Source organism: Oryx dammah, unplaced genomic scaffold (assembly GCF_014754425.2).
Source record: "Oryx dammah isolate SB20612 unplaced genomic scaffold, SCBI_Odam_1.1 HiC_scaffold_26, whole genome shotgun sequence".
NCBI lineage: Eukaryota > Metazoa > Chordata > Mammalia > Artiodactyla > Bovidae > Oryx > Oryx dammah.
In genome coordinates this window covers 78,974,710-79,196,206 of record NW_024070210.1, presented here as the reverse complement: position 1 = coordinate 79,196,206, position 221,497 = coordinate 78,974,710, and the positions used below count along the sequence as shown (strand labels likewise).

At 47.0% G+C, this 221,497-nt stretch overlaps 11 protein-coding genes and 2 non-coding genes across 38 annotated transcripts; 6 read left to right on the top strand and 7 right to left on the bottom strand.

Moving 5' to 3' along the window:
* Positions 1–8,440: 8,440 nt before the first annotated feature.
* LOC120853801 lies at positions 8,441–8,601 on the bottom strand. The gene has a single exon (XR_005718856.1). It is a non-coding gene; the product is annotated as a U1 spliceosomal RNA (small nuclear RNA).
* A 3,075-nt stretch (positions 8,602–11,676) lies between these two features.
* On the top strand, positions 11,677–31,273 carry CUNH14orf93 (chromosome unknown C14orf93 homolog). Of its 4 annotated transcripts, none has more exons than XM_040227235.1 (7): positions 11,677–11,752; positions 21,923–22,734; positions 25,039–25,359; positions 28,783–28,844; positions 29,071–29,174; positions 29,841–29,953; positions 30,222–31,273. In XM_040227235.1, exons 2-7 carry the CDS (start codon positions 22,138–22,140, stop codon positions 30,639–30,641), a joined length of 1,617 nt encoding a protein of 538 aa, XP_040083169.1. In that variant the 5' UTR covers positions 11,677–11,752; positions 21,923–22,137; the 3' UTR covers positions 30,642–31,273. The 4 variants fall into 4 exon arrangements, with proteins under 4 accessions (XP_040083169.1, XP_040083167.1, XP_040083168.1 ...); XM_040227233.1 differs by having other exon boundaries at positions 11,685–11,752; positions 21,719–22,734; XM_040227234.1 differs by having other exon boundaries at positions 11,707–11,838.
* Positions 31,274–34,403: 3,130 nt separating this feature from the next.
* Positions 34,404–44,111, top strand: AJUBA (ajuba LIM protein). Of its 2 annotated transcripts, XM_040227230.1 has the most exons (8): positions 34,404–35,782; positions 38,535–38,636; positions 40,284–40,351; positions 40,473–40,535; positions 41,235–41,365; positions 41,447–41,498; positions 42,314–42,382; positions 42,826–44,111. In XM_040227230.1, exons 1-8 carry the CDS (start codon positions 34,747–34,749, stop codon positions 42,949–42,951), a joined length of 1,647 nt encoding a protein of 548 aa, XP_040083164.1. In that variant the 5' UTR covers positions 34,404–34,746; the 3' UTR covers positions 42,952–44,111. The 2 variants fall into 2 exon arrangements, with proteins under 2 accessions (XP_040083164.1, XP_040083165.1); XM_040227231.1 differs by lacking the exon at positions 42,314–42,382.
* Positions 44,112–59,391: 15,280 nt separating this feature from the next.
* On the top strand, positions 59,392–70,239 carry HAUS4 (HAUS augmin like complex subunit 4). 4 transcript variants are annotated; one of them, XM_040227226.1, is made up of 10 exons: positions 59,392–59,861; positions 61,373–61,449; positions 63,938–64,080; positions 64,172–64,303; positions 64,644–64,778; positions 66,005–66,101; positions 66,981–67,126; positions 67,390–67,520; positions 67,880–67,948; positions 68,090–70,239. In XM_040227226.1, the coding sequence occupies exons 2-10, from the start codon at positions 61,395–61,397 to the stop codon at positions 68,271–68,273; spliced, it is 1,092 nt and encodes a 363-aa protein (XP_040083160.1). In that variant the 5' UTR covers positions 59,392–59,861; positions 61,373–61,394; the 3' UTR covers positions 68,274–70,239. The 4 variants fall into 4 exon arrangements, with proteins under 4 accessions (XP_040083160.1, XP_040083163.1, XP_040083162.1 ...); XM_040227229.1 differs by having other exon boundaries at positions 59,460–59,814; XM_040227228.1 differs by having other exon boundaries at positions 59,481–59,861; positions 61,365–61,449.
* Positions 70,240–87,898: 17,659 nt separating this feature from the next.
* On the bottom strand, positions 87,899–87,971 carry TRNAR-ACG. The gene has a single exon. It is a non-coding gene; the product is annotated as a tRNA-Arg (tRNA).
* A 252-nt stretch (positions 87,972–88,223) lies between these two features.
* Positions 88,224–96,841, top strand: PRMT5 (protein arginine methyltransferase 5). 3 transcript variants are annotated; one of them, XM_040227223.1, is made up of 17 exons: positions 88,224–88,435; positions 89,084–89,202; positions 89,503–89,588; positions 89,746–89,880; positions 90,233–90,345; positions 90,676–90,725; positions 90,934–91,097; positions 91,533–91,694; positions 91,870–91,947; positions 92,040–92,098; positions 92,186–92,308; positions 92,391–92,566; positions 93,432–93,541; positions 93,789–93,882; positions 94,064–94,180; positions 95,335–95,399; positions 96,295–96,841. In XM_040227223.1, the coding sequence occupies exons 1-17, from the start codon at positions 88,326–88,328 to the stop codon at positions 96,445–96,447; spliced, it is 1,914 nt and encodes a 637-aa protein (XP_040083157.1). In that variant the 5' UTR covers positions 88,224–88,325; the 3' UTR covers positions 96,448–96,841. The 3 variants fall into 3 exon arrangements, with proteins under 3 accessions (XP_040083157.1, XP_040083159.1, XP_040083158.1); XM_040227224.1 differs by having other exon boundaries at positions 88,316–88,521; XM_040227225.1 differs by lacking the exon at positions 89,084–89,202 and having other exon boundaries at positions 88,312–88,435.
* A 1,240-nt stretch (positions 96,842–98,081) lies between these two features.
* Positions 98,082–107,975, top strand: RBM23 (RNA binding motif protein 23). 6 transcript variants are annotated; one of them, XM_040227214.1, is made up of 16 exons: positions 98,082–98,277; positions 100,633–100,663; positions 100,856–100,908; positions 101,555–101,630; positions 102,195–102,352; positions 102,824–102,871; positions 103,001–103,174; positions 103,418–103,471; positions 103,622–103,739; positions 103,836–103,988; positions 104,073–104,210; positions 104,743–104,808; positions 106,285–106,480; positions 106,567–106,698; positions 106,787–106,871; positions 106,957–107,975. In XM_040227214.1, exons 3-16 carry the CDS (start codon positions 100,886–100,888, stop codon positions 106,958–106,960), a joined length of 1,425 nt encoding a protein of 474 aa, XP_040083148.1. In that variant the 5' UTR covers positions 98,082–98,277; positions 100,633–100,663; positions 100,856–100,885; the 3' UTR covers positions 106,961–107,975. The 6 variants fall into 6 exon arrangements, with proteins under 6 accessions (XP_040083148.1, XP_040083153.1, XP_040083152.1 ...); XM_040227219.1 differs by lacking the exon at positions 100,856–100,908 and adding an exon at positions 99,395–99,416; XM_040227218.1 differs by lacking the exon at positions 100,856–100,908.
* An 8,319-nt stretch (positions 107,976–116,294) lies between these two features.
* On the bottom strand, positions 116,295–123,489 carry REM2 (RRAD and GEM like GTPase 2). 2 transcript variants are annotated; one of them, XM_040227220.1, is made up of 5 exons: positions 120,489–123,489; positions 118,941–119,282; positions 118,651–118,727; positions 117,727–117,934; positions 116,295–117,333 (listed from the first exon to the last, which is right to left on the bottom strand). In XM_040227220.1, the coding sequence occupies exons 1-5, from the start codon at positions 120,589–120,591 to the stop codon at positions 117,038–117,040; spliced, it is 1,026 nt and encodes a 341-aa protein (XP_040083154.1). In that variant the 5' UTR covers positions 120,592–123,489; the 3' UTR covers positions 116,295–117,037. The 2 variants fall into 2 exon arrangements, with proteins under 2 accessions (XP_040083154.1, XP_040083155.1); XM_040227221.1 differs by having other exon boundaries at positions 118,651–118,724.
* A 799-nt stretch (positions 123,490–124,288) lies between these two features.
* On the bottom strand, positions 124,289–129,816 carry LRP10 (LDL receptor related protein 10). The gene is made up of 7 exons (XM_040227213.1): positions 129,211–129,816; positions 128,766–128,810; positions 128,116–128,251; positions 127,101–127,291; positions 125,968–126,985; positions 125,506–125,635; positions 124,289–125,408 (listed from the first exon to the last, which is right to left on the bottom strand). Exons 1-7 carry the CDS (start codon positions 129,239–129,241, stop codon positions 124,821–124,823), a joined length of 2,139 nt encoding a protein of 712 aa, XP_040083147.1. The 5' UTR covers positions 129,242–129,816; the 3' UTR covers positions 124,289–124,820.
* A 12,663-nt stretch (positions 129,817–142,479) lies between these two features.
* Positions 142,480–152,795, bottom strand: MMP14 (matrix metallopeptidase 14). Its single transcript, XM_040227198.1, has 10 exons — positions 152,437–152,795; positions 148,388–148,536; positions 148,005–148,127; positions 147,352–147,659; positions 146,641–146,802; positions 146,205–146,365; positions 145,690–145,828; positions 145,417–145,567; positions 144,857–144,972; positions 142,480–144,496 (listed from the first exon to the last, which is right to left on the bottom strand). The coding sequence occupies exons 1-10, from the start codon at positions 152,539–152,541 to the stop codon at positions 144,162–144,164; spliced, it is 1,749 nt and encodes a 582-aa protein (XP_040083132.1). The 5' UTR covers positions 152,542–152,795; the 3' UTR covers positions 142,480–144,161.
* Positions 152,796–154,327: 1,532 nt separating this feature from the next.
* Positions 154,328–159,595, bottom strand: MRPL52 (mitochondrial ribosomal protein L52). Of its 6 annotated transcripts, none has more exons than XM_040227207.1 (5): positions 159,058–159,113; positions 158,893–158,953; positions 158,749–158,816; positions 155,232–155,296; positions 154,328–154,866 (listed from the first exon to the last, which is right to left on the bottom strand). In XM_040227207.1, the coding sequence occupies exons 1-5, from the start codon at positions 159,083–159,085 to the stop codon at positions 154,714–154,716; spliced, it is 375 nt and encodes a 124-aa protein (XP_040083141.1). In that variant the 5' UTR covers positions 159,086–159,113; the 3' UTR covers positions 154,328–154,713. The 6 variants fall into 6 exon arrangements, with proteins under 6 accessions (XP_040083141.1, XP_040083143.1, XP_040083142.1 ...); XM_040227209.1 differs by having other exon boundaries at positions 159,073–159,105; XM_040227208.1 differs by having other exon boundaries at positions 158,893–158,950; positions 159,058–159,103.
* Positions 159,596–164,527: 4,932 nt separating this feature from the next.
* Positions 164,528–197,779, top strand: SLC7A7 (solute carrier family 7 member 7). 5 transcript variants are annotated; one of them, XM_040227203.1, is made up of 12 exons: positions 164,534–164,556; positions 164,784–164,854; positions 166,933–167,044; positions 171,229–171,771; positions 192,036–192,161; positions 193,492–193,636; positions 194,993–195,116; positions 195,365–195,468; positions 195,737–195,833; positions 196,499–196,648; positions 196,856–197,039; positions 197,255–197,779. In XM_040227203.1, exons 4-12 carry the CDS (start codon positions 171,273–171,275, stop codon positions 197,362–197,364), a joined length of 1,539 nt encoding a protein of 512 aa, XP_040083137.1. In that variant the 5' UTR covers positions 164,534–164,556; positions 164,784–164,854; positions 166,933–167,044; positions 171,229–171,272; the 3' UTR covers positions 197,365–197,779. The 5 variants fall into 5 exon arrangements, with proteins under 5 accessions (XP_040083136.1, XP_040083137.1, XP_040083138.1 ...); XM_040227201.1 differs by lacking the exon at positions 164,534–164,556 and having other exon boundaries at positions 164,687–164,854; XM_040227202.1 differs by lacking the exons at positions 164,784–164,854; positions 166,933–167,044 and having other exon boundaries at positions 164,528–164,556.
* Position 197,780: 1 nt separating this feature from the next.
* Positions 197,781–212,780, bottom strand: OXA1L (OXA1L mitochondrial inner membrane protein). 2 transcript variants are annotated; one of them, XM_040227205.1, is made up of 10 exons: positions 212,693–212,774; positions 212,078–212,251; positions 201,861–202,074; positions 200,187–200,330; positions 199,833–199,918; positions 199,441–199,605; positions 199,148–199,252; positions 198,899–199,061; positions 198,731–198,811; positions 197,781–198,646 (listed from the first exon to the last, which is right to left on the bottom strand). In XM_040227205.1, the coding sequence occupies exons 1-10, from the start codon at positions 212,753–212,755 to the stop codon at positions 198,510–198,512; spliced, it is 1,332 nt and encodes a 443-aa protein (XP_040083139.1). In that variant the 5' UTR covers positions 212,756–212,774; the 3' UTR covers positions 197,781–198,509. The 2 variants fall into 2 exon arrangements, with proteins under 2 accessions (XP_040083139.1, XP_040083140.1); XM_040227206.1 differs by lacking the exon at positions 198,731–198,811 and having other exon boundaries at positions 198,029–198,646; positions 212,693–212,780.
* Between the last annotated feature and the right edge of the window lie 8,717 nt (positions 212,781–221,497).

Here is a 221,497-nt window from a genome sequence, read left to right as displayed (position 1 = left end):
AGGAGGTTGATGGGAGAAACCGTTAAGAGAATGAGGAAGGTGTCAACGCTGCTTTATATGAGTCGGCAAAAAGCAAGAAAGTGGTTGGTGAGGGTGACAGTGGAGTGTCCTCTTCTGAGGCCAGGGGGCTGGGAGGGGTCACTCAGAGATAAGCGAGCTGTAAAGCCTGTTCTCTTCTACTGCAGCCACCTTCCCTTCTTGTACCTTCCCTCCCGCTCAGCCTCGCACAGTCTCTGAAGTCTCCATATTGATTGATGAGGGCTGTCGGCCAGGAACTGATCGAGGCTTGTTAATTGCATTTGTCAAATGCAGGGAAATTGGGAATTAGTGAGACCAGAGAAGGGAGTTTGGAAAACAAATGGTTCTCGTGCCTGAGGAGATTCATTTTGCTGAAAAGTGCCTCCGGAGACCCTGGAGCCAGGAGCTGCCAGTGTGGAGCAGGCCCTGCTCTACAGCCGGAGCAGACAGGAGCCATACCACAGCTCCCTCCGCCTCAGTTCGGAGAGGCCCAGACACAGCTGTCTTCCTCTCACTTAGGACAGTGCTTTGCAGACCTTTTACAAAATTAGAACTCTTTTTAAAATGAACTTAGAAAATCCCAGCCCCTGAACGAAATTACGTCAGATTGAAGTAGAGTTGAAGGGTCCAGCGCCTCAACCACTGAGCTTTCCCCTCCAGCCACTTCTCACACCCTGCTCTCCCCACGCACACATACTCCCTGGTACTTCTCGGTAGGTACCATAGTGAAAGTGAAAGTCGCTTAGTCGCGTCTGAGTCTGCAACTCCATGGATTGTCCATGGAATTCTCCAGGCCAGAATACTGGAGTGGGTAGCCTTTCCCTTCTCCAGAGGATCTTCCCAACCTAGGGATCGAACCCAGGTCTCCCGCATTTCAGGCAGATTCTTCACCAGCTGAGCCACAAGGGAAGCCCCTTGGTAACCTAAGGAGCATAATTTGAAAATAACTGCCCTGGGAAGTAACGTGGAAGGTGAAAAGAGTTGAAGATTGGAAATCCACACTGACCTCAGAGAGCAATAAGACTCCCTGGGTTCTTAGCCCATGAAAGAAAATTGAGTCTGGAGAGAAGAGAGTCTTGAAGTAGGGCTGCCCTTGTCCTGTTGCTATCCCACACCTGACTTGCAGTGGTCTCTGTTCAATTTAACACATATTCTGCACTGGCAGAGTCCTGTTGAGGCAAGAAACACACCCTAGAGTCCTGTATTCTAGCATATCCTTGTTTCTCTGCCTTCCTGGATTTTGGAAAAAAGACTGGCTTAATGGAAGAGATAAATTTGTGGTAGGTTTTCTGGAAAGAGCAGAGCAGAGGTAGAGGAAAGCTGTAAGTCTCTAGACCCAGTGACACCCATTCTATGATGGCAGTTTCTTGCTGCTATGACTGGTAGGGAGCTGGCTTTGCAGTAGTCTGAGTCTCTGCTTGCATGGGGATGATGGATGCTGCACAGCATCGGAGAGATGCTGTTGAGTGGAGTGTACCAGTTCAGGGACTCCCATCAGATTCATTTCCCAATGCAGGCCTCTTGACAAAGGATGATGGAAAAGAAATTGCCTTAAATAGGGGGAAGATTAATTTCTCTCGGCAGTTCCCAGGCGTCCAAGGGCCAGGGCTTTTTAAGTGATGTCTGACAATTTCTCCTCCTTCCACAGATAGCTCAGTAACACCAAAATCTGACTCCTCAGGGTAGGTAATGGGACTAATCTGATTAAATAGGGAGCAAAACACTCTTAGAGGCCCCACGCTTTCTCTTGCTGGCAGGGAATGCTGTGGGGTTGAAGACAGATGTGGCTTATAGCATCACCATACCAGGCAAGGGAGGGCTGCAGGGAGCAGCGGTGCCCTGTGGGGCACATTCTACTCAGTGCCCTGAGTAGAATGTTCAAGAGGGATGGTAAGAAGGTAAGCGAGGACATGGCAGGGAGGGAGGAAGGGCGTAGTTAAAGCAAATCATGGACTGAAGCATAATAGTTACTGAGTGTTCCCTCTTTAGGCAAAACCAGAAGGTCAGTGTCTCTTGATATCCTCCTCAGCTAGCAAATGAGAAAACTGTCAAAGTCATTTGGGGAGTGGAAAGTTACATCCTTTGAGGGGAAATAAAACAACTGATTTATTCTGGTCCATGAGTTCTACATGGTGTGTCAGGGGAGAGAAGCACGAGGTGGGATGGAAGGGTCAGCTGAGAAAAGGGAGGGAATCTGGGGGAGCAATTCCCCCCAGAAGGAGGATGGTGGGGTCAGTGGCAGTTTACATGCATATATCTAATTTGGTGAGTACAGTTAGGTTTTCACTCTTGTTGGTTTTAATTGTTTTGTTAAGAGCCCCTCCCGCCAGGGTTCTAACAGATTAGATGCTTGGAAACTGACCAGTAGCCCTGACCTCAAGACAGAATTAAGAGCTTTATGATTTAAAACATATGTATATTGCAACTAAGCATCTCTGCTGTTTTGGGGATTTTGTTTTGTTTTTTTAAATTCTAGTTTCCCTTTAGGAAGTCAGATCATATTGGGAAAGCTTTAATTATAGCAGGCAAGATGAGAGAGCAAACCTTCATCAGAACTGCCCTGATCAGCAGCTGCTGGCACCTCCTGCCTGACCCAGGCCACCCCCCACCCCCCAGCAGCCAACTGTCCACATCTCTGCAGCACACCCCAGGCCTGGCCTCAGAGCCAAGTTCTGGCTTCTCGGGGCTATGCCCCACTGAAGCAATTCAATAAAAACCATTTCTAAAATGTCCCATTCGCAGTTGTTAATGGGTCAGGCAGAAGAAATTCTACCCACGTCAGCTTCTTGGGTTTATTTAACCCAACTCTTTTCTCCCTGAAGCTCTGCCTCTGAGTTAGGCGCCAAGCCTGACTTGGTGCTTAACCCTTTATAATCCAGACTTAGCTGTCATCAACCATGAAGATCCAATCCAGTTTATTTAAAAGGAAATAAGGCAATGTCAGTTCAACCCCTTCTGATGCCTTCCCTCCCCCCACCCCCACTCCATTCCTCTCAGGCTGCCCCTTCTTTCTGTTCTTCCTTTGCTTGATTTCATGTTTTCTCTCTGCTCCCACTGTATAAAAATTCCCTTCTTCACAGAATCTAAATAAAAACGAATCCATCAATAAACCAAGTGCTGCTGATGGACTTTAATATAACAAGAAAAGGTTATCGCTAGCTTCAGGGTACCCAAAAAGCTGGTATTACAGAGGGAAGCACAGATGGAATGTGAGAGAGGGAGCTAGAAAAAAACTAGACAAATGAGAGAAACAGAAGAGCGACTCCCGGACAGCAAGAGGGAGATGGAGCAAAGAGGAGAGCAAGACGGGGACGGGGCAGAGAAGACGGATGGAGACACTGACGGGCAGAGCCGAACTGTGAATGGAGGGGGGGGGGTCAGGGAGTGGGGAGGGAGCCTCAGAAGGACAGTGATAAAGAGAGTGGGCAGAGAAACGGGGAAGAAGCAAGCGGCGAGAAGCTAATGCACAGTGAAACATGTGCCCCTGGAGACAGATGATTTCTCCAGCCATACATGATGAACGCGTGCCTCTGTGCACTGCCCCTGTACTGTCACAGCCGCTTACATTCTGCAAGAATCTCTGTGTCTACACTGCTTGTGCAAGGTTGCCAAGAAGGTTGGCACTCTCTCAGAACCACCTCCTCAAGCCAGCCAGGTAGATGGGAAAGGAGAAACCTCTCTCATGAGAAGCAGCAGCATAAATGAGGCAGGGTCACAGATTCAGTACCTTTTCTTCCCCCAGTACCTTTTTAACATTTTATTTTTAGGCTCACAAAGGGGTCCTCTCTCCCCTCACCTTCCTACTCCCTGGCCACTCACCTCACAACGTCCATGCCCACAGGTCAGGACAAAGGCTATTCAAATGGCAAGGAGGAAGAAACACAAGCTCCCAGGAAGACAGGAATAGCAGGCACTTCCAGTAAGAAGGAAATAAGCAGGTCCACATGGGAATTTGTGCAGCCCACAAGGGACCAAAATCAAAGGGGTATTTTTATACCTACTGCAGTTGTTTTCCCAGCCCAGCCTCAGCCACCGCTCTCCCAGGGACATCAGACGTGCTTAGCCTTCCCATGCGTAGAGTTCCACAGAACACATCGACCCTTTATTCACAGCAGCTCTTTTGGAGTGGTGATGTGTATTGTCGTCTGATTAGACACTGAGCACCAGGGTTCTCTGGGAGAGCTCATAATCAACTTGTTTCCCTTGAGTCTTGAGGCTGCCCTCTCAGCTTCATCTTCAGAAAAGAAAGCAGTGGAGCATTTAAAACCAGAACAACAGGTTAAACACAGTCCCACGCCTCTAAGTAGTACCTCCCAAAGAGGGAAAAGTCACAGAAAGGTGGATCAGCCTTCAGTCAAGTAGAACCCAGCTGCAATCCTCAGCTACCTTGGCTACACTCAAGAGCATCTCTGTAAGGTCTCATATCGTTTTACGGTATCTGTCTTCCTTTTCAGTTAAGCATTTACTCTACTATACATTTTGTTTATTCCTCTATGGCTGGCGTGGTGCAGGCTGCTTAGTAGAGATAATATAATGTATTTTAACGAAGAAACGCATAAATGAAGGATTTCACTACAGTATCCTAATGTCAGTGATTCTTACCCCTTCTCAGCACTGACTCCTATGTTATTATTGTTCCTCTGAAACATACTATGAAATGTTATTAATTTTTAAAGGAATACAACTTAAAATTACTTGCTTTATGAATCTTTAAAAGACGTTATGCCACCCCCTGCTTGTAAATGACCACAACTGGGGCCATCAGTTCAGTTCAGTTGCTCAGTTGTGTCCAACTCTTTGTGACCTCATGGACTGCAGCACGCCAGGCTTCCCTGTCCTTTACCATCTCCTGGAGCTTGCTCAAACTCATGTCCATTGAGTCAGTGGCACCATCCAACCATCTCTTGGACACTACAGAAAGAAGTTTTAAGAAGCATTCTGGCCCATTCCCACCTTGTCTGTCTTTCTCTTCAAACTGCAGGATTAGTTGCACACAGAATACGATCAGCCCCTGAAGAATTGAGCTGTGGGAATAGCTCTGTACATTATCTCCCTTAGTGTATTTTGTTTTATTCTGTTTTTCTCTTCAATCCATGGACAGAGGCTTAGCCAATATCCAAGCTTGGTTCCTGGGTATCAGGCACCTGAGTGACTTGCTCTTTATAAGGAAAAGACTCCTGGTGAAAGAGAAGAAATTGTATCACCAAGCCCCATGCCCAAAAATGGAGACAAGTCACCTTTCTTTGGGTTTTGGTTTCCTTCAAAATCTAGCATTGTGCCACTTGTTTTTCTTCCACTGCTTAAACAGAATGCTTTGACATCCTAGGTGGTGTTTATTAACTTGTGCTTTGGAATCTTCTGAAGCGTTATAATGGAGTCCTAAAATAAATCATAGAATCCCAGAGTCCTTGAGACTATAACCTTGTTTTGAGAAAGGGTTGAATCTAAATGTTGTTGTTCAGTCACTAAGTCATGTCCAGCTCTTTGTGACCCCATGGACTGCTGCACGCCAGGCTTCCCTGTCCATCACCAACTCCCGGAGCTTGCTTAAACTCATGTCCATTGAGTCAGTGATGTCATCCAACCACCTCATCCTCTGTCATCCCCTTCTCCTTATGCCCCCAATCTTTCCTAGCATCAGGGTCTTTTCCAGTGAGTCAGCTCTTTGCATTAGGTGGCCAAAGTATTGGAGCTTCAGCTTCAGCATCAGTCCTTCCAATGAATATTCAGGGTTGATTTCCTTTAAGATTGACTGGCTTGATCTCCTTGCTAAAGCAAAAAAAAAAAAAAATTATCTATTAAAAAAAATTTTGAAATGCTTGAAAACTTCAGAAAAGTTGAAAGAATATTACAGTGAATACCCACTTATCCTTCACATATGTTCACTAATGTTATTCTGCCATATTTGCTTTATATGTATACATCCATTTACTTATTTTTTTTCCATTTACTTATTTACTGAATCATTTGAAAGTACAGAGATCATGTTACAGAGATTATGATATTTTACCCCTAAATATGTCTCCTAAGAGCTAAGATATTCCCTTACAAAACTATAATACTGTTATCACACTAAGAAATTTAAATGATCATATTATCTAATATCCTGTCTGTATTCAAATTCACCAACTGTCCCAGTCATGTCCATTATACCTTTTTTTTTCCTGATCCAGAATTTAATCAAGGCTCACACATCACATTTAATTGTCATGTCTTTTCAGTTGCCTTTAGTTTGGAATAGGTCATCATATTTGTGTGTGTCTCTTATGACATTTATACTTTGAAGAGCACAGACCATCATGTGTCTCGTGCAATCTGGATTTGTCTGATTCTTTCCTCACGATTAGATTCAGGTTAAACATTTTTAGCAAGAATATTGCCTAGGTGATATTGTATACTCCCCACTGCGCTGCTGCTGAAGGGACATGATGTCAGTTTGTTACATTTCTGATGATGCTGAAGTGTGCCTGCTAGGTTTCTTCTTTATAAAGGTACATTTGCCCTTTGTAATTAACTATGAGTAAATGAATAGTAAGTAGAATGATTATTTGAAATCATGGGAATATGCTATTCTCCCACAGTCTTGAACCCACTGGTTTTAGCATCCACTGATGATCCTTCCTGAATCACTTTTTGCATTGGCGGTTGCAAATGTTGGTTTTTCACATTCTGTCCTTTCTTCTATCTATATTAGCTGACATTGATTTTTCTTTTCCTCTTCCTCCTTTTACTTTGCATTTATCAATCTTTAATTTGTTATGTTATTGAATTTTAATTTTTTTGGTATTTTTTTTCTTTTTTTGTTTTTATATATTCTATGTGAAGAACTGACTCATTAGAAAAGACCCTGATGCTGGGAAAGGTTGAAGGCAGGAGAAGGGGACAACAGGGGATAAGATGGTTGGATAGCATCACCAGCGCAATGGACATGAGTCTGAACAAGCTCCGGGAGATGGTGAAGGACAGGAAAGCCTGGCTTGCTGCAGTCCACGGGGTCGCAAAGAGCAGGACATGACTGAGTGGCTGAACTGACTGAAAGGAAGACATCCCAGCTGTTTATACTGTTTATTTTGCATTTAACAATTCACCAAATCCATAACTTTTTTCTTTGAAAACCTAATTGACTCTCAATCCTGCTACAACTTAACTCCTTTCTTCACTCTTCCTTGAGTACTATGTCCTTCTGCCTGTCTTCCTTCTCTTTTCCTTTGCATTATCTTCCACCTTTCTGTAAACTCTCATTTCTCCAAATCTCAACACTCTCAGACTCTTCCCTCTCAGTGTCTCTGAGGACACAGTCCCAGCTGACTCTGGGATTTCCTTCTACTTCTGTTCTAAAATGCTCTCTGTGTGCTAATGAATGACTGTCAGAAACAGCTTCCTGGCCTCGTGCCAGGAGAAGCTAGATCTCACTGTATGGAGGGGCCCCTTTGGGATCTCACTAAACAGAAACAGCTTAAAATACTAAAGAGATCTGTTTGATTCAAAGCTAAATAAGTAGCTTTTCCTCAATCGACAAGTCATCTGTGAAGTTTAACGTTTGAAATTTCAAATGCTTTAGAATTTTAAACTGTAATTAGACGAAAACGGTGCGTTTTCTCCCTATTCTCATTACCTAAGAGCACAAAAATGGTTTACTCGAACTTTCTACCAAAGATTCCCCTGTGACCATAGCAGGGAAAAAAAGAAAGAAAGAAACTTAAAAAGAAATGACTGGACTGCCTTGGCGGTCCAGTGGTTAAGACTTTCTACTGCAGGAGGCAAGGTTCAATCCCTGGTCAGGGAACAAAGATCCCGCATGCTGTATGGTGTGGGCAAAAAAGAGAAAATGGTTTTCCATCTCAACTCTGATCTTTGTAGAAACACACTCATAATTAAAGATACATCCCAAGGGATGTTGTATGGGGGTTACGAACATTCTATTGATAATCAGAGGGAAGACAGATTTCTCTTTTGTGGACTCAGAACGAGAGCAAAAGAAGATAACATAGCAAGGCAGAGTGGATTGGAATTTAGTCAGAGACTAATGAATGACCAAGAACACAGGCCCTGGAGTCAGAAGACCTGGAGTCAAGTTCTGACTCCACCTTTTAATGAGCTCAGTAACCCTGAGGTATATAACACCTTCCCTCTCTAAGTCTTAGTTTTCTCATTAGTAAAAGAGGCAGTATATTAGTACTTATCTCATGGAAAGTGATGGAAAGTGAAGTCGCTCAGTCGTGTCCGACTCCTTGTGACTCCATGGTCTGTAGCCTACCAGGCTCCTCCGTCCATGAGAATTTCCAGGCAAGCGTACTGGAGTGGGTTGCCATTTCCTTTTCCAGGGGATCTTCCCAACTCAGGGTTCGAACCCTGGTCTCCTGCATTGCAGGCAGATGCTTTAACCTCTGAGCTACCAGGGAAGCCCCCCCAAAAAATTAACCAGTGGAAAGCGCGAATGCAGTCCCCTACTACCACAAATTATGCAGTTGAGTTTCCTACATTTGGGGAAATCGCGGGGGTCAGCATATCCGGAGTGCAATGGATAAGCCTCGCCCTGGGAAAACCACCTTCGTGATCATGGTATCTCCCCAAATGAAGTAGAGTGACTAGCACCTACTAAACCCTCAATGTTGACTACAATAATTGTTGTTACAATTCTGTTTTCCCTTTATCCTAACATTTTTGAAAATGATCACCTGTACAACTTGAGGATATGAGATATTCTAGTATCTTCCTATCAAATGTCTTCCCAGTGATTTCCTGGCTGGCAGGAAATAATTAATGGAAAACATGGGAAAGGAAACACAGAAAGTCTATAACCCTTAAGAATATAAACAAATGCAACCTCATTTTCATATAATAGGCACAGTTGTTGCCTGGGTTGCTGTATAAGCCAGAGTGCTCCTAGGGAAAAAAAAAAACCACTTGGAGGCCATAGGTCTTTCTGCTGAGAAGCAAATCGTATGAGGAACATCCTGGACTTTGAGAACCAACAGGGAATGGAGGAGGCATTTCAGCACTGGGAGGCTGAACAAGACAGCTGACTTGGGGATCCAGGTCAGTCATCGATTAAGCTATGAGACCTTGTAATAACCTCTCTCTGATCCTCTGTTTCCTATAACATGGGGATGCCAATAACCTGCCTGTTCACTGCTGATACAATCATGTTATCTAATTTCATATATTTCATCTCCCATATTCAGTTTTCCCCAATTATCCCGATAGTGTCCATTCTAGTTTTTATTTGTTCCTGACCCAGATTCAATCAAGGATCACATTTTGCATTTTGTTGTTGTTCAGTCACTAAATCCTGTGTGACTCTTTGCAGCCCCATGGACTGCAGCACACCAGGCAGGCTTCCCTGTCGTTCGCTATCGCCTGGATATGTCTCTTTATTGTCCTTTAATTTAGAACAGTCCCTTCACCTTTGTACGTGACTTCATTACATTGATATTTTAGAAGTGTTCAGGCCATTTGTCTTGTGGAATGTTGTGAGGATGAAATCAGATAACAGTATTTTTTAAACCTGTACTGTTGAGCCAGTGAGGCATAACGGTTAAGAACTTGGGCCATGGAGCTAGATTTTCTGAATTCATGTTCCAGGTCTATCTCTTACTAGCTCTATAGCCTTAGTCAAATTATTATACCTCTCAGTGCCTTAGTCTCATCCACTGATATAAAATGAGGATAATGAGTACCTCCCCATAACTGTGGAGATTAAATAAGTAAACACATGTAAAGTGTTCATAACAATCCCTGCACAGTAAGTGGTCATTGAACTGTTCCTAAAGAAGGCAAATTCTTGTTGTGGGATCTGAGTTTCAAGATCTGTGTTTAGCTAGGAAAAAAATTCACTCAATTATAAATGATTTTTTTTCAGTGCTTACTAAATGTCTATAATTATACCAGCTGCTGCAGTAAAAAAATAAATAAATAAATAAATTTAAATCTCCTGAATGGAAAAAAGTTTAAGAGATGATCCTATTTCCTAGTGTGATATTACTAAAATATGGGAAACAATCAAGGTAGGGTTAAGTGCTGCTAAGCTAAGTAAACATGAAGATCAGGCTGATAGAAGAGAGAAGGAAATGGTCTATGTTGTTTCAAACAGCTCAAGAATGGATAAAAACTGACTAGTCTTGTTGCAAGGGGGAAGCCAGTTCTGACTCCATGTTGGAAACTATTTCTTTGACTTGCTTTTATTATTATAATAATACTCAATGGTTTGTCTGGAGGATCCTGCCCCTCTGCTTGACTGTAAACTAAAGTGCCTTTGTTCAGCTCAGGGAGAGACAGTTTGTCCCTGCCCACCTGTGAATAGAAGAGATTAACTCACCCCTTCTGAAGGCTGGACATTTCCTTGGAGAAATTTTGCAAGACTGAAGACCCTTTCACTTTACTTCCCCACTGCATCTCCCTCTCTATTCTGTCTTTTGACTTTAGTGCCTCATTGCTTCTCTCTGATCTATAAAACAACCTGGCATCCAGCCCCCAATAAGATGGTTATTTTGAGGCGCTAGCCTACCATCAGTTCTGAATATTCATTGGAAAGACTGATGATGAAGCTGAAGCTCCAATACTTTAGCCACCTGATGCAAAGAACTGACTCACTGGAAAAAACCCTGACCCTGATTGAAGGCAGGAGGAGAAGGGGATGACAGAGGATGAGGTGGTTGGATGGCGTCATCGACTTGATGGACATGAGTTTGAGCAAGCTCTGGGAGTTGGTGATGGACAGGGAAGCCTGGCGTGCCGCAGTCCACCACGTCGCAAAGAATCGGACACGACTGAGCAACTGAACTGAAAGTGCCATCTTCTCGGTGTGCCGGTTCCCCAATTAAAGTATCTTCCTCGCCTCAACACCTCCTCTTCTCAGATTCATTAGCCTATCGTGCCACGAGCAGAGCGAGCTTGGACTGGGTGACAGTCTGAGAAGAAGACACAGGCATTATTACTCCAGGCAGATGAGACTACGTGAGCAAAGGAATATTACAGAAGTGAAGAAGAGCTGTGGGAAATAAGTACAAACAGGGGCTTAGGACCTGCAGATTATGAGTGGTTTATAATGCAGGTATAAGCAACCAGGTCTTCATGCAGGAGGTAAAGGGAGACCATTTTCGGTTCTTGAGAATGCAGTGTTAACCAAATAGAGAAAAAAACTGGGGGAGAAGATTGAGCAAAACCACGCCAGAAGTGTAAGGCTACTTTGCCTTTCCCCTGAAGGAGGTGTGTGAAGGTTCATTTAAAGGTGGAAGGGTTAACAACAGACGTGATCCAGAGAGTTCCACCTGGAAATCATGAACTCGCCCCACACTCGGGCTGCCTGATGCTTAATCCCATTCTAGAATTTTACTGACTAGTTAACCGAATTTAGCAAACTGTCAGAGAAGGTGCTCGCTCACTGGATTGTTATTTATGCTAGTGACAAGGGCCAGGGTTCACTGATGAAAAAACATCGGAAAGGGTGACAGGAGGCTGAAAAGTGAAAGGAAGGGGAGAGAGGTGGGGAAGGTGCCAACCAGGTCGCCCAGGTCGGAGCGGAAGGTGGCTGGGGTCGGGGGTCGAGCGGCCCTTAGGGGGCCCCTGGGGCCCGAGCCTCGGGCGCAGCGCGTGTGCTCGCGGGCGGGGCGCCCCGCGGCCGCCAATGGCCAATCCGGGCTGGCGTCCGGGGAGGGGCGGGGCTTGCCGGCTCGGGCTCCGCGAGTCCTCCTTTTTGCACACACACGAATACAAAGAGCCATACGACCTTCGGGTATCCTTTTTCCATTTTTTTTTCCTCCTTAATCTTGTGTGTGTATTCAAGTTTTTTAAAAAATAGAGATCTGTAGCAGTGCTGGGGTGAGGAAACTGTTGCTAAGGGGAATGTGCGCTTTCCCCCATTTCTTTTTCTGTCTCTCTTCCTCTTTCTTTTTCCTTGTCAAGGTTTTAAATATACCAAGAAGTTGAGAAGCAGGATGGCCGTGTACAACTGTTTCCAGCCAAATTTATAGAGATTTTTTTTTTTTTTTGCTATCACATTTTAAGAACTGGTAAATTTTTATAGTCGAGGGATTTTTAAAAATTTAGCCTCTTGGGAAGTAGAGGTTTCTTTTTGAAGCCGGCCGAAGGGATAATGTAAATTTCTGCCACAGGCAACGTCGAAGGAAACAGATTTGAGGCTCCCTCACAGAGCTGTTTGCGTGCGTTTTACACACCCTCTTCCAGAACCAAAACCAAGTGGCTTGAATATGGCAATTGTCCAAGGCCAATAGGTTAAAAATGTTTGTATTTTATAATTGTGACACTCATTTCCCTGGGGGAGGGGTCAAAGCCCTTTTTACAATGGGTCTTACCCACATTTTTCATGAAGACTGTGTGTGTGTGTGTGTGTGTGTTTTGAAGCAAATAAGTTCTTAAAGATTTATCTTGGGGTTTTGTGCTTTCTGTATATGTACAGTGTGTATATGTGCCGTATCAGATTTTGTTTTTAAAAGCGACTGCCTTTGGTTTTATGTGTGCAAAGCAGTCCCTAGGATGTGGATTTTTTTTTTCCCCTGTTGTGTTCCCAAATGTGATCCAGACAGAATTTCATGCGCAAACTACAGCCTAGAAATCCTATGCATAGAATTACTTAGGTACTTTGACTCTACGTGCATTTACTGTATTTTCTCCTCTTCTAAAGTATCAGCTTACTGAATAATTAAATAATTGCTAGGGAATATACAGTCCACGTGGCAAATGAGGGTAAGCAATTTATTGACTCTGTGGTTTAAAGCCTTCTTTAGTGACTGTTTTGCCTAAGTGGTTTTGCTTTTTATTGTCTCACGTTCCTAAATGTACAGCTGTGTATATTTTGGCCTTTATGTGTGGTTTGGTTGGTGTGTTCAGAAGGGAAGTTCTCTCTTGGCTTTTTGACAAAAATGGTCGTTTATAGGTTGGGATTTGTTTGAATAACTCCACAGCTGGCAAAATATCAGGAAAATAATCCAGTCAAGTCCAATTCTCTAAAACCGGTCTTGATGATGATGATGGGGGAGGGGCCAAGAGGAGGCAAAGGCAAATAATACATAGGAGGGATAAGAAATGCATTTGGTTACCATGTTGCGTTTTTTGGAATGAAAAACGTTCTCCCTAAGATAAGCGTCATGGACAGAGGTGTATGAATTAGAGGGCAACAGGCTCAGAGCAGTACCTCCAGTTACAGAAGCCATTTTCTCCCTTAATTCTGTTATAGAACCACTGTCTCCTATTAGGAGTCATACGGAAAGCGTATTCAAATCTGTATTGGCAGATTGGAGTGAAAGGATAGGAAATATATAGGGTGATAAGGGAGAAACTAGAATGTCACAAATTAAATAGTGACCACGAGATAAAAAAAGGATCTACTGTAGAGTTCAAATTTGAGGACAACAAAACCACTGTACGATGATAATACAGTTCCATCCCCCAGCTTGCGTCCCACTCAGTTTCAAGCTGTCTTTAGGACACCTAACAACGGCGATAAAACTATTTGTACAAGTCTTGACATTCACTGTAATGAATGCAGACTGTGTGAGCTCTCTGGGTTTCTTAGCTGTACTGAGTGCGTTTCTATTCCCTAACAATACAAGTTAGATCAGTCTCAAATGTGGAGCATTCCACAAGTTTAGACCTGCATATCTGACTGCATATCATAGAGTGTTAAAGTAGCCTTTGTGGTGGCAGTAGTGCTGGAATTATTAATGGAATTTTGCTCTTTCTTATTCTTTTCCCCCCTCATTGTACGTCATCACGTATACTTTTTACCTTCTCGGAGAAGACAGCGTTTCCTAGAATGGTACACAACCCAAGCCCTGTCTTCCTAGGTTAATTGATTTTTACTAGGAATTTAGGCTCTTTGCCAGTATTCTTGCTTTGAATTTCATGGTAAGAGAATTCCTCCCACGAATATATCGTTGGCTTGGCCCTCCTACCAAGGCAAAGCAAAGCTAAACTCGGTTGATTTTGCTCTGCAATCTGCAGGGCCCGTAGAGATGAAAACTTACTTGAACTAAGGGCAACTGCTACCTTGCTAGTGTTATCTGAAAAATCTGTAGCTGAGGCCGGCAGGAACGAAAAGCCTTACACCACCAAATGTATGAGGCCGATCTGTAGCCAATGTACCTAAAATCGTGTACACGCAACTCTATGAGCAGCAGGGAACAAAAGGGAGTAAACAAACAAACAAAAAATCAAGCTAAAGATGGCGTCTAGCGGCCTTGAAAACGCCTCGCAGTCGTGTCCCTCCCTAAAGAGGCCCCTCCCCTTCCTGACTTGTTGAGTGATTGTGGATTGCGGCCAGTAACGTCCCCGGCCTTGCTCCGCCCCATCGCCCAACCGCCAATCACTAGGAGCCCGGAGACTGGTGAGGCGGGGCCTCCCCGCGTGCGCGCGCTGGCAGGGTACACGAGCAGACACCGCCTTCTTCCCTGGCAGTGAGCCGGGCCGAGTCGGCTGGAGCGGCGCGAGGGGCACACGCGGTGGGACACCAGTAGGGCAGCCAAAGCTGGACCTCCTCGGGAACTCCCCCGCCATCCTCAGCGCTTTCTTGGCCCCGTGGCAGTTACCCGCGGTGATCCAGCTAGATCTCCTCGGGTCAGTCGGCTGGCTGCGGCGCTGTGAGGAACACCCCTTCCTCGAGACCCCCAGGGCACACCGTCTACCCGGGGGCTCAGTGACGGGTCGCCCTGTCTTCTCCGGCCCCAAGGGAAGAGCTCAGCTCTGTTCCCCCTTTGCGCTGCTGCGCTCGCCGTACCTGTAGTTGAAACACTCTCTTCGGAAATGGTTCTGTTTTCCCTGGTGCCCACCTTGTCATCTTTGACTAATATTTAATCAGCTAACATTTACCAAGGGCTCGCTGGGCATACGACGCAAATTTGGGAGCTAGGTTTTCATTTTTCAGTTTCTCCGGAAATGCAGTAAGAACCGTTTATGTCAGGTATATGGATATGAAAACCTTACACCGGTCATTTTAATCTCAACTAAGTTGCATTTTAGCAAATGTAAAGAAAAGAGGCGGTTTAACACTGGGTTAAAAACTCTGGTACTACTATACAAATGTACATGAAATTTTCGGATTATGTGAAATCCTTTTCTTAGCATCTCACTCTGCCCTCTGGGTCCACATCTCTTTTTTACCCCTAAAAAACAAGGTCTTAGATTTTATTTGTTGGCCTCTATTTGGGTCAGTGTTTAAAAATGTAGAAAAAGACTGTTAATGATATTTCCTTACCTGCTCTTGTGTGGTAAAGAGCTCATCTCTCATACAAGTAGATTTTTTTGAGAAGTTAGACATTTTTTACTGGATGAGACATTTTGTACCTTCAGGTGGAGGAGCAGGGCTGACTGGCACAGCAGGAGGTTTAAGTGGCCATTTTCCTTTTTATTTCTTAAAATGAAGATTATGGTATGAATTGCTATGCTTTCAGTAATTGCATTTAAGGAAGTCCATTGCTGGCATGACCCTGAATGAGTCAAGGGCCCATTACAAAAACATTTATCTTCTGAGTGATACCATAGACTACACATCTATTAGATAGTGAGAAAACTTTTATTTTTCCTAGTTTGGAGGTGAACTCAGTCATGCAGAAAATTCAAACTCAGAATGGGTTGAAGCAAGCAAGGGAGCTGCCAAGAGTATGATATATTTAGTTCTAACAAAAATACATGTGACTTGGGAGGAAATGGATAGTTAAGATTATGGACAGCCTTACCCTGAACTGTCTGTCCAAAGATGAGTTTTCATTCTTTATCCAAATATTTATGAAAAAATATCAAAAGTATAGAAAAGTACATTTTCTAGGCTCCTTTCACATTGTTAAAATTAGACTGATACTGATGAACCCCAAACACAGATTTTATGCACACTTAAGTTTGACAGCTGCTGTCATTTTGTGTTGGCAAGTCATCATAGGATTGAAGATAATTTTCTTAACATTCCAATTCTAAAAGTTAATACCGTTTTGCAAAAGGCATATATATTCTTCAGTGATGGTCAGTCTTAGTTCATTCCTCTTTCTTGAACAAAAATGCAAACTTGGTTTTAAAATAAATCAGCAATCTGAAATTGCAAAAGTTGACAGTATTAATGTTTAATAATAATGGTATAGACACTGCTTGGATAATTTATTCCAATTAACCATTGCTTTGCCAAACATCCCATGGATTGCTTCACAAGTTATTGTATTAAACAGTTATACATTTTGAGAGGTAAAATAAAGATATCAGAATAAAGTTTAGGTATGTTAATAACATTAGCAGAGTTAAAGGGGCTCTGAAACTTTAAACTAGTTATGGAAAAAAGCAAGAATGATTATGTTAAGTCTGCAATGTTAGAAAAGAAGGATTTAATAGGTTATAACAGCAAATAATGCAGCGCTATCTATAATAAAGTTCTCTTATCAGTTTGAATTGTTCACACTGAGGAAGATCTGTAAAAAAAGAATGTTTCATCTTTGTCTTCATTGCTCCATATCAGTGAATCTTTGCCCCTGCATTCATCTTTTTTCTTCTCTGCTGACTCAGAGAACAGCTCACCTGCCTTCCTTCTCACATTGGGAGGATCCTTGCTAGAAGAAAACCTAAATCCTTTCCTAATATGTTCATCCTTTCCCTTTTCACTGACCTTATTTTTTTCTGCTTTTTAAATATCCTGAGGCTGTAGTGCCCCTTCTGACTTCCTGCTTCCTTCCTTTCATATGTATACTCTAGAAAACTTGACTTCATGTCTTGCCTCCATATTCTCTCCATCAATTTCTCTTTCATCTAATGCATATATTACTTCCACTACCAAAAAGAAACAAAAAACAAAACTTACTAGTCAGCGCCAGTGACCATCACAGATAAATAACATGCATTTCCTTAATTTTCGTCTTGTTTTAACCATTCTGCTGCACTTGTCACAGTTGACTAGATCCACTTTCTTGTTACTCTTTCTACTTTGGTGTTCCTAACACTTTTTATTCCATCTTACTGACCATTCTTTTTTAATGAAGACTTTTCCAAGGATTGGCTCCAAGTGCTGTCCTTGGCCCCTGCCAAGGATCTTATACGTACTCCTTGGAGAGCTCATTCACTCTCTGAGGTTCAAATATAACCTCCTGCTAAAGTTTCCAAGTCTGCATTCCAGCTCTGACCTTCCTCTTGTTTTTGTTTTTCAGTCCTAGCCAGTTGCTTTCAGAACATTCCATTTAAAGATGCTGCCATCAGTTTGATATTTTAACATGTTATATAAATACATATCTTTTCAAATATGCCGGTGCCACCTCTCAGCTTCCTCATTTCTATCATTCTGTCAGTGTTACCATCTTCTGACCCTTAGGTTTAGTCTTGAAGTTGTCTTAACCGATCTCTCTATCCCGCATATTTGTTAAGTTAAGAAATAAGATCAGTCCTTCCTCCAGGGTGGTGAACCTTCATATCCACAAATGTTCATTCTTATCACCTCTCTCCAGGATTAAACAGCCTTCTAATCTCTAACTGTTCCACTTTAAGTGTCTAAGACAGAGGTCAGTATACCTTAGCACATAGTCTTAAGTCTGGCATTACACCTGTTTTTCTTGGCCCCATGGGCTAAGAATGGCTTTTATAATTTTTAATATAAATATTAAAATGTAATGTTTTGTGACATTTCTGTATTAATAAAGTTTTATTGGAACACAGCCATACTTACATTTATGTATCATCAATGGCCCCTTTGTGCTACAATGGCAAAGTCGAATGGTTGTGTCAAAAACCACATGGCTGGCAAAGCCTAAGTTTCTTTAGTCCTTTCCAGAGAAAGGTTTGCTGACCCCTGACCTAAGAGTTTCCTGAACTTGGTTTTCAAAGCGCACTGTCAGCTCTCTGTACTTTGTATGTAAGCCCTTTTGTTCTGACCTCTCACATGTACCCTGTTAATTCTGTGATGTTTGGTTTTTTTCCTCTCACTCAGCTTGACTTCTTACCACTGTACCACTTCATCCTATACCTTGCTCAAGTGTCAGTTGGAGACTTTTCTTTGGTAAGACCCCTATCTCACATGATTTCATTCTGTCGATCTTTCTATAATTTTGAACTAACTCAGGATATTTCTATTCTGTACTATATTTTTAGCCACTTGTGTATATTTTGCTTTGTTCTTTAGACTTTTGTTCTCGCATGTGCTGTAAGCTCCTTGTGTATAGGGACTTTATCTTCCTTTCACTTGAGTACTGGAGGTGGCAGTCCATTTTGGTGACTCATCCTTTAGCATGGCCTTATATAGACAGAATTTTTAGAAACGCTTGTTTATATATATATATATAACTTGCTCATCTTCTCTAATGAAGATATATGTAGCTAATGCTATTAGCATTTTAAATTAGTATCTGGTTAGTAAATATAATTGTGAAATGTTCCTGTAATACCTGCCAACCCCAGTTTCCTTATCTTTTTATTCAGGGTCTTAGAGTTTATGTGGGAGACTCTAGCAGGACCCAGGGAAACTAAATCAGAAATGATGTCCATAGATACCCCAAAAGAGTTATTTGAATGCCTGCTGTGCTACACTGCACTGTACCAGGTTTTTATAGACAGATTGATTCAAGGAAACACGTATTTGTTGCCCTGAATGTGGCATTCTAAAATGGATGAAGTTAGGTAATACCCAAAGTTGAAAAACAGAAAGAAACTGAGGGACAGAATTGTAGAGCGGGTTAGTGTCATGATATTTTATGTCAACACAAATATGAAAATATATTTAGCACATTAAAAACGAGCAGAGTTGGGAATTCCCTGGTGGTCCAGAGGTTAGGACTCCGAGCCTCCACTGCAGGGGGCACAGGTTCCATCCCTGGTTGGGGAACTAAGATCTTATATGTAGCACAGTCAAATAAATAAGTAAACAAAATTAAAAATGAGTAAAGTTGAACAGTAACAGTCTAAAGCCAGGTCATGATAGCAAGTAGTTAAAAATACTGTTTTCTCAATTACCTTTCTAATTTGCATCATAAAACGTTTTGTACTGATAAAAGGCAACTTTGTAGACTTGAATTCATTTCTTACAAATTTGGTATTGAATTTAGAGGGGAAGCTCCCCAAATTCTATTTCAAGCCACTGGCTTTTTTTTTTTCTAAATGAAGACATCAGCATGGATGTTCAAGATAGGAACACAAAATGTTTCAGGAATCCAGCTGTTATGTGTGAAGCACTGACTATGTGCCAGCACTCTGTTGGTGCCTTTATATATATTATAAATAATCTTCACAAAAACACTCAAAGTGGGCAGAGTGGAGGTAGATAGCCCCAGAGAACACTGAGGCCCAAGTTCAAATAGCCCTTAAGTGGTACCGCATGATGAGAACCCTATTTTTTATTTTATTTACTTATTTATTACTCCCATTTCAGTGCTATTTTGGGAAGATGACCTAAGAAAAGACCATTTAAAGGGACAGAAGGGCTTGAGGCAGGTACAAGGCCAGCAGGGGAGAAGGCCTCCTGCAAGAAAGAGTATCTGGGGCAAGAGTGTAGCAGTTGTCAGTTTGATCCCAGGAAGGATACCTACCCAGAGTCCCAACCTGATGCACCTTAGTTTAAAAAAAAAATTTTTTTTTAATTGAGGTTTCTCTGATGTACAATATTATAGGTTACAAGTATATAATACAGTGGTCCACAGTTTTTAAACGTTGTCCTCCGTTTTTAGCTGTTATAACCCTTTAGCTGTGTCCCCTGTAAAGTATATTCTTGCAGCTCAGGCTTCTCAGGTCCTGCAGTAGTAAAGAATCTGCCTGCCAGTGTAGGAGACTCGCTTTTGATCCCTGGGTCAGCAAGATCCCCTGGAGCAGGAAATGGCAGCCCAGCCCAGTATTTTTGCCTGGAAAATTCCATGGACGGTGGAGCCTGGCATAGTCCATGGAGTTTCAAAGAGTTGGACGTGACTGAGTACACACATACACACATATCCTTATAGCTTATTTTATACATTACTGATTTATTAAATTTGGGGGGGTATATTCCCTGGTGGTCCAGTGATTATGACTCTGTGTGCTGTCACTGCCCAGGGCCTGGGTTCAATCCCTGGTTGGGGAACTAAAATCCCAGAAGCTGAGTGGTGCTGCCAAAAAAATTTTTTTAACTGAATTATAGTTGATGTAAAATATTACATAAGTGGCAGGTCTTAATTTCTTACTGTACAAATCCTAAACCCAAGTGAGCGATCATTTGTGTGTTATCATTTACATAACTTTCTTTTTCTTACAGCACCCACGTTTCAGGTTAAACTCTTTGCATGATGTTGGTTTTAAAAAAGTTAAAACCCCACAGGAGCTTGTAGGCCCTTATTTAGGAAGGAAAAGGATATATTAATGATTCATTCATAATTGACTTGGGAATTGCTTAGTGCGTTCCTTTAACCTTTAGTTTTAATTTGGCTTTAACCTTTAGTTTTTTAGGTTTAGCTCTGCTTTCCAGTGACTCTAATGACAGAGAAGCAGTAAATGGATTTGAGTTAACGTTATTTCAAGAAGTGAATATCTAGCACAGAAAAGCATTTCTTCAATATAAAGGGTAGAAAGAGCAAATTAAAGACTATTTTTTAATAACCAAATGTAATTAAAATGCATTGTCAGATTTACATTTTAGTACCTCAGAGGCATTGATATTGCCTGTTTCTGAAATGAGATTGCTGATTCAAAAAAAAATAAAACCCCAAATTTCTGTATGTGGAAAATTCTCCTAACCTCCTCCTCTCCTTTTAATTGTGGTGTTATGATATAATTTACAGGGTAAGATAGAAATGTATCTCTTGAGGAAATTGTAAACATAAGATTTTGTCACTTAGGGAGCTTCAGGCAGAAAGATTCTTTTTTTCTATAATCAAGTGTCATTTAGAAAATGACAATATGAAGTTCCTTGGAGTGTTCTCAGTGGTACAAACCCTCCCACACTTTTTTTCTTCTTTTTCTCCTGGAGTAGTTTAGTCGCTTAACTACAGTGATTCAGAGGAGAGGCAGTTTGGTTTATCATTGATATTCTGATCTCTCTGTTTGGGGGCTGGTTGTGTGGAGTGGCAGCATGGAGCTACTTAGAAACTCCCGTTCAGCTCTGTCGCTCCCTTAAGCAGCATGAGAAGTGGAGATGAGGGGCCCTGGAGGTGATTTTTCTGGGCTTCCAGCTGGAGCATTCAGAACAGTTAGCTTCTGTTGCAGAGGCTGGAGGCCCAGGTGTACAAAGTGTGAGAGTAGGGGTCTCTGCAGCCTGGTTAGGGAAGCTCAGTTCTCCCATCCAGGTTTTCCTTTCATTCCCCTGCCCATCTCCAAAGCATTAATGATATAATAGTGTGAGGTTGGCAGCGTCTTGGGGGCTGCATTGATTGGCCTCCTCCTTATTTAGGAGTCTTATTCTGCATCTGTATGCAAATTATAGAGACCGTAGAATCATCATTCTTTATGTCAACAAAAAGTGGTATCAGTTTAAGAAAAAAAATCACACGCACACTAGATTGAAAGTAGCAATAACTGGTTTCTGCTGTCTTCCCTGACCTTGAAAAAGATATATAAGTTCTCTGCATGTCTCTTCTCTGGCCCTGGGTTAATATGTGTTTCCTAGAGCTGTTGTGTGAATGAGATTAACCTACGTGAAGTGTTCTGAACTCCTTAAGGAATGATGTCAAAGCAATAAAATGCAATACTGTTATTACAGCCAAGATAGAGAGGCGGAGAAGACAGATCTACATTTTCTTCCTTAATCTTCTAATCTTTCCAGATGCCCGTGGGTCCTTTAGAGTCTCCTCTCTGTTCCTTAGTTTTGGAGTGGTGGGGGGTTTCATGCCTTCCGCCCTCTGAAACCGAGTTCCTCGGGAAGGCCTTCGTAGGCCCACCCTATGGGGAAGGGGTGAGGGTGACCTCCCAGTGTGTGGGACTAGGGCAGCCCAGGATCTGCACAGAGAAGGCCCTCTCCACTCTGCAGGACGAGAAGAGGCAGCCATGGTCTGTGTGCGCCTTCACGGCTAGCCCACTGCTCCTTCAGAGAACCCAACCCCGGGTGCCCAGGTTCCTCTGACCACCCTCCATGAGGAAGGAAAGTGAATCCAGAGAGGCCAGCGCTTCCTGCGGTCCGGTCGGCTGGGGACACTTTTGGAGCAGTCCAGCAGTGTGAGCACCGCCCTTCCCGCCTCGACAACCATGTCCTTCAGCGCCACCATTCTCTTCTCCCCTCCCAGTGGCAGCGAGGCCAGATGCTGCTGCTGTGCGTGTAAGAACGAGACAAGCGGGGCCAGCTCAGGCTGTCAGGGCGGGAATCCTCCCAGCACCCCGATCACGGTGACGGGGCACGGCCTGGCCGTCCAGAGCTCCGAGCAGCTCCTGCATATTATCTACCAGCGGGTGGATAAGGCCGTGGGTCTGGCTGAGGCGGCGCTGAGTCTCGCCAGGGCCAACAACGAATTGTTAAAACGACTCCAGGAGGAAGTGGGTGAGCTGAGGCAAGGGAAGGTGCCCGCCGCGGATGAAGACAGGGAGAGTCGGGCACACGGCTCTCCGCTGGAGGAGCCCGGGCCCCTCAAGGAGAGCCCCGGGGAGGCCAGCCGGGCCGTGCCGGCTGCGGAGGAGGAGTGTGACAGTGTGGGCAGTGGCGTGCAGGTGGTGATCGAGGAGCTGCGGCAGCTGGGAGCGGCCTCGGCTGGGGGGCCCGGACCCTTGGGCTTCCCTGCAGCTCAGAGAGATGTGCGGCTCCCGGGATGCACCCTGACTGCTGGCGAGGGGGCCCCGATGCTCAACCCTGTGAGTACACAGCACAGGACCGGAGCCGAGCTGCTCCCTTGTGCCCTTCCTGGCCTTCCTCTCTTTCTCTTCTCTCCATCCTTCAGCCTTTCTTTTGGTGCTATCAGTGATGAACAGCAGGGTACCCAGTTTCCTTTGTCGTCAGGGAGAGTGAGCCCTCCTGTTTTTTCCTGACCCCGTGGCCTTTCTGGTAGAAGGTCATTGCTGGCATGAGTGGCATCGGGGCTGCCCTGCCCTCCCACTCTGTCGCGCCGCATGGCACCTTCTCCACAGCTGCCTGACAGCTCCATGGGCTCTGCCTCTCCTGGCGAGGATGCCTGCCATGCACAGACAACTCATTCATATTTGATCACGGGCCCTCTGCTTGCCAAGAGGAATTCAGGACTAGGAGAGAGATGGGGATGTGAGGAGAGAGAGGCAAAGGCGGGGAGGGAGAGCAGGGAATGAGGGCGGGAAAGGGCAAAGCTGGTAGCCGACAGGTGCAAGAAGGGGAAGAGGCCATTGGAAATGAAGGGTTCAGAAAGGAGAAAAAGTGGAGAAAAAGCAGAGGAGAAAGATGAACCTAAGTGGAAGAAGAATTGATGCAAGGGAGAGAATATGAGGTAAGGTAGGAGGGAGGTAGAGGAAAGGAAATAAAATGAGGAAAAATGGGCAGTTGAGAGTTTACCTAAGAGGATAATAACACGTACGGAGGAAGAGGGAAGCCAACGGGCCTGTTTTGTGAGCCGAAAAAGACATAGAAATACACTGATATTTCAGCTTCTTTACTGCTCAGGGCCATATGAGCAGGGAAATCCTGGCTGAGGAGAGTAAAAACTGAAGAATGTCACATGGAAGTCTGGAAAGGAGATGGAGCAACTCTAGAGATCTCAGATGTGAAGCTAACAGATGTGTTGCCACTTGAGAGACAGTGGGAGGTCTGTCAGCTCCCACCCACCCTCTCCACCGCGTCCTCCTTCTGCCCTCTGTCTTTTCCTCCACCCGCCACAACAAGGCCCAGACACCCAGGAAAGAGTAGAGCAGCAGAACAGGGGGGCTGAGACTCCGAGCCCATCTGCTGGATCTGAGGAATGAAGGCCGCCTCCAGGGTCATACGGCAACTGGTCACTGCTCCACCAAGGCCTAGCCGCACGGGTGGGTGATGGCCCCGAGGCTCGCCCCAGTCTGCCCGGCCAGGGACTATCCTTGGTTTGGGGGTGTCGGAGGAGCTGCTGGGAAGGTGGGAGGAGGCAGGGAGGCACCAGGCCTGGCAGTGCCCTAAGCTGTGGTTCTTTCTGGCAGGGAAGGCTTCCAAGCCGACAGGATGGAATTAGATTTCACAGCACAGAAAGCAGCTCACAGGTCTATAAATCTCAGCCTCCTCCCCGGCTTCTTTCTGTGTTTTTTCCCCCACTTTCACTGTTTTGTTTTCCTGGCTGCAGAAATCCCCCTCCTTTCTTCTCCTCTCCCTCTCTCCCTTCCTCCCTCCTTCCTTCCCCTACCCTGTGTCCTTGAGTGAGGGCACAGGCAGGCAAGCGGATGTCAGGGCAGCGACTGTCAGACATAGCCAGGGCAGGATCAAGGTGAGGGCACTCGCTGGCCCTGCAAAGGGAAGAGGGCAGGGGATGGGGAGGGGAAAAGCAGTACCAGCCTCTCTAGAGGTTTCTGACTTTATATCTACCTCCTTTGCTCTCATTTTTCTATTTCTCCTTCTTGTTATTTTATTTTCTCACTCCTCTTGCTTGGTTTTCTTATCATCACTTTCTCACTCAATCCCCTTCAGGCAAAACACCTAGCTACCTTACCTATACTCAGGTGCAAAGCATAAATGACTACTCACAAATAGAGCATCAGAAACATGCCTTGTCCTTACAGTCAGTCCTGTGGTAATGACCCACCATGAGAGGCCCCGTTGAGTGAAAGTTGCTCAGTTGTGTCTGACTCTTTGTGACCGCATGGATTCTAGCCTGCCAGGCTCCTCTGTCCATGGGATTTCCCTGGCAAGAATACTGGAGTGGGTAGCCATTCCATTCTCCAGAGGATCTTCCCAACCCAGGGATGGAACTGAGGTCTCCTGCAGTGCAGGCAGATTCTTTACTGTCTGACCCAGGGAAGCCCAAGAGGTCCTGTATCTGCAAGAAGTATTTGCCCCACGCTCCCCCCGGAGTCCCAGAGAAACAAGCCACGAACCACTGGAGACTGGGCTAGACTCCCCCCTGCTCTCCACTCCCTGTTCATCATACTTACCAGTGAATGATGGTTGACCAGGTTCCCACAAGCCTGGCGGGCTAATAGGTTTTTTTTTTTTTTTCCGTATGTTCTTAGCTGGTGGACGATTATGTGGCCTCTGAAGGTGCAGTGCAGCGGGTGCTGGTGCCTGCTTATGCCAAGCAGCTTTCACCAGTCACACAACTGGCGATTCAGCGGGCAACCTCAGAGACTGGGCCAGAAAATGGAACCAAGCTACCGCCACCCCGCCCTGAGGACATGCTCAGTGCTGCTGCCGCCCTGGAAGGGCCTTCAGAAGAGTCAGGCCCTGGGGGAACTGGGGAGCTGAGACAGTCTCTAGGGTTCACTGCTTCCCCATGCAGGACCAGAGGGAGTGGGCAGAAGAACTCCAGACGCAAGCGGGATCTGGTCCTCTCTGTGAGTGAGCTCAATTTCTATACATTTTTCTTCAGTTTGGAGAGATAAGTGAAGAGTGAAATGTGGGTTGCTTTTAAATGTCCCATGTGGAATGAATGGTATCCTGAAGCCTGCTGGAGTGGGAAGGGCAACAAGGAGACAGACTGTTCCCTAGCCCCAGGGACAGACAGTCCCTTTGCTATCAGTAGAACTTGTTTAGGCTTTTCCGGATAGATTGATATCTTCCATTTAAAGATAAGGGAATTATATCATGTCTCCTGGTGATCTCATAATTCTGATGGGAAGATCTTTATGGGGTTCAGCAGATTGACTGCAGCAGGATAGCACTAGAAACTGCCTGCAAATAATCAGTGTTCAGGGCAAGCAGCAAGGGGCCCCTTGGGCAGCAAGGCCAAGGTGTCCTGAGGTGGTCCCATACCCCAAAGATGCAGAGGACCACTAGACACTCAGCTCAAGGATAAAGGTTAGAAGAGTCTGGTGATTCTCAGAGCTCTTGGCAGGGAAGGTACTGGCCGGAATCAGTTCTGCCTGAAACCTTACAGTGGCTTGGAGTCCTAGTGCATCCCTAAACATCCTACAATCTATAGGACGCCCCACCCCCACCTCCATTATCCAGCATCATTAGAGTCAAGGTTAAGAAACCCTGTTTTAGGATGACTACAGACCTTTGGATCAGCTCTGTCATCCAAGACATCTTTCTAATGGAGACTGTAATGGGTCTCCAGTCTCTGGATAATAGCTTATGAGGGAACCTGAGAGTTCTGGTCAAGGGTGATGGTCACCACTGACATCCAGTGAAATCTCATCAGAGTATAGAACCCATTTCTCCTGTTACAGCCTTAGTAAAGATTGAAAGTGGCTGACTACCATTTATACCTCCTTTATTTATATTACTTCTTTCTCCTTTTTTCTACTCTCTTTCTTTCGTTTTTAGGTTGATAGATTCTTTTTTTCCCCCTTCCAGAAGACACCATTCATAATCAGTATCAACTGATTTCTAACCTTTATTTCAGATTTTGGTTACGTTTAATGACATGTCGCTTATCAAGAATGGGGAGTAGGTTTAGTTTCTCTGTCATGGATTTCTAATCCAACAGGTCACTGTTGTTGCCAGTGACAGAAATAGAGGCTTATACCTAGAAGTACCTTTCAAGAGAATTCCCCAAAATTCTTAGTGTTTAAATCAGAATATATGTGTGATAATTACAATTTGCATAAAATCAGGATTATTTTGGTCAGTTCTATTCCTCTTGTGCCTACTGCCTACAGTGAGAGGTCTAGTGGTGAGGCCGGGCTTCTTCCTGCCCTTTGGAGAGCTTGGCACAGTGCCTCCTGAGAAGCATGCTCAGCCATCAGGCTCGGTGTTGTAGGATGAGAAGAGGGGCAAGTGGACCAGTCAGGGAGTCTTGCTGCCCATCACGTAGAAAGATATAAAATGTTCTTGTGTGAGTCTGTGGGTTCAGAGGGAGAGGGATGGTTGCAGGTCTTCACCGTCCCAACCTTTAGCTCTGGAAAGGAATCCGAGAGGCACTTCTCCAGTCTGTTGAGGCTGCTGTGGGTTGCTGCTCTGCCAGGGATCCAAAAGGCCCAAATCAGAACCTTAATTCCTGGGACTGCTGCAGATCCAGCCACCCATTGGAGAACTTACTTATTTTTAGCTTGCTCGGGAGGCAGGTGAGCCAGCATCCTTAAGTCTTAACACTTATTATTGGCTAGAGTATTTTCCCTTTTCACTTCAAGCTTGGTTTGATTTTTATCAGCTGATCTCTTCCAAGTCAGTTGAATTGGAAAGCTATGCAACTCCTCCCCCATCTTTTTTCTTTTTTTGCAACTCTTTCAAATTCTTTCCGAAGCATTCACCAATTGCCTTGTGATTTCTTAAGTTTGGACTTCTAAAAGGTAAAATCACTATATCAGATATGAAGCTAGTACAACTCTTTTTTTATAGAGGGGAGAACCTAGTCATAAAGAGTTAACAGTAATTTCCTAAGTTGATATGGTGAGTCAGCCATAGGAATAAGAGGCGATATTGGGCATTTTTGAATACGAAGCTGAAATCCTGAGATCAGCATCCCATCAGTTTGGGACTGGGTAATTTCCATTGACTAAAGGACCTTGGGATGAAAATATAATCAGAAACAGCAAAACTAAATTTAATAGGAGGAAATGTAAACTCCTGCATTAGAGTACAAAAAACAAAAAACAAAACAGTTGCAGAAGGGTGGAAATAGTATCTGTGTGAAAAATGGACTTGAGCTGACTACAGGCTCACTATGAATGGACCCTGTGGCACTGAGTAGCGATGGGGTTGCTAAGAAAGGTAACAGCATCTTGGGTTTCATTCCTAGAAGTATAGAGTTCTCAGGGAAGTAATGCTTCCTTTGGCCAGACCTCAGTGGATGAGTTAGATTCAGTTCCAGGTGCCATGTTGTAAGAGGAACACCGGCAAACCAGAGCGTCATAGTTTCATGACGAGTCTGTCTGGCAACTATGTCATGAGGACTGGTTGAAGGACTTGGTGTTTAGACCAGATAAGAGGAGACCTCGGGAGAACATGGAAGCTGTCCTCAAATACTTGAGGTGCTATTAGGGCAAAACTGGGGTCAGATTTTGGAGAATCTAAGGCAATTTTTTTTTTTTTTTAACAATTAGAGATGTTCATAGTAGCTGAGTCAAAAACTAGTGAGAACCCATCATTAAAGGTATATAAGCAAAGCTGAAAGATAGCCTATTTAATGATGTAAACGGATGGTTGGGTTACAGTGTCTCCAAGTTCCCTTTCATTCCACATTTCTGTTATTTCAGGTTTGTGGTTTTTGGACCATGATATGAGGACCCCTGGGATTTGTGGTAATGTGCAAAGGCATATACCTGGGACATTTTCCTGGGTCACCAATTTTACTAGAAGATTTTGGAAGATATTTTCATATTAAGAGAAATACAAAATGGCAAACCACTTCAGTATTCTTGCCTGGAGAATCCCACAGACAGAGGAGTCTGGCAGGCTACAGTCCATGGGGTTACAAAGAATCAGACATGACTGAGCTACTGACTGACTAAAGGGGCTTCGAGCAATGTCTATCTGAAGTAGCCCTGTTGTATATTTGCTCTCTCCTTGCTATTAGAAGTATGTGGAAATTTTGAAAACCTGTATTCTAGTTATCACAGTCCCTGAGAGCAAGAGTAAGACCCAGAATAATTCTGAAGGCTCCACATAAATTAAATGAAAAGGACAAAAAGTGGGGAGGGGGTGTCCATTAGAGACACTAACATAGGTAGGCTCTCTGGCTAAAAAAAGGGTATCAACAGAAAATGGTACCTAGGCTATGGGCAAGATTCATGCAGAAAACCCCATAGGGACCAGAGAAGGGTTTCATCATATTTGTTCCTGGCTTGATTCTGTGTTTTGTTTGTTTCCCCTAGAAATTGGTCCATAATGTGCATAACCACATCACCAATGACAAGAGATTCAATGGGTCTGAAAGGTATGATCCTCTTGAGGGAGAAGATCATAAGGAACTTTGCCAAGGAGAGGGAAGCAGAGGGGGGCTGCTCCAATATAATAGTTAGGCTAGGGCTTCCACCTCACCATTGCCCTTTGTGTCGTGTCTTAGGCCATGGGGGACTTTCCCACAAAGCTGATTAATGGAGGAATCTCTGTCTAGCTTTTAAAATGCTGACTGTCTTATTTACTTTCTTCTCTTGTGGCAGCATCAAGTCCTCCTGGAATATTTCCGTAGTGAAGTTCCTTCTGGAAAAGCTCAAGCAAGAACTGGTAACAAGTCCCCACAATTACACTGACAAGGAGCTGAAAGGTGAGAAAGACCGAGTTAACTTGCACCCCAGCCTTTCTTCATCCCCTGTTCCTGACCAGAGGAGAAGAGGCCTATGGAGATGATTTAGGTGGTTTTGAAAATAGTGGAACTTAAAAAATTGGTTTTGGCTATTTTTTCACCTAGGATTGTCTTTTTATTCCCCTACTCAGTCTGAAATGAAAATGGGAGAAGGAAGGGGCTAGAATACCATCATGCATGATGCTTATACAGAGCCCGAGTCCCGGGTATTATGAAAAGGAGGTTAGAATCAGGCCTCCCCTTTTGTCCCTACATATCACATCCTGGGTTTCCTACTTCTCGTGCCCTTCTGTTATTTGTCTGTAGCATTAAGAAAGCATCTGCTGAAAAAGTACTTGGGATCTGCTGTCAGCCGAGTAGAATGGGGTAGGTGTGACTGCAGTTGGGGGAGGGGAGTTGCAGAAGCATCAGAGTTGTCCTTTTATAGTGAGAGGAGTTCCCCGTTAGAGAAGCAGAGGGGCAGAGAGAGCTACACCAGAGAGGAAGGAATAGCTGCTGATGGATGTGCCCAGAAAGCCCATTGTGTAAAAGTGGTTCTCCCCTCTTCCACCTGGTAGTGTTTACAGCAAAAAGAAAAGGGGCTGAGGACCCCTGCTTTCTGCTGCCTCCCTTCTCCCTCCCCACCAGGAGCCTGTGTAGCCTACTTCCTTACTAAGAGGCGTGAGTATCGCAACTCCTTAAACCCCTTTAAAGGCCTGAAGGAGAAAGAGGAGAAGAAACTTCGAAGTCGCAGATACCGGGTAGGTTTCTAGGCTTTCCTTTCAGAAAAGATGCTAAACTCTAAACCCTAATAAGCCACAGTGGGAGGGTGTGGCCTCTGAGAACAGGATGGAGTGGAGGGGAAGGAAGACAGGAGCCAGTTCTCTAAGATCTGATTTGAGTTCTCTTGGGAACTTAGTTCTCTCAGGCACAGATTTTTCACAGCTTTCCTCCTGCCCAAACCCTTTCCCCAAACCTAACGTGTGGTTTGTTGCTCTTCCTAATCTCTGTCCTGGGCTCCTACCTTAGCTTTTTGCCAACCGATCCAGCATCATGAGGCATTTTGGCCCTGAGGACCAGCGTCTATGGAAGGATGTGACAGAGGAGCTGATGTCGGATGAAGAGGACAGTCTTAATGAGCCAGGTGTCTGGGTGGCCCGGCCTCCCCGTTTCCGGGCCCAGCGCCTCACACAGCTCTGCTACCACCTGGATGCCAACTCTAAGCATGGCACCAAAGCCAACCGTGTATATGGGCCTCCCTCAGACCGTTTGCCTTCTGCTGAGGCCCAGCTTCTTCCACCGGAACTTTATAATCCTAATTTCCAAGAAGAGGAGGATGAGGGAGGTGATGAGAATGGCCCCGTCTCCCCATCTTTTGACCAAGCCCACAAAACCTGCTGCCCTGACTTGAACTCATTCATTGAAATCAAGGTGGAAAAGGATGAGTGAGATCTAAAAGCAAGAATAACTCTGGCATCTGCCACTCCCCATGGCCCTGAAATGGGTGGCCACAGGGCTTCCCAAAATAATGAGATGTCCTCTGCAGTCTGAGGAAGCAAACCCGCCTCTCTTAACACAGTCTCCACTGGAAGTAGAAGCTGGCAGCTCTGGTGGGATAAAAGGACTTATTTTCATGGGGGAAAAATAACCCCCACTGTGAAGGGCAAGCCAGAAAATGCTTATTCCTAAGCATAAACAGTGCCTCGGAGGAGCCTAGGATGAGAAAAGGAGGAGTATGGGTCAAAGAAACAGGCCTTCTTGACATGTGCCCTGGTCTCTGAGTTGTTTTTTCTGCTAGTTTCACTCAAAGCTCTGGGGAAGTAAGTGGCCCTGGTGGTAGCTTCGACTTCCCCTGATTGCTGGTCTTGCTCTGCAGTGGAGGCAGCACAGCGCCAGGCCGGGGTAATGCTCCCACCTGGTGGACAGTTTCAGTCATGGACTTGATGCTTCTGAGCAGAGCACAAGCTCCGTGCCTATTTGGGAGTTGGGATCTAGAAGTAATAGCTATTGTTTATTCAATTATATAAGGAAGCATTTATTATTCCTGCCTTACACATGAGGAAATTAAGATTTAAAGAATTCCCCTGTCTCACCAACAGCTGCTTTCCTACCGTGTGACCAAGCAGTATATGCAGCTTGCTAGCTATTTCTTAGTTCTGTCAGCCAAACTGTATTTTGAAGAAGGTGTGTGTATGTGTGTTTGTGTATGCATAAGCACAAATTCAGAACATACCCACAAACACAGAGAATGTGTGCATTTTTGGATAAACTGAGACGTAAACATGGCTTTCTCTTTGTTCAGTCAGTCATATAACATGGACTGCTTACTAGGTGTCAGGTACTGTGCTAGGTGCTGTGGATACTCTGTTGAACAGGCTTGATGGTGAGCAGTTTTATCATCTAGTCAGGAAACCAGGCATTTAAGTAGGCAAATGAACTGTGATAAGTGTGATGATGGGGGTGTGTGTGTGCCATGGCTGTGTACCACAGGGGTAGCTAACTTGCTCTGGTCTGGAAAAGTTTCTCAGAGGAGTGTTTAGACCGATGCTTGGAAGACGAGGAGAAGTTAACCAGGAAGGAAGAGGAGGCAGAGAGAGTGTTCCAAACCTAGGGAAAACAGCAAGTACAGAAGTCCAGAGGCAAGAGAGAGCGCAGACAAAGTGCAGTTCTGCTGCAGGAGGGGATGATGCCAAGAGAAGAGACTGAAGAGGCAGACAGATTCTGTAAAATATGTATTTTTGATTATGCCACAGGGTTTACAGGGTTTTAACCTCCCCCGACCAGGGATGGAAACTGGGCCTTCAGCAGTGAGAGCATGGAGTCTTAACCACTGTCAGTGAATTTGCTCGTTGACAAGTTTTTAACAGGGAAATAAGATGATCAGTTTTGTGTTTCTGAAGAATCACTTCACTTCAGTGTATACAATGGAGGGGAAGGAGAGAAAGCCTTGGCAGGGAGACTTTTGCAGTGGTCCAGGAGAGAAAACATGGTGGCCTGAGATATAGGACACATACATACAGTAGCGATGAGGAAAGGACAGATTTGAAAGATATTTCAGAAGCAGAATTGATAAATGGTGATAGGATTCAGTTGGGTTTGAGGTTAAGGAAGATGTAAGGTTGATATTCAGGTTTCTGGCGTAAGTAGCTAAGTGGTAAAAAAAAAATGATATCATTCACTCAGGAAATGCTGGAGGAGCCAGTTTTGGGAGGCAGGGGTGAGGTCAGTTTAGAGTGTTGTGTGCCTTTGAGACAACCAAGTAAAGATGCTCGTCGTCAGCTGAGTTTTTTAAGTCCAAGAAGGTCTGGGCTAGAGAGGTGGATTTGGGAACCACCAGTGTATATAGAGCTTAAGGGCATGGACAGCAGGGCCTGTGGAGCTCCTAGCTCCTAGCTCAGACTATGGAGTGTCTACTCTAAGGTCATGAGCACTACTGGAGCATACCCTGTCAGCACACCACACCCTCCCCCATCTGTGTCTGCTTTCTGTTATCCCCTGAAAACACAGGTTGTTGATCCCAACTCTGCCCATTGCTGCACCACCAACTCCTGGATGGGCCTCCTTTAATGGCATATCAACTTTTCATAAGATTTACTCTCCCATTCTAACCCCAGAGGAACGAAATTCCCAAATATTGGAGGATGTAAGTAACTGGAAGGAAGAATCCAGTTTCTCCTTCCCCATGTGGAGACAGGAGAGGAGGGAGAACCTTCCGGTTGATCCTGAAGACGTAGCTCACGGCAGGTTCTAGATGCAACCTGATAGCTCCCTTACTAATGCTTTCCTTCTCCCTGCTTCCAGTCTGAGAGTAAACTCTCCTCTGGATCAGAGAAAAGCTGTAGGCCTGATCTGGGAAACAGGCTGCTTTTCAGGAGAGATGAGGTCAGGGAGACAATACAGCTAGGACAAAGAAGCCTAATAGTTTGTGCCAAATTGATTTCCCCAAAGATATTAACCTCCTTTCTTTCTTCATTCCCTAAGGCTACACTAAGATTATAAAAGGTGTTCAAAATGTTGAGATGAAAATATATGCATGATTTATTTGCATATCATTTTCATACTAATTTACTATCTAAATACAAAGGAGTCATTTCTTTCTCCGTTCCCCTCCCCCACGCCCCATGTGCTAGTCTGGGCAAAATCAGTTGGCTGATATTTAATTAGGTGCATTCAGCTTCAGCCATGGCTTCCTCTTTTCCTTATTCTTGATCCTCCAAGATCAGCTTCTTTTCCTTTTCCACCTTGATCATTTTCACTTGCTATCGCCTCTAAATGACTTTTTTTTTTCTTCTTCCCCTTAGATTAGTACTTACTCTTGATCACCAGTCTCCTATGGGTCAACCAAGGGTGTTTGCTAACCCTCAAACTAGGCCTTCTATACCCAGTCACTTGCTATATTTGCTAAAAATCTCATTTCCCAACACCAGGGGGTGTCTATCTATCCTTCTATCTGTCCTACCCTGAAGGGAGAGATTAGTCCCCAGCCTTTCCCTCTCCTTTTTCACACACTAAAGCTCCCTCCCACCCATTACAGAGCTCTAGGTTCAGAGAGTTTTGTCTTTTTATCTCAGCTTATCTGTTTTTCTCTCATTCTCCCTGGATTTGCGCGAATTTGTCACTTTCTAGGTCTATCCAGCCTTCCATCCCCGCACCACTCACGATCCCCTTTGGTCGTTTTCTCCTCTCCATACCTGTCTTCCACCACCTCTCTATATCAGCTTCCTCGCTTTGCTGGGCTCTTACGCGTCTCGCGTGTCTGAACCTCTCTATGTATCTGCCTTTCTTCCCTCTCTCTATCTCACGACAGGACTTCTGTATCAGTCCCTGCTCATCTCTCCCACAGTTCCCATACTAGGAACAAAGTCACGGTGTTTGCGCAGAACAAGCCTCGCGTCGCCCGGTTCCACATCGCGACATTCCACCGTGCCCCTCCGCGCATTCCAACTGCGAACAAAGAGTTCCCCTCCCCTCGCCCACTTTTTCCTGTCCTAATTCTTGAGTGATGTAGTAGCAACTGCCTAAACTGCCCCCCGCCCTCCTTTCGCCTCTACTCGGCGGATCTCCAGCTCCGGGACACTTAGCACCAGCACCGCACCCCCCCACCCCTTACCGGTGCACTGGATTCCTGCGCCGACACCCCTGTTCCTCTCGCGTTCGGCGCTCCGCCCTCCCGGAAAGTAGATCCGGCCAGGCAGACAAAAGTTTGGGAGAGAAGTTGAGTCGGTGCTGAGTGTGAGCGAGGTGGGCGGGGGCCGGGGAGAGTGGGGGCTGTCGGGCGAGTCTACGCGTGAACAGATAGACCTGCGGACGGGACAGCCGCGGCCGTAGGCCCTTCTAGCACCGCTTAACCCCTGATGCGCGGGGGGACGAAACCCCTCTCGCTGGGGGATGCTGCGGGATTCTTGGCGCCGGGCATCCGGACCGCCCGCTAAACCCCTGTGCCTATCCTGTGCCCCTCGGGAACCGGAGTCCGGCCGCAGGGAAAGAGAAGCGGCAGCCGAGACGCTGCAGGGTGCCGGGCGGGGAGGGGGCTGGACGCCCCAGACCCGAGGGCATGGAGCGTTTAGGGGAGAAAGCCAGTCGCCTGCTGGAGAAGTTAAGACTCTCGGACTCCGGCAGCGCGAAGTTCGGCCGCAGAAAGGGTGAATCTAGCCGGTCTGGGTCTGATGGGACCCCCGGATCGGGCAAGGGACGCCTGAGTGGGCTGGGGGGACCAAGGAAATCAGGGCCCCGTGGAGCTGCTGGGGGACCTGGGGATGAGCCGTTGGAGCCAGCCCGGGAGCAAGGCCCCTTGGACGCTGAGCGGAACCCGCGCGGCTCCTTTGAGGTGCCGCGCTACGAAGGCTCCTTTCCGGCGGGACCGCCTCCCTCCCGGGCCTTGCCTCTACCTCAGTCGTTGCCCCCCGACTTTCGGCTGGAGACCACGGCCCCAGCCCTAAGCCCCCGCTCCAGTTTCGCCAGTAGCTCAGCCAGCGACGCGAGCAAGCCGTCCAGTCCCCGGGGCAGTCTGCTGCTGGACGGGGCGGGGGCTGGTGGAGCCGGAGGTAGCCGACCCTGCAGCAACCGTACCAGCGGCATCAGCATGGGCTACGACCAGCGCCACGGAAGCCCCCTGCCTGCCGGGCCATGCCTGTTTGGCCCACCCCTGCCCGGGGTTCCGGCGGGCTATTCCTCTGGAGGGGTGCCGTCCGCCTACCCCGAGCTCCACGCTGCCCTGGACCGACTGTGCGCTCATCGGCCCTCGGGGTTCGGCTGCCAGGAAAGTCGCCACTCGTATCCCCCGGCCCTGGGCAGCCCGGGAGCTCTAGCCGGGGCCGGAGTGGGAGCGACAGGGCCCTTGGAGAGAAGAGGGGCGCAACCCGGACGACACTCGGTGACTGGCTACGGGGACTGCGCCGCGGGCGCCCGATACCAGGATGAACTAACAGCGTTGCTGCGCCTGACGGTGGGCACAGGTGGGCGAGAAGCCGGCGTCCGCGGAGAATCCGCGGGGCTTGAGACGTCGGGTCTCGAGGAGCCGCCGGGTGCGTTTGTTCCAGAGGCCGCCCGGGCCCGGATACGGGAGCCGGAGTCCAGAGAGGACTACTTTGGTGAGTGAGAGAAGTGGTTAGGGTCGGGAAATACCGGTCGCCTCGTTCGGTTGCCCGTTGCCCCGACGGCTGACGCTGGGAAGTCGGAGGCAGAGACGCGGGGCTAGGAAAGAAGCAAGAGGAATTTCCCATACCCAGTGGGTTTCAAATGGACCATGGACATCTTATTCCTGTTAAATTCACCGCTTCCCCCTCCCCACCTCCGTCCCGATGATCTCGTGAATCCCAGTTCCTCAGGCTTTAGAGCCTGGGTATTTTCGCGGTAGGAGGCCTTGCGGGGGGTGGGGGGCAAATGAGGCAGTGAGAGCATCCCCCTTCAGGCTCCCCCCTCGACGGCCGTGCCCCTGCAGGCTCCTGCGCGCCGCGCCCCCACCCGGGCCCTGGCTCCGCCCGCAGGAATTCGGGGAATGCGAGGGTGGGGGGGGGGCGGGGAGGGCGGGCAGCGTGCGTGCCGGCTCCTGCCCGGGCGCTCCAGGTGCCTGCGGGCGGGGCCGGTCGCGCTACGCTGGGCGGAGGTGGGGTGCAGGGGGTGGGGGAGCTGCTTCCTAACACGCGCTGAGCTGTGGCCGCTGTCGGGGAAATGGAGCCTGGGGGGAGGAAGAAAGCCCTGGACGGAAAGCAGGGACCCTGCTGCTGGCTGGCCCCAGTCCGGCTGGCTCCGTGCGTGCGTGGGCATTTAAGTCCAGACCCAGTGGAGTCAGCTTCTATTTTTCCTATCCTCCGGAAGTCAGGGCAGAAGCCTTGACCACCCGGGACGGCATCACCCCTGGATGGCCCTGGATGGATGACGACCGTGTGTAACTGCCAGAAATAACCTGGCCATGAGTTTTGGTCATAACCTGCTCAGAATCCTTACTTTTCTGTCGCTAAAGAAACCTGGTTGCTGCCTCTCTTCCAAAGCAGTTAACTTCAAGAAATATTAACTATTGTACGTGTCAGCTGCGGGAGGGTATTGCGGTCTTGAATGATCTTTTAGCCAAGACCCACAGACACCACTGTATTAAAAAATGCTGATCTGGTTGCAATAGGAAGTACAGAAAGAAGTGGAGGGCTCACACCTAGGTCTGTGAGCCTGTTCAGTGTCCCCAGCGTCTTCTCACCTTTCTCACCATCCATGTTCCTGAGGTAGACCCCAAGCTCTAGAACTCTGGCTAGAAATGTAAATAGAGAGAGGACCCCAGCCAGGGAAGGAAGACTGGGAGGAGGTTCAGAAGTAGCAGGGGCTAAAGGCTGAAAGGGCCCTGCTTAGTTCAACTCTAATCATTCCCTATTTGCCCCCAGAGCAGATAACCCTTTAGTTAAGGGAGCCTTTTAGCAGTTTCCTTTTGAGGCCAGGAGACCCACTGATGGGTGGACAGAAGTCTCCTCAGCTAAGCCATCAGAAGCAAAAGGAGGAAAGTTGCTGGGAGAGAGTGCTGTAAAAATGGCAGGAAGAACTTAGAGGTGGATGTGCTAGGTTAGAGGTGGTGAGGCGGACGTGCCTGAACAGTTGGCTCTCATCTTCCCATAATGTCCAAAGGCTTCCCCAAAAAGTGGCTCTAATAGGGCCCCCTGGCACGATGCTCTTGGGGCAGAGCTCCCCTCCCTGCGGAGGGTGGGTAGGGAGGGGCCTCTCTCCCTAGGGGTCTGGTTGTCTCCTCTCGACAGAACCCCCAACCTAACACTACCCTCCCACTCCTGCACCTAGTAGGGGCCCTCTTCCTTGGCTCCAGCCTTGCCCAGCTGCCAGAGGGTGGGTGGGAGCAGGGCAGGCCTGGGCCCATCAGTTGCTGCAGCTGCTGCACGGGCTCCCAAGCCCCTGGGCAAAGACTGGGATGGGCCCCAACAGGCAAGGAGTGTGGCAGTGTGCCGAGGGGGAGAGGTGGGGCAGGGTGAGGGGTGAGGCGGGCCGGTTGGGATCTGCTCCCCAAAGACAAGCCCTGGCCCTCACTCATGGGCCTGGAATTGGGGAGTGGAAGGAGGGAAGAACACACCCAGGAAAGGCGGGTGCCAGAGCCTGGTGTTATGTATCTTAGGGGAGATGTTGGGGAAGAGCAGTTCAGCTTTGTTTCTTCTATTATAGAAGATGACAGGGAGACATTAGGGGTTCTGCTACCCTCCCCCCACCTTCCTCTGCAACCCTCAATCCTTGGAACACACCCTGCATTCTAAGCAGCCACGTACCCAGAGGAGTCACACTCACATGGTCCCGTCTGCACAGGGCCCTCTGCTGAGCCACATACTTCTCACCATCTTTGGAGGCTTAGAGGTATGGAGCAGAGCTCTTTCTGTAACTGAACAGCAGTTCATTTTACAGATGGGGAAACTGAGATCCTGGAGAGTCTTTCTGGGCCTGGCCTCCTTTCACTAGGACATTTTTTCCAGGCTGCTGCTGCAGCCTTATGAACTTGTATCTCTGTCCACATAGTGCCCCAGGGATCAGACCTTGCCTTTTTAGTCTTTTCTCCCCAACAGAAACCAGCATCTGAAAGCCGGGGACCTTTGACTTTCTCGTTTTCCACAGTGTTGGGCATAGTGTTTTTGCTTGGCGCTAAATGGATGTTCAGATAATGTCTGTTGATTAATCAGTCAACAAGAGTAAGTCTGTCCAGCCAAGCCCTGGCTGCATCCCATTTACTCGTTCTTCCCAGAATGGAGCCCATCAAATGGAGGTTGTGGCTGGTGGTTTTCTGCCATCGGGAAAGATGGCGACTGCCTGGGTTTGAGCTGGGGGAGTGGGATGTGATGCTGACAAGCTGTTCTCTCCTCTCAGGCACGTGTATCAAGTGCAACAAAGGCATCTATGGGCAGAGCAACGCCTGTCAGGCTTTGGACAGCCTGTATCACACCCAGTGCTTTGTCTGCTGCTCCTGTGGTGAGTGCAGTCCCCAGAGAGACCTTCTGGACAGGCCTGAGGCCTCGAGCACGGACACACGCATGGGTGCCCCGGGAAGGCGGAGCTTGTGCCTCTGCATTTGCTGGTCTGGCCTTGGCCTTCTTTCATGCTCCCCTACTCTGTGCGCTACCTGGCTCTCCCGCCGCACACCGGGTCAGCTTTCTAGCCAGAGTCAGCCCTCCCTCTCTTCGGACTGTTTCCTTTGCTCTGTTCCTCCTTTCTTTTGCCTTCCTGCTTGCCCAAGCTGGACTCCCTCCCAGCCCTCTGGCCTCGCCTTGGTGGGGCTTGGTCTTGGGCAGCCGAGTTGCCTGGGGCGACAGTGAAAGACTGGAATGTGGGAAGGGTGGGGTGGGCTGGGGGAGTGGGGAGCTGTGGGGGGCGGAGAGGGGGGGTTTTCTCTTGGCTGGTCAGAGTTCAGCCACCTCGCTGGAGTGCAGGCCACCAGGCCATGCCAAGCTGATGACATCACGCTCCAGGAATGCCCGCTGCTGTTAGCTCAGGAGGCCCGCCTGGAGGGGGGTGCTCCCAGTGGCTTCAACTCCCCAGCCCTTCCCTCACCTCCCTCATTACCACCCCCCAACCCCCGCCCTTACCCACTCTGGTTCCTTTGCTGAACCTTTTAATCTCCTATCTATGCCTGTCTGACTCCAGCCCTCAGCTTTTCTTTCCGCGCCACTCCCAGCCTCTGCCTAGCTCCCTTTAGGTTCATCTGTCTGTCTGTCCTTCTGTTTATAGAGCCTCTTCTGGGAATGTCTGTTTCTCTCCTTCTACTCCCTTGTGTCTCACAAGTTTCTAAATCAACTTTTCTGAACCACTGGGGAGAGCTGGAAGTGGAGATTCTGATGAGAGGAGGGCAGATATGGGCAACTTGCCCGTTCTCCGCCCTCGTCTCATTCCTCCTGATCCCTGATAATTTAGACACCCCGGAGCAGTTCCTGGGTGCTGGTTTCATGGGGAATCGTCCTGCCTCGTCTGCTTGCAGAAGATCCTGGGCTGCTCTGACCCCAGAGACTCTGGGTCCCTCTAAAATTGGGGAAACAGTCTAGTGTGGCAGGAAAGGGGACCAACTTTGCTCCCAAACAAAGCACTTTGTCCCCAGTGGTAGTTCCGGTATATCCTGACCTCCATGGAGCTTATCCCTGTGAGACAGAGAGGGCTCAGAGGAGAGCTGTGTGGAGGCTCCTGGGTTGAAAGGTCCCAGAGGGCAGAGTCCATGACAGTGTGATTGTGTTTGAACATATCATATGGCATCTTGTTCAGAGCCCCTGAACCTTGTCCCCAACCTGTGGTGGGCTTTGCTCTCCCAGGTGGCTCCCCGAGGAAGCCCAGACACTGGGGAAGAAGGCACTCGTGTAAAGCAGGGGCACAGGAAACTGGTGAGGAGGCGGGAGCTGGAGAAGTAGCAGCAAAGGAGTGGGGAATTGGCAGGAATGAGACCAAAGCAAATGGGAATTGCATCAGATGGGGTATTTGTGCGGGAACGTGGGGCAGACAGCGGTTAGGAGGACAAGCACTGAAGTCCAGGTTTAAGTGAACCATGAAGCATCAGAGAGCAGTGACCCCGCCACGGGGCTGCCCTGTGCCTGGACCCCGGAGAGACTCCAGCATCTTCTCTGCTGCTTCTAGGGCGAACTTTGCGCTGCAAGGCTTTCTACAGTGTCAATGGCTCTGTGTACTGTGAGGAAGACTATCTGGTGAGTGAGAGGTCCCCTGGGTCTGGAATTGGTTCCCACGCCTTGCTCTGTGGCCGGCTGGGGTCCCGCTCCTCAGGTTGTTCTCAGCCTGTAATGCCCTCCCTTGGTCTTCTCTTCCCAGTTTTCAGGGTTTCAGGAGGCAGCTGAGAAATGCTGTGTCTGTGGTCACTTGATTTTGGAGAAGGTAAGCAAAGTGTTTTCAGCTGAGACTGTGAGGCTGCTGGGCCGAGGGGCGGAATCAGGAACTAAATGGATCCTGAGAAAAAGTGAGGGGAGAAACCCATCAGCAATCACTTGCATCCCATTCTTTGCCCAAACAACTGTTTATAGTGGCTTCTCTTTGCTTGTGGGATCAAGTCTGGACTACTCAGCCTGCCATCTAGCCCCTCCCTAACTCTGCAGGCACAGCCCCGCCCTCCGCCTGAGCCTGGAGTGTGGGGTCCTGAGTCTTAATCCCCTTTCTGCTACTGGCTGAGATCAGTTGAAGCTCAGTTTTCTTTTCTGTAAGGAGGAGTTGGTTTGCCTGGTGGTTCCCCACCCTGGCAGCCTAGTAGATCACCGGGGAAGAAGAAAAAAAGAATACCAGGGCTGGGTCATCTCCAGAGACTGTGGTGAATACTTCTGGGTGGGACCCAGGCAGAGATGGGCTTAAAAACCTCCCTGCCTGATCCTGATATGCAGCCAAGGCTGAGAAACACTGGCCTGGATGCTCCCGAAGACGTTTTTCAGGGTTTCTGCATCCATTTTTAATACTGCTTGGTCCTCCTGGGTTCCACAGTGGAGGGAGGAGAGCAGGGGCTTGGATGAGATTAGGGGGAGCAGCAGGGAGCCTCATCAGTAGTTGAAGAGCAGAGACTGATTCTCCCCCCACCCCGTGAACCAGATCCTCCAGGCAATGGGAAAGTCCTACCACCCCGGCTGCTTCCGATGCATCGTTTGCAACAAATGCCTGGACGGCGTTCCCTTTACCGTGGACTTCTCCAACCAGGTGTACTGTGTCACCGACTACCACAAGTGAGTCGGCCTGCGCGGTGCAGTGTGGAACCCAGCTCAGGGAGCCCCCACCTCAGCTCACCTCTGTCCTCTCCCTTACAGAAGCTACGCTCCTAAGTGCGCAGCCTGTGGCCAACCCATCCTCCCCTCAGAGGTCAGTGTGTCTGGGTTCTCCTGCAGGGCAGCCAGGGCTGCCGCCTCTGGGAAGGGCCTGGGGACTGGCTGCCTGGCCTCCCATGGGAGGCGGTGGTGCTGAGGAATGCACTCCTCAAAGATTCCCGTGTGACTCTGCTCTCTGGGTCATCACCCTGACCCCAACATCCGGGCCTGGACTTATCCGACAGCCTCGCTGGGCCCAGGCTTCATCTCTTTTCTCCCAGTCCAGAGAAGGAGACTTTCTCTGAAGTCAAGGTCACCAGATGTAGGGGCCGGGAAAAGGTGGGAAGAATCCTCAGGGCTGCTAGGAAGGGGTCAGACATGATTTACACTGTGTGTGCCACGGGAAAAATGCCAAAAGCCTGTGAGGACCCAGACCCTGCAGGGTCTCCTCGTCCCCGGCTTAGCTTACTTACGCTGCGTGCCCCTTTCCTCTCTGTAAGGCCTGAGCCTCCAGACAGAGGGGAGGCTTCAAGAGGGGACACTGCCCTTCTGGAGGTGGTGCCAAGGATGGGGAAGGGGAAAGTTCCTGTAGGGTTTGCAAAGGCCATCTCAAAGCTACAGAACAGTGATGTCCTTGGTGGTCCAGTGGAATCTGAGCTTCTGCTGCAAGGGCCTCAGGTGTAATAGATCCCTGGCTGGAGAAGTACAATGTGCCCAGTAGTGCAGCCAAAAGAGAAAAAAGCTACAGATGGAGGCAGAGAGGGTCTGGAGGCCTCTGTGTGATCTTTCGTTTGGAGGGGCCCAGGTGGGGAGGGCGAAGCTGGGCTTGTCAAGCTGCTTTCATGCCCACGGGGGTGTGCATTATTTCAGGGCTGTGAGGACATCGTGAGGGTGATATCCATGGACCGAGATTATCACTTTGAATGCTACCACTGCGAGGTCAGTGTTGGGGGCCAGGGCACCCAGAGCTGGAATGGGGCTGGGGGAGTGAAGTCTGAAAACTCATTGTCTGTAGGAGAGGTATAGGCCGTGGGAAACCAGGAAGGTGCTCTGACCCATCTCCAGTCTCTTTCTTGCCCTTCAGCCACTCTCTCTGGTCCTGGTCCTTTAGTCCTTTCTAAATCAGGCGTCACCAGAGTCAAGACTCCTAAAACTAGGTACTCCTGCTAACAGCTGGAAATGGGATTCTGTCTCATTATTTCTGCTGTAGCAGCGACACCTGGTGTCCAGTTGAGGTATTTCCCCAGTTTTCTCTGGGTGTTCATCCCCTCCAACCCCACCCGCTTTCTTCCAGTCACTTGGAGTTCAGTACTGCACAAGGCAGACTCCCCAGATGTCCAGGGTGCCCGGGCTGAGTTGAACTAGGTGTCTTTCTTTCCTAGGACTGCCGGATGCAGCTGAGTGATGAGGAAGGCTGCTGCTGCTTCCCTCTAGATGGGCACTTGCTCTGCCACGGCTGTCACATGCAGAGGCTCAGTGCCCGGCAGCCCCCTGCCAATTATATCTGAGATGTAGTCACTACTGCTGCCAACACCACCACTGACAAATTCCTCTGGCCAGTGGGCCCCTCTGAGGCCAGCCAAGGCAAGAAAGGCACTGCAGGCCTGGCAGGAGAGTCCCCTAGGGAGGGCCCCAATGGTCAGAGACCCAAAGATCAAGACATTCCAAATGGGGGACTTCCCTAGTGGTCCAGTGGCTAAGACTCGCAGGGGGCCTGGGTTCGAGCCCTGGTCAGGGAACTAGATCCCACATGCCACAGCTGAAGATCCTGTGTGCTGCAACTAAAGATCCCATGTGCCACAGTGATGATCAAAGATCACGTGTGCTGCAGTTAAGACCTGGCACAGCCAAACATATTTTTTTTTCTTAGAAAAAAAGACGTTCCCAAATGGATGTGGAGGAGGAGCCCTCTAGTTGCCATGGTAGGGGTGACTGGCCTTCGTTCCATGTGTACAGACTGTGCTATAGCATGTGACAGGCACATACAGATGGGTTCCGATACTTTCTAAACGTCTGCTTCTGGTCTGTATGTCTAGTATACATTTGTGTGCACACACACACTCTCTTCTTAGTGACTGTTACACTTGGTTCATTAGAAGTAGCTCAGCTCTCTGGACCTGCTGCCTCTTAGAGGGAGCCAGGATTAGCCAAACTCTGAGGTTCTGAGAGCCAGAGGGGCAAAACTCTTGGTTCTAATGTTTGGCTAGACCTCTTAAAATCAACTCACTGAAAGTTTACTTAAAGTTCACTTCTCTTGAATGACCAGGTTGCCAAAAACTGAGTTCTCTTTCGGGTAGTTTTATAGCCATTTAGTTGTTCTGTTCTTGGGTATTTCAGATTTGTATCTTTTCATCTAAGAGTACTCTTGAGTTATCAGCAACATAAATTTTATCAGATTTGCAGCACTTTGTAAATGATTGGATTATTTCTTACCTTTGTGGATAATATCTTTTTCTGTGTTAACCTACTTTCAAACATTAAACAAATTTTTTTTTTTAAATTTTTTGACCACACCATGTGGCATGTGGAATTAGTTGCCCCACGAGGGATCAGACCCATGCCCCCTGCATTGGAAGCTCAGAGTCTTAACCACTGGACCACCAGCGACATCCCAAACATTTTTTTTTAACTATAAAGTTTCCAGCAATAAATATAATTGATACAAACATTTCGTGTATCACTTTTTGTGTTTCTTAATCCAATATTCTTTTCCAAATTATATGCCTTGAAAAGTACAACAACTCAATATGATTTTGATGCCTAGGTCTGTCTACTACATTCGTTCTATTAAAAGGCCAGTCAGTATATTCTTAACAAGCAAGCATGTGGCCTATTCAGTTGACTAACAAAGGTTGTATAGACAACAGCAATAGAAAGTGAAAAGGTGAAGAAAGATGCTGGTTTTCTTTGCAATTTATACTTGCATCCTGGGTCTTCATAAGCTTAGGTGACTTTCCCCAGAACTAGCAGTTTGTAAGTTAGGGGGCCAGCATTCACATTCAGTGTGTTCACCGGACTCTAGAGTCTGTGTCTAACCGCTGCACATGCTGTGTTGCTTTACTGGTCAAATGATAGTTGGTTGCTCTGGATTATGACAAAGTAAGGGAAAATATCAGATATTTCTCAATTTCCTATTAAAATAGCCCCAACTGCATATGGAAGGGAGTTCTTTAGAACAGCATGTGAAACTAATGACAATTAATAGTGGTGGAATCAAGCACTCTCGAGAGGTTGATAAATAAGATGAAAAACCTGCTGACGGCTGTGATTTCTGACCCACCCAGAACAAGAAGGCAGAGGGCTAATTGCAACAGTACAAAGTGTTTTATGACACGTAAAACAAATATGTTTACCAGACTAAATACAAAACCCTGTACTAACTCGGGTTTCCACATTTGGTTCCTGAGGTAAGTTAAATATCGCTGCTTGCACTTTGACAAATTATATAGTATTTACTTACTTTTTTTTAAAGCATACATTTCTTGTCAGATTGATTTTTAAAACTACATGCAATCAAAATAATAATATAGTATATTGTTTTGTTCCGTAGTTTAAAAATTTATACCAGTTGGCATTTGTAGAGAGAGAGAAACTTTTGTTATCAATGACTGGTATTAAATATTTTTTATTAATAAGTTTTATTCTTTAGTTTGGTCCAATATTGTTGACTGTGCAAGTTTCCTTTTTCAAATGCATTTTTTTTTGTGGCAATATATATGATCAACTTTCACAATTATTCCAGTGAAGGGTTTCAAAGATATATCAATTTTGTAAAAATTAAATAAATATACATAAAAGCTATTTTATAAGTCATAAAAAAAGTGAGAGTGAATCTGCTAAATTCTTTTGAAATGCTGCAGATTTGATAAATATTTGAGACTCTAGGCAAATTGGTTTTAGGCAAATTAATCTGATAACCTTTGATCCTTAGTCTTCATTCTATGCCGCTTAGTTTCATATTGGAAATAACTCACATTTAGGGATGATTCTAATGACTTTGCCAGCCAACCTGGGAATTGCCTAACAGACAACAGCCTCTGAGCAAGTGGAAGAGATTCACACCAGAGTGCCAGAAAGAGAGGAAATGCACTTTGTTTTTGGTGGGATAAATGTTCTGAAATTACTTGTTCTACAGCTTGGATTGGGCTTCCGTGGTGGCTCAGATGGTAAAGAATCCACCTGTAATGTGGGTCAAGACCTAGGTTTAATCCCTGGGTTGAGAGGATCCCCTGGAGGAGGGCATGGCAACTCTCTCCAGTATTGCCTGGAGAATTCCATGGACAGAGGAACCTGGCGGGCTACAGTCCATGGGGTCACAAAGAGTCAGACACAACTAAGCTACTAAGCACTCAGCTCAGCACAGCTGGGATTGCTTCTTCTGAACTATTGTTATTAAGTAAGTGAATACGAAGATTCTGTGACCCAGAAAATTTCTAATCAGGCGACTCCAGGCCCGGGAAATCCAGACAAGCATGTGTAGCCTTACCTCCATCCCTTCAGTTTTTTTTTTTTTCTTTTTTAATTGGAGGATAATTGCTTTACAACATTGTGTTGGTTTCTGCCATACATCAATATGAATCAGCCATAGGTGTAATACATACGCCCCCTCGTTGAACCTCCCTCCCACCTCTCACTCTATCCCAGCCCTCTAGGTTGTCACAGAGCACCAGGTTTGAACTCCTTCAGTTCATTTACTCTTGGGAATCCTGACCTCCATCACTGACTGGCTGATTCCTTTCTAGGTCTGTGCTTATCTGTTCTAGTCCTGTTTGTGGGGGTCCCCAAGATTCTGTCTTTGCCACAGGGGCGACTTTCTCCCTCCTTTCTGAGGAAAAAACAAGTGGTAAGGTCTGATGAAGACGGGCCCAGGGAAGGCAGACCATGGCATAAGAGCAGCTCCAGCCGCCCCATGGCATCACTGGCAAGCTCCAAACATAGCCCACGTGTCAAGAGCTTCCCTTCTTCCTGTTCACGGGGAGATGGCTCATCTTTAGTAGTTCTGTTTGCTATTTCCTGTTGGTGCTGAAAGGTTCATGGGATGCCGCCAAGAACACAGCAACAGGTGGACCTTGTATGGCCAATCCACCACCTGATTTTCATCAACAGTCACTAGGCCTGAGATACGGAGAGGAGAAAAGGAAGAATTATGAATCCATTTTGTGTCTCTTTAGAGGAGAGTCACGGACAGGGGTCAGGCTTTCACAGCATGCTTGACCTATGTGCTCTGGCTGGCCAAGCCTATTTGCTACAGGCCCAAATGTGGTTTGTGAATAAGGCAGCTCGGGGGAGGTTCTCTCCCTGACTCCTTAGAGACTTGGCTGCTTCCCCCTTCCACCTGGAGCGCTCAAGGCCACGGAAATGGTAAGGCTCCATTTATCTCTTGATTATGTCCTCAGTCAAGGTGGACCTAATAGCTGTTTCTGGGTACAGAAAGCTAGTTGGATGAGGTTCCTGAGACTGCACCTATATGGAAGGGAACAAAAAGAGGGGAAGGAGACTTACAGGACTGAGAGAAAAGAATTGGGAAAAAGTAGTGAGTTAAAGCATTTTTATTTTGTGTTTTTTTTTTAGAAGGACCCATATCCCAGAGCTGACCTAGGGGCCTTCAGAAGCCTAAAGGCGAGACGCTACAAGAAAGACAAGAGTATAACCAATCTCATTTCTCTCCATCTCCCCCTCCCTTGCAGCAAGGAAGACCTAAGACTGAGCCTCTGCTGTGTCAACTGCTTGTGTAGGGCCCTTGGTATCCACACTTGGCCCTGGTTGGGAAGGAGGTCCTAAGGTTTGACCTGGGAAATCTGAGCAGACTGTTCCTGGGATGCATAGATTCAGTTCAGTTCAGTTCAATCACTCAGTCATGTCTGAGTGACCCCATGGTCTGTAGCACACTAGGCTTCCCTGTCCATCCCCGACTCTCAGAGCTTGCTCAAACTCATATCCATCGGGCAAGTGATGCCATCCAACTATCTCATCCTCTGCCGTCCTCTTCTCTTTCTTTGTTCAATCTTTCCCAGCATCAGGGTCTTTTCTAATGAGTCAGCTTTTCACATCAGGTGTCCAAAGTATTGGAGCTTCAGCTTCAGCATCAGCATCAGTCCTTCTGATGAATATTCAGGATTGACTTCTTTAGAATTGATTGATTTGATCTCCTTGCAGTCCGAGGGACTCTGAAGAGTCTTCTCCAACACCACAGTTCAAAAGCATCAGTTCTTCAGCACTCAGCCTTCTTTATGGTCCAGCTCTCACATCCATACATGACTACTGGAAAAATCACAGCTTTGACTAGACGGACCTTTGTCGGCAAAGTGATGTCTCTGCTTTTTAATATGCTGTCTGGGTTGGTCAAAGCTTTTCTTTCAAGGAGCAAGTATCTTTTAATTTCATGGCTGCAGTAAACATCAGCAGTGATTTTGGAGCCCGGAAAATAAAGTCTCTCACTGTTTCCATTGTTTCCTCATCTATTTGCCATGAAGTGATGGGACCGGAAGTCATGATGGGACCGGATGCCATGATCTTTGTTTTTTGAATGCTGAGTTTTAAGCCAACTTTTTCACCCTCCTCTTTCACGTTCATCAAAAGACTCTTTAGTTCCTCTTTGCTTTCTGCCATAAGGGTGGTGTCATCTGCATATCTGAGATGATTGATATTTCTCCCAGCAATCTTGATTCCAACTTGTGCTTCATCCAGTCCAGCATTTTGCATGATGTACTCTGCATATAAGTTAAATAAGCAGGGTGACAATTTACAGCCTTGATGTACTCCTTTCCCAATTTGGAACCAGTCTTTTGTTCCATGTCTAATTCTAACTGTTGCTTCTTGACCTGCATACAGATTTTTCAGGGGGCAGGTAAGGTGGTCTGGTATTCCCATCTCTTTAAGAATTTTCCACAGTTTGTTGTGATCCACACAGATAAACGCTTTAGTGCAGTCAATGAAGCAGACGTTTTTCTAGAATTATCTTTTTCTATGATCCAACAGATGTTGGCAATTTGATCTCTGGTTCCTCTGCCTTTTCTAAATCCAGCTTGAACATCTGGAATTTCTCCACTCAAGTACTACTGAAGCCTTGCTTGGAGGATTTTGAGTGTTACTTTGCTAGTGTGTGACATGAGTGCAATTGTGCGGTAGTGTGAACATTCTTTGGCATTGTCTTTGAGATTGGAATGAAAACTGACCTTTTCCATCCTGTGGCCACTGCTGAGTTTTCCAAATTTGCTGATATATTGAATGCAGCACTTTCACAGCATTATCTTTATGATTTTAAATAGCTCAGCTGGAATTTTACCACCTCCACTAGCTTGCTTTGTTCATAGTGATGCTTCCTAAGGACCACTTTACTTCGCACTCCAGGATGTCTGGCTCTAGGTGAGTGATCATACCACAGTGGTTATCTGGGTCCTTAAGATCTTTTTTGTATAGTTTTTCTGTGTATTCTTGCCACCTCTTCTTAATATCTTCTGCTTCTGTTAGGTGCATACCGTTTCTGTCCTTTATTGTGCCCATCTTTGCATGAAATGTTCCCTTGGTATTTCTAATTTTCTAAAGAGATCTCTAGTCTTTCCCCTTCTATTGTTTTCCTCTATTTCTTTGCATTGATCACTTAGGAAGGCTTTATCTCTCCTTGCTATTCTTTGGAACTGTACATTCAGATGCTTATATCTTTCCTTTTCTCCTTTGCCTTAGACGTCTCTTCTTTTTTCAGCTATTTATAAGGCCTTCTCAGAAAACCATTTTGCCTTTTTACATTGCTTTTTTGGGATGTTTTGAGCACTTCTTCCTGTACAATGTTACAAATCTCCTTCCAGAGTTCTTCAGGTACTCTATCAGATCTAATCCTTTGAATCTATTGTCACTTCCACTGTATAATCGTAAGGGATTTGATTTAGGTCATACCTGAAAGGTCTAGGGGCTTCCCTGGTGGCCCATCTGGTAAAGGATCCACCTGCAATTCGGAAGACCTGGGTTCGATCCCTGGGTTGGGAAGATCCCTTGGGGAAGGCAATGGCTACCCACTCCAGTATTCTGGCCTGGAGAATATCCATGGGGTCACAAAGAATCAGACACGACTGAGCAACTTTCACTTTCACGTCACTTTTTCACCAAATGGTCTAGTGGTTTTCCCTACTTTCTTCAGTTTAAGTCTGAATTTGGTGATAAGGAGTCACAGTTAGCTCCCAGTCTTGTTTTTGATGACTGTATAGAGATTGCTAAGTCTGCTAAGTTGCTTCAGTCATATCCGACTCTGTGCAACCCCATAGACGGCAGCCCACCAGGCTCCACCATCCCTGGGATTCTCCAGGCAAGAACACTGGAGTGGGTTGCCATTTCCTTCTCCAGTGCATGAAAGTGAAAAGTGAGAGTGAAGTCGCTCAGTGGTGTCCCACTCTTAGCGACCCCATGGACAGCAGCCCGCCAGGCTCCTCTGTCCTTGGGATTTTCCAGGCAAGAGTACTGGGGTAGGGTGGCATTGATTAGACCAGTCTAACTATGATGGTCAGGAAGTCATCAGAGGCAAATTCTGTCCACCATGGGTATGGCTTCATCTCATCTTAGAAAGGATAGTGTTGACTCATATGAAGGGAGCCAAGGTGCTACTCAAGCAGGGAGAGATGGGTTAGGAGGAACACCTACTAAAAGGTATTGGTTAGATTGGTATCCGGGAGTGTTAGAGCCAAGTGAGGTGTGAGTTCAGAGATAACCCCGTCACCTCATTTTACTAAGTGAAGACATAGGAACTCTTGAACTTACCCAAGGTCACAAAACTGGCAATTGGCTTTCCAACTTTTGAAGATTAATAAAGGGCTTATTTCCCCTTTTCCCTCCCCTTCATCACAGGGACTCCCAGGGCATAAGTAAATGAGACAAGCACTTCATTATGATAGATAATTAGGACAAGTTTTAGTGGGAAAGCCAGGGAACACAAGAGACAATATGAAAATTTTGAGTTCTTCCTAGTGCTTTTTTGTTAATTAGAATTAGCAATCACCAAAGTACCTTTAAGAGCACATTAGGAGAAGCAAAGGAAATATACTGCAGGAGAGTCCCTGTCCTTGAGGAGGTCACAGTCTAGCCAGGGAGATAAATACACACATAAAATGCGGTGAGAAGATTACAAACAACATATCAACAAGTGCAAAGAAATTGAGTGTTACAAATAAGAGACCTAATGCAGAGGGTACTGATGACAGTGGTGAGACTGGTCTGGCTTAAAGTGTCGATCAGAAGGTAGCAACCCGTAGGCATTGAGTTTGGCCCATTGGGAATTATTTTTTATAGTATTAATTTGAATCCTAGTTGAAGAAGGAAAAATTCTAATAAACGTAGAAAAATGACAGAATTGGAAAAACGGCATTTTGTGAACTCTAGAAAAATTTTTGATCCTAGCAAAGATTATTGAAGTGAAGTGAAGGTCGCTCAGTTGTGTCCAACTCTTTGTGACCCCATGGACTATACAGTCCATGGAATTCTCCAGGCCAGAATACTGGAGTGGGTAGCCATTGCTTTCCCCAAGGGATCTTCCCAACCCAGGGATCGAACCCAGGTCTCCCGCATTGCAGGTGGATTCTTTACCAGCTGAACCACTAGGGAAGCCAGCAAAAATTATTAATTAGTGTTAAAAACTATAGGTGAAATGACTGGAGACAACTGTACATTGATACAGCGCCAAGTAACTCTGTCAGTTTATACAGTTTTGAAGCCAAAAATGTAAGCATATGTTGGAGGGCTCAGACTGTCATCACTCATTTCCTGGAAACTGTCCTGGTATTGCTAACCCATAGACTAGTTCTGGTGTGAGGCAAATACATAGCCCAACCTAGCATATATTCTCCCCACCCCAAAAGAAGTATTAGATATAAACTGCAGTTTACAGGAAACAGAGGAAGCAAACTAATGGACACTAGGAAGTGAGGCAGTCTGCAGGGGAACCTGCCTGCTGTCTTCAGCAAGTCAGTAGATAGGGTCCCTTGGACTGCAAGGAGATCCAACCAGTCCATTCTGAAGGAGATCAACCCTGGGATTTCTTTGGACAGAATGATGCTAAAGCTGAAGCTCCAGTACTTTGGACACCTCCTGCGAAGAGTTGACTCATTGGAAAAGACTCTGATGCTGGGAGGGACTGGGGGCAGGAGGAGAAGGGGCCGACAGAGGATGAGATGGCTGGATGCCATCACGGACTCGATGGACGTGAGTCTGAGTGAACTCCGGGAGATGGTGATGGACAGGGAGGCCTGGCGTGCTGCGATTCATGGGGTCGCAAAGAGTCGGACGCGACTGAGCGACTGAACTGAACTGAACTGAACTGAAGCCTAAACTGCTAGATTGAAGAGACTTAAGGTTCACAATGGGTTTCCCAGGTGGCTCAGCGGTAAAGAATCTGCTTGCAATGCAGGAGATGCAGGAGACTCAGGTTGGATCCCTGGGTCGGGAAGATCCTCTGGAGGAGGGCATGGTGGCTCACTCCAGTATTCATGCCTGGAGAATGCCATGGGCAGAAGAGCCTGACGGGCTATAGCCTATAGGGTTGCAGAGTCAGACACGACTGAAGCAACTGAGCACACACGCATAAGACACACAATAGCAAGAAAACACATGGTCCTGGTTTCCCTATTGGGTTAAACAAATTGCTACAAAAGGTATTTGTGGTCAACTGGAAATGTTTTAATATGGAGAGGGGATTAGATGGGGTGAAAATGTAGTGAGACGGAAAGGTCAAAATCATTAATAAAATACCAGTTTCAAAACCACATGTGCAGGGTAATCACATTTTGCTTTTAAAATGTCTACATATCTGAATAAAGAAGATCTGAAAGGATATGCAGTAAGGTGTTAACGATGGTGCTCTCTGAGAGGTGGGAAAATGTTTTGCTGCTGTTGGCCTACATTTTTCTATTTTTATACAATGCATGTGTACTGCTTCTGTAATAACAATAAGCTGTTATGAACAAGCTAACTGGTTGCTAGCATTCACAGTTCAAGAGATTTCACATAAAAATCTGGATATTATATACAAAGAGCAGGGTTTCTAAGGTTTTTTGCATAATGAGATCTGTCACCCCTGGGCTTCCATTCCCACAAGGCAACAACTGGCTGGAACTGAATGAGGCTGCTCCTTTATCTGATGTATTCTTTCCTTGGTTTGTTACAGTCCCCAGCACTCTTTGGACTGTGCACACTTTAATTACCTGCCTGGCTCCCATGGACTTTTGAGTCAGTAACCCTTGATTTGGAACATCAAGGGCTCCCCGTCCATAGGTCAGTTCAGTCGCTCAGTCGTGTCCAACTCTTTGCAACCCCATGAATCGTAGCACGCCAGGCCTCCCTGTCCATCACCAACTCCCGGAGTTCACTCAAACTCATGTCCATCGAGTCGGTGATGCCATCCAGCCATCTCATCCTCTGTCGTCCCCTTCTCCTCCTGCCCCCAATCCCTCCCAGCATCAGGGTCTTTTCCAATGAGTCAACTTTTCGTGTGAGGTGGCCAAAGTACGGGAGTTTCAGCTTTAGCATCATTCCTTCCAAAGAACACCCAGGACTGATCTTTAGAATGGACTGGTTGGATCTCCTTTAGAATGGACTGGTTGGATCTCCTTGCAGTCCAAGGGACTCTCAATAATCTTCTCCAACACCACAGTTCAAAAGCATCAATTCTTCGGTGCTCAGCTTTCTTTACAGTCCAACTTTCACATCCATACTAGAGCCTCCCATTATTAATCATTTGAAAATATCAATAAATTAGTTTTGAAAAGCTGCCCAAGAAAAGCATGCTTTCCAGAAATATCTGTGCCTGGGTTTTTATAAGGCAATCCAGTCATGAGAAACCCAAATGTACTTAGCTACCGTGGTTGAACACTATAAATTAGTTTGGCAAAATTTCTCTTTGGTAATGGAATATAGAAAGTATGCCACATTGCTAACTTCCTCAAGGTTGTTTTTTTTTTTTTCCCCATAACACTTTAATCATAGGAGGCATTTCGAAACTTACAGTGTATGTTCTTCCCAAGCATGAACCTCCAAATGCCCTGTTTCTCCCACTGGTTCTGACACAATTTTTAAAGGAGAAAATCTCTTTCATATGCAGCTCAGTATGAGACAGTGTCATCATCAGTTTAAAACCCAGGGAAATACTTTATCAGCCTGGCACGTGTTTGCGCATTACAGCAGCACACAGTTATAACAAGAACTGAACACGTTGTGCCTCATGTCTAGCTTTTCAAAATGATAGGAGTCTTTTTCTGAATCAATTTCTTTTCACTGTCTCATATTCCTTTGGTAAAAATGGTTTCAATCTGTCCCATTTTTTGAGCCAAATTTTTCAGCTTTTCTTTGACATCCAAAATTTCCTTGTTTACATGCTGGTTTGCAATAGTGTCTCAGAGTAAAACCAGGCTCATTCCAGTCTGCATAACAAAAGTTTCCATGAACAGTCAGGCAACCCTTGAAGCCACAAGGGCTGGGTTTCAAATCCCCTTAGAAGGGTTAAACATTTGCAAAATGGCACATTATGAACATTTGTTCTTAAATTTTCATTTGATGTCATAGGTTGATTACATATTTTCTTTATTCACTTGTTTTCTTCCTAAATCATGTATTACAATAGGCATGAAATTTTCTAGCTTAATCATCAATAGTTGCGGCTCTGAATACCTTCATTTTCCAGTGAACACCCTTGAAAATAATTCTGAAATCTCTTGACTGCAAAATTTTCTTTTTCCTGAAACTAGCTTCTGAGTCCATAATACCATAATACTCTTGCTACTTGTCTTCAGATACTTTCAAAGTGCTATGAAAAGCTCAACATTCAGAAAACTAAGATCATGGCATCTGGTCCCATCACTTCATGGGAAATAGATGGGGAAACAGTGCAAACAGTGTCAGACTTTATTTTTTTGGGCTCCAAAATCACTGCAGATAGTGATTGCAGCCATGAAATTAAAAGACGCTTACCCCTTGGAAGGAAAGTTATGACCAACCTAAATAGCATATTCAAAAGCAGAGACAAAGGTCCATCTAGTCAAGGCTATGGTTTTTCCAGTGGTCATGTATGGATATGAGAGTTGGACTGTGAAGAAAGCTGAGTGCCGAAGAATTGATGCTTTTGAACTGTGGTGCTGGAGGAGACTCTTGAGAGTCCCTGGACTGCAAGGAGATCCAGCCAGTCCATTCTAAGGGAGATCAGGCCTGGGTGTTCATTGGAAGGACTGATGCTAAAGCTGAAGCTCCAGTACTTTGGCCACCGGATGCAAAGAGTTGACTCATTGGAAAAGACTCTGATGCTGGGAGGGATTGGGGGTAGAAGGAGAAGGGGACGACAGAGGATGAGATGGCTGGATGGCATCACCAACTCGATGGACATGAGTTTGGGTGAACTCCGGGAGTTGGTGAGGAACAGGGAGGCCTGGCGTGCTGCGATTCATGGGGTTGCAGAGTTGGACACGACTGAGTGACTGAACTGAACTGAATTGAACTGATGAGGCATGTGGAATGGTTCCCTGAACAGGATTGAACTCAGACCTCTGCACTGAAAGCACCAAGTCCTAACCACTAGGCAATCAGGAACACCCTAAAGTGGTATGGCTTTTAAAATATTCTTTTCTAAACAATTCCTCAGTTAAGCATGGTTCCATAATTCAATGGCTATTCTTAATGCCCTAGCTGTAAAACTGGTTATTTAAGCCCAAATTTTCAGTGGGAGAAAATATTCTACTTAAACCTTTCCGTTAGTTAGATAAGTAGAATACTAACCGCTCACCCAAAATCTCTGGTGGAGCATGGTTTTGTTTCCTGGCTACAGTATGGGAGGCAGAGTCCCTGCAATATTCTCAGCAAATCTCTTCTCTGTAATTCTAAACAATGCAGCAAAGGGATGACCCAAGTCTGAAAGGTTAAGTAGACTTTTTCTCAGACTCCCATTTACATTTATTCTCAAGTTAAAACACATTTTTTGAAAACTTGATCAAGAGCAGTGTCTTCAAGAAGGTAGAGCTACATTGGGAGGAGGAGTGATGCCTAATTTATCTTTTTCCACCACCCCTCTGACACCTTCCCCCTTCCCCCAGAGTCTAGCTCAAGAACACTTGAGTATGTTCTTGACTTTATCATTAAAAAACATTTAAGAAGTGAGTGGTTGTTATTTTGCATATGGTACAGCAGAAGGTGAGATGAACACCATCATGAAGATGCTGGCCTACAGAGACCAAGCATTCCATGGAACAAACATAACTATATAAGGTATTAGGCACTGTTGAGGTGGTCAAAATTCATCCCTTCAACAAATAATGTGGGAATTCCCTAGTGGTCCGGTGGTTAGGATTCTGCTTAGCCACCCCAGGGGGACATGGGTTCGATCCCTGGTGGGGGAACTCAGATCCTGCAAGCCAAGCAGCCTCATCAAAAAAAAAAAAAAAAGTGCCTCTGTGTGATGCTAAGTACCTTGGGTTCATGGAGGAAGCACCTCCTTAAATACAAACTCAAAAAAAGTAAGGCTTTAGAGGATCTATAGTACTTCTCAACAATAATAAGACAGGAACTGAAAAAAAAAAATGAATCATTGAGAAGAGCAACAACGTGCATGAAACTCACAATTAACTATGCTGAGTGAAAGAAGCCAGAGAAAAAGAGTACATCTTTGTTTCCATTTACGTAAAATTCTAGAAAGTGCAAACTAATCTATAGTGACAGAAAGGAGATCGTTGGTTGGGAGGGGCCAAAGAGAGGAATTATAAAAGGGCACATGTAATTACTTAGGGAATGATGCTTTTGTTCACTGTGTTGATTATGGTTGATGGTTTCACAGATGTATAGTTATGTCAAAACTTAATGAGTGGTACACTTTAAATATTGTATGCCAAAATACCTCGATAAAATTTTCTTTTTTTTTTAAGTTCGTAATAAAGCAATAGGAAGGGAGCGAAAGAGAATGAATTCTAGTGCCTCCCTTGTAATTCTTTCTTCAAAGACACCAGATGATGTTGTTTGTAAGATTGTAAGATTCTTTTTCAGTATCCTGCTGCAGGGGTTTTTGGTTTGTTTGCCTCAATACATGCACACAGCTCACAGCATGTGGGATCTTAGTTTTCCCACCAGGGATCAAACCCATGCCCCTTGCAGTGGAAGTGTGGATCCTTAACCATTGGACAGCCAGGGAAGTCCTTCTGCAACAGTTTTAACTGCAAAGATGGTCCATAAGCTTCAACTTTCTTGTCTTACTATAACGTTTTTGGCTTCACCTGGTCTGGTCTCTTGGGCCCAGAATGGAGCTTGGACTCCCTGTCTCTGCCTCCACTTGCTGGGATGTTTCCTTCATTCTAAATGATCTAAGTTTCCTCTCCTTTCAGGCCTGGCTAAGAGAAGATTCATTTCATAGTCTTCCCTATCCATTCCTGCAGAAAGAATTCTGTACCTCCCTCAGGTTTCTCTGGTATTTATAATTTAAACTGCTCTTTTGACACCTTTTTGCTGCCATGTATTATTTGCTTTTCATGTGTATGTTTTATCTTCTGAACTAGATTATGAAATTCAGGGAAGGGACTGAGTTCTATTTTTCTTTGTGTCTCTCCCAAGGCACTTAATAAGTGCTTAATAAGTGTCAATTTAAAAACACCTCACTTTGATAGTCTTTCCAAAGCACTTTCTCAGCCATTATCTCATTTGATCATTACATCAACACTGTGAGATTGGATGAGCTGGAAATATGTTAGTTCCTCCTTTTGACAGATAAGGAACCTGAAACCCAAGGTCACACAGTTTGTTAGAGACAGAGATGGAACAGATAATTGCATATGAAGACTTGATCCAGTTCACGACTTCCCATGGCTCTCCCCTCCCGCCTCCTACCTCAAGACAGGCCTCTGTATCCTTCACCCCCTCACTCCTCCAGTACTTTAGAGCTACTTAGCCAAAGCTTTGTAGTACCATTTTAGAAATTTTGGCAAATAGGATACATGAAATTTCAGTAGATTTCTGATCAATTCTGAGTCACCAAAGCATCCTTGCTATTTTGTTCCAACTGCCATTTGTTAGGGACATTATGCCTGGTATTTAATGATGCTGCACTACAGAACTGAGGAAGCAGAAATGATTTTTAAAAGCCTTAGAAAATGACAGCACTTTAACATTAAGCATGAAAGGTGGCAGTTGACAAGATGACCAGGGACATAAAACTTTTGCGCTGGATCACACTATTTCTCTATGTTTTGCTGCTAGCAGAATTCTCTAGTTGGTATTAAAAGAAAAGGTTAAATTCTCTGCCACCAGCACACCAAGCCCTAAGAGTCCTTTCCCACCTCCCCACCTGCTTCTCTGATGCAAGAAATTTCATAATGTTGGTGCAATTTACTTAGCAATAAATATTTTTAAACTAATTCATCTAATAACCAGTCCATCTTAAAGGAGACCAGTCCTGGGTGTTCATTGGAAGGACTGATGTTAAGGCTGAAACTCCAATACTTCAGCTACCTCACGCGAAGAGTTGACTCATTGGAAAAGACCCTGATGATGGGAGGGATTGGGGGCAGGAGGAGAAGGGGACGACAGAGGATGAGATGGCCGGATAGCATCACTGACTCGATGCATATGAGTTTAGGTGAACTCTGGGAGTTGGTGAGGGACAGGGAGGCCTGGCGTGCTGCGATTCATGGGGTCGCAAAGATTCGGACACGACTGAGTGACTGAACTGAACTGAACTGAACCTAATGACTAGATTCCAGTTGACTTTGAAAAAAGGGTGGGGGGTGGTTAAAACAGAGAGATGTGGGGGGAACCTTAGCCAGCCTGAGGTCAAACCCAGAGAGGATTTCAGGGGAATTATCCTTTCTCTCCCTACCACCTCCTGCTGGGATCCCCCATTGACTGAAACCAGTCAGAGAATACAGATACTGAGTAGTCCTTACCTTCTATATAGGGTGTTGAAAAGCTGAAGTGGATCTAGGGGGCAAATGGAAGACATCCAGCTCACTGGGCTAAATGTGGCCAGGTGACCCACAAATGAGACAATGAGACATATGGGAAAGTCTTGTGGATGCTTCTGGAAAAGATTTTCTTCTCAGACTGTTACAGGAAGAAGGCTCTTCTCTTTCCTTCCTGCTAGGATGCTGTTGAGAGAATGTGATGTACTTCTTGGACTTCTGAAGCCACCTTTTGACCATGAGGGGATTGCAGAGAGAATTCCAAACAATCTTGAGATCAGGGAGCTACTAAAAAGTCTTGAAAAGTGAAAGTGTTAGTCACTCAGTTGTGATGGACTCTTGGTGGCCCCATGGACTGACTGTAGCCTGCCAGGCTCCTCTGGTAAGGGGGTTTCCTAGGCAAGTAGGAGTGGGTTGCCATTCCCTTCTCCAGGTCTTCTGCATTGCAGGTAGATTCTCTACCAACTGAGCCACCAGGGAAACCTAAGAAGTCTTAGGACCCCCCTCCAGCTCCAGATTTCTGGTTAAGCAAACAATAAATGTCCCTGTAGTTTAAAAAAAGAAGACAGAGGTTTTGATGAAGGATGAGAAATAAAGAAGAGAGCAGAGGAGGAACCTGGAGTAGGAAAACTGGAGAAGCCACCTCAAGAGACAGGGCTGGCAGCGCCTGAGCAAGGAGACTTGCAGATGGGCGGCATGTCTGGGACAGTTCAGAGGTCCCCGAGGTCAGGCTTACACTGCAATCAGCGACCTTGAATAAGCCAGTTAGCCTCTTTGCGCCTCAGTTTTGCCCTCTGCAAAATGGTTATGATAGTGACTTCCTCGTAGGACACAAGAACTAAACGGGGCAGGGCAAGGCAAGTAAAACATTTAGCGTAGTCTGACTCATTGTGGGCCCTCAGTAAAAGCTGGCAATTATTACCATCTTCTCAACATTTTCCCTCAACGTGGGGGGGGTGCCTAGGAGAAAGGGCAAAGAAGTCTGGCTACTCCCTTTCCCAGTCCGGACTCCAAACACGCAGTCCTCTGGCCGTTGAAGACTAAGGGCGCGCGCCCGGCTGGAGGCGGAGCCTGCCGTTCCCGCCTCGAGCGTGGCACCGCCCCTCCCTCCCACGCGGCCTCCTGGGCTTTTGGGGCCCTTTCCCCTCCCCCGACCTCCCGCGCTGTCTGCCCAGGCCTAGCTTCCAGCAGCCCCAGCGCCCGGCCGGATCGAGAGGCTTCGGAGGCCGGGCGCGGGCGGCGGTCCAGTGTTGCGGCCACCGGCTGCCCACCTGCCCACCTCAGCCCCCTCGGCACTGCCTCGGGAGCTTCAGCTGCCCCTTGCTTGTGCAGGTTTGCTCTGGAGGGTCAGCGGGCGGCGCTGCGGGGAGAAGGAGCGCTGGGAGAGTCAAGCCGGCCAGTCCCCGGTCTCCGGCCGCCGAGACCGCCCTCGCCCTTGGGAATCCTTGGCTACCAGACGGAAGGAAAGTAGGCGCCCGAGAGCCCGCTCCGCATTTTGATTCATCTCGGGCCCTGTAAGGGTCACATCTTGTGAAAATACCTGTAAAATCAATTTAACGTTCAGTGCAGCGTGTAAAGACAGCTCTAAGAATTTAAAAGACGCCTGAGTCAGAACATTTAAATGCTTGGGTCCTTGTAGCAGCGTTTTAACACGTCTGAGTGCAAAGGGTGGAGAATCGAGCCTGATTGCCCCCACCGTTCCCTCCCTGTAAGACTTTAAAAGGGTAAAGAAAATCACCCTAAAAACCCCAAGAGGGCCGTTTCCCTAGGGAGGGAAGAACAGCTGACTTTTTTGAAATTTGGGTTGGTCCTCATTTCCGTGAGTGAAGTTTGCGCCTGCAGAATTTATTTGCAGGCTTAGATCCTTGATAAACAGAATCGCTAAAACACTGAGCTTAACTAAGTAGTGGCGTTTGTTGACAAGTCGATTGTGTTATTAATTCTTAATGTCTCATCCAAGGCAGGAGTCGTTATCTCAGTTTTGCAGGTGGGAAAAAGTTTGGCACAAAAAAGCATTTCCCTTAAATTCACACAGAGGCAACTGGGCTGAGCTGCAAATTAAGTCTAAGTATTCCGACTCAGCTGCGTCCCCCTCTAGACCATGTTACAAAACAAATGAGTAGTTACTTTGATGTTACTCATAAAACCAGGAAGTAAACCAAATGTTCTGTGAACGTGAAGTGTTAAATCCTAATAACCTATGTTCTGCTTTGGGAGGCTCAGCTGCTCTTTAAGAGTTTGATACCTTACAGAGAAGCAGGTTGGAGCAAACAAAAAAAAAAGGGAGGTGGTGAGGGGGTGTAGGAAATAATGTCAAGGGAAAAGTTTTGTCTCTAGAGTCCAGACTGTGCCCATCCTTACCTCCTCTTTGTGTTGCTGGCATTCTTTTCCGTGTACTTGGTGTTCTGACGAAACACTGAGGGCTCACGTGTCCAGGCCTCAGCCATATGAACACACCTTCGCTTCCCTCTCCTGGCACTGACCTCCCTGTCAGTCTTCCTACCATGCTCTTTCCTCCAGGTGCTCTTTCCTAATGCTGTTATGTGAAAACCAGTTGTTTTCGTTCAAGTGTGGAATGGTGTGTCACTCTTGAAGGATGTTTCTAGAGTTAATGATCAAAAGCTACCAACAGATCTCAGATGAAAGGACAAGTTAAAGAAGCACAAGTAACTCTTGTGGAATTTGATAGCTGAGTTATTTGGAGGAAAAAAAACCAGACTGATTTCTCCCCCCTCCCCTTCCCCAGCTCACTCATAACTAGAAAGCAGCGGCTCAGTTTTAACCTTAGACATAATGGTAGGGGGGCAGGGGGGCATCCTTCTGTTTAGTGAATTGGAAAGTTTTCTTTCCCAAGGAGGATTCTTTTCAGACAGGACCCAGGATGTGTGATATAGTCCCTCCCTGTAAGAGGTGTTCCTCCTCCCCAGCTTGTAGACAACAGAAATTTGAACCCAAGGTAGTTGTCTCTCTGGGGCAGCCAAGCCAGTTTATTTATCTCTTTGCTTTCTTTTACTCAGTTAGACAGATAAGAATCACTAGAAAAGCAGATGGCATCCGGGGATTTCTGCTCGCCTGGAGAAGGGATGGAAATGCTACAACAAGGTAAGGGCAGCCATTTGCAAGAGGTTTGAAGAATTATCCAGAGTGGGTTTTTTTTTTTTTTTAAGTAACTGATTAATTTTGGCTGTGCTGGATCTTCATTGCTGCATGTGGTCTTTCTCCAGTTGGGGTGCAAGGACTTCTCACTGCGGTGGCCTCTTGTTGCAGAACATGGGCTCTAGGGCATGTAGGCTTCAGAAGTTGTGGCACATGGCTTAGTTGCCCTGAGGCATGTGGAATCTTCCCAGACCAGGGATTGAACTCATGGCCAGATTGCTAACCATTGGACCACCAGGGAAGTCCCCAAATGGTGTTATCTAGGGTATTGTCTTCTATAATAAAAAGGGGAAATTCCTTGGTGGTTCAGTGATTAGGACCTGGCACTTTCACTGCTGTGGCCCATGTTCAACCCCTGGTTGGGGAACTAAGATGTCTCGAGGTGTGGCCAAAAAAATAAAAGGATTGATAATGTTCACCAGTACGGTTTCTCTCACAGAAGCCTAAGTTCCTAGGGAAACTAGAATCCTTGAAGATTCTAAACACTCTCTTATTGAAAGACAGATTATACAAACGCCTGTTCAGTACCTGCTAGTGCAATAGACTAAAATTTCAAGATGTTCCCATGCTGTGTTAGCAAGCATATCCTCATGACAAGGGTGGCGAGTGAACTTTTGAAAGCTGTGTCTTGAATTTTCTCATATCTTATCCTCTAAAATCTCAGAATCCTTCCATATTTGAATTCTTTGCCTGTTTCAGATGTTTTCTCTATCTTGAGTCCTTTGAAAATGTAAATCTTCTATATTTTGACCATTTCCATATTGAGTTTTTAATGCCTTGGGAGGAAAAAAAAGAGACTTTTAATTTTCTAAAAGGACTTTGGTATGATGGTCCAGAGAATTAAAATGTGTTTGGTATGTGAAAGTAAAATAGAAGACCCCAGCAGAAAGCATGTGGGAAACAGATGGAAAAAAAAGCCCCTTGAGCATATGGAATCTGGCTATGATAAACTTAGACAACAGATTAAAAAGTAGCGACATCACTTTGCTGACAAAAGTCTGTCTAGTCAAAGCTATGGTTTGTCCAGTAGTCATGTATAGATGTGAGAGTTGGACCATAAAGAAGGCTGAGAGCCAAAGAATTGATGCTTTCAAATTGTGGTACTAGAGAAGACTCTTGAGAATCCCTTGGACTGCACAGAAATCAAACCAATCAATCCTAAAGGAAATCAACCTTGAGTATTCACTGGAAGGACTGTTGCTGAAGCTCCAATACTTTGGCCACCCGATGTGAAGAGCTGACTCAAAGGAAAAGACCCTGATGCTGGGAAAGATTGAAGGCAAAGGGAGAAGGGGGTGGCAGAGAATGAGATGGTTAGATAGCATCACTGACTCAAAAGACATGAATTTGAGCAAACTCTGGGAGACAGTGGAGAATAGAGGAGCCTGGCGTGCTGCAGTCCATGGGGTCATAAAGAGTCAGACATGACTTAGCAATTGAGCAACAACCTGGCTTCTTGCACTTTTTCTCGTGTGTGTACTGTTCTGCATCTACGTGGGGTACTCAGTCTATTTACAATAAGGAGAATTTGGTTAGTTAAATTTTTTATTTATTCTTAAGAATATACCCTCTCTCAATCTTGCTTATGCAACCAGAGGTTATATCCCAAGTTGGAACTGTACATGTGTTGTTTTTTTTCCATCCCCCAAAACTCTAGTTATTTTGTATGAATGAGGCATTTTAGGTAGTGTGGTGAGTCCTACCAAAGAGTCCCTTGTTCTTGTTTCTCTTTGTCTAATATTTTCCAACTGTATTTCCATTTTCTAGGATCTTAGCTTTTTTTAAGGCTCGTTCTCTAATTCTTGATTAACGCCCTTGTATATGATATAAATGCTTGTTACTTTGAGAACTGCCTTTAGTTTATTTGTGGATTTTTAAATATTTTACTTGTGCCACAAGGCTTGAGGGATCTTAGTTCCTTGACCAGGGATTGAACCCCAGGCCCTTGACAGTGAAAGTATGAAGTTCTAACCATTGGACAGCCAGTGAATTCCCTATTTTTAAAAAAATTTCATTTGATTTAGAAAACTTCCCTACCAGAAACCTAAGGGTTTTTTGGAAGTGAGTATTAAGCTGAGAGTTATGCTCAATTATGGGGACTTCCCAGGTGGCTCAGTGGTAAAGAATCTGCCTGCCAATGCAGAAGCCTGGGGAGATGCTGCCTCTAACTCTGGGTTGGGAGAATCCCCTGGAGTAGGCAATGGCAACCCACTCCAGTATTCTTGCTTGGGAAATTCCATAGACAGAGGAGCCTGGCGGGTTATAGTCCATGAGGTCGCAATGAATCCTCGTGACTGAGCATGAGTATGTGCACTGAACATGGACATAACTGAGTTACTGACCCTTCCCTTCCCGTATCTTATGCTCAATTATATAAATTGAATCCATACTGCTATCTTTGCTTTTTGGTCCCTATGGGGAACGTCTCATTAAGTGTGCAGCAAACAGCTTCCTCCTTGTAACATGAGTGAAGAGGACCTGTTACAGAACCCACACTTCAGCCAACTACTGCTGAGTCTCTCACAACACGTGGATGAGAGTGGTTTAAGCCTCACGCTGGCAAAGGAGCAGGCTCAGGTAAGGGCCCTGGGAGAAGGGCTGACTGGGAGGAAGAAAAAGATCTTCTGAGAGAGAGGGGCTCCCACCTGGGATTTTTTCGGTTTTCTAGGCATGGAAGGATGTTCGACTGCATAAGACAACGTGGTTAAGGTCTGAGATTTTACACAGAGTCATTCAAGAGCTACTTGTGGACTACTATGTGAAGACACAAGATACAGATTTAACTTCTGAGGACAGAAAGGTGAGGCAGGAAGCAGGAAGTAAGTGCTGGTAGCCGCTGTGGGAATGGCAGGGACAGCTGTGGCTTCCTTTGATTCTATGATATGGGGGAAATAGGAGTTTTGAGTAACGGGTATCAAGAAAGACAGGGACTGTAGTTATGGGGAGAGAGGTGAGGGTGTTGTCAGGGTTTTGAAAAGGAAGATTGACAGGAGAAAGCACTGGCGGCTAGAAAGTTATCTGAAGGGAATGACATGTTTGAGGACTTTGAAAATATGTGAAGAGCTGCTCATGAGGATGGAGGAGGTGGAATGGGAACAGTTTTATAGTAACTTCTTTTTGCTTTTTACTCTCTCTCCCAGTTTCATGAGACCCTTGAAGAGCGGCTACTCGTGACCGAGCTGACGCGGCTCTTAGGTCCCAGCCAGGAGCGGGAGGCGCCTCCACTTCTAGGGCTGGAGAAGGCAGACCTTCTGGAGCTCATGCCACCCTCAGAGGTTAGGGGCTGGGGGGACAGGTATTGGGACCAAAGAAGGGAAATGGCTTAAATTCTCCCATGGAGTGAAACATTTCGTGGTTAAACTTTCCGTGAGAATGATACTTGTTCATGGTGGTAGAACTTAAGTAAATAGGAAAGAAAAAAACATTACAAGGAAGAAAGTAAGAGCTGAAGTACTAAATCTAGAAATAAATGCAGTATTATTATGTATAACTTGACATATTGGGTTGGCCAAAAAGTTCATTTGGGTTTCTCCATGAGATGTTGTGGAAAAACTCGAACAAACTTTTTGGCTAACCCAATAAATGGTATTATACCTCCTGTGCATATATAGAATATAATCTGTTTTCACTCAATATATTTTGGACTTCTTTTCAAGTATATGATTATTTTCAAATATATATTACTTTTCAAATTACTGTAAACAAGATGATACCCTCTTAGGCACTCTTTTTTTTTTTTTAATTGAAGTATAGTTGATTTATAGTGTTGTGTTAGTTTAAGGTATGCAGAAAAGTGATTCAGTTAAGCCTTATATTCAATTCTTTCTCAGATTCTTTTCCCTTAAGGGTTACTATAAAATATTGGAGTTCCCTGGGCCATATGTAGGTCCTTGTTGGTAATGTATTTTATATATAGTAGTATGTATATGAAAATCCCAAGATCCTAATTTATTCCTCTCCTCTTCCTAAAGCACTCTCTGCACAGTATCCAGGCATATAGTTAGTGCTCAGTGTCCTTATTATATATCACCAGTTTTAATCACAGATGGATTTCGTTGTACAGATGTAGCATAATTTGCTCACCCTTATTGATGGATATTAATTTAAGGTTGTCTCCCCATTTTTGCTGGTAGAAACCACAATGATAGGAATGTACTAGTTCATACTTGTCTTTGTGTGATTATTCAAGTGTTAGTGCTTAAAGTGGGATCACCAGGTCACAGGCTAGGCACATAGAACATGCTGGTACATATTGCCAAACTGCAGAGAGGCACTTCCAGTGCCCTAGGTCCCCACATTTTCATCAGCATGGGATCTTGACAGCCTCTGTAGTCTTTGCTAACATTAATCTCCCTGGTGACTTGAAATTAAATCTCCCTGATGACTCTCGATGCATTTTCTTTGGTTATCATTGAGATTGTTATCATCACGTATTCATTGACTGGATCTTCCAAGTTCCGGCTGTCTGTCTGCGTCTCCCCCTTCTCTTCTGTGGCTGCAGGATTTTGTGTGGATGAGAGCCCGGCTCCCACTGGAAGTGGAGGAGCAGCTCAAGAAGAAATGCTTCACTGTGCTCTGCTACCACAATCCCAGTTCAGGTGCGTGCCGGCTGTGTCCTGTTCACAGCTGGCCTTCAGGGTTCCTGGTCTGCTCTTTTGAGAATAATGTGTTTGAATTTTAGATTTGGGACAGAAGCTGGGAAGCATTGGAAATGCTTACTTTTTTGTTCCCTTGCTGGTAGAATAAGAGTGAGGAATTCTGTGTGGACTCCCTTCATTCGGCCAGGTGCTGAGTGGCAGTGTCCTCTTGCTACAAGGAAGGATGAGTTCTTCTTAAGAGAATCAGAATGAAATAGGGAGGAAAGTTCAGGCTAATAGGTATCCACCTTGTCTTTGTTGTTTAGATGCTAAGTTGTGTCCGACTCTTTGCAACCCCAAGGACTGTTGCCCACCAGGCTCCTCTGTCCACTTCCCAGGCAAGGATCCTGGAGTGGGTTGCCATTTCCTTCTCCAGGGGATCTTCCCCACCCAGGGATGGAACCCACATCTTCTGCATTGGCAGGCAGATTCTTTACCGCAGAGCCACCAGGGAAGCCTCTGGTTTTGTCTTTATTTCTGTGATTTAAGAATCAAGGGCCACATTTGGAATTCACAGTAAGAATGAAAGTGAAGTCACTCAGTTGTGTGTGGCTATTTGTGACCGCCAGGCTCCTTTGTCCATGGAATTCTTCAGGCAAGAATACCTTTCTCCAGGGGATCTTCCTGACCCAAGGATTGAACCCCGGTCTCCTGCATTGCAGGTAGATGGAGAGAACTTAATTATGAGAACTGGGCTGTTTTTATCAGGCCATCAGAAGAAAACCTGTAAGGAAGACAGAATCTGTAGGGCTGGATGCATGAGAGGGGTACTGAGATATGGCTTTCAAAAGGCAGGAGCAGTTAGGGTTTTCCTATCCAGCATTCTGTTTCTTTGCCCAGATTTGGACAGTGAAACCCTGAAAGCAGCAAAGGTCTGGAACCTCGCTGAGGTTCTGGCAGGTGAGAAGCAGCAGTGCCAGGCTGCCAAGAGCCAGCAGAAGGAGCAGGTGGTGCTGCTGGAGAAGAAGAGTACCACTTACTCCCAGGTCTGGCAGGGCAGTGGGGTGGCCTCCCTTCTCTTTTACTCTGACCCCAGGGGCCCCTCTAGGGAAGCCAGGGATTTTTTTTGGCCATGCCGAGTGGCATATGGATCTTCCTCAACCAGGCATCGAACCCGTGCCCCCTGCAGTAGGAGCACTGAATCTTAATCACTGGACCATCAGGGAATTCCAAAGCCAGGGATTTCTGATCTGCCTTCTTTTCTGCTGTCTTGTGGCTGCCCTCTTCCTCCTGCCTCCTGGGGGCTCAGGTGCTACTTCGCTGCCTGGCCTTGCTGCAGAGGCTTCTTCAGGAGCACCGGCTGAAGACTCAGTCTGAGCTGGACCGCATCAATGCCCAGTACCTGGAGATCAAGTGCAGCGCCATGATCCTTAAGCTGCGGTGAGCTGTGGCCTCTGTGGATCTGAGAGACTCCATCTCACACCCCACCCCTCCAACCCTCTCCCTCATCGCTTTCCTCTCTGCCGTGCCTGACACCCTGTGGGTGTGCAGTAAATGTCACATAGCGCTGTTAGCCTTTGGATTACTCTAAAGCTGTCAGCATTCTTGGGTCTTTCATTTTAAAGCCTTCTGAAATAGATGCTTTACTGTGAGCTAAATTGCTCAGGAATTTGGAACGACTTTGCTTATCTTGTCACTGCTCAACCTGTACGTTGACCATGGGCAGGTCCTGTGTCCCGTTCCTAAGTCTGCTGCTGTCCAGGATCCTCAGCTTGACATTTCTTTCCTCCCCTGGTCAGGATGGAAGAGCTAAAGATTTTGTCTGACACTTACACTGCTGAGAAAGTGGAAGTTCATCGTCTCATTAGGTGAGAACTCCCCAAAGCCTGATAGAGCTCTTCCACACACCCCGCACCCTCCAGACTCATTCATTTTTGTGCCTTCCCATTTCTGTGTACTTTCTGAGGAGCCAGATCCTTATATTGTATCTCCTGTGCCTGGGTTCTTAGGGACCGTTTGGAGGGGGCCATTCGCCTACAAGAGCAGGACATGGAGAAGTCCCGACAGGTCCTGAACACATATGAGGTCCTCGGGGAGGAGTTTGACAAGCTGGTGAAAGAGTACACCCAACTCAAGCAGGCGACTGAGAACAAGCGCTGGACCCTCCAGGAGTTCAACAAGGCCTACCGCTAAGGGTGGGTGGAGCCAGGAGGTGTGGCTTCTGCAGAGGAACCATCTCCTTGTCTTCCTGCTGAAAGGACCACCTCCACCAGAGGCCACCTTCACTCAAGGGCGTGTGGGGACACTTGTCCAAAACACTACAGTCCTTTAGGCACTCTTCTGGTTTTCCTTCCTTGTTTACAATGACTGAGTCTCTTCTAGAAAATGTAATAGGTTTGTATCATTTTATGTGATTTGTGTCAGCCCTGTATCCTATTTGATTATCTCCTAAATAAAGTGATGATGTTGTACCTTAGGACTTTAGTCATTTTTGTTTGGACAAAGATAGAAAAAGAACATCAAAGTCTATATGGATAAGGAGTGAGACTTGAGTGCATGCAGAGATGGCTTCCTAATGCTTACTGGAAGGGTGAGGGGTAAAAGGGCCAGCCTGGCATGTGGGGTTTTAGAGGCTTCATTCTTAGACAGCAGAAGTGGACTAAAACTGGGCTTGCTCTTGAAGAATTAGTCTCCAGACTAGTACTAGACGCTCAGATGGATAGGATACTATTCTGTCACTATGGCTGTAAGTGGGGCAGGTATAAAGCTGCTGGGCACCCAGCTAGGTTACAGGAAGGGACACAAGGCATTTGTGTTCTCGCTTCCCTCTGATGTGGTTTGAGGGTTACTTCTTTCTCTGAGAGCAGAGTGTGGGAGAAGATTACCCTGAGGAACCAAGTTCCCTGGTCTGTTTAGCTTAGGAAAAGGCAGGGCCCTGACTGGTGGGGACTACAGGGGACTTCCCTGGTGGTCCAGTGGTTGAGACTACATGCTTGCACTCTAAGAGGCGTGGGTTCAATCCCTGGTTGGGGCCCACTTCAAAAAAAATCTGAACAGGAAATAAAGATGTCAGTTTAAAAAAAAATGCCACAGTTGGGGGTTGCTGTAAGCAGAAGCCCAAGACCACCCTCATTTAGAAGGCCCTACTCAGCTTCTCAAACCACTTTCCAGGGAGACTGTCTCAAGATGCTCTTCTGCTAAGATCATATAATGATGGTTTTGGATTGATCATAGGTAAAATTAAGGTCTTTGACTCAGCTTTAAATTTTTCTGTAAATTGTGCTTGCTTCCATTTATCTGTAAGTGCTGGCCCACACAAAATGAACAAGCAATTACGTTGTATGGTCAGGCCATTCAAGATAGCTGTTCCCTTGCTTTCTGTACCTTCCCTGCCTGACCAGTCCCTGCTTCACCGGCACCCGACTCACAAGAACCTGCTTACCCCTTAGATCAGAAGGGCTCCGCCTAATAGCTTATTAAAGAAAAACATCTGCCTTTCTAGGTTGTTAACCTGAGGGGCTGGGAGGGATGCGGCCCAGCTACTGGTTTCCCTGGTAACTGATGAGCCAGCCTGACTTAATTCCCCCTATAAATGATAATCTTAGTGAGGGCTGCTGTCATGTCCAGCCTGCCCTCTGCCATTGCAGGGGTGGGGGGTGTTTCTCTGGCACCCTTGGCTGTGGATGTGTAAGATTCCCTGTCCAAGAAGCCATTGATGTCTCTGTCACTGTCTCCGGGCTCTTTTCTTTGGTTTCAAGGCTGGGCTACTACGAGGCTTGCAGGCCTGTGAGGTCAGCCCAATACCGATTAATGTAAAAACTCTAAAATAGTCCATATTGCTTAGTTATATGTATAATTTTTAACCTGTTTCAGGGAAATGTTTTCAAACCTACAGAAAATTTGAAAGAATAGTATGATAAGCACCAGGATACTCTATTCTTCAATTTTTATTTTTAAACTTTTAAAATGTTTTTATTTTTTGGTTGCTCCACATAGCATGTGGGATCTTAGTTTGAACCTGTGCCCCCTCAATTGGAAACACAGGGTCTTACCTGGACCACCAAGGAAGTTTCTTTCTTCACTTTTTAAGTTATAGTTGATTTATAATGTTGTGTTAATTCAAGTGTACAGTAAAAAGTGATTCAGCCTTCCTGTTCTATACAGTTGGTCCTTCTTTTTTTTAAAATCTATTTTACACATATAGTAGTGTGTATCTGTTAATCCCAAACTCCTAATTTATTTCCTCCCCCTTTCCCTTTGATAACCATATGACTGTTTTCTACATCTTTGAGTCTGTCTCTGTTTTGTAAATAAGTTCATTTGGATCACTGTTTTAGATTTCACAAATAAATAATATCATGATATTTGTCTTTCTCTTTCCAACTTACTTCACTTAGCATGATAATCTCTAAGTCTATCCATGTTGCTACAAATGTCATTTTTCATTCATTCTTTTTTATGGCTGAGTAATATTTACATGTTGGCTATTGTAAATAGAGCTCCTATGAACATTGGGGTACATGTATCTTTTCTTTCTTTTTTTTAAAATTCATTTTACTGCACTGGATCTTAGTTGTGGCCCTCGAACTCTTAGTTGTGGCACGTGGGATCTAGTTCGCTGACCAGGGATCGAACCTAGGCCCCCTGCATTGGGAGTGTGGAGTCTTAGCCACTGGACCACCAAGGAAGTCCCACGTGTATCTTTTTTAATTAGAGTTTTCATCTTTTCAGATATATGCACAGGAATGGGATTGATGGATCATATGGTAACTCTATTCTTAGTTTTTAAAGGAATTTCCATACTCGTCTCCCCAGTGGCTGGTATCAATCTACATTCCTACCAAAAGCACAAGAAGTTTCCCTTTTCTCCACACCCTCTCCAGCATTTATTGTTTGTAGATTTTTTGATGATGGCCATTCTGACTGTGTGAGATGATACCTCATTGTAGTTTTGGTTTGTATTTCTCTAATAATTAGCAATATTGAGCATCTTTTCATGGCACCAGGATACTCAACCTATATTCAACGACTAACATTTTGCTTTTCTTTCTCTCCCTCTTTCGTCTCTTCCCTCCTCTCTTTTTATGGTGATTTAGTTGCTAAATTGTGTCCAACTTTTTACAACCCCATGGACTGTAGCTGACCAGGCTCCTCTGTCCATGGGATTCTCCAGGCAAGAGTGCTGGAGTAGGTTGCAGGTTCCTTCTCCAGGGGATCTTCCCCACCCAGGGATTGAACCTGGGTCAACTGCATTTCAAGCAGGATTCTTTATCAACTGAACCACCAGGGAAGCCCACTCTCTCTTTATAGATAGAGTTATGTAGACTTTTTTTTTTTCCTGAACCATTTTATAATAAATTGAAGACATTCTGACATTTCATTCTGTAAACATTTAAGCAGGCAACTCCTAAAAATAAGGGCACTCCCTGTATAACTAATAAAATGGTGGTCCAGTGGTTAAGACGCTGCACTTCCACTACAGGGGGCTTGGGTTCGATCCCTAGTTTGGGAATTAAGATCTTGAGCACTGCAGCCAAGAACTAGAGAAAAAAATCAATAATTTCATAATAGTTATTATTTCAGGTCATATTTAGATTTCTCTAGTTTTTTTTCTTGGTCTAGGTTCTAATAAAGATTCATACATAACATTTGGATATTCAGTTCAGTTCAGTTGCTCAGTCGTGTCCAACTCTTTGTGATCCCATGAACTGCAGCACGCCATGCCTCCCTGTCCATCACCAACTCCCTGAGCCTATCCAAACTCATGTCCACTGAGTCAGTGATGTCATCCAACCATCTCATCCTCTGTCGGCCCCTTCTCCTGCCCTCAATCTTTCCCAGCATCAGGGTCTTTTCAAATGAGTCAGCTCTTTGCATCAGGTGGCCAAAGTATTGGAGTTTCAGCTTCAACATCAGTCCTTCCAAAGAACACCAGGACTGATCTCCTTTAGGATGGACTGGCTGGATCTCCTTGCAGTCCAAGGGACTCTCAAGAGTCTTCTCCAACACCACAGTTCAAAAGCATCAATTCTTTGGCGCTCAGCTTTCTTTATAGTCCAACTCTCACATCCACACATGACTACTGGAAAAACCATAGTCTTGACTAGACGGACCTTTGTAGGCAAATGTCTCTGCTTTTGAATATGCTATCTATGTTGGTCATAACTTTGCTTCCAAGGAGTAAGCGTCTTTTAATTTCATGGCTGCAGTCACCATCTGCAGTGATTTTGGAGCCCAAAAAAATAAAGTCTGACACTGTTTCCACTGTTTCCCCATCTATTTGCCATGAAGTGATGGGACCAGATACCATGATCTTAGTTTTCTGAACGTTGAGCTTTAAGCCAACTTTCTCACTCTCCTCTTTCACTTATCAGGGTGGTGTCATCTGCATATATGAGGTTATTGTTATTTCTCCTGGCAATCTTGACTCCAGCTTGTGCTTCTTCCAGTCCAGCATTTTTCATGATGCACTTTGCATATAAGTTAAATACACAGGGTGACAATATACAGCCTTGACATACTCCTTTTCCTATTTGGAACCAGTCTGTTTTTCCATGTCCAGTTCTAACTGTTGCTTCCTGACCTGCATACAGATTTCTCAAGAGGCAGGTCAGGTGGTCTGGTATTCCCATGTCTGTCAAAATTTTCCATAGTTTATTGTGATCCACACAGTCAAAGGCTTTGGCATAGTCAATAAAGCAGAAATACATGTTTTTCTGGAACTCTCTTGCTTTTTCGATGATCCAGCGAATGTTGGCAATTTGATCCCTGGTTCCTCTGCCTTTTCTAAAACCAGCTTGAACATCAGGGAGTTCACGGTTCACGTATTGCTGAAGCCTGGCTTGGAGAAGTTTGAGCATTACTTTACTAGCGTGTGAGATGAGTGCAATTGTGTGGTAGTTTGAGCATTCTTTGGCATTGCCTTTCTTTGGGACTGGAATGAAAACTGACCTTTTCCAGTCCTGCAGCCACTGCTGAGTTTTCCAAATTTTTGGGCATTTTGAGTGCAGCACTTGCACAGCATCATCTTTCAGGATTTGAAACAGCTCAACTGGAATTCCATCACCTCCACTAGCTTTGTTCGTAGTCATGCTTTCTAAGGCCCACTTGACTTCACATTCCAGGATGTCTGGCTCTAGGTGAGTGATCACACCATCATGGTTATCTGGGTCGTGAAGATCTTTTTTTGTGCAGTTCTTCTGTGTATTCTTGCCACCTCTTCTTCATATCTTTTGCTCCTGTCAGGTCCATACCATTTCTGTCCTTTCTTGAGCTCATTTTTGCATGAAATGTTCCCTTGGTATCTCTAATTTTCTTGAAGAGATCTCTAGTCTTTCCCATTCTATTGTTTCCTCTATTTCTTTGCTTTGATCGCTGAGGAAGGCTTTTCTTATCTCTCCTTGCTATTCTTTGAAACTCTGCACTCAAATGGGTATATCTTTCCTTTTCTCCTTTGCTTTTCACTTCTCTTCTTTTCACAGCTATATGTAAGGCCTCCTCAGACAGCCATTTTGCTTTTTTGCATTTCTTTTTCTTGGGGATGGTCTTGATCCCTATCTCCTGTACAATATTAGGTTTCTTTAATTTTTTTTGAAATAGATCATTCCTCCCACTTTTTTTTTTAAATAAAACTAACTTTCTGAAAAATCCAAGCCAGTTACCTTATAGAATGTCCCATTGTCTATTTTCTGTGGTAGCATAGTTGTTCCTTTCCTGTCCAATAGAGTAGCCACTAGCCATAAGTAGCTATTTAAATTTAATTAAAATGAAATAAAATGAAACTTTCAGTAGGTTGGTGGTTACTATATTAATGTAGACAGATAACATTTACATCATTGCAGAAAATTCTATTGGTCATAGTGCTATAAGCATACATTTCCTGTAAACTGGAAGTAGGTCTTCAGGCTTTATTAGATTCACTTTAAACATTCTTGCAAAGAATACTTAATAGATGATATTATGTACTTCACATTACATCACCCTAGAGCCACATCAGGTCAGAATATCTCACTATTACTTATGCTGAGTTTGATTCTTGGTTAAGGTGGCAACTGCTGGATCTCATAGATAAAAGCACATTTTCCTTTTGTAGCTAGCATCTGGAAATGAATATCAATAATCTCAAAACAGTTCTTCCTGATAATTTACTATGGCATTCAGCATTTCCTCATTTAATTAGGTGTTCATCTTGAACCATACTAGATTTAGGCATTTGAAATAATAGAGATAATAATGAAAAAAAAAAAGGACCCTGTCCTCAATATTCATAACCTATAGACAATAGTAGACACACAAAAAACACCTGAGGAAGGGGTGCCGGCGGGCAGACCGGGCCACGGAAATAAACACCGCCTGTATCCCACCAAAAAAAAAAAAAAAAAACACCTAAGGATATCAAAACAGAAAGTGCAAATAAATGTCACTAAAAACCAAGAGAATTGAATCAGGAATCATAAGGTAGAGCTGTGGTAGGGAAAGGCAGATTTGATTCAGATTTGTAGAGGCAAGTTTGGGATACAATTTTGGAAAAACTGACAAAGATGAAGAAAAAGAAGGAGTAGTATGTGAAGGCATGGAGTTAGGAATGAGCAAATCACGTACCAAGAAAGCCTTGTTTGTCATCTTAAGTGAATAAAATTCTAGAAACATGTCCCATGGCTTCAATCAAAACTCTGGAAAGCTGGTGTTGGAGAAATGTTTAGATACCCAACCACCTGAGAAAGCAAACTGGCTTCTAAGGCAGTCGTTCCCAGCCTAAGCTCCCTAAATGGCATGGGGATGGACAGTCAGGTGTTTCTTCTGTTTCTAAAAGCCTGATGAAAATTGAACATTTGCCTGCCACAGTGCTGCATAAGCTACTTACAAAAAATCTTCATAGGCTCAAAAACAAAAATACTGTGCTTTGAAAAACAATTTTTTTTAAAATTCAAAACAAAAGTACACAGGGACTTCCCTGGTGGTCCAGTGGTCAAGAATCTGCCTTGCAACAGAGAGGTGTGGGTTTGATCCCTGGTCTGGAAATCAAGATTCCCACATGCCCCAGAGCAGGTTTAGCTAAACCTGTGCCCTATAACTACTGAGCCCTCAAGGATCTCGCATGCTGCAACTAAGACTCAACAGAGCCAAACAAATAAATAAAAGACGTGTACAGTGTAAAAGACTGAACCACACCCCCCAACACAGACACACACCCCATTACTCCTATCCACCTCCTTAGAGCAACCAATTTGTTGCATATAGCACCAGACTTTTTTCTAAAAATATGCAAACAAACGTACAGAATTATTAGCTCATATCACTGTTTAAGTATGGCTGCATCATAATTTAACTTCCCTTCATGATGGATATTTAGATTGTTCCCAATTTGCTCTATTACAAAAATGTTTCATTGGATACCATTGTATATGTATCTTGCTCAAGTGCCTTTGCTGTTTTTGGTATTATAGTAAATTGGTATATTAATTCTAGCTATTTCATGAAAAAGTAAATTAATTCCTGAGCTTATGAATGTAATTTGGCAGAAAAAGTCTTTCAAAACAGTTGCACGGTTTGAAGGGACCCAAAGCAGGAAAGGGGCACAAAGAGTGTTCAGGAGCACCCTATGGTTTGTCTTGGCCCTTTCCTTCTTCACAGCGACTGGAGGTTAGTAGGCAGAAACTTCTCTATTGTGGAGGTGAGAGGGGAGGGCAAGCAGAGGAGCTGAGTGAGAGCTGAGGGTTAGCATCTTGGACCTTCTTTGAACCTCTCCCCCTCACATTTTCAGAAAAGATTTGCCTTTACAGTCTCTCCTTCATTCTCTCACACCTCTGTCTCTCTTGACTTGCCTTTTACATCTGATCAAGAACCAAGGAGTCAACTTATCATGAATGAGGTTACCAACCTGTAAAAAGAGTTTACCTTAAAGAATCTTTTATATTTTAGGGGCCGAGGTCCAGCCACAAAGTGGCTAAGGCCTGGTCTCAGAAAAGTACAAGTGAAATGTAGAAAAACCTAAATGTACTATGCCTGTTGAAGAGAGAATGTAAAGCAAACGCAAATGATTAACCCAGAGTTTAGAAGAGGGTTATCCAAAGAACAAGATCAGGGCTCTTCAGAGACTCCAGACCACCCAGCTGGAGCCAGGCCCTGAACCAGAAGATCTCCCCAGAATCCTGCCACCTTGTGAGACCTGTTGGCACGCCTGACAGGCACCCTTCCCCTGCCCCTGCCCCCACGCACCCCCCTCACCCCCCACCCCGACTCAGGTCCTCATTCTGTGTCCCTGCAAATTGTCCTAACTCTTCCTCCTCTCATACACCGCCAGGTTGATTTTTGTGATTTTGATTTGCTATTCACAAGTAGTTTGTGATCTTCACTTCATGTTGTCATTTCTCTGTTGAACTATATCAGGTCACCCTGCTGTGCACCAAACATAGGCCACGTGGCTGAGCTGGGGATTCAAGCCCTCGCGGTGCAGCTCCACTTGGCAAACTTTTCCCACCACACACATTTTCTACTCACCCTAAGCCGCCTCCCCAGTGGGCTTACTCACCCTCCCATGCTTTTCTGTGCTTGCTATGGTTCTTTCTACCTGGCTGGTTCTATCCTCTGCTGGAAAAATCCTATCATTTTGGAACCTCTAGTTCTGTTTCCCCATTATCATTCCAATTAGAGAAGGTCTCTGTGTCATTTTACATCCACTTCTTTAAGGTGCCTGTCTGTCGTCCAGGCCTTGAATTTCATCACCCTATTGGGCAGCATGTTTAATCTTATCTACAATATCAGAGGGCTGCTGGTTGTAAAGCGTGTGTTCTCAGTCTTTGTGGACTCCTTTATTCTCTATGGAGAAGGAAATGGCAACCCACTCCAGTATTCTTGCCTGGAGAATCCCATGGACGGAAGAGCCTGGTAGGCTACAGTCCATGGGGTCGCAAAGAGTCGGACACTGAGCGACTTCACTCACTCACTCACTTACTCTCTATGATTTTTAAGGACACCAAAAGAGATTTTATTTCTGTGAAGCTTTATGTATAGATATTTCTGATATTAAAAATTAAAACTGAGAGACTATCATCAGTCTTTTCCTGAAGGATATCAGGGAAAAAGAATTATTCGGTTTTACTAAACACGGAGGTTTTTTTCAATGTAATTCTTGCCGAGATGGAGTTAGGCAGTATCTGAGCTCTACTAGTTAGTCACAACTGCTTTGATATTTAAATATGATCTTGATTAGATCTCAGTTTTATAAAAGCAGAACTCAATCCCTAGTGGCAAACATAGAACTGAAAAGTGCTCTATAAAAAAATCTTTTTATTGAAGTATATGTTGTATTAGTTTCAGGGATACACCAAAGTGATTCACATATATATATATATATATATACACACACACACATTTTTTCAGTCTTTTTCTTTATATATTATTACAAAATATTAATATTACAAAATAGTTCTCTGTACTATACAGTAGGTTCTTGTTGGTTATCTGTTTCTCTGGTAGTGTATATATGTGGTATAGTGTATATATCTGGTATATAGTGTATACCAGATAGTGTATCTATCTGGTAGTGTATATATGTTAATCCCAAAGTCCTAATTTATCCCCTCCCCTCTTCTCCATCATAAGTTTATTTTCTGTTTGTAGGTCTATTTCTGTTTTGTAAGTAAGTTCATCTGTATTTTTTTTTTAGATTTCACATAAAACGATATCATATGATATTTGTCTTTCCAAAAGAGCTTTATGAACATGTTACACGTAAGGAGGCAGCAAAGAGGAAAGCTTAAATGGTTTTCTAATATTCCTTAAAATTGTATTTTCCCCTTCCTACTACAGATAAAATGCCACTGAGTAATATCAAGTAAATGAATTAAAAGCCTGTCTTTTTTAAAAATATATTTATTTATTTGGCTGCACTGGGTCTTAGCTGTGGCATGTGCGATCTAGTTCCCTGACTAGAGATCAAACCCTTGCCCGTTGCATTGAGAGTGTGAGTCTCAGCCACTGGACTACCAGGGAAGCCCAGGCCTTAAGAATGGGAACTTTTTATTCAGAAAAAGTTGAAGATAATTGCTGGAAGTTTAACTGAACATTATTTTAAAAACTATTTTAAAGACTGAAGAAATGAATACAATATAGAATGGTTTTAGTCGTCCTTGTAGAGAAAAGCAAAGAAAAAAATCCAAGTAAATTACATTTGGCTTTGAAATGTGGTTTGACATTTACATGTTGAGATGATGTGTCTGACAGTCCAGACATTCACAATATTTAAGAAGCTGAATATTTTCCCGATCAAAAAAGGTTTCAAAAACTGAGAAAACATGCACCCGTGTTCATTACAGTACTGTTTATGATAGGCAAGACATGGAAGCAACCTAAATGTCCATCAACAGAGTAATGGATAAAGAAGACGTGGTACTTTCCAATATCCAGTAATATTAAATGGAAATATTACTCAGCCATTAGGAAGAATGAAATAAATGAAAATATTACTCAGCCATTAGGAAGAATGAAATAATGCCATTTGCAGCAACAGTGGACCTAGAGAGCATCATACTGAGTGAAGTAAGCCAGAGAGACAAGGAGAATATCCTATGACATCCCTTACATGTGGAATCTAAAAAGAAATTATACAAATGAACTTGCTTACAAAACAGAAACAGATTTCCAGACTTCCAGAAGGAGCTTACAGTTGCAGGAGTGGGCGGGGGTAGAGGATGAGGGGCAGGGATAGTTAGGGAGTTTGGGATGAACATGTATACACGGCTATATTTAAAATGGATGACCAACAAGGACCTACTGTATAGCACATGGAACTCTGCTCATTGTTATGTGGCAGCCTGGATGGGAGGGGAGTTCATGGATACATGTATATATGGCTGAGTCCCTTCACTGTTCACTTGAAAGTATCACAACATTGTTTGTTAACTGGCTATACCTCAGTACAAATAAAAAGTTTTTAAAAAATTAAAAATAAGTAAATAAAAACTGAAAAAGTTAAAAAATTTTATCAATTCATTTAAAAAATAAGTCCATTGTATGTTAACATTAAATAATACATTTTAATTAAAAAACTATTTTCCAAATCAAAAAGAATGTATGAGAAGAGTGACATTGTTTTATATTTTTGCAAATCTCCTTGGTATCTGACTTAATAGAAGACAGCTGGATTCTCATATCTGCTTTGTGTTACAAAAAGTGGCTCTGACTGAATAAAGTAAGTCAAATCTGGTCTCACACAGACATGGAGGAGATCCTCATACACTTCCTAAAAGAGTCTAAGAGAGCCTCAGGGTCCTTACACCACATTTGGGAAAACACTATATTGTAAAAGAAAAAGCAATGGGTTGAGAGTCAGAAGAAATGGATTCTTATTCTGGCTCTTCCTATATAGCTGAAGCATAACTTTGTTCAAAACACTTAACCTCAGTTTTCTATCTACAAAATGGGTATATTAATTACCCCACAAGAGTATGTCCTGAGCATTAGGTGAGATAATATATTAATATGTAAAGTACCCTGCATGTGGTAGAGCTTAATAAACATTAGTCTGTCCAGAGAAAGACAAATACTGTATAATCTCACATAGGTGAAATCTAAAAAGCAAACTCATAGGAAAAGAGATCAGACTTGTGGTTGCCAGAGGTGGAGAGTGGGAGAAGGCTGAGTTGGAGGAAGATGACCAAGAGGTACAAACTTCTAGGGACTTCCCTGGTGGCTCAGTAGTAAAGAATCCAGCTGTCAACGCAAGAGACAGGAGTTCAATCCCTAATCCGGGAAAATTCCACATGCCTCGGAGCAACTAAGCCTGTGGGCAATAATTGTTAAGACTGGGCACCCTCTTAGAGCCCATGGTCTGCAAGGAGAGAAACCTCCCCAATGAGAAGCCTGCACACCACAACTAGAGGGCAGCCCCTGCTTATCACAGCTAGGAAAAAGCCTTCGCAGTCACGAAGACCCAGCACATGCAAAAATACATAAATACGATTATATTTTTAAAAAGAGAAAAAAAAAGAGGTACAAACTTCCAGTTATAAGTCATTACTAAGGATGTAATATTGGAGAAGGAGATGGCAACCCAGTCCAGTGTTCTTGCCTGGAGAATCCCAGGGACGGGGGAGCCTGGTGGGCTGCTGCCCATGGGATCGCACAGAGTCGGACATGACTGAAGCGACTTAGCAGTAGCAGCAAGGATGTAATGTACAACATGGAGACTATAGTTAACATTGCTGTCTGATGTATAGGAAAAGTTGTCAAGAGAGGAAATCCTAAGAGTTCTCCTCTGAAGGAGAAACATTTTTTCCTTTCTTGTTTCTGTATCTATATAAGGCCATGTTAGTTCAACCTGCTGTGGTAATCATTTCACAATGTATGTAAAGCAAACCATCATGCTGTGTGCCTTATACAGTGAGGTATGTCAATTATTTCTCAATAAAACTGGAAAAAAAATGAAAAACAAACAACAAATCCAAAAATAGTAGCTTGTGGAGGAGGACTGTTAAGGTATTGCTATGAGTGAGAGTGACTGCTGAAGATCGACAGCTAGAGGGTCCTACAGAGGAGAGAGACCTTTGATAGGTCTTCAAAAGAAAGAAGACTAGAAACAAGCAGAAAGACCAAGGAAAGATCACAGATTTTATACATGTTGAAAAAAATGTTTCCCATATAGTAAAAACATGCTTACTATAGAAAACTTGGAAAATACATTTTCTCTGCACATACTGAAGTTATTCTGTATCATGAACATTTCTCTATATTATTAAATTTTCTCTGACAACATTGATTTTAATGGCTGCTTAAGATTTCATTGCATGGATGATTTATTTGACCATACCCCTATAGGATATCCAAATTGTTTTACATTTTTTGTAATCACAGGAAAATGTCACACTAAGCATTTCTCTTAATGTCTCTTTGTCCTCAGTTCAGTTCAGTTCAGTCACTCAGTTGTGTCCAACTCTTTGCGACCCCATGAATCGCAGCACGCCAGGCCTCCCTGTCCATCACCAACTCCCGGAGTTTACTCAAACTCATGTCCATTGAGTCAGTGATGCCATCCAGCCATCTCATCCTGTCGTCCCCTTCTCCTTCTACCCCCAATCCCTCCCAGCATCAGAGTCTTTTCCAATGAGTCAACTCTTCACATGAGGTGGACAAAGTATTGGAGTTTCAGCTTCAACATCAGTCCTTCCAAAGAACACCAGGACTGATCTCCTTTAGGATGGACTGGTTGGATCTCCTTGCAGTCCAAGGGACTCTCAAGAGTCTTCTCCAACACCACAGTTCAAAAGCATCAATTCTTCGGCGCTCAGCCTTCTTCACAGTCCAACTCTCACATCCATACATGACCACTGGAAAAACCATAGCCTTGACTAGATGGACCTTAGTCGGCAAAGTAATGTCTCTGCTTTTGAATATGCTATCTAGGTTGGTCGTAACTTTCCTTCCAAGGAGTAAGCGGCTTTTAATTTCATGGCTGCAATCACCATCTGCAGTGATTTTGGAGCCCCCCAAAATAAAGTCTGACACTGTTTCCACTGTTTCCCCATCTATTTGCCATGAAGTGATGGGACCAGATGCCATGATCTTAGTTTTATGAACGTTGAGCTTTAAGCCAACTTTTTCACTCTCCTCTTTCACTTTCATCAAGTGGCTTTTTAGTTCCTCTTCACTTTCTGCCATAAGGGTGGTGTCATCTGCATATCTGAGGTTATTGATATTTGTCCCAGCAATCTTGATTCTAGTTTGTGCTTCATCCAGCCCAGCGTTTCTCATGATGTACTCTGCATAGAAGTTAAATAAGCAGGGTGACAATATACAGCCTTGACGTACTCCTTTCCCTATTTGGAACCAGTCTGTTGTTCCATGTCCAGTTCTAACTGTTGCTTCCTGACCTGCATACAGATTTCTCAAGAGGCAGGTCAGGTGGTCTGGTATTCCCATGTCTTTCAGAATTTTCCAGTTTATTGTGATCCACACAGTCAAAGGCTTTGGCATAGTCAATAAAGCAGAAATACATGTTTTTCTGGAACTCTCTTGCTTTTTCCATGATCCAGCGGATGTTGGCAATTTGATCTCTGGTTCCTCTGCCTTTTCTAAAACCAGCTTGAACATCAGGAAGTTCACGGTTCACATATTGCTGAAGCCTGGCTTGGAGAATTTTGAGCATTACTTTACTAGCGTGTGAGATGAGTGCAATTGTGTGGTAGTTTGAGCATTCTTTAGTATTTCCTTTCTTTGGGATTGGAATGAAAACTGACCTTTTCCAGTCCTGTGGCCACTGCTGAGTTTTCCAAATTTGCTGGCATATTGAGTGCAGCACTTTCACAGCATCATCTTTCAGGATTTGAAATAGCTCAACTGGAATTCCATCACCTCCACTAGCTTTGTTCGTAGTGATGCTTTCTAAGGCCCACTTGACTTCACATTCCAGGATGTCTGGCTCTAGGTGAGTGATCACACCATCGTGATTATCTGGGTCATGAAGATCTTTTTTGTGCAGTTCTTCTGTGTATTCTTGCCACCTCTTCTTAATATCTTCTGCTTCTGTTAGGTCCATACAATTTCTGTCCTTTATCTAGTTTGTGAATATTGTCTAGGATAGCTTTCTAGAAGGAAAATTAGAGATGGTATGTCTTAAGGTTAAGATCAAAGGCTCTGAGTCAGTTGACCTAGGTTTGTACCCCATCTAAACCCCTTCTTAGAGGGGCAAGTCACTTAACCCTCTTAGACTTAGTTCCTTTACCCATAGATTAACATTTCCTACATCACCAGGTTCTTGTGAATGTAAAGTGCTTTTCATAGAACCTGACACAAAATAAGGGCTCAAAAAATGTTAGCTGTTATTATTATCATAAATTGAATTCATATATTTATTACACATCTATTACACACAAGCAACTGGTCTGTTTCTAGACTACCTTTTTACTGTCTCTTCTTGTACCTACTGCACATCGTGGCCTTTTACTTATTTATACATTGCTTGTCTTATAAAGAGTTTGAAGTAATGGACTAAAAATGTAGAGCAAATTCCCTCTCCTTCCTCCTCTTTAAAAACTTTTTTCTTTGCTTTCTTGTCTGCTTTTTTTAAAAGAAAAAAAAAAAAGAACGGTGTGTGTATGTACGCTAAGTTGCTTCACTCGTGTTTTGACTCTTTGCGACCCCATGGACTATAGCCTACCAGGCTCCTCTGTCCATGGAATTCTCTAGGCAAGAATACTGGAGTAGGTTGCTATTTCTTCCTCCAGGGGATCTTCCCAAACCAAGGATTGAGCCTGCATCTCTTACATCTACTGCGTTAGAAGGCAGGTTCTTTATCACTAGCGCCACATGGGAAACTCACCAGTGAATGGTAGAATCATTTAATAAAGAAAAGATTCCATTAGAATTGTGATTAAATGTAGAAAAAGTGACAAACTATTAAGAATTGACATCTTTATAAGATTCATTTTTTTCTAAGAATATGGCTTGTCTTTCCATTTTTTCAGTCTTTATATCTCTCAGCAAAATTTTAGGTTTTCTATATATAGTTTCTTCATATTTTTCACTAAGGTTATAGCTAAGTATTTTATGGTGATATTATTGTTACCTCTGTGAATGGGAAAGAAACTAATCACAATAGCTAATGTATATTGAAAGCTTCCTATGTGCAGAAAGGTTCTAAATGCTTTACAATATTAACTAATTTAATGTTCATCATAGCTTTATGAGATAACTATAATTTAATTTTTGTTTTGTGGATGAAGAAACTGAGGCTAGATGGGTTAGTTCACATGGTTACTAAATGGATAAATAGGGCTTTAACCTCTTGCCACCTGGCTCTACTGTCTATGACCTTAACTACCATGTTATTGGGATATTTTTATTAGTTATGTCTTTTAACTGGTTATTCTTAGTTTATAAGAAAGCTAAGAAAAAAAAAAAAGAAAGCTAAGGATATGTTTTATATTTGTCTTGTATCAAGTGGTGTCTCTGAACGCTATTATTCTCATCATTTTTGAATTGGTTCTCATGGATTTTCTTTATACACAATCATATCATCTGCAAACAATGATAAATTTGCCTTTCTAAAAGTTAAAACTCCTTTTTAAAAATTTCCAGGCTTATTGTATTGGATTTTTTTAGAATAATATTAAATAACACAGTGATAAGACATTCTTGTATTATTTTATATTTACATGAATTGTTGACTTCATACACATATATATGTGTTTATTATAAAGAATATTAAGACTATTAAGAATGTTTTAGAGGGACTTCCCTGGTGGTCTAGTGGCTAAGGCTCCACATTCCCAGTGCAGAGGGCTGGGGTTCAATCCCTAGTCGGAGAACTAGATCCCACATGTGGCAACCAAGACCCAGCCCATCCAAATAAATAAATCAATAAAAATAATTTTAAAAAAAGAATGTTTCAGAAAATGGAATTTACTTACCATGTTCTCTTTGATGACTATTACAAATGATCAAATGTTTTTCTTGTTTGCTTTATTTTTGACCTATCATATAAATAAATTTCCTAATACCTAACCTGTGTTAATTCCGGGGATAAACCCTAACTGTTTCTGGTATATTATTATTATGTTAATATACTATTGACATTTATTGTTAATCTCAAATATTATAGGATTTTTACATTTATATTCCTAAGTTAGGTAAGTCTATAGGTCTGGTCTTTTGGAAAGGTCCTCCTTCTGACAGGTTTTGATATTAAGTATATTCTGGCCTCCTAAACAATTGGGTAGTTTTCCGTCTTTTTCTATGTTCCAGAACAGTTTCTACTTTCTATTCATTTTGACAGATAAATACTGTATAATAGAGATGACAAGGAAGAGAATGCAAATTGGCACAGATTATTTTGCCTCAGTAACTCTACCACTTTCATAGCTGGAGGACAGTCTTGATTGTGAAGAAGCAATTTGGAGCAGTAGGAGGGTCAAACGGGCCATTATTTTGGTGTTGAAGAGTGCGGCTGGCTGGGCAGGCAGAGGTGAGTGAAGGTGGGCCTGGGGAGGGAGACCAGTGTTGAGGGAGGAGGAGAGCCCAAGAGAAAGTGAAAGGAGAGTTTACAATTCACTGGCAGTGTTTAAACAAGGACAGAAAAACAGGAGCAGGTAGAAGGACTGGGCCTGAAGATGAGAAATGCTGGAGGATTATCTGGAAGGTGAGTACTCCTATCCTTCCAGAAACGTTTCCAGAGCTCTGACCTGTTAGTCACTGGTTCCTGGAGAAAGCAGCATTATTTCTCACCCACCAAATCCCTATTTTCCTTCCAGCAAAGGACTACATGCTATAGCGTAACAGTGACTGACATACTTCTGAGCACAAAAGTTCAGCATGGAGAGCAGAGGAGAGGGAAGCAGAGGATAAGAGAACTGTTTAACTCTGACTTTACACCTAGGGCCAAGCCCTTTAAAAGGTTCTCTGTTTCTTTGTCATTCATTCCCTTTCTGCTCCTCTGTAGCTCATATAGACAGACCCACAGTCTGTGCTGTTCTTTAAGACAAAGCAAAGTGTTATAGGAGAGGTGGAGAGCAATGTGGTATGGGATTACCTGGAACCGTTCGGCATCATGCTTGCCACACAGTAGAGACCATTTTGAATGAAAAAACAAAGACATCTCAGATGAATGAAATTCAGCCAGTCTAAACTTACTTTAAGGTCAGTCAGAAATTCTAGGCTCTTTTTAACACAAAACCTTTTGAAAATTATTTTCACTGATGACAAAACTGACATTACGATTTCATAGATTTTCCTCTCTCCTTTTCATCCATGGATGGGTTAGTTAACAATCAACAGAACAGCCACCAGCCAGCTTGACATCAGGAGGAAGATGCCAGGAACACAGATGGTCCACAGCCCAGATAATTAGCTTTTTCTGAAGACGAACATCTCATAAGTCTTCTGTGAATATAGAGTTTGGTTGGGCACAGCTGGGGCAGAGAACAACAAGCAGGCTTTCCCAACAGCTCTTTTTCTTATAATGTCGGCAGAGAATCACCCACTCCCCGTCAACTCCCTATTCATAAGATCTTCAGGGAAGAATTCAAATAAATACTGTAGACACTTCACCTTAAAGGAGGGAAAAAATAACTCCCTTCTCCTTAAGTGTGGAATGCACATAGTGACTTCCTTCCAAAGAGTACAGGATGGAAGGGGTTGGGGGAGGAGTGTAATTTTTCACTGGAGAAACCTGATAAACACTAGTTCTACCAGGTCATAAAGTTCAATATTAACAGTCAAAAATTATGTTGATGGTATGTACTCTTGATATGATGTGATGAAAATGGCCAGTTTACCTCTGTGATCTTCCTCCCCAAAACCCATAACCCCAGTCTAATGAAAAACCCCATCAGACAAATTCCAGGGGAGAGATGTCCTTCAGTATACCTAACCAGTATTCCTCAAAACTATCAAGGTCATCAAAAATAAGGAGTACCTGAGAAACCGTCACAGCCAAGAGGAGCCTAAGCAGATCTGACAACTATATGTAATACGGTATCCTGGATGGGATGGTGGAACAAAAAGAAGACATTAAGCAAAAACTAAGAAAATCTAAATAAACTATGGACTTTAGTTAATAATAATAATACATCAATTCTGGTCCACTAATAGTAATAAATGTATCATACTAATGTTAAGATGTTAATAATAGAGAAAGCTGTAGGAAGACATAAGAGAGTTGGCTGTATTGTACTACCTGCTCAAGATTTCTATAATTCTAAAACTGTTTTAAGAAATAAAGTCTAGTAATAATAATAAGAAGATAGTGATAAAAGTACCTCCAACTCTTAAGCTTCATAGGCATTTTCTCATTTCTTTAGTTTTCTAACCTTTATCTTTTGGGGGCGAGCACTAAATACATTGCACCCAGGGCTCCTTGTTGCTTATCCTATCCACACCCATTCCGTATTTCTCAGAACTCTGATCCCCCACGGGCTACGGTCATCTCATCCAGTCTCGTGGGTAAAGTCACTACCTCTCCTGGCGATTTCCAAATCTTGTCTGGCTCAGATCACTATTCCTCCAACTCTCTATTACACAGCGCCCCCTAGACGTCCAGTTCAGCATTTCCAAACCCAAACCCTCATTCTCCCTAAAAGAGCTTCTCATTTCCTGTAGCACTCAAAGAGGCCAAAATCTTGGGCTTCAGCCGCAGACTTCCCTTATTAGGCTTCCTGTCCGTCGGTCACTAAGTCCTGTGACCTCCTGCCTCGGGCCTTTCGTATTGTGTTCTCTATCCATCCTCGCTGCCAGGCTCTCAACACCTCTGGGCCCCTGCCTTCAGGTTCTTTTCTCCTCCCTATATCTTTCTTTGCTTCGTTCTTTTCCATTCCTGTAGCAGGTGTTCACAAAGGAACATGTAGAAATTCTCTCGAAAGGAAAATGTTGAGATTCTCTCAGGTCTCCGCCAGGCTGTTCATAACTCCTCTCCACTGTAATTCTTCACCATGAGTTTTTTTTTTTCCTTCCTATCTTCAGTGTGTGTGTGTGTGTTTAGATGTTTATTTACTTTTTGTTTGTTTGAGATATAGAATAGAAAGGAATTGGTGGCTAAACTGCCACAATCTATTTAAAAATATACTAAGGCCCATACAAAGCCCAATTTAGTCATTACCTCAAATTTCTCAGGATTTTGAAGGACCTAAGCAGAGACACAAGAACCATCTTTGAATTAGGCAATGGAAAAAGCTGACATAAAATGGCTGCAGAACGCAATAAAATTATGAGCTAAAAATGAGGGTAAGAGGAGATCATAAGGAAATTAGAAAGGGAAGAACGGGATACTTTCAAAATACGGTTTATGACAGTATTGCATGGGATGCAACAAAACACACGCGCCCCACCGAGCCAGCCAGGAGTCGAACCTGGAATCTTCTGATCCGTAGTCAGACGCGTTATCCATTGCGCCACTGGCCCCGAGACGACTTTGGTGGCCCCAATGATGACACTTCAAGCTTATACTGCAGGGCTTCATGGGACGTGTAGTCTCTGCACGGAGTTCTACCAGTGCACGAAGCATTATGGGAGATTAAGTTCGTCGAGAATCAGACCCTGAGATTGGTGACTGTTCCGAAGCTTCGCTGTACGTCACTGTGCAGCCCGCGGATTGGCGAGAAGAGCCACTCCCCACCCTTCCTCCTCCAGCGCTAGAGCCGTGGGAGACGCTCTGGTTGTTAAGGTGAAACGTCCCGCCTTCTGGGGGCTTTTTTCCGGCTTTGTGATTGGCTGCTAGCTTCAGGGAATCTCGGCGTGGATTGCGCGAGGGAAAAGATGGCGGCGATGGCGGTCGGTGGTGCCGGTGGAAGCCGCGTGTCCAGCGGGAGGGACCTGAATTGCGTCCCCGAAATAGCTGACACACTGGGGGCTGTGGCCAAGCAGGGGTGAGGGCCTGGACCTCCGCGAGCTGAATGCGGGGTCCGAACTCGGGGACCGAGAGGGACAGACCAGTCATCCCCTAGAGGCAGGGGTGAGGGGGTCGAAGTCGATGAGACCAGGGCAGCAGAAACCATTTAGTCCTTCGGGGGGAGAAGCCTCGGGCCCTGGAGCTTGAGAGGAGGGCGGGAAACTTATTGGGGGCGTGTGGTCACTGAACCCCAAAGTCGGAGGAGTTATCAAGTAAACTCAAAAAGGGGGCGTAGAGACCGCCGGGGCCCCGTATGAGATTGGGAGAAATAGGAGGTTAGGGAGAGGAGAGCTAAACCATGAAGGGGGATACTTGGGCAGTACTGCTGCCGATCTGGATGTGACAGTCTCGGAAAACCAGTGACAGCAGAGTAGAAAGTCCACGTGGTGTGGATATTCATCTTTTCTCTTAACTCATCTTTTCCATGGCTGTGTCCTGGCGAGAAATTGAGGCACAGTGCAGCGGAAGTGATATGTCCCAAGGTTGGCTGAATTCAGCAGTCTAGTCGGGTCGCTGGTGGCAGCTGAAAGGGTTGTGCAGAATCAAGAGAGCCAGTCCAATTACTTGGATCTCTGGGCACTGCTGCTGTCTTTACATGACGATTCTGGGTCTGTCGCGGTTGTAGGTTTGATTTCCTCTGCATGCCTGTGTTCCACCCGCGTTTCAAGAGGGAATTCACTCAGGAACCTGCTAAGAGTCGGCCGGGCCCCCAGACACGATCAGACCTACTGCTGTCAGGAAGGGGTAGGGAGCATCCCACATGCCCCTTAATTATTAGAGGCAGTAACAACTTACGCTTTATCAGTGCCTTCCTCCTCTTCCTTTCTTCACTTGGATATATTGGTTTGCCCCACGGATATAGATAACTCCTTACCTACCTACTAAAAGCCTTAGTTCCCTATTCCGTCAGGCTGTCCTGTATCTGTGATAGAAAAAGTCTTTGTCTTTCATCTCTAACTCTATTCCCTGTTAAGAACTAGAAATTGAATGAGTAAAGTGCTGAACCTTATTTAGTCTTTGTCTTTCTTGGGTGGGGGAGTGCAGACTGGAATACACTAATTGTGGGAAAGCTTTCTCCATGGATTCGTCCAGACTCAAAAGTGGAGAAGATACGCAGGAACTCTGAGGCGGTAAGACTGACCTCTTCACTGACTGTAAATATCTGTAAACAAGCTGGGTGGGGAGAGCACTTTTTCCCCATTCTGTAACTTAGTAAATTTGATCTAATGCAATTAAAGCTATTTGAGTTGCTAGCTCTTAACTTTATCCTTTTAATCTCTATTCCAGGCTATGTTACAGGAGCTGAATTTTGGGGCATATTTGGGTCTTCCAGCTTTTCTGCTGCCCCTAAATCAGGAAGATAACACAAACTTGGCGAGAGTTTTGACCAATCACATCCACACTGGCCACCACTCCTCCATGGTATGGCAAGGGCTTCCTTTCCTGCTGCATATTATGATAGTCAGGCTGTGCTAAGTATCTTCTTGTTCCTAGCCATTCAGTAAAGGGTGCATTTGGGAGAATTGAAATGTCAGTACTGCCTACCCACACTAAGAGTGGTAAGCAAAGTATTATAAAACGTATAGAATATCAGTTATTTCCCGCAACTTCCAGAGATAAAAGACAACATATAATCACAAATTGGGAAAAGGATATAAGGGGATTAGCTTGAAATCTGGATCAAGATTTTTTTAATTGAAGGAAGCTTTCTGGACCCAATGGGTTCGAAACAGTTCTAAATAGGGTGTGGAACCTATTTATTGTTCATGTGCAGTTCTGGATGCGGGTGCCATTGGTGGCACCAGAGGACCTGAGAGATGATATAATTGAGAACGCACCAACTTCTCACACAGAGGAGTACAGTGGAGAGGAGAAGACATGGATGTGGTATGTTTCCTTTTGCCGCTGTACCTGGGGTGGAGGGAAGTACAGAGTGGAACCTGTAGGAAGGTCTCCCTGAGGTGTGATTGGTGGGCCATATGTATTTGATGGAGCTTCCCTGGTAGCTCTGACAGTAAATGGTCCGCCTGCAATGCTGGAGACCTGGGTTCAATCCCTAGGTCAGGAAGATCCCCTGGAGAAGGAACTGGCAACCCACTCTAGTATTCTTGCCTGGAAAATTCCATGGACAGAGGAGCCTGGAGGGCCACAGTCCATGGGGTCACAAAGAGTTGGACGTGACTGAGCAACCAACTTCTGTGTTTTGACTCTGCACAGGTGGCACAACTTCCGGACCTTGTGTGATTACAGCAAGAGGATTGCAGTGGGTAGGTCCACAAAGATCCTGGGATAGGTTATCCTTCTCTGAAGTCCTGTGACTAAAAATCAGGAGTCTCATGTATACTTGGCTGCTGGGGCATACTTTCTCCATGCTTTAGTCTGCCTTGCTCTTAAGGAGGAGACAGATCTTGCACAAAAGAGCACGCAAAGATTCTGGCCTATGTGATTGACAGGTCTTTGTTTTCCCTTTTGTAGCTCTTGAAATTGGTGCTGACCTCCCATCTAACCATGTCATTGATCGTTGGCTTGGGGAGCCCATCAAAGCAGCCATTCTCCCCACCAGCATTTTCCTGACCAATAAGAAGGGATTTCCTGTTCTTTCTAAGATGCACCAGAGGCTGATCTTCCGACTTCTCAAGGTGTGTAGTGGAAGGGTTCTAAAGGTCTTCTAGTTAATCTTGTTTTACTCACATATGTGTGATGGGATTTTTTTTTTTTTTCTTTGTGGGGCTGATTCTTCCTCTCTAATTTCTGGAGTGCAATTTCAGCAAAGTTGGGGGCCTTGAGAGCAAAAGGACAAATGGCAGTAGAAGCCCCAGAAACATTTCAAAAGGAATCGGGTATCATGAGAACTTTGCCGAAAGTTTGATCTAAGAAGTTCCAGCAATGATTCATGGGGTCCCTGGGGCCAGGGTGATGCTTATGGGGTATAGGAAGGCTCTTGGTGCTTTTGTTGGTATTTAAAGGTATATGGTGATCTGGGCCTTATTTTATGCTGGAACTCTTTGGCCATAAGCTTCAATAATATCCTCTTGGTTCAAGGACTGTGTCTGATGGCCTACTTATTCTCACAGTTGGAGGTACAGTTCATCATCACAGGCACCAACCACCACTCAGAGAAGGAGTTCTGCTCCTACCTCCAATACTTGGAATACCTGAGCCAGAACCGACCTCCACCCAATGCCTACGAACTCTTTGCCAAGGGTTATGAAGATTACCTTCAGTCCCCACTCCAGGTGGGTCTGGAGTGCACTAAGAGGATGGAGGTGGGGGGAGGAAATGAATCTTGAGAGCAGGTACCATAAAATCTCACCGGAGCTCAGGAGACAGTGGGAAGGTTTTGGTGTTCTGGTGCATTGTCCTTGCCAAAAAGTGGCTAACTTACTCTGTCTCTTTCCTCTCATTCATCAGCCACTGATGGATAACTTGGAATCTCAGACATATGAAGTGTTCGAAAAGGACCCCATCAAATACTCTCAGTACCAGCAGGTACAGTGTGGGTCTCAGTGTCAGGCAAAGGGCTGGGGTGACCTGGGTGAAGATGGCATTATAGCCACAGGGTCTTCCCTCCTTCCCCTCAGGCCATCTATAAATGTCTGTTAGATCGAGTGCCAGAGGAAGAGAAGGACACCAACATCCAGTGAGTGCTCTCTGCCTGATTCCCAGAGATGTGCATGCCTGCCTCTCCACATGTACAGTCAACTTGACTGCTCCCTCTGTTTCTTAGAGTGCTGATGGTGCTGGGAGCAGGCCGGGGCCCCCTGGTGAATGCTTCCCTCCGAGCCGCCAAGCAAGCTGACCGGCGGATAAAGCTGTACGCTGTGGAGAAGAACCCAAATGCTGTGGTGACGTGAGTAGCAACCTTGATGCTGGGAAGTTTGGCCCCAGTGCCAGGTTTTCTTTCTTCTCCTGACTCGTTTCATCTGTTTCAGGCTGGAGAACTGGCAGTTTGAAGAATGGGGAAGCCAGGTGACAGTAGTCTCATCGGACATGCGGGAGTGGGTGGCTCCAGAGAAAGCAGATATCATTGTCAGTGAGCTTCTGGGGTCCTTTGCTGACAATGAACTGTCACCTGAGTGCCTGGATGGAGCCCAGCACTTCCTAAAAGGTGCCTCCAGGCTGGGGTGTACTGAATAAGGGGATTGGATTATCAACTGGGAAGGCTCAGTGGGGTTGGGGAGGGGTGGGTGTGGCAGCAGCTTAGAAGAGGTTACAGAGTTTAGGGGAGGCAGGGCAGACTCGGGTCAGTGCCCTTAGCAGGTGACACAATCTCCCTGAACCTCGGGTGTGAGGGTTCACATCTGTAAAATGAGGGGAGTGGACCAGAGCAGAAACTTTAAAAAAATATTTATTTAGTCATTTGTGGCCGTGCTGGGTCTCTGTTGCTGCATGGACTTTTCTCTAGTCAGGGAGAGTGGGGGCTACTCTCCAGCTGCAGTGGAGAGCATACTCTCCAGCATTTCTGGGCTCCTCATTGCAGTGGCTTCTCCTGTTGCAGTGCACAGGCTCTGGAGCGCACGGGCTCAGTTCCTCCTCTGCGTGTGGGATCTTTCCAGATCAGGGATTGAACCCTTGTCTTCTGCATTGGCAGATGGACTCTTTACCACTGAGCCACCAGGAAAGCCCCCAGAGCAGAGATTCTTAGTCTGAGATCTGTGGGCTCCCTGAACTGCTGTGACATGTACCTTGGACTTAGCTTTCATCACTAGCTCAAAGGAAAGAGGGTTAAGGACCATTAGATTAGAATACTTTGGGTTCCTTCCAGTTTTACTCTTTTGTGACTCTAAATTAACCTGGAAGTAGAATGCCTTAGGGCATGAGTGGGTGGGGGGGCGGGGGGTGCAGGCAGGGTGGCTTGGGAATGTGACAACATGGAGCTGCCTGGGTCTCTTTTGATGTGGGAGGTCTGGGCCTTCAGTACAGATGAACCGTTTCCATCCCCTGGGAAGTAATGTGCCCCTTCTGCTCTGCAGATGATGGCGTGAGCATTCCTGGGGAGTACACTTCTTTTCTAGCTCCCATCTCCTCCTCCAAGCTATACAATGAGGTCCGAGCCTGTCGGGAAAAGGACCGTGACCCTGAGGTAAAGAGCCACTCTCTTCTGGCGGTCTCTTCTCTCTTTAATGCTTTTCTTTTTTTCTGTCAGCATAACTGTTTTCTTCCACTGGAGGAGATGAAGAGGTGAAGGAGTTGGGGATGTGGGAAAGTAACTGAAGTGAAACTACGTTTTTATCTTTGTCTGTGTCCTTAGAGCTTGAGCTGCATTCCCTGAGGAATTAGGTAGCTCTCGCCTGTCTTCTTCAGATATCATTTTCTCTCTCTTGGGACAGGCCCAGTTTGAGATGCCTTATGTGGTACGACTGCACAATTTCCACCAGCTGTCTGCACCCCAGCCCTGTTTTACCTTCAGCCATCCTAACAGAGGTGGGTTCCTGCATGGCTGTCCTCTGACTGAATGGGGAGCTCACCTCCCTGGTTTCTTCCCTTGCTGTCCTGGGTTTATCTGGCCTCTTATCTAGGCTTCCTTTCCTGGTTCCTGCTTATGCTTTACCAAGTTGTCTAGGGTTTCTGGTTCCTCATCACCCACACAGCTCTTCCCTGACAGATCCTATGATTGACAACAATCGCTACTGTACCTTGGAGTTTCCTGTGGAGGTGAACACAGTGCTGCATGGTTTTGCAGGCTACTTTGAGACTGTGCTTTATCAGGACATCACTCTGAGTGAGTGTCTGGGGCAGTGGATGGGGGTTTAAGAGTATGCTACTTGGGCAGCTTATGTATTTAATACATGTTGCATTTATTTATTTATTATTTTTTAATATAAATTTATTTATTTTAATTGGAGGTTAATTACTTTACAATATTGTATTGGTTTTGCCTATACATCAACATGAATCCGCCACAGGTATACACGTGTTCCCCATCCTGAACCCCCCTCCCTCCTCCCTCCCCATACCATCCCTCTGGGTCGTCTCAGAACACCAGCCCCAAGCATCCAGTATCATGCATCGAACCTGGACTGGCAATTTGTTTCATATATGATATTACATATGTTTCAATGCCATTCTCCCAAATCATCCCACCCTCACCCTCTCCCACAGAGTCCAAAAGACTGTTCTATACATCTGTGTCTCTTTTGCTGTCTCACATACAGGGTTATTGTTACCATCTTTCTAAATTCCATATATATGCATTAGTATACTGTATGGGTGTTTTTCTTTCTGGCTTCCTTCACTCTGTATAATAGGCTCCAGTTTCATCCACCTCATTGGAACTGATTCAAATGTATTCTTTTTAATGGCTGCGTAATACTCCATTGTGTATATGTACCACAGCTTTTTTATCCATTCATCTGTTGATGGACATCTAGGCTGCTTCCATGTCCTGGCTATTATTAACAGTGCTGCGATGAACATTGGGGTACATGTGTCTCTTTCAGTTCTGGTTTCCTTGGTGTGTATGCCCAGCAGTGGGATTGCTGGGTCATAAGGCAGTTCTATTTGCAATTTTTTAAGGAATCTCCACACTGTTCTCCATAGTGGCTGAACTAGTTTGCATTCCTACCAACAGTGTAAGAGGGTTCCCTTTTCTCCACACCCTCTCCAGCATTTATTGCTTGTGGACTTTCAGATCGCAGCCTACATGTAGCATTTAGGGTCAAAAGGAACCAAGCAGTTAGTGATTGGAGATCTTTGATGACTTGTTTCCATGTTTACAGATGAGACTGTCCTCAACCTAGGCAAAAAACAGTGTCATGGAGACCTCATTTTTTTGTTGTTAATTTTTATTGGAATATAGTTAAAACAATGTTGTGTTAGTTTCAGGTGTATAGCAATCAGTTATTCTCAATTTTTATCATTATTTTGTCCACTTAGGTATCCGTCCAGAGACTCACTCTCCCGGGATGTTTTCATGGTTTCCCATCCTCTTCCCCATTAAGGTAGGTATCACCTTAAGGCTCCTTGGGTTAAAAAGTAACTTATGGCATTGATGTTCTGCCCCTTTCCTTCTTCCAGGATAATGCTTGGCTGTGACCCTTGTTCTGCTGTTCTCACATGCATTTGTAGATGTTGGGATATTTGCAGTGGCCTTCCACCTGGCTTCCCACATATACTTAGGCTATTCTGTTCATTCTGTACCTGGAGCAAGAGTCATCTTTTAAAAGCACAAATATGATCCTATCTGTCTCCTGCTTCTAAAACCCTTCAATATCTTTCCAGTTCCCTTAGGATAAAGTCTGTTTTGTTATTGGCCTTGGCACATGGCATGTGGGATCTTAGTTCCCTGACCAGGGATTAAACCCATGCTCCACACAGTGGAAGTGCAAAGTCTTAACCACTGGACCGCCAGAGAAGTCCCACGATAAAGTCTTAAATCTTCCTTAGACTTGGTGTGATCTAGTTTTCACCTGCCCTTTCAGCTGCTGTCCTTTGTTTACATCGCTTCAGTCCTTGGACATTCTTTTGGTTCCTCTAATACCCCATGTTCTTTCCTGCCTCAGGGTTTCACACCTTTGTCCTCTTGGCTCATTTTCTGACCCAGGTGACTATCTTCCAGGTCTTATTAGACATTCTTATTGTCAGATAATTTTCCCTGACCTTGTAGACTAGGTTAGCATTACTTTTCATAGGTACTGTCCCTGTTTACAGCATTCATCCTACTTTTGATTATTTGTTCAGTGTCAGATTGTTCAGTTCCGATTATTTGTTCTGATAGACTTCAAACATCATGAGGGTTGGAATGTTATATTTGATCATTATCTCCACACTTAGCTTAGTACCTTGCCACATAAAATTCATTAGCTCCACCCTGAACTTCCCTCTTTCTTCTTATAGCAGCCCATTACTGTGCGTGAAGGCCAGACCATCTGTGTGCGTTTCTGGCGATGCAGCAACTCCAAGAAGGTGTGGTATGAGTGGGCTGTGACGGCACCAGTCTGCTCTGCTATTCACAACCCAACAGGCCGCTCTTACACCATCGGCCTCTAGCCCTGCCTGCAAGTGTCTGGAGCCTTGGAAACAGCTGCAGGTTCTGTTCCTGTAGCACAGAAGGTGCAGTACACCATGGGCTCTGATTCGCCACGCCCATCAAAGAGGAACATTTCAGTCTGCTTTCCTACCTTACGTCAAGATGGCAAAGGAGGAGAATTGTGGGGCTCACGCTACCAATCTGTGAAGACTTCAGGCTTGAGCATGAGGAATTCATGTTGGATCTGTGGCTACTGCAACGGGCACTCAGCCTCAAGGGCTCCCTGGGATAGCTCTGAGAACATGTGAATTGAACAAATTTTCAGCCCTCTTCCCTGTCCATCTCTGTTCCTATTTGGATGGTTTTGTGTAAGGAGGAAATACAAATAAAATGAGGTTATGGTCTTTCCTGCTCCAACTCTGCTGCCCCCTGCCTCTGCTTCTTCAGCTATTACTTACACATATTCAGATCTATGCTCTTATCCAATACTTGAAGGGGCCTAGGTTTATTTCCTATTTAAGAAGCTTAGTGGTGACTCTTGGACTCCCAGGTACAAGTCTTTCTGAGCAGCTACAGAGAGGTCTTGTCCTTTAGGACCTGATTAGGTTCTTTTCTGGGGAGGAGGCATGGAGTTTGCTGCCACGGAGAGAGATGGGGTAGTGAGTGAAGCCAGCTTCCCTTCCACCTTTCTGAGCTGCTGCACTACCAGCTCCTCTGTTACCTCTTGGGAACGTTAACTGGAAGTCATCCACACTTCTCCAGCAATAAGCCATTTATTTTGTTTGGGTAAAATCACAGGATTAGAGTTTGAAGTCCTAAGAGGTAATCTAGTTCAAGTCTACATTTTTACAGAAAAGGAATTGGTATAATGATAAAAAGTTAATATTCAAATAAGTACTCAAATGGTTCCTGTGAGTTCATGGCCGTCTCCCATGTTTTAAGCAGCTACGTTTTTGGCAGCTGTATTAGGCAGTTGAAGTCTCTCGGAGTTCTGGAAGCTCCTGGAATGTGAGGGTGGACGTCAGATAGACGGCTGAGTACAGCTGCACCCAGTCACCTGAGAAACTGCCTGAAGTTTACCCTTGCAGTGGGAGCTGTAGGGGGCACTGATTTCAACTGAAAAGCGTGTGAGATGTGGAAGAAGATAAACCTGTCACAGACTTGTGAGGTCCAAGCGCTGAGCGCAGGAGGCAGCGGCTAGGAAAGTACAGACAGAAGGGGGATGTGGAGCTCAACACCCCTCCCCTAGGGAAGCAAGTGCAGCTGCTCTCCACAATCCTGTTCTGGATAAGCCCGACTTGAGCTCCTTGGCAAATCAGTAAGGATGGCCAAGGACCTCAACTGCACCTCCTTACCTCGAGGTGTTGGCCCAGACTACCACTGTGCTGGGAGCTGGTTAGGAGGGTTCTATCTCAGTTCTCTGACCGCTTTCCCCGCTTTCCGCAAATCGTTTAACCAATGAGAGTGATAGGCGGCTACCTAAGGACGCTTCTGCTTTCCTTGAGTCCCGGCAAGGTTAACCAATCAATGGGAACTTGGCTGTTGCTAAGAGACCATTGAGTTTGGCTCCACCCATACTTAGGATTTTAGCCAATGAAAATCTGCACTTTGGACTGTTGCCGCGAAACCCGTGAGATAAATTCCAGCGGCTGAATGTTTCGGCGCCTGCGCAGATTGGGGAAGGTTCTGGAAGGCAGTGGAGCTGCCGCCATTTTGCGGGAAGAGGAGTAGCTCCGGCTCTAGTGCTGCTTTTATTGCCGAGTCTTTGGAAGATAGCGGTGGTTCGTGTCCCCCGCCACACCCAGAGGAACAGGGGGAACCGGGACCCCCGCTGCGGGGACCCGGAACTGGTAAGAAACCCCGAAACCGGGTTCCCCCCGCAACGTCACCTATGCGTGACGTTGCCGCGCGGCCCCTCCCCTTGACGTCACAGGCAGAAAATGGAGTCGAGGGCAGAGTCAGGCAAACTTTTAAAATTTAAAAAAAAAAAAAAAAAGTTTTTGTTTATTTTGACCTGGAAGTGTTCGCTGCCTAACTAATTACTGGCACGATTTTAGGGATCGGCACCCTCGTGGCTGTATCCTTCAGCGATGAAGATGTTTCAAGGATCCGAATGACTGGTCTCTTGGTCCCCATAACCTTGACGTTCAGGGTGGCCCACACTGTCGAGGGAGCATCGACCTACCGCGGTCTCAGAGGATTTGTGGGATCCGTTTTCAACCCCTAGTGGCGCCAGAGGGAGATGAGGAAATTGAGGTTTCTTCCTCAGTCTTCCTTATGTGGAAGACATGTCCACTATGTTGGCGGCTCTGCCCACATACCCCGTGGCGGTAGAGGAGCACAGTGGGGCCACCTAGGAGGTTTTAGCATCGGGACGCTGGCCCTCACAGAGATGCTGCCAGTTACTTACTTGCAGGACCGTTTTTTGAAGCGTGGCCTTGGTTTGTTACACGTGGGAATGTTTTTGTCTTTCTCATTGTTCCTGTTCTTAATTTGTTTGGAGATGTTTGTGCCCAGCTCAGAGACCAGACCCAGGAGGTGGCGCTGCCCATCACCCCTGGGACTCCAGCGTTTGGTGAATGAATTCTGTCTGATTGGGGCTGACAGTGTATTTTCGTTCTCCTGTGGCCCGGCTGCAGTGGGGCTTAAGTGCTGGCTTGGGTCTAGTCTGTGTTATGACAAGGTCCGTGCCATACCATGATGGTGGGTCCCTAATGCAATTTTTGGAGCGGGGTTGGAAGAAAGCAGTATAATGTTTTAATGTGTGGTATTGAATGGACTTTAACCCATAAGTTAGAACTTAAAGAGCTCGAAAACTCCCTACCTGAAAGCACGTAAGTGTTTGGGACTTTTCTGCTATTTAGACATCTAGAAGATGGACTAAACCCAGCAAGATTCCAAGTTTCAAAGTGTGCTACTGTTTTATATATGTGTGTTTCTAAATATATCCATTCATTTGTTTCTTAGGTCTGAAAACTTTATTCCACAGGTAGGGGTTCCTTTGTCAACTTATGTGAAAGTTGTTGCATATCTTAGGTTATTCCTGCGCTGGACTAGCACTCAACAAAGAGCAGTTCTTGAAACTAGAAGCATTTCATTTGGAGAATTAAAGGCAGGCTATAAAAAATGAAGAGCAGTGTTATGACACTTAGAAATTTTGTATAGACTTGGCAGTCAGATGACTGAAAGGAACGGAGTTTGTAGATCAAAAACTTACTTATAGAACCATTTTTTCCCCCACCATAGGTCAGATAGCATATATTAAAATCAGTCTGGTTCCTAATATTTTGAAGTATATACTGTATGTTGGTTTCTTTTTTTGAAGCATATACTATTGCAAACTGGTTATCTCTATAAGCTACACAGTAAGATGTGACTAATGAGACTGATTCTTTTCATATACCTATGAGGACATTAATTCTCCAGATGAGTGTATATTTAAAAATAGACATCTTGGTATGCTGTGTACTTTTCTTTTTAAAGGAATTTCCTTTTAAGTTTAAGTTACAAATCACATGAGAGAGTGGTAACCTGAACATTAGAGTCAGAAGACTTCTGATCAAGGATCAGCTCCTCCATTTGAGCTTTGTGACTTTGGGCTATTCACAGAACCTCTGTTTTTTCATCTGTGCATTAGATCCAATATTACCTGTAGCATATGTTACCATTGATTACTAAATAAATGTAAGATAAGAGATTGAGTTCACTGGTTTTTGGACATCTATTTGATTTTGGTTTGGTTTCCATTTTAAGCCTTAAATTTGGGTCGAACTAAGTTTTATTGTTGGCTGCTTCCAAGAATCTTATCTTTGTAACATGTTTAGCATAGTGCCCAGCAATGTCAGGTACTACAAATGATAAATATGATTACTTTTATTAAATCATCAAAATAGGCTGTGGACTCTGTCTCCAGTCACGACAGCATGATTGGATGATGCATTAGCTGCTTTAAAGAGGACAAAGCTCTTGTGTATATGGAAAGTCTTAATTATAATTAGCCTCTCTGCATAGAAATTCTTCAGATTAGTTTTTTTCAGTTTTATTAGGATATCAGTGACATAGAATAAAATTATACATGTTAAGGTGTACACTTTGGTGGGTTTTGTTATGTACTAACACCCATGAAACCATCACCTCCCCAAATTCCAAAATGTTCTTTTATAATCTTTTCATCCTGGCCCTACCCCACCTGTTCCTATCCTTAGGTAACCACTGACCTGCTTTCTGTCACTACAGGTTAGTTTGCATTTTCTAAAATTTTATGTCAATGTACATCATACAGTATGTACTTTTTTTTGATAATCTCTTTCAGTGTAATTATTTTGAGATTTATCTGTGTTACATATTTTGATAATGTTGGAATAGTAATCTTTGAATAATTTATCCTGTTGATTTCATTTGGTGTCTTCTGTTTTTATTATTTGTCAGACCTGTGACAAAACAGACTTGAGAAAGACTATGGCTAAATATGAAAGCTTGGGGTAGGCAAGAAGTCCTACTGTATGTCCCTAGACAGAAATGCTTCAGACTGGGGCTGGTTAAGCCATCTTAATCATAGTCTTTCTGAATTACTCAAACTCTAGTTGGTGTTGTACAGAAAATGCTTAACGATGAATCCCCTTATTTGTGTGTGTTTGGGTCAGGGGTGTGGGGAAAAGCTTAGGACAAATTATTTTGTCTTAGGTATTACTTTGTCTTGCTTTTAATTTTTATTCTTGTAGTCTTACCTTTTTAATGGAATATGTGCCAGTTTTAAGTTTAAAGCAGTTATTTATTCAGAATTTTGAATAGTAGAATGGAGGCCAAGTGCCCACTATAAATAGTAAGTTTGAGTACCTGCATTTTCTTTTAACAGGAAAAGGACTGTATTATATTTTGTCTCTCCCTAGACATCTAATTTTTTTCTAGACCCTGACCGTTTATAAGCCACAAAGCAGAACTAGTTTAGATCTGTAAGGTGCAAAAATAAATGTAGGGTAAGCAACAGCTGGTAAGATACATTTGGAGTTCGAGAAACAAAACTGTATATTCTGGTGTCTGTTTCTTCAAAGGGAGAGGGAATGTGGGGTGCCAGAAGGGGAGGAAAAATATAAATGAGGTTCTTATGTATCGATATCTTTTCCCCAGATCTGCTACAATGGCATCCGATGACTTTGATATAGTGATTGAGGCCATGCTGGAGGCTCCCTATAAAAAAGAGGAGGTAATTCCCTATCTCACTCTTGGAATTGGGTTAGTAAGAAAAAGCAGTTGTGGCTCATCAGTTTCAATGTTTTAGGAATTTTCTTTCCCTGTTCATTTATTATGTACAGTGGCTATTCATGAAAGGTGTAATCTTTCGATAGTCACTGCTAGAGACCAGTACTCAAAGGCCATGCTTGCAGAAAGGGCCCAGAAAACTGGGAGTGAGGGGGCAACATAAAGTTGGGATGGGAACCCTTTGCTCACAGCTGTCAATGACACAGAAGAAAGTTGCTATATCTCAGACGTAACTCATTTCTCACTCTCCTGGGAGATAGATGTTAGTGGATCGAACATATGTCAGATAGCTAATGTTTGACTTTAAAATCTCATCCCTTCTTTTTGGGTAGTTTCCATCCTCTTATTCTCTTTGTTAGGAGATCTAGGTGCTCAGAAACTATTAAGGTAATTGAGAGTTTTGATTTCATGAGCTTTCTTCCTTGTCCACTTTGTTCTTGCCTTGCCCAATGGAATCTGTGTGTCTGCCACCTGATGCCTTGTGTCGTTTTCCTGGTGAACCCCTTAGGATGGGCAGCAAAGGAAAGAGGCTAAAAAGGACAGTCCCAGCAACATGACCAACAGCACCAGCAGCGTTGACACCAGTGGCTGTGGTACCGGTGGGAGCAGCGTCACTGATGGAACCGGCGCCACCAGTGGAAACGGCACGAGTGGGGAGGCAAACACGTGAGTGTGGCATGAGGAAGGGGGTTGGCCGCTTGGGGACGGAAAACAGCTTTGTCCATTATAGGAACAGCTGGAACAGAGAGGTGGTTGTTTATAAGACTTCCTACTTTAGTAATGGCTCCACTGGGTCATGGGAATAATGGTGATTTGGTGTAATGATCTTCCAGTGTAGACTTGTGGATCGGTCCTAGTTTTGATGTATTTCATTTGAATAAAATAACAGGAGGCTCTCTGATTTGAAAACACCAGATAGTGTTCCATTCCCTGGCGGGGAAATGGCCATTTCATATACCTGACAGCGTTCAGGGCTGTGTGTAAGCTGGTGGTGGGCCATTGTCACGAGCTCCTGCCATACTGTCTTCTGGATTTCGGTCTTTTGCTGGCTTTTGTTTCATCCTAGCCTCATGGTCATCTGGTTTCCTTGGGAGAGAGAATGGAACCTCTGTAATAAGAGCTGATGCTCTCTCACAGGAGGAAGAGGAGTCGGAGCTGTAGTAAAAGCCGGGAGAGAAAACGCAGGTCGGTCATGCTGGGGACACTTGGGTTTTGAGAGTTATGAATGGAAAGATACCAGGGAAAGCTACACATGAAAGGCCAGAGGAGGTTGGTTCGTTCTTTAAGGAACTTAATAGTCATTTTTATCCATAGTCGTAGTCGAGACCGGGATCATCACAGGCGGAAAAATAGTCAGAGCCGAAGTCGAGATTGGCAGCGTCGCCACCGCAGCCGTAGCTGGGATCGTCGACATAGTAATGAGTCACGAAGTCGAGACTGGCGTCGTGAGGATCGTGCACACTACAGGAGTCCACCACTTGCCACTGGGTATCACCTTTTGCTAATAAGATCACCTTTGTATTCTGGGTAAAACCAAGTGCACCGTAGTCCCTGCCTAAGGGTGCTTGTATCCTGTTGTTGTGGCAAGAGACCTGGTTACTGGAGGGGTGGTACTCAGAACTTGCATGTGTGATGAAGTGCTGTAATCTTTTTTTCTCGTGGTGGAAGACTCAGCACTGGGCCAAGTGTGAATAGAGGTGGTTTTCAGTTTTCTTGTTCTCTGTTCTGTAGGCGTAGGTATGGACACAGTAAGAGTCCTCATTTCAGAGAGAAGAGCCCAGTCAGGTGAGTTGATAATGAGCCCTCTTTCAGGGACTGTGAATTATGACTGAAAAGTGGTTTGAGGCAAACCAGAGGAATGTGTAGTTCTCGAGGGCAGCTGAAGAACAATGCACAGGTATTGGGAGGGAAGGTGTCAACAGCTGTGCCCTGCAGGGAGCCCGTTGACAACCTGAGTCCGGAGGAGCGGGACGCCCGCACAGTGTTCTGCATGCAGTTGGCTGCCCGCATTCGGCCTCGAGACCTGGAGGACTTTTTCTCTGCTGTTGGCAAGGTAATCCTCTTCTCCCTCTTAGTTAGCTTGGGGTAGCCTGTCTTCTGTCCATCCCCCTTTATGCCCAACTCAGGATTTCCCTCTTGCCCTGGATAGGTTCGAGACGTCCGTATCATCTCAGACCGGAACTCACGTCGGTCTAAAGGCATTGCCTATGTAGAATTCTGTGAGATCCAGTCTGTGCCGCTGGCCATTGGGCTGACTGGGCAGCGGCTGCTTGGAGTGCCAATCATTGTACAGGCCTCACAGGTGAGCAGCTTGAGAAATGGACTTGAGAAGATGGAGTTGAATGTGGTAGGTGTGAGCGTAACCTATCATTTCCTCCTTCCGCAGGCTGAGAAAAACCGCCTGGCAGCCATGGCCAATAACCTGCAGAAGGGCAGTGGTGGACCAATGCGCCTTTATGTGGGCTCCCTACACTTCAATATCACTGAGGACATGCTCCGGGGCATCTTTGAGCCCTTTGGCAAAGTGAGTAGAAAGAGAGGGGAACCTCTGAAGGGAATTGGGAACAGTGGGGAGGGGGAGGGTACCTCCTCATCTGTCTGATCATGGCTAACCCAATTCATGTTTCATAAGGGCCACGTGGGTCCCTCCTGGGAAAGTTGGCTCCATCTCTGCATTCTTACTGCTCAGGAGATAAATTAGGCACTGTGAAATCAAATAGTGGGGTCCAGATTAAGTAAGATGAGTCAGCAAAAGTGTTTTGGAAAAAAATGGTTTTTGTCTCTCTTTTCAAAATGATTTGGAGAAATACAATAGGTTGGTTAGAAAGATAGAGGTATTTAAAATAATCTAAGTAGGAGACTTTTCTGGTGGCTCAGTTGTTAAGACTCTGTGCTTCCACTGCACGGGGCACAGATCACAGATTCCGTCCCTGGTGGAGGAACTAAGGTCCTTTGTGGCACATGCTATGCATAGCAGAGCCGAACAAAGCAGTCTGGGTAGGAAAGGACGAAGGTGTGGCTTAGCCGGAAGATCGTTATTTCTCTTTATTTTGCAGATTGATAATATTGTCTTGATGAAGGACTCAGAAACAGGCTGCTCCAAAGGTTATGGTTTTATTACGGTGAGTCTCTAGTCTTTAACTTTTAATTTTAGTTTAGGTTTGTCCACTTGTCTGATTTTGTAGCTCAGCTTCATCCTCCTCCCGTAGGAACGATCTTAATGACCCATAAACCCTGCTGCCTGAAGCTTGGACTAGCCTTCTGCCCCTTGAGATGAATGCATTGCTTGAGATCTTGGCTTTGCTCCCACACTCTGTCAGTGGCACTGGTATGGGGTGTCCAGGAGTTCAACCAGCCTCCCTGGTGCTACAACTTGCTGTTTGGGTAATAGTAATAATTCCAGGATGCAGCTGAGGTTGGGGGATGAGGGAGGTTAGGTATGGGCTTTATTGTAGATGTATGTTATAGATTTGGTATATTTTCATGATGGAGTGGGAATAAGAAGTTATATACTTCCCTCTGTTGCTACCCTGTTTGAAGCAGTTTCTCCACTGAGAAATACTTTCATATTTAAATACTGTCATAGGGAAAATAGTGAGGCCACCTAATAGTGGGCAAGTCTCACCTTTTCCTGACACTCCAACAAAATTGTCTCCCATAACTGGTTCTTCCGTGTGACTCCAGGCTGAGGACTGGTTGCCAGCCACAAAGTCTGATAGAAGCTGCTATTTTCTGGGCTCAATCCAGGCAGCCTACACCCCCACAGTTGCCTGCAGGGCAGAGGGGAGGTAGGTTATGTTCTACCATGGGAATTGCTCATCACAGAAGTATCCAGTAAAAGCAAACCACCTACATACACCACCTGCCTAGGAACTGTCATTACCACGTGCCAGGCCCTAGGGCAGGTAATACCAGAGTAAATAAAGCCAGCTGTGGGGTTCATGGTGGCAAGTACCTTCTTTAGCTCCTCATGTGACTCAGATTCAGAAAGGTTCCTCTGGCGTCTTTCTGCCCTTGTGTTACTGCCTTTTAAGTCAACAGCCTTGACACATAAACAGCAGACTAGGAATCCTCATTATGTCAGGCTGCTGCTGAAAGGGACTAGAGAGTTAGAGGCCCTGTGGCCAGTCGGCCAGAGAGGTGGAGTGGGACTGGGGATGCAGTCTTGCTTTCAGTACCAGGCGTGTGCCCTCCTGAGGCTGTGCCTTTCCTAGTTCTTGACTAAGGACTGAAACTTACTAGTCCTGAGGGCTGAAATGAAACTCAGGAGCCTTGGATCTCAGCCTGTATTACTTCCATCTGATATAGCCATTTGTGAAACAGCCAGTCAGGTGAGGCTCCCTACAGATAATTCACTGTTAGGTTCTTAGTGGAGCTGGAAGATTGAAAAGTGATTGCCCTTGAGTCAGCTGGAAAGGGTTCTTTTCAGAGAACCATTTGGGAGGATGGGATCCTAGGTGACATTCCTTGGGAAAGCAAAGTCTGAGCCACAGTGAGCATGCGATTTTCTTGGGACAGTAGGACTAGGGAGTGTTCGTGGGGATTTGAGAGCATGTCTGTGGCCAGGAGGTACCTGATACGCCCTGGGTTTCTTGTAGTTCTCTGACTCAGAATGTGCCCGACGGGCCTTGGAACAGTTGAATGGCTTTGAGCTTGCTGGTCGACCTATGAGGATTGGCCACGTGACCGAGCGACCGGATGGTGGCACAGACATCACTTTTCCTGATGGAGACCAGGAGCTAGACCTGGGATTAGCAGGTGGACGTTTGCAGCTCGTGGCCAAATTGGCAGAAGGTAGGTTTCCTTGTGGAGTGAAGAACGTGGGGTTGAGTTTTACACTAAGGGTTAGGACTTAACCCCACCTCTTCTTTCCCTCTGAGGCTCTGGAATCCAGCTGCCAACCAGCACTGCCGCTGCCGCTGCTGTGGCCCAAGCTGCTGCTGCTCAAGCTGCTGCCCTGCAATTGAATGGAGCAGTTCCCCTGGGCGCCCTGAACCCAGCGGCTCTGACTGGTAGATTTGAACTTGGGGAAGGGAGAGAAGGGTTAGGCCTGGAAGGCAGGAATACTCTGCTAACTTTCCGTGCCTCTTTTTGTTCTAGCTCTGAGTCCGGCCCTGAACCTCGCCTCCCAGGCAATCGCCTCCCAGTGCTTCCAGCTTTCCAGCCACTTTACCCCCCAAACCATGTGAGTCACAAGGCCCAACTTGCGTCAGTGTTCATAGTTATTTTCTTTCCTTCAGCTTCCTATTTACATCTCCTCCTTGCCACAGGTAAATTAGTGGCTCGGTCCACTGCCTCCCTGTGCCTCTGGGTCTTGCCACTCCCTGCTCCACATCTACCCTTCCATGGCCCCTTCTCTCCATTTTGTGGACCAAGCCATTCTGAGGGCATGAACACTGACGGTGGGGGAACTGGGGCCCCCCTTAGACACCAAGAAGGGCTCCTACCCACAACAGCCCCAGTGGAAATAGACTCTGCTGATCAAAGCCGCTGGTCGAAGAGAACAGCATCTTCACTTGCGTTGAACATTTGTTTCTCTGTGTTCATCATCTCCTGGAATGACCTGCATTGTCCTTCCCAACCACCTGTTACTGATTCTTCGATTCCTACCCCTTTGGGAAGGCCATAGGGCATTAACTGAAGGAACTAACTGCTCTTCTCCTGTACCTTTATCCTGCAATCTGTCACAGAAATCCCCTGAAACCTCTGGTCTGGGAGGACTTTGGAGTGTGAGGGGTTGAACCTTGCTGCTACAGGGCCCTGGAAGGTAGTGCGGACATGTGCGTTGGGAAGCCTGCCTTAGACCTCACCTTGGGGCCAGAACTGCTTCTGTGAGCTCAGGATCTTGCTGGGAGGTGTGGGAATAATCTGCCAGCCATTTTGGATGTCTTTGGGGGCATTCAGGAGTTTAATGAAAGGTAGGGTACCTTTCTGATACCATCCAGCTCTGTGTAGTTGTCTTTTCCTTTGGTCCAGGGTGGGATTATGGAGGGGAGACTGCTGCTCTCCACCACTTCCCTATGCCTCTGGAGACTGGGCTCAGGCCCAGCTGTTAAAGCCACTCTTGTCCCCTTGCTGGACGCACATGAGCCCTTCTCACTGGATTTTATACCCTGTGTCTGTGTACATAAATATATATATATAAACTTTGTACAAAAGGCATGTCCCACTGTTGTGGCGGCCGCTGCCCATATGTATGTGGTCTCAGTCCCTTAGTGTGTCTGTCTGATGTTAACTTCTGAGCCAACACCACGAATGGTTCTTGGGATATAAAATATTTGTAATGTCATTGTGTTTTCTTTCCTTAATTTTTAAAAAATCTGATCTTTTGGAAGAAAAACAGACAAGACACACACCCTGTCTGTATCTGCGTTATACTCCCATGGTCTTCATGCCCTGTGGTCTCCACCTCTGTCTTTATCTTAATTATCTCTAAACATACTGCCCATTGGACAGACTCTCCCGCTCTGGCTCTACGTGGGGACAGATCTTGTCTTTCCACCAGATGGCAGTGTGACAGTAGCACATTCTGCACCTTCTTCTGGGGGCGGGGTGGGGTGGGGGGTTGTGATCCTGAGAAGCTTAATTACTAAGGAAGCCTCCTCAGCTCACCATTCTTACCCTCTTGGTCTCTGTGGCTTGCCTTTGGACCTCTTTGTGTAGAAATCCAGTCTAGTATCCAAAGGGGTTTGGGCATTATACATCAGGGCTCCCCTAGGCCTTAGGTCTGTAATTGTTCATCCTTTCAGTCCCCTCAACTCTTGCTTCCCGTATGGCTCAGCCTGGGACAACACAGGCCTGGGCTGATCCATGCATTCCAGGGAGCTGAGTATTCTAGGCATGGCCTTACCAAAGGTGAGGCACACCTTCCTCTGCCTGCTTTGTAAGGCTTAGGACAGGGGGCCAGCCCAGAGCCTTGGTCACCAACTGCGGACCAGCCAAGAGAAGAAGGTCTGAGGTTCCAGGGCCAGAGCTGAACCTCAGACCTGTCTTCCTCCTGTGGGCCTCCTCCATTCTTTACTGGTCTCTATGGCAACAATGTTAAGGCTTTATTGTCATGCTAAAAATATGGATAATTACTGCTAGGTTTTTTAATTTGTCAGTTAAGGTTTCTAAGCAGAGTGCTGGTTTTTTGGTGGTGAGCTTCTGAGGTTGTTCTTGACACCGAAGTGTTAAGTACATGAAACCTGTTTGTGGCACAGAATGCCACTGGGACTCCGGAGGGATTTCTAGACTGCTGCAACCTCACCCACTGTCACCCCTACCCCTTCCTTATCCTTGTTTGCTCTCTGGACCTGAAGAAGGGAAGGAGGCTTCATTATTTTTAGGTAGGAGCAGCTGGCTGTGGCCCAGTCCCCATGTAGTTATTGATTGGGATGCTGATGCATCCTGAGCTCAGTACAGACTGTTTGTATACATCATCCTAAGGCTGTGGACCAGGCCTCCTCATGCAGTCTGAAATGCCTTCAGACTACAAGTACCCATAGGCCTTGCCTCCTGCCTCAGGTGGGCCCCATCACTACTCAGTTTCCTTATATTTCCATGCCTGGCTGTTTTGCCTTCCTGCACTGTGGGTCCTTCCACCTCAGTTCTTCCTTGCTCTCAGATCCTCACGTAACATTTTGCGGGAGAAAGACAAGGATGGAAGTAAGGGGATGTCTAAGACAACTTCTGTTCTAGTGTTAACCCATATAAGGTGACAGCATCTAATGGATGACAGTTCACTGCCTGTGACTCAAGGCCTTCTTATTACTCATAACACTCTAGGGGGTGGTTGGAGTGTAGAGAAGGGGGCAGTAGGTAACCCCTTAGCTCAGCCTAATGTAAAGAAGCCTCCCTCAGCCTCCTGCCTGAGCATGGTGGCTAAGCTGAGAGTAGAGATGAGGCTGTTTAAATCCATTCCCAGTGCAGTTACAATTTCCCCACCAATCCTCAACTCTAAAGGGGATTTTCATCTGCCTTTTGGCTTACAGCTTCTACTTTTGTCTTCTCTGAGGCAGCCCTGTTTTTTAAACTGCTGTATTCTTGACATTGGGATTCGTTCTATTTCCTTCTTAGACTCTAACCAACCCCAGATGTGAGCTACCATGGAAGCTGGGCTGTGACTTACGAACCTTTAGTCTTTGCGTTTTGCACTTACGAAAAAGGGAAATGAACTAAAAACTTGAAGATACTCTGTCATAGCCCCTCTTTTCTCTTAAAGTCTGGTGTGAATCAGGAAGTGTTACTTGGACAGTGAGAAGAGACTATCCTGGCTCCGAAAAGTGAGTGGTGGGAGGTGGTTAACAATAATGAGAATTTATGCAGCATTTATTGTGGGTTAGGCATTGCTCTAATCATTTTATGTGTGTTGTCATTTAATCCTCACAATGACTCTCTGAAGTAGATTCTTTTATCATCTTCACTTTGTCACTGAGGAAACTGACACCCAAAAGGTTAACTAACTTGTCCCTCGATTATGTAATTAACAAGTTTGGGATCCCAGTCCAGACAGTCTAGCTTCAGATCCCTGACCTTAACCTGCTTCTCAGCATCCCTGTGAAAGCCAAAGCCTTGGAGTCATGGGGAAGTGTCACTTTTTCTGTCTCTGTATCCATACTTCTCAGTATATCTTGAATTTTTCCAATTCCATGTCTACTGTCCTGTTCTTTCTTGTCTTGTACCGTCTTATTCTTTCTGCTGGTCAAAAATCCTGTTCTTTAAGATGGAAGTTTATTTTCCTTTCAGTATTCTTGGTCCTATTATAGTTCTTATTCCGACTTTATTTACAGTTTGTAAACTCTGTTACTCGGTGGTTATATCTTGATGAAGTCAACCATAGATGTGTTTTCATTATTGTTGTCTTTGCACATATTTTATATCTGTTGAGTTCAATTAATCCCCTCTCAGTTCACGTCAGACCTAGGCTTTCCAAAAGCTCTCTCCCCTGTAGCCTGCTTAGCTCAGCAGCCTCTTCCATTTCTTCCCCACCCTTCCAAAAGAGAAGGCGACTTTACTTTTTTTGGGGTTACCATGGTAGCCTGTGATGCTTTCTGTCTAAAGTGCTGTTACCACCATCAGAGACTGATGTTTCCATGGCAACCAGGTGAAGTCAGTAGGCATGAGCTGAAGGCAGGAAAGGAACTCTGGTCTGAGAACTTGTGTATCTGAATTTTCTGGCTTCAATTACCCCCTCTTCCCTCCCAACTTTTATACTGTATATCCAGAACTGATTGCTCTCAAAATGTGTTCTTGATTGAAAGAGCTCTGTGTGAGGTGAAGCAGACCAATTAACTCAGGTCATGTGGGGAGATGGAGGCAAGAAAAGATCTGATCAAAGATCACTTTTAAAAGTTGAGTGAGTTTTCTTGGCTTTCCTAGATGATCTGCTCTCAAGAGCCCTTCAGGAACTGGCTGGAGTTACTGGAGACCCATTAAGCAGTTATTTTTGAGGCCAGTGGGTGGATGAGATGCGTGAAGATTGTAGAGGAGCCAGTCAGTGCTGGATTGCAAAAGGGGGAAACAATGACCTTGGAAATCAGAACTTGTCAGATTTGCCAGTGTTCCATAAAGGATGGGAACTTCAATCAGCTTTCAAGCATCTTGAAACCTGCTTGTTTAAAATGAGTGGTGCTGAGAATCCGCTTCCTCCTCCCACTTCCTGGGCCCGACCAAGACAGGGGACCTCCACCCTGCAGCAGAAATATCATACCATTGAACACCACCATGTGGTTCAGATCTCTCTTCTGCCACAAACCAACTGAGTAAGCTTGGGTGTTACTTCATTTCTGCAACTCAGACTCCTCACCTGTAAAAAGGAAATGATTACAAAGTTCCTGTCGCAGGCATGTCCTGAGGATTCAGTGAAATGATACATGGGAGGGCTTAGAACTGGTTGGTTTGTCCTCATTCCTGTTTCTGGGAATGCCTTCACACTTGACTTTCTACCTGACCTAATTCTTCCCAGCCTCAGAGAATGCCCGAGTTGTACAGGGGGATGATAGGGCCCTACCAATGACAGGGCGGTGATGAAAATAAACTTGGATTGTTCTTGGGCTTAAATACCAGGCTCACAAGGCCCTGGGTCACTCAGAGTCAGGCTGGCTTTCAGGAAAACCAGTCATCCCACTGGCCCAATCTCCTTTTATACTTGAAACTCTATAATGGGATTACAACCAGATGGCTTTGGAAAATAAAGGTGAGCCCCTCAGGTACCTTCAAGATACCTAGCGCCCTCTGCTTGGTCTGGCTTGGGAAAATCCCAGAGCATTCTCTGTTACTGTCCTTTGCAAACTGCCCTCCTAATCTCCCCCAAGCATTCCTATAGCACCTGTCTTTCTTGATTTCCAGAGCCTAACTCTACCTACTCTGGCAGTTTAAGTATTTTAAATCAGCATTGGTCCTCTGCCTAAGGTTATAATTTGAACAGAAAAACGGGAAACTGTAGTATAAGACCATTCTTAGGCTTCAGTTGCCAATCTTCCCCTCAGTACTCCCCAAGCAAGAAATCCAATAATGGGTCTTGTGAGTCCTGTGGGAAGTATGTTGGACTCTGTGAACTGCAGCTTAAATGTGTATCCCCAGAGCAGGGCTATGCTTTGAGAGATTCGAACATTACATGGTGCCTGAATAAGGGGCTGGACACAAGTTGCCAAAAAACATTACTTCCCTATACTTCAATAAAAATTTTAATAATAATGAATTTTTTAAAAAACATAACTTCCACTGCTCACTTGTTTAATTATGAAGATATTTACATTTTATCTAGTCTTCATCACATCTTGTAGGATGTGGGATCTTAGTTCCCTGGCCAGGGATTGAACCCATGCACCCTGCAGTGAGAGTGTGGAATTTTAACCACTGAACCACCCTTAGCCTTATTTTAAACTGGGAGAGCTGAGGTTCAGAAAGACAAGAGAGGTTAATAGTGACTTTCTCCATAGACTTCTATCCTGAGTGCCAGCTTAAAAGGCTTGCATAGCCCCATCGAATTTGTATTCATTCACATCTTGAGTTTACATGGCCTCTAGGTTGTAAAGGCATGACATCAAGACTCAAATTCCTTGAGTATACCCATCTGAGAGCCCCCAGATGATAGAGGACAAAGAAGCAGGATGCTCTTAATCTGGCTTTGGGGCCCTTTTACAACTTGGATGCACCATCCTCCTAAATTGTGCTCTGTTCTATACAATGAGGGTCTTTACCTTATCATGTGGCAGGCTGCCCACCATTTCTTTTGTACATTTTTGCCACAAGGCATTTCTTTTCCTTCTTTCCCCCTTCTGTCTACAGCCTATGTATAACCTTCAAGGCCCAGTTCCTAATATATGTCTTCCAAATGTTCTGTTTCTTTCATTCAGACTTCTTAGAGCACTTGTTGCAGCTTGCAGTTAGAATGTGGTGTTTGCTGCTGCTCCGGCCATGTCAGTGCTTCCTCCACCTGGTCCCTGCTCTCCAGCATGACTGTAAGCTGCTTGCGGGCAGGAATAGCGTCTTGTTTTCTCCATAGGGCCCACCGCAGTGACTTGGCGTATACAGTACTTGAGTGGAACAAGCATTTGTAGATGAAAGATGAGAAAGTCCAGGAAAATTTTACTTAGACTGATGTGGATTGGAGTAATGTTAGATAAATTAAAAGATGTATGTGTGGGTGGACTTGCTGGGAGTGAGGATTTAACCCAGAAGATTTGTGGAGTGTCCTTCCAAGGCTCTGGTGGCCTTTCAGTAGATGAGAGAGCTTGCTCCAGTCTCTAGAGGAAGGTTAGATGTAGCAGGGCAGAACTGTAAGCACAGGCCTAGAGCTCTTGGCCAATGAGGAGGCCTTGTGGGCCAGGGGGGCGTGGGGTTTGTAGAGGTTGGGCAGGGGCTGGGCTCAGGGAGCAAAGACCCCAAGATAAAATCACAGTGGTTAAGAGGATATGAGGACAGAGAGTAGCTTACCTGGCTCAGGCAGCTCGGCTCCAGGCCTCTTTGCTGGTCTCTCACAGCAGCCCAGGTCAGCAGCCTGCTCTTACTTCGCCTTGATCAGAGGGAGGATGAAGAGTTGGCCAGGCTCTCAGAGAAGACCCCATCTCTCTGAAGTCTGGCAGGAGCGGGGCTTCAGTTTCCGTCTGTTCTGAGCTCTTCCTGTAGGCGTTTGGAGGGAACACACAGATGGGTCGGGCTGATGGAACTGGCTGAGCTGGGGGGAGGGAAGCTTGTAGCGTGTGTGGCTCCCCTCATGGGGGACGTCCTGCCATCATCATCTTTAGAATTCTGCCACATGGAAGACACTAGGCTTTTCAGTTCCTCACCTTCTCCAGTGACATTTGACCATTGGTGATCCGCTTCCTCTAGGAAACCCTTCTCCCTGGGTGGTGGCCACTACTTCTTCGGCAGCTACATCCCCCCTGTGCTTCATCTGCCTGTCCTCAGGACACTCTCTTTGGTCCCTCTTTTTTGTAACAACGAAGCTTTGTTTTGTTTAAAATTATTTAACTTATTTAGCCATAGGTAAAAACTCAAAAAAGGTAGAGAAGAGCTTACAGTGAAAAGTAAACCTCCGAACCTGTCCTCCCCCTACCCATTTCCCCTTCTCGGTAGTAATCAGTACCATCCTGGCTGGTGATTTGTTCTCACAGACCCCTTTGGAAATCTGATGAAATTCACGAACCTGTTCTCAGACGAATGCGTGACTGCACAAACACATCAGATTGCACCATTTCACAAGAATCACAGACCCCTAAAGCCCATGTGTGGTTTGAGGCTAAGGATCCCAGCCTGTATTATACCCTCTTTCTTAGTATCTCTGTTAGTGGGTTCTTGGTGCAAAATGAAAATGGGTTCCTTCTTCAAGGAGCTTGTTCAGGGACAGCAGAGCAATAAACTGAGCATAGGGCCTTGTGTGATTGCCCTGCGTCGCCTCCTTTCCTTGGCTTTCCTACTACTATCATTAGGGCAGTTATTCTCATATGTGTGTCTCTTGTCCTGACTTGTTCTGAATTTCAGACTCAGCTATCTGGGGAGCAGTTGAAACTCTCCATATGGATGTATTTCTGAGCATGTCAAACTCTAGAGTCTCCAAAATGGAGCCATTTACTGGCTACCTCCTCTGTCCCCTAACTGCCAGTTCCTCACCATCCTCCCATCACCTGCAACTCCTCCCTTGCTTTATACCCAGCCATTCAGTTGCCAGGTCCCACAGATTCTGCCTCTGAATTCCATGCCACCTCTCCTTTCCCATTGCCATCGCTCTCAGGATGCTTCTTCATTACTCTCCATGTGTATTACTGTGATTGTCCCCTAAACTCAGCTCCCTAGGCCTTGCTTCAGCTGCTCCAGTCCACGAACACCTGTCCCCGCCTCCTCTTCCCAAAGGACCAGCCCCATCATGTCACTTACACACTCGGAGCCCTTCAGTGACTCTCACTGCCTTCCAAGTTGGGCACAAACTCCTTTGCCATAGAGTTCCCAACCTTCTTTTCAGTGCTCATCTCTTACCCCTCCTCTTCATGTCCTGAGGTTTCAACCCAACTGTAGAACCATCTGGTCCCTTAATGGGCCCAGTGTGTTTTCCTGCATTTTGCAATTAGAACTGCCTCTGTCCCTGGTCCTGAGTTTAGTGCAGGTTTACTCCACTATAGCCGTGTAATTTCTCTGGCCCTTTTACCACAGCCACTTGCCCATGGCTCTGCCCATAGTGTCCCCTGCATTTCTTCTACCGTTCCTCTCCCTCTTCCCCTCGTCCTCAGCAGAAGTGGAGCCTCAGGTGCAAAGTTAGATACAATCACCATTAAATATCAAGCAGACATGAGTGGAATCCCAGTTCTCTTGCTTATTAACCTCAGGCAAGTAAAAGAAGTAGTAACACCTTATAGTCATTCAAGAATTGAGATAAAGTGAATAAAGTCCTAAGGACAGTGTTACTATTCTTATCATCTCACCACCCATGCTGGGCTGGTTCCCCTTGGCTCCTCCTCACCTGCAAGGACTCAGGAGACATCCTTCTTTCCATCGAGCTCTGGGAACCTGGGTAGGGTGGAGTGGAGGCCTGGCCCCCAGGTGCTCAGGTAGCTGTATCCTCTGTGTAGGCATGAGGGGAGTTGGTGCCTCTGCTCTTTGTTCAAACTCTTGGCTGAGGCAGCAGCAGGCGTGGGTGTCCCCAGGGGAGGCACTGACAGCTTCAGTACTCACATGGGCCTTCCAGGTGACAGCTGGGGTGGTGGGGCCCTGCCAGGGAAGGTGCAGGACGACCCCCATTAAACCTCAGCTGATGGGCCTCCCTGTTGGAGGTGGGCCCCACCTTGAACCATCCCAGGTCACAGCTGATAGTAGTTCTGGGCACAAAATGTAGCCTCCAGCCTGCTCCTTGCAGGATTAAGGGGTAAGGAGATGGGGACTTGATCACTGAGTTAGTAAATTACTCTAGCAGGTCCCTACTCCTCCCCAGGCCTGTTTTTTCATTGGCAAAGGGACAAGTTGGACTCTGTTCTCTAGGGACCTTTTTCGCCTTTCGCCTTGTCATGGACTACTCAGACTAAGTTCCAGAGCCTCCCTAGAACTGTGAGACTTAGGCTCATAGGTGCAGGGAACCTAAATCCATCCATCCCTTTCTTGGGAGCTTTGAGAACAGAGAGTCAAAGTGAGCAAATGCAGTAAAAAAAATGCTTTATTGAAAAGAGAAAGGTGGTCCCCTTGGTGGTGCCTCCTGGGTCCTGGCCAAAGGCAGGTTGCCACCCGTCAAATCTTCAGGCAAAAGTCTCTGCGCGCCTTACCTTTAATAACCTTAAAGGGGAATTGCCGTGGTGCCGCGGTAAGTCCCAGAATCTGAAGAACACCGCTTCCAGGCCCTTGCCTTTAAGAACTTCTTAAGGGCAAAGTGGACAAGTGCAGCAGATCAGAGACGGGACGCTGTAGGAAAGTCTCAAAGAGGCTCTGTGACTTTAAGAATCTCTTACGATGAGGCATGTTCGCGCTGAGTACAAAGGTGGAAAACTGTAAAGAAGTCTAGAAAGCTGTCTTCCAGTTCTTGCTTTTAGCATCTCTTTACAGGAGAGGTGGTCAAGCGCGAATTAATAAAAAAGAAAATCCCTTGCAGAACTACTTTCCTCCCCGCCCTCCGGAAGCCGCCCCGCCCAGCGGCCGCGGCGCGCCCTCCACGGTCCGCGTCCTCTCTTGCCCGGAGCCTGGAGGCCGGGAGGTAAACGGAGAGCGCATGGAGCGGGTGGGGCGACGCCCACCAGGGTCTGGGGGCGGGGGCTCCGCCTCCCGCGGTCACAGCAAGGTGTCCCGGGAGTTTTTGGTTTCCTAGACGGTCTTCGTGGAGGAAGCCGGGCGAGGGCGGGGCGGGGATAGGGGGCGGGTAGAGAGCGCGGTGACCATGGCGACCACGGCTCAAAGCACGGAGAGGTCGTGGCACGATCTGGATCGCTGCTTAAAGAACTTGGCGTTGCGCGGCACCAGGTTGGCAAGGAAGCGCTTGGCCTTCTTGGTGAGGCTCTCGCGACGCGCGGGCGGAGCGAGGCCCTCGGGGCTGCCCCACTCGGGCCGCGGGCCCCCGGCGCTATTTCGGCCCCGCCGCAGCCGGATCTGGCGCACCGCTCCTTCGAAGAGCTCCCTCGTGTTATGGTGGAGCGCGGCCGACGTCTCGATGTGCTTGCAGCTCAGTGTCCCTGCCAGATGGCGGCCCTCTACGGGAAGGGACCTCTTCAGGCGCCCGCCCGCCCGCCCACTGGGCTGCGCTAGGCCCGGGATAGGGCGAGGCTGGACCTGGGGGCTCCAGGGCGTGCAGTGAAAAGGGATTGGGGCAAGTCAATCTCTTGCACAGAGGGAACAAGCAAGGATCAGTTGGAGGGCGGTGGTGATGGGGAAGGGGAGGGAGAAAAGGGCCTTCAGAAGAGGTGAGGGGGAGTGAAGAGAGGGTCTGAAGCCCTAGGCGTGGGCATTGAAAGTCTGCCCTTTACCTGGGGCCAATTGCAATTTTGTGCACCTAGGAGGGTAAAAGGGTCTTATGGAGAAGAGATGACCTAGAAAGGGGAGAATCCTCTGAGATTGCAAATATGGATGAGGTTCAGGGTACTCACCCTCCAGTGAGACCTCCCGGGAGCGGGCCAGGTCACTCTTGTTTCCAACAAGGATGACAGGCAGGTCGTGGTGGGGCCTCCCAGCCCTGAGCCGAAGTAGGGTCTCTGGAACTTTGGAGAAGCTTCGTCGGTCGGTGACTGAGAAGACGATGAGAAAGGCATCCCCCGTCTGAAGGCAGTGGTCCTGCAGCCACCCCCCTGCATCCCCCTGCAGATGGGCAGAAAGTTGTGGGATGTCAGGGCTGGGGTCACAGAAGAACCTGCCCAGCACCTGCACCTCAGGGATGAGGCACCAGGATGTGAGGGCAAAGCCACCTGCTTAGGACACAGCATTCTGCCAAACACATCCAATACTCAGTGTGTTTGTGGAGGGGGGAGAAGTTTGTAATGTGAGCCCCACATGGGCAAATAGGGGACATAAGATCCTAGACTAGGGTAGTCCATCCTACTTTCTTATGCCTAAGCTCTTCAGAAATGAATGCTGTTCAAGTATATGCAATCTGGCCTCTCATTTCTGCATAGTAATCATTTATGTCCATATAGTCACAGGGCCTCACTTTTTTTTTCTTCCCTGACATTACAAAGCCCTGAGCTCCTGTCCTGTCAGATCAGTCTCTTCTAGGCTAAAAAATGTACAGAGTGGGTCTATTTCAGGGTTTCCAGCCTGGCTTCCAGCTGCAGAGTTTGTCAAATTCAGATCCTAACATTCCTCTGGGTCAGAAGATCCTGAAAACCAACAGCAGCTCTCAATGCAATGGTGTATACATGGGTGTCAGCCTTTGTCCCTGAGACCATATATATGAAGGGTCAGGTTCCATTACTGTTAAAACCAGGGTACCAGCCTTCAGTCTTCAGCCAAGACTTTGCCCCTTCTCAGTTCTTCCAGGTTTCATCATCTGCTTACAGCCACATCTTAGTTCTTACCTGTTCCCAGATGTCATAAACAACTAGAGTCACTTCCTCCTTATCCACCATGATGCGTCTCTCATAGGTGTCCTCTGTTGGGAAATAGAGACAAGGAAGAGAGCCCATGAGGAGGCTCCCTAACACCTCTAAGACCTGGTAAACAGGGACCCCCTCCAGAGAGGTTGCCACAGAAAGCATTGGAACAGTTTCTAAGTTCTGGCCTGCAGGACTGCACATGCCTTGAGCTCTTCCATCCCTGACTAGGGCTCCAGAGATGCCCTCAACCCTTGCAGGGCTCCCCCAAATACCTGGGTTCTCCAGCTCGTGAGCACTGTCTCCTTGGAGACCACCGAAAGTGCCTGCTAGGGTGCTCTTGCCCACGCCGCTCTCCCCCACCAGCATGACCTTGAAGATGCCATCCTTTTGGGTGGGGGCTGCCTCCCCTGAGCCCAGGGAGTCAGAGGAGCCAGAGGATGAGGCTTGAGGTGGCCAGTCAAGTTCATCTACAGCCTGGGCCCGCCGCAGCTGGTGCTTGTAGGGGACAGGCATACTGCCTCTTCGTCTGGGGGCCCCTGGGGCAGGGGGTGGCCCGCCCCGGTCCAACCCTGCCAACAGTTTCTCTGGCTTCTTCAGCAGTGTGGCATCTGCTTCTGGGGGGGCAAAGAGAAGGAACCTATGAGTGGGGTGGCCTAGCCACCTGCAGCAGGCTCAGTTCTGGCTGTTCCAGGCTCAGAGGCCCCGTTGATGACCCTGACCCAGAAGGAGCTGATAATTTTTGTCTGACCTCTTCCATAGAGCACCAGAAGCCTGAACTGGTGGGGCTCCCAGGAGCTGACCTGAAGGCTTGCCCAGCGTGGTTCCAGCCACAACCTGTTCAAAACATGCCTCATGCCGGGGAGGCACCTGTGCGCAGGCTCACACACCCACTCACACTTCATACTGACACACAGTCACACCCCCAGACTAGGCCTCTGGCCGGGTTGGGGAGAGGGGCTGCCACTCCTTCCAGTGAGAGGCCCTGCCCTCTCCTGCTTCCGGCACCGGCTGATCTCCACACTGGGGAGGGGCCCAGGGGATGGGAAATGAGCTACTGCCCCGGTTTTGGGGGTGGGTACCGACAGAGTCAAAAACTTTGTGGGGAGCCACTTCCCAGGGAAGGGCCTCCTCTGAGATGTGTGTGTTGGGTTTCCATGGGTGTGTGGAAGGGGCTGCCTCTCCCCATGGCCCTGTAGGGACGCCCTGCAGTGCATGGCTACGTGTGAGCCCTATTGCACCCCTGGCTGCCCCTGTGAGTCCCAGACAACATTCTGTTCACAGCTAGGTGGAGGGAGGGAGGGAGGGAGAAAGAGCGAGAGAGCGGGAGCAGGGAGAGTGACAGTGCACGGGTCAGGGTAACTGGAGGAGGAAGGAGACACAACAAAGGGGGATGCAGAGAGGCTGGAAATAGCCCAGGATCAATACTTGACTGGCAGCCAGGGCCTCCAGGAGCCAGAGAAACCCTTACAACAGGTCCCCAGGGTAGCCCCCTGCCCGTGATTCCCAGGCTTGTGGGCTGCCTCTTGTCTTTCCCCTTTCCTTCCTGCCCATCCCAACCTCTCAGGAGGCAGACCTAGGGACTAAGTACCAGTTTCTCCAGCAAAAGCCTGGGTGATGGGTGAAGGGACATTTAGGCAGCCCCCCTCTGACCCCCCTACTTAGCCCAGCCCTAGTGTGGGCAGGTGGCTCCCTCATTTTTCCAGTGGCTCTTCCCCTCTTGTTGGGTTCAAGCTCCTTCAACCCCTAATTTTGACCTCCCCACCAAAGCTTCAGCTCCCACCCGCATGGCTTCAGCCAGAACCTGTCAGCTTAGCTCTCACCTGGTGTGGGTGTCTCTGGAGGAGAGGCCCGGTGGCTGCTGGAGGGGCAGAGTGCTGTGGTTTCCGTGTCGGTGTCCATGTCGGTGTCGAAGTCCGTATGCATCGTTGTGTGTGTGCAGCCCGGCAGCTCTTGCAGCACCCGCTCGCTCACTCAGCAGCACTGTCAGCTTTTCCCTTTAAATACCAACCCCCCCACCTCCCCGCCAATCCTCGCCACCCCCCACACCTGGGGAGATAGCCCCGCCCCCTGATGAGGTCACATATGCTAATAAACCGTGATGTCAGCGGGATTCCCTCCTTTGTGTCCCCCCCCCCCTCCTTTGTGTTGCTTCCTTCTGGGGCACACCCACAGCGGAGTCTGGTTAACATGTGAACAGAACAAAGTCAGAGGGGCAGAAGAGACAGGTTCAGAGAAGTGGGGCGAGAGGTCCTGGGTAAGGGAGCTGAGGATCGGAGGAATCAAGGATCCAGGACCTCGGTGGTCTTTCTCTAGGAGCTAGGACTATGTGTCATTTGTCTGCGTATCCCAACCCCTTAGCCCAACGTTCAGCCCCGAGTGGGTGCCCAGTAGCTAGATGGAGGGGCTAAAGGAAGAAACCAAAAAAGACAGGGATAGGAGGACCGCCACCCTGCCACCAAGCTTTTCTGTTGCCTCCTCTTTCCGCCTGTAGCCCCTTCTGGGCTAAGACCCACAGAAGTACCCATTTCCCAGCCTGGCCTCTAGGCAGATGGGGGCTTTGAGGGAGACGTGGCGCTTTGTTTGGGCAGCTTCGTTTTTTTACTTAGTTCAGCTGGGTACAAACCACTGTGGAGACTTCCCACCTGTCCCTTCGTCCCAGGCCCACCAACCTCCTGTTAATCAGAGCAGGAAAAAGGGGAGGGGCAGCTAGCCATCTGGAAGTTCCCAGTGCGCAGGTGGGTAAGCCCCCTCTTGGTGCTCTCTGGAGCAGCCCTAGGCCTTCTGGGCTATACCGGCTGACGTGCGGTGACACCCACCTCTCTGGGGGAAGCCAAGATAGAGGCACTGCTCTACTGCACCTTTTCTGCCAGGGCCCTTCCACTTTAGGCGCCCACTCTTGTCTTCCTGACATCCTCAAGGACCCAAACATGCATTTCGATTTACTGGCCCCTTCTCACCCGTTTTGTCAGATGCTGTGCTAAGCACCTTCCTGAATTATCTCCTTTCATCCTCATGACCCTGAGGCTCAGAGTAATAGGTGAGTGGCCTGTCCTCCAGATCAACCATGCAGCTGGAAAACGGGGACACCAGGATTCCCACCCAGATCCTTCCAGTGCCAGAGACTATCTTTCGTCTCTGTCTTTGTCTTAAATATTCCAGCTGTCTCCTATTATTGGGAACAATCTTTATTGCCATCTTCAGTGGATTTTTCCAATTGAAGCAAATAGTGATCTGGGGATTACTAGTGCAGTATGTGGATTGAGGTCAATTACAGGGCAACAGTGTAGGGTCTAGCAGAAGCAGAACTATTAAGCAGCTACAATCCTTGTGTGCTTCACTGGACAGACTTGCAGTCCTCAATCAGCCTACTTGTCCTTAACTTTATTCACAATTTTAATGTTCCACCTATGTTCCTGTACTTGAAGATCAGAAGTACATCTATAGCAGCTAGTGACCCCTACAGTAGCTAATAGTAAGAGAAACATCACAGAAAACTTTTAAAGCAGTCCTAACATTTAAAAAGTGGTCTAAGGTCATCTGGCATTAAGGCGAATAGCTTTTCTGACACTGTTCACAGCTTCTGAAGACATTGCTGCAGAGTTCTTTGGTTTCTGAGTGATCCTCAGCTATCCAGAAGGATTTATGTTATATTGCAGATGTGCTGGAGATGAGTGTAATGTTGTAGAATGACTTCTTCCCAAAATGAGTTTTTTAAGTTTTAAATTATAAAGGGGTGAGCTTTATATATCTGGAAAGCTCATTTAGACGGTAGAATTCATTTCTATGGTACTAGGTAAGAGTGCCAGCGTCTGCAGAGCCCAGGGAGGACTCTTGACCATGACTTCTGCGGGCTCTCAATCTAGCCTCAGGCCACAGATGCAGGCTGGGTTTCATCTTGAACCATCATCTCTCTCATCCCACTGGTAAGTGGCTGTGCATTTGCCCGGCTTGAGGCTCCCTCAGGAATTGGAGGTTCTTTATAATAATGGGACAGACTGAGATTTGAAACTGAGCCAATCCAGGTTTAACTCTGCCTCTCAAGAGACTGGACCAGTCTTGTAATTCTTCTGAAGCTGCTGTGAGCCTGTGAATTGGGGCTGTGGTGTCCATGGCACAGCTTTGTTGTGAGGGTTAGCTACACCTGATAAGGGTCTGATATGCAGCAGGTTCCCCTGCCATTTCATGGTCCACAGCCTCAGGCTGTGTGGCTGGGTATCCCTCTGCCCTCCCAGCACGGCCTGGAGCTTGCTTTAGGTCCAGATTCTGCTCCTTAAGAACCAAATTCTGGTATCTGCTCAGATTGTCTGATTATCAGGCTGATTCCCATCTCATAACTGAGATCATCTCCCTCCTTCCCACCAAGGGCCTTTGCTTGAGTCCCATGCTGGGTATTGGGTGTCTTATCTTGACAGGATTTGGAGTCACCTCGTTTCTTTTTCCTTGAGCCATGGTGAAAATAAACTTGGACGACAGCCCCCCAGTGTCCCACCCTTACCTGGATATGCCCCTGTCTTTATATCCCATTATGCCAGTGCAAGGTCAACCCCCTCTCCCTGCCACTGGGGCTTCCCTAGGCTCCTGCTTGCTGGGAGGAAATGCTGAACAATTAGTGCTGGGTGTGAGGACATTGACAGGGTGTAAGCAACAGGGCCCCTCCAACAGAGGGGTGGGGATACGCCAGGCCAGGCAGGAAGGGGAAACCAACCTAAGGGGGGGCCCATTTCTCTGGGGACTGATTGTGTTAGGGAATGCCTCAGCGCTGCTTCTGTAGGCATCACACCCACTTCCATAGGCTCTTTCTAAATCCTTTGTCCCCATTAATTTTCCTTTTAAACTCTGGGACAGCTCTGTCACCTTGCTTACCACACACTGGTAAGCAAGCATATGTCCCAGCAGTTCTCACTGATCATTCCCTCCATTACCCTCTCCAGCTCTTGGGGTCCCTCCTACAGCCCTAGCCCTCACTGTCTGCTTAGTTTGCTTATCCTGTGGCCTCTCACCTTGCCTAAAATTCGCAACTCTTTTCCAACTACTGACAGCATTCTTTAGGATCTAGTTTGGACCCTCTTCCAGGAAGACCTCTTGGATTTGGCCAAGGTGATGCTAACATCTTCATACCCTGAATGATGATGATTTTTCTCAGGATACATCTTTGTCTGCTTTGGGGCATGCTGGATCAGAGTTCATCTGTCTTGCTTAGGACAGACTGAAATGCTTGGTTGGGTGGAGGATGGGGGGCAGAGTGCTCCACCGGGGACAGTCTGCTTCTGTGATAAGTGCTCTGAGAGTCCTCCAAAAATGGGAAGTTTCCCAGCTGCAGGGCCCCACTGGCTTATGACTTCTGAGAGCCTGGCAGTAAGGAGGCTTGGTGCTCACTGCTGGTGTCAGGCACTATAGAGATGGGCCCCTGGCAGTAAGTGGAGATGGAGAGGCTTACTCTTGGGGTTCCTAGAATTTTCTTACCCTCTGAGTGGTATAAAAACTAAGGATGGGTGATCTGAAGATAAATAAGAAAAGGGCAGGAGGTGAGGGCAGAGAAAAGGCCTTCATAGCGAGGAGCAAGGTGAGGGGAGCATAAGCTGAGCTAGGTAGAGAGGCGGGGCCCAGGAGCACAGCTCACTTACAATTTGAAGTTTCTGATTCCTTTATTTTCAACCTTGGCTTCCTGGGCAACAACCTAGCTATGGGACAGGAGCATTTGTTGTGCTCTTCTTATGAGCCAGGCCTTGTAGGAGGGATCACTGTTGGCAAAACCTCAGGCCCTGCCCAAATCCTCCCTTGGGGGCTGGAGATCTCCAGCCAGTTGGCATTCTGGTGCTTAAGGCCACTTTTGGGTGGGTTTGGCAAGGATGGAGTGTCCAGGCCCATGACCCTTTAAGAACTTTACTTTTTAAAAACAGCCACTAACTGGTGGCAGTGTGGGGAGAGGGTGGTGGTGGACTGTGGCCTCTGGCCATGTGGAGAGGGGGCTCTGTGAGGGCCCTCTCCCTGTCTGAGGGACACCTAACTTGATAGAAGCTACCTGGGATCAACGGGAGGCCCATCAAGTCCCCTCAGACTGAGGGACAGGGAGGGTAGCAGTGGATGGAAAGCTGAGCCCTCTATAGGGTTGCTGTCTCTGTGAACAGAGCGCCCAAGGGAGCCGGGTCACCTCAGGCCAGCAGTGGCTCATCCTCCGCTTCGACCAGCCAGACCCCAGGTTCAGCCAGTGGCACCAGCAGCACATCGTCCTCATCCTCTGGGGACAGGACTGTTGTATGGGGCCCAGGTGGCGCCCGGGTTGGTCCAGGGGGCCGCAGGCTGGGCAGGAGGCGGCCTCGCAGGGCCTGTACCACTCCAGACAGCAGTGATGGCTCCAAGGGCACCGCAGGCAGTGGCCCTGGGGCTTCAGGGACAGTAGGGAAGGCTGGGGATGTGCTGGAAGGTGGCAGTGGAGCCTTGACAGGCAGCGGAGGTGCCTGTTCCCCATCCTGCCCACCCACTGCCCCGCCCTCATGGGCTGGACCTGTGCTGCCATCTAAGGTCTCAGGAGGAGCAGCAGATGGTGTGACCTGGGATCTGGTTTCAGGGGTCCGGGCTGGGGGGTTGGTTCGGGGAAGCAAGCCCCAGCGGCGAAGACGGCGCACCAGGCGGCGCATAGAGCGGCCCCGCTGGCGGCGGCGGGCGCCAGAGGTGCTCCCTGGAGTCATGTCCTGGCGCAGGATCTGTAGCAGAGAACGCAGATTGCCCAGAACAGAGTTCTGCAAGGAGAGGAGAAAAGACGCCAGAGTCGGAAGGGGTGGGGACAGCCACAGGGGGCTGGAGTGGCAGGTGGTCTGGTTGGGGAGGGTGACTTACATCATTAGGGTTCTCTGTAGGGAAGTCCTCTACAGGGGGGATGGCGCCCTGGGCAATGAGCTGCCCGTAGGAGGGAGGTGCCTGCTGCTGCACAATCTCGGCCTCCATCCGGGAGAGGGGGGCGAAGATGCTGGAAGGCATGAGGGCTGCTCAGTCACAGGTGCCGGTGACCAGAGCTGCCTGTCCCAGCCCAGACAGGCCTCTTTACTCCACACCCAGGCCAGGATACCTGGCATTATGCCCTGGCTCTCCTTCCTTCCTTGAGGTGGCTTTCAAGATCTAGATCTGTCCCTCCCTCAGGGGAGCACACCTGCCCCCAAGTGAGACAGCCCCAGGAGTGCAGCCAGCAGGTGGCCACAGAGCCTGTCCCCCATGTGCATACCCTCAGGCCTCCCGTGGCCACACGGGCCCTGCCCCGCCCTCAGGGCCCACTCCTCTACCGCCAGCTGCACTCCCACTGACCTGTACTCCTGGGTGCGAATGGCATAGAGCTTGCAGGTGCAGCCCAGGGCGATGACCAGCAGCAAGCCACACACGAGGCTGCCAATGACGGCGGCAGTAATGACCTTGCGGGGCAGGGCGTAGGAGCAGTCCCACTCGTCACTGCCATCAGCACAGTCTGGCTGCCCGTCGCACACCCACGTCTCATACACGCACTTCTCATCCCGGCACCGGAAGTTGCCCGGCTGGCAGTGGCGACAGCGTCTCTCGTCTGCTCCATCGGCACAGAAGGTCTGGTAGTTACAGCGGTCAGCGGGCAGGTAGCAGGCTGTGGCCCCAGGGGTGCCGGCGGCCCCACAGGGGTAGTGTCCAGGTGGGCAGCTGGGGCAGTTCTCCTCGTCCGTGCCATCCGCACAGTCCCATGAGCCGTCACAGCGCTGTGCCTCGCTGTAGCAGCGCTCGCCGAGGCCTTCGCTAGCCCCCAAGCCAGAGCTTAAGCCGCACGGTCGGTCCCAAGGCAAGCAGTAGCCCCGCACGTGGTAGGTGGCATTGAAGCCCCGACCAGTGCTCCAAGGGACTGTGCGGTAGTCCACTGTGGCCTGGCCAGACAGTGTCTCCACAGTGACAGCCTTGCCATTACTGAAGTGGGTGAGGCTTCGCAGCAGCCGGAGGGTCTCGAGGGGCCCCGTGCCGTCATATACACGCACTGCATCCTCATAGCCTAGATCCAGGGCCGTGAAGCGCACTGCCAGGCGCCGGCCATCGCGTGGGTCCAGCAGCCAGCGGCAAGACTGGGGCTGGGAGACTGAGGCCAGGTGTGAATATCCGAGGGAAGAGAAGACCCCATAGAAGTCTTCTAAGGTGTGATTGCAGGGTGGGGTGAAGACAGGGGCTAGGTCCAAGTCAGGGAATGGGTCTGAGCTGCAACCTGCCTCATCAGAGCCGTCGCCACAGGCGTCAACCCCGTCACAGCGCTGGAACAGGGGCACGCAGCGGTGGTTCAGGCACTGGAACTCCTCCTGCAGGCACATCAGCCAATCTGTAGAGGCACCACGGAGAGGGGCTGTGAAGCACTGGGGCGGGCAGGATCCTCCCCTCCTCCCAGGGGCTTCCATTGCCTGTTCTAAGAGCTACAAGAGCCCTGTCCAGCCCACCTTGGCTGTAAGAGAGCAGGAAGCCCTGGCCCATGGGAGCTCTGGCCCCAACATAGCTGTAGGTGATGGTGACGTTGCCTCCAGGCAGTTGCAGAGGGCTGGCAGGTGCCTCACACAGGGAGATCTGCGGCTGGATGGGGGAGCGCAGGGTTAAGCGCTCTGAGCCACAGGCCAGATGCAGTTTTTGGAACCTACAGGGGTGAAGGAGACCAGGACGTAAGATATTCCTGACCGCTGCTGGGTTCTTCCTCCCCCAACAGTTGTCAAGCCTCTTCTTCCCCAAGCAGCACAAACACCTGCTTATCCACAATCCAAACGGTCAGATGAAAATGGAGTTAGCCAAATTCCTTTGTAATCAAGGCAACAGCCCTAACAGAGGCCCGTGGTACCTGAGACCATGAGTACATCTTAGAGCGTCTTGGAAAAACTGCCTTGTGTTCTGGACTGAGTTAAACTGATTGCTTTCCTGTTGTTGCAGCACTGTCACCCAAGTATGGTACTGGCAACTATCGTAAGCTTAACCAGAACTCACCATCCCCTCCCAGTGCCCAGTGGTGAGACCTGAGATCACTGTAGCATTCTGATCCCTCTGCTCCAACAAGCTCTCCCCAGACGGCCTCTCTTTTCACCTATCCTTTTCTGGGTAAATTCATGGGAAGTGACCTGTGTGAAGCAAACAGCCAGGTACTTAACATGGGCCCCAACCCCACAGCCCAAGGTTGGAGGAGCCCAGGGAGACCTGGAATGTTTAAAAGATCTGAGGAGGCTGAGGAAGGTTCTGGAGTGACTGTTGTGCTTCAGAGATGACAGGACCCAAGCTAGATGTCCACTTCAGTCCACCTGCAATTGTGTCTGGCCCCAAACAAGCCAGGCTTTTAGGGCAGATGACGCCAAATCTAACTCTCCTCTTTCCCGTTGACAGGATGGAAGCTCCATGGAGAAGTGCTCCCCAGAGGCTTCTCCCTGGTAGAGGAGGGGGAGTGGGGGAAAGGTATAGGGTTGTGCCTGCACTCACCTGACCGTTACCGTCTGCTCCTTCCTGCCCAGGATGAGCCAGGTACAGTTGGCAGGGGAGCTGCGGCTGTCCCGGCCCACAGGCCTCTGTAAGGTGCCTTGCACTTCCAAGAGCACCGCTGGTGGGTCCTCACAGGCTAGAGAAAGAGAGGAATGTAGGGGCATCAGTCGAGAGCCCCTTCCTATCACACCCCCGCCCAGGCTTGAGGTCTTCGAGGGCTTGGGCTCTTCGGAAGGAGCACAGACACTCCCCCGCCCCAGCCACACACACACTACAGGCATAGTCTTCAGGCAGCCTCCTCCTCCTCTCCCTCATCATAATTCCACTTTACATATCAACACCACAAACAACATGAGGTCTGCTTTGTGCCAGCCACTGGGCCAGAAGGAACAGGAAATAGTTTCTATCCTCAGGGAGACTACATTTTGGCTAGGCAGATCAAGGATGGATATTTGGGGGAAAAGAAAAAAGTACGTAACTACCAGCTGAGGGCTTACGCTGGGTCTCAGTTTCCCCATCTGTTAAAAAAAAGGGGTGGATGACGTCCACTCTAAAACTATGGTAGGTACTAGAGGAATTCAAGGAAGAGAAAGTCTTGAGTTCTCATTACCTACCAAGGCCATGGGACCCCTGGGGCATCCTCTACTCACCAGGATTCGGGAAAACGATCCTATCTGGGTGGGCCACAGTGCCTCCTAGAGGAAGAGCGAGAAAGGGCAAGAGTCATGCTTCCGAGTTTCCTTCACCTGAGCAACTCAAGGAGGAAGGAGAGCCATTTGCGGCTTCCGGGTAGTTTACGGGAAGGGGTGGTGGAGCCGAGGAAGACAGCGGTGTGTGACCTCGAAGGAAGGCCTGGCAGCACGGCCTATGGGGTGGGTACAGTGATTTACAGAAGTCAGGGAGAGACTGAGGGAACGGCTGGAGATTTCCCCGGGGCTGGGCAGGCAGTGCCGGGGCGGCGGCAGGGGGTGGAGGGCACGAGCGGGCAGGTTCAGGTGAGGAGCCGCGTAGCAGGAAGGGAGCAAGAGCCCTATGGGCCCGGTGAGAGCCCTGGGAGCGGGGTGCTGGGCGAGTAGTCTTGTTTCGGTTTCTTACCCAGGAAGAGGAGAAGGATGGCCGGCAGCATCGTGAGCCGTCCGGAGGCGCAGGAACAGTCCCGGAGCTTCCGTCGTTTATTCAGTGGGGAGGCGGCGCCGCTCCGGGCGTCCTGGTTCCCCGGTGCCGCCTCCCCGAGGGGGCTCCATGGCCCAGGCTCCCCGACCGATGCTCTAGGTGCCAGGGCTGGGGACGGGTGGGGGGCGGCAGCGGCCCGGGTGCAGGGGCGGTGCCTCTAGCCAACTTCTGAGTTGTTTTCCCCGGCCGCCGCCGCGCTCTCTCCGAGACCAGTCCCCGAAGCCCCGGAAATCGGCTCGAAGCCTGACGCTGGGGCGCGCCCTCGCCTAGAGCCCGCCCGCAGGCCGCGAGCGCTCAGGTCCAGGCCTGGCCGCCACCTGCCGGGGCTGGAGGCCACTTCCTCTTTGGGCCAAACTTTACCGACTGTCAGCCCCCAGGGCCGGCCCGGGCGCTGCTCAACTTCTCCAGCGCGTCCAGCCCGCGGAACGCGGCAGAGAAGTGGGGGAGGGGTCAGGCGACTCGGTCCAGCGCCCAGCCCCTTGCCCAGACGGTACCCCCGCCGGCCCTAGGGTTGGAGAAGCCCGGGCGGAGGAGGGGCCGGGTGGCGAGCATGGCCACACCCCTGCCAATCAACGCGCGCCCCGCCCACCGGCCCGTCTTAACCCTTTTCCGGTTCTACCGAGTCTTGTCACGCTGGCTTTTAAGGCGCTCACCCCTACTTTTAACTCTGCTTTGTTTAGTCCTTTCCGTGTAACGTTAGTTACAGGACACGTTTGTCAGAGGACCACTGCTTATTCTGTAACTGTCATGTCTTTCCTTTGGATCCTTAAGCTCTCAGTACTTCTCTCGTCCCAATGTCTGGGATCCGGTAGCACTTTTTTTTGTGAGCCTCTATTATAGCAATTACCACACTGTGTTATAACTATTTGTTTACTCTTTCCTGACCCCGCCCCCGCCCCGCCCCTTCTGTGGAAACTGAAACTTCCTGTAGGTTGGGGCCTAGACTGTTTACCTTTGTACCCACAATGCTTCTCGCCTGCTGAGACACAGAAATTCAACAAACGAATAAATGGTGCCTTCTCTACTTGCTGTCTCTGTGACCTTGAGAAAATTGTTTAACTTCTCTGTGCTTCTCAAAATGGGGTTGCTGCTGCTGCTGCTAAGTCGCTTCAGTCATGTCCGACTCTGTGCGACCCCAGAGACGGCAGCCCACCAGGCTCCCCCATCCCTGGGATTCTCCAGGCAAGAACACTGGAGTGGGTTGTCATTTCCTTCTCCAATGTATGAGAGTGAAAAGTGAAAGTGAAGTCTCTCAGTCGTGTCCGACTGTTAGCGACCCAATGGGCTGCAGCCTTCCAGGCTCCTCCATCCATGGGATTTTCCAGGCAAGAGCACTGGAGTGGGGTGCCATTGCCTTCTCCGCAAAATGCGGTTAATAATGTACAATTCCCTTTTAAGGCTATTGTCAACATTTAGGGAGGTAATGGATATCTAGGAAGTGCTTCATACCTGCTAGCAATTATTATTAGTCACAAGAGATATTTCTAATTTATGTGGGCTTGGGATTGCTGATTTCCTGTGGCACTTACAGGTAATAATAGTAAACAATAAGAATAGCAGGTAGTTTTTGAGCTTTTTTTGTACATTTCAGCACAGATCTAAGCACTTTTCAAGATTTCCTCTTTTAATCCAGGTGGCCACAGTGGTAAAAAAAAAAAAAAACAAAAAACCCTCCTTCCAGTTCAGGAGCCATAAGAGATGTGGATTCAATCCCTAGGTTGGGAAGGTTGCCTGGAGGAGGGCATGACAACCCACTCCAGTATTCTTTCCTGGAGAATCCCTTGGACAGAGGAACCTGGTGGGCTGTGGTTCATAGAGTCGCACAGAGTCTGACACGACTGAGGCAACTTAGAACATATGCATAGTCTTGTGAGGTACTTATTGTTATTCCCATGTTACACGTAAGGAATCTCTGGCACAGACAGGTTTAGTATTGCCCAAGACCATGGATCTAGTAAATGCTGAGACAAGGGTTTGAACCTAGTGTACATTCAGAACCTCTCTACAAATGGTACAAACAGTTTTCTGTTTGTAACATTTGTTGTTGTTATCAGTTTTGATGTATTCAAAACTGAGACCTCAGCAGGGCCTGAAGCCATAAACTTGGCCATAAAAAGGCCCTTCTTCCACTTGGATCTTGGTCCCATGCCAATGAACTTGGTTCCTTGGTCTCTCTATGCTCCCTACTGCAACCCTTGGGATTATGATAGGTGAAATTGAACCCTAAATGTGGGAGGATGGTGTTGAACAGATAGAAGCAGGGCAAGGAGGCTGGGGAAATTAAAAATATTTAACTTCTGAAAGTGATCATGGAAATTTTAGTTAAATGCTGGCTATGTTCTCTATGCTGGGTACTTGGCAGATGCCTAGAACTTGTAAGACTTCACTTTAATGTCAGGGAGCTTACAGTCTAGTTGAAAAAAGAGAGGTCAGACACATAAATTTAAAGTCAGACAGCCATGGTAAGTACCCATGGAGGTATACCTATGGGGAGTTTAGAAGTTAATTTAGAAGTGAAATAGGAAAAGTGATGGTGAGATGGGTAGTGTTTTAAGGGGCAAGAGGAGGAAAAGAGACCATGGTCTGCGATACTGAATAAACTAAGAGTTGGAAAAAAAAATCAAGATCTAGGCTGTTGGGAGCAGTCATCATCATCAGAAAGAAATGGCACCAAGTTAGAACAAACTTTCACTGTAAATATTTATTAGAGTGCCTTCAAAGTGCAAGGCCCTGTGCTAGCCATGAGGATTAATATTTAAGAGTGAATTTGAGTCAAAAGAAGATGAGAAGAAATTAAAGAGAACTTAGGTACTTATAACGAGTTTAAGTTTTAATTTGTTTAGTGAGTTGAAGTGTTCAGGCCCATATAAATCCCCATAGATCATCACGTACATTTAGAAATGGATCTTTGTCGGGAGGGAGGTGGGAGAGGGGTTCAGGATGGGGGAACACAGGTACACCCATGGCTGATTCATGTCAATGTATGGCAAAAACCACTACAATATTGTAAAGTAATTAGCCTCCAATTAAAATTAATTAATTTAAGAAATGAGAAAAAATACCAAAAAAGAAAAAGAAATGGGTCTTTGAAGATGTTCTTGGGATACTTTGAAAAATTGTGAAAAATAGTGAAGTACTGAAAAATGGGCAGATTTCTGGTTTTCAAGATGAGAATATCTAACTTTGAAAGAGTACTCACCATATGCTTGGCACTGTTTTCATCACTGCACATATATCACCTCATTTAATCTTCACCACATCTCCAGGAAGTAGGTATTATCTTTGTCCTCATTTTATAATTGAGGAAACTGAGTAATAGACACTCATGAACTAAGCAAGTCATTAGATAACTTGCTCAAGATCAAACTACTAGCATGTGCAGCAGCCAAGATGCTCAGGTCTGAATGTTTGTGTCCCCCCCCCATTCATATGTTGGTTTCCTACCCTCCAAAGATCTTAGTGGACATCTTGGAGATCAAACCAGTCAATCCTAAAGGAAATCAGTCCTGAATATTCATAGGAAGGACTGATGCTGAAGCTGAAGCTCCAGTACTTTGGCCACCTGATACAAAGAATTGACTCATTGGAAAAGACCTTGATGCTGGGAAAGATTGAAGAAGGAGGAGAAGGGGACGACAGAGGATGAGATGGTTGGATAGCATCACCGACTCAACATGAGTTTGAGCAAGCTCCGGGAGATGGTGATGGACAGGGAAGCCTAGCGTGCTGCAGTCCATGGGGTTGCAAAGAGTCAGACACGACTGAGCTACTGAACTGAACTGAACTGAACTGAAAGATGATAGTATTAGGGGTGGGGCTTTGGGGGATACTTCCTTCTGAAGGTGGAGCCCTCAGAGTGGAACTAGTAAGAAAGGCTCTGCTGCTGCTAAGTCACTTCAGTTGTGTCCGACTCTGTGCGACCCCATAGATGGAAGCCCACCAGGCTCCCCCGTCCCCGGGATTCTCCAGGCAAGAACACTGGAGTGGGTAAGAAAGGCTCTAGAGAGATCATTAGCCCTTTCCATCATGTGATGAAGTTCTGGCTGTGACGGAATGTCCAGAAAGCACTGGCTGTGAGCCAGGAAGAGAGCCCTCACCAGAAGGGGACTATGCTGGCACCTTGATCCTGGTCTTCTCAATCTCCAGAACTGTGAGCAATAAATTTCTGTTATTTATAAGCTACTCAGTTGGTTGTATTTTCTGATAGTGGCCTAAGACCAAAAGTTGGTACTACAAAGCTGGGATGCTGCTGTAACAAGTTCATACGAATGTGGAAGCAGCTTTAGAAGTGAGTGATGGGCAGAGAATGGAAGACTGGAGGTGCATGCTACAGAAAGCCTATATTGCCATAAATGGACTGTTAAAGGTGATTCTTAGGAGGGCTCAGAAAAGAAAAGCTATTGAGAGAGCCTCAATCCCTCAGAGAATACCTAAGTGAACAGGATGTTGGTGGAAATATGGATGTTAAAGGTTGTTCTGATGGGTCTCAGATGGAGATTAGGAACACATGTTGGAAACCGGAGGAAAGACAATCTTTTACAAACAGGCAGAGAGCTTGGTTGAATTGTGCTGTGTCCTAGTGTTTGGTGAAAGGTATTACTAGAACTTGTAAGGAATGAAATTAGATATTTGGCTGAAGAAATTTCTAAGCAAAGTGTTGAAGAAACATCCTGGTTTCTCTTGGATGCTTATCAGTTCAGTTCAGTTTAGTTCAGTCACTCAGTCGTGTCCGACTCTTTGTGACCCCATGAATCGCAGCACGCCAGGCCTCCTTGTCCATCACCAACTCCCGGAGTTCACTCAGACTCGCGTCCATCGAGTCCGTGATGCCATCCAACCATCTCATCCTCGGTTGTCCCTTTCTCCTCCTGCCCCTAATCCCTCCCAGCATCAAAGTCTTTTACAATGAGTCAACTCTTTGCATGAGGTGGCCAAAGTAATGGAGTTTCAGCTTTAGCATCATTCCTTCCAAAGAAATCCCAGGGCTGATCTCCTTCAGAATGGATTGGTTGGATCTCCTTGCAGTCCAAGGGACTCTCAAGAGTCTCCTCCAACACCACAGTTCAAAAGCATCAATTCTTCGGCGCTCAGCCTTCTTCACAGTCCAACTCTCACATCCATACATGACCACAGAAAAAACCATATCCTTGACTAGACGGACCTTAGTCAGCAAAGTAATGTCTCTGCTTTTGAATATGCTATCTAGATGCTTATAGTAAAAGACAAAAATGATTTAAAGGTGCAGTTGTTTATCAAATAGGATTCAGAACTTAAAAATTTGGAAAATTCTTATCATTATCTAACATACTATATTTTACTCATTTATCATGTTTGTTCCCTGCGCACTCACAAGAATATAAGTTCCATAGGGGAGACTTCCCTGGCAGTCCAGTGGTTAAGAATCTGCTTTGCAATGCAGGGGACACAGGTTTGGTCCTTGGTTAGGGAGCTAAGATCCCGTGTGCCACAAAGCAATTAAGCCCGTGCCACAACTAGAGAATCCTCCATGTGCCAAAATGAAAACTCCTTCATGACACCACAAAAATCCTGGATACAACCAAATAAATATGTTTTAAAAAGAAAGAATTCAAAAAAAAAAATAATAATAAAAAAAAATAAAAAGAAAGAATTCTTAAAAAAAAAAAAAAAAAGAAGTAACTTCCATAGGGGGCAAGGGCCTATTCATTTACTGGTGAATCCCCAGTGCCAAAAGCAATGTCTGGCGTAAAACAAATTACTCAATAAATGTCTGTTGAATGAATGAATGAATGAGTGAGTCATGACTGCCAATCATAGGCATCATATAGATTATGTCTTTTAATTCACTCAACTCCCTTTTGAGTTATTAACCCCATTTAAAAGATGAGGAAATTGACACTCAGGGAAGATATATAACGTGCTGACCAATAAGTCATAAAGGTTGGATCCTAACCCGGATTATGTAACTCCAAAGTCCTTGTGCTAACTGCTGTGTGGTGCCACTTCTCTATGAAGCGACGCTTTTAAAGACTGACTGGTGATGAAGCTACTTCATGTGAAAGCTGTTTATGGGACGAGAAAGGCTCTTCACCTATAAAAAGCTTAACTTCAGTGAGCGTTTGTATATATGGAAACTACACCCAAATATTTGAAGAGCTGTAGTGTGGAACAAGAATTTGTTTATTCTGTACAGTCTGAAGGGCAGAAACTGGAATTAACAGAACAAATAAAGACAGTCCCTGAGCAAGGTACAGAAGCTGAGGGTGCAGGTAGGGTTGAGGCAGAGGGACACAAGTCCCGGGCTTTCATAGTCCTGTGATTCATGGACTATGGGATGGCAGAACTTCTCAGAAGACAGGGGCATAGGAGCTTCTTGAAGCAAGTCATGTTAAATGTTGATACAAGGCCAAAGAAAATAAAAGCAGAATAGGCCTGGAGTTAGAAGAAAGGGGTCATCATGAGGGCCTTTTTGGGAGAAGTTTCAGTATATTCCTGATTGGGATGCAGACGTAGAGTTTGGATTAAAAAGAAATGACAAGGGGGACTTCCCTGGTGGTTCAGTGGTTAAGACTCAATGCTTCCAATGCAGGGGGTGTAGGTTCAATCCCGGTTCGGGGGACTAAGGTCTCACGAGCCACTAAGATGTCACATACCACACAGCCAAAAACTTAACGAAAGAAAGAAAGAAATGACTGGGGAAGGAATGCAGATAGCTTTTGGAAAACTTTGGCTTCAGAGAAAAGGGGAAAATGAAAAAAATCATTCAAGACCGCAGCAGAATCCAGGAGAGCTTTTCAAGATGGGGAAACCTCTGTGTTGGAAGGGAGTAGGGATTAAAGACTCTACCATATGGTGTCAAGAGCAAGTTTCCTTGTGCTTTGGAAAGAATGAGATGCAGTGTTGGGGACACCCCTTGGAGGTTTGAGAGAAACCTCAATCATGTCCATTTAGAGGGCCTTTGGCATATTAAAAAATTTAAAAACTGAGATTGTTTTGAAAATATTTGGTGTATTTTAAATGCTTATTTAACAAATGAAAATTTTTAGCATAAACAGACAAGAATAGAGTGATATTCACAATATACCTCCAGGCATTTTTTTTGAACTACAAAATTTAAGACTTTTATCAATGTAAGACAGGGAGTAAAGGAGTCTCCTGGCCCCAGAGTGTGGATGACTTTGGAAGGATGGGTGCAGGTCAGAAACCCCCCTAGAAGGCTTGGGCATGACCTCTAAAAGCCTCAGAGAAGTAGCACAGGAATGCCCCACTCTTACAGGAGTCGCAGAGGCCTGCTTGCCTTGGCCAGGGGCGGTTCTGCCCTAGCATCCTGAGATCCAGGAGTGCAGCTCCGCCTGCCGCTAACCTGCAGAGCCCAGGGTTCAGGCATCCTGGAGAGGTCAGTGCCTGAGGCGTCCACAGGAGGGCAGTGTGGCAACTCAGAGGCCGGGACTCCAGGGCCCCCTTTACTTCCTCTATCAGAACTCCTCTCCTGCAACCCCACCCCTCCCCTCTTCCTTCCTGGAGTCATTCCAGGGCTGTTCACCAACCCCCATAAAGGGGCAGACGACGGAAACTCTTGACTTTTCCCTCTCTGCAGCTGGAAGACTAAGGCTTGTCATCCTGTCGCGCCCATAGTCCCACCCGTTTAAGTACAGGTGGCCTGGGTGGAAATGTGGAAGGTGCGAAGTGGGAAGGGACAGGCCGGCGGTATCCTTGGCCCTGAGCGTGGCAGGCTTTGCCTCCGCCTCTCAGTTCTTCGGGCTTGGTTTGCAGTGCCAACACCTGGCACGAGGGGGCGCTACCACCCTGCAAACCTTGCCCAGCTGGTCTCTGCTGCAGTTTCGGCGGCTCCCAACCTGAGAGGATGGGGTGGGATCCTCTGGTCCCCTTCTCCAGCTTTCCTCCCTCCAGAATTTATGGGCAGTTTTGTGCAGGCGTGAGGTAGTTGGGAGCACTTCTGGAGCACAGGCCAGGAGAGTGGAGAAGAGACTCTGAGGACACCTGGGATGAAGCTTAGAGGGATGAAAGGAAGAGAGACCTTCCTGCCGGAGCTACAGGGCCCTGGTGCAGGCTGTTCTGAGTGTGCAGCCTTGAGGACTGGTATTTCCATAAGAGCTGGGCTGACACAACCCAATACCAATCATCCTCCGATTAAGGGCAGGCTGTGGGGTTAGGGCTTCCCTGGTGGCTCAGATGGTAAAGAATCTGCCTAGGTTCGATCCCTGGGTTGGGAAGATCCCCTGGAGGAGGGCATGGCAACCCACTCCAGTATTCTTGCCTGGAGAATCCCTATGGACAGAGGAGCCTGGCCGGCCACAGTTTATGGGTTGCACAGAGTCGGACAGGACTGAGTGACTAAGCATAGCAGTCGGTACGATTGGCACATGAGGAGGTCTATAGGGACAGAGCAGCTGTTCCGGAGTTATGAATCTCTTCCCTCAATACAGTTTCTTTCTTTTTTGAACCTTTTAAAGATTGAGGTGAAATATACAGTAAAATTTCTAAAAATGTAATAAACTTAAGTGCATATAGCTCATATAGGTTTTTTAACCTATATATTTACTATGTCACATACTTCTTGCACGTGTATAGAATACTTATGTATTCACAACTACAGCTGTTTTTTAAAAATATTTATTTATTGGAAACTTTTTATTTTTTATTGCATGTGCATGTTAGTTGCTCAGTCTTGTCTGACTCTGCAACCCCATGGACTGTGGCCCATCAGGCTCCTCTGTCCATAGAATCCTCCAGGCAAGAATGCTGAAGTGGGTTGTCATTCCCTTCTCCAGGGAATCTTCCTGACTCAGGGATCAAACCTGGGTCTCCTGCATTGCAGGCAGATTGTTTGCCCTGGTAAGCCATTTTGTACTGGGGTATAGCGGGCACAGCAAAGGGACTTAGCCATACATATACAATATTTATTTATTTGACTGTGCTGGATCTTCGTTTCGGCACATGGGATCTTTAGTTGTGGCATGCGGGATATGGTTCACTGACCAGGGATCAAACTTTGGCCCCCTGTACTGGGAGCACGTAGTCTTAGCCTTGGGACCACCAGGGAAGTCCGTAACTACAGCTGTTTATGTATGTACATCACAGCTCTCACTGGCAATTTAAGTCAGCAAACTTTTATTAAGAGGGGCTCTTGTGTACCTAGCATCATCCTACTCTTTTGTAAGGAAGTGAGAACAGAATGTTTGTCCGGTGGCTGTGATGGGATCAGCTGTGTTAACGAATCTTGGTCATTCCTCCACAGAAAGGGCAATGGCTGGCTGTATGACCTCCCCGCAGTGCCCGGATTCTTGGAATCCAAAATGGGATGACATGTCTGCTGTGTCTGAATATACAAACTCATGGAACCTCAGGAAGATATTGTGGGACCCAGGGTATTGGGTCAGGGCAGCCACGCTCCTAGCACAGAGCCAGGCACTGAGCGGCCGAGGAGAGTGTTTTGAGGCATTGATCTTGCTTGCTGGCCTGATCTTGCTTGCTGGCCTGGGGCTACATGTCTCTGGAAGCTGGGTGCAGGATGACGTCTTTGACCACAGGCTGGATTGAAATGAGCTGGAGCCTGTCGCGTGTGTGTGAATCTGCTGGGCCCTTCCGAGGCCCCCGTCTTTCCCCTGCTTTGTGGTCAGCCTGGCCTTGCGCTGCCCAGACCCCATCCTGCCCCAGAGCAGGGAAGTGGCCCTAGCGGGAAATCAAGTGAGGGAGCAGGAAGTGATCCGTGGTGAGGCAGCTTCCAGACTTGGCCCGGTCCCTGACTCAGTGAGCTACTTCAGGCTACGGAAGTGCTTCCCTCAAGTCACTACAGTGTGGTCACCTCTTCTTTCCCCTCTACGGCCCCTCGCTATCCAGGTGTAAGTCTTTGGGCACAGGAAACTGGTTTTTCCTCCCTAAGCCACAAAGTCTCGTTGGAGTTAGGGAACCTGGGGAGACCTGGCCTTAGTCCCGAGGCAGAAAATCTGGTCCCTTGGGGTGTGGTGACAGCCCCGGGCCTGGGGTGCCCAGTCCTGTTGTGGAACCGCAGGGTCCAGGTCTGGTGAGGGATAGAGGAGGACAGAGGGGGCTGAGCCTGGCTGGGGAAGGCTGGCCTGGAAGGCACCCAGCCACGGCCCTGGGCCAGGGTGGAAAATATGTGTGTGAGCTCATTTGGAAGGTGGCTTCTGGCCAGTCAGGCCCGCCTCCTTTCCAAGCCCTGGCTGCTCAGCCTCCTCTAAGAAGGCTGCCTCTGGGTCTCCCCAGTCTCCCAAGACTGTTTGAGGGAGGCGAGCAGAGATTTGGGGGGTGGGTTAGATGGGGGTTGGGGACCACGGGACAATGGACCAGCCTCACCTGGGGCTTCCCTGGAGCCTCAGGGTGTGGGAGCCACCCTGAAGGCCTCCTCCTCCCCCTGGGCCCCGGCCTCAGACTCTGGCCACCCTCATCCCTCCCCCACCTGCAGCACAGGAGCTTCGGGAAATGTGGGTTCCATCTACCTCTGGGTCAGAAAGATCCCCTGGAGGAGGAAATGGCAACCTGCTCCAGTATTCTTACATAGAGAATCCCATGGACCGAGGAGGGCTGCAGTTCATGGGGTCACAGTGAGTCAGACACGACTGAAGTGACTTAGTACACACACTCATCCCTCCCCTAGCTGCTGCCTTTGTCCCATTCAGTTCCTCTGGCTTCTCAGTGCTGTGCCTCTTCCGTTCCATCAGAATACCTGTTCTTGCCCCTAGGAAGGACGATGACTCCTGGCCAAGCAGATTCCTTGGAACGGCCCTTCTCTCCTGTGCTCCTGTGACATAGCACAGCAGGCAAGCACACATATGCTGACAGAGTCCACAGAACACACGCTGCCCTGCCCACGCCCAGCTACGTGGGGGTTCACACTGGAGGGGACCCCAAAGAGACATGGTCAGAATCTGCTTGTATAGGAAAAAAAGTCAGACAGGACTGGGTTTTAATTTTGGACTACCAAGCTGGGAGCTTGAGCAAATCTTACCTGGGCCTCAGTTTCCACATCTGTAAAATGGGGGCAATGTCAGTGCCTGTGTCCTTGAGTGTTGTGTGAGGACCTCAGCAGGTATTGGTTTCCCACCACCTCCCTTTAGCTGGAAAAGGAAGTGGGGGTACAGAGTAAAGAGAGGACTGGGAAGTCCGTCAGACTGTGGGGAGATGGGGGCTGAGGGGGAAGGACGGGGAAGGACCAGCACAGCTGCCAGATTGTGTGTGGGGGTCACTGTGCTCAGTCCCCTCTCCTCTAGAGAGCTCAGCTCCGCTTAGGGCTTCCCCTCTCTTTTCCATCCCATGGACCCAGCGCCTGGCTGGCAGCCTTGGAGGCATAGGCCCAGATGGTGGCAGGAACCCCCAGGAGGGAGGCGATGCCAAGGGTGTCCGTGGCTCCCCCTGGAAACGTGTGGGGTGCTGTGGTGGGCAGAGCATAGCCTGTGTTCTGTGTTTGCCCCCAGTCCAGTCTCCCGAGAGCCCGCTTCCCTGGGTTTTGCCCAAACCTCCTTGCAGATTCCCCTTGGCTCCCTCCTGGCTGCTCTAACTCACATGTGCTGCTTTCGAATAAAGGAACTTGGAACCATAGAAACTGGGTCAGGCCCAATGGACAAAGCAGGGTAGGGCCAGTGAATGCAGTTTGCAGGTCTCTCGGGAGCCACGGGGCCTCTGGTCTCCCCTCACCCAGCCTGACCTGATGGTTCACTCAGCTGGGGCCGGGTGGGGTCCCCCAGCTGCCTCACTGGGCTGGATCCCTCAGACCCAAGGCACGTCAGAAGCACGGGACTGGTGGCCTCCACCCTGCAACTCTCCCTGCTTGCGAAGCCTCTTCCACCTCTTCCTCCCCCTTTGTCTCTGGTCCTCCATTCCATCTCTCCCCCTTGGCTTCAGAGAGCATCTTGTGATTCCAGAATCAGGGCCAAACAATTTCCTCGTGATGGGGAAACCACAGTCCAGCCACGGGAGCCCCAGGCTCCCCCCACTTTTCCCTCTGGCAGTCCCCCCCTCCCCGTGCTCCTCCGCTGGCTCCAGCTGTGTTTTGCAGAACTCCCACTGGATAACATCTGTAATTGCCTCCAGATGTAAGCCACAAAAACACAAAGGGGCCATGAGCTCATCTTTGAGCTCCTTGCCACACGCATGGGCCCCACTGCCCCCAGACGCCCCTGACTTCTCAGGGTCCCCATCTCCTCTGGTGAGGGTGGCAGGGAGGTGGTATCCAACTCCACAGAGATGCACAGGCTGTGCCAAACAGCTGTTGGCAGGAGAGGCGCAGGAGGCCAGGCGTAGGGTCAGGGTTCCTGGCTGGCAGGAAGGTGGGGTACCCCTTCTGCCAAAGCAATCACACCCGCCAGCCCTGAATAGCAGCTGGATAGAACGCCTGGCCTAGGTGGGGCCAGGGCTCTTGGAGGCAGGCCGTGGAGGGGCCCTGGGCTGGAGCCCGGGGAGGGCCCGGCTGAGGCAGGAAGGGAAGGAGGGAAGAATGAGCGCTGCTCCCCTTCAGCTGAGCTGACTCAGCAGCTGATTCTTCCCTCCGGGCTGCTTTGGTGGAAGGGTGGGTCGACAGCCTGGGAACCCTGTCTAGGGCATCAGTTTCTAGGGAAAGAGGAAACAAAGCCTTGTCATTCTGCCCTTCCTACCTGACCATCCTGCCTCTCGTGGGCAGCTGGGGTGAGACTCTCATTTGGCCAGATAGGCTGCTCCTAACTGGCCGTGTGGCAACCTTCTCCCTTCCTGTCTCTTCTGCCCCTGCAGGGGAGCCCCGGGCCTGGTAGAGGCTGAGGTCCTGAGGGCTGGGAAGAGGGCCCTGCCCCCGAGCCTTAAGCCTACTGTGGCAGGGGGATCCCCCAGCAGCCAGCACGAGGCCTGAGGAAGCAGAGGGCCTGCGGCTGGGTCACACGACAGGGTAACGCAATTTAGGAAGATTTTCCGAGTAGCCTCAGCTTGGCCACTTCCTCTTGCCTTTGCAGTCCTGGGCCTCAGAGGCCAGGTTGGAGTACAGTAGCTTTAGCTGGCCTCTGTGGACCACTCCCCTGCCCCCCAAAAGCATGCCCGCCTCCCCCCCAGCTCTGGTGCCTGCATCCCTTTCGTCCACTGAGAATAAACATATTCCTTTATGAAAAATACCAAAACCCCACCTCACGGAAAACACTGCAGGGCCCCCCTGCTTTCCATTCCCCTTGCAGCCACATCCAGGCACACAAACTGCAGCCACACAAAGAATGTGAAACACTGTTTATTCTTTGTGGAAAGGTTGAACAAGGTCAAAAATGTCCTTAGAGGGCAATGACCCAGCCCCGCCCTGCAGGTTCCTGGGGTCGGATGCCTCTGCCCCCACCCCCACCCCACCCCATGCCCCTTGTTAACAAAAAGGAACGATTTGAAGGGAATTCATATATAATAATTATAATAAAAATATACATTAAACAAAACAAAAACCCCAAACAAGACAACTTTAGCCGAACTGCCAGCACCGTTCACCCCATTTCTCCCACCCCCCTGCCCCCCAACCCCTGACATCCCTTTCCTCTCACTGCCCCCACAGGGCCTCTCACGCTCCCGAGTCTCTGGTACCATGACCACCCTCGGTGGCCGAAGGAGACTTCAAACGGGTAGGCTGGGTGGGAGTGGGGGCAGGACACCTGTAGGAAGGGCTGAGTGGTGGGGGGCATCGGGAAGTGAGGGGCTAACCTGACGCAAACGCCCAGGCTGGTGCCCCTTTGCAGAAGATGGCTGAGGCAGGCTGATCCTCGGCTCCCTAACTAGGTGGCTGCTCTCACGAAAGTCCCGAGCCACCGATCCCCGACGGGCACCCTCTCTGCCCCTTTCTCTGGCTGCCTGCCTTGCCCTCCACGCTGTCTGATTGAAGCCAGGGCACCCAAACAGGAGCAGGTGTGCCTCTCTTGAGCCCTTCCTGAGAGCGCCAATGAAAAGTGCCCTCCCCCGGGTACCACAGCCCACCCTGTGGTGTCCCTGCCTGGCCCTCAGCCATCCACTCCTGTTGCGCCTCCCTGGTTTGCCTTTTGGTCCTGCCCTGTCCCCTCTGACTACTCTGCCCCTGGGTCCCTAACCCCAGCTGCCTGCATTATGAGCGAGGTTCTTTCTCTGTGGCCTCCAGGCTCACCCCCTGGGGCTCGTGGGCCCCACCCCGGTGGCTGCACCCCTGGTCTCAGCTCTTCCAACCTTGACATCCCCATCCGAGGCTAATGTTTGGGAGGGTAGGGCTGTCAAGGGTTTCTGCAGCCCCAGTTTAGTCCTAATGGCTCAGGCTCCTTCTGTGGAAGTTCTCAGGGGCCGGTGGGGCAGAGGCATATGTTTGTGGAGAGGACTGGCCCTCGCTGAGCTTTCCTCCCAGGGTCTTAGGGTGGCTGTGTAACCCACACTCTCTTACTCAGGGTCTCCTCCCACCACAACAGGATTAGATTTCTTTTAGCCAGAGGGAGTGGTGGGAGGTTGCCAACTGGGTACACCTAGGGGATTGCGGAGCTGAAGTGCCCAGAGCCTCCTGAGGTCAGAGTTCAGAGGTTAAAGGTATGTCAGGGAATGGAAAAGGAGCAGATGACCCCATGTGACCTTTACCAGCGAGGTCTGAGGGTCCTGCCTTCAAGTGCAGAGCCCAGACATTCAGATGGGGCTGAACACACACCAAGCCGTGGGGGCCCCTGAGGGGCAGGGGCTGGGAGGGCGGCCCCTGCTCAGCCCCCGGGGGGACCCATTTAGGGAAGAAGCAATGCCAGCGTGGAGGGTGGGAGAGGCCAGTTGTGGGACAGAGAAAAAGGGACAGGGGGAGGGCTGGGGTTGGGGCTGGGGCTGGGCGGGAGCAGCCCACCCACCACCACCTGCTGCCACTGGCCTTCAGAGGCAAAGTCCTCGTGGTAGGAGTGGGCGGGCGGCAGTGGGGGTCAGACCTTGTCCAGCAGGGAGCGCTGGCAATAGAGCAGTCGCTTGGGGGTCCCGTGACGTCTGAAGAAGAAGACGGCGAGGCCCACCGCCAGCACCAGGAGCAGCAGCAGCACGGGGGGCACCACGGCGGCCGCGCTCACCGCCCCGCCGCCTTCCTCGTCCACCTCGATGATGATCACCTCCGTCTCCTCCTCAGTCCCCGCATCCGGCTGGCCCCCCGATGATGGGCAGCCCATCCAGTCCCGCAGGGCTGACTTGGGGTAGCCCGGCTCAACCTTCAGCTTCTGGTTGTTGAATTTCCAGTACTTGTTCCCCTTGTAGAAGTAAGTGAAGACTGCAGGGTCAGCAAGAGGATGGCGTGGAAGCCGCGAGGTGGACGCGGTGTCCGGAGCAGAGCCAAAGAGAGAAGCAGAGCGGAAGAAAACCGGTAAGTGTGCAAGCCCGTTGAGCTCATCCCCTCACCTTTCTGAGTACCCGTCTCCTCAGCTATGAAGCCAGGTAACTACAGCACCAGGCTCAGAGAGTGGGGCAGATCAAAGGGTCTGAAACGCAGGAAGCACTTAGGGCCCGGCACAGGGCTCCCTGGTTCTCAGCATCATCCATTTCCTACCCAACACTCTCGGTCTTTCGTCCTGCTCTTCCTTAACTCCCTGTCCTGTCCTCCCTTCACCGACACCTCCCATGCCCCTCTCACCTTCGTCGCTGCCCATGAACGACCCTCTGGGAGACTCAGGGATTCCTTCCCAGACCTTGATGTTTTTGGGGTATTCACTTTCCACTATCCTGAGCTCCTCGTTGAAACGGTAGTACCTAGAGGAGAGGCGGGGAAAGGAAGCGGCTTGACACTGGGCACATCCTCTGAGGGGAGTGACCTGGGACTGAATTCACCAGTGAGCAAAGGGTGGGGGCCAGGGGTTTTGACTAATGAGGGCCTGGAGCTGAAAGCAGCGGAAGCTGGGGGCGGAAGGGAGGGCCCAGGCTGCAAGGAGCCGCCAGCAGCCCTTAATGACAGTGCCTGGCAGCTGGGGTGGAGGCGTGGTGCTGGGGCAGAAGCAGTCAAGTGACCAGGTCTAAAATGATGGTGACCAGGTCATATCCCACTCACTCAGCACAATGGAGGCTGCCTGTTGCTAGGCAACAGCAGAGGCTCAGCCAGTGCCTTCTTCAGGGAGATATCTCGGGGGGCAAGTGGGTCTTCCACTAGAATTGAGGGAATCGGGTGGGTGGTGTGTGAAGAGGAAGGCAAGGTCTTACTTGTTTCCTCGGAAGAAATAGGTCTTTCCGTTGGGCATCCAGAAGAGAGCAGCATCAATCCTGTCAGTAGGCAGTCCTCGGCCCAGCTCCTTAATGTGCTTGGGGTAGCCAGGCTCCAGGGAAGCTTCGTCAAACACCCAGTGCTTGTCTCCTGGGGCGGGGAGGGGAGGGCAGGATCTCATTCCACCTGGGGTCTTTGGAGGAGCCAAGTGGAACATGCTCCTTCAGGGAGCCCCGCCCACACCCAAAGACTACGGCAGAATGTCTGGTTACCTTTGAAGAAGACAAACTTGCCATCCTTCCTCTCATAGGCAGTGTTGATGGATGCAGGCAGGCCCCGCCAGAACTGGCCGATGGGCATGGGGTATCCGTCCATCACCTGGTTTTTCCTCACGCGCCAGAACCAACGCTCCTGGGAGGCAGTTCATTCAGTCTTTAGCTTTGTCCTCCAGCTCAGTCCCCAAAGCTCCCCCACTGCCTCAGTTTTGTAGGTTGACTTCCCTGGTGGCTCAGAGGGTAAAGCGTCTGCCTACAATGCGGGAGACCCAGGTTCGATCCCTGGGTCGGGAAGATCTGGAGAAGGCAATGGCAACCCATTCCAGTACTCTTGCCTGGAAAATCCCAAGGATGGAGGAGCCTGGTAGGCTACAGTCCATGGGGTCGAAGAGAGTCAGACACGACTGAGCGATTCACTTTCACAGTGTTTCGTCCTCCTGCTTCTGTGCCCACCCTGCCACCCGGTCGTAGAGCCATTTTGTCCCCCACACCAGCCCACCTCTTCCTTTTACCTTGAAGACAAACATCTCCCCTCGAAGCATGGCCACGGTGTCAAAGTTCCCGTCACAGATGTTGGGCCCGTAGGTGGGATTTTTGGGCTTATCGGGGACGGAAGGCCTGGAGGTGGTCCTGGGTTGAGGGGGGATCTTGGTGGGGGATCCTGACTTACTCCCTGGAACATGAGGGGCACTTCAGACTTTGGCAGAGTAGGAGGAAAGGACAGACACATGGGCAGAAAACACCTTGTGGGGAGACTGAAGCAATCAGCTGGGAAAGGACAGAAGGGGTGGGGTCAAAAGTGGGGGCGATGGAGGTGGAGTCATGGGGCGGGGGTGAGGGAACGGGAAGACTGTAGGGCATGAGGGAGGGGGAAATGCTCAGGCAAGAGAGATCTGGAGGAGACAAGCAGCAGAGAGAAAGGAGCAGATGTGGGCATAGGGTAGTCACCGTAAAGTTGCTGGATGCCCCGGCGGTCGTCGTCAGGCAGCACAAAGTTCTCTGTGTCCATCCACTGGTAAAAGGGTGCCATGATGGCCGAGGGATCGTTGGAATGCTCAAGGCCCAGGGCATGGCCCAGCTCGTGCACAGCCACCAGAAAGATGTCATTCCCTGGGGGGATGGGGCTGGTTATGATGGCAGCCTGGGTCCCTCCCCTCACACTCGCTGCTTCCCCATCAGAAGTTTCACAGTGAAGCCTGCCTGCCAAATTTTCCACCCGAAGTGACCAAACCCTGAGTTCCAGCCTCATATCTGGCAATTGAGGCACAAAGCCAGTTAGCAACTCTTCTGGGTAGAGGTGAGACTGGCCGGATCCCAGTTCCAGCGAGGGTTGTGTTAAGAGAAGCTGAGGTCCTATCTGGGCCTCAGTTTCTCCCAGGAGCCAGTCACGACATTTGCCTGGAAAAGTGGCTGATGCAGATGCTTCAAAGTTTTTGACTGGGAAGTTAATTATTGGGTGAATGGAGGGACCAGATGTAAATAGGTCAAAACAGGATTCCTGCCTTCCTTGGAAGTCAGACCAGGAGATCTCTGTGGTTCCCAACAAGCCCTGTGATTTGGGGGCGGGGGGTCTGAGTTTTGGGGAGGAGGCCAGAGAACCCGCATGCAAACGACTCTTGACTCTCCAAGGGATAAGAGACCCAGGGCTACCTCGCTCACCATTTAGATCCTCATTCCGGACAGTCCAGGGCTCGGCAGAGTCAAAGTGGGTGTCCCCTCCAATGTTGGGGCCTGGGAAGTAGGCATGGGCCAGGAAGCCGCCCTCGCCATCGAAAGGCGTGCTGTCGCCATGGAAGCCCTCAGCAAAGAAGATCATGATGTCGGCCTGCTTCTCGTGGCCCTCACGGATGTAGGCATAGGGCACCTCTCGGAAGCGCAGTGGCGTGGCACTCTCCCACACTCGGAATGCCTTGCGGATGGCCTCGAATGTGGCATACTCGCCCACCTTGGGGGTGTAGTTCTGGATGCTGAGGTCCAGCCACGTGGGGAGAGGATGGGAGTGTGTTAGGGGCAAAACTCTCCTTCCCTGTACTCTCCCAGGTCTGACTGAGCCGCCCAGCCATCTTTGTCTGACCCGGCGCTTCCTGCTGTCTCACAATGCCTCTGCCCCAAGAACTGAGGGCCTTCTAGCCCTGGCATATACCCTCCAAGGACTGCACCTCTCTCCAGGATGGGAGCCATTTTCCTCCCTACTCCCAAGGATGCTTTGCAGGAACAGGGGTGAGTAGGGAAGGGGGCCTCTGAGTCTCTAAGCATCCCTGATAGGGAAGGGTAACGTGATGTGAGAAAGGCCACTTGCCTGTTGGACTCACCAGAAAGTGATCTCGTTATGCTGCCATTTGAGTCCCTGGATGGCATAGCGCTTCCTTCGAACATTGGCCTTGATTTCAGCCCCAAACTTGTCTGGAACACCACAGCGGGGGCGCCTCATGGCCCTGGGGTGGGTTGGAGTGTGGTGATTGTGGTCAGGAGAGTACATGAAAGAACGTTGGTCTTCAGAGGAGAGGGGGAATGTCTGGCCCCAGGGTCAGTGTGGGGAAGAGGTGAGATCATGAGGTTTGGGTGAACAGGAGAGGGTCAGGATCATCTTTTGGGGATGAGGTGCAGGGGTAGGGTTAGGCATTCAGGTGGCAACCTCTCTGCTTGTCATGTGGGTGGGTGCTGGGCAGAATTCCGGCCAGGTTCTAGCACTTACTTCATGGTGTCTGCATCAGCCTTGCCTGTCACTCGCAGACCGTAGAACCTCTGCATGGCAGCGATGGCAGCTGAGAGGGACTGGGGTGAGCGCTGTGTGTGGGTCCGCAGGTCTCCAGGGGGCAGGTAGCCATACTGCTGCAGCCAGGCCTGTGGGGAAAGGGGTGTGGCTTGGAGCATCCCCACCTGGCCCAAGGGGAGCCCCTGCCTCCTCATGGCACCTGGAACACACGCTTGGCTTGGCGTGGAAAGGGCCATGAGCTCCCAGCCTGGCTCTGGCAACGGGTCTGGAAGAACTCCCAGGCTGGACCCAAACTCTGGCCCAGGTCCTAGTATGGCTGATCCTCTTGGAGGGGTGGGGAGCCACAGCTCTGCGCTTTGGCTGTAACCCTTCTGATGGAAGCCCTGGTGTTTAATTGAGTTCTAGGATGTCTTCTAAGAGCCGAGATCCCTTCCAGCTCTCTCCTCCTCTGTCAGTGTTCTTGTAAATACTGCATGTTCTACCTGAGGCTGGGGTGTGTCCCATGGTAGATGGAGAAGGGAGAGGCTGAGGGGGCTCCACTTTGAGGCCTGGCACGAGGTTCTCCTGGGATAGGCATGCCTCCAGGATATACACAGCTCTGAGATCTTTTTGGAAGGAGGGCAGAAAAGAAGCTAGGGCTCAGGCTGACTGCTGACAGAGGAAGCTGGGGTCTTTGGAGGTGGTGGGGATGTGACTAGACAAAGAGCCAGGATCCTGCTATTCACTGTCTCTACCCAGGCAGCATGAGACGGAGGACTTGGGACCTAACATCCCATTTAAGGTTCTCAAAAGAGGAGTGGGAGATTGAGGTGGTGGTTAGCATTAGGGTTAGTGTTTTATTTAGTATTTTGGTGACTGTAATTTATTTCAGGTATGATTTGAATTGTTCATAATATAAAGGGTGGCATATTACCTTAACATAACATTATATTTTTGGTGTTTGATTGAAAGGTACACACACTGCAAAACCCTGTTGCGGAAAGTCAGCCTTTATTCTAAGAACAATAGAGTGTTTTCCTAAGGTTGGAAAAGTAAAATGAGTCAAGTTATATGTGGAACATAAACATGCTCAGAGCCTCGATAGGGAGATACTTCTAACCCTAACTCTAGTCCCTGCTCCAGCTTTGTTCTTGAAAGAGTGCAGGGTAGGGGGGCTGCAGGTTCCCGCGAAAGGAACTCGGAGCAGAGGTGCGTCTCCTACTCCAGGTCATTAGGATGGCTCTGTATGTGACCCTTCCCTCCAGGGCCAGGCCTTAGGGATGGAGCAGTGCGCTTGCATTGGGGCTGGGGGTGATTCAGGAGCAGCTGACTGGGGACCTGAGCCCGCAGGGGCAAGAATTGCAACATGGTTCTGGGAAGTGATCCCCCAAGGCTGATGACGGGGAGTTAGGGATCAAGATGTAAACAACCCAGCTTTTCCTCAGCCAACAGGCCTGGCCAGAACAACCCCAGCACCACCCGCTCTGAGAGCCCCTCCTCAGGGTGGGGGAGGGGGAGCAAAGTTTAACCTCTGGGGAGCAGAGCAGGAGGCTCCTATCCCGGGCTGCTCTCTGGGGAGCTCTAAACCTGCCCTGACCTGTGCTGACTGATGCCACAGCTACTGCCTGCGGGAGACCTGCTGTGGCCCTGTGCCCAAGTATGCAGGAAACTCCCTCTGCCCCTGGCCTCACCTGTAGGGTAGTCACACCCCTGGGCTTATGCCCTCTGTTAGGGGAGCAGCTGCTTCAACTTTGAGAAAAGATGGGAATGGCCCACTGCTGTTGGAGCTGGCAGGAAGACGGAGGTCAGGCCCCGAAACCCTCAGGGGGGCAAAGCTCCTAGGGCAGGATGACAGAAAGGAGGGCAGCAGAAAGGTGGGGGAAACCCACATCCGGAAGCTCTGGGATAAATCCCTCCTGTGAAGAGTCTTTCAAGGAGGCAGACAGGTCTGAATATTCACACCCACCAACCTCCACCCTATCCATATCCAGTAGAGAAAGGTGGGGACTTAGTCAAGAAAGGGACTTTCTGGAGTCGAGTGAGCCACAAGTCCTGGAAAGGAAGTGCCCCCCATTCCTCTCCTCCTCCCAGGCCTAGGCTCTGAGCAAAGCAAGAACCACAGAGGAGACTATGAGGTCTGAACCACAGAAGAGAGGACTCTTGTGTCTGCGGCCGAGTGGGGGAAGGGCCGAGTGCCAGATTGGCCAAGGGGAGGAGAGGGCTGTCCATCCGGGAGCTGGTGCAGGACTCCGGAGGTGCTAGAAGGGAGCCGGCGCCTGAGGCCTGGGCCACCCCAGCTCTCTCTCCCTCCAGACAGGCCCAGAGAGAGAGCAACGCAGTAGGATCAGAGAACTCAGTTGGCTGGCTTTGTCTTGAAAATCGAGAGGTGGAAGGTATTCCCCCGGGGGAAGTCAAGGACAAGGAACCCCTTTCCACTCCTGGCCCACTTCTCTGGCCTAAGCATCCTGAAGAGGAGTTGCGGGGATCTCTGGCTCTTCTGCAGGCCCTGGATCCCAGCCTCTGGGCCTGCTCCTCCCTCCTTCTGCCTCCCATCCCTCCATGGCTCAGAAGCAAATTGCGAATGCCCATGATCCACTTAAAACAGAGCCAGGTCTGCCGCCCCTCCTCTGGGGGACCTAGTGGGGCAGGGAAGGGAAGGAAGGCAGGGCTGGCGAAGTTGGCAGCGGGAAGCCCCCTAGATGCCCAGGCTCCTTTTGTTAGGAGCTCTCCCCTTTAGGCCTCTGATGAAGACTCCAGGCCTGGAAACAGGGTGCCTCCTCCTGGACCAAGTCAGGCTTAGTCCGGGCAGATTTTCACTTTCCCTGGTCGCCCCCTTCCGAGGGCCACACTTCTGTCAGCCTCAGATCCCTTCAGGACAGAGAGAGTGTGTTCTTTCTGGAGAGGTTTTCTCCGGGGGTGGAACCAGAGCCGGGACAAGGAGGGAGGAAGCCAAGTCCAGATCCCCTCCCCCTGCTCAGGGGCCCTTCCCTGCCCCTCCCGACCGCACCCAGGCCCTGGCCGAGCTGAGTGGGTTGGGATGGCCCAAAATAAGAAACTGATCAAATCCGTCTCCCACCTTCACCCCAAAATAAAAGAGAGGGAGAGGAAAAACTTCCTGACACCTCCCACGCGGCTTCCTCCCGGGCCCGGTGGGACAGCTTCGGGGTGGAGAGGCGGGGGCAACGGAGTCAGCGAAGACCTGTGCGGGCGCCCTGGACCAGGCCCTCACCCCGCTCCCCGTACAACGCCCCCAAGTCTCCGTGCAATTAACACAAAAAAGCAATTAACCAAAAAGCCTAAAGGCGCCGAAGGGGGAGCGGGACGAGGAGGCGGCGGCCGGCTCGAGCCCCCAGCTCACAAGGAGAGCTTTGTGTGTACGGAAACGCGGGCCAGGGCGCCAGCGCCGTGACCCTCGACGCCAGGGCTGCGGCCGGGACGCTGAGGGACCTCTCGGGGAGGCGGGGGTGGGTTGGGGGCCGGGGCCGCTCCGCCGTCCGCCCCCGACCGCACCTGGCAGCCGATGTGTCCGAAGAGGGTCGGGACCGCCAGGGAGGCGGCGGCGGAGGGCGCAGCGTGTGGGGCCCGGGCCGCGATCCCCTGAGCCTCGCGGCCGGCCGAGCGCCTGCGAGCTGTAAAGTTGAACAACAAACTAGCACAGGACAAGAAACCAGGACAGCGCGGGCTCTGAGCGGAGTCCATATATTTATCAGGCTCCCGACCCGTTCCAGAACTGAGCTTAGAGCCCAAGGGAGCTGGGGAGGGGTGGGGAGTGGGCTCCGGCTGGAAAGCTCTTCCAAGGAAAGGAACGGGACAGAAAGTCGGCAGCGCGCAGTGGGGTGGGGGGTGGTTGGAGGAGGCAAAGTCGATGGACTTGAAAGTTTGGAGATGAGGACGGAAGGGAGAGGAAGTGGAGAGGAAGGGGGAACCTGCAGGCCGGAGGAGCCGGCATCCCGAGCGCTCGCCCCTCCGATCCGGGGCTGTCCTCTCGGAGACCCCCGGGCTCGCCTCCCCGGGCGCGACTCCGGACAGGGCCGGAGGAGCTCACTTACTTCGGGGCTGAAGCTGCTCTGGGCAGAGCTGAGGGAGGCGAGCGCGGAGGCGAGCGTGAGCACGGGGAGCAGCAGGCTGCAGGCGGGTCGTGGGGCGGGAGACATGGTCCGCGACTGTCCAGGCAGCCGGGCCAAGCGGGCTCCGCGGCCGGGCCCAAGCCCTGGGGTCGCGCCGCCACTCCCTCGGGGCGCCTTTGTCTTCCGTAGGCACTGAATTTGGATGCCCAGAGCGCTGTCCACGTGGAGATGAGGGGATCGGTCTTGAAGACGCCTGTTTGCTCGTCCCCTCTTTCCCGTTTTTTGATCTTTCTTCTGCTTAGTCGGCGAACTGGATTGCGAGCCCTCTCTTGCTCTCTTCTCTGGTCCCTCCCTTCTCCCACAGCCTCCCTCCGCCCCCGCCCCTATGCCCTCCTTTCCCAGTGCGGACGTGGTTGTTTCAGCCTGAATCCAATTACAGCCAAAAGTCGAGTTAAAAAAAAAAAAAAACTCCTAAGTTGCCTTTCTGTGGTGGAGGCTGCCATCTGCAGGGGTTGAGGCCGAGAGCGGGGGGCTTGGGGGGACTCGGGACGGGATGTGGGACACTTTTTCCTTCTAAGCATATTTTGGGTGGCTTGATTCCTCTGCTTTCAGCATTTGTGTCACTTCCGTGGGAAGTGCTAGGCTCAGTAGTGGGGCAAACATGGAGCTCAGTCTGGGATGGTGGTGGTGGGGTCTTCCATGTTCAAGAGACCTGGTTTGGGGGTTTGTCTGCTGGGACCTGTGGCTTGACCATATCGAATTTTTTGTCCCTTATTCTTGACAACCACCTGTCCCTCCCCTGCAGGGGGTTGGGGGGGGATGCTACAATAACAAAATGCAACTACCCACTGACAAATCCCACCGCATTGGATCTGGGGGTCCTGTCTTTGTAGAAAGACACATGTGCTCCCTTTATTATTGTCCTTTGTGATCTACTGCCCCTTAAACTACAGCGGGAAAGGAGTGCAAGGCCATGGCATCTGGGGAAAGACAAATGAAGTTTGGTAAGATTGCAGAAAAGAGGGGCTGGGAGTCAGGACTATGGGGGTTCCACCTCTACACTGGAAAAGGAGACGGTCCCTTAGAGAGCATACCCTCCTCCTTCAAGGGCGGCCTAGGCTCAGAACAAAAGATGGAGGTATGCAGAGAAGGGGGAGGGCGGGCCAGAGCAGGCAGTGGGAATGGGAGACAGATAAGAGGTTGAAGGCTAGATCTGGAAAAGCAACACAACAGAAGCAGGAAAAGTGTGGGAGACAGAAAAGTCGACCATCAGCAAAATCTAAGATCCAAGAATTGCACTGGTCAGCCAGAGAGGAAGGAGGTAGTGGGGGGCAGGGGTGGAGAAGAGGGGAGGGAAAACAAGGGAAGGAATAAAGGAGGCTGGACAGAAATTATTTCAGGTAGAAAGTTCCATAAATCCTAGAGATCCAGGAACTATCACATTTTGTGGCAGGAAAATGGAAAAGCCCAGTACTCTGTACTGTAATGGGTCCTTTTTCTCTCAGAAATCCATGGGGGGAGCCATGACCAATAAAATGAAAGGTTTCCCGGGGCCTGTGCAGCTAAGGGACTTATGGAAGTACATGGTGGCTACTAGGTGCCCATTACACAGTGACTGTTTGGGGACTGAGTACCTCAGGGCTCCCCTACACAAATGGAAGTCGGGAAATCTGGACCAACCAACCTTTGGAATTCAGTCAGAACCACAGAAACCTCGGGATCCAACTCTTCAGCAGAACATGCAACACCCAAGCTGGCTCTTCCCATGTCTGCCTTCCCAGTGGGAGTATCCTCTAGGGCCAGCTATCTGAAGTGTAGGAAAACTGATACTATTTTCTTGCCAAAAAGTAGAGCTCAGCTAGAAAGCCTTTTGCATCAAAATATTTATTAAATGCATTACTGCATGTGGCCTCAACTGTGTATGGGCTGTTAAAGGCTTGACTGCCTGGCTAAAACCAGGAAAACTGTTGCCCCCTTTTTCATGTTTGCGGAGCAGCTACTACTGCTCATAGTTGGGCCAGTATGGCTTGTAAAAGAGGGAGTAAATACTCCAGAGCAAGATTCTGCTGAACTGGAATGGAGCTGGGGGTGAGGGGACTGAGTCAACCCTTCCAGGCAGTGGTTTTATAACCCGTTCTTGGTATCCATCCTTTTGCCCTGATGGGGAACATAAGGCTTTCTTCTGGCAGGGAAGACACATCCAGGTACTAGAAAAGAAAGCCAGAGACAGGCTTGGGAAGGGAGACACGAATTGCTTTTTTATTGACTTGGTCCTGGGTTTTGTAGTAGAGCCCCTTTGGGTTTAAGAGCATTCTGCTGCTTCCTTTTTTCTTCCTGCAACTTCTCCTGCTGTCTGAGCTGCCATGCTTGTAATCCAGCATCCATTTCCTGTGACAGCAGTACAACTCGTCTCTGAAACAGACAGGAAAACAGTGTGGATAACATCTGGGGCTTGAGCTCTGCACCATATATCCTTTCATTCACAGATCAAAGTCAGGTTTCGGCTGGAAAGTGACACCACTGACTGGGGAAGGGGTGGAACAAGGTCCTGGGCTGGCAAGCAGGAGGAAGGAAGCAAAATGGGTGTCTACCATTGGTTCCTGCCCTAGGAGTGCCCCAGTCTATCCTCCCTTCTCACAGTACTGTTAAAACCTTCAGCGCATAAAACCTCCAAGTGAGCAGTACGTGTCAGCTTAGGTGCCAACTCAGGACAAATTACAATTTAAATGTTCTCCAGCCAGTTACAGTTTGTCCTGGCTGGAGATCTAGCCACTCACCGCAAACTTTTCCCTTTGGGCTTTTCTTCGAAGCTGGCCTTTCATTGGAGGAGCAGGGCGGCCATCTGCAAATAGAATTGAAAGGAAAGGCAAGTGTTAAAGCCTACAGTACCCTGGCCAAGTGGCTGTGACAGCAAAAGAGGGAAGAACCAATCTCAAGCTCCTCTTCTATTTCATACCCACTGTAGCTTCATTCCCCTAGAACACTTCCTTCGTCTTCAATGGTGAAGTATGCCAGAACCACCAAGAAGAAACTCCTAGGCATGTTCCTACTCTACTCTACTTACCCCTCATTAGCCTAGAACTCAAGGTCCTTTGTGATGCTGAATCTCCTGTTTTATCTTCAGAAACCCTCCACTCAAGCAATTGGATTATTATTCTACTCACCACTGAGTCCTTGCTGAATTCTATCTCACTCCATAATGAAATATCCTCTTTTCCTTTCCTTTCAGCCAAATTCTCATTCTTAGGCCTACCCCTAGCCCTACTTGTCCCAGAATCCCTTCTCTAACCTCTTCAACTCTGTCACTCTCTTCTGAAAGAAATGCATCTCCATCATTTAATATTTATCTATTTGGGGACATTTAAGGGCTATATGCAGGTCAGGAAGCAACAGTTTGAACTGGACATGGAACAACAGACTGGTTCCAAACAGGAAAAGGAGTATGTCAAGGCTGTATATTGTCACCCTGCTTATTTAACTTCTATGCAGAGTACATCATGTGAAACGCTGAGCTGGAAGAAGCACAAGGTGGAATCAAGATTGCCGGGAGAAATATTAATAACCTCAGATATGCAGATGACACCACACTTACGGCAGAAAGTGAAGAGGAACTAAAAAGCCTCTTGATGAAAGTGAAAGAGGAGAGTGAAAAAGTTGGTTTAAAGCTCAACATTCAGAAAACTAAGATCATGGCATCCGGTCCCATCACTTCATGGCAAACAGATGGGGAAAACAGTGGAAACAGTGTTAGACTTTATTTTTTGGGGCTCCAAAATCACTGCAGATGGTGACTGCAGCCATGAAATTAAAAGCCGCTTACTCCTTGGAAGGAAAGTTATGAGCAACCTAGATAGCATATTCAAAGGCAGAGACAATACTTTGCCAACAAAGGCCCATCTAGTCAAGGCTATGGTTTTTCCAGTGGTCATGTATGGATATGAGAGTTGGACTGTGAAGAAAGCTGAGTGCCAAAGAATTGATGCTTTTGAACTGTGGTGCTGGAGGAGACTCTTGAGAGTCCCTTGGACTGCAAGGAGTCCATTCTGAAGGAGATCAACCCTGGGTGTTCACTGGAAGGACTGATGCTAAAGCTGAAACTCCAATACTAGCCACCTCATGCGAAGAGTTGACTCATTGGAAAAGACTCTGATGCTGGGAGGGATTGGGGGCAGGAGGAGAAGGGGACGACAGAGGATGAGATGGCTGGATGGCATCACCGACTAGATGGACGTGAGTTTGAGTGAACTCTGGGAGTTGGTGATGGACAGGGAGCCCTGGCATTCTGCCATTCATGGAGTCGCAAAGAGTTGGACACGACTGAGTGACTGAACTGAATTGAACTGAAGGGCTTCCCTGTAGCTCAGACAGTAAAGAATCTGTCTGCAATGCAGGAGACCTGGGTTTGATCTCTGGCTCAGGAAGATCCCCTGGAGAAAGGAATGGCAATCCACTCCAGTATCCTTGCCTGGAGAATCCCATGGACAGAGGAACCTACTACTTGGGGATATTTACTATACTACTGATTATTTTTAGTCTTATTTAGCTATCTCAAATTCTTCTGGAAAGGGGCAGAGCATTGAAATATTAATTAATCTTTAAAATGTCATGCTTTGTTTTACCAGCTAAGACTTTAAGTTCCTTGGGATCAAGGATTATATCCCTTATTTTCACTGTAATATAAATAGTGTAGGCATATAATAAAAATCTCATAATCATCTGCTGATTTGCTGGAAAAAAGAAAAATGCAGTATCTTGATCTCAAGTAGTTTATAACGGAGAATAAAAGGATACTTTCTACAAAGAAAGAGAGTGAAAACACTGCCAAAGTTCGAAGGCAAGACAAATAGATATTATTTATCAAGAAAGGGAACCAATACTGTGTACATCAGGTGTTTTACATTGGATGTTTCATTTTCTCCTTACAAGAACCACCTGAGATAGGTATCCTTTTACAGAAGTGGAAACTGAGAGATACAATTAAGTAACTTGTCCAAGACCATAAAGTTAGCAAGTAGAGAAGCAAGCCTGGATTAAGAACCAACTCTAGGACTTTCCTGGTGGTCCAGTGTATAAGAGTCTGATTTCCAATGCAGGGGACATGCTGTGGGGCAACTAAGCCTGCTGTGCCACAATAGGAGCTAAGATCCCACGTGTCTTGAGGCCAAAAAACAAAAAGAAAAAAACCACCAAGACATAAAAAAACAGAAACAATACTGTAACAAATTCAACAAAGACTTTAAAAATGGTCCGCATTAAAAAAAAAAACAGGTTTATATCCATATAAATGGCAACCCTCTCCAGGACTCTTGCCTGGAGAATTCTAAGGACAGAGGAGCCTGGTGGACTAGAGATGGCAAAGAGTGAGACAGACTGTGTGACTGACTTTCACTCTTTTTCTTCATACTCCTATAAACTATACTCCATGCTGTTGAAGGGGGCCTGGTCTCTGCCCAGTTCTAGTCTTGGCTTTGCTATTACATAGCTGTGTGCTCCCAGGCAATTTACTTCTTTAGGCCTCAATTTTCCCACCTCTGAACTGGAATTCCAGTGGAGTGGCGAATGGCTTCAGCTTTTCTAAGGTCCTTCTTTCTTAGGGCTTTTTTTTTTTTTTTAAAGTAAGAAAGCTTTCCCAAAGGGAACCCACCATGCTCTGCCCTCACACTTCTAAGCCTCTCTCAGAGGATCATTTAGGCAGCCTTTCAAAGAGCTCTCCCTGCATTTGGTAACAAACTCTCAACAATGTACTACTCACACAGAAGGGCAGTTCTTTGTAACTATCTAAAAATTTTTATTATTTACTTGGCTGTACCAGGTCTTGGTTGTGGGTGGCCTGCCCCATCTTTAGCTCCTGCAAGCAAACTCTCAGTTGTGGCACGTGGATTTAGTGCTCCGATCAGATCGAACCCAGGCTCCCTGCATTGGGAGCACGGAGTCCTCGCCACTGAACCACCAGTGAAGTCCCCTTCCTAACTCTGAAAAAAATCACGTCCCTCTTTGACAACACAAAGTCTTGTCTCTCCCCGGTGACCCCCTAAATCAGAATTATTTTCTGCTTATCCCCACAAGCCGAGAGGTTCCGTCCAGGTTTCCTTTCCACAGGTGTAGTTTAATTCACAAAGTAAACAGCAGGGCTTCTTCCCTCCCAACGCCAAACATAAAGTTCAGTAAGTTGTCCGCTCAGACACACCTCCACTTTGACACTCCTTCCCCCTACTCCCCGCTCCGCTACGTCTAGGGGCGTTCCTGCAGGGTGAAAATCTCCGAAGTGGAGTTAACTGTCAGATCAGCGCTCACCCGCGTATGACCAGTCTGGGAGCTCCGTAAGGGGCCCGTAGCCGGAGGGGTTGGCAGCAAGTCCCTGCCTGGATGGAGAAAAACAGTTCGGTGAGGACTCAGGCCAACTTCTGACCCCCCAGTTTCTTCCAGACGGGCACTCACCGGAGTCGCCACTGGCTGCCTGCCCGAGCCGCGGCGCCGCAGTGCAGCCTCCGGACACCTGCTGGGAAAACGGGGCAGAGCTGGGAGAGAGGCCGCGCAGCCAGCCCAGGGATCCGCGGCCCGCCCCGGCAAACTCCGGAGCCCACCGACCTCACACCCACTTACTAGAGAGCAGCATACCCAAAGCAGCCATGCTGAGGCGCAGGAGCCGGAAGTGGGCGTGGCCTCGTTGGTCACGCGCGACGCTGCGCGGGAAGCAGGAAGTCGCCATCTTGAATCTAGTTTTCAAACACGGGCCCCGCCATCTTGGCTCATCGTACGGAAAAGAGGGGCAAAACTGCTTCCAGGGTGTGTTGGGGGAGAGCGGTTGTTCTGAGTATGTGTTCTTAGTGTTGGGTACGACTTTGTGGAAGTCGCGTCCTCTCAAACGAAACCATTCTGAACTGTCTTCCCCACAGCCTTCTATCTCCTCGCCGCGGTCACTAATCCTTTGAAATTTATCTCAGTTGAGTAACATCCACGTGACCTCATTCTGTCTTGTAGCATCACTGTAACATGTTTTCCTCAGCCGGAGTGAAATCTACAGTGTAGGGTTTCAGTTTTCACTCATTTATCAAAGTTGAAGAGCTTACATATGAGGAGCACTGTAGTCAGTGTGGAGAGCAAAGCAAAGGTCCCTAATTCGGATACAGCGCCAAGTCTAGAGAAAAAGAGAGGACAGTAATCATACACATTACAGTAATATTATAGCTGAGATGAGTACTGGGAAGGGAAGTAGGTGTTGCTTGTAAGCATATGAAAACTTGATCTGGAGTACAGTGTCAAAGAAGGCTTTCTTGAGGAAGCCGAATTGGCGCTAAGCTCTGATTCCATTTTTATAAAGCTACCACCGCACATTGTGTAATATCCATGCGAAAGCCTTGTGAGGCAGGTACTAGTAAGTGGCAAACCCAGATCCCGTGGCTTCTTCCCTCTTTCTTTATTTTAAATCACTTTCAGACACACTTTTATTGTGCTTTGCAAGTACTGCATTTTTTACAAACTGAAGGTTTGTAGCAACATTGCACAGAACATCTTATAAGTGCCAGATTTTTCAAAGAGCGTTCATTCACTTCCTGCCTCTGTGTCATGTTTTGGTAATTCTTGAAACATTTCAAGCTTTGGCATTACTGTTAAGGGAACTGTGACCAGTGATCTTTGATGTTACACTTGTAATGTGTTTTGACATTTTTTAGCACTTTTTCAATTAAAGTTTTTTTTTTTTCTTTAAAGACATAATGATAGGGAGAGAGTGATGGACAGAGAAGCCTGGAGTGCTGTAGTTCATGGAGTTGCAACGAGTCAGACACGACTGAACAATAACAACAAATGCTAGTCACACTTAATAGACCTAATGTTGTGTAAATGTAATGTTACATGTCCTGGGAGACTGAAAAATTCATGTCATTCTCTTTATTGTGATATTTCTTTTATTATGGTGGTCTGAACCTGAATTATCTTGAGGTATGCCTGTACTTACCCTGGGGAAGTCATTTATCTTTAATTTCTTCATTGACAAAAAAGCTGAATATATCACATTTATGAAAACATTTTTAAAATGATAACGTAAGTGAAAGTGCTATAAAAATGGTGAAGCTTTTACAGAAGTGTCCATTACTCTTGTGCTAGGCTAGACACTTAAATACATGCTGACTGGGGAAACCTGAGGGAGTGGTGTAATGGTCTATCTGGAAGTTTATCATTTCCTTCTGCAAGACTGGGAAGTTTTTCCACAGGAGGTGGCTCTGAACTGCACTTTGAAAGAGGGGAAGGGTGGATCCTGGTTTAAGAAGTAAAAGGCAGCTGTTTGGATAACAATAAGAATGGTATAGGGGAGGGCTGAACTAGAAAAAAGGATGAGAATAAAATAACCTTGGCTATAAGCCAATGGATGGACCCAAAAACTTAGCAAGGGAAGTAAGAAAATAGAGTACCACTACCATTTTACATTTGTACACTTAATTTTCAGTTATCAAAACACTTCTGTATAAATGATATAAGCACTTCTATTTAAAATTTCATAATAAACCTATAAAGTAGATAAGACAGATCAGGAAGTCACTATGGAGATTGCTTGTAATTTTCAGAGATCAGAAAATTGAACCAAAATGTGGCTGTGGATTTATTTCACAGTTGCAACAATGACTGAGTAACACTTTTCCCAAGCCACCCTCCATGTGTCTTTGGCTGGTTCTGAGAGGCCGCTGAGGCAGACAGCACTGAAATCCCATTACATAATTTACAGTTGGAGAATCAAGTAGTAGAAACCAAGGGCTGGAAAAATAAAGTCGGTGTTAACATTCAAGATTCATAGGAAAGCAGGCTGGCACTACCATCAACACTATATAAAGAAGTTAAACCAGCCTAACTCATATACTATGGGTATAAAATCATAGAAAAGGTCACATGCATTAAGGTGAACTGATAATGTAGATGATAATTTCTCCAAAGACATATGGATAGCTAATAAACACATGAAGAGATGCCCACCATCACTCATTAGAGAAATGCAAATCAAAACTACAATGATAAATCATCTCACACTAGACAGAATTGCCATAATCAAAAAATCCACAAACAATAAGTCCTGGAGAGTGTATGGAGAAAAGGGAACCCTCCTGCACTGCTGATGGGAATATAAATTGATATAGTCACTATGGAAGACAGTATGGAAGTGCCTTAAAAACCTAGGAATAAAACCACCATATGACCCAGCAATACCACTTCTAGGTATGTACCCTGAAGAAACCAAAACTGAAAAAGACACATGTACCCCAATGTTCATTGCTGCACTATTTACAATAGCTAAGACATGGAAACAACCTAGATGTCCTTTGACAGATGAATGGATAAAGAATTTGTGGTACATATACACAATGGAATATCACTCAGCCATTAAAAGGAACACATTTGAGTCAGGTCTAATGAGGTGGATGAACCTAGAACCTATTATACAGAGTGAAGTAGGTCAGAAAGAGAAAAATATCATATATTAACACATATATATGACTTCTAGATGGATGGTACTGATGAAACGTCTCAGAGCAGCAATGGAGACACAGACATAGAGAACAGACTTATGGACAAGGGTGGGGAAAGAGGGAGAAGGTGAGATGAATAGAGTAGTATGGAAGAATATACACTAACAGATGTAAGTGGAAAGCCAATGGGAATTCGTTGTATGACTCAGGGAACTCAAACTGGGGCTCTGTAACAACCTAGAGGGGTGGGAATGGGCAGGAGGTGGGAGAGAGATTCAAGAGGGAGGGGGCATATGTACACCTATGGTTAATTCATGTTAATGTATGACATAAATCAAATCAAATTGTAAAGAAATCACCAGAGATAAATAAATGTTAGAAAAAAATGTAGACAGTATGAACTCCACATGCAAAAGTGAACACATGTACTAGTTTAATAGCTGAGGGAGTCCAGGAGCCAGGGCTGGAGGATTTCAGGGCAGGATGGGAAGCTAAATCTGAAAAAACTGGGGAATGCGGGAGGGGAAAGGTCTTTGGAAGGAAGATAAGTTCAGCCTTTGACGTGGTTAGAGTGATGTGGCAGGGGGATAATCTGTGGGTTGTAAATAGCAGGAAATAGGTGTTAGGATTTTGAGAGAGAGAGAAAGAGAACTCTAGGTGCTGACAGCTAACATCATCAGCATTCTCAGGGACCTTATGGAACACTGTTGCGGGAGTGGGGGAGGGGTTTGGCACTGGGACAGCACTCTTCAGTGACTTCACCCGGCTCTAAGCCACAGGAAAGTGGCTTCATCATCCCCTAACTCAATGTCTTTCAACCTCTGGACTTCATCTGACAAAAGCTGGAGGTAACAATGGTGAGAAATATCAGGAATCTGAGCTCCATGTCTTTCCCCTTAAAGTCCTTTGCCTCTCAAGGGCGTCACACCATGGCCTGTATTTGGCGTTAACATTTTGTTTAATCACTGATGTTTTTGTCCAACACGTTTATCGTTTATTCAAATATCGTTCTGTCAGGTCTGTATACAGTAATTTCTGTATAAGTGCACTGAGAATTTTGGTTCTTTTTAAACTGTTGTGATGAATAATGATGACTGGAGAAAAAACATAAGTAAGGCTGACTCTGGGTGGCTAATTCCACCTCATTTTGCAACCTCTTCCCCTTTCAGCATTCGGTGACTAAATTCTAAGATTGAAGAAGAGCGAACTATTTGGGAAGTTTCTTGTTTCACATTCCTTCTTAGGACAGCTCAACAAAGATCTAAATCACTGTCACTCTATGCAAGAACTGTGGGAACTGACAGTCATAAACCACCCACTCACACAATACATAGCTTTGCATATTGTTTCCATATTGCTTATATAATTTATTGTAATATATTCCTTTTCTTTTTCCATGGCTGTTAAATCCTTGCTCATTCAGTATAGGCTAAATTGTGTTAAATGCCCCAGCTTCAACATGGGTAAATTATAACCTCAGGGCTACACTTTTTTTTTTTTTTTTCATGCCTTGTCCCTGGGAAGTCTCTTAAGCTATGTGCTTTTCCACCAGACAGGTCTTGAAGGTGGGTGGTTCGCTATGAATCTCTGCAGCGAATCTTTGGCTTTAAAACATGCCAAAGCTGGACTGTCCATAAGGTATACAAAAGGAAATTGTATTATTTACAAGTCATCTTTTAGTTTTAATACGTGGTGAAACATTTCCAGATTCCTTTCCTTGAATTAGCCCAGCAACTCCCTCTTTTATTGGGTCCAAGAAAGGTGCGGTGGGGACTCCAGCCTCTGCTCTGACATCTTTGGTTACGTGCTGCCTCCTGGCGGCGGCTCTACGGCCTGACACCTTCCAGCCGGGTGGAGACCACTTGCTTTAATTTGGGATCTCGAAGCTGACGCAACAGCTTCCCCGAGGGGGCGGAGAGTTGAGTCGCCCTTCCGGGAGACCCCTCCCCTGGCTCCTAGCGGGAACGTCTCCCTCCCCTCCCCCACGGGGCTTTGCGGTCCAGAGTCCCTCCGGACTTTCAGCCGAGAACGTCTCGGGGCTGGAGGCAGGGTTGCCAGGGTTTGGGGCCCTCGCCCAGACCCTCCTCGGGCCCAAGAGCTCGAGCTGGATTGGGAGGGAGGGAAGAGGAAGCTGAGCGCTCGTGGGGCGGAGGACGCCTCTAAGGGTATCCGTGGTCATTTTCATTTCCCAAGGGCAGCGCAGCCCTGGCTGAGCGAGGACAGGGCAGGGGAGCGGGTTGCGAGGCCTCTCGGTTCCCAACCTTTGCGATCTTCGACTACACCCACCACAATCCGCCCCCCACCCCCATCCTCTTCCAGCGCCTCCTGCAGCCCGGGGAGGGGCGGGGGTTGCTTGGCCAGGTGGAGGGAACGAAGGGGCCCAGGTGAGGTGAGGCCCTGGTGCCCCAGCGCAGAGCCCGCCTCGGCCTCGGCAGCCAGATCTGGACATCGGGTGCTAACCGAGCTCTCCAGAGGGCTGTGGGGACGGGCGGTGGCTGGGTCGGGGTTGGGAAGGCGAGACCTTGGGGCTGCAGACACGGAACCGTGGGCCGAAAGAGGGAAGTAACGGGCAACGACGGGGACGACGTCAAGGGGCGGGCCCGGCGAGCGAGGCTGGGGGGCAGAGTGGGAGACCCGGGCAAAGGTGAGCGCGGCGCGCCGGCCCGGCGGGGGCGGAGGGGGGAGGGGGAGGGGCGCGGGGCGCTGCGGGGGCGGGTCTGGGAAAAGAGTTCCCGCTGAAGGGTTTGTGGTTCCACTTTGCTGGAACCCACCTGCATCTGCGTGAACCTGAGCACTCGCCTCGCTCCGCCTTCGTCCCTTCTGCCCTTTCACCGCTTCGCGGACGTCGCGCCTTCTTCTCGCCGCGCCCAGACCGGCCACCTGAGCTGGGTGTGGGACAGCAGCACAGAGCTTCCGATCGATCGGGAAGGCGCGTTAATGAGGTGCTTTTTGTTTTTGTTTTCCCACTGATGAAACAGAAAGTCCCTTTCAAATCATTCTAGGCCTTCCAGTAAAACTGAGAAAACTATACTTTTTCCTTCCCTTCAACCCATTACTATCAAAAAGAGTAGATACCTTTCAAAGTTGCTTGGGAGCCAGGCCAGCAGCAGCATAGGAGGACCTGAAGAGCAAGTGCAAGACATTCCCGGAGCTCAACATGGAAACCAGTCTAGGAAGAAAGGCATTATTCATCCAGTTATTCTTCCAGCAAACCCTTTTTTGACTGTCTACACGGACCCTGCGCTGGGGGTACCGGTGAATGAAGGCGCTCTGGTGGGGCTGCGTTCTAGTGGGGGAAGTGACAACAGACAAACCCCAGGTGGTAGCCAGTGCCTTTGAAAAGAAGTCAGGCATGGGGAAGGGGCTGGAGATTGGCTGAAGGAAGAAGTTACCCCTTCTGAGACTCCTCAGGCAAGGTCTCTTGAGAGTGGTGTTTAAGGACAGACCTGAATGAAATGAGAGAGAAGGAGCAATATCATGGGGAAGAATGTTCCAGGCCAAGGGAACAGCAAATGCAGACGCCTCGAGATGACAGGGCTTGTGTGGCAACAGCAAGGGGGGCCAGCGTGGCTGGAGTGAGGGGAGGGAGGTAAGGGGCCAGTGCCAACAGGGGGCAGCCTTAGGACTGTCTTCCTAGGATTTCCCTCATTTACAACTTGGACCTGAGTCCACGGTGGGATTAAGGGGCAGGCCAGCTGGGCAAGCAGGCTGGGTCTAAAAGGGCACTGAATTATCCTGGAGTAATTCAGACTTTTGGAGCCAATGAGCTCTGATTTCTGTCTGTTGGTGAACTGTAAGTTGGCTCCCTTCCACTGACAGAATCCTTGATGACTGCTTACCTAGACCACCTGTCTCTAGACTAATTGTGCAACATGCAGGTACAGGTATTAATACAAGTTGCCTAAAGGCAGTGATCACAGCTGGAGTTGGGAAAATGCTGCACCTCGCTGTGAAGTGCCACTCCCTGAGACCTGTGCTATTGTCTACATTCAAGATCATTTGATATGCCCGCCAGGAAACTGTCTGCTTCAGAAAACTGCATGTAATGAATTCATGCCTTAAACTCTACTCTTGAAAGAATGAGGCTTCCAATTTTTATTCTGTCGGTATTCCCCCACTTCTGCTAAGTAAACATTCAACAGATATTTAAATAATCTTGGTTTGAGGGGGTGCCAACTCATTAGATTGCCCAGGGTGCCAGGGCTTGCTCTGGTCCACTTGCCTGGCTCTTACCTGGGTTGCCACCCATCACCTGAACTGGTTGGGGACCTGAGGTGTAAGTAGGTTTGCTTAGTGTTTGGGTATGCGTGTGGCCGTGCCCCCTACAACTGGCCTTCCTTGGCGCGTGTTGCCTTACATAGGGATTGAAGTGGCTGAGGCTTTTGAGATGGGAGTACAGAGTTCTAATGCCCTAACCATGGATCTTGTGCCCTGCACAGGAGCAAGGATAGTATGTGAGTGGGAGTTGAGCAGGGAATAGAATGAGGGGCTAGGGGAGTTGTAAAGGGCATCAAGGGGCTTCCCTGGTGGCTCAGTGGTAAAGAATCCACCTGCAATGCAGGAGACGCAGAAGACATGGGTTTGATTCCCAGACTGGGTAAATCCTCTGGAGGAGGGCATGGCAACCGTCTCCAGTATTCTTGCATGGAGAATCCAATAGACAGAGGAGCCTGGTGGACTACAGTCCATGGGGTCACAAAAAAGTCTGAAGCCACTGAGCATGCACACATGCAAAGGGCATCAAGAGAGTACCCTAGGTCACTGGGAGAACTTAAGAACTGAGTAAGTGTAGGACAACGAGGTACTTCAGGGACTGAGGCAGGTGGGGGGAGGAACTGAGGCTCTGAGTGGAGAAGGTGCCTGGAGGCAGGCAGCCGTTGAGGTCCTCAGGGTCTGAACAGGCAGTCCCAGCTCCAACTCGTTCCCTGGCCCCTCCCCACTGCCGGCCAGAGTCACACATGTGTTTTCCTGTTTTCCGTTTCGGTCCCCGGAGTCACCCTCTGCCTTTTCTGCTCCTCAGAGTCAACAGTTACTGGAGCTTGAGCCTTACCCCTTGTTCCCTTTCCCAGCACTGGCCCCTCTTCCAGAGTGCTGGTAGCTCCTCCTTGCATCTAACCAAAGGTCTCAGACAGGTAAGTGATGGAATGGGAGGGACAATGGGCGAGAGGGAAAGTGCGTACCAGACGAGAATGGAGTGAGTCCTGAAAATTGCTTGTTTCCTAGCCTCAGCCCTCCCAGTCTCAGCCCTCTGCCCTGAGACTTCAGCCCTATGTTAGTGGAAGCCATGGTCATTGAAGTAAATACTTTCTCACTTGTTGCATTTTTTTTTTTAAGGGACTGTTGTAGTGAAATACAGAAAAACAAATGGAGAATTGGGGAGGGAGGAGCTGAGCTTCCAGCTTGGAGAGATGGGGGGAATTCAGCTGTAGCAGAGTGTGTCTGTTTTCTGTTTCTATTGTTTGGGGAGCCAGTCCAGTCCGGCTGGAGCTAGGATGGCAGGAGAGAAAGTACCTGGGGGAGAAAGTACCTTCTCACCTTAGAGAGAAAGTATCTGGCGGAGAAAGTACCTTCTCACCTTAGCAACCTGAGCTTGACTGAAGAACTGTATGCTGGTTCCTGGAGGAAGTGTGTTTCAGTTTTGCCATTCACGGGAGGCGTTAGGGCAAGGGGCTTCACTGGCTGCAGTGCCTGGCACTGCCTGCTTTGAGCCCTGCTTCTTGTGTTTCCTGAACCCCTGAATCTGAAACTTCTTCTGTTGGATGAACGTGTTGTCCTGTAATCTCCACTAGGTCCTCAGAGATGCATGCACCTCAGGAATACTGGTTATCTCCTGAGGTTCTAGACTCTGCAAGATTCTCTTGAAAAGCCTGGGGTAAGAACAGTTCAGGGCAGGTCATGCTGGTCCCAGGGTGCCTGAATGGTTGGAGGCATTACCCTGAGAGCTGGGGTCTTAGGAAGGAATGTGAACCACCAAGGATGTGTGTTCCTGCCCACAGAGCTGGTGCTGGGCAGTAGTTGGGAAAAGATGGGGCATCTTTTCTCTCAAGTCAGCCTCCTCTGTGGAGTTTGAGCAGGTTTATTGAAGAGTAGGCTAAGAGGATTCTACTCTTATAGATATAGCATTTCCTGGTGAGACCACTAGGGTGTGCTGTTTGCTGGAATGTCAGTTTCACCCCCAGTGGGTGATGAAGATTTCACTTTTCATGTAGGACCAACCAGGAACTAAACCCTGCACACGTCTCTCCCCACTTACTGTCACAGGTTCCCCTTCCCTCGTCTCCTTCATCCCTTTCCACTATGTCCCATTAGGACACGTGCCCATCCTTGGTGCCAGGGAATTTGATCTTAAAAAGCCTGGCATGATGATGTGTTTCCGTGTGTTTTGTTTGCTTTAGAAGTGGGCAGCCTAGCAATAGCAGCACTGCCAGGAGGACTTGTAATTGCCTCTCATCCCTGCAAAGGGATGAGAAAAGGAAGAAGCAATTAGGAAGGAGATGGACAGGCTTTGTTGGAGTCTTTAGCCTGGACTTCAGGCTGAAGGATGGCAGAGACTTTCTTTTATTCTAATCACATCCTCCTCTAGATAATTCATTAGGGAGCCATCTAAAGTGCTTTCTTGCCTAAGAGGAGGGCTAGAGACTGGGCAGGTCAGAGTGGGTGGGGAGGCTGAAGAGACAGAGCTTGGGTTGTGTTGGCAAGCCTGCCCACCTACCTTGCTACTTTGGCATCCTGGGAAGTGACTTAGTGTCTGCCTTATGGGCTGCTAGAGGAATTAAATGAGATAAGGCATGTAGATGTTTAGCAGTGTTTCTGGCTTAGGTAAGTGCTCAATAAATGACAGTTATGGCAATCTACTCCAGTACTATTGCCTAGAAAATCCCATGGACAGAGGAGTCTGGTAGGCAACAATCCACGGGGTCGCAAAGAGTCGGACACTGAGCGACTTCACTTTCACTTTCACTGTCATAGAAGCATTTAGCGGGGAGCTGGGAGAAAAGGACAGTCTTCTGGATGGATTTCAAGATGTTTTTGTGAGGGTGGCTTGGGAGACACGTGATCTCTGGGGAGGCTAACAGCAGAATCAGCTTCCTGGGGAAAAAAAAAGTTTAAAGGACTAGATTGGAAGGTTGTAGGGTGGAGATAAGGCCCCCTGGGGCTTTTTAGATCTTAGTTTTCTGATAAGAGGCTGTGAGAGGGCATGAGAAGGGATAGAAAGACAGTTGCATTTCAAAATGAACACATTTCTATTGGTAAAAGAAACCAGGAATACCAAATTTATTTTAAGTACTCTCTAAAAAGGGCTTCCCTGGTGGCTCAGAGGTTAAAGCGTCTGCCTAAAAAACAGAATTTTTGCTTTCCCTCAAATGCTCAACTTCCTCTGTTTTGGACCTCTCCAGTATAGCTCTGGAGAGGTTCTTTCCAGAATAAAATTCTGGAAATAAAAATTCTTTCCCCATATTTTAAGGAAATTGGAGTAAACTTGTATTTGGGGAAGGTGTTTGTAGGAATTTATGCAGAGATCCTGGTATATTTTCTCAAGGATGAAAGGACATGCGAGTGGGCCACAGATCCAGCCAGAAGTTTGAGTCTCATATTTTGATCTTGGAAGCAGCCTGGGCTCAGCCCTCGGGTCATGGCACAAATTTCGGGCAGCCACCGTCACTGTATGTGGGGAAGTATGCAGAGTTCTCTTAGGACACTCGATCACGAGTTGGACTGTACTTACACTTCTCTAATCTGCATGTGAACAAACCTCTGTTCACAATGTGCCGCCTTCCTGCCTTTCTTGTGGGGGGTGAGAGAAGTCGGGCTAAGGTGGGGCCTGGGGGACCAGGAGAGAGGGCTGTGCCTTCTTTCTCAACGCAGCCCTGTCCTCAGCTGATTTGCTCGGGGTTGGGGGGGGGGGGGGGCGAACTTCCCTGGGGTTGCAGAAACTGCACTCAGCTGACCATCGGTCCTTTCTTCTGGGCCCCCAGTCCTGGAGCAGAGCTGACAAAGGAGATTCCTGAGAGCGCGCCTTCTTATCACAGAAACTGCTGAGCCAAGAGCTCCTAGCCTTCCTCTTCTCGATGCGAAAGGCCAGTGAACCTTGGACCCGGACAGTTGCTTAACACCCCTCTCTCTTCCTCCCTCCTCCCTTCTTGACTTCTTGATTTGACTTAAATCCACAAGCATTTGCCTAGCCTTTCCTTTTACTGAAACGCAGGAGGGATCAGACCACAGCTCCCAGAGGCTGGTCTCTGTGTGGTTGGCTGCTGCCGGGGCCCTGCTTCCTTCAGGGCTGGGGAGTGAGTGTGCTTCCCCGCTTCCCCTTAGCCCTCCTCATCTTGCCCAGTCTCCCTTTACTGCTCTGCCGCGTCCAATCGCTTCTTTTCCTGAGAGCCTCTAGCCCTAGGATCTGTCCACTTGCTTGGCCAGTCTGGCCCGTCTTCCTCCTAGCTTTTGCTGCTCTGAGATGCCTGGCATTTGCTACCCCTTCAGCTGTTTCCTTGCCTCGGCTTTGGTGTTGTCTCTGCAGCGGCAACACCTGGGTGGGGAGTGGTCATCAGCAGCCTCTAGCCGTCTCTAGTTGGGCTGTCCATTTGGAGCATCGATCTCTCATCCATACTTTTTTTGGGTGATGCAACTATGCAGAGTTTTGATGGCTAGAGGCCTGCAGTACTAGGGGTTGTGGTACCTGGGAAAGGAAAAGCATGGAAAAGAGAAGGGCCTGTCTTCTTTCTGGATGGGGCTGGGCTGCTTGGGTTTGCTGAGACTGAAGAGTTCAGCTAACGGTTGTTTCATGGCTGTGAGTTTCCAGAGAAAGAGATCTCTGAAGCCTTTAGGTTTGCCAGAGCCAGGGTCCTTGGGTGAAAAGGGCAGTGTTGTGTTGAGAACCCACAGGTTAGCTGCTTGCAAGTTCGGTTTCCAAGGTTGCATCTCATCACGTGACAGATGAGGCTGAAATTGGAGGGAAGACAGACTTTTAGGGGGTAAGGCTGAAACAGGCTTACGTCATGATAGTGACACCTTGGAATTGCCAAATTGCTTGTCTTCCTGTCTCCAGTGAGCTCATAGAACCAGAATTTGGTTTTCTATTTTGTAAATCAGGAGGGAAGCGCCGGCCTAATGAAAAACATGTTTTCTCCCTGGGGAATGAGTGCCTTTCTTTCAAGATTCAAGTTGGAGTCATTTTGATGAGCCAGATGGAGAAGAGATTCCAGAGGCAAAAGGTCCCCGAAATGGTGGGCATGGGTGGATTGCCTATGCTGGCTTCTGGGGCGCAGAGTTCTCTGTAACTGCCAACCTGATATATATCTTCATCTTTCTTCCTTAGAGGGCAATGCCAGGAAGCTGGTGAAGGCTTTCTTCTCCTCCACTATGGTTGACGGCGTTAAATACGAAATGGCCTCCCGCCATGAGGAGGATGCCACCCCTTTGGCCAGTGAGGCCAGCCCCAAGCTGGAGCAGGTGAAGCTGAAGAAGGAGATCTCGCTGCTGAATGGCGTGTGCCTGATTGTGGGGAACATGATTGGTTCAGGCATCTTTGTCTCCCCCAAAGGTGTGCTCATCTACAGTGCCTCCTTTGGCCTCTCCCTGGTTGTCTGGGCAATAGGGGGCCTCTTCTCTGTCTTCGGGGCACTTTGTTATGCAGAACTGGGCACCACCATTAAGAAATCTGGGGCCAGCTATGCCTACATCCTTGAGGCCTTTGGGGGACTCCTTGCCTTCGTCCGTCTCTGGACCTCGCTCCTCATCATCGAGCCCACCAGCCAGGCCGTCATCGCCATCACCTTTGCCAACTACCTGGTGCAGCCCATCTTCCCAAACTGCTTGGCCCCCTATGCCGCTGTCCGCCTGCTGGCTGCTGCCTGCATCTGTAAGTGGGGCTGGGGCAGAGGCTGGGGTGTGAGTCAGCTTAGCTGATAAGGAGCTGGAAAGGAATGCCTCGGACAAACACTTTTGCTGTTGTTCATGTGTGTGCTAAGTGTGAAAATTCAAAGGGCTTCAGTGTCCAAAAAAATAAATCCTTTCTTCCAACTTCTCACTGTAAACATCATTAACAGTCTCTGCCCTTGCTGACCTTTACCTTTAAGAGATATAGTTTTGTTCTGTTTTACAAAAATGGGGTTATAGTACACATATATTTCTACAGTTTTTTTTTTCCCAGAATTTATCAGTGGTGTTCTTTTTGACATACAGATCTACTGAAAAAAAAAAAAAAGCTTCAGGTTATTCCATGTTAATTTTAAGGCTATATTGTTTATTTAACCAATCAGGCCTGTGTTAATGGCAATTTCAGTTGGTTCCAGTTTTTCAATCTTACCAATAACACTCGCATGAATATCCTATTTTGTTTGCATGAGTTTTTTGTGGGCTAGATTCTTTTCTTTTTTTAAACTTATTTTATTGACGTATGATTTACAGGGTTGTGTTAATTTCTGCTGTACAGCAAAGTGATTCAGTTATACATACATATAGATTCTTTTTTATATTCATTCCCATTATGGAATATCACAGATATTGAATATAGTTCCCTGTACTATACAGTAGGACCTTGTTGTTTATATGTTCTGTATATAATAGTTGTGTGGGTGTTAAATTGCTTCAGTCGTGTCCAACTCTTTGGAGCTCTGTGGACTATAGCCCACTAGGCTTCTCTGTCCATGGGATTCTCCAAGCAAGAATATTGGAGTGGGTTGCCATGCCCTCCTCCAGGGATTCTTCCCAACCCGGGGGATTGAACCCACATGTCTTACATCTCCTGCATTGGCAGGTGGGTTCTTTACCACTGATGCCACCGGGGAGCCCATGTATAACTGACGTCTGCTAATCCCGAGCTCCGGTCCTTCCCTCCTCTCCCCCCTCCCTCTTGGCAAGCACAGGTTTTCTCTTTGAGTCTGTTCATTTGTGCCATGTTTTGGATTTCATATATAAGTGATTCATATGCTATTTGTCTTTGTTTGACTTCACTTTGTATGATAACCTCTAGGTCCATCCACGTTGCTACAAATGGCATTCTTTCATTCTTTTTTATGGCTGACTAATATTCCATTGTGCATATACGCTGCATCCATTCATCAGTCAATGGACATTTAGTTTGTTTTCATGTCTTGGCAATTGTGAATGGTGCTGCTATGAACACAGGGCTTCACGTATCATTTTGAATTACAGTTTTGTCCAGGTATCTGCCAGGAGTGGGATTGTTGGATCATATAGCAACTCTGTTTTCAGTTTTTTTTTTGAAGAACCTCTATACTGTTCTCCATAGTGGCTGTACCAGTTTACATTCTTTGTGGGCTAGAGTCTTCTTCTTCTTTTTTTTTTTTAATATTTATTTATTTGGCTGAGCCAGGTCTTAGTTGCAGCATGTGGGATCTAGTTCCCTGACCAGGAATCGAACCCTGGCCCCCAGCATTAGAAGCACGGAGTCTCAGCCACTGGACCACCAGGGAAGTCCTTAGATTCTTAAAGCTATCATTTCAACCTACCCTGGCCTTTTCTCTATCTCATAAATAGTATTTAAATTTGTACATTTAGCAAAGCCACGTGGAAGTGCCCAGGGGCTGATCCTCTGCAGCCCCATATCTCAGCTGCCTCTGCTCTGGAAAAGTGCCCTCCCGGGGTGGGAGGCCCTAGGGCCTCGGAGATCCCTCCCTGGCCCTGCTGTGGGGAAGTCATGGGGCAGCCATGGGGCACGGGCGTTTGTGTCAGGTACAGCTGAGTGTGCACCTGGTGGGCGTCGGCTTGCTGGATCAAGCCTCTCAGTCACCCTCCTGTGCTCTTCCCTTTCAGTTTTTCCGCCGCCCCATTTCACTCTTAGCTCCCTCTCCAGCCTCCCTCCCATGACGGTTGTGCAGAGAGCCGCTGTGCTCTGTGGGTGCCTCCTGTGCTGCGTGTGCCCATGCGTGGGCTTGGGCTGTGTGTGGGGCTGTGCGTCATGCTGACTCTGCTCAGGGAGGGGCAAAGCCACTGCCCTGTGTTGTAGGAAGGGAATTTTCCCTTGAGGTCTTAAATGCAATCTGTAGTTTTCTCTGGCATCATTAACAGATGATTTGGTAGGATGACTTACTAGTGAAACTAATTTTAGGGTCTGTTGGTCTTGGAGTCCTCTCAGACGTGGGCATATAGTTACATATGTTGTGTAGAGTAAGGATTATTCCACCTAAGTAGGATTTCCAAGATGGCTGCATTCCTTTAAGCCCTGGAATTCTACTTTAGCTGTCTTGATTGAAATCTCTTTCAAACCAGCGCTATGTATTCTTGCCTGCATAATGTGACTCGTGTGTGTGACTCAGGGTCACCCCGCTGTACATGTCAAAGCTTATATGACTGAGGCCTTTCCAGGCTCCTGGGGTGGGGATAAATATTTGCTTCTTCAGTGGCCTCAGAGGACTGGCTTGACTTCAGGGCCTCAGGTTTTCTCCTTTCATGATTTTGATCTGTGTCTTCTCTGACAGCTGTTTTCCCTTGATTCTGACCTTGGGCCTGCCTTCAGTAGTCTTTTTAATTTGCTGCTTCTAGTTTGGGAGTCAGGAGGTACTCAAACTCTTGTGCACTAGGTACCCATAGGCACACATGTGCGTCCTCCTCAGAATATATGTTAAGTAGCCACAGTTATGATTAGTCTGGACAGCTCCCTGGTTAATAAAAGACAGAGCTTTGTGCCTGGTTTTACGGCATATATGAGATAAGCCCGATAGAGTGAAAGCATACCAGACTTGTGTTTGAGGCTGGCTCAATAACTGTGTGTAGTGACTTGTTATTTCCAAGGTTCTAGGAGCATGACATGGGATTCAGTGAAAATCATAAATCATGACTCAAGTATACCGTTTTAATGATTGTGATGTTTAAAATTGCCCTCTCCCAGTTGCTTGTAGGACTTTGTTCTATCTCTAATAATCTTCAGAGGCACATAGAGATCTGCAAGAAGGTTCAGAAGGGCAACTGAGATTGTAAGTAAGAATTTAGGGGCATATGATTCATGAGTTTCTTCCTTCAGCTTTTGTTTAATGAGCACTCAGTACAAGTCAGTGGAGTAGGGAATGGCAACCCACTCCAGTATTATTGCCTGGAGAATCTCATGGATGGAGGACCCTGTCAGGCTACAGTACATGGGGCCACAAAGAATTGGACATGACTGAGCAACTGAACACACACAGTACAAGTCAGATGCTAAGACATTCTGTCCAGATAGTATCTAGGCAGTAATATCTCATTTATCTAACCATAACCCTTAAGGAGTGGCTCCGTAGGTAAAGAATCTGCCTGAAGTGCAGGAGACCCGAGGTCAATCCCTGGAGCCGGACGATTCCCTGGAGAAGGAAATGGCAACCCACTCCAGCATTCTTGCCTGGGAAACTCCGTGGACAGAGAAGCCTGGCGGGCTACTGTCCATGGGGTCGCAAGAGAGTCAGATACGACTTAGTGACTAAACAACAACAATCCTTCAAGAGAAAACCTAGAAGTAAGGAGAGGAAAAGATTTACAAGCAATCAGGAAAGAGACACTCTAGGAGCAGACAAGATGGCTTTCTTCTTGTGAGGAGGAGTGCTTAGGAAGATAGCGTAGGGACTGTGATGTCTGCACTGAATTTTGAATATATATGTAGCTGTCTCCTCAGACATTTCTCACAGAGGGAACTGCGTGTGAAGGTACTGGGTGCAAAAAGGCACAGAACCAGTCCAGGTTCAAGAATTCCAGGTGGTTGATGTGGCTGGAATGTGGGTAGGAGAAGGGTGAGAAGGGAGAGTCTGGGAATGTAGCCTCAGGGCCAGCTTGGCAGGGGCCTAAACAGGTTAGACTTTATCTTGTTAGCAGGCAAGAATTTTTGACTTTAAGTGGAGACATGAAAAAAAAAAAAAAAAAAGAAGTGGAGACATGAAGTCAGAGTTGCTTTGAAGAGGAACTCTGACTTTGTAGAGAATGTTTTTGAAAAAAGTGAGGGATAGAAGGTAGGGAGACCAGGTTAGGGAGGTGAAACCTGAAGAGTGGTGAAGGCCTACACTGTAAGGGAGATGAAGGAATAGATAAAGAAATAGGGGTAGAATTTCCGATTCTGGTTGTGGAGGACATAGGAGCTCTCAGAGATGATGCTAAGGATTCAGGCTTGGACAGATGGAAGGTTGATGGGGTTAGCTTCTGAAATAGGGAGGTGGGCAGTCAGTCATGACTGACGAGGTTGAAGGGGGGTGTCTGGGGCTTCTGCTGAGCTGTTCATATGCCCTTTCAGGAGCCATGCCTTTGTTGTGACGCAGAGTTGTCGTCTTCCCACCAAGTCATGCTTACCTGGGTTTCCCTGGTGGCTCAAGTGAGTGGTAGAGAACCCACCTGCCAATGCAGGAGATGCGGGTTTCATCTCTGGGTTGGGAAGACCCCCTGGAGAAGGAAATGGCAACCCGCTCTTGTATTCTTGCCTGTAAAATCCCACAGACAAAGGAGCCTGTTGGGCTACAGTCCATGGGGTCCCAAAGAGTCAGACATGACTTAGTGAAGGTTGTGTCCGTGGTGATGTCAGCCTATTAGTGTACATGGTGAACATACCTGTGTGGTTTCTAATGACCAGAAGTCATATGTTCATGATCAAGACACCCCTTTCCTAATACTATAGTCACTGGGGAACCCATCTATTAATTGTAATCCGGGAATTGTTTGCAGGGCGTGTAACCAGAACAAAGAAAGTTTTGACTGTTTGAGGAAAATTTATTGAATGTGGTGGGTTCTATAAAATATGGAGCTGAAAGGTTAAGAGCCCTTCCTGCAGGGAGCTCACAGTCAGTGGACTAGAAGAGCAAAAGTAGTCAGTTGTATGTGATGAGTGCTGGGAGTGGGTGGGGTGGGCTAATGAGTGCTAGGAGCGGGAGATGAGATCCACTCTCAACAATGAAGGATGGAAAGAAGTCAAGGGGCCCATGAAACACCCACTCACCACAGCCCACAAGGCCAATGCTATCTGACAGTAAGTAACTTGCCTCAGACCTCTTGCCCCGACTCTCTGCTCCAGCTTCTGACCTTATTGCTTTTCTTCCAGTTTGCATGGAATGTACCTGCTTCAGGGACTTTGTACTTATTTTTCCTTTTTTCTGGAAGACTCTTCCCCCAGATACCCTTAGAATTTATTCCCCCACTCCATCATGTCTTTGCACAAATATTACCTTGCTGAAGGCTTGCCTTGTCTAAAATGCTTACTCTCAGTCTTCTAGCTGGTTTATTTTTCTCTGTAGAGGCTTTTTTTTTTTTTTGGTCATGCAGTGAGCCATGCAAGATCTTAGTTCCCTCAAACAAGGATGGAACCCGTGCCCCCTGCAGTGGAAGTGCGGAGTCTTAACCACGGGGCTGCCGGGGAAGTCTCTTGTCTATAGACTCCTTACCACCGGACATTGATTATGTATTTGCTTATTGTCTCTCTCCCTCTAGAGTATAAACATCATGAGAGTAAGGACTTGGTTTTGGTCACTACTGAGTCTCTGGCACCTTGATCAGTGCTGTGTACTGATGTCTGCTAGGTACTTAGTAAATATCTGTTAATTGGAGAAGGGGCAAGGAATTCTAGGCACAGGGAAAGGCAGTGTTAAGGGACAAGGTGAGAAGAAGTGTGGGGGTGTGGGGTATGTGTGGGGGACTGTGGGATGTGAGGGCACAAGGGGTGTAAGGGGTTAGTGCACAAGGCCAAACCTTCCTAGTAGGTTTAGATTTTCTTCTGAAGCATACAAGGAGCTGTTACAGGATTTGAAGGAAGAAGGGACATAAGAGCAAGGCTGGAGGCAGAGACATGGGTTAGGAAGCTCTCTTAGGGATCTAGGCAAAACTAGAAAAGCCTGAACTAGGGCAGCAGTAGGTGAGGTGGACAGGATAGATAGGAGAGTATTAAGAAATTATAACTGGTGCAACCAATAACTCTTACTGGAATGTTTCGCGTAAGAGAGGCAGGTGATGAGGAAAACATCCACAAGCCTGTGAGTCTGTGCCACAGGGGCTTATAATCCACTGTACACCTAAAAGAGAAACAGAGAGGAGCTTGATACATACTTCTTTCAATGATGAGATGAGGTTTCTGGTTTGGGCAGCTGGTAGGTAGTGGCATCACTTATGGGGAAGGGGAGGAGAGAATCAGGTTGAAGATGAAATTTACTTGTAGGATGGTAGGTGGGTGTGCCCTTTGGGAGCTCAGGGAAGAGATGGGGCTGAGACTGAACATTCAGCAAATATTCACAAAACACTTGCCATTTTCCCAGGACTGGTCATTGACTTTATGAAGGTCTCAGTGTGTATTGTGCTTGTGTGTATGCAGGATGGGTAACTCAAGATTACCGTAGATCATGATAAGCATTGTGATTTTCAAGGCACAGGGAGCTACAGGAGGAAAACTGAACTAGCCTAGGGGTTTGAAAACTCTCTAAAAGGAAGTTTACACTGGCACCTAGATGAACAAGAATTAACCGAGAGTAGAGAGGGAAGAGGAGCATCTCAAGCAGCAAGAACGGATGTATGAAAACTTGAAGACAAGAAAGGACATCTTTGAGACACTGAAAGTTCAGGTTCAAGTTTTCTTGTTTTTGTTTTGGCTGCTTGGCATATGGGAGCTTAGTTCCTTGACCAGGGCTCAAACCTGGTCACCCCCTGCAGTAGAAGCTTGGAGTCTTTTTTTTTTTTAATAAACTTTATTTGTTTACTTTTAAAAGATTTTTACTTATTTATTTTTGGCTGCACTGGGTCTTCGTTGCTGCACCCAGGCTCTCTCTAGCTTCTGTAAGCAGGGACTGTTCTTCATTGCGGTGTGCAGGCTTCACATTGCAGTGGTTTCTCTGCCTGTGGAGCACGGGCTCTAGGTGTGAGGGCTTCAGTTGCCCCGAGGCATGTGGGATCTTCCCAGACCAGGAACTGAACCCATGTCCCCTGCATTGGCAGGCAGATTCTTAATACCTGCACCACCAGGGGAGTCTCAGGGGTTCAGGTATTGAGTTTAAGGTAGGAAATGTTGAGAGTTGGCTTGTAGAGGTAGATGAAGGTCTTTCAGATAAGTTGTTCAGGTCTTTATAAACTGTTCTTGTTTTTTATCACTGTGTAACAAATCACACAAAACTAAGTGACCTCAGTCATTTTATTCTTTCATGGTTCTTCTCAGGAATTTGGAAAGAGCTAAATGGGGACAGTTCTGGCTCAGGCTCTTATGTGATTGTAGTTAGATGGTGGCAGGAGCTGTAAAACAGAGGAATGTTGAAGCAGATGGGGACTAGATGGGCATCTTTTTCTCAAGGTGGGTTGTGGCTTTTCCCTGTGGTCTCTCCTATGGACTATGATGAGCTTCCTCCCGTAATGACAGCCTCAGTGCAGTCAGACTGTTCTACTTGTGACCGAAGGCTTTAAGAATGAGTATCCAAGCAAGCAAAGTGGAAGTTGCCTTGCCTTTTATGACCTAGCCTCTGAAGTTGCATGGTATCCCTCCTGCTACAGTACTATGTGGGTAGAAACATTCACAGAATACCATCCAGTTTCCAAAGAAGAGGCACAGACCCTATCTCTTGATGGGCAGAGTGTTAAAATCACAGTGTATGAAAAGCACACATGGGATGGGAGATATTGCCTAGATATCTTTGGAAAACACAATCTATAGCACATGCTTTATTAAGGAGTTTGGTGAGTTGCCTCTTTTTTTTTTTTTGATGTGGGGCATTTTTTAAAGTCTTTATTGAATTTGTTACAATGTTGCTTCTGTTTTATGTTTCGGTTTTTTGGCCATGAGGCTGTGAGGGATCTTAGCTCCCCAACCAGAGACTCAACCCACACCACCTGCATTAGAAAATGAAGTCTTAACCACTGTATCACCAGGGAAGTCCTAAAAGTTAGGGAGAAATTACATTTTTTTCCTGGACCTTAGTTCCCCACCTAGGGATTGAACCCGTGCCCCTTGCATCAGAAGGCAGAGTCTTAACCACTGGACCACTGGCAAAGTCCCTTGGTGGGGTTCTTCTAAGGCAGTGAAAAACCTCTTTGGGCTTTCAAAGCAGGGGAGTGATATTTGTGATTTAGATTTTAGAACTTGTGATTTTTAGAAAGATTATTCTGACTTTGCAGGATGGAAAGCAGGGAGACCAGTTAGGAAGCTGTTGCCGTGATCTTGAGAGAGATGAGAGATGATGAAGTGATAAATGATGGTGGCTTGGACTGGAGTCATGTTTTAGGGATGAAGGGACTGGTTAAGACTTGGATACCGATTAGGTACAGGTAGAGGTTGTCGATGATGATAAGATACTTCGATCTGGCATCTGGCTTGGGCAACTGGGTGAAGGGTGTTGCCATTTACTTATGGGGGAGCACTGGAGGAGCAGTAGGTTTGCTGGAAATTGTTGGGATCAATTTGTGCCTGGTGATGCTGAGTAGGTGGTTGGATATTCATATGTATCTGGAGTCATGACAGTTGGGCTGGTGATATACTTTTGGGAATCATCAGTGTATAGCTGAAATCATAGTAGGAGATGAGATCATCCTAGGAGAGAATAAGAAAGGGAACAGAAAAGGGCTTAGGATATACTCTTAGAATTCTTCAAAGAGGAGAGCAATTTGAGAAGTCAGTGGCCGACAGTGTCCAATCTGCTAGGAGGTCAAGCTAGATAGGACCAAGTGGAGTTGAATTTATCAACATGAAGATCAACTGGTGATCAAAGTCAACTGGTGACTTTGGAGAGGGAACTTTCAGGGCAATGAGGGTAGAGTTAGATTTCAGACAGATGGCTTATTCATCCTGCAAGATTTATTGAGTATCTACTCTATGCCTAGTTCTGGGTTAGGGCCTGGGGATACAAGGATAAGTGTGACCCAGTGTCGACCCGCACAGAGCTCACAGTTGATGGGAGAGACAGATATGTAAAGTGTTCAGAGGAAAGGCAGAGCTCCCAAGAGAGGTTGGTTTGCGCTCAAAATTAGTCTTTTTTGGAAGAACTGTTAAGTAAGATCAGGAGTAGAACAGCATTAGACTTGAGAAGAAGGACGTCAAGGAGCATTTTGGCAGGTTTTTCACTGGAGTCATGGAGCTGCATTGTGGAGACAAGGGCAGGTGAGGGAATGCAGGTGTGCTTTCTAAAAGATGGACTCTGCAGGCAAGAAGGGCAGTTGTTAGAGGCAGGGACTCAGGCTGAGGGAGGAGCTTATGGGGAAGACAAGCCTGCCTTATGTTGGTTTGGGGATGTATTTCTCAACTTGGTTGAAGTATTCTTGGCCTACAATGAGGCCTTCTTCATTGGAATGCTTGGGTGCCCAGAGTCAGCATCTCTGTCCCTTGAATGGTACACAGCATCCCCTCACCCCTTGTGGTGCAGGGTGGTTAAGACCATGGAATCAGGCAGGTTGAATTTATTAGCCTTGGTTTCCTCATCTGTAGAAGGGGATTCTACCTCTAGAAGCATGATCTATACTTCTACCATACTTTCATCCTTTTCGTCAGTGACAGTTTCAAGAGAGCAAATAAAGATTCTGCTTCTTTCGGGGTGGCATGTATTTCCTTTACAGGCATAATCTTCCTTTAAAGCTGCTGATGAACTAACTAGTATTGGGAATGGATCTTGGAATCATTGATCGATTATTGCATAAATAAGTTGTTTGTATGCATGGGTGACTCCGCTCTTTGCTGATTTCATTGTTAGGATAATTACATGGTACCCCCTCTGCCAGGAATTCCGCCTCCCTTCCCTCAACCCCAGCATGAGCGTCTACACTCGGTCCAGGTAGCAATGGCCCTGGTGTCTAACTGAACCCACTTTGCTGCCCCAGAACGGATGGGTTGCCTCTCAGTGACTTTCACAGCACCTGATTCAATATTTTAAAAACTTATTTACATGGCTGCGCCCGGTCTTAGTTGCACCATGTGAAATCTTCAGTCTTCGCCGTGGCATGTGGGATCTTTAGTTGCACATGCAAACTCTTAGTTACATACGGCATGTGGGATCTAGTTCCCCAACCAGGGATTGAACCAAGGCCCTCTGCGTTGGGAGCGTGGAGTCCTAGCCATTGGACCACCAGGGAAGTCCCAGGGCACTGGGTCTTAAACACAGAGTCTGCACAGGGTCTGGAATATGGTGGATTCAGGCTCAACACATGCTTGTTGGATGGGTGGGTCCATGGGGGGATGAATGGATGAGTGGATGAATTCTGAGTTCTGAAGGAACCTTGCTGTCCTGTCCAGGGTGCTATAAATGGTTACTTTTCCCAGCCAGAGGGGTGTGCATTTGGCCTCTCCTGAAACTAATTACTCTGGCTTCTAGGAGCTCTTTGAGGATTGCTTCAGTTCTTTGCAGCCAGAAACCCTGATGCCCCAGAGGGCAACAGTCCCACTCCCTGGCCCACATCCTTGCATGCCAATAGAGCATATGGTATAGTGCAACGTGTACAAGTCTTGGAGCTGGCCAGTGAGTAGCCTCAGTTCCCTCAATTGTAAGATGAAGATAATAAACCTACTCTGTTTGATTAAATTAGATAATGTATGTAACAGTGTTGGGATTCCTTGGTGGCTCAGACAGTAAAGAATCTGCCCACAATACAGGAGACCTGGGTCTGATCCTTGGGTCAGGAAGATCCCTTGGAGAAGCAGCCCACTCCAGTGTTCTTGCTTGGGAAATCCCATCAACAGGGGAGCCTGGTGAGCTGCAGTCCATGGGGTCGCAAAGAGTTGGACATGACTGATCAACTCACATACATGCACACACGTAAGAATGTGAGTGACATAATTGTCAGCCAAAAATGGTATCTGTTGCTGCAAGTTATACTCACAGTCATATACATCTTGTTAATTTCTAAAACCTTGACTTTCTGTATTCTGTCTTTAGATGATTAAAAGCAGTTTTAATCTTAAGTAGCTTCGAGATCAGCAGGGATGGTGAGACTCCTCTTCCTCTTTGAGGGGGAGGTGAAGGTGGCGTTGTTAGGACTAGGTGTCCAGAAACCCAGCTGACTGACTGCCCTGACTGACTGCCCTTTCTTTAGAGCCAATGTGCTTTGGTCCATTGTTTATTTATTTATTTTGACTTCTGGCTTTTGGGAGTTCCCCAACCAGGGATTGAATCCAGGTCAGGGCAGTGAAAGCCTGAGTCCTGACCACTAGACCCCCAGGGAACTCCCTGCTTTGGCCCACTGTTAGCAGCCCTGGATGTTTCTGCTCCTGTCTTGCCTACACTCACCCTCCCTGTGACCCAGTTTTTTTGGTCTAGATCTTTGCCTTTGGGTAGTGGGACGCTTTATCTCCTGTGTGTTCCGTACCAGTCGGCTAGCAGCACACATGTGGGGCTGGAGGGGGAGCTGTGAACAGACTGATATCTTTAGTATCAGATAGTCTTGGTGTCCCTGATCCTTGACCCTTGTGATCTGTGTGTAGTAAGTGCTTTTCTCAAGAGGAAAGGGTTATATGTATGCATATAGTTGATTCCCAGGTGGTGCTAGTGGTAAACGCAGGAGACGTAAGAGATGTGGGTTCGATCCCTGGGTTGGGAAAATCCCCTGGAAGAGGACATGGCACCCACTCGAGTATTCTTTCCTGGAGAATCCCATGGACAGATGAGCCTGGTGGACTACAGTCCATGGAGTCCCAAAGAGCTGGACACGACTAAAGCAACTTAGCAGCAGCAGGCGCTTTTCAGCGAATGTCGGCTGGAGGAATGAACAGAAGGTCCGGCTCCATGTTCATCTTGGCAGAGAAGGGCATTGCCTGCTCTTGGCTCTCAGGGTGCTGGTGGTGCAGATGGCTGCTGTGGGCTGAGGGGAGGGCGACTGCTTGAGCTGCTCATGGACTCCCGAGGACCTCAGATCTCTGAGAGCTTTGGCCCCCGCCCTCGGGCAGCTTCTTCTGGTACCAGAACCACTGACTTCATGTCCTTGCGGCTAATGAGGTGGAACAGCCAGACGCTGGGCCCCCAACTGCCTATTGCCCTTTGAACTTTCTGCTTGGAAGCTGGTTGCCTCTCCCAGAGGGGTTTTCCATTGTACATTAGGGGCGAGGAAGCTTACATTTCATGTTCCACATTGATAGCAACACAGGGACTAGAGTCGTTCTGGGAGGGGGTCACCACGGACCTTGGAACAGACCTGTCACCAGCAGGGAGGGTGGTGGGGCTCTGTGCTGGCCTGAGCCCCAAGGCTTTTCAGGGGTTCACCTTACTCTCTTTTCCTGTTCTCTTTCTCTCTGTCTCAGAAGAGGTTGAGGAAATGGCCTAGAGGAGGCTGGTAAAAGAGCTTGGGCCCCAATCTCAGCTGAACATTGGAGTCACCAAGGGGGTTTAAAAAACATTGCCCCATCCTCTCCCTCTCCTCTTCATCAATCAAATAGCTCTGAACCACTGGGTAGAAGAATGGGAATAGACTTGGAGGACAAGGCTTGAGGAAGCAGAAAGTTGCTGCTGAGAACTAACTGGGGCCTTGGGAAGAGAGGTTATCAACTGGCAGCATTAGAATCACCTGGGGAGCTTTAAAAATATACCGATGCCTGGGCTCCACCCCAGAGCCTGGCTTCTTTGGCCTGGGTGGGGCCTGAGCACTGGACTTTGTTAAAGCTTGTCAAGTGATGCCTGTGTGGAGCCAGGAGAGCTAAGTGAGGGTTTGGGCTTGCCTTGATCTGGGTAGTTCTGTATGTGAGGATTTTGTTTTGTGATGAACTAAGGTAGCCGGAGGCAAGCAGATAACCAGACTCCCCGAGGGGAGCCCCATCTCAGCCCTTCTGAGAATTGCAGAGGTGGAGGCCCAGAGCTGCAGGTTCACATTCTTTGGGCCATTCTGATGCTGACTCGGGCCTGCTGTCCCACTTCTTAGAACCTGAACTGGACCTAGCTGAGCAAACCAGTAAGAATCCAGTTAACCAGGACTCGCTAGCTTCAGGATGGGAGCTGATGGAATGCTTTAATAGGCGAGCCTGCCCGTTTGCTTGTTCCATCTGGGCGGTGCGGAGCCACGGAGACTGAAATGCTGAGTCCAGTAGGCAGAGTGGGAGGGATCTGATCGAGTGACCCACAGGGTTTATGCTCTGTGTGTCTTCCTGCCAGATGCTGTCACACATGATGCTACAGTAAGCAAAATTTCTGTAGCCTGTAAAGGTAAAAGAGTTTGAGGGTCATCTGTTATCTGGGAAATACAGTGGCTCCTTGGAAGGAAGAAATAACCCATCAAGGAAGCTAAGAAGAAAAAGGGATTTTTGAGATGCAGAGAGAGTCCTAAACCACCATCAGAGAACAAAAACCAAAACAAGCAGTGGTGGGACTTCCCTGGTGGTCTGGGGGTTAGGACGTGGTGCTTCCACCGCCATGGCTCTGGGTTTAATCCCTGGTTGGGAAACTAAGAATCCCGCAAGCCATGTGGCACAACCCAGAAAACAAAACAAAAAGCAAGCAGTAGTAGAGAAAGGGGGGAAAACTTGAAATGTCTGGCTTAAGGCAGCAGATCTGAGGTTATTTTGGAGAGCTTACATCTGGTCCTGCTGAGGACCCACTGTGGTAGTGTACCCTGGAGGCGTCTGGTGTTTGCAGGTGTGAATGTTCCATCTAAGGGGCCAGGCTGCTCCGCAGCCATTGACTCTGACTACACACAGCCTGGCCTAATGCAGAGACGGGTGGTTTTTCTTGAGGATCATGTGACAAAGAGCTTGCTCACCCCAGTTAAGCCCAGGGACTGCCATCCTGTTGTTGACCGTTGAGGAATGAATAATGTCACCAGTCAGAAGACATGTGAGACGTGTCACGACTGACTTTGAAGTCTGAGACAGCAAACTGAGTGGCAGGTGAAATCTTCATCTCTGTCATTTGAAGGCTGTGAATGTGGAAGAAAAAGAACACAGAACTGAGTGCTGAAATGTAAATGCCAAGACACCCAGAAAGAGACACTCTGGTGAGGAGCAGATTTCATAGAGATTGGGAGAGGTGCATTTAATAAAACTTTGAACTGAAATTTTAGAGGAAAGGAGAAAAATACACAGATAAAAGTATTCATCTGGGTATTTTGGAGGCTATGTGATATTATAGGGAAAGAAGAATAAAGGTGAAAAGTTGCTCAGTAATGCATTTGTAGAAGCTAGAAGACTGGGAGTGATGCTTTTGGACTTATCAGCATTCAGTGAGGCTAATAAATACATTTGCTTTTTACTTTTACTGCGGGAAGAAGCAATTTCATATTTGATCAGAACATCACAGTGAAAGAGCACGCGTGTATGCTCAGTTGTATCCAACTCTTTGAGACTCAATGGATTGTAGCCCACCAGACTCCTCTGTCCACAGGATTTTTCAGGCAAGAACACTTGGGTTGCCATTTCCTTCTCCAGGGGATCATCTCGACCCAAGGATCAAGCCCACATCTGCATTGGCAGGAGGTTCTTTACCACTGAGCTACCTGGGATGCATACCTTGTTCAAAAGTGATGGACCTATAGAAGAGCTGAGATTGCTGTAGTATATCAAAGAGAGGTACTTGTATGAGGATATGCGGTAATAAGGGATGCCTGCTCCCTCTGGGATTGATTGCAGTGAGAGGGAAATTTTAGGACCAAGATTCAGAAACCTGTGGAGAGGATTTTCCCTCTCCTTTTTTACTTTCCCTGCAAATGTAATGGACAATACTGTCTGCTACTGCTTCCAGTTCTCTCCCTACAGGAGGGCTGCTTCTCACAAGTAAGCAGGAGAAGTCTCTTCCTTCCTCATTACAGATATGTGGCCCATCTCTTAGAAAGGGTGCCAAGGGCCTACCCTCTGTTAATCCCGTCTGCTTACTATGGGAGGAATTACTACATGGTGCTGTTAGAGGGCTCTTGGGTTTTACCTAGGGATTTCTGCTGAAGGTTTCCCTTAGTAAAGAGCATGGCAATAAACCCCTCACCCTAAAGGAAGAAGCGTGGTAAAGAGAACAAGAGGACAAAAGCAAAAAGAAGTGGGAATGATGTAATTATGGGCGTATACTGCACAGCATCAGATGAGAATAATAAATATTTTACTGTCCTCTTAAGTACAAATCATAAAATTTGTACAAAAGGGAAATATGGTAGCAATGGAAACTTCAATTCCCTGAGCTTCTTTGGCTAAAATCAGTTGCCTTCTATCAGGAGCAGTACTTCTCTACATTAAAAAAATGATTTGTTGTGGAAATTTTCAGATATACAAAAGTAGAGCAAATTATACAATGAACTCTAAGGGTTCAAACACCAGGTCAATGACTGTCACCACTGGTTTATCAGTGTCTATGCTCCCCCCAGTCTTTCATCACCCACCACTAGATTATTTAAATCAAATCCAAAACATCAAGGTATGTAATCCACAAAGACTTCAATGTGAATATATAAAGGATAAAGATTAATTATTATTATTTTCTATAACCAGGGGAAATGTGGAATCCTTGTGAAGAAGTGACTATGCCTTCTCAGAGTTGGTACTTCCCAGAAAAAAAAAATGCTAAATTTCCTCCAAAATGTACTCTAAATTTTAGGCAAAGAGATTGCAGGAAAATTCAGGACAAGGAATTATAATTTTATAGCCAGGGAATTAAAAACAACAAAGACCAGGGTTGTCTTCAAAATGAAACTCTGATAAAATAGTGACATTATCTTTTTTTAGAAAGAATAGGAGAATCATCCGAAGAAGACATGTGGTTGAATTCACTGATTTTTGATGACCTTAGATTTTTTAGAAACAAGATATACAAGAGGTAATGAGAGATGACATAATCAAGACTAAATAAATATAGGAGTGGCCCAGACCTGTGAGGAGAGTGTCCTGAAGGTTAATAAACTAAGACCTGAAGAAGTGACTAAGGTCAACAAAAGGTTCTGAGAGCAATGTTCAGAGTCAGAAGAACAGGAGAAAGGCTGGATGCCCTAGGGTCACTTAGATCTGTGATAGTAGATGGTAGAGAGAAAGGAGACACCACAGTCCCACTTTTTCTCTAACTTTACCTGCAGAAGAATTGCTCACCTTGGAAAGGGTTCAATAAAAACCCAACAAGCCAATAGATCTAGGCCAACAAAGAAACAAAACCAAGAGAGTTGAGGTAGTAATAAAGCATGTCATTGCTTTAAATGTTTTTAACTACCCACTTACAATGGACATGAACTTGGGCAAACTCTGGGAGATGGTGAGGGACAGGCAAGCCTGAGGTGCTTCTGTCCATGGGGTCGTGAAGAGTCAGACATGACTTGGTGACTAAACAACAACAACTACCCCCTTCAAGCAAATGGAAAGGATTTATAATTAGTTGTGATGACAGTGACCACTAGGCATCTCCAGGATCTTGGAGAATAGGAAGGGTGTAAAAAGGAAGCTATTGAGTGATGTATTAGTTTTCTATTGCTGTTGTAGCAAATTGCCACCAATGTAGTGGTTTAAAACAACACAAATTTATTATCTCACAGTTCAGTAGGTCAGAAGTCTGAAATGGGTCCCACTGGGCTAACGTCAAGGTGTCAGTGTTGCTGGGTTCCTTTCTAGAGGCTCTAGGGGAGATTCCATTTTCTCACCTTTTCTAGCTTCTAGGGACTGCCCAGATTCCTGGGCTCATGACCCCCTTCCATCCTCAAAGCCAGCTGTAGCTAGTCAAGTCTTTCTCACATCAGAAGTCTTTTGCTGACTCTTCTGCTTCTCAGGGTCAATACTATGCCCACCACAAGTGATAACCTGGCTTTCCAAAAAAAGAGAAAGAGGTGGATTCTGTGCATTCTGCACTGGTAATCTGAGGTTGATTCCTGCCCAGATTCTAGGCTCATCTGTTAAAACTGGTTAGCAAAATATGAAGGGAAGAAAGGAGGATCTTTAATAACCTGGATGGATTTGCTAAAAGCAAGCTAACCTCAATTTTAATTTTTTATTCAAGTGTATATATAGAGAAGAAACAGTGCACATTTTATAAGTGTACAGCTTGATGTGTGCTCAGATTGTAGAAAGCAGCCCCCTGAACCTTTCTTGTGTTCAAGTCACTTCCCCCATGCTCACCATGCACACTTTAAGGGAAATCTCTGTTCTGATTTCTAGTAGCATAGATTAGCCTGTTTTTATGTAAATAGACACAAAGGGTATGTCCTCTCGTGTCTGGCTTGTTCACTTAATGTTTGTGAAGTATATTCCAGATTTTGTCTGTGGTTGTAGATGAGTCATTTTTATTGCTGTGTAGTACTCCATTGTATTCATTTAGCTACTCTTGATTGGCATTTGAGTTGTTCTGTTCTGGATTAGCCCATGCAGGTACTCTCCTTGCTTTTAGTTCTAGAGTTGACGCTGGGCCTTATTGCTGGAACTAGCCTCCTTCTCTAGGTGTCCATGGAGACTAGGTTTCATGCCCATTGAGGAGCATCTCTTTAGAAATTATAGGAGTGACTTCTTCACAGTTGCTTCTTCCTCCAAAGCAGGGGTCAAAGCAGGAATGGAGGTGCACCTGAGCCAAGGGTCCGAGGTGATTTTCAGGCCATCTTCCTGTGGACTTGGCCCAGCACTGGGTGGAGACTGAATTGTACCTAGGAGGGTAGGGCATCCCTGATCCTTGAGGTTAAATGCCCTTGTCCTTATATTATCCTAACCCTAGGCCCTACCCCACCCACTTCCTTGCCTCTGAAGCAGGAGGTCAGGCTCCACTTCAAGAACAGTGCACTTGGCTGGGCTCCGGGGCCACCGGTCAGCTGTATCCGCTGCAGGTGGGGACAAAGAGCTCAGTCAGCACTGCTGCCTGCGGGACCCGTTTCCTGCTCTCACGGCCAAGAGGCCCTGGAGGCAGCTGAGCGCTGGGGAAGATGAGGGCTGGCACTCTTTCCAGAGGATTCCCTTTTTCATTCAAACCGAGCCTCCCATGCTCAATACAGAGAGCAGATCAGGGGGTGATGGTGGGTCCATGGCTGAGAACAAAGGCTCAGGAGTCGGGGAGGAGGAAACACTGGTGGTCAAAGGAATGGATATGGAAGTAGACTAGAGAAGCTGTAGGGATTAAAATGTAAACGACCCCTGTATTTTCTTTTCAGAATTTGCTGTAGTAAAGGGTAATGGGTCGGCTTTTCCCAGTCTAGCTCCCTGGACAGAGCTGAGAACAGAACCTTGTGGAACGTGGCTACAGACTGACTCAGAGCTAGAGCCAATCCCTAAAGCCTCCCGTCCATTGATGCTGAGGGCTAACCATGAATTTTTTTTTTTAATTAAAAAAATGTTGTCTGCTTTGGGTCTTCGTTGTTGTGTGGGGGCTTTTCTCTAGTTATGGTGCTCGGACTTAATGCCCTGAGGCATGTGGGATCTTAGTTGCCCAACCAGGGATCAAATCCACATCCCCTGCATTCTTAGGGGAAGTCCCTAACTGTGAATTTTAATTATGGGATCCTGTTCCTTTGTGAATGTGGCAGCTCCAGTTGTCCTGGTGTTTCTAATCCAGCCTGGCTTAAGTTATATTTGTGTGTCAGCAGCAGAGCCTGAGGGTAAGGGGTGGAGGTTACAGGATGGGGAGAAGTGGCATGAGGGCTGCTGAATGGCTGGAGGCAGAAGCCAGTGGGGAGTGAAGGATGAGTGACTGGCTGAGGAGGATCAGCAGATCTGAAAGATTTGGCCATTTTGTGGGGGTGCTTGTGGTGACTACACACTTGTGTCTTTAATTATTAACTTAACACTGCATTGGCCTGGAGTTATGGGTGCATTTTTGCCCAGCCCTGTGATAAGGTTTGGTTGTTCATTGTCTTATTAGGCAGAAAGGCCTAATGTTTGTTTGGGACAGGAAAGCCCCCTTTCTGGAAGAACAGAAAGAGACTTGGGCACTGAGGGAGGGGGAGACAGAAGGTGAGACAGCTTGGTTGCTCTTTCCTGCCCCTCAGGAGGAAGTAGTCCTGGGCCAGAGTGTGTTGAGACCAGGACATAAAAAACCAGGATGGCTGGAACCCTAAGGGCCACACCACCGCCAGAATGGAGGCAGGGAGTTTCTGGGGCTGAGCTGGGGGCCAGAAGCGGGCAGGCGCAGTGCTTTCTCTCTGGGAAGGCAGCCCTCCTCCTGGTGCCCCAGTTGCTGAGCTGGGAAGGAGGGAGCAGTGCCGGGCTCTGTTGTACCGCAGCAGGAAAGCTACGGGGTATGTGCCTGCCTGCTTGTTTAAGAGGTTGGGGGGGGGTGTGGGTTGAGGGACATTCTGCTGAATTTCAGAATTGTTTCTTTTGATTTTCTCCCCCCTCCCCTACCAACCCCTGCCGCATCCTGGGGCTACTGGTCGACCTCACAGCCTGTTTGGGCTTCTGCGCTCTAGAATTTCTTCTTTTGAAGTAGCGGATTATAGGTGTTTTTTTTTTGTGGGAGAGGGATAGTGGATTTCTCTGATATTCTGATGGAAGTTATGGACCCTTTTTCTTAGAAAAATGCATATACTTTGGACATATGAACATAACACTTTACAGAGAATTCCAGGCCTTGTGGAAGCCCTAGGTTAAGAACCCTGGCTCTAAGGGCAATCCATGAACTTCACTGGAGCTCCTCCAGGTAGAGTTTGCCTCTACCCCAGGGTGGCAGGACTTGAGGAACGGCCATGGCTCTCACTTTTGCCTTGTCCACTCAGGAAAAATGCCCCGTTCCCTTTGTATAGGGACCTGTTTTAAGAATCTTTCCAAGCGTGAAAACAAGCAGCTGAACAGGCCAGCAGAGGCAGGAAGTCTGGCCTCCAGCCTAATCCTGGTCACACATCCTGACCTGCTGGGCCAGACACTGGATAAGTTACAGCAGGGCTCATCAAGGTTAACAGTGATCCACAGCATGAGACTGTTTATTCCTGGGCCCACATAAGGGGCTACGGGGCTGGAGATGCGGAGAGACTGTGACTTTTCAGAGCCAACAGCCAGAACACATCACTAATCCTGTTCTGCCGCCAGTTGCCTCCTATTGCTGTGAGCACATTTGTGTGTAAGCAGATCCAGTCACTTTGTATCTCTTATATAACTGCTGAGTGTGTGTATGTGTGTGTGTGTGTATTGCTGTGCACCCAGGTGCTCAGCAAGTGCCTTTGAATGATAATGGTGAGGAAATTCTGGGCAGAGGTTTCCAGTGCAGAGCAGGTCAGAGCCCAGACACCTCTGTCTTTGGCCAAAGGGTCTGTTTTGGTGATGGGTACTAGAAAAATTGCTTGGGGGGGCTCTAAGGCCCTCTGGATGGTGGAGTCAGTCACCAATCAGCTTTGTTTTTCTTTCAGGTCTCTTAACCTTCATTAACTGTGCCTATGTCAAGTGGGGAACCCTGGTGCAGGATGTTTTCACCTACGCTAAAGTATTGGCACTGATCGCTATCGTCATCGCAGGCATTGTTAGACTTGGCCAGGGTAAGAAATAATAGTAGCAGCAACTCACGTTTGTTAAGCATTTTCCATGAGCTGTACTCTTCTAAGTAGCCTTTGTGCACGATTTCATTTAATAGGTACTGTTATTATTCCCTTTTATTTAGGCCATGCCCCACAGCTTGCGGGATCTTAGTTCCTCCACCAGGGATTGAACCTGTGCCCTCTGCAATGGAAGCCTCAGAGTCCTAACAACTGGACAGCCAAGGAGTTCTCTAAAGTCCCTAGCTTAAGTGCATGCTGGGTCCTCAGTCATGTCTAACTCTTTGTGACCCTATGGATTGTAGCCCAATGGGTTCCTCTGTCCATGGGATTCTCCAGGCAATAATACTGGAGTGGGTTGCCATTCCCTTCTCCAAGGGATCTTCCTGACCCAGGAATCGAACCTGGGTCTCTTGTACTGCAGGCGGATTCTTTACTATCTGAGCTACCAGGGAAGCCCCAGCTTAAATCATGGAGCTGAAATCTGTACCAGGCAGACTGACCCCAAAACCTGTCCCGTCGTGTCTACGCATGCTGCCTCTCAGGGGAGGTGGATCTTGAGCCAGCTTTTGCAGATTGTCGAGTCCAGTGCTGTGGCAGTGACTGTTCTCCCCCTGGGAGTGGGCATGGACAGAAATGAACCTGTGGTACTCACTCCTCTCCCGGTTTCCGGGTGTGAACGCCTGTAACTACTCTGTTGACTGGGCACACTGAACCCTGCCCTTCCTCCACTCCGTGTCAGCTGTGTGGTGTTAGGAGGGAAGCAGACAGAACTGCGTCACTCCTGTTCTCTAGCCCTCGTGCTCTGTTGTTCTTTACCCTAGAAATTCACCAGGGTCCTTCCTATTAGGATCCGGGTGCTTGGAGAAGGAAATGGCAACCCACTCCAGTATTCTTGTCTGGAGAATCCCAGGGACAGAGGAACTTGGTGGGCTGCTGTCCATGGGGTCACACAGAGTCGGACATGACTGAGCGACTTCACTTTCACTTTTCACTTTCATGCATTGGAGAAGGAAATGGCAACCCACTCCAGTGTTCTTGCCTGGAGAATCCCAGGGACGGGGGAGCCTGGTGGGCTGCTGTCTATGGAGTCGCACAGAGGTGGATACGACTGAAGCGACTTAGCAGCAGCAGCTGATCCCTGTACTCTGGCCCATTTCTGTAGGTGTCTCTCTTCTGCTCCCCATTCCTTCACTGGTACCCTTACTGCTAAGGTGTTCGAAACCACAGGCATTCTATTATTGTCATATTCCTCCTCTCCCTTACTGAATCACCTTGTAGTTGGGGTATAGGCCACTAATCCTTCTGCCTTGCTGTGTTCTCTGGGTTGCAGGAGCCTCGACTCACTTTGAAAATTCCTTTGAGGGTTCATCATTTTCAGTGGGTGACATTGCTCTGGCACTGTACTCGGCTCTGTTCTCCTACTCTGGCTGGGACACCCTCAACTATGTCACTGAAGAGATCCAGAACCCTGAGAGGTAGGTACTTCACTATCAACTTTCCATAGCGATGGCAGCTGTCATTTACTGAACCCCTACTGTGTGCTGATGGCATACACCTGGTCAGTTTTGTCAGCATCATTTTGACAGGCCTGAGGCTGGACAAGTAACTGGTCCATGATCACAGTAACAGGGCTAAGAGGTGAACTTTCTTGTACTAAAAAAAAATTTTTACAGGGCTTTTCACATTTGGGCATTTCTGCATTAATCAAAGTAGGCTGTATCATATGCTTGTGTTTTTTTAATTAAAAAAACTGACTTTCCTTGATAGATTTTCACTCACCCTTATTCCTATAACTTTAGGTCACAGAGTACCAGAAACCTTTTCCTTCTGATCCCATGTTTCTCAAATTCCTAGGTGACTCAGTGGTATTGTTTGTTTCAGGACACCACTGAACTGTCCTGTAGTCACGGAGAGTGAAAAGCACTGCCCAGGGAGTCAGAGGGCCTGGACTTGTCTCCCCACTGATCCGTTGGGTGACCTCGAGGGAATTCACTGCCATGTCTGCCTGCTCCCTATTTAGTGACTCTAGGAACTAAGATCTGCCAGGAAATGAGGTTTCTGAAATTTTTAAGTCAAAATAATAATAAACTCCTCTTGGCTTTGAAAAACAATGAGTATTCTTGACAAATATCGTGTTGCAACCCTGGGAGCACACAATAGCTGATGGGAGGCCTGGGTGGTGCTTCCACCTACTGGACAGAAGCTGAATGACTTGAATATTTGCCCCTCTCTACCCCGACCCTGCTCCAAGTCTCACTGCAAAGAACATTTATAAAGATCATGGCTTATTTTGGGCCAGAGGGACTATGAGCTGTCTTTAAGTCTTTCTCTTGGCCAAGGGTTAGGGTGGCACTCAAGGTTCTCTAAGGGAGTGGGGTGGGCATATTTCTGATCGCTTGTTCAGGTATACATATTGTTCTTACTGAGGGCCTGTCTTACTCTCTAAGGAGATTAGATTTCACAATTTCCCTCCATAATTTCTTTTCTACTTAACCTTAAGACAAATTTTCCAGTGTTGATAATCTTGGAGAAGGAAGCCTGATACTAAGAAACCTTGAGTAAAACAAAACCTTCCCATGCTATTATCACACTGTGACATGGTTGTTAGTTAATCCTTTCCCTTTTGTATGTAGACCTTTCTCTGAATGTGATATTTCTTCCACCTGATGCTCTTTAGTTCTTGAGTGTAAGCCACTCTCCAACTTCAAGGCAAAAGCACTGGGTGAATGCCTTAGAGGCCCTGGCCCTGGACTGGTGCGGGCAGTCTAAGAATCACAGGACGATGGAGATGCGACTGGGACTAATGGATCCACTGCTGTGTTTGGCTGCAGGAATCTGCCCCTCTCCATTGGCATTTCCATGCCCATTGTCACCATCATGTACATCTTGACCAATGTGGCCTATTACACTGTGCTCAACATGAGGGACATCCTGGCAAGCGATGCTGTTGCTGTGGTAAAGGGTTTTCACTAGCAGAAGGGTGAGGGTGTGTCTGTGGGCTTTGGGGTATGACGTTGCTCCTCGGAGTCCCAGAAATCCGGTAGTCCTTGGAGTACGCTTAGGACACTGGGCTTGTCAGGTCCCGTTAGCCATGCTCTTTAAGAAGGGCTGGGTTGCCAGCAGAGGGACCGGGGGCATGCTTGTCCTTGCCTTCCATCTCTGTTGGGTCCTGCTAATGACTCCTCTCCATTTCTTCCCCTTAGACTTTTGCAGACCAGATTTTTGGCATATTCAATTGGACCATTCCATTTGCGGTTGCATTATCCTGCTTTGGTGGCCTCAATGCCTCCATCCTGGCTGCGTCTAGGTATGAGTCTTCTTTTACTGAGGAGTATTGTGAAGAGCTATGGCAGAGCCAGACTTCCAGGACCCACTTGAGTCACCATGCTCCCCAAATGGTAGTCAATCCTTTGGCCTCATTCCCATCAGCAGCCTCTAGTGCTCACACATCTTGGTATTCAACTTCTTTCCAATTAATCAAACCCTTCTGATGGAGGGAAGGACTTGTGGCACATGAACCTGGCCACACCCATGTCCCCCACGGTTTTCAGCCTCTCCTGTCTTACCCCCAATAGGCTTTTCTTTGTGGGCTCAAGAGAAGGCCATCTCCCTGATACCATCTGCATGATTCACGTGGAGCGGTTCACACCGGTGCCAGCTCTTCTCTTCAATGTAAGTGATCTCAAGATTGGGCTGAAATCCAGGTAATGGGGAAACTTTAGGAACAGTAGATACAACTGTTCTAGCTTCCAAGAAGCTCTAAATATTCTAATAGAAAACTATTAGTGGACCATTCACCATGGGCAAGGCACTGTGCTAACTGCTGCGGTGGTTCTGAAGAGAATCCATCTTCTCTAAGGAATGGTGGCCTCCTCGTCTAGGGTGAGGCATAATGGTCATGGAATACATTGTAATGACTACGGTGGCAGATAAAGATGTAGTGTTTATGGGGAGAAATGGTCGTTTTTGTAGGGGTAGAAGTGAAAGACAGACTTTGGAGAATTTGAAATGGGTCTTCAAGTTTAGGGTTGCAAATATCGATAGGCTTTAGGTTAGACAAATGGCATCAGCAGTCTGGAGGTATGGAGCTGGGTAGTAGAAGGTAAAAGCTGGAAGTGTAGGTTGGAGCCATTCTGGAGAGGTTCTGGGGCAAAAGCTATTTGAGGAACTGTTTTGAGCTGTGCTGTACAGATTAAGCTGGCAAGGGTGGGAACAGAAAAGGACAGTTGGAGAAACTGACGACTTAACGAGGGGGGTGGATCTATGGGATAAAGGGGACTGGAAACTGCTTTGCGTGACAGAGGCTGACAGGAGCTGACATGGGCTTGTGCCTACAGGGTCTCATGGCGTTGATCTACTTGTGTGTGGAGGATATCTTTCAGCTCATTAACTACTACAGCTTCAGCTACTGGTTCTTCGTGGGGCTCTCTATCATGGGTCAGCTTTATCTGCGCTGGAAGGAGCCCGATAGGCCTCGTCCTCTCAAGGTAGCTCCTCCCCACCCCACCTTTGCTGTACCTGCTCCAGGGATTCTGATACCTTCTCAGAAACCTTGGCCCAGAACTGTGGGTGGTACTCATTGAAATGAAGGGGATGACAGGAAGGCTCAGCACTCTGCTCTACAGGAGTGGGGCGTTATCGTGGCTGTCCACCCTGACCTGTTTAACCTCTAATTGTTTCTTCTGGGCCCTTAGCTCAGCCTGTTCTTCCCCATTGTCTTCTGCCTCTGCACCATCTTCCTGGTGGCTGTTCCACTCTACAGTGATACCGTCAACTCTCTCATCGGTATTGGCATTGCTGTCTCAGGCTTGCCCTTTTACTTCTTCATCATCAGAGTGCCAGAACACAAACGACCTCTTTGCCTCCGCAGGATTGTGGGTAAGCCTTGGATCCTCAAGTCAGCTCAGCTATTGGACAGCTTAGGGTTGGGTTTGTTTTCTTCTTCTGCAACTCTTAACCTCCCAAGCCACCTCTGCCACAGCCCCTGTTGCTCAGGCTTAACCGAAACTGTCCCCTTGGGCCCAGCCCCATGCAGTGCCACTTGGACGCAGTCCAACTGCCTTCTCAGTTCTGACTCAAACCTCTCTTTGTAGCTTCTGTCACGTGGTACCTCCAGGTCCTATGTATGTCAGTTGCTGCAGAGATGGATTTGGAAGATGGAGGAGGAGAGCAGTTCAAGCAACAGGATCCCAAGTCTAAATAACCACAAGAAATTTCGAGATGTGGAAAGCAGGGGCTTGTATCTCCTGCTGGCTGGAGGCAAGGAAGTTGAAAAGGAAAGCTCACTTCTTTGGAGGCACCTGTCCAGAAGCCTCTTAGGCAGCTTCAGCAACCTCTGAACTTGCTTTCTGAGAGATGGAGAGTAATTTATTTGTTTTGCTACATATTATTACAGGTTTCTTTTAAAGGGACATAAAGCAGACTGTGATGGGAAGCATGCTAGGTGTGAGCTTGGATGTTCCAGTAGCACGTCCCCATGTGTTAAGATATCCACTCACCTCCAGCGTGTCTGCCCGCTCCTCTTCCACTGGAAAATCCATCAGTGCTTTAACTTCCTGTCTCCTTTAGAGACATGAAACTGTCACAGGTGCTAGTCAATAAAAGGGTATGCTTCTGAACTCTGCGTGGCTTCATCATTTTTATATAATGTCTTACGGATAGTTTCCATGAGCCAGGCAGGAAGACTAAAAACAATCTTATGTTAGAAAGAATCTGAGCACTTCTTCCCTCTTAAGCCAGCTGCTGAAGGCTGATGCAACCAGCCTCTACACAAGAGAAAACCTATGCTGCTGTAGCAAAATGCTAGGTTATTTGACAGAAGCTGTATCAACTTCTGTTCCTCTCATCACTAAGAACTTGAGCACATCTACTTCTTGAAGGATATTTTATAAGTAATCTTGGGATAAGTGAATGTGGTTCCTCCACATACATTCGCCACTTATCAGGCACACACCTCTGACTACAAGGCAAATATGGGCATGGCAACAACATCTAGCCCTTAATGCCAGGTTACAACACTGAGATACCTCCTAAGACCACGGGCCAGCAAGAGCAATCATCACCCAAGCTATTCTTTCTGAAGCATACAATCCATGTCCCTTTTTAGTAAGTGTTAGGAAGCAGTGTATAGCACAGAGGTTTACTAACTCTGCGGATGGGAAGACCACCTGGCTCCCAGGGTTCTTTCACACTTAGGTGGAAGAGTCTGTAGTGGAATCCAATTTTAAAATGAACATCAACATGTCCCACAGTTTCTAGGTCTGGTGCAAAGACCCAGCATGAAATCGTGTTCGAAGGCGGAGTCTCTGAAGAGACAGAGTTCCTGCCAGTGTGAGCAGGCAGCAGAGGTCAGCCAAGCGTGTCACGCCAGGGCTGCTTTGACTTTGCTTTGTTGCTGCTGCTGCTGCTGCTGCTGGGGGTGTTGGGAGGGTCATTCTTTCCGTGCTGCAGCAGAGGGTTGTGGGCAAACGTCTGTCGTAACGGACCTGGGGAAGAAGAGAAAACGAATCCCAATGAACGAAGAAAGGGAAGAAACAAATGACAGAATTTAGCCCGCAAGGGTTATTTACCCCTGGCAGCAAGCTCCAAGTGGTTCTGCATACGTCGTTCCCGCTCCTGCAGCTGATGGGCCATTTCGGCATTCTTCCAGCCTGTGTAAAGGGGAGGAAGACCATTGGTCCTGCACCCATTTTGAGACCACGTTCCCTCTGTCCTTGTCACAGAGGACGGGCCCTTACCTTGTTTGAAGCTCTTTATGAAGCCTTCTCGTGGAGGTAACTTGTCTGGGTCGTGCACAACACGTTGGGGAATTTTCAGTACAGTTCGTACAGCAGGAATACGGAGACAGGCCACCTGGCCCAGGGAAAACATGTTGGAGGAGAGCCAGTACATGAACACTGCCTGGATGAGAAGAGAAGGCACTCAGAAGCTGCGTCTCTGGGCAGCTTGCCAGGAGACTTGGAGCCAGCCCCTAAGCCACCACCTACCGTGGGGAAATGGATAGTTATGGGCAAGACTGCCAGGGGCATTAGTCTGATAAAATTTCTCATCCACTGAAGGTCAGAACTTTGCATGCCAGTTTCAGCACCTAACTGGGGAAAAAAAGAAAAAGCAAGGGAAGAACATGCATTTGACAAGCAAATGCGTGTCGTTGATCCTGGCTCAGATCTCTTACCCATCAGTTCTGTCTCTCCAGGGAGTGAAGAATGACCATTCTATACAACTGCTTTCCTTTCACTCCCCACTCTGCAGGACAGGCACTTGGTGAACCCGGGCTTACCTCAAGGACACCCCACATTGTAGCTGTGACCACCAGAGGTAATACGTAGATGGGGTCAGATAGTGTGAGATCCTGGAACCACCAGAGACCACCTGTCTGCAGGCTGGGCACGGGAAGGTTGGCCATTTCTCTCAAGGCAATGAAGAAGGAGATGAAGATCGGGGCCTGTGACACAGGATAAACAGTGTCAGGACCCTTTAACAGAGGGGACATTTTAATTACTCCATTATTGAAACCCATAACGGGTTTATGTAGCATAGTATCACCACCAACCTGCTTTTAGGGTCTAGGGTATGGGAAACACAGAGGAGATAATCTGATTTTTAATTTTTGTTGTTGTTTCTCTTAATCTGATTGTTTCTGAAGTTAGAGGGGAAATGTTTTTTGCTCACCTGAGTCAGTGGTAGAATGAGAGGTCTAAAGAGTTTAATATCATGCTTTTTCTGGTAGAATGTCATCTCCGAGGAGGCCCTGTAAACTGGGAAGGGAGTAGAAGGTAATGGTTGGGCTAACAGCTAGGTTGGTGGAGGTGACCATCCTCATAACCTGGCCCATGAGTCAAATCTAACTGACCCTGGCCAGGCACTGGAAGCATTAGGCCCAAGAAGCAGGTATATCTTAGAACTTGCCCAAGTAGTAACTCCCAATTTGAGTTGTTCCCCCTCCTACCCACTGCCCCCTCCCCGCCCCCAGCTGTATGTAGGGAAAACAGGTCCTCTCCCATGTTCATTCTGCAACTGACTCACATTCTGTGTGGTTTCCTGTCAACTTGGCCTCTCTGATTCGAGCGGAAAACTTCTGAATCTCTGGCAAGTGATTGTGAATCTTGGCCGCCTCTCGCTGGCCCTTCACGATGAGAGGAAACACCAGGCAGCGGGCAAGGACTGTGCCTGGAAACACAAACTAGGAGTGGAGTGACATTCTGCGTTCTCCATCAAGCCGTTCTATAGCTAGATGGTTAAACGTTTCTAGGTCTCCCTGAGAGGGTCTCTTGCCCGGACCTTCCCACCCTGTGGCTCATGCCCACAGGCCCCAAAGGGCGCGGTGTGACTCAGTTCCTTTGAGGCTCAGTCCTCTGCTTTGACATCAAAAGTCTGGTATTAACTTCTCCAAACAAATGACTAGCAATCTTATTTCCTCAAAAAGGTGACCGAAGCTACTTTTATAGATCAATGGTTTCCAAACTTTTCTATGATTAATGGACTCCTTTTTTCCTCAATTCTAAGTGTAACCACAACATACATAACAAATAAAACCAAGCTGCCCTGGGTGAGGAGGCTGTCTGACTGTTAAGACTGTTCAGTCTCTGGCATTTGCTTTGCTCAGAAGCACTTTCACAGAACTCTGGGGCTCCCAGGAATGAAGTCTGGAAAATGCTGTCCTAGAAATGTCTGGAATAGGAGGTAATCTGGCGGCCTACTGCTTTAACTCCTTCCTGTTTCTTTTCTTACATTTCACATTTCCTGATCATTTCAACAAATATTTAGTTGATGGTATCTGTGATAAGCAAGTGGGCCTGGGCTGAGAAGAGATGAGGGGGAGATAACACATTTAGGCTTTATCACCATAATGATAAATGGTGTGAAGTGGACGGAGAAGGGAGCTAAGGACAAAACCGGGAACTGCAGCACTGAAGGGGCAGGTAGAGGGCTGAGCAATGGAGATGGGAGGGTATGGAGAGAAAGTTGCAAAAGCCAAGGGGCAGGTTCCACACTCTACCGTGTCTCATGCAGAAAGGGCAAGTATGAAAAGTGGACTAAGAAATGATATCACTGGCAGTTAGAACGAGGTGGTGTAAGTCAGACTGCTGAGGGTCACAAAACAGAAAGAGAGAAAAGCCTACTGGGTGTAGAATACTCTTTTAAATGATAGCTATGAAGAGAAGGAGAAAGGGTAGTAGTTAAAAGTGAATTGACAATGAGGGGAAGGAATTTACCAAGAAACACATGGTATGCTTGCACACACCTATATGTTCAGAGTAGGCAATGAAGATGGAGAAGCTGAAGACACGGGGAAGAGGAGGAGGATCACTGGAGCAACGTATGGGGAGAAACAGAATTTAAAGCAGTTTTAACCTTATAAGAGGAGCGATGTGAGTGTCTTCCCATCTGACCTGACCTTCTGCTCTCCTGAATCAGGCTTCATCACTTTTACGGAGGTCCCCATACCTAAACCCTACCCTCACATTCAAAAACTTATACTTCTTAAATCCTAGATGGTCTAATGGTTTTAAAATGCCCCTCAAGAAATACAGTGGAGTGCATCTAAGTGTTATGAATCTCTATCACTCATTTGCATCATCGGCTTTTCTCAGCTATAAACTTCTGCAACTATTTCCTCTACCACGCAGAGCTGCTATCTTTAAAGTTCTACCCCAAACCCCCATTTCCTCTACCCTTGTACAGATATGTTCCCCTTACATGCAGCAATGGCTCCCCACCATGGTAGGCCTAGGTTAACATGCATAAATTCAAGTAAGTTCTGGATCAGTCCCACTGGGGTGTAGGACCCCAGCCCAAGTTCAGCAAAGCTCTGCTCTGCAGCAGCTTGGATGATATCTGCGGCCTCTCCAGAAGCCACTTCAGGTACTGCTGTGGGTGGGGGAGTTGCAGGAATGACTGGAGGGGCCGGAACCTGTGGGGGAAAAAAGTCATGTATTATATTCGGTCCCTAGAGGAGGAAATGGCAACCCACACTAGTATTCTTGTCTGAAAAATCCCATGGACAGAGGAGCTTGGTATGTTACCGTCCAAAGGGTCACAAAGAGTCAGATATGGTTGAGCGACTAAGCACATTATATTCAGAAGGGGGCAGACACATAGAAAACGAGGTCCCTCTTACAATAACCAACACTGGGGTGCTCTCTGGACTCCCTATTTCTTGTTCTCCCATGGTAGCCTATACTGTCCGAAGAATTCAAAGCTTAAAAAGGACATTTAATGTCAGGAAGTCAATTAAAAAATTTATTATTTTTCTGGGTTTTATGATGCTTATGGTATTTGTCAGTTTTTCAAAAAACATTACTTTGTAAAGGTTTATTTTAAAAAAGGATATTTTATTTTCCCCTCTAAGCAGGAAGATAAGTTACTCAGAATAAGACTTCATGACTCTCCTTCGTGTTAGGGAAGTTATTTCTTATATTAGTATTTTCCAAATTTCGGTTGCATGAGTATCACTGGCACGACTTTGCATACACTTAAGCTATTATAATTTTTCTTTAAACAACTCAGTTTTTAAGATGATATCTACTTGGTGCTGAGAAATATTCAGTTCAGTTCAGCCGCTCAGTCGTGTCCGACTCTTTGTGACCCCATGAATCGCAGCATGCCAGGCCTCCCTGTCCATCACCAACTCCCGGAGTTCACTCAGACTCATATCCATTGAGTCAGTGATGCCATCCAGCCATCTCATCCTCTGTCATCCCCTTCTCCTGCCCCCAATCCCTCCCAGCATCAAAGTCTTTTCTAATGAGTCAACTCTTCGCATGAGGTGGCCAAAGTACTGGAGTTTCAGCTTTAGCATCATCCTCCAAAGAAATCCCAGGGCTGATCTCCTTCAGGATGGAGTGGTTGGATCTCTTTGCAGTCCAAGGGACTCTTTCAAGAGTCTTCTCCAACACCACAGTTCAAAAGCATCAATTCTTCAGCGCTCAGCCTTAAATCAGGGACATGCAAGTTGTAATTGTGTCAACTGAAAAAATGCACAACTTCAAAGTTGAGAATTGTGTTTTATCTGGGACATTACTGAGGACTTGAGCCCAGGACACAGCCTCTCAGCTCTGAGGAAGAAGCCAGGATATGAAAGAATTTTTGCAAAACAAACAACCCACCCCAAAAAACCAGGTAGTCAAACACCAAAAGATTACTGCTAATTAAAGAAAAACCAGGTAGGTGTCTCAAGTTAATGAATTTAGTGCTTTTCTATGCACGGAAAGCTTTTTCTATGCATGGGTTTATTGAAATCATTCCTTTGATATACACCTTAACTCCCTAGGGCCAGTAGGGCCAGTATCCTGCTGCTTCGTCCTGCATCCCCTCAGGATGCACTATAGGGGAGATGCAGTGGCTGGTGGCCCCAACATACTTTGTTTGCTGACGTGGCAGGTGACATTCTTTGGTCATAAATTTTTTCTCTTTTCAGGTCATAAATTTGACCAAAAGTTGGGAGGCATTATGACTAGTTTTGTCCCATGGCACTAGGAAGGCTGATGTGTAGATCTGGCAAAGATTCTGCTGATCAGCCTGCTACTTTTGGATCAGGCCCTGCTGATAATCTAAAATTCTCTAGATTGCCTGTGAAAGGCCGCTATGTGGGAGAAAAATGCTGCCTGCCATATGAGTAAAAATGGATGCGGCAGCCATCAGCCACCCTCAACTGTATACCCCGAGGGGATTCAGGGTGGAGAAAAACAGAACATTGGTGCTATATACTGGTGGCTCAGACTGTAAAGCGTCTGTCTACAATGCGGGAGACCCGGGTTCGATCCCTGGGTCGGGAAGATCCGCTGGAGAAGGAAATGGAAATCCACTCCAGTACTATTGCCTGGAAAATCCTACGGACAGAGGAGCCTGGTGGCTACAGTCCATGGGGTCGCAAAGAGTCAGACACGACTGAGCGACTTCACTTACTTTCTTACTTACTTATACTTAAGGTGCTTATCAAAGGAATGATCTCAACAAGCCCAGACTCTTACAGCAGTCTATACACAGAAAATTGCTAAACTCATCAACTTGAGATATCTAGTTTTTCTTTAATACTATTTTTTTAAAAATCTTTTGATATTCTGACTACCTGTTCCCCGCCACCTCCCCAAACTTCCATATATCCTGGCTCCTCCCTTACCTCTTTGGAACAGTCCCTCAGAGCTTATCTGAGAGGCACTCTTCCAGGCTTAAGTCCTTAGCAAGTTCACTGAATAAAACATAATCTTCAACTTTCGGGTTGTAAACTTTTTACAGTTAACAATTTTGGTAACTACAAAAGGATCCAGAGTATACCTTTCTCCTTCACCTGAACTCTATGAGGACTTAGGGCCTCGTATTAGCAGAGGCCTCTTGGGGCTGTCTGCCTCCTTGGAGAGTCCAGACAAATTAGGGGGATTCTTGGATCTCCTGACTATTGGCTGATGATTCTGAGTTTTATTTGGCAGTGTCTAACTGGTACCTGGCTGCCCAGCTGAAAGATACTAGGGGAGCCCAGATGAAAGATGGGGAGTTGCTAAGTAGAGACACTGAGCAGTCTAAACTGGGTTATTAGATGAGAGGCTGGCCTAACATCTGCCTCCAACTAACACTCTAGCCAAGTCTATGTATGTACAAAACTTACAAGTACTCACTTAATTGGGAACTAAAGGAAATCTTGCCCTGAAAATGGCCAATATGGGGCTCTTTTATTGCATTTGCAGTTAAGTTTGATGAACCTGGATAGCCACGATGGTGTGATCATTCATCTAGAGCCAGACATCCTGGAGTTTGAAGTCAATTACTTCAAACAAAGCTAGTGGAAGGGATAGAATTCCATCTGAGTTATTTCAAATCCTAAAAGATGGTCACAAAGAGTTGGACATGACCGAGCGACTGAACTGAACTGAACTGAAAAGATGATGTGAAAGTACTGCACTCAATATGCCAGCAAATTTGGAAAAACTCAGCACTGGCCACAGGACTGGAAAAGGTCAGTTTTTATTCCAATCCCAAAGAAGGGCAATGCCAACGAATGTTCAAACTGCACAACTGCACCTATTTCACATGCTAGCAAGGCAACAAGCTGGATTTAGAAAAGGCAGAGGAACCAGATGTCAAATTGCCAACATATGCTGAATCACAGAAAAAGCAAGGGAATTCCAGAGAAACATCTACTTCTGCTTCACTATGTTAACTGCAGAAAATTCTTAAAGAGATAGGAATACCAGAACATCTTAGCTGCCTCCTGTAAGAAAGGAGAAACCTGTATACAAGTCAGGAAGCAATAGTTAGAACGGGACATGGAACAACAGACTGGTTCCAAACTGGGAAAGGAGTACGTCAAGGCTGTATATTGTCACCCTGCTTATTTAACTTCTACGCAGAATACATCATGTGAAATGCCGAAATGGATGAAGCTCAAGCTGGAATCAAGACTGCAGGGAGAAATATCAATAACCTCAGATATGCAGATGACTCTACTCTAATGGCAGAAAGTGAAGAGGAACTAAAGAGCCTCTTGATACAGGTTGAAGAGGAGAGTGAAAAAGCTGGCTCAAAACTCAACATTCAAAAAAACTAAGATCATGGCATCCAGTTCCACTACTTCATAGCAAAGAGATGGGGAAACAATGGAAACAGTGACAGACTTTATTTTCTTAGGCTCCAAAACCACTGTGGACAGTGGCAGCAGCCATTAAATTAAAAGACGCTTGCTCCTTGGAAGAAAAACTATGACAAATCTAACAACGTATTAAAAAGCAGAAAAAAAAAAAAGGCAGAGACACCCCTTTGCCAACAAAGGTCCATATAGTCAAAGCTATGGTTTTTGCAGTAGTCATGTACAGATGAGAGAGTTGGATCATAAAGAAGGCTGAGCGCCGAAGAATTGATGCTTTCGAACGGTGGTGCTAGAGAAGACACTTGAGAGTTCCTTGGATAGCAAGGAGATCAAAGGAGTCAATTCTAAAGGACATCAACACTGAATATTCATCAGAAGCACTGATGCTGAAGTTCCGATATTTTGGCCATCTGATGTGAAAAGTCAACTCACTGGAAAAGACCCTGATGCTGGGAAAGACTGAGGGCAAGAGGAAAAGGGGTGACAAACAATAAAATGGTTGGATGGCATCATCGACTCAATGGATATGAGTCTGAGCAAACTCCAGTAGATAGTGAAGGACAGGGAAGCCTGGCGTGGTGCAGTTCATGGGGTCACAAAGAGGTGGACGCCACTGAGCACCTGAACAGAAGACTCCTGTATCTTTCCTTACACAGAAAAGTGCTAAACTCATTAACTTGAGACACTTGGTTTTTCTTTAACAGTAATCCTTTGATGTTTCAACCACCTTTTTGTTTGTTTTGCAAAACTCCTATATACTTTGGCTCCTCCCTCACCTCTTTGGAACAATCCCTCAGAGCCGAGAGCCTGCATCCTAGTTAAGTCCTCAGTAATGCCCCCAATTCTACAAGCCAGCCTTCAACAATACAGGAACTGTGAACTTCCAGATGTTCAAGCTAGACTTAGAAAAGGCAGAGGAACCAGAGATCAGATTGCCAATATCCGCTGGGTCATCGAAAAAGCAAGAGAGTTCCAGAAAAACATCTACTTCTGCTTTATTGACTACACCAAAGCCTTTGACTGTGTGGATCACAAAAAACTGTGGAAAATTCTTAAAGAGATGGAAATACCAGACAACCTTACCTGCCTAATGAGAAATCTGTATGCAGGTCAAGAAGCAAGTTAGAACTGGACATGGAACAACAGACTGGTTCCAAATTGGGAAAGGAGTATGTCAAGGCTGTATATTGTCACCCTGCTTATTTATCTTCTATGCAGAGTACATCATGAGAAATGCCGGGCTGGATGAAGCACAAGCTGGAATCAAGATTGCCAGGAGAAATGTCAATAACCTCAGATATGCAGATGACACCACCCTGATGGCAAAAAGTGAAGAACTAAAGAGCCTCTTGATGAAAGTGAAAGAGGAGAGTGAAAAAGTTGGCTTAAAGCTCAACATTCAGAAAACTAAGATCATGGCATCTGGTCCTATCACTTCAGGCAAATAGATGGGGAAACAATGGAAACAGTGAGAGACTTTATTTTGGGGGGTTCCGAGATCACTGCAGATGGTAACTGCAGCCGTGAAATTAAAAGACGCTTGCTCCTTGGAAGAAAAGCTCCAACCTAGACAGCATATTAAAAGCAGAGACATTACTTTGCCAACAAAAGTCCGTCTAGTCAAAGCTATGGTTTTTCCAGTAGTCATGTACGGATGTGAGAGTTGGACTATAAAGAAAGATGAGTGCCAAAGAATGATGCCTTTGAACTGTGGTGTTGGTGAAGACTCCTGAGAGCCTCTTGGACTGCAAGGAGATCCAACCAGTCCATCCTAAAGGAAATCAGTCCTGAATATTCACTGGAAGGACTGATGCTGAAGCTGAAACTCCAATTCTTTGGCCACCTGATGCGAAGAGCTGACTCATTTGAAAAGACCCTGATGCTGTGAAAGATTGAAGGCAGGAGGAGAAGAGGCCGACAGTGGATGAGATAGCTGGATAGCATCACTGACTTGATGGATATGAATTTGAGTAAGCTCCCAGAGTTGGTGATGTACAGGGAAGCCTGGTGTGCTGCAGTTCATTGGGGTCACAAAGAGTCGAACACGACTGAGTGACTGAATTGAACTGAATGGCCCAAATAAGACACAACTCTCAACCTTTATGTTGTGCTTTTTTCCCCCTCAGTTGACAACTCATCTATTCTGCCGCATCAGGTGGGTTGTAGATTTCCTAACTTATGAAAATAACACCAAGTTATTATTTTTTCTTGCTGAAAACTGTGCCAAAGAATATGAACTTACTGACTTCTTTAACACCAGGTATTAATTTACTATTTTCTAGACCACATGAACCTGAAATTCATTCTGGCCAGTTTCCTTTATATTTAGAAAGAGTTAATTTGTAAGCACTTACTTTAACGTCAATTAAATAAAGGCCTTTTATAAATTTAATTTTGAAAGTATATCAGAGTAGTGACATCTTATATGTATAATATATATACAGACATACAAACAGACAATACTAGAGATCTCATAGTTTCATTAAAATACTTAGTTATGTGGAAAAGGAAATGGCAACCCACTCCAGTATTCTTGCCTGAGAAATCTCAAGGACAGAGAAGCCTGAGTGGACTACAATCCATGGGGTCACAAAGAGCTGGACACAACTTAGCAACCAACAACAACAAAAAAGTTATGAAGCAAGTATTAATAAACTTACTAGTTTAGGGGCTATATTTACGTTTCTGATTTGTAGAGATTTTCAAGACAAAAATAGTTGCTTTTAATTTCCCAAAGAACTGGTCAATTGCCTAAGTGATACTAAGACTGATTTGCCGAACTAAATTTTGTTTTCTTTTTTAATCACTGACTTCTAACTAAACTGAAAATCAAGATTTCTATATTATAGAACTTTAGGGTTCAATTTACTATGTCTTCAAAAGTTTTTATAAGGTATTCAACAAAGGCCCTCTTTCTGAGTGCAGCAGTTAGACCCAGAGCAAATCTCTATTACTATCTTTGCTAGCCCTGGAGCATGAGCTCCCAGCTCTTACGTCATGTTGTGTGCTCTGGTAACCGTGCTGGTTTCCTTTGGTATGCTTAATTACTACAGTCTGAGGAGCAGATTTATATGCCCTGTCTTATAATAACAACAGGCCGGGGAGTGAGACGTGATGTCTATCCCACAATAAGGCAAAAGAGATATAATCATCTTACATAAAGCCCATTTAAATATACCAGTTTTGATAAATTTTTATCTCATTTCTATCAACTTCTATAACTTTAACTTTAGTCTCTGTCAGGATCACATCAAGTCTTAGTCTTAGAAGGAGTCCAGAAACTTCCTTTTTAATCAAATAATTTGATCTATTTTTGTATAAAAGGCTCTGGGTTCCCAGTGAGAGGTTGAGCCAAGGGACTCAGGCTCTTTTATCAATTTTTAAAAACTTAATCAATTGCCCTAATTGCTGTCCCAAGCAACTGTTAGTCAGATATCTCTGTGTAAGTTTCTTCTAGCCTTTAGGGGGAAGAAAATCTAATACTGGGGACCAATAATGTTGGTCCATCAAACCTAAGGTAATGTGTTGAAACCTTTTGTTTTAATCTTATTAGCATCTGTTTTATATTTCTTATTTCTTAATATAACCACTTAAAGATTTCTTTATCCATTTGGGACACGAGTTCTTTAACATTTCCACTTTCATGGGAAGAAGTTTCTAGACTTTCTCTTCATTTCTTAAACCTCCGTTAATCAGCCTAATCAACGTTAATTATCTTCATGTTTTTATTAGCATCTGTAAGACCCACTCACTGAAGGGAAACAGAAACCACAAATAAGGTTTCCCAAACCTTAAAAAAAAAAACCAAAAAAAAACTAACAGAATTCTTAGGTTAATTACTGTGTGAGTGTGTGTGTAGTCACCTTCTGCTTTTTTTCCCCATAGGTATCAATAAAACAGCTGTATATAATGAGAGCTCTGTAAAAATGTATCTATTAAGACATTTTTCCAGTTTAAAGGATCAGTGGTTATTGACAGGTGGCATTTTAATTATAACTCAAATCAGTAGGACAAAAGAGGTACCCCTACAAGAAAGTGCAAAGGATGGAGCCTTCAGAAGATCTATAAAGTTTACTCAAAACAGTGTAAGAAAGTAAAGATTGTTATTGTATAGGCTGCTGCAACCAAGATTAAGATGACTGAAGTCCCTGAGAATTCTACCACTGATAAGAATTGGCATGGTCAGACAAAAGACTGCCCAGAAGCTCAGTCTATTTGATTGGCTGCTATATGTACACCATACGTGTACTTTCTGGATAGCAGAAACCAGCTTCTCAAAACACACACACAATGAGGCGCCTAAGATCAGGTAGGACATTTACATCTCAAAGACACAGAAAATGGAAGTTCCTTCTAGAAGGGGTTTTGTTTCCTTGTAAGGTCAGAATTCTGAAAAGATGTTTTATCAAGCTGGCTTTCTCTTACTGCATACAAAATAAAAAAGCCCCACACTGGCCATTTTCAGGGCAAGATTTTCTTTAATTCCCAATTAAGTACATACTTGTAAGTGTAAGTACAGAAATCCAGCTGGCTTCTTGAAAAAATGTTAGACCAGCTTCTCATCTAATCATCCAGTTCAGATGGCTCAGAGTCTCTCAACTGAGCAAATCCTAGTATATTTCAAATGGGGAGCCAGGTATCTGTTCAGTTCAGTCGCTCAGTCGTGTCCGACTCTTCGCGACCCCATGAATCACAGCATGCCAGGCCTCCCTGTCCATCACCAACTCCCGGAGTTCACCCAAACTCATGTCCATCGAGTCCGTGATGCCATCCAGCCATCTCATCCTCTGTCATCCCCTTCTCCTCCTGCCCTCAATCCCTCCCAGCATCAGAGTCTTTTTCAATGAGTCAACTCTTTGCATGAGGTGGCCAAAGTACTGGAGTTTCAGCTTTAGCATCATTCCTTCCAAAGAAATCCCAGGGCTGATCTCCTTCAGAATGGACTGGTTGGATCTCCTTGCGGTCCAAGGGACTCTCAAGAGTCTTCTCCAACACCACAGTTCAAAAGCATCAATTCTTCAGCACTCAGCCTTCTTCACAGTCCAACTCTCACATCCATACATGACCACAGGAAAAACCATAGCCTTCACTAGACAGTCCTTAGTCGGCAAAGTAATGTCTCTGCTTTTGAATATACTATCTAGGTTGGTCACAACTTTTCTTCCAAGGAGTAAGCGTCTTTTAATCTCATGGCTGCAATCACCAAGGATTATCAACCAGTAATTGGGAGATCCGAGAACCAGGAGAGACTCACCCACTCTTGTCTGGACTCTCTGAGGAGGCAGATAGGCACAAGAGGCCCCTGCTTGTACCAAGGCCCCAGTTCAGGGGAAGGGGAAAACGCTACTCTGGGCCCCTTCACTGGTAGCCCAAACTGCCCACTGGAAAAAAAAAACAAGACCTAAAAGTTGAGAATCGTGTTTTATTTGGGGCATTACTGAGGGGCTTCCCTGGTGGCTCAGATGGTAAAGAATCACCCTGCAAAGCAGGAGACCAGGGTTTGATCCCTGGGCGGGGAAGATTCCCTGGAGAAGGGAATGGCTATCCACTCCAGTACTCTTGCCTGGAGAATTCTATGCACAGAGGAGCCTGGCGGGCTACAGTCCATGAAGTTGCAAAGAGCTGACTGAGCGACTAATACTTATTATTATTACTCGGGTCTTAAGCCTCTCAGCTCTGAGGAACGGTTCAGAAGAGGTAAGGGAGGAGCCAGGATATACAGGAGTTTGCCAAACAACGCCCCTCACCCCCAGCCCAACCAGATAATTACAACACCAAAAAATTACTGCTAATAAAAACCAGAAGTCTCAAGTTAATGAATTTAGTGTTTTTCTACTTATGGAAAGATGCAAGAGTTTGGGCATACTGAAATCATTCCTTTGACATGTACCCTAACTAGCTACTGCTAGGATTCTGTTTCTCCATCCTCAATTCCCTCAGGGGGCACCTGTTGGGGGGTGGCCACTGGGACCACTGGCCTCAACATCCTTTGTTTACTGATATGGCAGGTGACATTCTTTATCCACATTTGACATGCAAATTATAATTTTTCCAATATATAAACAGAATTGCATCTTATTTCACCATCAGTGGCTTGCCACCATTCTGGCCAACAAAGCCTTGTTTACAACATAAACTTTTCTTCCTGTGCTCTCAATAATTCTACCACTGATGTGAATATCTATCCCAAGCAGAGATGCTATCATTTGGAGAGTTGGGTAGTGTGTGGACAAGAACACAGCTCCGTATTCCCCTCCTCCCAGTCAAATCAAAATCAAAATAAAATCTGCAAGAAGCACCATTCCTAACATTTCAGGGACGAAATGTCTCTTACCTGGGCTTCTCCAAGAGAGACGGCCGAGGTCCTGAGGCCGCGGGGGCCTGGGGCCATGAGCAGGACATAGCGCGGGTGCCCGCGGCACCGGTCGGCTGGGAACCCGAGCCCAGCTGTCAGCGGTTTCCGGGGCCACTGGCGGGGCCACTGGCAGGGCCCTGCGACGCTGTGGAACTGAGTGGGTAAAAGGGAGATGGAGTCCTTTTATCAGGTAAAATCGCTGATTATGCTCACACCTCCCCTCAAGAGACAGGCAGCCAATTTCCACAGGTGAGGACTCTTCTACCCCCCACGCTCAGACTGCGAGCCTGAAAGCATGCAAGCTGTGAGTCCTGCTTCTGAGCTACCGCAGACCCACCCTGGGGCCCAGAAGTTGAGGCTGAGGTTTCTCTAGAAGAGGTGACGCTTGTCCCAGGAACAGACTGAAATACGAGGCTGCTGACCCCGCGGTGTCTGGGACGTAACCCTTCCGCGCCCTCATATGACCCGAGGCCACGAGAGGGAGGTCCGGGTGAGCAGGTCAGCGTCTGCTCATGCCCGTCTGCACAAGCCACTCCTGGCTCGGCTCACAGGGACAGTGCGGCATCCTGGCGCTCGGCCCGAGGCTATCCTTACCTGACGCTGGGGCCGTAGTAAGCGCAGAAGATGCCGGCGCCCGCACATCAACGCCAGCGCCATCTTGCCGGGAAGAGGACGTAAGTTCGCGTCTGCGCACTGAGAACCGCAGCCTCGCGGGAGGAAGCCCTTTTGGAAATGGGCATGAAGTCAGAGGTTTACCACACTTACGAGGTAAAGGAAACTGGCGCTTGGCGGCCATATTTGAAGTGGGTAAGAAGCCGCAAGGGGAAATTAACAAGATCGCGCTGATTCTGTTTTCAGGAGATTGAAGTTCAGAGCCTTATAACCGGCTTTTGTTAGTGACTGTAAATCCTGAGCTGTTTTCCCTCTCTCCTTTAAATCCGCTATTCTCTAAAAAATACTCTCCAGAGGGTCTTGGCTGTCCTCGGTGTGGGTTTTCTGTGATGTTTGATTTTTTGTTGCTAAGTAATATTGTAATGTACCGGGAAGCCTAGAGTGCTGCAGGCAGTCCGTGGGGTCTCAGAGTCGGACGCAACTGAACTACAACAAATTACAGTGCGTGCTAAGTTACTTTAATCGTGTCCAACTCTTTGCGACACCATGGACTGTAGCCCACCAGGTTCCTCTGTCCATGGGATTCTTCAGGCGAGAATATTGGTGTGGGTATATCCTCCTCCAGGGGATCTTCCCAATTCAGGGATCGAACCGGTGTCTCTTATGTCTCCTGCATTGGCAGGCAAGTTCTTTACCACTGGCGCCACCTGGGAAGCCCCTGTAATCATTGATCCAGTGAAATTTGAGAATGGTCTGGAATTAGAAATTGAAGGAAGGCAGCTTCTAGGAGATTCTTTCCTTCCAGATAAAAAGAGAAAGCTTCAAGAGGAAGCTCTATCTTGTGCTTTCCTTAGGGATTGATTGAGGAGCCTCTTGTGACAATGAGGGGACAAATCTTTTTTTAAAAAATGTATTTAGTTGCAGCATGTGAACTCTTAATCAGGACATGTGGGATCTAGCTCCCTGATCAGGGATGAACCTTGGCCTTCTGCCTTGGGAGCAAGGAGTCTTAGCCATTGGACCACCAGCGAAGTCCCCTAGGGGACAAATCTTTAAAGATGAGAAGTGAACGTGCTGAAGATGGTTGTATGGAAAGATAGAAAATCCCCTGGAAAATCCCTTGAATACTTGATGATGTCATTGAGCTGTTGCTGCATCAGAGTTAGACCCACCTGTCTCTAGATTTTGTTGTATAAGATAACTGATGGTCTTTATTGTCGAAATCTTTAAGACATATTAATAACATGTTGGATGTCATTGTAAACAAGCTTTTAAAAGTTACTTTGAAAAATTAATTTCATGGCTGCAGTCACCATCTGCAGTGATTTTGGAGCCCAAAAAGATAAAGTCTGACACTGTTTCCACTGGTTGCCCATCTATTTCCCATGAAGTGATGGGACCAGATGCCATGATCTTAGTTTTCTGAATGTTGAGTCTTAAGCTAACTTTTTCACTTTCATCAAGAGGTTCTTTAGTTCTTCACTTTCTGCCATAAGGGTGGTGTCATCTGCATATCTGAGGTTATTGATTTTTCTCCCAGCAATCTTGATTCCAGCTTGTGTTTCTTCCAGTCCAGCGTTTCTCATGATGTACTCTGCATAGAAGTTAAATAAGCAGGGTGACAATATACAGCCTTGATGTACTCCTTTTCCTATTTGGAACCAGTCAGTTGTTCCATGTCCAGTTCTAACTGTTGCTTCCTGACATGCATACAGATTTCTCAAGAGGCAGGTTAGGTGGTCTGGTATTCCCATCTCTTCCAGAATTTTCCACAGTTTATTGTGATCCACACAGTCAAAGGCTTTGGCATAGTCAATAAAGCAGAAATAGATGTTTTTCTGGAACTCTCTTGCTTTTTCCATGATCCAGCGGATGTTGGCAATTTGATCTCTGGTTCCTCTGCCTTTTCTAAAACCAGCTTGAACACCAGGGAGTTCATGGTTCATGTATTGCTGAAGCCTGGCTTGGAGAATTTTGAGCATTACTTTACTAGCATGTGAGATGAGTGCAATTGTGCGGTAGTTTGACCATTCTTTGGCATTGCCTTTCTTTGGGATTGGAATGAAAACTGACCTTTTCCAGACCTGTGGCCACTGCTGAGTTTTCCAAATTTGCTGGCATTTAGCTTTAGTAGTAATGAAATGTTTTCTGAAGTACAAAAACCTATTCACATAACATTTTAATTCATTTCAGTTATCTACTGCCACACAACAAAGTACTCTAAAACTTAGTGGCTAAAACCACAAGCATTGTATTTGCTTGTATTCTGCAACTTGGGCAGAGCTGGGCAGCCTATCTCTGCCCCACACAGAGTCATCCAAAGTATCAACAGCTACAGTAGAGGCTGAAGAAGCCGCTTGCAAAATGACCTTCTTCACATGGCTGGAGAGTTGTTTGTGACTGTTGGCTGGGAGCTCAGTGGGTGCTGTTAGCCAAGCCCTCAGCCAGGGTTCCTCCATGTGGTTAGGTTGGGCTTTACACTTTACACAGCATGGAAGTTCAATGCCACTTCCTGCTGAATGCAAAAGTAGAAGCTATTAAGCTTTCTTAAGGCATACAGTCGGTAAAGAATCTGACTGCAATGCAGGAGACCCAAGTTCAATCTCTGGGTGGAAACAGTCCCTGGAGAAGGGAATGGCAACCCACTCCAGTATTCTTGCCTAGAGAATTCCATGGACAGCGGAGCCTGGCCAGCTACAGTCCATGGGGTCACAAAGAGTAAGACACAACAGAGCGACTAACACACACACACAGAGCGACTAACACACACACACGGCATAAAGAGTCAGACACGATTGAGCAACTAACACACACACACACACAAAAGGCATAGCCCTAGGATGAATTCTAAGGGCCAAAGCAAGCCATAGGCCAGCTCAGATTCAAGAGACATGAACTATCAGTGGTGCAAAACTGAGAGGGAAGATTCATTTGGGGCTACCAAAATGCATCATTAAAAACAAAGCTAGTGGAGGTGATGGAATTCCAGGTGAGTTATTTAAAATCCTAAAAGATGATGCTATGAAAGTGCTGCACTCAATATGCCAGCACATTTGGAAAACTCAGCAGTGGCCACAGGACTGAAAAGGTCAGTTTTCATTCCAGTCCCAAAGAAAGGCAATGCCAAAGAATGCTCAAACTACTGCACAATTGCACTCATCTCACACGCTAGGAAAGTAATGCTCAAAATTCTCCAATCCAGGCTTCAACAATATGTGAACAATGAACTTCCAGATGTTCAAGCTGATTTTAGAAAAGGCAGAAGAACGAGAGATCAAATTACCAACATCTGCTGGGTCATTGAAAATGCAAGAGAGTTCCAGAAAAATATCTATTTCTGCTTTACTGACTATGCCAAAGTCTTTGACTGTGTGGATCACAATAAACTATGGAAAATTCTTAAAGAGATGGAAATACCAGACCACCTGACCTTCCTCTTGAGAAACCTATATGCAGGTCAGGAAGCAATAGTTAGAACAGGACATGGAACAACAGACTGGTTCCAAATAGGAAAAGGAGTATGTCAAGGCTGTATATTGTCACCCTACTTATTTAACTTCTATGCAGAGTACATCATGAGAAATGCTGGGCTGGATGAAGCACAAGCTGGAATCAAGATGGCCGGGAGAAATATCAATAACCTCAGATATGCAGATGATACCACCCTTATGGCAGAAAGTGAAGCAGAACTAAAAAGCCTCTTGATGAAAGTGAAAGAGGAGAATGAAAAAGTTGGCTTAAAGCTCAACATTCAGAAAACAAAGATCATGGCATCTAGTCCCATTACTTCAGGCAAATAGATGGGGAAACAGTGGAAATAGTGGCAGATTTTACTTTTTTGGGCTCCAAAATCACTGCAGATGGTGACTGCAGCCATGAAATTAAAAGACACTTGCTCCTTGGAAGGAAAGTTATGACCAACCTAGACAGCATATTAAAAAGCAGAGACATTACTTTCCCAACAAAGGTCCATCTAGTCAAGGCTACGGTTTTTCCAGTGGTCATGTATGGATGTGAGAGTTGGACTATAAAGAAAGCTGACCGCAGAAGAACTGATGCTTTTGAACTGTGGTGTTGGAAAAGACTCTTGAGAGTCCCTTGGACTGCAAGGAGATCCAATCAGTCCATCCTAAAGGAAATCAGTCCTGAATATTCATTGGAAGGACTGATGCTGAAGCTGAAACTCCAATACTTTGGCCACCTGATGCAAAGAACTGAGTCATTGGAAAAGACCCTGATGCTGGAAAAGATTGAAGGCAGGAGGAGAAGGGGACTTCAGAGGATGAGATAGTTAGATAGCATCACTGACTCGATGGACATGAGTTTGAGTAAGCACCCGGAGTTGATGATGGACAGGGAGGCCTGGCGTGCTGCAGTCCATGGGGTCATAAAGAGTCGGACAAGACTGAGCTACTGAACTGACTGACCAAAGTAAGGGTCGATCAGTTGTTTGGTTTTTGGTTTTCTGGTTTTCGATTTTTTGCCAAGTGTTCTATAGCTGTATATTTGTCATTACCTCTATCAGTTTTTCAAGTTCAGTTCAGTTCAGTTGCTCTACACATGGACATCACCAGATGGTCAACACCGAAATCAGATTGATTATATTCTCTGCAGCAAAAGATGGAGAAGCTCTATACAGTCAACAAAAACAAGACCAGGAGCTGACTGTGGCTCAGATCATGAACTCCTTACTATCAAATTCAGACTTAAATTGAAGAAAGTAGGGAAAACCGCTAGACCATTCAGGTATGACCTAAATCAAATCCCTTATGATTATACAGTGGAAGTGAGAAATAGATTTAAGGGCCTAGATCTGATAGATAGAGTGCCTGATGAACTATGGAATGAGGTTCATGACATTGTACAAGAGACAGGGATCAAGACCATCCCCATGGAAAAGAAATGCAAAAAAGCAAAATGGCTGTCTGGGGAGGCCTTACAAATAGCTGTGAAAAGAAGAGAAGCGAAAAGCAAAGGAGAAAAGGAAAGATATAAGCATCTGAATGCAGAGTTCCAAAGAAGAGCAAGGAGAGATAAGAAAGCCTTCCTCAGTGATCAATGCAAAGAAATAGAGGAAAACAACAGAATGGGAAAGACTAGAGATCTCTTCAAGAAAATTAGAGGTACCAAGGGAACATTTCATGCAAAGATGGGCTCGATAAAGGATAGAAATGGTATGGACATAACAGAAGCAGAAGATATTAAGAAGAGATGGCAAGAATACACAGAAGAACTGTACAAAAAAGATCTTCACTACCCAGATAATCATGATGGTGTGATCACTCATCTAGAGCTCAACTGGAATTCCATCACCTCCACTAGCTTTGTTTTTAATGATGCATTTTGGTAGCCCCAAATGAATCTTCCCTCTCAGTTTTGCACCACTGATAGTTCATGTCTCTTGAATCTGAGCTGGCCTATGGCTTGCTTTGGCCCTTAGAATTCATCCTAGGGCTATGCCTTTTGTGTGTGTGTGTGTGTTAGTTGCTCAATCGTGTCTGACTCTTTATGCCGTGTGTGTGTGTTAGTCGCTCTGTGTGTGTGTGTTAGTCGCTCTGTTGTGTCTTACTCTTTGTGACCCCATGGACTGTAGCTGGCCAGGCTCCGCTGTCCATGGAATTCTCTAGGCAAGAATACTGGAGTGGGTTGCCATTCCCTTCTCCAGGGACTGTTTCCACCCAGAGATTGAACTTGGGTCTCCTGCATTGCAGTCAGATTCTTTACCGACTGTATGCCTTAAGAAAGCTTAATAGCTTCTACTTTTGCATTCAGCAGGAAGTGGCATTGAACTTCCATGCTGTGTAAAGTGTAAAGCCCAACCTAACCACATGGAGGAACCCTGGCTGAGGGCTTGGCTAACAGCACCCACTGAGCTCCCAGCCAACAGTCACAAACAACTCTCCAGCCATGTGAAGAAGGTCATTTTGCAAGCGGCTTCTTCAGCCTCTACTGTAGCTGTTGATACTTTGGATGACTCTGTGTGGGGCAGAGATAGGCTGCCCAGCTCTGCCCAAGTTGCAGAATACAAGCAAATACAATGCTTGTGGTTTTAGCCACTAAGTTTTAGAGTACTTTGTTGTGTGGCAGTAGATAACTGAAATGAATTAAAATGTTATGTGAATAGGTTTTTGTACTTCAGAAAACATTTCATTACTACTAAAGCTAAATGCCAGCAAATTTGGAAAACTCAGCAGTGGCCACAGGTCTGGAAAAGGTCAGTTTTCATTCCAATCCCAAAGAAAGGCAATGCCAAAGAATGGTCAAACTACCGCACAATTGCACTCATCTCACATGCTAGTAAAGTAATGCTCAAAATTCTCCAAGCCAGGCTTCAGCAATACATGAACCATGAACTCCCTGGTGTTCAAGCTGGTTTTAGAAAAGGCAGAGGAACCAGAGATCAAATTGCCAACATCCGCTGGATCATGGAAAAAGCAAGAGAGTTCCAGAAAAACATCTATTTCTGCTTTATTGACTATGCCAAAGCCTTTGACTGTGTGGATCACAATAAACTGTGGAAAATTCTGGAAGAGATGGGAATACCAGACCACCTAACCTGCCTCTTGAGAAATCTGTATGCATGTCAGGAAGCAACAGTTAGAACTGGACATGGAACAACTGACTGGTTCCAAATAGGAAAAGGAGTACATCAAGGCTGTATATTGTCACCCTGCTTATTTAACTTCTATGCAGAGTACATCATGAGAAACGCTGGACTGGAAGAAACACAAGCTGGAATCAAGATTGCTGGGAGAAAAATCAATAACCTCAGATATGCAGATGACACCACCCTTATGGCAGAAAGTGAAGAGGAGCTAAAAAGCCTCTTGATGAAAGTGCAAGAGGAGAGCGAAAAAGTTGGCTTAAAGCTTAACATTCAGAAAACGAAGATCATGGCATCTGGTCCCATCACTTCATTGGAAATAGATGGGGAAACAGTGGAAACAGTGTCAGACTTTATCTTTTTGGGCTCCAACATCACTGCAGATGGTAACTGCAGCCATGAAATTAAAAGACGCTTACTCCTTGGAAGAAAAGTTATGACCAATCTAGGTAGTATATTCAAAAGCAGAGACATTACTTTGCCGACTAAGGTCTGTCTAGTCAAGGCTGTGGTTTTTCCTGTGGTCATGTATGGATGTGAGAGTTGGACTGTGAAGAAGGCTGAGCGCCGAAGAATTGATGCTTTTGAACTGTGGTGTTGGAGAAGGCTCTTGAGAGTCCCTTGGACTGCAAGGAGATCCAACCAGTCCATTCTGAAAGAGATCAGCCCTGGGATTTCTTTGGAAGGAATGATGCTAAAGCTGAAGCTCCAGTACTTTGGCCATCTCATGTGAAGAGCTGACTCATTGGAAAAGACTCTGATGCTGGGAGGGATTGGGGGCAGGAGGAGAAGGGGACGACAGCAGATGAGATGGCTGGATGGCATCACGGACTCAAGGGACGTGAGTCTGAGTGAACTCTGGGAGTTGGTGATGGACAGGGAGGCCTGGTGTGCTGTGATTCATGGGGTCGCAAAGAGTCGCACACGACTGAGCGATTGAACTGAACTGAAAGCTAAATGAGGTCTGCTTATATTAGCTTGCACTTGTTTCTGACTTTTTTTCTGTGTTTTTTTATTGCCTTTTCATGAAAATTAGCCCTGTTTCCCCCTCTAGATAATACAATTCTAGAGGCAGGGAGCAAGTCTCCTATCTTTTGCACTTTTTCTCTCTCATCAAGCTTTGTTTTAGGACTTCTCTGGTGGGGCTAAGAATCTGCCTTCCAGTGCAGGGGACTCAGGGTTGATCCCTGATCGGGGAACTGAGATCCCAAGTGCAAAACCTGTACACTGGAGTCCGCATCCTCTGGAGGCCATTCTGTGCAACTAGAGAAGCCCTTGTGACTAGAGAAAACTCTTCCTTGAGCTGCAACAAAGACCCAGCATGACCAAAAATAAACAAAAGTTAAATAAAAGGTTTGTTTTAATGGAACACAAAATTCTGTGACAGACTTCTGGTCAAGTTGTTTCCATTAAAAAGTGCTGATTTTCATACATGCTGCTATATTTAAATAGATAAACAACAAGCACCTACTGTATAGCATAGGGAACGCTGCTCAATATTCTGTAGTAATCTCAATGGGAAAAGGAATTTGAAAAAGAATAGATACACGTATAAGAATAACTGAATCACTTTGCTGTACACCTGAAACTAACACAGCATTATTAATCAGCTATGCTCAAATATAAAATAAAAATTAAAAAATGTTCAAATAAAAAATTGCTGATTTTAAAAACTAATAACTTTAAACTGCCCATACAAAACAAATGGTCCACAAAACATTCTCCTTTCCTTCTGAAGGTTTTGTGATGCAGTGTTATCATTAACCCTGTCTTTTATTATTGAATGTAAACGGCCAACTGAGACAAACAGTTCTGAGACTATTCTTCCACCACTGATTAAGACTGGGGTGGCAGGTATTGGGGATAATATTCATTTAGTCTTCTGAGCTTTCTGGGAAGACTTGGTGACCTTGCCAGCTCCAGCTGTGTTCTTGTCCACTGTTTTGATGACACTCACAGCCATCTATTTCATGTCATGAACAGTAAAAAATGACCCAGAGGAGGATAATCAGAGAAGCTCTCAAAACACTTGGGCTTACCAGAAACCATATCAATGATGGCAGCAACATCTGCTTCAAGAATTAGGGGCCACTTCCAGCTTTTCCTTAGAATGACCATCAATCTTCAGCTCAGTAAACTTGCAAGTGATGTGAGCTGTGTGACAGTCCAGCACAGGTGCGTAT

What these genes read in the sequence shown, in the direction of transcription:
- CUNH14orf93 (XM_040227235.1), top strand. Translation starts at nt 22,138, where the DNA reads ATGTCCTTCAGCGCCACCATTCTCTTCTCCCCTCCCAGTGGCAGCGAG. An exon ending in GGGCCCCGATGCTCAACCCT is followed by an intron (nt 22,735 to 25,038) that starts GTGAGTACACAG and finishes GTATGTTCTTAG; the next exon opens with CTGGTGGACGATTATGTGGC. An exon ending in AGCGGGATCTGGTCCTCTCT is followed by an intron (nt 25,360 to 28,782) that starts GTGAGTGAGCTC and finishes TGTTTCCCCTAG; the next exon opens with AAATTGGTCCATAATGTGCA.
- AJUBA (XM_040227230.1), top strand. Translation starts at nt 34,747, where the DNA reads ATGGAGCGTTTAGGGGAGAAAGCCAGTCGCCTGCTGGAGAAGTTAAGA. An exon ending in GTCCAGAGAGGACTACTTTG is followed by an intron (nt 35,783 to 38,534) that starts GTGAGTGAGAGA and finishes CTCTCCTCTCAG; the next exon opens with GCACGTGTATCAAGTGCAAC. An exon ending in ACTGTGAGGAAGACTATCTG is followed by an intron (nt 40,352 to 40,472) that starts GTGAGTGAGAGG and finishes TTCTCTTCCCAG; the next exon opens with TTTTCAGGGTTTCAGGAGGC.
- HAUS4 (XM_040227226.1), top strand. Translation starts at nt 61,395, where the DNA reads ATGGCATCCGGGGATTTCTGCTCGCCTGGAGAAGGGATGGAAATGCTA. An exon ending in AGAGTACCACTTACTCCCAG is followed by an intron (nt 67,127 to 67,389) that starts GTCTGGCAGGGC and finishes CTGGGGGCTCAG; the next exon opens with GTGCTACTTCGCTGCCTGGC. An exon ending in GCCATGATCCTTAAGCTGCG is followed by an intron (nt 67,521 to 67,879) that starts GTGAGCTGTGGC and finishes TCCCCTGGTCAG; the next exon opens with GATGGAAGAGCTAAAGATTT.
- PRMT5 (XM_040227223.1), top strand. Translation starts at nt 88,326, where the DNA reads ATGGCGGCGATGGCGGTCGGTGGTGCCGGTGGAAGCCGCGTGTCCAGC. An exon ending in CCTACTGCTGTCAGGAAGGG is followed by an intron (nt 89,203 to 89,502) that starts GTAGGGAGCATC and finishes GGGGGAGTGCAG; the next exon opens with ACTGGAATACACTAATTGTG. An exon ending in CTGGCCACCACTCCTCCATG is followed by an intron (nt 89,881 to 90,232) that starts GTATGGCAAGGG and finishes GTTCATGTGCAG; the next exon opens with TTCTGGATGCGGGTGCCATT.
- RBM23 (XM_040227214.1), top strand. Translation starts at nt 100,886, where the DNA reads ATGGCTAAATATGAAAGCTTGGG. An exon ending in AGCCGGGAGAGAAAACGCAG is followed by an intron (nt 102,872 to 103,000) that starts GTCGGTCATGCT and finishes TTTTATCCATAG; the next exon opens with TCGTAGTCGAGACCGGGATC. An exon ending in TCTTTGAGCCCTTTGGCAAA is followed by an intron (nt 104,211 to 104,742) that starts GTGAGTAGAAAG and finishes TTTATTTTGCAG; the next exon opens with ATTGATAATATTGTCTTGAT.
- REM2 (XM_040227220.1), bottom strand. Translation starts at nt 120,591, where the DNA reads ATGCATACGGACTTCGACACCGACATGGACACCGACACGGAAACCACA. An exon ending in TTTATGACATCTGGGAACAG is followed by an intron (nt 117,935 to 118,650) that starts GTAAGAACTAAG and finishes GCCCATCTGCAG; the next exon opens with GGGGATGCAGGGGGGTGGCT. An exon ending in CCGGGAGGTCTCACTGGAGG is followed by an intron (nt 117,334 to 117,726) that starts GTGAGTACCCTG and finishes CCCTTCCCGTAG; the next exon opens with AGGGCCGCCATCTGGCAGGG.
- LRP10 (XM_040227213.1), bottom strand. Translation starts at nt 129,241, where the DNA reads ATGCTGCCGGCCATCCTTCTCCTCTTCCTGG. An exon ending in CATCCTTCTCCTCTTCCTGG is followed by an intron (nt 128,811 to 129,210) that starts GTAAGAAACCGA and finishes CTCTTCCTCTAG; the next exon opens with GAGGCACTGTGGCCCACCCA. An exon ending in GATCGTTTTCCCGAATCCTG is followed by an intron (nt 128,252 to 128,765) that starts GTGAGTAGAGGA and finishes CTCTTTCTCTAG; the next exon opens with CCTGTGAGGACCCACCAGCG.
- MMP14 (XM_040227198.1), bottom strand. Translation starts at nt 152,541, where the DNA reads ATGTCTCCCGCCCCACGACCCGCCTGCAGCCTGCTGCTCCCCGTGCTC. An exon ending in GGGCATCCAGCAACTTTACG is followed by an intron (nt 146,366 to 146,640) that starts GTGACTACCCTA and finishes CTCATGTTCCAG; the next exon opens with GGAGTAAGTCAGGATCCCCC. An exon ending in CAAGTTTGTCTTCTTCAAAG is followed by an intron (nt 145,568 to 145,689) that starts GTAACCAGACAT and finishes TCCCCGCCCCAG; the next exon opens with GAGACAAGCACTGGGTGTTT.
- MRPL52 (XM_040227207.1), bottom strand. Translation starts at nt 159,085, where the DNA reads ATGGCTGCTTTGGGTATGCTGCTCTCTA. An exon ending in TTTGGGTATGCTGCTCTCTA is followed by an intron (nt 158,954 to 159,057) that starts GTAAGTGGGTGT and finishes CCGTTTTCCCAG; the next exon opens with CAGGTGTCCGGAGGCTGCAC. An exon ending in GGCAGCCAGTGGCGACTCCG is followed by an intron (nt 158,817 to 158,892) that starts GTGAGTGCCCGT and finishes TTCTCCATCCAG; the next exon opens with GCAGGGACTTGCTGCCAACC.
- SLC7A7 (XM_040227202.1), top strand. Translation starts at nt 171,273, where the DNA reads ATGGTTGACGGCGTTAAATACGAAATGGCCTCCCGCCATGAGGAGGAT. An exon ending in CAAGCGATGCTGTTGCTGTG is followed by an intron (nt 195,117 to 195,364) that starts GTAAAGGGTTTT and finishes TCTTCCCCTTAG; the next exon opens with ACTTTTGCAGACCAGATTTT. An exon ending in TGCCAGCTCTTCTCTTCAAT is followed by an intron (nt 195,834 to 196,498) that starts GTAAGTGATCTC and finishes TTGTGCCTACAG; the next exon opens with GGTCTCATGGCGTTGATCTA.
- OXA1L (XM_040227205.1), bottom strand. Translation starts at nt 212,755, where the DNA reads ATGGCGCTGGCGTTGATGTGCGGGCGCCGGCATCTTCTGCGCTTACTA. An exon ending in TACTACGGCCCCAGCGTCAG is followed by an intron (nt 212,252 to 212,692) that starts GTAAGGATAGCC and finishes TTACCCACTCAG; the next exon opens with TTCCACAGCGTCGCAGGGCC. An exon ending in TCTCTCTTGGAGAAGCCCAG is followed by an intron (nt 202,075 to 212,077) that starts GTAAGAGACATT and finishes TTTCCCCCACAG; the next exon opens with GTTCCGGCCCCTCCAGTCAT.